Genomic DNA, 251,780 nt, shown 5'->3' on the forward strand with positions numbered 1-251,780 from the left:
CTTCATGTTGTCATGTTTTCTTGAGGTTGCATCTTGAACATTTTAGGTTTACTGTGATCGCTTGCCGTGCAATGAAGGCAAGATGTACTTTATATTAGATAAAAACCTAAATGCAGAACACAGATTTCTCACCATCAATGGAACCATCTAATAGTGAACCATCCAGTCTCCAACCCCTAAAATGAGTGAGTCATTAGCACAGTCATGAGTGAGGGTGATACTTTTTCTAGCTAACGGCAGATTTTTTTTTCTTTTTGTTTATTTTCAGGCATTGATGCTTTTGTATTTCACATAATGTCTTGGTGTATAAATTCATGTTAAATGCATATGTATGATGAGTCTCTCAATATATTGTACATATGTGTCCCATATTTTTATTCTATTTATTTAACATCCATTTTAATTTTAAGTGTTTTTCTTTCAGATCAGGACAGAGCTGGAGCCATGTTGCAACTAAAAACACAGTGGTTACTCCAACATCAGAGGTAAATATCATTAACAACATCACACACTAAAGCCCATTATTATCCATAGTTTCTTGACCCAATGTTAATTTTAAATGGAATAGAGGCACAAAACTATTTAAATGGCACAGAACCACATGAGATGTGAAAACAAAATGGTGGCATTTAATTGATCTTGTAAATATTCTACATGTAATGTGTTTGCAGGTCTTTACATGTGAAACAGAGGTTACACATAAATGCAAGATGTACGATTGTAAAGATTGTGTAGCTAGTTTTAGTATTACATATGTACACACTCGATTTTGACAACAGCAAATCCCTGTAATTAACCCAGAAGCTGTATATGTGTGATGACAATATATTACCAGACAGGTGAGATACAGTTTATTGTCACTAGGTTCATATGTGTCATACGTTTCATTTCTGTATTCTAAGGAAGCTGTATGGATGGGTAGTTTAGGTATGTGGTGTTTCACATGGCAGATTAACCTCTAATGGGCTCAATGAGTTAGGGATCGCCCTGTTCACGTTTGTGTCCTGGCTGATTCAGTCCCAAGAGAACATCTATAGGTACATATTCTCACTCCCAGTATTTGATTATGTCTTTACATCTGTGTCTGACTTTCCTACTCTGAAACATGTATTGCCTGTGTTGCTACCAGCGTTTCAGTGAGCTGAGCTGTATAATTATTTAGACACCAACGTGTTTCAGATGAGCATTCCAGTAAGTTTTGTTATGTAACTGAGATGATACGAAGGAAGTAAAAGAGCATAAAATAACTGATTTGTGGTTTTCCAGAGCTCGGTGTAAATGCACCTCTGCTGGTTAGAAACACACGATGAAAATCCAATGAATGTCCCTTGGTCATCTGCAAACTCTTAGACCTTTCTTTTTTTTTTTTTTTTTTTTTTTACTAACTTTGCAGTTTACACAAGGCCAGCGCAGAAGTGGCTCAACCGTGCACTTTGATTGATGCAAAGGATTTTACAGTACAATGACCACAGAATGCACAACAAGTCCAACAACTATCAATAAAAAAAAAATCAGACATATTTAATATATTCCTCCCAAAAATAGCTTTGGATAGTTTCTCATAATTAAAAATGATTGTTTTAAGGAAATGTTCACACAAAACCTTTCACGTAGTTCTATCATTCATTAACAACATTTATAAATGCCCATACAATGTTTTGAGCATCTTCTGAATATTTGTTTTTTAAAAAAAAAAAAAAAAAAAGGCTGCTGGACGAGTCAAGAGACAGCCTAGACAGCCATAGTGTACACAGCAATAGCAACCCCTGGAGCCAGTCTCAGCCCACAGTCTGGGTCTCTGCTTGCATGACTCTGACTGAAGTGTAGCCTGCAAGATGTATTTACCCAATCAGAATTGCTTTACTAAGCCCTCGAGGCTGTGAGTTTTGTGTCTTCTCTCCACAGTAGGTAAAAACAAATCATTTCTTACAGACAGAAAATCTCCAATGCATATGTGTTGTCACAGTAAATTTTTCACTCTGCCATCTTCTCCAGGTTTGTGAAACAGAGAGAGGAATAAAAAAAAAAAAAAAGACACTGTCGACACAGCATCCAGAAATATTGATATTTTCTAACAAGGGAGATGACAGATATTTGTACCTTCCCTCACCTTCCTCCACACACATTTCTGTGGGAAATGTTTCTTTTTTATATATTCACAAATATGCAAAAAAAAATCATTAAGCAAATGTTTATTATTCATCCTTGCATAGAAAAACATCTGCTCTTCCATTATCATCCGTCTGCCTTTTCCATTTCTTTTGGTCTCTTCTCCCCCTTAACCTGCAGCATGAAATAACTGTCATCTGCTTTGCCAATGAGCCATGTCGTAAAACTGCAGGTCTTTATAACTATCTAGGCTAATCTGAAAGCCGTCACGGTTGCCATTATGAAAGGAAATTATGCTTTATCTGGCGAGGCTGTGGAGGAGGGACAAGAAATCGAGTGGGAGGACAATCCTTACGATGTCATTTTGAAAACTTCTGACCTTCACGATGTGAGTTTAGACGTACGCTGTTGAGGAGGTGTGATAAATAACAGACACCAGATAATGATATTAATCTCTAATTTTGTTCTTAAGTTTACTGAGACATTTCATGAACATCATCTTGGATTGCTTTTGAAAAGGCCCCAAGCCATTTTCATCACTCCAGGGTTCACCATCGGACGTTCTAGCCTTACTTGCCTGGCTATCAGGCTCTCCTACTGACAGCTGATGTCTCCAGTATGAGCCAGGGAAACCCATGGGAGGAGAGGAGCTATGTTATAAAATATGATGCGCCGTTTAGCCTTGTACGTCCTCTCACATCATGCTGCTCTGCTTCAGTTGACAACACTGAGCTGCTACGTGTGCACACAGGATATTTGTGAATATGTGATACTCTGTGAGTTTGCATACATTTTAATATTGTTGCTTTGTTGTAATGCCGTGGTGAAAATAATGAGCAATTACCAAGCGCATGTGTCCCACTCTGCAAATTAACAATATGCACTGGTTAACATTTTCACAGATTAATCTCAAGAGCTCTGTGTGGGCGTTTTTTTTTTTTTTTTTTTTGGAGTTTGCTTACAAAGTTTCTTAAAGTTCTAAAAGTCAGAAAGTGCCTGTATTTCTTGTTATCTCATTAAAACGAGGAGACGGTCTGATTGAACAAAGATATTGATGAGAACAATTGATTGGACTCCTGAATGTGATTTAAGAGTGAAATTTAACGTTGCTTTAGACGATCTTGCTGCTTTCAAGAGTCAACGCAGCACATCTCAGTTGCTGGCACTCCCCACACTAATATTTACCCCACTAATAAAAGTCATGATTGCGTGGCTCCCCATAAATCAGAGCTCTGCTTTTTGTCAAGGTTGACTGCGGAAAACATAAAACATCTCTCACAAACTTGGAGCCCCACCCCCCCCAGAAGCTTTTATTAGCTTTGGTGGAGAAGACAGACCTCATCAGGGTCAGGTGCACAAATCTGGTTGAGCATGAAGCTGTAATTCAATCCCTTTCTAGAAAAATTACAAGTCCTTTCTATGAAGCCAAATAACTACTTCAAACAAGTGATGATTCACCTCAATTAACAACTATAATATGCAAATGCCCCTGTGTGTGAGAATTACTCCCATCTTGTGGTTTTCTCTTTCAATACAAATGACCGCGAGGTGCTCTACGGCACTTTGCCGTTGAAGCATGTTTGTAAGCTGTGGAGATTCATAAATGTGAAAACATCAACATCTTGCACAGACTGGAGTTTCCAGTGATGAGATACACAATGATACATAATTCTGTTTTGCTAGTGATGCTGCTTACAAGCATTTGGTACCAAGCTACTGCTAATAGCTAATGAAAGCATGTGACTAGAGAGAGGATGTCATCCCCTACTCCCATTTTGAGAAATATGCTGAAAAAAATGATAAACATAAAGGGAACTCACAAAATACAGCTGAAAGAAGCGCACACCTGCTGGTATAACTTTTGTACTGAAAACTGTTGCACCGAGCTTTTCAACTGTAGACTAACCAACAAATGAGCATCTCCACTGTTTTAAATGGCAAGTAACAGTAAACTTAAACGTGCGAATAAAGCAGTTGCTGGATTTACCCGCCCTGTTTCTAACAATGTCAAAATCAATGTCACTACTAGATTGAATTAACTTAGCTGTCCAGCAGAAAACTGCAATATCCGCGTCAGTTTGGAAGTCCTTCTCCCTCTTGAATTTCTATGTGTAGGCAGGTAAGTCCCTGCTTAATCTAACAAAGTTAAGATTGTTAGACACAATCAAAAAACTTGGAACGCTAGTTAAATGATTTAATAACAGTGCCCAGACTATTTCACTTTGTATGTCATCACAACCCAAAAAAAAAAAAAAAAAAAAAAAAAAAGAATTCAAGACTCTGTAGCAGTGTCATCCCTCTGGTGAGCATGTCAACCAACTTTGAGAATAAAGTGGCAATTCACTAATCGATTTGAACGTACGTAGACCATTGGCATAATGCAGTAGCGTAAAAAGGCAGCGTAGCGATCTGCCTTCTTACATGTATGATTTGGTATTGGGGAAAAGACTGCATGTGTGCGAACGTACATTGTTGTGATAATATGACAGGAAAAGGCAGAACAGCGTAATACAGTCCAGGGGCGAGTTGTGCAGCTTCTCTCTCTGGACAGTAGGAGGTGCTGTTGAGTAATTTTTTATTGAGCTATGAGAAGCTCTAATTGCCATCAGTTCTAAATTGATAGGTAGGCCATATAAATTATCATCTGAAAGATTATATATATAAAAAAAAAATGTAATTATAAAAGAAAGTGAAAAATATATAAATTAATTGTTAAAATGGAACAATTTCAGTTATTTCTTTCTGCCTTGGGTTGGCACTGCCTTCTTGCATGGACAACAATAATGTGAAACCTTTGCTGTCAGATGTCTTATGTTAATGAAATTACATAAATTATTAATTAAAATAATCCTATATTCTGTTTAACCCCCACAAAAAAAAAAAAAAAAAAAAAAAACAACAAAAAACAAAAACCCTTCAAAACTTGATATATTTTGCATTATTATCAGGTTTTTCAGATATAATATCTGTTCAAATACATTCATTCATTTTCTATGTCGCTTAGTCCAATTAAAGGTCAGGGGGAAGCTTGAGCCTATCTTAGCAATAATCAGGTAGAAGACAGGTGTGCACCCTGAACAAGTCGCCAGTCCATATCAGGACTTTCTTTGTATACATATACATACATTATACTAAAAAAATTAGTATTAGTATTTAGACAAAAAAAAAAAAAAAAAACCTTCAAGGGACCTCTGTGGGCAACACATATGTCATTCTCAATGCCGAAGTCAAACCTACACTCAAGCATACATAAGTTTAAAGACTTAAATGACTTTCATTTATTTTTTAAAATGAACTGTCTTGAAGTTGTTTATGTAAAATCAAGCATGTCTGAACATGCAATACTTTCACATGTTTTGTTTACAGTCCATATTAAAAAACAAAACAAAAAAAAAAAAAAAACGCATTTAACCGCCTCAAAATGTAATAAAACATTTTGGATTCTCTGTGTTATTTAGACAGATCACTGAGTACTTTTACATGGCATGGCACTGACACATTTTGTGTAGCCAGGCTATGTATAAAGAAAACTAATAAACGTTTGAAATAGCTGAATAAAAGGAGGCAGGGAGAGTGTATATAGAATCATATGAGACTACAGTCGTGTAGGATGAGTTTCATTATGTGTCATGTCCAAGCTCAAATTAGTGAAGAAGGCTTTCACGTGGCTCTTTGATGATTCGTGCTTTTTTAGGGCAGCATTTAAGAGAACAAGTACTTTTAAAGCAGGCCTTTTATATATGATTGCAATATGCTTATGCATTTCATGAATCTTTATTTATTCTTTAATTAATTTGTTTCTTGTAACAGAAAAATGAAAACACTGAATAATGAAAAGAAGTTGTGTATACACAGCAATCATTTAAAGATACAGTTACTTGCATATTAAAATAAAGTATATGTGTAAAAATAGCACTTTTTAAAAGATGGTTTTGGTTGGTAAAACAGGAGAGAGAACTAAACAAGAGGAGAGAGTCAAGATAAGGAAGAGTGGGAAAGAGGGATTTATTGAAAATTAGAGCTACTGGTGGCTTGGTGTAAAGGGAGAAAGTATCAAATATACCGAAAAGCCTCCGAGGTAATGGAGTTATCAACAGTTCAGATTTGTCACAGTTCCTCGGCAGCACTTGTCACGGAACTGAAGAAGAAGATTTGAGAGCAAAGTTAGCAAAACTTTCAAACTCAGATTATTATTCCATGTTTCCAAAGTTGGTGTCTGGGTGCTAGGTGGTAACTTATTTAATTAAAATTTCTGTTGTGCCTTTCTATAAGCTGTTTCGAGTATCACATGTTAGGTGTTCATAGTCCAAATATTACAGGAAAGAATATGAATACATTTTTCAGAGGAGATGGCTTCCAGAGTGATACGATGAGGCAGACCAAAATAAAAGCTGGATGAAATAAAATCACTGGCATGTCAGTGATATCTGTACCTTGTGCTTTATCTGGGCAGAAATGTAGAAAGCCGAGGTCAGAGTCCTGAAACGGCAGACTTTGAGGAGTGTGAAAATGTGGGGTAATCTTTCACGGCCTCGTGCTAATGCGGCTTCCCAACGAGAGACAGAAGACAGAGAGATATGTACAGTCGCCAGCAGTGAAGAGTTGCTGCTGCCAAATGCACCGAGGGCTAGACGAAGACGAGCACTTGCCATCTGGGCTGCTCCAGGCGAGGCTGAAAACAACTCCCGCTCCATCACTGGCTCTCCAGTTCGCATTCACACATCGTCTTTAATTCCAATCTTTTTTTTTTTTTTTTTCTGCTCTCTTGGCCTTTTATCTCATTAAACTGTCCCGTCTTGACCTCCCCCTGTTTCTCTCAGGCTGTCTTCTTTCTCATATTTGGCATATTCAGATCCTCCCCGCTCACCCTCTATCTCTTCCCTTTGCCTCTAAAGGATTTATCACTCTTAATTATCTTAACTATCCTGCTTCATACTCGGCTTGTATCTAGCATATTTAATCTTGGATTCAGCAGGGCTATTAGTTACACTCAACATGCAGAGGCTAATTGATTTAAGGAAGCAGGATTTGCTTGTTGGTGCTGATGGGTTTAACTAAAAGCTAATATACATGGAAGGAGACCAGGGAGGGTGTATGTTAGTAAAATAAATGCGGGGAGATTCAGCTTCTTGGATTTCGTGTCCAAATCAGTTTGTTTTGACTTTATCCAAGCTCAGGAACACACTTCGTGCTGCATATGAATCAGGATTCAGAACTGTTTTAATGGTTTGTAGCCTTTGCTCATCATTCTCAAGAGAATTTTTTTCTTTTTTCTGCTTTCCCTGATTTACATGGCATAACTGTGTTTTAGGATAAATATTTTTGGTTGGTGGGGAAACGGAGCAGCGGAACAGATGTCTGTTTAAATGTCATGTTTGTCGCCGAGGCTGTGCTGACATTTTAGTCCCAGACTTTCACCTCTCGGATTTGTTCGTTGTGAGTCATTACCAGAATCAGGTTGAGTCAGAGCTGCTGTTGTGAATAAATATGATCTAATTGATAGCTGACCTCTCACATTAACTAGCAAATGGAACCAAAACCAACACACGCCTGTGAGACTTAGCTATGCTTGTGCATCCGATTCATTAGATCTGTATTTTTTATTTTTTTCCCTTCTGTGTGTGCGACTCCTTCTACATATGCAGTTAGTAGACTCGGTGGTCTCCGATATTGATAATGGCACTGCGGACATTCAGCTTCTTGTCTTATTAATCACACCAGCCTGAGCAGTGACCTTTCTCTGAGCCCACCGCTCTGGGCCGAGCTCGATCCCCTGCCTTTTTTGCCCTCTGGGAGTCGGGGGATGACATCACTCACCCCGCGTCTGCTAATGTCAGCCCCGAGCCTGGCCGCAGAAGCTCACCGGTCCTGACTGGAACTCTGGACGCAGCCCTGGATGACAGAGGCATTTATCACTCAGGAAGCTGGGGCTGTCTGGGTGCTGGTGAGGGAGGTTTGTGTGTAAGCGTGCGTATGTTAGGGTTTTGTTAAAACACCAATTGAGACTGGTGAGCCTAATTAGGCTTCACATCTGGGCCTAATGAGCAAATCAAGACCCATCATTGATCAAGGATCAACTGGCCTTGAGCTGTTCTCTCATTGGCTACGATCTCCTACTGAGCTGTGAATAGGTGCATTAAATATATTTGACAGAGCAAATTATGTAGAAAATTCATGATGATATCTGGTTAAAGCATTTTTATTCATAATGACAATATTTAGACACAGTTGGCTGCTTTACTTCAAAGTTGAACCAAAATCAGGATTATTTGATGTCATTATTCAAGGTGACCAGAACCATATCTCCTGCTCGTATCTTTTTGCATCATCATTCAATGTTATCTTTTATCACAATGCCTTTTGATGCCAAACTCTGATAAAGGTTGCACTCACTGACCAAACTGGGCGAGTATATCTACTATGCCTGCACATAAAGTTTAAAAACATAACGATCATGAAGGCCACTGCTGTTTATTCTCATCTGTTTTGTAAATCTTTCTCATGGTGTTTGACATTCCACAAAAAAACATCCCGAAGCTGTTTGTTCACACAAGGCAATCTGAAATACAGGCTGAATGACAGACTACCTCTAAGCACCAATTACATAGTCTGTCATGTGCATTGACATGATCACAGAAAGAAATGAGGCTTGCATTACTGCATAATTTGTCAAAGAGGCAATCTTATTTGGCAGAAATGTTGTCTGCTCTGTGTCTGGCATATGTTGCCCACTCGCTCCATCGCCAACATGGACAACAGCAGCATCTTCAAACTAATTGTTGCACTTTTTAATGCCATAAATGATGTTCCTTCCCATTGGACAGGTTGAATGTAAGAATGTTGTGTGTTGATATTTAGTCAAAGAAGTCACTAAACGTCCAATAATATCTTTACCACACTTCTGCTTGCAGTGTAGATGATCTATATTACATTCATACAAATAGGGTTTTTATTCATGTATTTATAATGTTGAAGCATCTGCCATTTAGGTTTGTTCCATTTGTATGAACACACAGCATCAATACGACCATGCTAGAACTGCATCTTTTTCCCCTTTTAGTTTTCAGCACCATTGAGTTTTCTTTTTCACAGTGGAAACTTCTGTGTCTCTGTCTGGTCAGTATATTCTTTTGTAAGTCAGCTTGTTGACAGCTGTACCAGGCAGCAGGAGACTGAGGCCTGTGGGATACCCAAAGCATCCTGGAACATCCTGTCTGGCTGTAGCAGCACCTGTTGTTACAATAGAAAAACCATATGCACAAGCATGTAATGCAGTGACATGCAGTGACGTCTTATATCTGGGTGCTTTGAGCTTCTATTAACCCCCAAAACCCTCAAGATATTTTTTGGCGCCGACTGAGTAAACTGCCACTGGCGTGCAGTGTTGGCTGGTGGGCAAACAGCCAATTACTCCTTTTAAACCTAAACAGCTACTTTAATATGATCTTTTTTTTTTTTTTTTATTATTATTTTTTTTTATTCAGATGAAAGAATTGTGACGTGTGGGGACAATTTACAACCACTAGCCTTTGTTTCATAAGACTGAAAAGAGGAAGGATGGACATGCTTTTCTGCATCAGTGCTGCTGCCTACATGCTCCATGAATGTTAATGTGCATGTGCTCAGCTGGAAAGAAGAAAGCAGTCAGGACTCTTCAATGAAATTTTAAAAAAAAAAAAAAAAAAAAGCAGTCTTGAGTGTATGCATTTTACAAATCCATTGACTTTTAATGGGTTAAAGAATGAATGACACAATACACACAAACACAACACATTGAACATATTTTTTATGTCACAGCAAGAGTTTCTTGCTGGCATTTATTTTCACCCACCCTTTTACGATGATCACAGAATGACTACATTGTTGACATTTCTGTGGAAAAATCCAGACTTGACAGGCAATGCATTTTAATCCCACTACTTATTCACAAGTTGGTGGGGGAAAAAAAAAAAAAATTTGCAGAACTAAATTTTGGTCATATCAGCAGCTAACAAAAGGCCTTTTTGAACTTAAGAAACATTATTTTCAGAATTATTATTATTATTTCAGGGAGGGATTACCCTGTCTTTTAGATTTGCCCTGCAGGAACTACAGTCAATCATTTGTAGCTCTTTGTGTAGTGTTTAGAACCTTTGACACAAGCTCTCTCCCGGCATGACCGCAGCCATCTGTAAAGCTTAGCTGTATGTAAGTGACTGTAGAAAAAAAACAGGCAGACTTCTGCCACAACTGCACAAAATGCTACTTTTATAAAACAATGTGAAGATCAATAAAATACACAATTGGGACATACTAAAATCTAAATCCAATAGGTATTAAAACATAACTTTAATTCAATTAGGAACTGCCAACTAGCTGTTGTATAAGTAGTTTTTCTGTACTTTCAAAGGAAACTGAAAGATAAGTCCGTCGGTCTTCTACATGTTCATTGTATGGATGGACCACATGATGAACCCAGGCAGTGACAATGATGTGGAACACGGCTGCCATAAAGTTATCTGATAAAGCTCTCTTATCAAGAATGACAATAAGATTTTTTTCGGATTTACCTTCGCAGAAAGTATCCTGAACACCTGACTGTTTCTACAGCATCATTTAAATAAAATATGGAGAGTATTTCATCATTAAAATAACAGCAAATACCCATCAAACTAGGCTTTTCAAGGAAATATATTTTCAGTCTGTTCCTAATTGGCTTTTGCTGTTTTAATTTACCATTATGGCCTCACTTTTTGTTGCATAGAAGTTAAAATTTGGCTTTTCCAACTGTCTGACATGGTTCTTCATGTTGGCGTTTAAACTCCACACCAAAACGCACAGGAATGCAATGACACTGATGACTGTGGATCCCAGAGGTTGCAAAAATAACAACAAAATTTTTCATTCTTGTCCCATGCACCCATCGACTGCAGTTACTTCAATCTGAGTGCAACCAGAGAAAAAGCACCTGAGGGTGTCCTGAGAAAGACGTGAGGATAGCAAATCTGGGCTTGTTGTTGGGAACTACATATCTTTGTGGAAAACCCTCATGTTTTTGAAGAAATCTTTTAAAATCATGTCATGGCCAGGATCTTGCACATTGTTAGGGTTGTAAAACCCAAGCCATGCTCCGTTATTCTAGCATTTCATTTCATAGTTATTTTTCCAGGCATGAAAGTGTCAGGGTTTGTGGCAGTGTGTCTGATGCATGCAGGAGAAAGAATCCGACTTGTGGGTAGAGTAATGTTTTTGTTTTTACCTTCATTCCCCCCGCCCCTGATTTATGCAGTGATGTGGTAACTGGCGATATTGTCTAGAGGAAACAGTTGAAGCAGCACTGCGAAAAATAGAAACTAACCCAAAAAACCCACACACATTAAAGAAGACATCAAAGTGTACATAGATGGAGGGTGCGGCTGCACAGGGCCACCAACATTAGGAATAATAATTTCATTCAAATTATTCAAGGATAAAAGGGTAAGAAGATTGCAAATCAGCACTTATATTTGTCGAGCGCGCTTGTGCTTGGGCGTTCCACAAACTTTCAATAAACATGTTTCATAACAGTCAGAGTTGGCACCTTATTCCGGTTCGTTAACGAGGGCGATGGCTCTTATTGTTGATTTGGTCCTCAGAGAATAAATGAATTCTGTTTGGTAATAATGATTACCGAGGTTTCACCCCGGTGACTTTGCTTTGTTTTGTTAATAAACTTTGCTGTGTGAATTTATGGCTAACCTCTTGCAAACAGTCAGCTGTGCACTAAGCTCATCATCAGAGAGCAGCTTGTCATCAGCTGATAATGGACTTCATTACTAAAAAAAAAGCTGTCTCTTAAAGTGATATCACACCCGCGCTACATTATATTTATAATGAAGTCTAAAAATGGATATTGGAAGGTATTATTCAGTCTTTTGACCTTTCTGTTTATGGTCTTCTTCCTCTTAATGTGCATTGCTAATTCCTACACATTTGTTTGGCATTTGTTTCGGAGTGCATGTTCGGGCTTGTTTGCTCATGGAAAGCAACACACAGCCCTAGCCAGGGCATGTGTGCATGTGTCCATGTGTTTCTCATGCGGCCTGTTGTCTGCTGGCGAGTGTTTAGAGAGCAGATTTCTTTGACGTTGACGGCACCAAAGCAATACAGATTTCGCAATTAACCTTGATGTCACTGTAATTACCGAGTCACTTTAGTAAAATGAATTAATTTCCCAAAAGGACTCGGAAACAAAATTACCTCCTCTCTTTCCTGAAGTGAGCCAATATGGCGTCTGATAATTAGGGGAGAAAAAGTGAGTCGCTGCCATATTCCTGTCCCTCATTCTGTGTATTCTGTGTAATCTGCCATGGGGGTAAAGCCACCGATCTGCCTGCCGATCCCATAAGTTCTTTAGGGTTCATGCTGGTGTGACTCTCACTTGCTATTTTTTTTTTTTTTTTTTCCTAAGTGCAGCAACTGTTTAGCCGCATGTTGCTTTTCCTCCCCTAACTTCTTCATCCTCCTCGTTTTACAGACAACAGCCATGTTTGCTCCATGGGTACCGCATTGTTTGTAGTTAGCAGGTGAGTGATGCGACACAACCAGTGGTAACCATCCTCACCGTTCATCTTGAACATTGTCGTGTTTAGATGCAGTGAAGAAGAGCAGACTTTCTACGGATCCTTCCTGTGGTCTTAATCTGCAGTCCCCCACTAAGGACTCGGGTGTCTGTCACCCCCGTCATGCCGCTTCAATTAGTATGTAAATTATAGTATGTTTTTCAGCTTGGTGGGACCTCTCAGGTGGTGCCAAATAAGCGATGGTTGCCTTTGACAGACTGCAGATAAACATAGAGTGGATCAGGGGAAGTGTACAGAACAAGTAATTGAAAGCTGAGATTTTGGGCCCTCAAGTGAATAGTATCGTGCCTGGTCTCTAGTGGGGCATCAGTCACATGAAAAATAATTATATGTACTCCCTTATTAAATTTATAATTGACAGTTTGTGTAACATTTGAGGTAATTGTTGTATTATTAATTACAGATACCTAATTATTTATGCATTTTTTCCTACTTTGCCACATTGTCAAAGAAAATGGGCTGCAGAACAGGGAACCAGTAGAAAGTGACATTTCAGTGCAGTTCCTTTTGTGGTTGTTTTATTGAAGATATTTATAACCATGATTCTTCAAATGGGACTGTGTATAAAATGAAAAATAAGACTGCAATGATTTGCATATCTCAAAGTAATAATTTATTCACAACAGAACAAAGACAATCTTTTATATTTTCTGTTTAATGACACAAATTATTCAGTCCTCATTTTAAAGAAACAATGAATTAAAATAAATTTTAGGACTGCGTAATCAAAACCCAAATAATTGAAGTATAAGCAATAAAAAGAGCATTATAGAGAGACGGGGTCTCTATCTCCTTTTCAACCAAAGCAGATACCAGTGCAGCTTTAGGTTGACTGCAGCTTAAAGATGGTTTGATTTTCTTTGGCAGGAGAGCCATAACAGAACAACCTTTAAACATCCCGGTTTTCCCAGAGCTGGAAACATAGTCTAGTTAAAAACACACTGCAAAAACTGAAATCTAAGTAAGATTAAAAATCTTAAATTGAGTACACATATGCTTATTTTTTTTAAAAGGTAAGATAATTCTTAGTTTTTATGCCAGAGAATTCCTATTGTTTTAAGAGTATTTTTACTTGCTTTTAGGAAGTCTTGACAAGTCAAATTTTCTTGTTCTGTTGGCAGATAATTTCTTATTTTAAGCAACATTTACCTAATTATTTCTTGTTTTTTGAGGCTGAGTTTTTGCAGTGCACTTTGTTAAACCACATGTACTGTTTGTGAACACTCTCTGCAATGTTGAGTATTTGTAAATATTAACTGGTTTTAATTAATGTTAAAATTGGGTGGAGAGTCGCTCACCGCAGCCCTATAGTGTGGTGTGGACTCTAACCTGGTCTGGTCTGGATAGTTCCTGTGGTGGTGCAATCGTTGGGCTGGCTTCTGGTGTGAACAGATCATCAAGATATTTTTTTCTCATAGCAGCATCAGGCAGATGTTTTCATTCCACTGATACTTATTTACATACATACATTCAGATAAGAGACAGAAATGAAGGATGGGAGGTGAAGGGAGTGTATATCAGCTTAATTTGTGTGTCTGTGATTGTGTGTGAAAGAAACTGAGGTGCATGTTTTTAAATTGCTGTTATATACTCAGCTGTGTGAAAGCTTTTTAAATGTTCTTCTAAATATGAATAAATTGTTTTTAGAATGTCGAAATCTTAATGTTTGCTTTGCACATGAAAAACTTTATAAATAAAACCTAATTTGATTTGATGAACAATAAATTTGGCCTGCAGATAAAAGTCCCACATGGGTTTCTTTTCAGTTTCCATGGTGCCCATTGGGTGTCAAGATGGTTCCAAATGGGTTTTAGCCAGTGCCATATGTTAAGTCGAAACACTCAAGATCATCATTTCTGGAAACAATTCAGGTTTCTTTTCAGTTTCCATGGTGCCCATTGGGTGTCAAGATGGTTCCAATTGGGTTTCAGCCAGTACCATACTAGCCCACTTTATCCCGCCAACATCCTATATGGGGACTCATAGTACATCCAGCTAGTACAGCCATGGTACAGCCAGCAAAATTAGCCCAGTTCAAGCTTATGTCCACTCAGTGCCTACATGCTGTAGCCCAAATTTCACCCTGATGGGTCCAACATGGACATGCTGGCTGACAATGAAAAAATAAGTGGACCACTGAGCTGCTGCTTTAACTTCATGCTCACGCTGATATTTACTTTTGTTCTGTCTTGAACTAAGCCAGTTTGATACAACACTGGCTCTTTTAGATGGTCTGTCAGGTTAGTGTCCTGATGTAGGTGTTTGTTAATACTAGTCCAGTAAAGACTTGTCACCAAAGGAGCTCAAGCTTTGATTGTCAAAACACAAAAAAATGATTCTAGACTTTATTAAACGCCAAAAAATAGTAATGATGCATATTTGTTAAAACAATAGGTATAAATTAATGATAATTTAGTGTGTGCAAAAAAGTGAAGGGAAACCACTTTGGTGGAAAGACCCCCTTTTAGATGTAAAGAGATGAGCAGAGGCTGAACGATCTATAAAAAATAAAGAAAAACTGTACCTGGAAACTGAAGCAATTTTGTAATGTCCTTGGAAAGAATACTGAACATTGTTAATGTTCCATCACTTATAGTACATAACATCGACTGATGCTAAGAATCTTTATGTGCGAGGAAATAAACAAGGGATGACCATGATCTTTGAGCCAACAGCACTAGAATAAGGAAGCACTGCATGAGTCCAGGAATGCGTCCACATAAGCAGGTTACGTCTATATCATGCATGGAGGATTAATGATGAGCTATGAGTGACCATGATTCAGAAACTCTGCTGTGTTCTCTGGACTAAAGCTTGTTTCTTTACCTTTTAGCGCGCTTTCACTTGTAACTAGTTCTCCCACCATTTTTGTGCCTTTGTCCACCACTGAAGCTGAAAGGACTGCTATAGGACTCGGCATAAATGTGAGGTTATTTGAGGGGAACTCGCTGCTATTTTTCCTGTTCCTAGGACTTTGCTTGTCAGGGCAGGCTACTGAAGTTTAAGTCACTCAACCTAGCTTGGGAGTTGCAGCCCCTGATGATTTTATTACCTCTGGGACCAATTTTGACTTCAACTTACACCTCTGCTCCTATTCTGTAAGTTCCTGGTACTTGTCTATCTTCTCGTCCTCCCTTATTTCAGATGTGACAGTCAACTGGGATTGCTACATCTATCATAACGTAGCTATTCTGCTCCTTGTCAGTCACCACTTTGTCTCGTTGGTTGGATGGCAGCAGCTTTTCTGTCTGGGACTTGAAATTCCACAGGGCCTTGGCTTTGATGTTGCCATCACTGTGGTGTGTCCCACAGGATTGCTAGAGATGCACTTATACACTATGTTATCCACTTGGTAATCCCTCTCAGTCTATGGTAGGTTTATAAATTAATAAAGACATGCATGGGGTTTACAATCACATCACATCTCATGAATGCTGCACATTAAAATACAAAAGACATAATGTAACAGGTGACCAGGAGTTTTGGACAGCTGACACACATTTTTATTTTACATTGTACATATTTTAGAGTGGGCTAACAAACATGAAGCAAATCTTTTTCTTTTTTGAAAACAGAACTGACATAGCATTCGAGTCTGAAAAATAAAGCCAATATGAGCATCTTAAACTGCCATTCTCACTAATGACCAGCGGGGGGTAAAATGTAACTACAGCAACGTAATTTACTTGGAAAATGTTTCCTGAAGGGTTTTAATGCTCAGTTTGTAGATTCTGGTCACATTTAGACAAAAATAGACAATAATGTGGGCTTTTGAGAATGACAAGGAAAGCTGCCACCATATGTACTAATGAAACTAAGATGCTAATGTACCTGCCATTAAAGTAAATATGTCAAAGTTGATACTTCAAACCTGTTAACATAAAATCTGTTGGAAATTTTAAAAGTAAGTTTTATTTTTTTTTAGCTTGTTTGCCTTCAGTGTAGAAGCTGCTTGGGGACTTGGATTTATATCTCATCGGTTTTGCTTCTAATGTGCCTCACAAGTGTCTGTTTTTAGTGTAATTAGAATAACTCAGTAGTAGGCCACTGGCAAAACAAAGTGTTTGATTTTTCTTCATGTACAGTAAACATGATATGACAGTGGACAGAAAACAGCCAGCTGGAATAGTTGAATCAATTAGGCATGAATAAAAGCCTTCAGCCCACATTTAAATAAAATGAGAAAGAGAGAGAGAGAGAAAAAGAAAGTATGTTAAGTGGGTCTTTACCAAAGTCATGGGCTACCCTTCCCCAGCTCAACATCATTAGCTGGCTGTGTTTCTCCTCTGGTTCTGTGCCTCGCTCAGATATGCTGTCTAACCCTGGTGGCATGGACAGGACTAATTGCTCTTGAAATTGTCCAGAGAAGATAAATAATGTGTGTGTGTGTGTGTGTGTGTGTGTGTGTGTGTGAGAGAGAGAGAGAGGCTGTGTCATATTGACTCACGACTTTGACTGAACTTGGCCAGATATGTCCAGTGATTTTAAATAGATTCACTTGCCAGGCAGCTGCATGGTTTGTGCGCATTTGTGTGTCTGCATCAGTGTGTGCACATATGCACATTGCTGCTAAGAGTTCAGAGCCTAGAGAGAGGTCAACACAGAGGCAGATGTGAGAACAGGAACCCCCACCACACCTCTGTGATGTGGATGTTACCTTCCCTGTATGACTCATGTCACCTCACAGTATAGGCGTGTGTTCCTCTTCATGAAGGTGAGTGTCTGTTTGTGTTAAGGATCAGTTAGAGGTTATGAAGAGTTCAAGGAACATTTGTTGTTGTCCTGAATAGAGGAGGAGGGATATGACAGCCCAGCAGAATTGGTGCCCTCATGTGAATTTGCTCACTTGCACATTGTTCCTGCGAGACTGATTGCATGTTTTCGTATGTGCGTGAGAGCCATGTAAAAGCAACGGTGTTTGGCTGTCCAAGAAAGTCACTCAAGTGTTTTGGGCCCATGTTTAAAAATACATATAGTTGTAATCTCCTTATTACTAAGAAAGAAGGTCACATCATGCATATAATTGCAGTCAGATGTACACTACTGGGTCACAATGTCAATAAACAAAGCTTTATCTTTTTACTGCATTATAAGCATCACAAAGTGTGCTACTATACCTGTCTGAGATCATTACTAACTCAATGGGTGTAAGCAACTTTAAAACCTGTGGTTAGATATTGGGAATTGTTCAATGTGAAAGCAGATGTGCAGTGTGAGAAACTGTGAATCCTCACCCAAGTTGTCTGTACACAAGTTACGCTGAGTAAAAAAAAAACGGATACATAGAGCAACAGCCACTCTGAGGAAACGCTGCACTGTAAATTACTGGATGAGTCTGCTTTGTGGATTCTGCATTTTATGAACAACAAAGCTGTACTGTTGGCTAAGACGCACAGTTAAATTAGAAGAGACTTCAAATGTGTCATACTAGACTGGTAAAACTAATAAAACATGTTTTTAGTTTTCTAGTGGACCCGGCATGATGATTTCCACAAAAAAAAAAAAAAAGTGCCATGAAATTTCCATTTCCTATACACTAAAAGTAAGGGTGTCGGGATTAGGTGTTTAAGAAAAATCGCCTAAAGATTTAGCCTTTTTTAGCAAAAAGGATCATCAGTGTTGCTTGTGACCAAACTTAGCCCTTTATTGAAAATAACTTATGCCTCATGTCATGTTGCCATCAATGGTATTGATAATGGAATAAAGTATTGACTTTGAAATTCTAGTATTGAGGCAACGGTCATTGTCACTACTGACAAAAAACAGTTACATTTAGTTTTTGCTGATGTTTACAGGTTTTATGGTTTAGAATACCAACTCTAATTTGACAGGAGAGCAATGGTTAGGTCAACTTTACAATGCTTTAATCAGCGTATGCAGCCACAGTCTCATTTTAAAGTATCAGTATGCTGTAAAAGAATAACTTCAGCCTAATTAAGAAGGACAGATAAAAAATCCAGTCTGTTCCCATGTGAACAAACTGGGGCAGATTCATTGTTTCAAAGGAAAACGGCCCATGCATAGTTGCTGTAAATAACGCCTGTAAATTAAGTTACATCTGCTGAATCACAGATCAAATAGAAAATTTAATCATGTCAACCTTTCACATTCTGCCTTAACCAAATAAATAAAAGGTGAAAAAAGTACAACATATGAATGCAGGTTGTAATAAGAAAACATAGGATCCCATCAAAAAAAGTAGTGTTCCTGTATGTGTGCCTCTGATGCTGTTGAGGTGGGCACATGGGAACAAACTGCCGTCCCACACACCTTTCTCTCTGCATGATCTCTCAACATGGTTAGTAGGTTGTTTTAGATCCAGAGCGTAACACACATGTATACGCAGGAGCTCATGTGGCAACAACTATGGTTTCATTAATCATCTGAATGTGTAAATTAGGCATGAAAAAGTGTATTTGGAGCATAAAACCCTGGACATGCTTTCCTTTGCTGGGTGCTCAGGTGATAAATTGGATGATCGAGTAAAGGTAACGAGCTGCTGTCCTGATGTGCCCCTGATTACACAAACCTTACTGAACTTTAAATCACTCCAATATACAGTTATATATAAATATTTTCTTGACATCTGTCCAAGAAGCGTGTCTCACACTTGTTTCAGCTTACTGTCTCCATATGTTGTGTTCACATTTCCTGGTCATAATTATTTATCCGTGTTGCACTATTAAAAGATTTCTGAATGCCTTGTCTTGGCCCAAAGATTAACAATTCACCAAGCACCTTATTAGAGCAATTCATCAAATCAGCGGGCAGCGGTGATTAAATCAACTTGGTAATAAATGGAATGATCTAAAGCCTTCTGACGCCTGGAATCCTCACAACACACCTGCCTGATTAGGAGGTAATTTGTCCCATAGCTTTCCACGGTATTTTGATGAAAGATCATTGGAAAACACACATCTCCCATGGTGGGAAGTCTTATAGTAGCCAATTGTACTTGAACACTTTGCTTAAATTAAGATATAAATGAACAGACAACGTTGTCCAGGAAAACTACCACAGTAACCTTTTCATTTGAGTAAAAGTAAGTACTTTCTTATAAAAAATACTTTTAAGTATAACCAAATTAACCAACAAGACTGACTCCACAATCTATTTAGAATGTTTTAACACCAGTTAATGCTGCAGGTGTGCCCCACTCTTGTTGAAGAAAGTTCTAACATTGCCTTTCCGCTTTGATCACTTCAGTGGACCAATTCCACTCTTGTTGATGAAGCAAATCCCTTAAGGGCAAAACAAGATTTTTTCAATGATCAATGGTGGACTTTACACTTTCCCACTTGTTATATTGTTAATTACCAGAATGATAAAAGAAACTCACACAATATTTAATTAGACTGATTTTCTTATCCTGTTACTGCTTTCGCTGAGAAAATGGTACTTATAGAAGACAAAACCTTTAAACTGTAGGTGTTGTTTAGGGACATGTTTATCAATTACCATGAATTTTTGTTAAATAAAGTATGTGAATAATAAAAAAATTAAGAAATAAGAAAATATCGGACAGCCCATTTGTTTTACTTGAATTTTCTGCAGGCTCTGAAGGACTTTGTAAAAAACAATAAATGAATAAATAAAATAAGAAAAACAAATGGCATGTTACAGCATTGTGACTGTAACATAAAACACAATGCATTTTAGAACTGTAGTGGGCTAAAAGGTAGAGATATGTTATAAAATTTAATGAAGTAAGAGTCTATACTACCCACACTGTAATCTAATTGAGTACAAACATGTGAAGACACTTAAAAAAAAAAAAAAAAAAAAAAAAAAAAAAAAGTGCCAATAGTGGAAACAATGCAAAGCAAATTTAAAAGCTTCAACGCTTAGTTTTCTCAGTTCCAAAATGATTAAGTGTTGTGAAAAGGAAAGGTGATGTAATACAGTAGTAAACATGACCCTGTCCCAGCTTTTTCAATGATTTTGCATGTTTCCAAATCAAAATTATTGAATACAAGCCAATAAACACAAAACAAACCAAAAACAAACACCTTCCCTGCAAAATCAATCACACTTAGTCAACTCTGATCCCTACAAGATAAGTGTTAAACGACAGAGCAACGTAACTTTCACATGGATAATGATGTCAACTGATAATCAAAATGTAAATTCATTTTATAATCGAGATTATCACAGTTGTCGTTACTGATGATAGTGATGAGCTGACTTGAATTAATGTCTTTTAAATGGGAACACTCTTACCCATATTCCTTCTCTACTAAAATGATACATTTCTCACAGTGAACTTGTATACCCTGTCATCCATATGTTTATTCCATGACCAAATGAGATGATATGATTGTGAAAGGGTAATAACCCACAATTTTCCATCATGAATTCATACTGAAAATAGCAACAAGCTAGCATGCTTGAATCTGTAGGTGCCCTTCAGATAAAATATATTGTGCAGCATTTAGACTAGCTTGCAAATGGTTTTCCTTTAGTGATCAGATTTTTTTTGGATAAATGTTGGCATGATACTGCTCAAAAAACTACATTTGCATTAATAACAAATGGACCATCATAGCATAAACTAAATGGATGTATCTGGGGGATCTTTTACTTTAAAAGCATTTAATAAAGGATTCAAATGACATAATTATGTTTCAAAAATTATTTTAAGAACATATCAGACCATTTCTAAGAGCCTAGGAGACTCGATTTCTAATATAGTGGTTCTTCCTCCGTTTTCTTACAAGCAAATACAAAATACAGATAGTTTATAATGGGGATGGGGAAAATACAGTTCTCTTCACAGCAATTCAGAACTTTTCTGACTTCTCTTTAAAAGTCATAAATCTTTACACAGCTTTCAGGTTTGAAATCTGTATTTGGATGATTATGTTTGTGCGTTAAAAATATGTAAAAGATCACTTTCCTTTTGCTGCTTTTTGTCACTCAATCAAGGTTTAAAGTGACTGAATAAGAAGCCACATTGAGGCTGAACACAGATGTGATGGCCTAACGAGGAATTTTCATGCTGATACAGGTTGGCATATTGGATCTTATGTTTGTCCTTGTATATATGATTATGTAGTTGTTCGTTTATGCTCACTGTGAGCTGGCTGTCTCTTTGTGTGCTTGTGTATCAGTATTCAGAGAGGTCAAAGTGGAGTGATGGGAAAAGCAACTCACAGCAAGCATCAGATGGTGTGTGATGGATAGTCAAATAACTATAAACTTGTTTCTGGAATGACCAGTGAATGAAGGAGAAGAGGATCGCTGTTAGAAAAAAAAAAGGCATCCATTATCTAGCAGCTAATTATCTAGCCCCTGCCATTTCCATCCTCTAGATAGCTATGTGATTAAAGGGTTTGGTCAATCAAATAGATAACAGGGAACAGAATGGTGTGGATGAGAGAGGAGGAGGAGAGGAAAAGTGATGATTGAGCCAGAGAGGACTGCCTGAGACTAATTTGTATCTTGAGTATCTTTTTGACAAAGGGCGTTTTTAAGAAATAGGTTTTTAAATAATGAATACCAATCATCTTACTATTTTTTGTCTTGAATCTGCCATAGTGATGTGGGCTCTGGTCTGTTGTAGTGAAAAGAACAGAGACAAAGATGTTGATTTTTTTAGTCTTTATATTATCCAACCCTGAATCAGAGTCATGAGCTGTTGGTAATGACAAGGAAAATGAGATTGTGAATATAAGTGACTGAAATGAGTTTCTCTTAAAGACTTGAAAGCATTGCTGTAGCAATAGGGTTGTCATTGCATGATGAGCTTGGTTGTTGGGTTGTCATTTATAGGAGCCAAGGAGCAAGTAGAGGCAGTTCGGGCATCCAGTCTGGATGCCACGTGGACACTTTCCAAAGAATGTCCTGTTGGGGGGACATAAAGACAGACTCAAGACCCACTATAGAGATTATCTCTCTCAGATTTCTTGGCAATGCCTTTATAGCTCTGAAATTATTTAGGCAGGAACTTTGAAGTAAGAGATCTGAGAATTTCTGCTCAGATTGTTGCACACTACAAAACCAGTTGTGGATACTAGGCATTAATGGAAGGATCTGCTTATTTGTATGAATTTTGAAAGTATAATGTCAATGAGGCAGACGCTAGATTACATTATGAACAATTTTCAACCAGCATCAGTTTTTTCTGGTATGTTCAATGCTGTTGTCAAATTCATGGTGGCTGCACCAGTATTTTCTTGGAAATTATTTAAGGATCACACAGGAAACATCTTGTAAGGTTCAAAGAGGTAGCTCTTAAAGACAGGGCTTTAGCCTTGGAGAACCTAGCGCAGCTAAACAAGCGCACCAGATATTCTGAAGATCTGACCTTGGATACAAGATTTATATACTACAGAGGTGCTTCCGATGCATGTATAATGCCATTCGCTTCCAATGCCATACACACAAATACACTGAATCTAAGCAGACTGCCAGCTAAACTTTTATTTTAGATGTATTCTCAGCTACCTGCCATCCTCCAGTCTGACTCATACATGGCCTGTTACCACACGACGACATCATATGAAAAAATACTTCTTGGGAAATGGAAAAAAAAAGGTGGAAAAAAATATAGAAGGAAAAGTTTGGTTTGTTGAAGTTGACATTTTTGCACCAAGACCTGCAAAAAAACATTTAAACAGATATTCTGACAAACAGTAGAGGTACTTAAATAAAAAAAAAAAAACAGACTTAAATTTTTAATGGTCAAAAGGAAGCACACAGCCATTTATGATTATTTATTAAAGTTTTTTTTAACTGAAAAAGAATTAAACTGATATTTGTTTAACCAGATGAAAAGTATAGTGGCATGAATTATCAGCTGAGCCAGGAAAAATCAATCTTATGACTGACTGGCATTGTCTACTGAGTCATGGTTTTCCAAATATTTCCAGAGATTTAAGAATCATAACCTGGTCTTTTTATGTCTCCACTGTCTAAGAGTTTTTAAATAATTGTTTCAAAACTTATTAAACCAAAACAATTTAAAAAGTACCTTTTCTGATCCTTTATTTGTAATTAAAGTTTTCTCGTGAGATTTCATGCGAGATTTTGATAAACACAGATGTTAGTTTAAATCATGTTAATGAGGTACGCGCTGATTTATTGCTGAAAGTCCAGCACCGGAAGGGGGACAGTACTTCCGACAAGCTCACCTGACAGCAGAAGCTTTCTGAATTCAACCATTTATGTTTCAGCCCGACTCTGAGCCGTAGAGAGAAGATACCGAGATGGTGGAAGAAGCCCATTTACAACAAACTGTCTCTGAATGGTAAAGTTGTCATTTTAATGTCTGCTCACCTTGCCTGTAAACAGTCATAGAATGTTGACAACGAGGCATGTCGTTCATGTTTGTAAGTCTCAAATTTATTCTCTGTCGGACAATTTTTTAAACTATGAATGCCCTTTTTTTAAAAGAATTCTGAGTTATAGATGTAAAAAGCAAGCGGCAACCTCCAGTGGTTAAAAGTGAGGCCTATGGGTAAGTGCATAAAACTGCAGTTCCCCCTTCATCTGCTTGGGGCTGGCTCCAAAACAGAGCAAATCCCCATAGACTCCCATGTTAAAAAAACAAAAACAAAAAAACAACAACTTCACGGCAGAAATAAACACGTTTACAGCCTGGTTCAAAAATCCATTTTCGGTTATTAGGTCAGGTTTACCTTCATGATAACTGTGGGGGGAGTGAATTTTTTTCTAACTCGCCCATTTAAAAGTGATTTAATCTTGAAGTTCGGCAAATTTAGGGGGGTGTCCTTTTGATTGACAGGTACCAATCTCCGGCTTCAAGTAAGAAGAACTTAGAACAGCCGCGGTTTTTAGCTGGTTAGCAGTGTGATTTAGCTTTAGCCCGCTTACCTCCGTTAGCTGGTTAGGTCCCGTTATCTCGTGGTTAGCTCGGTTAGCTTTTAGCTACAGAAAGCTCAGAGTTCGCTCAATGTCATGACGCTCACGGCTGCCCTCTCAGCTCCTCCTCTTTGCCCATATTTGTATTTTCCGGGCGAGACGACGTGCATGACGCTGCCAACATGGCGACGGTAGGAACCGCCCACTGAGCTTCATCTCAGCTCTTCAGAAACCTATGGGTGACTTCACAGAGGCTTTGTCCATCTCTTTATATACAGTCTATGGTAAAAAATTAAGTAATGTGACCGCTCATCATATTTCCCCACCAAACTTACCCACGCACCACACCGAACTTACTGGCAGCCAGATTAGCACACACACGTTTTAACGACACAGAACTGCACAAAGCAGCACGTTTACTTTAGGTTTTATGTACCGTCAGTGTTTATTCTAATTAATAAGTCTATTTAGATGTGCAGTTTTTGCCAGGAGTCTGGAAAATATCGTTTTTTTCATATGACTGATGTAGCCCACCTGAGCTATGGGACCACCAGCCTTGTGCATATGGTGCTGTATTTCCCTGCACTGCCACCAAGTGGCGCCTACACCATAGGGATTTCCCATCCTTTCTTCTTCTACGCTCTTTTTGAATGGAGACGTTGTCTGAAAGACCAGGATTAACCTTGCTGAAATTCTCGGTATGAAAACACGAGTTTAAGACAGAAGTTCATTAGTAATCCTTTTGTATCAACTGTTAATATATTGTTTTTTTGTCAAGGTCTTGGTTCTGTGTAACAATTAAGTGAAGAGCTGCATCTGTTAGCAGGCCTTCTCATAAAGAGATCCGGTAAGGGATGCTAATGCTAATTTAAGTGTTAAGTGAATGGTTATCTACTTGATTTGTTCAAATACCAGGTCTTTTAAAACCAATCGGAGTTAAGATATAAATCTTTAATGTTTAATGCTACACAAGTTAAGGATGGTAAGAATATGTAAGTGTGTTTGCACTGAGCTAGTTGCTAATGTTTAGTTCCTGAAGTTCACATGCTGAATCAACAAGTGCAGATACATTTCCTTTTGAGTGTTCGGAATAAGTTAACATGTGAAACAATTTATGTTGGATGTAGAACATATGGATGTAGAACTTATTGAAGTTATGGTTAAAAGTCTTTCATAGATGTAAGTTGTTCAATACATAAATGGTGGCTTACAGTATAGCTTTTCAGTTTAAGGTGTAAAGTACATACATTGATTTCTCATTTGCAGAATACCTTGTGCAATTTATATCCACTCATTTTATGATGATTGGAGTAGTTTACTGTATATCCCTAACAGATGGATATACTTATAAAGGAACTGAGTGGTGAGGAAAAAAAGTTAACTAGACTGAAAGGAAGAAATGATTGTAGCCTGCGCATTCTACACCGTTTGCCTAGATTGGTTTTTGACCAGGACCAGATTATTCAAGATCTGAACCTTGAGGGTTCAGTGGTGAGCCAAACCAGGAAATTTGACTGTGGAAGGACCAACAACACGGTGTGGTCAGCCATAAGATCCATCCTCAGAAAGAAATACCACCAACTCATCCCATCATTCACGACACAGATAAGACTGATACTCTAAAGCTACCCGGGTAGTATCTGACACTGTGAACAAAGACACTTTGGAAAGAAAAGTGAACACACACACACACACACACACACACAAGGCATTCTTACCTCCTTTCCTGAAGGAAGAACTGCAATCTGGGAAACAGACTTTTCGCCCTTTTACTTTATTTTAAAGACTTTACCGGGACACTAGTTTTTTATTTTAGGTGCTCGAGCTCATTTAATATGCGTCTGTGCATCTTAGGAAGCCGGCTTAGACAGGCAGGGATTGTAAATTTCTGTTATTTGTGAATAATACAACCTTGAATTCAACTGCCACACTTCAGTCATTGTGTTTTGTCTCTGCCAACATCACTTTCAGGCTCTGCAGTCGTACCTAGAACTTCCTGATACTGATATAACATTAGTACAGTTGTACTTACCTGAAGTAACCGCTACACTGATCTCTGGTTTATTTAGCCACTGTGCGGCCATGTTACTGTACAAATAAATAACATGAAGTCAAGTATCCTGTATAAATAAAGCATCACTGTTTGGCTGCAACATCCTGCTGACCTATGTAGACCCATGTGTTATATATGCGGCATCACCTACTATCTTCTATGTTCTAATTATTGTCTCTGTTAAGCTGCATATGTGGAAATTTTGTTAAAAGAAAGAGAACATGGACACAGCTAGGTATTACTTATTACTGTGCTTAGAAAATAAAATGTCTCTTTTTCATTCCTCGGGTGCTGAGAAGGAAGGATGAAGCTCCAAACTCCCCCGTGTCTGATCCAACATCCTGGCATGGAACCTGTCTGTTTGAATGCTTTTTCATTACACATTTCTGCATCTGACATTTGAATGTAAAATGTAAAGCTGAAGTAAAAAAAAAAACAAAACAAACAAAACAAACAAACAAAAAAAAACAGCTCATTAAAACAGTCTATTAGTGTACAGAAATAAAATCAATGCTCATTTAATTCATTCATTAATAAAATAAAAATGATATTTTTTACTCTTAGATATTGATTCTGTGAACACAGTAGCTGAGTTTTCTGGGTTAAATGTGGTGTCTTGTGGTTCTGAAATCACTGAGAAAGCCTCTAAAGAAATCTTCATCTTCCTTCAGACTGAGTTGAGGCCTCTTCAGTGACCAAGGAAGGCTGGAGCCTATAAAATCCTAAATCATCTTCACTGCTGTCGCCTGGGTTCCTTTCTGCACTGAAACAAATACTGACATCAATACAAAAAAAGCTTCCAGAATGTATATATGTTTAATTATCATTTTCTGCATGTAAAATGAATAAAAAAGACGACAAACCTATACATCTGAATTGAGGGTGGAAAGTCCTTGATGACAACTCCAGTTGTTGCCTGCATTGCTGGGTCAGTCTATCAGCAGATATCTACCTGTAGACCGCTGGTGCTCTGCATGGCATGAGATGTGCTGGACTAAAATCTGCAAATAGAAGTTAGAAAAATATCAGATCATCTCATGAATACATGTTTGGTGTACCTTGCTGCAGTTTGAGTCATCAAAATATTGTAACACAAATAGATGAAATCACACTTTATAAAGAACTTTCATGCCAAAGTTTTTTTTTGTTTTTTTTTTTAAAACATATTAAATAAAACAGGGGTTCACACACCAAAATATACAACATAGAATGTTAGAAACAGATTAATTTGATTTCACACACTAATATACACAGACAACCCCCCCACGAACCTCATGTAGATAAGAATATATAAAAGTAGAAGTAATAAATATTTGGCTTGATGCAAATGTGACAAAACATATATTTTATATCCATACATGCCAGAAGTCAGATTGTCATTTCCACATAAGCTGTTGTCATAGCAACCACCCAGATAAAAGCAGGTGGGGTCCACACCTCGGCCGTAACATGCAGGAACATCCACCGCTGGACTTTACGGGAGTAATAAAGTAAATATTGACTACAAACACTACAGCCTCTGGAACACAGAGTTTTCACCAGCTTCAGCCTGCAGGAGGCTCATTTCTGCCCAGTGTTAACAGTAAAATTTATCTGCAAATGTTACGTCTTGCACAACTCCCAGTTTACACAGATTACATTAAAATGTCAGAGAAATTAATGGTTAATGTTAATGGTTCCGCAATAAAATGTGATCTTATTGGAAATGAAAAAGCAAAATTATGTCACTTTTTTTTTTTTTTTTTTTTTTTTTTTTTAATACAAATACATATCTTCCCTGATGAAACGATGGCAGCATCAGACTATATGACGGTCACAGTGCAAGATTAAATAATAACTGCCATGTCGTGTTCGAAAGAAAACCCCAGCACCATGACAAACCAATCACCATGAATGCTGTACTTACTATGTGGTAGCAGACATGAAAAATAAGAACTAGTCAAGTCTTTTACAAACATTTACATAGCAGAGCACAAGATAGATATGAGAAAATAAAACACGGGACTTATTTGTACACAGCAGGACTTAAACCTTCAGACTTGACCCGTTAGCGTTAGCATTTTCTGAGTCAGGTACGGTCATGTCTCAGTCACGGCAAATAAAAAACTTTATATCAGTAACAAAACTTACTGACTGCATTGATGGTGAGCCGCTTAAAGTTGCAAATGCCCCTCTTTTCAACAGCAGCAGGGTTGATGCCGTCTTCACCTGTTTTTCCCAAATGTTCGCAAAATGCAAAAGCAAGCCGCAGCCGGCAGAGATGCAGGTGCATTATCAGAAAAAAAAAAAAAAAGTAATTCATTTGTCCCTGTTAGTTTGGTCCTTTGATAAAGGGAGAAAAAAAAAATTCCGGTGTTGGTTTTTGGCAACAGACCACCAAGCAGTGGACATGGAACCACTGCTTCCACATCTTCTTACTGCTTGTAGATAACTGAGACTGAGGCAGGCCCAGCACTTGTTTTTAGGTGTATAAGCGGGGTGTGTTTAGGCCTAGAACAGGGATGGGTTTAGGGGTATCCAATTAGCTCGCCGGTATGACTAAATCCCGGAGACACATTAAAAAAAAAAAAAAAAACGTTTTTGCGAGACTTCAGCCTTGTGGATACTTTTGCTGCGAACATACCGCCCAGACAGAAAAAACTTCACCGTCTTTAAAAGAAAGGCTTCCGGGGATGTTAACACGTCCGTCCAACACCAAAACACACATTTTAACTTAAAAAAGTGGAATTTTCGGATGATGACCCCTTTAAGTCACAGACCAATTTATGTGAAAACAAACTTACCTCATAGAGGCATGTTCGCGGTTAAAACAGCAAGTTTTTCTGTTTGACATTTGCAAACATTTTTTAAAAAAAATCTTCACATTTCTTTTTAGGAGCTTTTCAGATTATTAGCGGCAGCATCAATGACCGAACTAAAAAGAAACAATCTAGGAGTTTTCCAGAAACATAACTTACTATGTTCCTTAAAGTCCCCTTTACTCCCTGACTGCAGCTAGTTCAATAAATGCCCCAACACAAAAAAAAAAAAAAAAAAAAAATTCAGTCACCTGTGGAACAGGCAGGAAATGAATAAACCTCGTCCAATCATTTCAACTGCTATTTTTCCCTTCACTAAACCCCTCTGCAGGAACCCCTCTTTGAGCATGAATTGTGCTCTCTGAGCCTTGGAGCTCTTATAAAGGCAACAAAGAGAGAGCCAAAACAATATCAGAACATTATCAAGCATAATACATCAAAGACATAATGGTGAACCCTCAGAAACAAGTATTACATGTTTCTATGTTTTTGAGGGCGTGGCTAGCTTTTGGAACCTTGTGGGGGGGGGGGGGGGGGGACTGCAGGGTAGCACGCACCAACAATAAATACACCACAGCCAAGAGTGAAATTTAATACAACACTGGCTCATAATGCCTACTTTTGGGTGTCATGATTTTTTTTTTTTTTAAGGGACCTAATTTAACAATGGACAGGCCTGATGCAGAGTGAGAAAACATGCACATTCTGGTGACAGCTTCATTGCATGACTGTATTGTTAAAATCCTCATTAAAAATCTTCTACCTGACAATATTAGTCAGTGAAAAGCTTGTTTTACCAACAAACTTTTTATATATCTTATGCCACTATTTTTTTTCCTACTGAAGTTCAAACCCTAATTGAATGAAAATTTTGCTTCACAAATTCCCATTATTTAAAAGAAAACAAACAAACAAAAAAAAAACTTGAAGATTGCCCATGTGAATATGAATAGTAGATGCACATGCTCACACTTTTATCTATCAGAGAAATATCTGATTTTATTACTTCATTATTTATGGGCTTCATGGTGGCATAGTGGTTCGCACTGTGGCCTCAGCAAGAAGGTTCAATCCTTGGCTGGAGCAAAGTTGGGACAGTGGCCTTTCTGTGTGGAGTTTGCATGTTCTCCCCATGTACTCCGATTTCCTCTCACCCATCCAAAGACATGCATGTTAGGTGAATTGGTTACTGTAAAGTGCACCCAGGAATGAGTGTAAGTGTGAGTGGTTGTTTGTCTCTGTGTGGCCCTGTGGTGGACTGGTGAGCTGTCCAGGGTGTACCCTGCCTTTCGCCCAAAGACTGCTGGGATAGGCTACAGCTTCCTTTTGACCCTTAATTGGATTAAGCGGTTAGGAAAATGAATTAATGAAATATTTGAGTTTTTTCATAAAATAATTTAGGAATGTGTGAACATTCAGAGTCAAAAATAGCCCACCTCAGTAAGATTGAAGGGTCCTGCGGTGTCCTAATGCCTTGAAACCTAAAATGTAAGTGGATTACATAGATGCATGATAGAATAATTTGAGATGCTAGGATGGGCTTGATTTCTACATAGCTTGAAACTGAACTGTGTTGAAGTATATCAGCGGAATTTTTTGTCAGTTTTGAAAAACTAAAGATTTTACTTATTGTGGCTCTTTTGTCTCTGACAAATGACTGGCCTGTTTGTTTGGAAACAATTATTTCTCTCTGACTGTTTTGTCAGGCAGGTAGGTTGATTTAATCTGTGCAGTATGAACTTCCTGATTTGGTAATGCATTTTAGGGCTTTGTCCAGTGGTGACATAGTAACAGCAAGGTTGAAACTTAAATGGTGTGAGAACCAACCCCAGGCCATTGGATTCATGCAGGGATGCACAAACCTGTCTTTTTACTTGCAGAGAACCACCCTGACAGACACCATGAAAAATTAATGACTGTTATTGCACTTAAGCCAGATACAGAAAATAAAGCGGTGTTTGCTATTGAGATGGTTTTTGTACGATAGTCTGGTAGGTATGGCAGTCACAGGTGTGGTAATCATTTACGGTAAAAAGAAACACCCCACATCCCATACATAAACATGCTACTTCCTCCATTAGAGGCTACCCCATTCACATTGGGCCTGAGGGGGTAAATATGTTTATTGTATCTCATTTACAACTATTTCATGGCCAAAATAATGGAATTTTATACCTGTTGAAATACATAGGGTAAAGTTACAATTTCCTCACTACAAATAGGTCATCTCATTGTGTGAAAAACTTACAACTGGTTCAAGTTGCAGGAAAAACAAGAAAGTAACCTTCGGCAAATTCACATTAAATGAAAATTGCTTTTTGCTGCTTTTAATATTTTTCACAAGGTTAAATCATTGCCTTTAGCATATGGTGGCATTTATGCATGAAGATTGGGGTTGCCATTTTTTCTTAAACAGATTTTTTTTAGCCCATTTGAGATTTATCTTAAAAAAAAAAGAACAAACAATAACATATTCATCAGGACTGCTGTCTCTTCTAATGCCAGAATGTGGCTTGCTGGACAGGTGGAACTGACTTTGTCCAGGAAAGTGAGACACTTATCTGGACATCTGGTTTCCTGGATTAAGCTACGTAAACACAAAGTGTATTATTGAGAATATGGCTGACATAGACTGTAGATACAAATAATTTGTAGTTGGTAGTTTGCTGCTGGCGGCTGGCAACCCGGCTACAGCTTTTCCCCCTGTTGGCATTGGTTAGCAAATAGGAGGACAACTCGGAGAGAAAACATGCTCTGTCATGGTCTTTATAAATAAATAGCTCAAACAGCATCAGTCTTCATGATAAGTTAGTGGTAAGTCTAGATATTTTTTTCTGTCCAATTCAAGAATGCTGCAGTTGTCTCTCTTAAGGAAATACTGTGTTTTGGATGCATCACTTTGCATCTGTCAGCCAGAGACCAGAGCTCTAGAAATATAATGCACAAGCTGTTTTTGCATACTATGTGGCATGGGAGTTTGGGACTTTCAAGTGAAAATAGAAGCCCTTATCGTTTTATATAATATAATATAATATATTTTATATAATATATATAATATAATATTATAATATATAATATTATATTATAATATAATATTATAATCGTTTTATGATGTTGATGTTCGGTCAGTGCATTATGTACACGGCAGTCAGTTTTGGCAGATCCCTTTCTTGTAGTTCAGTTACAAGAGTAGTGATGTCCTTCCAGCAGTAGCAGTTAATATCAGCTGGTACAGAACAATTCTAGAGTCTTGAGAACAGTTATGTGCAAAGAATTTTACTTGTTGGACATGCCTCTTCCTGCTTATTGTGTTTCTCAGATAAATGGTTTGAATCATGTAGCATTACATAAGTAGTTCAATGGGAAAATAAAGTCCTAATCCTAATATGCACTGTAAGTAAGTAAATTTTATTTATATAGCACCTTTCACAGACAGAAGTCACAAAGTGCTTCACAAAAAAGCAAAATACAAAAATAAAATACATATAAAAAGATACAACAATAACACTGTATATAAAAATAGACACAGAAACTGCTGGTCACAACACCCCTAATCTACACAGCTGGGTATGCCTGCCGAAACAAGACGACACTGCAGATCTGTGTCGTCTTACAAATTTAATAGACCCTGTGTTTTTAAATAAACTAATTACACATCTTTGGTTAGGTTATTCACTCATAAACCAAACATTTTTGAGACCAGAAGAAAATGCACCAAACTTCTTAGAGCGCCACCCAGTAAGTCATCCGTATTGATTCTGGCTCCGTAAAAATGGTCTACACAGAGCATTAGGCCCTTCTGACTTCATCTTTCTGAGGCTGAGGGTTGAGCCCTACACATGTAAATCCTTAACCACAGACAAAGATAACATATTGACATGTTAAGGAGGTAAAAAAAAATAAAAAAAATACACAGTTAGCAGAGGAGAACAGCAATTCCTTCTGTTTCCATCAACATTTTTATGTGATAGTTCCAGATCTCCATCAAAACATTGCTCTGGGCGCTCTACAGTCGATAAAAGTCAGTCTCATGTTGATTTTTGTATTGTCCTCGTCTGTCCCTTTTTTTTCTTTGTTTTCCTCTCCTTATCCAGTAATTTCCTTTTGCGTGTCTTTGATGAGTTGGCAGTGATAGTGCTGAAAGTGTGTTGACATCCAGCTGTTAATGTGACAGTGTGTAAAGCGAAACTCAGCTGTAACATGATGTTCCAGGCTGGAAAAAACAAGTTGCAAAGTGTTGTTTTTTTTTCTCAGTCACAAGACAATGCTGGTGCATCGAGTTCAAGAGTTTACATAATGTCAGCATGTCATCAAAATGAGTCACAAACACATACTTTAAAGGCCAGAAAGTTACACAATGCTACCTTAAGTTGTATTGATTTAAAGTTACCCCAATTTATCTCCATTTTTACCTGTATTGAATAAAGATCTTTTTTTTCTCTCAACATTCTCTCTGAATAGACAGAAATACAGTCTGCCTGTATGCATGTTCTCCAAGCCTTGATAATGTAATACACGTGATCAGTGTTTGCTGGTCACTGGGTTGTGAAGGACAACAATTGACCAACCAGCTGCAGCTGCTTCTGTTATTCATTATAGAGAAGAATACTGAGACTAAGGCAGCGAACAATCTTTTCATTATTCGCCAACTGCATACATTTTGAATTTAAAACTAAACTTAAAACTTGAACTAAAAACATACTGTTAAATTTTGTGGGAAAATGACCAACAGAAAGATTTATTCATATTTACAGGTGTAACTCATTCATGGTTTTAATGGTCACCCCCTCCGAGTCAACTGCAGTCATAAAGTCCTTGAAGCTCCAATCAAACATTATTTTTTAAAGCCACAATTCGGGCTAAATGCAAATATGAGACACAAAAGGTGTCCCTCTGTATGCTAAGTGAGGACTTTGTGCTCTTGTTCCAGGTGAACTGTGTCGATTTGCTTCTGCTGTGATGTCAGCCGCTCAGATTCGTGGAATCATTGTGGTTGCATATCAAGGTGAGTTTGATATTAGCAGTAAAAAATGTGACAGGCTGCCATATCATAGAGCCATATCCTCATCCATACCCTGGATATATCAGTTTTTCATCTCACAAAGTCAGAAAATCTTCTAGAATTCCTTTAATTCAGTGATCATAGTGTTTCCTTGGTCGTGCATCTCTCAACAAATGCATTCAGGCAATGTCAGACATTTATGTCACTTATAAATAAGTCTAAATGAACAAAGAATCAGGTAGGGAAAGGAAAAATAGAAAAGGTAAAAGAAATAGATGGCTGGGTGGGATAAATTTACCGACTGTACAACCTAAATGGACATTCACTAATTGAGACAAATGAACAACAGAAGAGAGGTGTGTGCAAGAAGCGACAGTGAATTTATCTAGTCCATCTCTTGCCCTTTTACCTTGCAGGATTTTTTCTCTTTTTATTTAAATCCATATCCTTTTTTACTCATGCATGACTTTTTTTTTTATTTATTTATTTTTTTTATTTTAGTCTGAATAACAAAATGGAACACAGCACAGTCCATCTGCCCATTCTCGTACATTTGGAATCTATAAATCATGTATGGCAAACCTCATTGTTAAATGAGGTTATACAATAGCAGTCGTCGTAAAATTCTCGCTTCTTCCATTTATTCTGCATGTGACACACTGATGCTGCTGGGACTTAAAAAAAAAAAAAAAAAACTGAAAGTATTACACACTGTAAACTAAATAAGATATTTTCAAGCACAAGACTTTGTGTTTCTTAGCCAAATAGATACCATGTTGTTCTTTCTAATCCCTGAAATGGGTGATCAAGTGCAAAAGTTGTTTTTAGATGGAGCAAGAGATCAGGAAGTGCAACTTGCTGGAAAATAAGATTTTGACTAAATCCAATAGAATATTAATGTTGCCCAGATGCCGTCTATAAAGGGACTTTTAAATTATTTTATGGCTCGACTCTTTCAAGGCTGTAACCAGATGATGCATTGCAATACTCAGTTAATCTGAGGAAGCATTAGCTATTAGATTATTTTTAACAATAGTTAAAATCTGAACAGTTTGACGTGCACATGCAATTAAATCAGTTTTTATAATAAAGAGCACCCAATAAGCAGATGGTAACATGTCTTTCTCTTTTAAGGCAGTTTTCAGTGAAAAGCCTGCACATTTAGGTGTGTGCATTTTCCAAATTCACTATATACACAAGCACATCACAATGGGAGGCTTTTTGCTGGAAAGGCTATCACATGGCTGGAAATTAAAGGGCAGGACAGTGGAGAAACTGCAGTCTAGTGTGTTCAAGTAGCAGCATGTGGTGGAGGAATTATGCTGGGGGGTATTGTGTTTTTTACAACACATAGAGAATAGTAGATGAAGCTCCTTGTATGATGATACGAGTACTGCATCTGTGAAGAGCGAAAGAAAAACAGCACACAGGTCAGCAGAAAGACATACTCACCAACACATTTTCATGTGATCATGTGCACTGCAGCCTCAAAAGTTATGAGATATCTCCTATATGTTGTCCAACCTGCTAAAGAAAGAAAATGAACTTTTGTGGATATGTGCATCTGCCAAAAGTCACCACCCTGGAGGATGTCCCGAGCATTTCCACACTCCAGTGCAAATTTAAAAGCAGTTTCAGATTCAGAGGTAGCAAGACCAGACTAGTAATGCTTATTGACAGCGATAAAATTGCTGATATGCGACTGGACCCTTTGCACACAAACAAAGAAAATAAACAGTCACAGTATTGGATTGTGGTTGATTTAGTAGTTTTTCAGGGTGAGGCAGTTTGCAAAGGCATAGGTTCACAACACAGCAGTGAATCAGTGGTTGGGGCGCTCCTCGAACCTGCATTTGCATTTTCTAGGAAATAGTCTTGTCATTTCAGTAAAACCAAATATCAGGATTTTTGATCAGCATTGTTCAGAAAACTAGCTAAACATGTCCCTCTCCAAACCAAACCACCTTGTTTTTAGTGCATAATAATGCAGCCAATGTGAAGCTTCATGTGTGGAACTGAGGAAACGGCTCTGAATGCTGGATAAGACTTCCTTCCATCTGTCTGCTGTTAATAAAAACATCCAGTTATTTGACTCAGTCTTCTATGAGATCGCAAACGTCTGTTGTAAAGTTACTGAGAAAACAGCGGATCAGACATTAAGGTCTCAATAAGCTGCACTCCTGGTGCAGTATGAATTTGCCATCATTTCCAGCTTTATTTACCAAAAGGCTCAGCTTTAAATTTGCATCTGAAATGTGCAGCCACACTGATCTTTTCACCTTACTCTGTTGCAAATGTATTCACGCGTATTTAATTTTCCTTCAAGGCTGGAAAATTCAAAAATATTTGAATGTGTTTACTGTTTCTTACAAGTTTTGACATTACATTTCTTTCCTTTTGTTCAATTTGTAAAGAGCGTTTGCAATACTGTTAATTATTTAACTTGTTAATATCTTGGCTGCAACGCCATGAACCACAAGCCAATTTTATTTTCCAACCATTTACATTCTACTTTAATTTATTTAAGCATCTTCAGTGTACTGTATTAGGACAGTAAGTTATGAGTTATTCTGACAGAGCTGCCTTTAAGGAATGTGTTGCATTTCCAACATATAAACAGCTAAATATGCACCTGTTTGTACAAGTTTTTATATTTTATTTATACCTGCTGCTGCTTATATTAATCTGTTGGCACATCCGAGAATAAACCTGAAGATTTCACTTTTTTTTTTTTTTTTTTTGAAGTGGGACATCATTCCAGACTAATCAAGACTTTTTTTTTCTTTTTTGCGCTGACACCGTGGTGTTCAGTGAGTGTAACATGCAGATAGTGTGGTGATGCTCAGACTCCGAAGGCCTGATCTATGATCCTCTAAATAAGAATGTCTTGAAGTGACCTTGTAAGTAGCGCAGGACGTGTTGGTAAAATGCCCCGTGGATGTGATAGATTGCGCCTGTACTATTGATCTGGGCTGAAAGCTGCCGGAGCAGGCTTTAAATTACTGTTGTGCCATATGACTGTGCCGTATATCCCTGGACATCATTTAACAAATGGGCTTGCTATAAAATGTCATGTTGGGTAATGACATGATCACCACCCATAGACTTTGTTGTTAATATGGGAGCTGAGTTTGATTCATATTGGTTATGTATGGATGCAGGTTTGCTCAGTTTTTGGGGAGACTTGGCATACGACTCTGCATAGATTCTGAATCAGTCACACTGTTTTTCAGACATACATTGTATTATGCTGAAAATGGGAATTTGGGCTTTGAATTTTCAAGTTGGGAATACGTGATAAATGGTTCTGGAAAAGGTCTTGATGGAGGCATAAAGTGGTAAATAAAAAGGCTTGCTTTTGAAAACCAGCCAAAAAATACAAAGCAGTTTAACTTTTAAAAAAAAAACAAAAAACAAAAAAAAAAAAAAAAAAAAAAACTTCTTTTATTCCCCTTAAAGTTTAGCTGGAACAAGAGCTCAACTCTCCCGATGTTCAAAGTTTTTTTTTTCTGCCAAAAAACAGTAGTGCTTCTTGTGTGGTAATAAACTTTGAATTAATTCACTCGTGTTATTTGATAATGTTCGTTTTTGTCTGCATTGTTGAACACTGTAACAAGCACTTTTACTCAGAGGCATTGTTGGTTAAAGTCTGGACTAATTTGTGTCCGTTTTGTGGACATGAACACTTCCGCCCCCGGCCGCTGCCGTAGTTAATGTTACTTTATCGTGTGATTTGAATTTTGATCTCCATTGACAGACAATTATTCTGCACTCTGAGATGAGCGCTGAACTGTTTTGAAGAAGCGTTGTAATTGGTTAATGAGTCGGAAAGGGAAAGCTTCTTGATCTCATTTCCAGTGCTTAATTAACCTTGGAGTTGGAGATTTCCCCCGATGCTGGGGACAAGGCAAGGCTGCCTCGTTCTTTCTCTCCATCTTTCTCTGTCTTGCCTCCGTTGTTCCGTTGGGTGTATGACTCTCCCCTGCAATGACAAAAGGATGTTCAGTGTTGAGTGTGCATCTGTGGAGGAAACAACCCTTTGTTTACTGATTTATGAGAGCAAATATGCATACACAGATCTTTGCTCAAACATGCACCAATACCTACTTTGTCTCCTGTTCACATAGAGTATCTCGACTTTCTTTTTCCCTGTAACAGTTAAGTTCAGACTAAAATGGTATAAATAGCACAACTTCACTTCCCCGCGCTCTCTCCCTGGGCCAGCCCTCTTCTGTGGCCCCGGGGGTATGAACCCAGTTCTGACAGAATTGATCTCTGTTTCTTCGTCCCCCCCTCCCCCTCTGTCCGACTGCAACCCCGGGCCCATCGGGACTAGTCCAACACCCAGCCTCCACAGCCGGCCTGTACCGGGCCAGTATGTCTTGTCTCCCGACCTCTTTCATGTCCTCGCTCAGATTCCCGTGTCTCTACTGCCCTCCTCCCACCATGTGGCCCTCCGCATGCGATGTATCATTGCCTCTATAGAATTATCTACTCACCCATCTCCATTTCTGTTCTGTTCTTTAAAAAAAAAAAATCGCTTCTTCTGCATTTTCTCTTCTTTTATCTAGTGCTGTAGCCTCTGACAGGTCATCTTCTATCTCTTCACCATTCCATACATCATTCTATAGGCTGCAGTGTTTAAATAAACATTTTATATATTCTCTTTTAACTTTTAACCTCTTTTTAGTCTGATTAATTACTGATGGTACTTGAATGCTATCACTATGAATTCCCAGAATATTCAGCCTGTGATTACTTGTTTAATCTTAAGTATCGTTGCATAGACTTGAAATGCAACCAGCACCATGGCAACAGACTTTCAGATGCACGTATTATTTGATTTCCTCCTGTTCTGTTACCAATATCATCGTAGTTTTAACGAATAAAAAAGTATTATTTGCTATGTTAAACTATATATATATATATATATATATATATATATAAGTACACACTTTTCTCCAGTTGATTTGTAAAGGATTTTACCACTCTAAAGGAATTAATCCACTGAAGGTGTTTATAACACAGTAAGAATAAAAAGGAAGAAACAAACAAAAATATTCATGTGATATTTCAAATCTCTCTAAAAGCCTGGGACTTTAATGTTAATGTGTTAAACATTTCCCACCTCAGCTTTACAAGCATTCACATGTCCCCTCTGGACTTGATTTCAGTAATAAGCATGCAATTACAGGAAATAATACCTTAAGTAAATACCTGTAGCTTTGTGGTGCTTCTACTTATGCATAAATGTTAAATTACTTAGCTGTAGTGTCTTATTTATAAATATCCAAATGTTTTCCTAATAATAATCCTTTTTATTTTATTTTAACCTGATTTATATTTAACCGTTCACTTCTCTTTTCTTGGTGAACTTGGTCAAGATTTTCTCTTTGCTTTTCCTTTTTCCTTGCTTGACTGAGCTGGCACCAGTCCTTTTTTCTGTTCCTTTTTTTTCCTTTTTCTCCTTTCTTTTGCTCTCTTAAGCTACATTCTCCTGCCAGGTGAGTTCCGTGCACCTGCGACCACCCTTTTCTCCCTCCTCCATCTTGCATCTCGCACCAGATTAAAGTCCAGTAATTTGCTTCTCACTGTGCACCTTAAGATGAAAGAGGCACCTTTTTTAGCCACCCTAGTTGCTCTGTTGTCACTTGTATCCCTACTTTCATTCTTTTTTATCCTGCACTGTAAGCCTTCCTCATCTATTTCCTCACTCTGTCCTGCTCCTTCATTCTCGCCCTCTTCCTGCTCTTCTCCTTCCCACCCCTTCATCCCTCTTCATCAGAGGTTTTAGCCATATGGCTGGGTGCAGCCCAAGCCTGCCCAGCTCTCAGCCTCGTTTAAATTCACAGCCTGCGGGTCATTCTGCCTCTGTGGTGGGACAACACGCTCTCCAATAGATGGAAGGCAGCTGAAAAGTCCAGTGGGAGAAGTCGGGGAAAGGGAAGAGGGACTAACTGCGACAGGAGGAACGTCTGCAACCTCATATTCATAATAATTGTACAAAAAAAAAAAAAAAAAAGTGTGCTTTAAATAAAACACAGGGCTGGAAACAGGGTGGTTGTTTGACATTGAAATAATGACGAGAGTAAATTGGGGGTGGATACATTCGTATGAATTTGAATAACCTAGATTGTATTGCTAGTTTGAAAATATAATTTGTCCAAAACCAGAACTTTATCTTTTACTTTGAGTGCATTTATTGTTGTTCATGACAACATCAAAATATTAAATGCTAATTAATTATAAAGGATGCCTAAATAGGACAAATTAAATAAAAAAAATGCATTATTTATCCCCAAACAAAGTAGCAGGAAGAAAATAAATAATCCCCAAGGAAATGTTCAACAGGGAGAAAATAAAGCTGAAATCTGCAGAACTGAGAGGAGGAGACTTCTGAAACTCGGCAGCAGACCGGTAGGAAGAAGCAGAGGAGCGCGCACAGGAGTCGAGGAGTGGAGCGAAACAGCAGGCATTAAAAGAGGAGAGGTGTGAAATTGAAACCAATAAATCCAGAACAGATTCCTACAGTCGTGGGAGCCCCAGCAAGTGTAACACCGGCCTCACTAGTGTTCTCTTTTTAATTTGAGCTGAGAAGGCTTCAGCTTACAAACGTGTGCGCTCAATGGCGCTCAGCTCAACGTCTCAACCAGATAGACCCGATATTCCCCTTTCACAGCTTAAACATGAGCTGTGAAATTAAATGTGTAAAGTCTTTACCATTTCATACTGTTAATTTTATGTCATTCTGCACTTTGAACGTGTATTTTTGTTACCAAAAAGTTAACTGAAACTCTGAATAGGTAATAGGTCATCTATAAAAGTGAAATGAGGAACTCTGAACTGGAGTTGCATCCAGACCAACAATCTATATAACAGTAGCATTTTTATATAACTCATTTTTGAAATTATGAATGGAAGTTGTTCGGTATTAGATTCAAGGGACATTGTGTTCCTAAAAACCTGGACAATATATATATTTTTCAACTGCAAAATATTTGTATTTATATATATTAAGATTTTGTGGAAATTGTGCAAATGCAATTTTCCTTTTAACATTTGATACTCAACATATTAAATATATTTCAGTGTATTTGTAAATTAATATAGAGTAATTCCCAATATATTTTATGGTGGTATGAATTCATGAATATTTGCATCATTTTTAAACACACTGATCACTCTGTCTCATTTGATGATTTCCCTCAGTATTTCTAATGTATTTTCACCTTCTCAGCGTTGTACCAATTTAGTGCCCTGCATCAGATTAGAATTTGTTTGTTGCATTTACTCAACACTAGAAAGCAAGTAAAGTCTTTGTAGGGTTCAAATCATCTAATAAAATGTAATGAAAGACATTTGGTGGAATTGTGTTATTTGGCTCGTAGCATAAGTAGAGATAAATTATTACACAGCTCCTTCTTTTTGCTCTTTATACAATACATGATCCATCAGCTATGTTAAAACACTAATTTTTACAGTCTTATGTAACCTTAGAGCATGACCTCAAAATCCTTCTGGGCTGAATAGGAATTAAACTAATGATGTTTAAGAACGTGTGTTACAAAATTTACATAATACAAAATAGTGAAGGGGTCTGCTTTGTGTCTTGATTAATGCAAAATAGCCTTTAGAATAAAATCGCTCCAAACACTGAGGAGAAGCATAATAGAACACAAAAAGCTCAATCTCAGTAATCAGCAGGGGTTTTTCAAAGACTCATATACTTCATAGAAGAGGGTGTTTGCAAAAATCTGACCTATTATATATAGATATCTGTTTGTCTATTTACTTGCTTGCTAAAATATTTTTTTTAAAAGTTGCATTCTGTTAAATCATTAGTAATTTCACGTTTTGAAGTCATCCGTTTATCAGGTTATTCTTTTTTCTTCTTATAAAAAAACAAAAACAAAACATGGTGTGCGTGTGTGTGTAATTTTGTGCTATTTGTGCTTGACCGTGTGCTCCTTTAGTAATACTTTTGATCATTCTGCTACAAATGAAATTATACTTAAATGTTGTATTTAATCCGCCGTGTAAAACTATGTACTGAACTTTGTACGAATAGCTCACATGAATAATACAACAACAACAAAAAAAACAGCATAGCATGTAATAATACATTAATGGAATTTTATATCTTGACAATACAGAGGATTTATTCAGTGGAACGTTGTGAAAGCGAGTGCATTTTCAGCCGACTGAAAATGTCATCACTTTGGCAACGTCACTTTTTCGATTTAAGCCCTCTCAGATGATGTATGGCCGCAGTGCTGCAACATGGCACACGCTAATTGACTGAGGCATATTGTGTGGATATTTTCTCCACTCATCCACTCAAGATCTTGAATACCAATCCTCAACTCAACCGCCCCCTCTCCACTGCCGCCACCCCTCGCTTCAGCTCACCTTTCTGCATTGTGTCAGCAAAGTGTGGCACTAAGATTGTTATAGACTTTAGCTGCGCCAAATATGCTTTTTAATATTCCCCATCTGGAGATGATTTAAAAAACAAAAAACAAAACAAAACTGATAAGTGATGGCCTGGTCCACCACTGACAGCGTTCTCTGGCCAGCATACATCAGAGTCCAACGCCCCCCTCCTGCTTTATAGACGCCTATTAGGACTAGCTCCCAGGCAACAAACCATACATAGCAAATGGGCCTCTTTAGTAATATGATAATTTATAAAAGGCAGGGAGTGAGACCGAGTGAATATTCTGCAGAATTCTCCCACATACTTTGTGCTTAATAGATGGTGTGTTATGCCGACTCTCCTCAGAACTGCACCAAATGTGTGGAACTCCTGGGGATGATGGAGTGAAGGCCAACCTTGGCCTGACAGCTTTTAATAACTAATGAAAATACTGGAGGGTAAATTTGCAAAGAGAGAGGATTAGGGAGCTTCTGGTGTGCTAAAAAGGAAAAAAAGAGTAAAGGGTGAGTCTGATTGAGAGAGAAAAAGAGGACTACTGCACCTTTAAGTACTTATTGTACCTGGGTGAAGCAAAGATGTGCCACAAGTAGGAGCCCTGCCATGTTCCCAACATGCATCACCCCTAGGAAGTCATAGATCAATGCTATTTTGTTGACTCACATCTTATTCCTTTCATATCGAGACCAGTCTTTGTCTCCATCTCTTTTTCTCAGTTTCTTTCTCTCTGTACTTTGTTAACACAGGCACCCTGCTGAGTCTCATATCTGGAACAAAACCATGCACACGCCTTCAGAATCACTCTCTCAGAAGACATTGATTAGGTTAAAATGCCAGAGAGAGAAGTTTTGGTGGGGCTATACCTTCTGTCATCTTTGATGCTGAGGCTTATTAATCAGAAGCTGCTGATGAAAACCGTCTGGCTGTGTTTGTGTGTGCCCATTAAAGCACATGCGCATGTTACCACAAAGGATGCAGGATCCCTATGTAGTTGGCTTGTATGTAGATGTTTTTGTGCGAGCAGAGACGGGGAAAGAAGATATGGTCTCTGTTCTACACGATACATCTTCATCCCTGTGGCAGATAGAAAAATAAGTTTAACATCTTTTTTTTTTTTTGTGCCCAAACTTCCATCTAAGCGTGAAAATGGATTCTATGGAACATGCAGAGGCTTTCATCATCTGTTCAAAGCTACAGTCGTGCACAAAAGTTTGGGCACCCATTGTGAAAATGTTGCTTTCTGAGCACTCCTCCAGATGCTGCATGTTTCAGAAAGACTGCAAGGTGTTAAGTTTCTAATTGAAATGTCTTTTCTTTTCTAAAGACAGAATATCAAGTAACTAAAACTGATTATATCGAACATGAATAGGAAATGCAGCTCTGAGGTGTTTTGAGATTGAGGAAAGAATTACAGAAATAAAAATATTTTAAGCAATTGTTGACTTTAAATGTCTTTCAGAGTTTCATATTAACCAAAAAAAAACATGGCATAATCTGCTATACTGTTTGGTAAGTGTCCCATCTCTGCTCTTTTAGAATCAGCCATTGATTTTCAGTGTTGTATAGGTCAAGGAGATTGTGACGGCTTTGACAACACCTTAATGTACCTCACACAGAAGTCTGAGATATGATCATTGTTCTCTTGGTGAGGCCATATATTTTTTGACTTCCATCTTCAGTTTCAGTCTGGTGTTTCATTGCAGTTTACAAGTATTTTTTTTTTTCTTTTTAATCATTCCTCCTCCAACTAATGAATCACCTGCAGTCCAAAGATTGACTGGTTCACCTGTAGGTTTAACATAGTTAATGTCTACAAATAAAGTTTGGAGCCCATTGACACTTCAACAGCCGGGGAATATGGTGAGGAATGATGAAGCTAGTTTGTCTAACATATTCTCCGTAAGACGTTTAGTTGTGCAGATCTCCAGCTTCTGCTAAATATTCCTTATTCTCCATTGCGGGAAAACATGGTTTATAATTTGTTCTCAGACTTATAATTCTCCTGATCATCTGGAAGTCCATTTAATCTCCAACGTAAGTGTTGACCACCAGTTATTTATAAATATTTAAATTCATTAAGCATGTTTCAAGAGCTTTCTTTAGCCTCCTGCTTTGTGGGAATTACTTTTTTTCCTATTTACTTGAATTTCCCACTGCTACGGGTTATTGGTATATGGATTATTTATCAAACTTAGTTTGCATCTTCTGGCTGACTGTAGACAATCCATACCTCCAATAGGTTATTAGACCTCAATAAAAATGTATTATTCTCATAAATGATAACACTAATTATAATGAAAACTTGTTGAAAAGAACGTTTCAAGTCATGTTGTACTCACCTAATTATTTCCTTTTGCAGAATTTTAGACAAAATGCTTCAGAATTGTTTAATCTGTTGTAACTAATAGTTTAGCCCAGTCACAGTGCCATCATTTGGTCTGATCCATTTGCTTAGTCCCTTTTTGTTTTGCATCCTGGCAGGTATGCAGACATGAAGAGTAAGAATCGTTTGACTATTCAATGTGATTATGACCGATGAGGTCAGGTTTTTTTTTTAAGGATGCAGGGAAGCAAGAGATTTGACAGTATTTCACCATTATTTCTATTATCATAGAGTTTGCTTCACTTCTAATTCTGTCAATTGGTTTAATTCTTCACTTTCTTCATGATAATGTAAAATCATTAGTTTTTTGTTTTGTTTCGAATCACTGTTGGCATACAGCTTATTGCCTCATTCATCATAAGAGGAACTGCCCTACAAGGTCAAGATAGAAGTCTATCAATACTTCATAAAGGTCTGTAAGTCCTGAAAGTTTGGCCAAATATGAAAGTTTCTTCAAGTAAAGTTTCATAAACAATCTTAGCTGCAGCAAAACAGGCTTTCATGAGGACTGCCCAAGGAATAGAGGACCAAGAGATAGCCTTGCTACAGAGGATAAGTTCAGAAGATTTACTCAGCTCAGAAATCACCAGCAGCTGCATCTCAGCATCTACTACTCAGAGGAGACTGCTTGAATCAATCCTGGTTGAAGTGATGGGGGAACCTGTTCAAAACTGCTAAAAAGGCTTCAGGTGATAACCTCAATAAGCTGGTTTAGTGAAATAATGAGCAAAGTTGTCTTCAAAGCCAATGAGTACTGTAAAGGAATCAAATACTGAAAATATATTTAAGTTACACTGTTTTGTAATCTATCTACCATCTTGTTAGGGTTGTTTCAGTTTAGAGTTGGTGTTTCTGTCATTGTTCTACATGTCATTAAAGGCTCAATCGGTTAAGCGTCTTGACCTGTTTGATGCATTTTTAGTTATTTTTTTCCCTCTTTGCAGAAAGTCTTACTGCAAAGGGTAATGTTTCCATGTTTTATAAAGTAACTCTAATTGTTTTCATTGCATCTGGCTGCACAGAAGCTGTTGCAAAGTCATCAGAATAACATGTGAAATCAGCAAAACAATCGCCTACTTCTTGAAACTTCATGACATTTAAACAGGCCTTATGTAGCAGATGCTATATTTTGTCAGTAGAACCCAAAGATATTTCATATGCACAGGAATTCACCAGTTTAGTTGCATCTGCAGAAATGTATTTATTATCTTTCAACTAGGATGTCAAAAATACATTGTTTCAGGCTAAAACAGATGAGCCAAGTGCTTTCTAGTATGAGCACATACCTGTAAAAATGTAGTCATAAGCAAGTAAACATACACACGAAATAGGTCTGTTCAGATTCCAGCAGACATGAAGGCAAAAAACTTGATCACTTATGGGGTAAAGAAAAAAAGCTTTTGTCTAAGTTTTTGTCTAAAGCACTGCTAATAGCAAAGGTTTACCACAGATTTCCTGTTTTAAAGAACTTTGGTTGTGTTAGGTAATTCCTAGCTGAGCATAAATACTGAAGTATTGTGTTTTGAAATATTTAACTTTGTTTTAGCCTTTATATTAATCCAACCGGTTTGGCTTGAAGGAGTTGCTTGGCATTGTCATAATCCTGTCGAAAGGTGAACTTTTGAGACTTCTGATCAACGCGTGCAGTGGTTTCTGATAGTTTGAAGTCCCCAGATTTTTTTTTAAAAATTCATGTTTTTATTAAAGTTATGAAGGTATTTACTGATGTATAATATGAGTGGATTTTTTACAAGAAAAGAAAATTTGCACTGTCATCATTGCACAGAATTATGGAAGTATTTGCCATTTTTGATGAGGGAACAGATGAGGTGGTACACCTCAGAAATCATGCAGAAAAAGTTACTGGCTGCAGATATGTGGTAGTGCAGCAGTACCACATAAAAACTGAATGAAAACCATTTGCAGATGAAAACATCAGTTTGTCATTCTCTGTTGTTCTCTTAATACGAGTCCCAGTGTTGTTCTGTCAGACCATCAGTCACAACATTCACTGTAGTTCTTTCTTTTCAAACATCTCAGAGTAGATCTGTCATTAGATCCAATACAGTTTCTGTATACTTTATTGTTCTTGATACAAATGACTATACGTCCTCATATTTTTTAAAACTTTTTAAAAATATTTTTACTGCTCTATTTGCTTGCATATTTAGATGCGTATTTCCCTATTGTAGGCAAGGGAAGTTTTTGTTTAGTGCATTTCATGTGCAAGATAATTCAAAGTGATTTACAAAAAACATTAAAGCATTACAGATGGTGTGAAGAGAGGCAGCAACAAATACCAAAAATCACAATAAAACCATAAAAAGGCAAGATGGGTTCAAAGTTCCTGTGCAGATTTAGTACATAAATGCATGAGAAAATAAGTTTTCTGTTATTAAACTGGCTGTTTAATACTGGGTGTATTTCAAGTCCATCAGTACGCTCCACGGAGGTGCTTATGATCAGACATTTTCCATTGTATGTCGTCGGAGTAATAAATCTGTAAAAGGGGTTTGAGGAAAAAGTCAGTGCCTGCTAAAGAAAGCAGTAACGGGGCATCTTCAGAAAGCAATTTTTGTTTAAAACCAAGATTTTTTTTCATGAATAAAAACTCCACCATGTCTGTTAAACAGCATGGTGGTAGTAGCATAGCTCAGGCCTGTTTCCATGTATCTGTCACTAAACTAAAAATAAGAAAATTGTATTGTAAATCTAAGTTCAAAAAAATCCTTACAGGTGGAGTATGTAATTTTTTCAATATTTTCTAAATAAACTAATAAAATAACTACAATCATAATTAGATAGTTTTTTTTAACATGTAGGTTCCAGTCTGTCTATATTTGATGCGTTAAATTACAAGTTTAATTAATGACAAAAGCACTTTTTTTTTTTTTACTGGTAGGCAAACATTTAAGAAAGGCCTTTGTCATTAATTAAACTTGTAATTTAATTTTATATCAAATATGGACAGACTGGAAACTACATGTTTTAAAAAAAAACTAATTATGATTGTAGTAATTTTTTTTAGTTAATTTATTTTGAAAATATTGAAAAACTTACGTATTCCACCTTTAAAGTAAAAGAACTTTGAGTGACATCAGTTGATTTGTAGGATTTTATGAATGTATTATGGATTATACTAAGACTAAAACATGCAATCGTCATCAGTATCTCATTTACGTTTCTAACCTCACAACTTTCCTTCATAATCACTGTTATTGTGAGCTGCCTGCATGCAGCGATTTACCCACACACAGCTTTGCTTGTACGTTTGCTTTGGAACATGCTTATCAAAAGGTTACGCAAACTTCTGTCACATCCTGCCTGATGCTCTGCTTGGTGCTGCGGTGCTCCTCGGGGATGAGACAGACCCAGAAAGGCATTATCACCTTTCTGCCAAAGCATAGGAATGCAATGAATTATTTACGTTATGGCAGGTGGGCCCCTAGACAGCTGAACAACACAAGATTCAGTTAGGGAACCTGGGGGCCGGGGGCCAGCCGACAAACCATAGGGAATCAGCAGGGATCCAGAGGTAACGAGTGAAGGGAAATTAAATGACAAAAAAAAAAATATAGAAAGGAGGTGTGGGATAAGAGGAATGGAGTGCACATTTGTGCACAGGTTTGTTGAATGTGTGTCTCTTTCTGTAAGCATTTACCACTAATATCACACATCGATCCACAAAACAGTTTACAAGCCTCTCATCTGCAAACTGTCTGTAAACATACGTAGAGAAAACACAGAAACAGATGTAAAATATTCTAAATAACTCCCAGGCTTTCTCACACACACACACACACACACACACACACACCCCAGCTATCATCAATCTCAGACTTCAGAGCCGTTTCCCCCTTGAGTGCATGGCTCTGTTTTTGGCTCTGTCTCCATGCAGGTAGGAGGTCTCCTGATACTCACCACTGGGTTAGCTCGCTACACATTAATGCAACATGCACCCCCATTAAGAACCCTATATGTTCCTCTGTCCCTTGCTTCCGATGTGGCTGACTCCACCTATATAAATTAATCCAATCTCAGCTTGTAGAACTACAAGGGATACACTGAAATGCACGTTCAATCAGGGTATCTGTTATTTTTTTCTGTCTTTTGAAGAAGACATGGGATGTATTGTTTGTGACAATGTTTTTCATCTAAATGCAGACTGACTCCGGTGGAAGAGCATTCCCTGTTCCAGGACTAGACTTGATATCCCTATGGGATTTTTCAAGGGGTTTCTTTTTCTGCATTAAGTTTCACACTGCTGGCCTATCTTCAAAGTCCTTACAGCCAAAATAAATATCAGGAATTGAAATCTGTGAAGGAGGACTTGCACCATCAAAACAAAAAACACAAAAAAACACCTGATAAACTTTTTGGGATGGAATCAAAAGCCCTGTTTTTCAAAGCCACAAGGTGACCTGTGTTGTTTGCTTGAAGTTCTGAATAAAATCAGGGCATTAAACTGCAATCAGCTGTGTGTGAGAGACACACACTAAAGTCTAGATTGTGCCAAATTAATTAATTGTAATTAAATGTTGAAAAAAAATAACAGTTTGAAAATCAAGCAGCCTTCAAAAGCAACTTTTCACAACCACAGATTAATTACAAAAAATCTGTTTTCAGCAGAAACTGAATGGTACAGAAAATACTAATTTTAATGCAACCAAGGATTAAACATTTTATGATGAACAAACATGTTATGAAAAGATAGAAATTAGTCATGGTTGCTCAAGCATGTGACGTAAATATAATTGCAAGGTTTGTCCTTAATGTCAATGACCTTAACTTCAGTTGCTACATTTTGACCAGCTAAACAGAACTTATCACTTGCAGAGATGTACTGACAGTTAACATCCATCAGCAACATTAGTTACTTATTCAACACTGTTTGTGTTTAATCCCAGGATTCATCTCATGATAGCAAGTGGAAGGGCTTGTATACACTTCAAGGAGCTTGCAGCATGTTGCTGCAAAAGGTTTGATTTCTGATTGGTTGAAACTTGGCTGGAAGTTGAAGGGGGACTATCACAACAGGTTTCATTGTAAAGAACCTGAAGAATGGAAATACAATCCTTCGTTCAAATGCAAGGAAAAGGAAACTTTCCCTCAGCGTGTTCACCAGATTACTGTGTCTCATGCTCAGTGGCATCTCTCTGCCATAACAGGCAGACGTGCTCTGTAAAGTGGAAATGTATGTGCTAATGTGGATGGCCGCTCACTTTAAATGCAGTTATAGACTATTTGTCATGACTCAGTTTCCAGTTTCTAAAAGCAAAAGCAAAATCTTTTCAAACACTGCACTGGCAGTTTTGGTGCCTAAAATTTACCATATCAGGGAAAAGGACCCTCAGACTTTCCTGCCCATTTACTGGGCAGATGCATGCAAACTGATTATCTTAGCAAATGTGATGTTAGAAACAAACTGTGTGTTGCACAAGAGCAACAGCTAACCCTAGTGAGTCAAAATCAATCCCTGTTTAAAACTAACCAATACAGACCCATACTGCAGCCATCCTGGACAAAATAAAGGACTTATGAGCAGTAAGCAAAGTATAATACAGAACAAAAGATATGCACTATGTTAGAAATATAAAGACAACACTACAACTTCAGAAAGCAAGTAACTTTTTGTCATAAAGTTACAAATAAAGATTACTGAAATATATTAGGTTGTAGAAACTTTGCACTGAAATATTGTTTGTAAATTCCAAATGATAAGTTATTCAGGTGAAGCATGAAGTTCATCCGATGAAACAATGGCAACCCCATGTTAAGGCATTTATTTTATCTTGGTGCAAAACACAGTATATGAGAGTGCTATAGAGTATTAAAGGCTATTTTGCCACTTTTTAATTTCTAAACTTGAACAAAGCAATGCAAGTTAGTTTTATTTTTCCAGATTTCATTTCAATGAATAATGTTTGTAATTTACTTATCACATATGGATGAATCCTTTTCAGTTCACTCTGCTTAACTGATTTTAAACAGTTCACTTTCTATTCTGTGCAGGGAATGTTTAAATAAGCGTGATTTATTCCCACCATGAATCCCAACCTCCACAGGAAAGCCATGGGGGATATAAGCACTCCACCAGGGCAGGTGTCCACGAACCCAAACACCTGAATCCAAGCACTTGAGTCTGCTTTCTTACTTTCTGTACAACTCTGTGCATTTCCACCCACCCCCACCTTCAGAGTAACACAGGGTCCAGAGGAAATGGGGCTGGTGAGTTGTAAAGGGTGTAGTACAAGCTTAGCACTTTGTTCTCTACAGCTGAGGCTTCGTCCTGCTTTCCGTTGGCTATTCCCAGATCAGATTTGCCATCTTTGCTGTACTTTACTGTCCAACTAAAAGTAGCAAGAAACTTTTTCCCCTCTCAGTTTCTTTGGTTCGACTTTACATGGGAGAATATTTAAGGTCATGAATGACCTAACCACTCAGTATAAATGCAGCTTTCCTCTGCAGCATGAACAGATTCAGAGACGTCTTCAGAAGAGGAACGAATCAGATAATCTTGCTATTATACAGTGCTGATCACATCAGACCTGTTTTTACTCAGCATTTATGCACAATTGTAATATTACCACAAGAATGGTTATATTCCATCATGCCAGATGTAATCTGGGATATCCAGAAGGAAAGTTGAAAAAAAATAATCACATAATAGTTTTTGATAATAAGAAAAAAAAAAAAATAGCTTCAGTGAACGAAAGGATTGCTGATCAGATGTTTCATCTAAAATTTGACATTCCTCCAAATCAAATAAATCTTTCCTTTTGCCAAACGCCTCATATTTAAAGATTGCAAGCAGCCAGTTGTAGTAATATTCTGTTTATTGTAGCAGGTTTTTAGGCATCAATAAGTAAACTAATCCTTCTCTTTAGTTTACATGACCATTAACACTAGTATCCTGTAAGTATTGCAGTACTGTTAAATTATTTATTTTGAATAAGTAAAACTCCTTTCCCTTATTTTCCCTCTACTAAGCCTCTACTCAATAGTACGGCAATCTCCAGAAATACATCTGCCATTTCTAAATGACTTTAACCTTCATTAAACAGACCCAAGAATAACTTTATTCCATTAAAACCAAAGTCTAAAAAAGCCGGCAGCCACACGCTCAAAAGCCTGGATGGATCCTGTTTAGTTTTTACAAGTTTAATACAGCATGACCGCAACTAGCACATCATTTAAATGTTTATTCCTTTTCACATAGTGACGACTTATTAACAGTCTACACCATAGATAATGTAGTTGGAAGACAATGTTGAGTGTTAATTTCTTATCTCAACAAGCAGTCATTACCAAATACCCCCCTACACTCTATTATATAATTATATCTCAGTAATAAGGTCAACAAACTGTTTTTAAACACCACTCCTCTTTTAATTCAAATGCAAACAACTTGCATAGATTGTTGAAGAACACCTGTAGGATTTTTTATCCTGCTGCTTTGTATGATCACATATGGTTAAGAAAGGTTATGGCATTTTATTGCTTGGCAGTTGAAAGTTTTGCAGTATCCAGAAAGGTCTTTTCTGTTTTGTTTTCTTTTCAGACAAAACTTAAAAATAATTTAGACGATTAAAGCAAGAAGACTGTTTTCAAATTGGATACAATCAAGTTTACATGTTAACCAGCATTTCATGTGGTTACCGTAGCATAAAAAAATTATTTATTTAATTTATGAATTTATTTATATATTCAACTTCCCGTATTGTTTGGACACTAATTAATGTGTCACGTTATCTGGATTTTATGTGTGACAAACAGCACGCTCAGTGTTGCATTCACTAATTCACTTAAGCTGCTTTCCTGGATAATTGCTTTATTATCACGAAAGGCTTCACGTTGAATTAAATTTCATTTTATTTTGATAACTATTACCTTTTCAGTTGCTATTTTTTATTTTTCTTCCTACTCCATAACCTCATCCTGAAATCAATTTATGGTGGGTAAAACTGGGGCTGGTGAGTGGGGAGCTGGAGCAAGTAGTACAAGCTAGGCACTTTGCTCATACAGCTGAGTCTCCATCCTGCTTTTCAGGCTATTCCCAGGCCAGGCCTGCCTACTGTGCTGTGCTCCCTTGCCTGCCTATGATTTGTGGAGCCCACTGGGGAAGAAGCTAGCTCTCCCATAGGTTAAAATCTGCAAACAATGAGTCCTGTGTTCGTGACGGATGGCCTACATCCCTCCCCATTTGTCTGCGCTTTATCCCCATCTCAAAATCAATTGTTAAACCGCAAAGTTTGCTTAACATGCACTCCATGGTATTCTGTAGAAAAAGAGGGGAATAAAAGAAAATAGTAAGAGGGGAAAGGAAATAAAGGCGATAGCTAAAAATGGGGGAAATAAAAGAGATCAAAGTTGTCCTGGAGTAGGAGAGTAGATGAGAGGGACTTTGAGTATGACTTTCTGGGTCCTAATTAGGGACAGGACAGCGAGCTACCTCTCTTTGTGACATTTAGCTGGACATACTTGATAAATGTCACACTGCTGGATACAGCCACGACAAATGGATGCGTCAACAATGGCTTAATAACCTTTACCGATAGTCCTGTCAGGAATTCAGATTCTTTATCTACTCCTTGTTGCATTCCTAAAACCCCAGGCCCTAACGATCAACACCGTGTGTAGTGTAGGGGAAGTGGACACTCGTGCGAGTGTGTACTTGCTCACGAAATTAAGTGTACCAGGAGGTTGTCACCACGTAATCTCCCAGTACATCAGCGTGCGCGGCTACATGCGCATAGCTGACTGTGAGTGCCAAATTATCTCGGCCAGGATCGCAGCAGCAAGAGGGAAACCTTTGTAACTAATCAGAGAAAATGGAGAGCTGTAGACCCCCCTTGTATCTTTCAGCGCTTGTATTTCTGCAAGACGTGGAGAAGCCAACTGAATTAATCAGATCTGAAAACAATGGGAAAGAAAAAAAACTATATCTTAAACCAGTTTTTAGTATATTCATAAATAAAATGTCATGCATAGAGAATTCCCAATAACACAATCGAGATGCTTCTTTAATGGGATAAATACTGTTATTTGGGACTAACAGGATCTAAAAAAAAAACCCTCCCAATGCCTAAGAGGTGTTTTAAGAGTAATTACAAATGAGCCTCTCAGTTAGCTTAATTTTTAATGAAGAGCAGAGTCAAACTCTGGCACTGACTTGTCAGTTTGTAATGGATCTCTTTTGGTCCCATTTGGAACTTGTAATTGGCCTCCTATTAAAGTGACGTCTCAGCAAGTAGCTGGGTGATTTGATAAGCCCTGGGTGTTTGGAGTAAGCCCATTCCAGTTATTAGTTGACTGACAGATACGCGACATATTTAGGGCAAAACACATGTAAAGTGTCATTACTCTTTTGGTCCATTGTCTCAGAAAGCCACTAATCTGCCACAGCAAACTTCCTGCCATAAGAAGCTTTTTATATAACAAAGCACTTTCTCAGATTTTCTCTTTTATTTCTTTTTTTCTTTTGCCACGGCCAGTGATTATTCAAAAAATACAAATCCCAAATGGACATAGTTTTGTTTGAAGTTTCTCTTTGATATGAAGAACAAGCACATAGATTTCAACTTGTGCTTTGCTCTGCATCGAAAACAAAAGCACTTATCTGATTACAGTAGATGTCTAAATATACACTCCTTAGTTTGTTTCCAAGATTCTGTGAGGTGCACTAATATCTCCCTGGACTTGTGCTCCTGAGTGATTGTGGCCTATTGTGGTGTGTGTATATGTATGGATAAATTTACTGCTTCGCAACACCTGCAAACACGCACAGTGTGTGCATTCACACATACTGCAGAATTTGTCAATGGCTGCGCATGCATGCATGCATGCGTGTAGTATGTTTCAAATTATGCAGCCGTAGCTGCCGCGCGGTGGCTAATTGCCTCTCTTGAGGAATAATTAGGTGACAAAAGCAAACGTAATGGTGCCTCGGCTGCGGAGAAAGATCTATGTTGTGTCTTGTGTGTGGATCAGCGGCGACGCCATTTGTTTGCCGGTGGTAAGGATATGAGCAAAGGACGTAGCAGAGGCCGTTCATTTAGAGGCCAAAACCCGCAGAACCAAAGATGGTGCAACAATTAATTACCACTAATTAGATGTATCCGTTATATTTACTGGGCCAACAATAAATCAAATGGTCAAGCTATTTTTGTCCGAAAAGACTTGTAACTAACAACCAGCAAGCGTGCATGCATGTGTGTGTGTGAATATGCTGAGAGTACGTTCTTGTTTATGCTCTGGTGTGTGTATGTGCTGCTGGGTGTAAACTGCTATTTACCGTTAACGTTCCAGGTGTTCAGAGCTGGGTCGCCTCAGACTCCCTCCTCTTCGATTAATAATCCATTAGTAATCCATTTTACTAATGAGCACTCAGAGGAGAGTCGGGACCGAGGGGGGCACAGAGACGGTCAAGGGAAGCCAAGTGCATAATTAATGTCCCAGCCAATCAGATGTGCTATTGCAAGTCCTCCCCTTTGGAATAAGATGTCACCTGTCCAATAAAATATGTGCAATAAAAAAAGGCATCCAAATTATGAGATATTTTAATTAGCAGTTCCTGCATTTGTTGCATTTCTTGGCACAAAAATGGAGGACAGGAAATGCAATAATGAACCTTTACCTACTTTAAAATTGTATTTTACAAAGGCAAAAAGCACACATTGCCATTTTCATGATTTATCCTATGATGCTCATTTTGTCTACCACGTATTTGACTGGTGCTTATTTTCTACGGTAAAATTAGACAACTGAGCATTTCTGACCACATGCAGGTGTCTGCATTTGTAAATAAACTATAAAATGTTTGAGTCTTCAAATCTTCTGATCTGATTTGGCCAGTACTTGTATCTAAATAGTTGGTGGGTAAAAAAAAAAAAAAAGTGCAAATACTACAGCTGGGTGATTTAGCTTGAAAAGTGTGTCAAGTTCATCCCATCTTCCCAGCTTTTGGTGTCTTATTAATAAACAAACAGGAAATATCTTATACCTATTAAATGACAGAAACTATTTAAAAACATTCTTGTTTATGAGGGAAGAAAAGGAAAAGGCAGGTTCTGCTACTGTAAGACTAAAGGGAAAAAACATGTATAGAAACATAGAAATCCTTCTTACATCACAATTTTAATCATTTAAAAATGTAATAATGTAATTCCCATGAACCGGATTTCCCATATGTAGAAATCCAGATCTCTGACAAAGACAGGTCTCTGACAAAGACTCAGAACACATTCTAAACAGCCCAATATAGATAAGTGTTCTTGTATACGTACATTTAAAAGAATAATTAATAAATTGATTGGACACAATTACAAAGAGAAAGTTTTCCCATCCATAAATATAACTGTGTAATATAACATTGTATTTGGACTCCTTTGTCTAGTGTTTGACAACCTCTCATGTAATATAAGTTAAAGAAGTAGCGGAAATGACAGCTGACCCCCTTCTGTTGCTCTCCTTGGGCTTCATTAAGGGCTTCCCAAGGCAAGCCTGTGTTCACAACCACCCAGGTCTCTGAACATTTTTCAGACCAGCTTCTTCGGTCTGTCTTTTCAAGAAAGGCTCTGCCCATCACTATGAACTGAGTACTTATGGAAACTATGACTATAAGTCCCATGACTGACTGTGTCAAGACTGGCCCTGAGAAGCTAACCTCAACTTTCCTCTCTTCTTTGCTACACCTCTAAGTAAGTGGTGGAAGTGTTGTCATGCCACTAATCTGAAGATGACTTCACCTCATGCCTAAAGTAGGGAAAATACTTTATAAGACATCATTATGAGTTGTACTTTAGTGATGAGCAAATGGCAGATACAACAGTTTCATTTAGAGCTGTTTGTTCTATGATACTATGACAGTACACATGGGGACATGGTATGGATAGCTTTATTTGACAAGGCATCATTGAAGTGTGTTCTGGTTTTATGGGGAGTTTCATTATGCTTCCATCCAGACAAGGTCTTGCTTATTTCAGCAATGTCTGACTAATCTTCAGCAGTAAGGTTCTATATGTCCTGCCTGCTTTTCGGATCTGTCACCCTCTGACATTTTGAGCATCATGAAATGACAAATCATGTCAAGTCCCTGAACTGTTCTGCAGGCGAAATTTCAGAAAGAATAAGAAACATTTTCACTTATTAAAATTTAAAAACTGCCACTTACGGTGTTGTTAAAAGAAAAGACAAGTGATGCAACACAGTGGTAAGCATGCTTTATACCAACTTCTCTGAAAAATGTTGCCGGCATAAAATCCTCAAATAACTTTTTTTTTTTTTTTTTTTTTTTTTTTTTTTTTTAAATATAAAAGGAATAAATAAAATGCTTCAGTTTAAACATTGTTAATCATACTTGATTAACTTGATGATTTGCATTTTGTTTCATATAGTTTTTTTTTTTTTAATCCAGTGTCCAAACTTATTTGGAGATGAGGACATGATCCCGAAAGTAAGCATGCGAACTTCTGTGGAGTAAAATTAGCTTCAAGGTCAGTTTTTTTCTGTTCGATCAGATAATTTCGAGGTGACTTTTTAATGACTTCCAGCTCCTGTACTCAAAGTATGCAGACTTGATAAGTATGTGGCTGTCACGCTGTGATGGGCAAAGCACTGTTGTGTGCTTTTTAATATTGTTCCTGTGGGCTTTCCACCTCCTAAAAGCTGTTACAAGGCCTGGCACATCAAAATAAGCTGGTAAACACATAAAATTCCACACAGCCACTGCCAATCCAACACGACTACACCAATCTAGCTCCTGTGTTTCAAGCCTAAACAGAAGATTTCCCCAGTGCTCCAGCTGGCTTCCCCACGGATCCTCTGTCTCCTGTTTTGCAGTCACAACATGATGAAGCATGACAAAAGAGGCTGTTAAAAACTGAACGGCGTAAGTGGGAAAATGTGGTAGGCGGGCGTGTTGGTACCTCCACACACATGCCTGGGTGAAATCTGCCACCTTCTTCTCCTCTTACTCCCTCCACAGTTCCTCTCTCCAGCCCTCCTCGCCCTCCCTGGGGGAAGCCCTGTATCCCATCCATTCGATTGCCCTTCGTGATGGATGTGCACTGTGAGGAATTGGCTGTCCCGGGGGCCATGGCGTCGTTTCTGGGTTAAACAGCATCCTATATCAAACCCATCTATACCTTCACAAGCAGGAAGCCTGTTTACTGGGGCGGGAAAGCACTGCAATCCATTTCATGTCAGGATGTCTTGCCGATGCAACAAAAACTTGGACAGCCACAGCTTTGGGACTGTTGGAAGACGATGGTGGTGATAAATGCAGTATGTTCTGTGGATTGGGGAGCTCCGAGGGTTTGGAGCAGGTTTCCTGAATCCCTGCTGATACCAGGAGTAAAGTCAATATTCAATATCAATCAGATGTCATTCTAGATCCCATATTTCAGTTTCATAATGTTTGATTAAAATGATACACGGGCATATTTCTGCCTGTTTTTTTTTTTTCCAGTTCTGGATTTTTTTTTGCAGTTCTACCAAGGCATAAGGTACAGTGCAGATACACTTCAGGTGACTTAATTTGTTCATCTTCACCCTGACAGTCCTTGGCAGACTGCAGCTCAGGTCAAAAAGCATTTTACCACGCAGAAAGTGAGCTTCAGCTGTATAAATGCTCAACTGGTGAATATTGCATTCAGAATATTGAATTTCATTGGTTTCATTATCAGAACTCGCTGTCCTGTTCCTTTCTGCTCCTGGTCCGACCACTGCAGCTTCCTTATCTTCAGGTTAAACATGTGCATCATTACAGTAACAACTATTCCAGTATAAATGGTGGGTTTTACAAGCTATTCTGGGAATAAAATTTGTGATGGATGAGACAAAATGACAAAAATGAAATGCTGGGAATATTCAAGCAATCAAAAATGCAGGACAGCAAGCACCACCCTGAAAATTATGTATCATCTCTAAAGTGCCATAACTCCTTTAGAGAGTGATGACATTTCGAAGTAGAATTTGTTTATTCACTTTATGTGGTGGGAATGGAGCTGGTGGATGAAAAAACTCTGTAGAGACAGAAAATTCTGGAAAATGATTCTGCAACTGAAATGCTGCTTTTCTTCAGTAATATCATTAAAGGTCCAACATCGTAACCACTGTTAACTACTTTCCATATCATCATTCTCTTAAAATAATGGCCTAAGTCATTTATTTCAAAGTTTTCTTAAAACTCAACTCAACTCAACTGGATATCTGTTTAGTTGTTATTATTAAAGCCATGAAACATTTTCTGGTGTGGATGTTGTATGGTTACCAACACAGCTGTCAGCCTACACTTGATATATGTGGACAGGAACCTGTGTACTTTTTGTACTAAAAGGTGATGTTCTGTGTAGTAGGAGCTAAAAGAAAATGCTAATCTTGATTGTTACTCCTCAAAAAAAAAAAAGACAGGTCTTTTTTTTAACACTTGATGGAACTATTAAGAAGCCCCATATTCATAATGTGGTAAATAAACAAGTCTGCCTTTTAAAAAAAAAAAAAAAAAAAAAAAAAAGGTTTTTGCTTGTTTTCTCTTTAAAAAAAAAAAAAAAAAAAAAAAAAGTATGAAGTTAGGAGCATCCAGACAGTCCAATGTCAATTTTTTAATCAATTTTTAGTTGATTTTGACACTAATCTATAAAAATAAGACAGCTGATGAAAGAAACTTGGGCAAATATAGAAGCTTGTCGACCATCATGAGATGGCCACTGTCACATGGTTCGTTATCAAGATTATTAATAAATGATTCCTGATGGGAAGGAGAATGGAATTAATTAGCGCCGCTTTAACCTCTGATTGTTGTGGAAAACTTTAATTATTTCCAACAGTCATGGCTTTTATGGTCTTTTCTTTTCCATTCATGTGCTACTTCTCTAAAATGCAGCATTTAACTACAATGAAATCCAGTCTCACTTCCAAGTTAGATGAAAGAGAATATATAAAGCAGCTCTGACAGCCGCTAGTTTAAATGGATTTTTCTACACTTTCATAAAAAGACATCTGAAACAGTCGGACCACTCTTCAAATCAGTGTGCGTTTAATCTGGATTATCAGGAAATACAATATGACTGTGACAGACCTGAATGATGGATTATGCAGCTCTGTCAGATTACACCTGTCATTTGGTTGATTTCCATATTATTCAGAATTATCTTGAAAGCAACTGCTTCCTTAAACAATACTGATTTGCAAGGATCAGAAAGTGATGTAACATAATTAGTTTGCTGCAAAAACATTATTTCATCTGTCTGCAGCTGTTCAAGTCTTCCATGTAATTTTTAAAACAAATCCTGCTTGTGCAAATGAACTTATGCTCACTGTTACTTGAAAGATCTAACTAGAATTTTTATTTTATTTTTTTTTAAATTGATGCATATTCTTGATGCTGAAGTACTTTTTCTTTAGAAAAAAATGCTAAAATAAGATGAATACTTTACTGTTGTTGCATCTGGGATCATACATAAAACAGAAGCTAATATTTGATTGTGTAATATGTGTGCACTCTAATTGATAGGCCTTCTGTAATTCCTCTAGCTGCTCTGTCGTTGGAAAAAAAAATAAAACCAATTGTTTAGCGAGATGAGTGTTGGTGGTTCCCTCAATTGAAGTCCCTCTAATTAAATTAGAGAAGAATAGAGTCCCCTGCTTGATACCCAGCGGCTTTACGCTATGAACTTCCCCTCTGCTGCTTACACATGCTCAATAAGTTATGCGAACCGAAATGGAAATCAAGCCATGCCTTGTTATGAATGTATATATTATTTTTAAAGATCTTTTTGAATCCTGCAATTTTTCCTGCAGCAGCCTGGGAAATAAACTTAGGAATCACTTCTTTAAAGACCGTCTCAACAATGGCAGCCCAGGGATTCACTTCATATAAAAAGAGGAGCGTATAATATTATTTGAATACTTGGGATGATTCAGAGCACGCAGTTAAGTGCTGCATCCGCCCTCCTTTGAATATCTCAGCTGCTGAGGGAGTACACTCAGTTTCTTGTGTACTTGTGCATCCTGGAGGACTTGCATGTGCATATATGTACTTGTGTGTGCACTCATGTGTTTATGTGACTCACTGTGGCATGTTTCCTAGAGATAAGACTGCATTGCCTGGCCCCTCTGCAGCCCTCTCCACAGGCAAACAGTGATTAGAGGAATTTCTCATTCTCTGCAGGGCATTCCTCTGCAGTCAGCCAGCAGCGTGGCGCCCTTAATGTTCACACCGAGGTACAAAAAAAGATCTATGGTTGATGATTTTATCTTGTTTAAAAATACACAATATCGAGTCGCTCTGTTGCTGTTGGAAAAGTATAATAAACATAAGTCTCTGTGTCTGTGGGGCGATGGGAACAAAGAATGATAAAAGGTTTGGAGATTAACTTCATAAATACCTCCCATGCAAAGCTGTCTTTGGTGCTTTGTAAACCTACTATGGGCCTGCTCATATTTTACCCACCAACAGAGGGGAAGACCTAAGAAGTTAAGATGATATTCCACTCCAAATTATACATTATATCCGAGCTAATGCGGTTTGGGCTCACCTGCGCGCTGTGGGAAGATCAGGAGTCAATTAGTGGGATTGGTGGGCAGACTCAGCCAAGTGGTCTGAGCTGGTGACAGTCTGTGGTGGACCAGCACACCACGGGAGCCAGGCACGGAGCAGGGGAGCCTAAATGAAATGCTAATACAGGCCACAAAAGTCAGGGCTCTCTAATTGGAACACAGCTGCTGCAGGGACCAAGTATCCCGTGAAGTGCTGCAGAGGCAGAGGAACCAGTGGGTCATTGTGATCAGGTCAGGTTCTCTCTCTGTGTGTGCAGCTCAAAATACATGGCCTAAAATGGCTGCTGCAAACCTTGGAATAGGAAGCACTGAACAAAGTATTGAAAATAAACGTTGCTTTGATTTATATTTGTTTAAATTTTCATTTGATATATCAAATTTGGTGAGTTTAATTGTAGCAGTTGCAAAATGAGTAAGTAGATTTACCGCAAAGTCAAACTCCTCCACTGAGAAATACTCAGATTTATTACGTGCATAGATGGATGGATGGATAGATAGATACTTTATTCATCCTCATTTAGTTACAGTGCAAGTGTTTTTTTTGTTTTTTTTTTTGTTTTTTTTTTTTTTTTCTTTTCAGGACACAACACTGGTATAGCCACTATCATAACTTTGGAGAAATTGATTTTAAAGAAAGTTGTCTGGGCTAGAGGGAAACCAATTATATACCAAGGAGTTTTTACTGTAGAGCTATAATGTTGTAATAAATGTGCAGGGTGTTTCAGAAGTAGAATTGTTTAGACTTGCAAAGCAAATCTGAAGAAAAAAAAAAACTTACAAAAATGACACAAAAATCAGACGTGCTTCCACTGACAGTTTTGAAAGAAGCAGACCAGGCTGCATTGTTTTATCAGCCACATTGTTTAAATTCAAAACAAAAGCAACAATGGAAACGAGGCTGCACCTTCAATTTAAAATAGATGAATAAATAAACCTGGATTCTAGCAAATATTCCGCAACGTGTTTCTTACCATAATTTTTTTGGTATAGTTTAGGGCTACATTATTTGGTCCTAAAAGAGCTGCAGTCCTGCAAGTTTTCAATGTTTCCCTGGACACAGATGACTCAAATTAAATAAATCTAACTGCACACTGACTCATTCATTTAAGTCAGGTGCGTTGGAGAAGGGACACATTGAAAGCCTGCAGGACAGCAGGAAAGAAAACAGGAAAGAAGACAGGACAGAATTAAGTTACCCTGGTTCATTCCTTATTTCGTTTTGCTTTGCTTTGATTTCCTTTGTAGGCATAAACAAAAAAAAACATAAAATAAACAATAAACTTCATAGTCATGTTTGTGTTAGATTTACCATGTTTGAAATGCTGCAGATGTGGCTTTAAAAACCAACCAAGTATTTACAAATGGCTCAGATTTTCTGGCACGAGATGATGCATGGCTCGGTGCACAATATGATTCATGCAGCTTTATTTCTTGAGCTGTGTGAGGACCTGTGTCCAATGAAGCCTTATTGTTCATCATTTCATGATTTTTTTTTTTAACCTCCAGTCCTGCATGAACTTAAAAATGTATTTTTTTTCCATTTAGTCATTTTAGGGAATCACAAAAGGCAGCATGTTTACTTTTATGCTACTTGACTGATGAGAGTTACGGTTTCACATTCATTAAAATCATGCATCATCTCTGCTGTTTCAGTCATTGCCATTGCTATTTAGATGTAATGCCAATGATGTTATTGTATGCAAATGATCAATTATGGGTGTGTCTGCAGCCATTCATGGGAGAGGATGGGAGTTTCAGGTTTGTGCTTGTGTTATTTTTCCAGTTATTGAGATTTATAAACGAGAGCTATGTCTTCATAAATTTGACAAAAACGAATGCAAATGCTCATTTCTGCTTTGTGCAAATATAGTTTCAGGCAAAAAGGCCCCAGGAGATATTTTTTAATATAAAACTGCATTTCAGAAAACAAGAATGTATGTTTCGTTGCTTTGCCAGCTTTTTTTTTTTTTTTTTTTTTTTTTTTTTTCTTTTGGTTCAAATTAAAAATTGGGACATATTTCAAAAGAAAAAAAAACTTTTTCAGCATATTACACATTATCTTTGTATTAAATGAAGGATTTAAATGGGTTTCAAATCATTTTGTAGTATTAAAACTGATATTTTACAGGTTTTTTTAATTGGTTTGACTAAGAAATGACTGGCTGTCAGCAACACTTGTAGCCTATTTTTTATGTCTCTTGAAGAAATGTCTACAATCACAGATATTTTGGGGAAATCTCACAAGATTTCTGCAAACGAATATTAATAAAACGACAACAAAGAAAAACTACCATGTCTTATCGAGGTTACAGATTCGCTGCATCCACTTCAGACTCTTCTCTGCCCAGCGGAGATATTCTTAGAGGAGGGAACGCTACTGAATCACAAGCCTGAGCATTGTGACAGCTTCTTAAAGCTTCTTTTCTTAGATTTTAAGCTTCTCTTTCATCGCTGATGTCAGTGCAATGTAGCTTGATAAACGTTCAGATGAACACATGATTATCTGAAAGAGGATTGCAGCATGTCAGCTTCTCCAACGAGGGGACACAAGTCAAATTTAACAGGATGAAAAAAGGGACATACTGAGTTGATGGGAAGAATAAAGCGGAGAACACACATGGAGCAGAGTGGAAAATATAGTCACTCATCTCTTAGTGCACGTAATGTCCACCACACTTTCTATAAGCTGACTTCTTTATATTGTAAGGCCTCCTTTCTTTTCCTCAAATAGAAAATGAATTTACCTCAGAATAATGCATGAGCTCATAGTGGGCAATAGACAAGAGGCTCCTTCCTCTGAAGGTTGCCTGCCTCATACATGGAGACGCGACTGACAAACCGCCCAAGACTGAACCTCAGGTGGTGGGGTAGGAAGCGAGCCTTTAAAGCCGCCGCCTGTGATAATGAGGATATCTCCCACAGTCACATTAACTTGGCCCAAGACAAGCAGGCTCCTTTTCTTTTCAAATATTTGCTGTCCTAGAAATTAATAATGGACTTCCATTTTTGATTACACCTATCTTGAGCCTGCACTTTTCAAAGACAACGCACCAGCCACGTGAAGCCAAGAGTCAGGCTGATGTCTGAGCCGCACTGTGCCTACGGGACCGTCATCGTCCGCCTTCAGCTATTTCCCCTCAAATTCCAAATCCAGAGGAAGCTTCAGGGCTAATGTTGGTTTTTTTTTACAGCAGTCATGCCGAAAATCTAAAAGACACACACACAAAAGCCACTTTAATTAAACAGGCGTAAACATGATTGTGATGCAGGAGCAGATATAGAATTTAACTGTGTGGTGTTACTGGGGACAAGCTGTCACCCCTCTCGCTCATGCTCTCATATTTATAGCATAAGCTGGCCTATAGAAACTGTCTCTCACTGTCATTTTCCTCTCAACTCAATAATTTCTCTGCCGCCTCCCCTGTCAGCATTTATCAACCATTTATAGCCCCTCAATATACCCTATGTGGACGCCATTGGACGAGGGACACGAAAACGGAGGGACTGACAGATAGAAAACAGATTCTTTACAAGTGAGGTCAGAAGTCTGTATCCAAACCGTCTGGCAGAGTACACTAATATCCCCATGCTGAGCAGCTTGGTGCTATTGAGCGCAACCATGCACATCGGTCTCACTCCACTGCACCCAATGAGCCAGACCCGTGAAACTGACGAGCAGCAGGAGGGAAATGGGTGGGGGGTGGGAGGTAGAGAGAGAGTGAATGATGTGCCTCTTTAGCTCAAGCACATTATTCCATCATATCAACATCAATATTTTTTTTAAAATGGAAAGGGAGGGGAGATTTGGTTCACATTGGCCAATTTGCAACCCTTGATGGGAAATTTTGAAAAAAATGTTGCTACTGAGCTGAAAGAAAACACCTTAGGAATACCTAGTTCTTCCTGGAGGTGGACTTGATTCACCGCTGTCACCTTTCCCAGCCGAACAAGCCCCTCTGTGTTAGCTTCGAAAACCACAGAAGTCTGGCATGTTGTATCATCAGTACCCAGTGACATTTGATGGACTGTTGGATTAAAGCTGCAAAGTGTCAGGAGGTAGAAAATGCCTACAGGAGGGCAAAGTCAGTTCACCCAGTCATGATGGAAAGTACTCTTCCCTGCCAAATTATCTAGTCAGCTTGACTTACATGGAGTAAAAATGCAGTGCTGCAGCTTTCATTAGTGCACTGAGCAAAGATTATGGCTCAATGCAGAGCTATGAATTATGCAAGGGCTATGCACTGCGGTGCGGTATGCGGCCCCTCCCCAGTTTTCACGCTCATCCTAATATGAGGAACACACCCGCAGGGTATTCCATAGGCAAACGCGCATTGAATGCACAAGTGTTTCAAATTAGCCAAACAGGCTGCCGCACAAATACGCGCGCAGTCATATATCAGCCCTGATAAGAGCAATCAAGGCAGTCGCTGGTTTATTCTCAGAGGCCCCTCCTTCCATCGCAAGAGCTACTCAGTCATGATCTGATCTCTTACTTTACCTTCTGCAGCATTCACTGATGCAAACCTTCACTCAGTGAGTGTCCTTGCTTGGGTCTCTGTAGCAACAAACTGCTTTAATTTTGTAAAAACGCATTTTGGCTTAATAAGATATATCCACATAATCATGAAGAGTTTTATATTTTAATACGATTCTAACAGTAGATGAAACAAAACAGGAACTGATGCTTTTCCTCCTATTTCATCTTGATTTTAATATCAAGTGTTATTTCTTGCTAGTATTTTTTATTTTTCCTCTTTGACTGTGACTAAAGCTTGGAGACTGATCTCAAACATTGTCCCAACTGCTGTTGCATACAGCGCTCCAAGCAAATGGCAGGAAATGTGACTGCAGCCGGAGATCTGTCTGTTAATGGTGGTTAGAGCATGACAACAGATGGTGGACATGCTGGAACCAGCAATAAATACTAAGAGTATAATCCAAAACAAAGATGACAGCAGCCACGACTGTTTGAAGTCACAAATTAGAAGCAATAAATCAGTGGAGAAAAAGGTTAGTTTTATTTTCTTCTTCATTTTACAGCAGTACAGTGAAATGAAAGTAAATTCAAAAGTAAATAATCAAATAATGTCAAATAAATAAAATAAAAAAATAAAATAGACATGAAAAATGTTTCGAAAGACAGAGACAACTACACTAACTAGAAATACAAGACAGAGAGGTGTTTTCATTGATGTTCTAAACTGCTCTGACCGTACAGTTCTTCACGCTAAAACTTTACTTTCTTGTACTCTATTCTGCATGAGCTTTTTCTGTCTTTTTAGTATATTTTCAATATACTTTTTTTTTTTTTTACCCTTCTTCTGCACCCTGCTCCAATTCTCCCATATTTTGCACTGTAGTATCAACCAAGAATTGCTGCACATCTGTGTGCATTTGATTAAACTGGATGTTTATTGTTAAAGTACTTTGCTAGTCCTACCGATCACTCAAAGTTCAGTCCAGTATCCACTTTTTCAACTGATTCATCAGTAAGCATGCGTGGCATGGTCATAGACAGTCATGCTGTTGGTTGCATGGCGAGGAATTGAGTGACGTGTCTGCAGAACTCATTGTCCAATTGGGGAGAGAAAAAGTTAATACATGTATAATTATTGTACATTTTTCTTAGTCCTACAAAATAGCCAGGGATTTTTACCATTTGTTCTGCCTAGAACAGTTAGACTGTGCCAAAACTTGTTACATATTTGTAAAGATGAGCAAGTAATTGTTTCCGGTTAAGCATCTCACTTTTCCAAGAAGTAATACACCCCATTTTAGCCCGCCAATGAAAGCAGGTGTTTACTCCATGGTATTTAACGGTAGTGGGAGATAGTGGTGCAGAAAAATAACAAATGGGTGTGCTTGAACAATGCAGTAGTGCTGAGGCTGCTGATGGAGACTATGGAGTCCCAGATGTTTATGGAAGGATGAAGAAGAGATGGTTTGAGTATAGCTTTGAGCGAAAAGTGTTCTCTGGTCCGAGCATCTACAATAATGAATAGGTTGTAATGTGGTTACTTCATACATGTTGCCATGTTATGGCTCAAAAGCAAAACAAAAACCAGAGAACATAATGCTGTATTTTCTTACTGTTCAAAAATAGATTGGTATGATAAAACTATACAGAAATTTAGCTGCAGGCCATAGTGAGGGTGTAAAGCAGAACACAGTCACCATGGCAACCTGATCAAATGTTAAAAGCATGTTTTTTTTTTTTTTTTTTTTTTTGTTGTTTGTTTTTTTTATTTTGATTGGAAAAAATAAAGTAAACCAAGTATTTGCTTGTTGGATTACGTCAGATGGTACATATTTAGAAAATGCTAGGACCGGCTGCAGATTACACAAACCAAATTTGGTATTCCTACATAAAATTACTTGTGGGTTATGACCTCAATTCCCTAGTGATGGGAGCGCTGCTGAATTCAAATGACTCTAACCAACAAACTTACTGAAAACCTGTAGTAATCTAATTTCAGTTTTTAGATGAATTCTGATACCAGTTTTACCAATTTACCAAAGCTGGGCAAAAAAAGTAGGCAGTGAAAACTTTTTCGAACTTTGCCATTTGCTTCAATTAGATTGAACTGAAGACCTGACACGTTTCTGCCGAAAGAGCTCGCATGAATAACAAGCACAAGAATTAGTTATTCAATGCAAAAACATCAACAGTGGTTTGGTAAAATGCATTTTTCTTACTTGTGAAGGTGTTGGATGATGCAGGGTGGTGGTCTGCCAGATAAATGAGAATGAGATGAGAGTAAGTGTAAAGATTAGTAATTTTGTATCTACATTATGACTTTTTATAACAGGGAAGGGCAAATCAAGTCGTCGAAGCCACTGTCCTGCAGGCTTCACTTTATTTTGCTCTTGCTATCCACCTGGGTTGCTTAAATAGCCCCAATCTTTGCCGCAACCCTGAAGTAGACAACGGGTTATTAAACTACATGATATATATCATGTTTTTTTCAAAGCAAATTCAGTCTGCACAGTCATGTTACACTTCATCTGATTTTTATGTCATTGAAGTGAGACACAACGCTGTACTAGTGGAGGCAGAACGCTGCAATGTCAAATGTGAACAAAGGATGAAATGTTATTACATCATCATATTGTCTGATTTGATTATGCAACAACTTCTAAATGAATACACACGTGCTTGTACATTTAGCTTTCATATGCGGGTTACTTAAAGGACATAGACCATTCAAATTGGAGTGTGTGTAATGATGTGGTTTTTGCTGTGCCTTAGTTTCAGGTTTCCTGTTTTATTTTGTAGTTTTTCCTGTTTGGTTCTCTTGTTTGCTTAGCTTTATTGATTTCCTGTTCATTGTGTTCACCTGGTCTTGTTTTAGTTCATTCAGTACACCTGTTTCTTGTTTGGTTCCCCAGTGTATGTATACCCTTCAGTTTCAGTTCTTGGTTGTGGGATCATTTTTGTTGTTCGTGTTAGTCGGCAGTCCCTTAGTTCTCCTGTTTGGATTAAAGTCTTTAACCTGCATCCCTGTTTCTGCATCTCTGCATTTGAGTCCACACCTCACCTCACCCAGCTGTGACAGTGTGATGGCGTCAGGTTAAAATTGAATCTAAACAACATTGCAAAAAAAAAAAAAAGAAAAGGAAAATCAGATAATTTTCTTAAACCAAGTTTACCAGTCATGAATGACAACCCTCCCATTGAAATATTAATAATTAAGTATTTTGTTAACAAAACTTGGTTTAAACCATGGTTCCATCTGTGGTGGATAAGAATAGAAACATTATTGATCTTCATTTCAATTCCTTCTGCAGCCATAACTCAAATCATAAACTATTAGGTTCATCAGTCTTCTTGTTGTCAGGTAAGAACTTGAAACATGGGTCACTGCCCTTCCTGAAAAGACAAGTAAAAAGGTATTAGCTAAAATCCTTCATCAAAATAGAACTCAAAGACAAAGAGTAATAGTCATAGTCTTACTTATCATTTATATTTTATTTTTGCAAATCAATCATTAAATGCAATGAATGTAAATATAAGTAGCCAGTTTTGGGGTAAAACTAATGGAACAAGACATAAATATATCACCAAGATGCTGGCTACCGCTACTCTTTGCTTGTAGGTATATTTTACTAATCGTGCAGTTAGGCTCATAATTCTTTCCTTTTTTAATCTCCTGAAGGGACAAAAAAAAAAAATCAAATACAGCTTCATTCTTGTTTTGTTTGCTACTTTGCACATTGTTCTTTTCATTAAGTTACACAGTTAGATATTTGCTTTTATAAAAGGAACAAAGAAAAATTACCCCGAATTATAAATAAACAAATAAACAAATAAAACAAAGAAAAACATGACCAGGTAAGAATTGGCAACAATGGAATACCCATTATCTGTGTTGTGTCCCACTGACCCCTGAGCTTTTGGCTGCCTGGCTGTTGTTGATTTTAGACCACAATCAATTCATTTTAATCACAGCGGGCAGCAGAGGGAGCGGCATGCTAATTGATTGGCAGTTATTTGCATATACAGTACGCAACAAAATGTCATGACCGGCCTTGATGGTGACCTGTGTGGGCTGCTGGCAAAACAAACTGATGAGGGTAATTTATCATGCCGCTTGTGCTCCATTGAGCAGGGGCAGCTGCACCCACTATTGTTAGCGTCGTCACTCACTTGTCACAGCTTGGTGGGCAGGAGGAGAGGAAAGATGAGTCGACAGAAGAGGAGGAAAAAAAAGGAGGAACAAAAGTGGACATGTAAAGATAGAAATGGGAGAGATGATACACTGAGGTGTCAGGCAGATGCTGTATGTAATATGTCCGACTTCAACTGCGACTGCAGATTGAGGATATAGTAAAGTTATAGTAAAGTTCCTTAGTGTCATTCAGCTAGTTCTGCAATTTCAACTTAAAGTAAGAACATTCAGATCTGTTGCTTACATGGCCAGTAATTCATTGATGTTTGTTTTTGTGACAGCAGCCCTTGCAGTGTTGATGGTGCATTTAAAGACACTTTGTAAATCATAGCTTCCTACTTCCAACTGCTAAAAAAAATAAGATAAATATAAAGTCAGATTTCCATGTTTGCATATAAAATACATCAAAAAGTAGTGTTAAGTTCAAGAGGTTTTATTGTTTTTTTGTCAATGCTTCTCAGTATGTTCATTTCTGAACTACACTCAGCATTGTCTTCTCCTGCCTACACTGACACAGACCTCACATCCTCCCTGTACCACCTCTGCAGTGTCATCCAGCACTTCATTCATGGATCTTAACATAGCTCCCCCTCCTACTTTGTACTTCCAGTAGAATCCAGTCTTGTCATCTGCAGAGATGCTCCAGAGAACTCTGCTGTTGTGAGATGCATCAGTGACGGACAGTAGCCTGAGTACAGAGATCTGCGACAGGTTGTCGTAACAGACACCTCATCTTGACTGTAAAAAAGACTAAAGGCGTGTGTGTATTTTAGGAGGACCAGGAGTAAGCCCAACACAATTTCCATCCATGAGGAGGATAGCTAGGTGTTCACTTCAATGCAACAGTGAAGTTCTCCAGAAGAAGGGACAGGACTGACTCTGCTTCTTCATGAAGTTTCAGACCTTCAGTGTTTGCAGCAAGGTGTTGCATGCCCTCTAGAGAAAGATAAAGAGAACAACGCTGCACAGGTTGATAGATGAAATGGACAACAGCAGCTCCTGCACCTGGTTGTGGATGTAGAAGATGTCCTCAAACCCCAAAAATGGACATGCTCAGAGTTTTTTTTTTTGTAAAATTACCAAGTACATTATTTCCTTGTTATTTTTTTTAAAGTGTGTACTTAAACTGCAACACCTGACTTCTTCTCAGTTTCCCTTAAAGTCTACCTCACAGTCCTTAACTTTATTGGTAAATATGACTAAACAAGTGCAGAACTAGGTGTTTTTTTTTCAGCATCTTGCAAGACTTTCTGATCTTGGGGTTACTGATCTTGTGCAGCTTTTACAGATCTGTCAGACTTTTGCATTTTCTTCTGTGAACCTAAAATGCTTTTTAAAAAGCAATTAACCTTTTAGCTATTTTTGGGTGTGTGCATTCACACATTGGTTAAAAACAATAAAAACAGCAAAACACAAAAAAACTTAGTTTTCCCATTTTGAAATTTTTCTCTAATAGTTAAAAAAACCAAAATTTTGAATATACTGTGTATGTCATGCATCATGTTTATTCAAAGGGGAAATAAGCTGCAACTATTGGTCGGTTGTTAAGGTATGAATTAGTCTTAATTTAGAGACATCTTGGTATTTGTCTGTTAAAACAGCAAATTTTACATTAAGGGTAGATAAATGGTCCACAGAAAACAAATCCCCACTTGATCAATAAGCACTCACTTTGTTTATTTTTATCTCCTCTTTAATCTCAAGTAATCACAAGCATGTAAACTTAGTTCGTGCAGTTTTAAAGTATTTCAGCCCTTTTTTTTTGGCATTTGCCAAAATGCCATATTTCCAAAAATTCCTTTGAAACTGAACTTATCTGTGCATGCCTTATCATAAATAATAGTCAACATTTTACACTGCATAAAAGAGTTGCACAAACAGAGTAATACCGTCTGTATCAGACGTGCACTGTAATGGAATTTCCAAGAATGAAAATGAATATCTTGGATGTTATTATCTAGCTAAAGACCTGCATCAAGTAGTATGTTCTTAATGACACCTCACTAATGCTGTTGGCAAAGAACCAGGTCATTTTTAACACAGCCGCTTCATATTTTATATTTATCTATTTCTATGACTTTCACTTAATATTTCAACAATCTGTTAAGCTGGATTTAGAGTATGTTGCAAAAGGATCATCACATTGGATTAAAACTTTTACAGTCCAGACTAAAGGCATATTCATAACAAAGTTGAGATGAAAGATATCTGGAAAAACTAAATGTCTTTTGCACAGACTGAAGACAAACCTGATTTCACAGAAGGCTCCTTTAGTACGGTTGTATGAGAGTCCATTTAAAGCTGTTAAACGTTTGCAATCAATCTGTATTAAATATTTATGAGTATCCAATCTTAAAAACATTTCCCAGCGGTGAAATGTGGTTTGTGCCCAGAGAGGGGCTTTTCCTGGCTCTCTGTGTCCAGCCTTCCTTTTGTCTAAACATCCTTTGCTGTTGCTGCTCTAGATTGTCACATTTCTTGGCCTATCTAAATAGGAAAAACTAAATAAAAAAAAAAAAAAAAAAAAAAAATCTATTAACTACCTGACCATGACGAACATGAAAAGTTCCTCCTAAATTTAACTGAGCGAATGAATGTTAGCCTCCTATTGAATCCATAATGCATGGCTGATGTATCTTTCAGCTTCCGACAAGTTATTTAACCCCAAATGATGCAATGAGCTACTCCTCCTTTCAGAAACTACCATGTGGAGAAACGCATTCCGTTGTCATTGAAAATACAGTAACGTGTGTAAGAAGGGTCAAATCATTGGGATCCATCAAGCAGAGATTGCAGAACTGTTTGATGCAATATTAAAAACAAGGACAAGGCAGAGCCATCATCTTCTTAGAAGAAAATAAATATAGTTTGAAAAAAAAAATCTTAAATGTTGGTGATCACTTAAAGGACTCTATTATGCTATTTAGATTTTTGTGAGCTTTCTACAGTGTTATAGTGTTGAATACTCAGCAGACACATGAACAGCACCGTCTTTTTTTTTTTTTTTTTTGTTTTATCACCTAAATGCATGTTTGAGTTTTCCAGCACTCTCTTCGTTCAGTTTCCATGGCGACGTAACAGGTCGTTTTAGAGAGTTTTTTCTACTTCAGGATTCGAATGAAGTCCCGGGGAGGGCAGTCAGTCATTGGTCATCTTCTTCAGCTTGTGCACGTTCGCAAGAAGAAAGCCACGCCCACCTTCCATGCTCAGTATAAGAGGGAGAAGCTAAAGCTATGGTGGACGTCTTCAATGCTAACATGTCGCACAAGAAAGTTTTCTTCGGCTGTGAGGGAAAACTACATTTTTTTACATCTTCTGAATGAAACGACAGCTAGACAGCAGTGGATGGAGTTTGTTTTTGGAAGCAGCCACAGCTTTGGAATATTTGTGACCGGTACTTCACTGCAGACTGCTGGATAAACAATGTCCAGCATGATGGGGATTTGCTACCAGGCTTCTGCAAATAAGTTCTGTTCCTACAGTCAAGGACCACGTTTCCCACCCTGAGACACAAGGTGTAAGTAAAACCAAATTACTGTTGTGTTGTTTAGATAGCACTTGAGCAACTACTGTATCAACTGAAGCTAAGTGCTGCTAACATAACCATGCTAAAAACATCCAGGTGATTAGCCACTTGAAACCATGATTTAAATGGGGGGGAGCGATCGTCACCGTAGTTCTAATTAAATCCCATTTAATAGGTCAACGCAAAGCTATGTCTTCTTTCCATCAGATGTGGTCTTTGGAATGATTCATCACTTCTTTAGTTCAAATTTATCACTTCTGGATCAGGAATTTCAAACTGTGTAAATACTCAACTTTCCATAAATTTGAAATGTTATTTTCAGGGTACTTGTGGGACACACGGCCAGGACACAAAAACATTCCCAAATATGGCATGACACACTGAACTTCCACATACTGTGTGTGTTGCATCACAGCATTCTGTGGCAAAAAAGTCTGTCGGCAGCCAGAGTTCAAACCTGACGTTATTCACATCTGTAGGAACAAAGTTATCTCCTAGAACATTCATAGTCCATGTAAACAGTAAAGGTATGATTATAGATGTTACAGAACTTGAATATTTCAAAGATTTTTTACAGCAACCTATGAACAACTATATTTACATGTTTGTATTTATCAGGAACCCAAGCTACTGCTGTGTCACAGAGACAAAGCAATGAAAACCTTTGGGGCAGTTTCCAACTCCTCCAGCCGAGCCATCCACATCAGGACTAAGACCAGCAAAAAGGCCACGTATTGAGTTGGTGAAGGAGGAAGACAATGGTGCTGACACCACGTTTCTCTCAGAAACCTTCCGATCTCCAGACCCAACTTATGATCCTGATGAGTCTGTTACTCAATCCTCAGAATGGAGGTAATTTTTAAATTTTTTTAATATATATTCATTATGATCACATCTGGTTTTGTTTTACATCTGCCTGCTGTTCTGTGTTTCCAGTGAGATTAAGTTCCTCCACGTCTTCGGCTCCATCTGGCAGCAATGTCTATGAAAACGCAGAACGTGAACAGGCGAGGACCACTGAGGGGAAAACTATGTTCAAAGTAGTTTATCCAAAACCAAAGAAAGGACGAACAGCTGCCAAACCTGTAAAAACTCAGCCAACTTTTGGTAAGAAATAAATATTTTATCATAGATATCAATGACAAACGCTGTAATGAGTAAAATGTTTTTTAAAAAAAGAAAACTTATAATACTTTATATTATTTTATTATATCCTAAAACCTTTACTTTCATAAGTTATGATGTTGAGGAAAAAAACAAGTAAACAAAGTGCACTCAGCATTACAAACTTTGATGTTTTTTTTTTTTTGTTTTTTTTTTTAGGATATGTCGGTGAGCTGATGAGAGGAGCTGAAGGTTCCAGTTCCAGAAGACCTCAGTGCTCAGTATGAGAGGCCACCAAAGAAAGACGTTGCTTGTCGCATTTCAGTCGAGTGCTAGCTGGAACCCAGTGCAGCTCCCATCCTAATCAGGAAACTCCTGGCGTATCTGGTCTACAACACATGACTGGATGACCATCCTGATGTGTCGTCCCAGGTATTCCCAGCACCAGTAGCAAAGCTGCAGTCTGCAGGACACCTCCAGACTCTGCAGGGGAAGAACATCATACCAGGTGTTGGTAAGCTATCCTGGTCGGTGGCGCACATTGTAAATATTTATTTATCTGGCTAGGTTTGTTCATTTGGAAAAGAAAAACTGTCATACTGTTTTACTGTGAAACTGCTACAAAAATGTAGCTGGTGACTGGTTTCACTGGTATTGTACAGGACAGGAAAACTTTTTCATTGAACTCACTCTGCCTCAGTTCTCCTGAGTTGGTCCATAGTCAGCTGTGTATGTATTGTTTATGTTTTGTTGTGTGTAAATATTGATACAGTTGGCTTCCAGTCCTGGATGGTCAGTCCTGCAAACTGGTGGGATATTTGGACCTGGTTCATGTATCTTCTCATCAAACGTTTTGACACACGTTTTTGGCACAACCGGCCTTCCATAAGGGACAGACAGCAGTTTTTTCTTCCCTGATGGCATGATTCACCTTGCTGAAATTGTGAAAGTGGTTCAAGGAGCATAGGGCATCATTTTCACACATTTATATACCACAGAGTCCAGACCTAAATGCCATTATTTTATCTTTGCGGCCTTCTGGAGAGGACTCTGTGCTGTGGCCATTCTGCACCATCATCAATACAACATATTGTATTGGTGAAAAATGAATGCAACACTGGATGGAAATAAATCTTTTGACATTGTAGAAGCTTATCGAAACAATGTCACAGCGAATGCACGTCGCTGAAGGCAGTCAGATGAAATATTAGTGTGTGAGTATTTTTTTGGTGCCAGCTTTGTTTTTGAGCAGACAGTGTATCTTCTTTTGTCTTTGTAGTAGCGGTGCTTTCAGAGAATGCTATGCCTTCAGGTACTTAAACATATTTGAAACTGTGTGGACGACTCCTCTCAAGTTGGGAAAATACATTTCAAAGACATATACTTTTACTTTAGCACAATGTGCAAGAAACTGGCAGGTATGAGGCTGTGATTTGTTGTAGCACCTATGTGTCCTTCCAATTCAAATTATTAGTTACTGTTGTAAAAAAAAAAAAAAAAAAAAAAATCTTTTATATCTTTTCAAACACCCATCTGGGTGCCAGTAAATGTGAATCATTGCCATTAAAATAACCAAGCAGCTGAAGTTGTCTGCCTGCATCATTATTCTCTCTCTCATACAACTGTATGGAGTCTGCAGAAATCCTCCAGAGTGCAGACTCTGCTTATAAGGTAAACATTTGGTCATCATCACCATAATTATGCCCAAATACAATTCCCCATGCACAGCCTGAGCAGAAATGTAGTTATGGGGCTAAAGGGAGCCAATGCTACTCATTATTAGTGTGCCAGTCCTGCTGTGATAACGCTGGATCCAATTCCTGAGAGAGGTTTTATTTTTTTGACCAATTAGCTGCCTGAACAACCTATTGGCCACGAAGTGATCTCTGCAGGGACTTTATCAGACCATGCTCTATTAAATCAGCTCTCTGGCGGAGCAGTTATGTACCATCACAGTGCTTAGAATGGCGGGCCCTGATTGATGTTACTGCCGAATGCCAAGTAATGACGGCTGTTATTGTACATCTCCATGCTGCTGTGTTCTTACGGATGCATGCGAATGCACAGCCCCTTTCAGTTATAGATAAAACGTGTGTGTGTGTGTGTCTATTTGTGTGATAAGCAACTTTCAATGATATGGCTTGTTGGAAAGATTATCATAATGCTCAAGGGTTGACGTTGCGCTGCATCCAAAATGCAGTGAGAGTATTCACAATATGTCTTCAGGTGGGTCACAGTGCCTGGCAACTGGTACTGTATAATTTAGGCTTTTGGGAAGTAATTGTAATTGCTGTAAACCCAGCATGGTTGTATCCACTGTCATGTTTGAGTCACTGCAGGTTTGGGGAATTATTTAAGGAAGCGTAATAATGGTTGCAAATGTCGGAATGCCCTAATTAGGCATTTGCACCGATATCATTTCCATTGAGATCAAATAGTTTATTTTGCTTTGAGTTAGCTACATCATGGCTTTATGCTCTGAGAGGAAAAAACAATAGCAAACAAAGATGTAAGGTACAATAGTTTGCTTGGTTTCTACGTGTCACAGTGAGATTTTGAAATAAGATTAGAGAAAAAAAAAAGTTTATTAAATACATCTATAAATTCAAATGCTTTTCAGTTTCCTCCATGCAGAAACACAGTCAGGAATGCAAAAAAGACCCAAGTCAGAAGTTCTACACTGACATATCATTAACTCTTCCACTATATCTTTAACCCTGCCAAATGAATGTCATTATGAATGTCAAGCTTGGTCTCCCTTTCAATACATCACATTCTAGTGTTTGTCTGAACCTCTTGATGTCAGGCCATAATGTGTTTTGTAACCTTTTGAGGCCTTATACACCAAGCTGACAATCAGTTGTTGGGCATGTCTGGAGGTCTGCTAAATATCTGTCTCTCTTCTACTTTCAGTGTGTGTGCTCTGTTGCTGTTCTTGGACACATCTTTCTTTTTCTTTTTTTTTCTTTTTTTTTTTTTTTTTTAAACCAATGGAAAATTTTATACATTGCTTAACTTTTATTGCAGCTTTTCATGTCAGATTAACCAAAAAAATACTGCGAAAACCTTTAGTTTTCTTTGCAATTCTTTACAAGTTGCAAATTTGGTTTCCATGTTCACTCATATCTGTGTCAGTTTCACATCTCAGCATCTTGACAATAAGGGTCCACCAGGACTCTTTGCCCTGACAACATATATCCCAAACATGTGTAAGTGCTAGATTGCAAATAAGATTGAGAGCGGAGGCCTGTTATTAGGGTAAATCTTTGCAGAGAGTTGTTATCCACTTCCCTACAATCTACTTTGGAGCAATTACATGGCCATGCATGGGAAGCTTCAGCTCCCTGACCCCTCATGGCATACATATCTGAAAAGCACCAATTTATTCACTCATGCAGAGACAGAAACTATGTACCTGACCTCAGATTACAATGGCTGAGCTGTGTGCCACAATAGCTAACCTTGCTGGTAACCAGGCCAATAGTTAAATTTAAATGTGTTGAATCAGAAATGAGTTTGGTTCTCTGAGCCAAAATATTCTCAGTCTGAACAAACATACTACCATCCTTTCATCACCCAGAGGTACCAATTTTGGCAACCTGCTCCTGTGTTGCATTGCAGGTTCTTTTAGCTCCTTGTTTTAGTTCGGAATCCTTCATCAAAGCTAAAGCACAAAGGGAAAGCCAGGCATTATCCTTCCACATTAAACATGATGTGGAGTGAACTAGCAAAGATTGGGTGGATGTTAAGCAAGAGCTGTAGATCACAGTGACGGTAGAACAGCAGCCCATTGCCAACACTTAAATTTCATCTAGAATTTCATAAACGACACTCTCTATGGTGTGTGCCGTGTATAAATTGGACTTTGCTATTATAAGGAGAAGCAGTTCTACTCCGCTGCCATTGTTGTGCTGGCAGTGTAAAGGCACACTGATCCCTCTGAGCAGGACGATAAAAATCTGTCACAGTTCCTTGCACGGAGGAGCCCATTGTTTTGAGGATTAGGGAGGATTAGGGGTGGATGCTGGTGACTGTGGGGCTTGAGCTATGTGACCCTTTCACTAATCATTATAAGACAGATACAGAGCACTCAAACTCTTAAAGTCCAAGATTGCGTTGGATTATCAATTATTCATGGCTGACAGGGGCAGCACAATTATGAAATAGATCCACATAGTATGGAAGTACAGCGACAATTAGGAAAATGTGTGCGCGAAAGCCAAGGATTGTCCAGAAGTTCACTGCATAAAATATATGAATGACTGATGAAAGGGAGGTCTTAGTTTTCTCATATTAGCACTCAGTATGTGTCATCATTTTAAGCTTTTAATCTGATCAACATGCTGAGTTATAAAACAAAACTGGTTTTGCGGCAGCCCTCCTGAAGGCTCAGCATGCCTTCACATTCAGCTGTATGCCGTGCCAGGCGGCAGTCACTTAGTCTCCATGGATAAGCACAATTGGTTAAGTACTCCAAATAATAAAGTAAGAAATTTTCAAAGATGCATTGATTAAAGTATTGAGTAGTGATGAGAGTAGGTCAAATGGCTGTAGTAATGCAAATATGGAAGGCGTTTAGTGTCGGATAAATAGCTGGATTTTATGGCCTATAGCGTTAAACTTTTTGTTCGTTGATGGCTGCTTTTCTTTATCACAGCCAATGCATCAACAAGGCTCTAACACACCCACTATGGCCTACCTGACCAACAGCCAATGACAGCAACTATCTGGGTAGCTTTAAAGCTTGAAGCCCTTGTGTATGAAAAGTAAAAGCTGCAATTTCCCTATTAGTAGTTTATTGTTTATTCTCATTGAGCCAAGGCTGCAACTCCCTGTGTATTTATAATAGGCAGCGCAAGTTATTGTGTGTTTATTATTAAGAAAGATTAGTATAATTTACTAACTGTAATTACAGATCTCTTTGTTATAATATTTTATCGCTTCTGAGTCACCTCTAGTGAAACCTTATTATTAGACTATCCCACAAGACAGCTTTGTTGTTCCATATCCCATTTATTTCTTTTTACGGACTCGGTTAATACTGTTACTTTGGGACAGCTTTTACTATCTGCTTGTTTTTCTGACTTTATCCTTAGCTGGGCTTGGTTACAATGCAGACTACATAAGTTGTAAAAGACTCAGATTTAGTCATCTGGCATCATCCCATTTTTTTGGAGTCCCACACAAGCAGCTTAAAACTAAATAAAGTTTTAAGTGTTTGCCAAGCGATAAAGCATTAAAGGTGATGTAGGAGATGTTATGACATTACTGCATGCTGCACTGCAGAATCAGTTGTTTGGATTTATTTCCTTTGGAATGAAGTATAACTTATTACTCTCCCAATGTGTCCTGATTACATTAGATTTGTCATATTAGATTAAAAAACAGATGTCATTCTGCTTATCGAGCTAATATGTTGTTACATTTCTTACGTGCAAAACTTCCACAAAGAATTGCAACACAACAGATGAGGACAAACACAAAATCGGTCTCTTTAGAATTATCATATGCACGTCAGCTGGGATGAATTTAGTTATCATTATAATGGGAAGGAGGGATGAAAGTGATTGTAAATGACAGTCACACAACATAATGGAGTTACATTTGAGTACTAGTGGTTTTCTCTTTCTTGTGTCTCAAATATGAACCGCTATAAAAGAAAGTCACTTAAATGGTTGCATGCTAGAATCTCCCCTGCTGTTAATATTGCTTTTCATTACATCCTAAAGACACTGCAGATAAATGATAACATAGGGCAAGACTGATGCCTTGCATGGCACATTAACAGCTCGCCAACAGTGACTCTGGAGGTTCAAAGGTTGACAGGCTGTGAGTTTCTATACTGTGTTTTACTTTGTGTCAAGTCAGTAGGGTGTCACTGGATAGCAGATAGTCGGCTAATCAAAAGTTACATCCAGCTGTTTTAGTCCAAGAATCTGTTTAGTAACTAAAAGATGGAGTACACTGCTCAACGCTTTCATATCCAGATTCACTATTTCTGCAATTCCAAATACTTTGGATTTGGAATTTCTGCTAAATGTTTTAGCTCCTTTTAACCTAAGTTTAACCTCTAAGCTTATCAGGAGCAGACCTTAACAGTTATTGCATTGAAATGTTTCCTTTTTACCGGCTGGAGGCATTTAAAAATCTTACTGTGATCAGTGGCAGGATGATAGCAGCTGTAATATTTATGTAGTAAAACCGTATATGATGCAGACCAATATTGGTTATGAATAATGTAATATCAGATTGTCACGAATAATGCCTCCACAGGTGCTTGTTGGCTCTAGAAGCCTTAATGCTTAAGTTCATGTTTCCACATGTGATTTTAAACAACTTCCCTCTTTGAATGTTCACTGCAATTCCAAATGGTTGGAAGTGTGCAAACTGCACTTGAGCAGGTGAACAAACATAGTAGGTACTGAGTGTATTGTTAGATACACTATACAAGTTTGTGTATAAGATGTTCTTAGGGTGAACTGTGCAATGACATTTAGTTACCCACACAATTTCATTGTGAAAGGAGAAGGCAGGAAGACTAAATTTCACAAGTTCGGTCGTCGCTGAAGCAGTTATTGTTTGCTTGGTTTGTTCCCTTCGTGCATGTGTGAAAGGCGCTTGTGTTGTAGATTGATTCATTACTAAACTGCATTATGCAGGAAATCACATTTGCCAAAACCTCAGTCACTCTTCATTTATCGACCATGCAGCTTTCATCACTGATCACGTGACTTGCACCTTGGAGACGTTGGTGGGTGGCAAAATAAAGCAGGTGTACTGCTACCAGCACTACAGCCACAGTTAGCTTTTCCTGATTTAAATAAAAAAGGTACATTTTGTGCCTTTTGAAAGTTCCAGTAGATTTAATTTTTTTATATTGTCTGCTTACCCTGAACAACGGGATAAATGGGTTGCTCCCATCAAATAACTGGAATCAGTCGGATAGCTCTCGGCTTTGTAGTGAGCACTTTGTTGGTATTACGCTGCAAATGAACAAAAAAATCTCAAGTTTCTGGCAGTGAAATTTGGTTGGATATTTGATAAATTGAAACCGTTAACAGCCGATTAACAGTAACTGGATGAGAGCAGGCAGCTTCTTGCCACACAGCATGGTGTCGTGAGAAACAATGCAACATCGCTGAAAAGGTCTGTAAGCATAAAAATCTTAAATTGGTATTAAACTTCTTGCACGAAAGTTGACACAAGAAAAAAGTTCTTTTTGTTTTTTTTACCTTTGGGCAGTAATATCAAGAACTAATGTTTCATAAAAAATGGTTGATATAAAATAAAAAGTAGACATAGTGAGATGGTCATTACTTCAAACAGCAAGAGCATAACAAACATATTTCTATGATGTACCCAAAACCAAGTGGTAGAGATGGCTCAGGCAGGTTTACATCCACAAATTCTTAATAAGAGTCATTATAGTCACTGAATTATCACAAAAATTCACAATATTTACCTTTAATTATGCTTCATTAGTCATGTTTTTTTAGTTCATGAATAAGTTTCTGTGAGATTCTTTGAACAGTGTGCTAGTCGCTTGCTGGTCTCTTCAAATATCCATTAAAATTGGAGTTAAGCACAAAAAGAGGCAGGTGTTATTTGTTGCTTTCTATAACATTTCTCCCTTTAAGTAAACTTGTTACATTCCACTTAACCACATCTTCAGATAGGATTCATACATTTATTACAATTTATTATTTTTAAAAAGAGGTCATTAGTAACGATAGCCTCAAAAACACTTCATAGCACCGATTTTTGTTAAAAAGATGCAAAGTAATAAAGCAATAAAGCTACATCCTTAGTATAGCCGTGCCCTTGACATTTGCATATGAACAATTTACATCACAATAACATGGAATTAACCAACCTCTGGAAGGAAAGCCATGGTACTTACCATTAGGATTTAATTGAAAATATTATTTATGATCATTTAACTGAATCAATTTACACTAACAGAATATTGTGTGTTTGAAAGCCCCTGCATCTGAATTAAAGTGGTACTGAGAGCAAAGCAATAACATGACTGGAATTTAAAGATAAAATCACCTGAATTTATGGCACTATAAGTTTTTGCATCTTGCTGCTTCACACCTCCTGGTAAAGCATCTTTAGATTCTGAGAATTCAAATCATTTTCTTGTTTTGGTGTCATCGTGGTTGATGTGGCTATTGTTAAGAGTCGACTAATTTGAGACCCATGTGTTCACACTCCACATCTTCAACATTTTTATTTATAGTATGGATGGATTTGTGTAAATTGGACTGAAAAGCTTCTTGGATACAGGCACGACTAGAATAAACCTCATTGTGCTTCCAGAGGAAAAAATAAACTTTTAAGCTACACCTTCATCTTCAGTTTGAGGGCACTGAGCCCTTCAAGAGGTGTCAGAGTGCCTGGCACCAGCAGCAGGCGTGCTGTGAATTGTGTTGTCAGAGGGTCACGTCCTCCTTTTTATCTCCTAGCATCCTCCCAAAGAGAATTCTTGTGTGAAGCTGTTAGTGTGCTAATCGCCTCCACCACACTCCATTATCAAGGTGCAGTGTGCCTTCAGTAAATGCAGTCCCTCATGTCTCACCTAGTCTTCTGGGGACATTTTGAATAAGATGATAATGGCTGTTGGAAGTATAGAGGTGTTTTGGTTGCTATAACGCACAGTAGCAAAGTTACAGATTCTTCATCCATGCAGTGCATAAAGACTGCAGAAGCATATCAGCCTTTCATTTTTACTTATTGGACTAAAGACTCAAATGTTGGTGCGTTAGGTTTTTTTTTGGTAGATTTAAAGATCCTTTACAGTCCTTCAGTTATGGAAAAAGTGTCTGGTGTCTGCAAATGTCAATGATGTAATTGATTAATTAAAATGTGTGTGTGTGTATATATATATATATATATATATATATCATTCTAAGTATTTTTCTCAGATATCCTATATGCACAGATAATATGCATTACAAGCTACACTGACAGGATTAAATATTTCAGTTTTCCAGTCCACTATGGATAAAGTTAGGTGTTCTGGGCATTATATCAATTCATCAAACCAGATTAGGGGGTTTTTGTACCGGTATATTATTATATTAGCATATAGCTGATAAATTGACTAATTAAAGAGCTGAAATTTAAGATGTTTCCAGGTTGTTTTCCCTTCTCAAACTGAAATCTGGATTGCTATATCTCATAAGAAAGTGTTTGCTACTGAGACACTGGCCGGTTTTACACAAATATTATTTTAAAATAATGCAACTCATTTGTTTCCAAACAGTTTTTTTTAATCAGTAAGATGGGAAAAATACTCATATTCATTATAAAGTGGCATGTCAGTGGTGAACACAACATGATATAGCAACATTTTGTTGTTGTTTATGAAGAGTTTTTAATGATCTATTTAACAGTAGTTTGTTTTTTTTTTTGTTTTTTTTTTTTATTGATAGCAGTACAAAAGCACTGTCTACCATGCTGATCCAAAATGTTTCCATTGTTTGGTTTAGTTGAGAACGAATGATGGAGAAGTCAGTGGCATATAGTTCATATCAGTGTCACACTTATCAAAACATTCAGTGACCCTTCATTTCTAATGAATGTTGGACCCTGGAAAAGACCAATCCCGTCGGGATAGAGATGCTTCATCATACAATCAAGGTGATAAGTCAGAGCAACTTTTATTGCTTTTAAATTGATTTTCAGTGACAATTCCCAGTATGGTGTGAGGTGGAACTGATTCCAGCCAAAGTCATGACCCTGCTGCATAACAGACCGCAGATTCCTCACTGTAGAGGTCAAAGGTCCATGTTTTTTCTTTAATTTCTCATCTCTATATTGCAGGTCGGTCATGTTCACAGAGAGGCTTGCATGGCTGTACATCCCTAAACTTTGCCAAGAATACATAAAACCATCTACCCAGTCAGTTCTAGCCATAGTGATATCTTTATATATTAGCAGAAAAGGAATACAAATACTCTTTACCTAAGTCTAAATGCATCAGCTGACCTGAGGGCATGGGTGTCACCTCAAGTGACTCAACAAGATGCTATAAATGGAAGATGGAGATACCTACAATGAGATCAGTCACTGATCTGTTGTTAAGTATGCTGCATTAACACATTTGTCATTTGACTACAAGAAAAACTGCCCGTTTTGCAGTTTTGTAGCTACAGAAAGGGTGGATTCAATGGTGGCACCAACGTACAATTCTTTAAAGAGGTTTAGGGGCAAAATGGGGTCTTATTGGCAATGTGTGAATGCTTCAAAGAAATTATTTGTGAGGCTCGCAGAGATATCAGTTTCTGACTGAACTTGTTGCATCTTTGATATTTTCAAGGAGTCAGCAGGGGGTGAAGGTTTTAGAGAGCTTTCACAAACTGCTACAGCCTGAGAAAACAAGATACAAGGTCAGGGGACATAACCGGGTAAAAGTCTGAAAATGAGAACAAACATGCAGCAGGCGTGACACAATAGAGAAACATTTGCGAGAGCACCCATGCCTATTTAATATTTCCAGCATGTGATATGGCAGTATGGCAGGATAAAGCAGTAAGAGTAAATCACCAATTTATGTCATTAAATCAATTTATGTCATAAAATGCAACATAAATGTTTACAGATACATAATGGATGGATCTGATAAAAATTAGTCACACAAGTGGCTTAAATCTCCAGAAAATTCATGGGGTGTGTCTGTACACATTGCAGATGAGCAATATAGCAAAAACACACAAGGACTTTACACCTAAACAACAGAATAAATGGTGACACCAGCATCAAGTTGCCATATGAGGAGAAGCAATTTTTTAAACTTCCGCCTTGGTTATCTATCCAACTTCAGAGATGCTGACAGACGTCTGCTTGAGTGGATCAGTTCAGACTGGTAAAGTTGAGAAAAGTTTTTCACAGCAGGGATGAAAATAGTCCCTACTTAGGCTTCTTTAGATGGAATACAGGCTTATTTGAGCTTCTATTTTTGACAGAATATATGAAAATACCATAAATTACACTTATAGAACTGGCTCCGTTCTGCCTTATCACTTTTATCCAAATGTAATTATGGTCATATAACCATAAAAGCAGAAAGCAGTGAGAGGTCAAACTGACTGAGAAGTGCACTTATAGATAGATAAGAAATCATTTTACATACAAGCCTGTATTTCTACTGCTGCGAGTCTCCAGCAGGGAGGGACATGATGATAATAATGATGATATTGAATCTTTGCACTCTGTTATTTTGTCATATGAACATTCTGGTTCATGTGGCTTTTAGGCTGAAAAACATAGTGCACTGATTGAGCTGTTAACTTCTCTATGAAATGTTCTGAGACCTCATGGCCTTGTTTTAAAAAAAATAAAAAATAAAAAATAAAAAAACAGTCGCTAAAAAACTGAATTAAAGACTGAAATTAAATTTATTGCTTAAAAACAGACAACAAAGAGATGTAGAATTACTAAGGATAACATGAACTGTTTATGGCTTGTCTGCTTTCATATGATACTAAAAACAGCTATTAGAGTAGGATGATGGACCACTTTTTTTTTTTTTCTATAACTGAAAGACAAACTGCAGAGTTTTGCTTCACTGCTGTGACATACGAACTTGCAGTGGAAACCACGGGATGATGGGAGGATGTGCTTTTGAAGTGATTATTACCGTGTGACAATGCTGAAATAGTTGTCAAGCTCCTGACCCCATTACCGCTTCACATTTCTTAAGCAACTTCAATCTGTTTGAAACACTGAAGAATGACAATGTGATTTAAACAGCTTTGCCCTTGCTCACGGGGACTAGCGACACTACAGAAAGAATTTATGGATTCTCTCTATAACTCCAGGTCCTCTTCCACTGAGCTTTTTTTTTTTTTTTTTTTTTTTTTTTTTTTTTTTTTTTTCCAAATCTACTTTCATGCTGCTTTTTGCGCAACATTTGATCATGAGAAGAAAGTGTGTATGTGTACAACCATGAAGGTAGCCACATATTTTATCAGAATATATCATCTTGCCGGAGGATTATGCAATTTGCTTATAATGGAACGACAAATGAAAGTCTCAGAATGTCTATAAGAACCAGTAACAAAGGATGTCAAACAATTTGATATAGTTAGAACACTTGGTCAGGTTCTGAGTCTGCCTTATTAAATAATTGTAGCGTTGGCTGAGGATTTTAGCTAGCTATTTACTGATTTAACCTGGTCCTTGTTTTGCTGCTTGAATCAATGACAGGGTGATTGCTGAAGGTTCATTAAAACTACCCAGTAATTCCCAGCTAAAAGGACAACTGAGCAACTCATGCAATTTGAAAAATATGAGATCGCTTTCAAGTTCTATAAATATGTAATTTCACATTGCAAACATGCTTTAATATCTTGAGGAAATCAAGCTTTTTCCAGAGCTTTTGTTTAGTTTCATTTCTATCATTGCAAATAGCACTGCCTGCCAAAATTAATGATACCTAAGATACCAGGTGGTTTGTTATGTATCCCTCGTTTTTGCAAGCTGTCAAACAGTAGAAGGGCCACACGTAAACCACAGAAAAATCTGCAGAAAAGAGCACACTCACAGATATGTTTCTTTACAGATAACTAATATATCAAAGCCTAAAAAAAAGCATAAAAATTGTGATAAATATATAAAAAAAAGTGAAAGAAAGAAGCAGGAATTTCATGCGTAGTGCATCTTTTTGTGGTATTAGTGCCGTTGCTGTTGCATAGAAGCCTGTTGTTTGACACAGAAATATCGACTCTTCACTGATAATCTGCCACTACCATGCAATACAATAAATTTCATGTTAAAATATTGATATTTTTGTAATTTGGGGTGAATATGTAGTTTATTATAAACACTAACACAGTGAAAAGTAACTTTTATGGGGTGTTCTCTCTAAATAATAGGAATTCCTACTTTTCACTTGCCATGCTTACATGGAAATGAAGCACAATGTAAAGCGTCCCACCGGCTGTAGGCAGGTACTATCCCGGCACACGGTGAAGAGACCTTTGACTACACGTTATGAAGCTGAACATGGTATGAAACCAGATTTTTTCTTGGTATTTGATCAGAAAGTGAATCCCCCCACCCCCCCACCCCCTCTTGGTAATGATACCTGCTGTTTTTTTATGAAAACTACAGAGAATACTGCTTGCAACATGAAAACAAAACTGGATGGCTACAATCTGTCTGCTCATCCAACTTTGTCATTTTTTTTACCTCTGTCAGAAGAAAAACTCTAAAACTAAAACATCAGGGCCTTGACGGGCAGATGGTTATTCAAAAGGAGAAAAAAAAAAAAAAAAACACAATAGAAAATTTACCAGCTCATGCCAGAATTTCTGACTATTAAATGACAATCAATGGTTTTAAACTGCAACAACTATGTTAATTTCTTTAACTATGTAAAATCCTTGTATCATACACTTCTTTAGCTCTTATGGCATCCCATCTGTCTGTCACACTCCTCAAATCCTCTGCCCCTCCTGTTTTTTCTTCTATTTCTTTCCTTCATCTGTTTACTACTTATACTGTATCAAAACTGACGTATAATTCACGCGCCAATCCTAATGTTTACTTTGCTTTGTTTCTTATCTGGCTTTTTTTTTTTCTCTGACCAATTCAAATCACTTTCAGTCTCTCTTGCACGGTCTGTGGTTCCAGGTTGTGCTAATTGAAGCAGATGTTGGTTTTTTAAAATTCAGCATACATTTGAAGCAAAGTCGCATTGTTTCTGACAGTTCAAATTACTGCAAGAAAGTTCCTTTTATAATTTATTTTGTTGTAAGATGTGAGTTATTCACAAAACATTTGCTGTTCCAGCCCTGGATTCCAAATTTAAAGAAAGTTTTTTTTTTTACAAAATAAACAAGGTTAAAACTGATCATTACTATTTGCAAATCTCAGCTGTTCATCCTCAAAGTATAACAAGTGCAAAAGGGTTGCATGACGTGAAATGAATAAAACAGAAACTAAGAAAGTATCGGACCCACAGGTGACGGACACAATTTGCACCATCTGGTCCTTGCTGCCAATTAGCACACATGTTTGTACTCACCATCTTTGGTGTGATTTCAACCTTCAGTAAACTGGATGCAGTCATGTTCCCTACTTGTCCACCTCTGTGCTGTTGAACCAAATCATAGCCCTTGAAGTAGTTTATTGCACTTTGGAGAATGGTTAGTCTGTTTTAGTTTCTTGTAAACCTTCATCCACCAAACGTTTCAATCTGGCTTCTGTGTTTACTCACATTTAATATATTAACAGTCTATGGACGTTGCTTCCATTTCATTTAAAGAAACACCCAAAACACAACTTCAAAGTTACTCATTTCTCTTTCAGATATATTCTAGTAGAAATGACAATATTTGTGAAGCTGAAATAGTTTTAAATCAAGTCTGCTGGTTTCAGTTGGTGTACATCAAAGCTTTTCTCCATCTCCATGTTAATCCTGTTTCTGTGATCTTTTTAAGTATTGATGGTGTGATCAAACATTTTCATTTAGAATGACATAATCAACCAGTAGGGTTACCTTTCAGACAAAGCTAATTATGTCAGTGGAGATGCTGCACATGTAATTTACAAATTCAAGAATAAACAGATTATCTTGCTGATAAGCTGGTACAGACTTACTGCCTCAAACTTCAGCAACAACCGTCGCGTGTAGTTAAATTCATGCTGTTACTTTTTTTTTTTTTTTTTCTGCAAAACATCTCTCAACTAAGATGTTTGTTCATTCAAATGAGCAAAACTAAGTTTTCAGCAGTTTGTATGCTAAGAGCAGAAGTAGGCTTAAGAAATGTTTGCAAGTTAATATATTTAAATTAGCTATGAATCCTTTTATATCTGAGTGTAAATAAATCTGAAAGTTGCATCAAAATGAATGACAAGTGTAACATCAGTGGCAGAAATCATTACAAACCGTATTAATAAGCATGGAGGCCGCAACCGCTAAATCCAGCAGCATCAGGGGCTGGTTGGCGAAAAGGAGAAAATTATTCCCGCTTCTAATGTTCAGTTTAATTCAGTTTCACATTTTCCCCATGACAAGCTGTCAGACAGCTGGAGGGATTCATGTTACAAAATGATTTTAAGGAAAGGTCCGTGGGTTTTATATCATGTCCTGTCTTGTCTACATGTCAGGTTCAGGTTATACATGGTTGTAGCTTTTTAACTCAAAACACCTTTTTGCTTGTTTTGTCAGCAACTCCTATACGGGAGATGGAGAGGGAGGTCCATCTGGCTTCATTCAAATAGATGCTGGTGTTTGAATTCTTCAGAAAGAGTCCTGATGGAGACACGCCAAGCAGAAGGTATGGACATTGTTCCCTTGACATAACTGAAGTATCTTAGCCTAATTCATGCTATGTCATGAGGAGATTTTGCCTTTTGTGCAGCTTTTGCATAATCAAAAATAAGAATTGTCAACTAACTTCTGGTCATTGTTGATAGCCTATGAGGTGAAATTGCGCACGACGCTAAACAACATAAAAGATGGAGTTGTTGAAGTAAAACTGCTGGGGAGGAAATATCGGACAGTATACGGATGCTGGAGCTTATTACTGACTCAAAGTATCTAGCTAACACCTAATTGGAAACCCTTCTTTCTTTTATAACTGACATTAATTTCAGTTCCATAGATCCAAGAAGTTATTGGGAACACTCCTCAGAGATTTTAGTCAATATTGACATGAAAGCATCACGCCGTTGTTGCTGAGCTGTCAGCTGCACATCTGCACACAAGATGGTAAACTGTGGTCATAATTTCCGTGGTCAGCAAGAATACTCAGGGAAGCCATGGATTTTGAACAGAGCCTTTAACTCATAACTGCTCCCCTGGGGCACTGAACATATTAACTGACTGCTCCCAGTGTAACCAGTGATGGATCAAAAACAGCTCTAATTTAGGAGTTTTTTTTTCTTTTTTTGTAAATCTGCGTAAGTCTATAAGTAAATCTACTTAAATAACTATTTTCCTAATCAATGCTCAGCTGGTCATATACCCACACGAGAATGCACAAGTGTGAATCATTGAGACAAGGCAGGATGGATCCATGCTTTTATATGATTGACATTAAATTCTGACCCTACCGTCTGAATGTAGCTGCTGAAATGGCGACTTGTCAGACTAGGACATATTGTTTCCAGTCTTCTGTTGTTCAGTATTGGTGAGTGTTGAAATTGTAGCCTTGGTTTGTTGCTGTTAGCTGACAGGAGTGAGTCCCAGTGTGGTCTTCTGCTGCTGTAGCCTATCTGCTTAGGGGTTCAACATGTGCATTGAGTTGCTGCCATGTGATTGGCTGATTAGCTTTTTGTGTTGAAAAGCAATTAAACTGAGACTGAAACCGAAGCATTTTAAAATCTCTCTTCTTATAGATATGCCATATATTCTATATGCCATGGGTAAGAGAGGAAGTTTGAGATTGATTGGCGAGGATTGGTGTTCGGGGTTGATGAGAAATTGCAGCTTTTTATTGAAATAACATGTTTCTTAAAACTGTAACGTCCCAGGAAAGTATTGAACAAAAAAAAACTGCAAAAAAAGAAAAAAAAAAAGATTTTGTTATCAAGGTTGTTTCACGTATATTTTATCGAGTGATTCTTGCTAAATCCCAGAGAAGTAGCTTGAATGATTAAAGCTGCATACCTTTTGAAATAACACACTGTAGGCATTGCCTCAGGCAGTCGTACATGACCGTTTTACATGGCAAAAATTAAAGGTGCAGTGTGTAGAAATAATTAAATCATAATAGCCTTGGGATGAGACAATGCTTCTACCATAATGTAAACATACTGTATGTATTTTTAAAACTGGCCAAAGGATGAAAATGAATGTAGCCCAACATATAAAAGCATAAGATTATCTGATCTAACAATCATCGTGACAGTGTCTTGGAAAAGTTGCACAATCACAACTTGTTGTGGGGGCCGCGCCTCCGGTTGCTGAATGCTACCTGATACTGGTGTCCAGGGTAGGCAATGTCATAAGCCTGTAGTTCTGAAATATTTTGAACCATTAGTCTCTGGTTTGGATTGGTTATTGGGTGAATTTAGGTCAAGCTGGAAAACCAAAGATCTCTTTTGATAAAGAGGACAAATGGTTTTTTGGAGTAATCAGTTTATTGCTGTGACCAGGCACAAAATGTTTTGGCTAAGGGTAGATAAGTAGGAAGAGAGCAACCAATTTTTTTGATGTGCTGACATAGAAAATGTTTAACTATACTCAGCTGGGATTTCATGCTAAGTAATGCTGGGCGGACACTGTGCGATTTCACCACGATTTTGCTGTCGCAGACCATCGTGGAAACATCGTAGCGTCGGCATGTCCGGTCAGGAGGTCGTGAGCCGTACAGTGTGAGAACACTCACGAAGGAAGGATTAATTGCTGCTACATTCTAACGATGATGCTGCGACCTCCCGATCAAACTTCTGGCATGTCAGAAATTTTTGCCGTCGCTCGTACAGTGTAAGTGGTGTTACGTCACGATTCTACGTTCGCACTTGCGCAGAAGACACCAGTGGAGCTTTAAACAATGACGGGCAACCCCAACTTCAGATGTGTGCGGTGGATACAGCTGCTAGAAGAGAGATTAGTAGAGCTATGGAGAGAACACGAGGTTTTCTTTTGTTTTTCATTTCAGCGCACAAGACAGCGCACACAACTGCAACAACTTGCTGCCTGCTCGCCATCTTGTTGTCGGGCACGCTGTGGTTGTCATAGGAATTAGGAGCATTTGTTTTTCATTGTTCACACTCGAGAACATCGTGCCGTCAACTAGTCGTGGTTGTCAATAATCGTGGCTGACAGGAGTCGTACAGTATGAGTACACACGTCGACAAATAGAGTACGAGGGACAAACCCGGTCGTGCAGTGGGAGCATTTCCCCGACAGTCAGATTTCTAAAATCGCACAGTGTCTGCCTGGCATAAGGTATTGATAAAGATGGTGAAATGACAGGAACCTCCAGACACTGATGATTGGGACTTGACCTCTGGGTGCCTCAAATGGCCATCTAGTTTACAGATATTCTGGTAATGTATGTTAATAGTGCATTTACTTTTAGTGGTAACACGTTGACCCACAGTTGGTGCCAACAACCCAGTTAAGCTTCAACAGAAACATTAACTGTTGTCTGTTACAGGAAACAGTCAAAATAATACAGCCTTGGGAAATAGCATTGTGGTCTACAGCGGGGGCTTAAACTTATTTAAAAGAACAAAATTGATAGTTATGTGAATGACTGTCTTAAAGGAGAATGACAAGCGAGAAAAGAGATCTAAAGAAAATAGGATTTACAGATTAGGACAAGAAAACACAGGAAGCATTGAAAATTTGAATAGTTCTTAACTTCCCAATGAAAATTTTGCCACCAAATTGAAACACTGAAAGTAGGATTCAACTCTGTAACACTGGACAGTTGCTAATTGGATCCAGATTAAAATTGCTGAAGAGTGATACTGTTGGTCCTTGAGGCACATTAGTGCAAATCCCCCAACATCTGTTTGTTGTATTACATTTAGTGTGGATGTACTGCAACAAAAGTGACGTGTTAAATAAGTGTTGCAGCTCACAGTTTTCCACTTAGGGATTCAGACCTTGATGTCTTATAAACGGAACAGGATATTTATCAGACACATTTTTAGAGATAGTTTGTTGGTGTTTGTTCTTTAAAAGTTCAAATTTTCAGTCCATCATTGAGATATCACCTAAAGTTTTCCTATCTGTGGGTCTTACTCTTCTATCTGGCAATTTATGACCATTGATATACCAAATGAAGAAACCATATTAATCCAAAAATTCAGTAAGGAGTTCAGTGAAAAGCTGCAGGTAATTGTAGTAAGATAAAAGTCCAGATAAATCCAGTAGTTGTGCCAGTGGCCTTTTCTGAAGTTTATGAAATAATCCACATTTGATTAAATAATTGACTCTGAGCAATATTGTTCACAGAGGCGGCTGGTGCAGTTCTCTTCAGCGGCGGCTATACCAAACTCCAAAATAGACAAATATAAAAAAGCAAGCAAATAATGTCTTAAAGTATCACATATGTATTTACATCAATGAACATGACTGGAACATTATAATGAAATATAGTTTTTTACTTTTTGTACAAATATTTTGACTATCTAACCTTCAAAGCAGAAAATTTCTCAATGACTGCTTAAAGTCAGGAATGTTTTTGACATGTTTCTTCTCCTCAGAGAGCAAAGCCAATGCATTGAGATTTTCCTGTGCCATTGAGTTCCTGAGGAAGGTCTTGATTTTCCTCAGAGTTGAGAAACACCTCACAGATTCAGCTGTAGTTGTGATGACAGAGCTACACTCTCTGAGAAGGTGTCCTGAAGCTTATTCCCTATGACGAACTGGTTTATGGTGCCACTGCACCAGTGCAACTCTTGAACTTATTATTGCATTAGATGAGGGCCAAATGAGTTTTCAATTTGTTCTTGTTCAGCTGGGGGTAAGCCTCCACCATGGTGTTCTGTGCTGCTTCATCGAACTGGTTGTTGTACTCCTGGAATCTGTCTGCTTGTAGAAGTTTTCCTTTGTGAAGGAGAACCTAAAACATGAACGCGGCAATTTAAATCAACGTGGAGATGGATACCAGTTAGCTTTACAATATGTATTAATAATCTAATAATGATAATGATATTAATGATATTAGTTTATTTAATTTAAGGAACAATGAGAATTAAAACAGCGCTTCTATAAATATACATTATATTATACACCGCCTATTTTAAGGTGTGTTGGCCACTTTTCTGAATAATCCACTGCTAAAATCAAAAACATGATAAAAGACCAAAACCACACAAGCTTCTATCTCACCCTTGTAGCTGCACTCTGAAGATCACCTGGGCCCAATGTGCAGCGTTTCTTGACCAGATGAGAGACACTGCCACTGTGTTCTCCACAGAAAGTGGGGAGGAAATCTCTGAACACAACCAGAGGAGAGAACTTCAGCTTTAGTTTCCATGTAAAATACAAAATGTTAAGTTTAACTACCACAGAGATTAATAAGAAATCAGAAATATAAACCAACACAACACGTTTATCAATGTACCTGATATTTTGTATTTTGTCTGTGAACTGCTGCGTGAGTCAATGATCTGCTTCTGGAGCTGGCTGTACAGAATGTCCATATGAGGCATGATGTGATGGAAAAGTTTCAGAAAGATCATGAAAGTGTCATCTGCTGGTATCAGTGGTATTTAAATCCAACAGCATTTAGGTTTGGGCGCTAGTGAGCAGCGCCCCAACCAGCCCCTTGTATTGTAGCAAAGCAACTGCGCATGCAAACTCATATGGAGAGTCTATGGGCAAAGATTCTTGTGACTCGGGGAGGAAACACATGACCAATTTCTAACTTTAGACAATAGATTAACAAAATAACTTTACTCACTAATTATACAATATTTATTTTGCTAATCTATAAACATTTATCCATGTATTTTTTTTTTTTTTTTCTTTTGCTGTGGGGAGTGGTGGGGGTAGCACTCTAGCGCCCTCTATTGGCCAGCCGCCACCAATCGTTCATATTTGTTGTAATCTTGCAGAGATAAGTAATGCAACCCAAACATTTCAGAAATATTTCACAACAATCTCTTTTTCTCTTGAAAGAAATTTGGAACCAATGGCATTATTTATGGTGCAGATACACCACTGGCTGTTGCGCTAGATGTTTTAAATAAGCGGACAGCTGAATGACTCTAATAACCAAATAAAAAGCAGACTGTTATCTTGAGTTATGTTGAAGGATGGGGCTCATGCACCTCCACTATTATGCCTGGGCTCCATGTCATCAATCCTGCCCGTAGCACTAAATCCTGGCCAGGATCTATGAACCCCTATTGGTATTGGATTTCAGGACAGCTATGAAACCCTCAGTCAAAGCTTTAAAACATCATCTTTGTCTTAATCCACTGATCGATAGGTCTGACAGGTAGAAATAACACAATAAAGTAGATTTACGGGACTGGCAATGTGGGGACATTTTATACTTAAGATTAAAGGGCATTGTGTTGTGAAGGGAGGGGTGTAACAGTGTCTCTATTTTTGATGTTATTCTGACACAAAAGCATGAACTTAACATCTATGTTTTTGGGATAGTAATTAAAATATTTTTTTAAAGGCTTTAACCATATTGCTAAACGTGTAGAGGACATATAATGAACCTGGTTTAATTTCAAAATATGTCTTATGAAAGCAGTTTTGGACCATTTGGCTTTGTACTGTAATGCTTTAGAAATGCTTCAGCTTTTTTCTTCACAGATCTAGACATTAAGTCATTAACTTATGTAACTTTAACAATTCACACTGATACGTGTGTTTCCCAGTGGAGGGGCTAAAATTGAAAGCTACTTAGAAAAGAACACCAGAAACACAACCTTAAAAATACATCAAAGTGGATTGTGTCAGTACTGTAAAGTTGGTGTTTCTCACTGTCTGCATACAGGCTGTTATATCAGCTAGTCCTACAGAACCTGGTCTATATCACTACATAGTTGCAAACACTTTTTATTTTATTGCACAGCAAATCCTGGGACATTCTGTAGTTCACTGCCTGAGGCTAAAGTGCTGGAGTGTACATATTCGCAGTATAGCTCTCACTTAAACTTTTATTAGGGCACAGTCACATCTGCCTTTTTGATTTGAATCCGAGTCCATTTGCTCATAAAGTCTGCTTCGCTTGGGGAACTGTGAATGCACCAAATGAATTCTGATTCAGACCAAAGGAGCAGACTTGGTCCACCTACAAATGCATGTCTCAGCCGTTTCAAGCAGACCAAATACAAGAAGCGGACTACAAAAAAAGTCACTTCCTGCATTTAACGTAGTGTTGCATTGTGGATAAATACATAGCAATGGCGTGAAGTCTTCTGTCTCATCTGTTTGTTCATACTGCGTTCATTGTTACAGTGTATTTCTGAAGTATCCTTGCATAAAACAAAATAAAAACCCTAAACAGCGATAGTTTCCTGCTCTATGTTTAACTGGCTACAGAGTTTTCTTCTTCACGTGGGTCTTCGCCTATGTTTTGCTAAATACTAGTGCAGCGCCACCTTCGGTGGGAATGGGGATATATTATTGTAAAGGTCTAGTGCATTTAACCAAAGTGCAGCGTGAATGCAATCTCTGTCTGAATGGAATAGATACAACCCCCCTAGCACTTAGCCAAGTCCCTAATCATACAAAGTCTAGCGGACCATCCTGAAGTGAATGCACCTTTATTTTAGATTGGGACAAGTTCACTGCTTCTGAGTGGCTTTTAGCGTTCACCAAAGTTAGTCGGCAGAAATTCATCTTGCTCATCAAGAAGACTTATGTTTCAGACTGCGAAAACTTTGACTTTTGCCTACAGGAAACACACAGACTTATTTTGAGTACATCTAGTCCTGTTGCTTTGTTTGTTAAAACTCTCTGTGCTCAGAGGTAGTCCTTACTGTTGTTTTGCTGTGCATGTTTTGATGAAGAGTAGTTGTGATCTTTTTTTGGTGTTTGAGTTGGTTTATGTCATGATTTTTTTTAATTTAATTTAGTTTCAAATACCATTTTGTAAAACATGCTCATTTTGGCCTTAATGTTTCCACATTGTATGACTTGCAAATGTCACAAACTTCTTTCTTGCATCTGGCCAAATATTTGTAACTTATCCCTTCTGCATTGTGAACAACTCCTCTTTCTAAAGAGGGCTTGATGTGTCACAACAAAACTGAAAAAAAAATATAACTAATTTCCATACAATCACCTTTTGCTGAGAGCAGTCAGATGTAAATACATTAGATCTTCTGTCAACTCTCACCCTCTATGTACATAAAAAAATGTGTTTTTATTGGACGTTTATATATAAATCTTTGTGAAAAATCTTTCATTTAATTTACAAATGTTTGACATTGAAATAGATTTTCAATTTGATTATCTAAGAACTTTAAAAAAGTTAACCATATACATGTTTTCTATTTAAATGATAAGTAGTGTTGAGAGCCAGGAGGGCCACTTTCTCTGAAAGGTTTGGGTCTGAGTATACTTTTACCCTAAGATCACACCCTAAGTGCCACTTTCAATGATCAAAGGGAAAATTGGACCGACCATAAGGGCATTTGGATCACTCAAGTGTCCATCTGGTATGACATTCAAAAATGAAGCGTGGAAAGTCTCCATTTGGGGACAGATATATCCCCTCAAAAAGCCAGTTTAGCACTCTCAGTGAAAATCTGTGGCTACTCTGGTGTGTGTTTTCCCTCCTGCGTTGTATAAACACAATACGTCTGAGAATCTCACATTGCTCCAGCGTTAAACCTATTAAAGAAAAAACTAATTTACAATACTTTTTCTTAATACATGAGCTGATAATTGTAGCAACATTCTTTAGCTGGATTTTTAATATTTTAGGGATGCAAGAGTGCTCACTTTGGAAAAAAAAAAAAAAAAAAGATCTTGGAGGGAATTATGTCATCAGAAGTCCCTGGGGGCAAGTGTGGAGAAAAAAATGTGATTGCAAATATATATATATATATATATATATATATATATATATATATATATATATATATATATTTTTTTTTTTTTTTTTTTTTTTTTTTGTAGATTTCTACAGCCATTCACTGCAAGAACTAAGCAGACCTGCCTTAAAGCACAATCCAAACCTTCATCAAAATTAATCATTTGCAGCATGTGGGTTGCGAGCTCAGAGGATTTTTATTTTTATTTTATTTTATTTTTTTTTTACCATTTGCAAAGTGGATTTTGGAAATGGTAACATGCAGCTTGTACATAAGGAGGGGAGTACAACACGAATTAGGCAGCCAATTGGCAGGCTTATCCCAACAGTCCACATTGAGTGAATCAGCCTAACGTCATTCAAAGCACATTTTGGATATCTGTGCCAGATTTCACTACAAATCTCAATGTAGCCAAAACTGGAATCCACCCCCACCGCCACCCCCCCAACCCCCCATTCCACCCCCTAAATAACCGGCAAAGTTAATTTTACTCTGTAGAAAATTATATGAAGCATTATCCTTCAGGGACCATAAATGTCTGGATAACATTTTAATTGAGCATGGTAACACCATTTTCTTCACCTGTCTTTGATTTATTTTGTCAATGAAAAATATATTTTAAATTAAAAGAAAAAAAAATGGAAATACCTTCGTAAGAAAGCAGCAGTTTTTTACACTTACAGTATAATAGATGTGCAGCACTGTAGCTTTTTCAACTTAAAAGCCTCTATGTAAGCCCATTAAATGGGTCTGTGAAGTGTAGACAAGATCTATTTGGGTTGCACGTGTTGTAAAATGGTTATAAACTTAGGGTTATAATGTAAGTTCATACAGTTCTTTGATAGTGTGGTTTGCGATTATTTTTTATTCCATGATAATAAAATCTTAGAATCTGCTTTTTCTGTGAGATGGGAATCTCCTCTGAGACATTTTGCTTAGCAATCAGACAGAAAGGCAGCTGGTTTGTTCCTTTCAGGGCTGCTACTGGTGGAGGCTGAGTTCCCCCACAATTGTATGGGGAAAATCCATTTTCCAATTTATAGTTAAATAATAAAAATAATTTTCTGCTGGATGCTTTCCAGTTGCTCACACAGACCACTGTTTGGAAAGCTTTAAAAAAAAAAAAAAAAAAAAAAAAAAAGAGGAATGGATCATAATTTCTGGACAACAGGAAACCTAAAAATGAATTATCAAGATTTTATTTATTTTTTTTTTTTCTTTGCTTTGGATTAGCTTGTATTAAGTTAAATTAGGAGTTAAGCAGCAACACCTCGATGAAATCAGTTTAATCCTTTAAAAGAAAGAAAGTTGCTCTTGAAGTTCTGAAAATGAGAAGGATTATTTGACAGTTCAATGTACACATTTCAGGCAACATTAGTTTGACACGATGTCACCTGGATGTGCTGCTGAGAGAGACAGATTGCGACTGAAATCCAAGACTTCACACTTCATGACATGCTGCCACCTCTGATAAAGGAACATTTAAATGTATAGAAACACTTCATATAAAAAAAAGCCTCCAGGAGGTTAGGATACTAAGTCTATCAGGAGACTTCCCCTGGGGGCAGTAAGAAGCTGAACTACAGAGTGCTCTCCCCATGAGGCCTATTGTTAGTCTAATGAACAGACAGAATTTGATTAAAACATTTCAAACATCATTTGGCCCGCAACGCGTTACTGAGAAGCTCCCCTACAGAGCACACTTAACACCCCGATGATCTGAGGCGGGAGGCCTCTTACCCTCGCTCAAAGGTGAGCCCACAAATCACTGTAATGCTTTCAGCAGGGGTCTTACTCGCCGTCTCCGTTTGCCGCTCTCTTCCTTCAACGCTGCTGATGCTTGTCGTTAAAAATTCATTAGACACTGTTTGTATCGCCTCCTCAAGGATGTCACCCTTGATGGCCGACTGTGTACGAAAAGACAGTTTCCACGGCCCAGAGGGGATTGATGGAGCTCCTAGTGTGTGCTGAGGTACTCTCTGTGGCTTTGATGGCGCACATCAGATCACAGTGTTGCAGACATGCTCAGATTCAGAATGAGGCTCGCAACTGGTTTAGCGTACAACCGCAGACTGTGAGCCCTGTGGATTTAATTGCTATCGGTGCTACTATCCCTAAAGTGCACTTGTTGAGGGTTTGATGAGCTGTTGTTTTCAAATTACTTTCTTCCTGATGTAGCAGCATGCAGTGTTGTATGTACTGTTAACGTGCAAGGGTGACGAATAATTTCTTGTACTATAAAGTCAATAGCAAGTGTGTAATGTTGAGTTTTTGCAATGGAAGAGAAATGGAGGGTGAAAATGAGCAGCAAGTATAATGAAGGAGTAATAGAATTACTGACATGCAGTTGTTTAATAAAACTGACTCTGAAAGAAAAGAAAAAGCATTGCAGCATATGTATGCAGTGGATTACCATATCTATTATTTAATTTACTTGTTTTTGTAGGATTTAATTCAAAAGGCACTTTTAATCTGACACAAATACTTAATCATCTCTAATTATTTAATATGTCAAATTTTAACAAGAATTTTGTTTCAGTGCACATTTCACTTGAGATAGGTTTTTCCATTAAAAGGAACATCTATACTCTTTGCCGCGCCAGAGGGAGAAATAAAATGCCAAGAAAAGAAAAAGGAATAGTAATCGGGAGAAAACGACAGTCTACATTAGTACAGTGTACAGGGAGAGGGACTTCAAAACTGTGGCGGACATTGGAGCTAGCTGCTGGACAGGTTAGCTAGTTCAAGCTAACAGTGAAGTTTATTTTGGCATTATGTTAGAAACAGAGCAGGTAGTTCAGCAACTACTTTATCCTCCCATCTGGGTTGGATAATTTACTGTTACTTGCTATTCAAAATGGCAGAGACGGCTAATTTGTTAGTTAGCCTACAGTGGAAAAGTTCTGTTGCAAAGAGTTTTTACCTGCTGTTAGTCTTTAAAGAAGTTACACCAGCAGGTGACCATGCACTTCTTTCAACCATATTTTCTGAGTTTTCCCTTGTGTTTCGTAATTAATTCCAGCTGATTTAGCAAAGTGGGGTTGGCGTCCTCCCTCTAGTCACACAATTTCACACAATGACGTTAGGTATTAGGGGTAGCTTGGTACCAAACACATGGAGGGAATGCTTGCAATTTATTGACATCAGTGACAAAAAAGTATTATGTATTGTTCTGTACCTCATCATCTGACGGGACACACCTTGTGCAAGATGTTGAAGTTTTCGCATTTGTGACTCTCTGCGGCTTGGTAGTGGTGATAAGGTACTTAAATGGCAAGGCACCAGAGAGCACTACTCGGTTGTTTGCATTCAATTAGCGCTTCACTAGATGGGATTAATTGTCACACTGGAGCTTTAAGGGTTTCACATCTGTTATTGCTTGAAGGTTGAATTCACTGTTGATGCCCGTAACCAATGATTTTATTGATCACCAAATAAGTCAAAGTAAGCTTATACTAAAGTGAAAGATAATTCGACAGCCTTTAAGATATTTGTATTTGTTTGAGTTATTCATTTTTTTTTTTCTCAAACCCTTTTTTTTTTTTTTATAACCACAAAGCTGAATAGTAATTAAAGATTCAGCATTTAAAAGACTTCATTTTTGTCTGCAAATGGATTTCGAGAGCTTACTGAACCATAGGTGCATCAGAAGTTGGGCTTTGGACACTAAGAATTACCTGCTCTTTGCCAAAAGCACACCAAAGGTATTACGGAAATGGAAGAGGGGGGTGGGGGTTGTAAAGAAAAGAAGCAGAGACGCCAAAAAAACCTTGACACAGGAGAATCAGCTGTCTGCTGGACCGGTGAACCGGGTCAGGCTGATGGGAGCTTGGCCGGCACGGTCAGTGCACTTGGGCTCAGTCCTGTCCTGCAGCTTCAGAGCAGGTCCCCGGCCATAATGGAATCTGACAGGATGTAAATGAGTTTTTAAAGGAGCTGCTGAAAGCTGGTCATTTTTCTCATTTAGTGGTCCGATGTGCTGGCTACGTCCCCAGCTGTCACCCTGCATCCATGCTTTTCCGTGGATACGAGGCACACTCGGCGTACTCTAGCAGAGCTTGATTACTAATGCCATATAGGCTGAAGTTTGCATTTCACACTCTCTAACTCTGCGTGTCCTTTGTTCTTCAGTCATTTATTAATTTTTTTCTCTCATATGGGGTGAAAAGTTGTTTTTCTTTGAAGTGTTCATAAACTTATGAGCCATAATCATAGATTAAAAACATCCTTCATCTTGACAAGGTCTGTTTTTTCTGTCTCCTGTCTCAAATGACATACCCAAAATAAATGAAAAGTATCTTCACATCTAGAAGGGCTGTGTTGCTAATGTCGGTCTGAAACAAGAGCCGAGACATATGATTACAACAGAAGTGTCATAATCAAGATATTTGTTACTATGTCAGAGCAAATTCACTAGAAAATATATATCAGAGGATATTTTACCCAGTTTGTCTACGAATCAGTAAAGTAATGTCCAATGAGTAGCTGTGCAAAAATGGAAGCTAAGAAAGTCAACCTGGTCAGTTTTACAGACATTTTCATAGAAGTGTTATGCAGGTAAATATCGGAGGAACCTATTGGCCAGTGTTGCTGATGGACACCTCAATCTGTGGTGTAGATGAGGAGAGATGAAGGATGGCCCCCTAAAATTCATCTTAGATTCACCATGATTCAGGAAGAAGTGAACCCGAAGATGGGGTATCATAGGAAGAGGGAATACTTAACAATAAAAGCCCCTTCATCCTCATGGAAACTACCAGGACCTACATAATTCATTTCAAACCAAGGCAGAGTCACAAGAGAACATATTTGTAGTGCTTTTGAGCTGGAATAAAGCTTTTAGCAAAAATAGGATTTGGGCTGCTAGTTCAGATGTTCTGTCAGAGAGATTAGACAGACATATTTGTGGTCTTTAGTTATTTCTTTTATGTGATATGTGTTACGGTTTGCTTTAAGTGTTGAAACTGTGGACAGCGCTGTTCTCAAGCTTTGGTTACATTCCCATGTCATTACTTGGGGTTTGAATTGGGTTTCATGTGGATACAATGCTTGATGGATTCTTTTTAGCCAAGTTTTTCCCCATCATTTTGGTATTCTACATGTCAGGGTTCATTCTTCCCAGCTTGTGGAAAGATCTCTTATACTGCACAGGTTTCATGCTGCCCCCTGTACAGTGGCCTCTGGTCAATAAGCAAATAGGAAAGAGGTTTAAAATAGCAAAAACACACTGCAGATCAATAAAATATTTAGAAACGTTCAACTGTACATCATGTTGCATTCTTAAACAATGGAAAATTCATGTGACAAACATGTCCTGCTAGCTGCATAATCTAGCAGTTAGTGTGATTAGCAATAAATGAAGAGTTAATCTGGATATAATCAACCTTAAAGTCTCTTTTATTTTTTTTCATGAATCCAAATGAATGCTGGTAACTGTCTGTACAACTGCAATAACTGCACACTTAAGTTGTGATCCTCACCTCTTCATCGCCATGACTTGGCATGTCATATTAGCGTGTTGTTGGTGAAAGTAAGGTTCTCTGAATCAGTGCATACCCAACTTACCTCCATTGTGCATTAGGTAGTGCATGCTTCATAAAAATGTATGCATATTTTGTAACACTAGTATATGTATATTTAGGCTTACAATAATGGTATTGCTAACCTGAATTTAAGTCCATCAGGATTTAATTCTGTAAACCTGGCAGTAAAGATAGAACAGAAAAATGGTGTCACTGGTCTTATATATTTATTTGACCACATTTCTGCTAACATATTTCTATTTTGTTGATCCTGAACTAGAAAACAAAACCTGGTCATTTATGGTTTTAAGTAATAACACGCCTAAAACTGTAACTAAAACGAGCCAAGTAAGATCATATGTTAGCATCTTCTAAAGCATTTTAAGGCATTTATAGGATGCTAGTATAAAATAAAATGTTATAACTGCATTGCGATCTGATATCTGCTTTGATTTTCACAATATTTATTACATGTACATTAGTTCCCTTCTGGAAAATAAGCTAAAAGGGACAGAAAGTGTGTGTCCGTCTCATGTATTGCAGTATCTTATTGCACTGACAGAACAGTTGCTAATGTGCAAGCATGCTGGAAGTTCAAGTTTTGCTGTTGGTGTTTTTAGTATCTGACAGCAGAAAGAGATGTATTTGCCGTAGGTTTAGACCTAGCTATTACAGATTAGGGTAACTACTCAATGGGAGTTTCTGCTTGGTGAGATGTGCTTATAACAAAGATAGTGGCTACATATTTAGTTCCAAACATCAAATAATATTTGTATCTATTAACATTTGATGACGTGTCTCTGGATGTGTGTAAATTATTTCTTTAATATTTAAGTGTCCAACTTAATTTGTATAGTGAAACCTTGCAACAAGGTCGTCTCAGAGCACTTTACAGACACATCAGTTTAAGCCAATTCATTATTAATAGCTTAGTTAAGGAAAACCAACAGATTTCATTGAGTCTTGATTTGATCCAATCCCCCATCCTGAGCATGCATGCATATACACTACTCACAAAAAGTTAGGGATATTTGGCTTTCAGGTGAAATTTATGGAAATGCAATATGTTCATGCTACAGTGATATAATATCATAACAGTAAGACATTTAAGTAGAAGGATGCACTACTGATTTCCTCATCTCAAAAAATTCATTCAACACAAAAGGTAACAACAATGGTAGTTACACCACAACAAAAAATTTGAACGTCTCAATATCTCGTCATGTGCCCTTGAGCATCAATTACAGCTTGACAACGACGTCTCATGCTGTTCACAAGGCAACTTATTGCCTGCTGAGGCATGGCATCCCACTCTTCTTGAAGGGCAGCCCTCAGGTCATTGAGGTTCTGGGGTGCAGGGTTTCGAGCCTCTACACGACGGCTCAGCTGATCCCACAGGTTTTCAATGGGATTCAGGTCTGGAGAGAGTGCAGGCCATTCCATTTGAGGTACACCAGTCTCCAACAGCCGTTCCCTGATGATGCGGCCTCGATGAGCAGGAGCATTGTCGCCCATGAAGATGAAATTAGGCCTGTGCTGTTCATGTAGGGGCACAATCACTGGATTAATGATGTTATTCAGGTAGTATGGGCTTGTCACTGTACCATTCACAAAGTGTAGGGCAGTTCTGTACCAAGTGGACACCCCTGCCCACACTGTGACACCGCCACCACCAAAAGCTCGCCTGGTGACAACAGTGGCTGATGCATAGCGCTCTCCCTGACGTCTCCAACATCGTTGCCGGCCATCATTTCTGCTCAGTGTGAATCGACTTTCATCAGAGAACAGCACTGAGGCCCACTGGTTCCTCGTCCAGCGTAAATGCTCCCTGGCCCATGCAAGACGATGATGCCTGTGCCGGGTGGTGTGGTCAGGTACCCGTGCAGGTCGTCTAGCACGCAGACCACGCTGATGGAAACGATTTCGAATGGTCTGACGTGACACTTGGGTGCCTCTCACCTCTCTTAAACGTGCCTGGAGTTGAGTGGCATTCATCATCCGGTTTCTCAGGGCAGTGTTCACAATGTAGCGGTCATCAGCACGGGATGTGGCCAAAGGACGTCCACTTCTAGGCCTTTCTGTGACTCTTCCAGTCTCTCCATATCTCTGTTGCAACCTGCTGATGACACTCTGTGACACTCCAAGCTCAGTGGCCACTTCTGTCTGAGAACGTCCTGTTTGAAGCATCGCAATGGCAAGGGACTGTTGTTCCATTGTTAGGTGTCGTCTTGGTCTCATGATGTCAAAATGTGAACGGCATGATGAGGACAACTGTTTAAACACCAGCTCTAATTGAACCAGGACATTTATTGGTCAATTCAAGGATCACACACCTGCCGTGATTTTTGCCGTTAAGCTCCTTGTTAGAGAACAGCAACTTGTGCAAAATTTATTGAAACATTTAACAGTTGGACATGTGCATTTAAAAGCTTAGAGAAGATCACATTAAGTTCACCTGTACAGGTTTGAATGCATTTTAGGCTTGTTGTGAAATTTCACCCAAAAGCTGAATATCCCTAACTTTTTGTGAATACTGTATTACTAAGCAATCAAATTCCACATTAAGGAAGACTCACTGACATTTTTTTAAGTTGATAATAGATTTTATGAAAATAACTTAAGAATACGAGTTGCAGCTGATTTAGGAAACTCTTTCTGACCTATTAAGCAGTGACTCTTGTCAGGTTCTAATACACTGAACTGGACCTAAAAGTCCTTAATCACTAAATCCATAATCACTGTATGAGCTAACTCGATATAAATTATCAAGTCGACAACAGTTTAAACTACAGTACTAAACAAGACTGAATAAGGTGTTTCAGGTTCTCTGTTTACATGCACTATAAAGTTCTCACCAGTCACAAGTGAATGGATGAGCTGATTTGGTTGTTTTGCTTTCCTTCATTTCACTGTTGTAAAAAAAAAAGTTTTTTTAATTGCACAACTACTTGAAAATAAAGTTTCTGTCTTAATTGAGACATTAAGATGCTCCAAAGAGCTTCCTCCAGGCACTAAAAGAACCCCTGCAGGTCCAAGGTACCCCCTACTGGGAGCCATTGGCGTAGACTACTTTGTTGTGGGACTTCAAAGATTTGTTCATGTCCTATTTAGACAAAAATAAATTCTCTCTTAAGGTGATTACAGGTGTCTGCATTTTAATGGGGCTTTAAAACACCCAATAAACTCAATATAACACGCTTTTAGTATTATGTTTATGCTATTAATTTAGGAATAATGAAACTATCAAAGGCAAACACACAGGCTCTGTATGGGCTAAACAGTTATGCAAGGTGCACTTGTCTCACCCACTTGCTCTCGGGGCTGTTCAGCCACACCACTGCAGCATTAATGAGCAATAATGACTAAAGACACTTAGTTAGCGTTAAATGGAGCTTGAACACCCAGCTGACAATGAGCCGTCTACCACAGAGAAGTTGATTGTGGTACTAAAGGCAGAGATCAGGATGAAAGCTCCAGAAGTTAACCCCATGCTTTGTATGTATTTTTTTTTAAAGGATTCTGATTATACTCTGTTAATTTCAAATCTTAGACAAGCCTAACTCTTTCTTTCAGTCAGTTCAGTGAGTTGTTAGAAACATTTTGTTGAGACTGTGGCCAGTATTGACATGATTGCATGAGTTGACATGTACAGATTGCTTGAGTGAACATTGATACTGTGCATCCTGTTTCACCTCCACACTCACCTGCTAACCATCAGCAATTCCTGTCTATTGTATGCTGCTGAGCAGAAATCATATAGTGGTTTAATTAGCTTTGTCACTGACAACAGATGCATGCTGCGGCAGGAATTGCAGTTCATAAGAGTGAACAAAAACATTAAAGATTCTTGCTGTGAAACCAACAACAAATCGATAACATAGAAGAAGCTGAAAGGTTCACTATAAATAAGGGAAACTGGAAAGTGGGATGAGGGCACAGTCTGAGGGATTCTTTCTATGGGATACCCAAAGAACAAAACATAAAACAGAAAACACATTGTAAAAAGAAATCATAACCACATATATATCAAAAGTAGGATTTATAAAAAAATAAAATAAAATAAAATGGCTTTTCTTACAAAGAAAACAAAGTTTAAATAAATAAATCTTGATGAATGAGAATCATTATTATTACATACTGGAATGTGTTGGTGGCAGAATATCATTATAATCATTAACCCATAAAGGTCTGGATTCAGAATCACACTAGAAATGAAGAGATCAGATCACAGCTGGACCTACCTTCAATGGAAACTCCTCATGACAATTCGAAGTAAGGTTCAGTAGTGTGTGTGGCCTCCATGTGTCTGTATGCACTCCCAAACAACTTGCTCCTGATAAGACAGCAGCTTTTTTTCCCCAGTGGCATCTTCCCCCAGACCTGTAACATGGTATCAGTTAAACCCTTTACAGTCTGCGGTGCACTGTGGTGCCAGTCGATGATGTCCCAAAGGTGCTGGATAGGATATAGTTCAGGCTAACAGGGGTCCATAGCATCAATCTCTGTTTTATATAGGAACTCCTGACACACTCTGGCCGTGAGGCCAAGCATCGTCACGCATCAGAAGGAACCTAGGTCCCTCTACATCATCATATGATCCTACAGCGTGTTTGAGGATCTCATCCCAATACCCAGTCAGGATGCCGCAGGCTAGCACATGGAGATCTGTGTGGCCCTAAACGGATATGCCTCCCCAGACCATCACTGACCCTCTGCCAAACCAGCCATGCTGGAGGATGTTGCAGGCAGCAGAACATTCTTCATGCCTTCTGCAGACTCTCTCACATCTTGTCACATGTGCTCAATGTGAACACGCTCTCATCCATGAAGAGCACAGGGTGCCAATGGCGACTGCCAATCCCGGTGTTCTCTGGCAAATTCCAGTCGGGCTGCATGGTTGTTGAGCTGTGAGTACTGGCCCCATTTACGTACATCTGGCCCTCCATACAAATCTCATGGAGACATTTTCTGATAGTTTGAGCAGAAACATGCACATTAGTGGCCCGCTGGAGATCATTTTGTAGGGCTCTGGCAGTTCTGCTCCTGTTCCTCCTTGCACAAAAGGAGCAGATAGTGGTTCTGCTGCTTGGTGGTTGTTCCACAGCAACGTCCACGTCTCCTGATAGGCTAGCCTCTCTGCCGGTGTCTTCTCCATGTTTTCAACACTGGTCTGGAAGACACAACGCACATTGATGTGCCATCCTGGATGACTTCCACCAAGAATGTGGGTTGCAGATCTCACACCATCAGCCAGAGAAGATGAAGACAGGGAAATGTTCTGTGGCCACCACCTACAGCTCCATTCATGTGTAGGGTTTCTCCTTTCCACATATTGTCTGTTCTGTTTACACAACAGCAGGTTAAACTGGTTTACAGTCAGTATCACTTCCTGACAGGATATATAGACATCCCAGAAGTGAGACTGACTTTGACTTTCATGGTAATGATTTTGTGTGTTCTTTATTTTTTCGATTAGTGTATTATAACAACTTAAAAAGGCACATTTTCACTGCCAATCTCCATTAGTTATAAATTGGTAAAACAAGCCACAAATTATAGAAGCCAAGTTAGCCATTATAAGAAAACAATTACTTATCTTAAAACTTAGTACCTTATGTAGCAAACATTTCACCAGCTGAGGCAATGTTTTGCTTGTTGTTGTCCTAACCTTCACAGATTATTGGCCACACTAGGAGAATCCAAACTGTTTTATAGGTAGAAAATATTGGCAGGCAAAAGCATCTTTGTGAGGAAAGCAGCTGTGCTGGCCATATTGTGTATTGATCTACCTTGTGCTGTGATGGCTGCACTTAATTAGATTTATATTGTAAACAAAGACTCTCAGTATGAAATGTGAATTAGCAGGCAAATGTTATCCATCAAAGGAAATAATAATATTTTGTGCAGCGTAATGCAGTATTGGTATTTTAGAGATTTATCTGGGTTGTAAATAGACGGAGAATCCTTTACCCTCAGGGCTTACTGCAGGGTGTAGACGCTCAGGCAGTCTCTTCCGTTGTCTTTGTAGGTGTCGCTTTCTAAAGAATATGACTGGAAAACAAACTGAGATATGCAGGGATTCGAACACAGAGCAAAGCTTTCCCATCATTCCCCAGAGAATGCAGATGCATAAGGCTTTGAAGATGGAAAAAAAAAAGCAAAATATATAAAATAATACATAAGTATACTGTATTTTTTTTTTTTTTTAATTGACAACATACTGGGCTAATTTGTGACCATATCTGCATAAAGTTGTGGCTTCAGGATAACCCCACCTTGTCCCATCCTAATCAAATTAAAACATGACACTGAACATTGTCTGAAAAGCCTCAAGGATACGGAGCAGATTATTGGAATTCATTCTGCGTTAATTAAATATTCCTCCCCCGCCAAGCAGTCAGTCAAAAGCGTAAAAAAAAGGTTTAATTTTTTTTTCTCCACATATTCCTCTGTAAACTGCGTCTAAGAGAGTGGTGCATCGGATGACCCAACTAGATTACTGTGCAAGCTCTAAAAGTAAAAGTCAAGTATGGGGAAGCAGAATGGTTCAAACTGGGATTTAACGGGGAAGCTTGGGTTAAGGCCTTGCCTGCCTGAGTTTACTTTGGAATCAAAAGACTTGGTTTGCCATGTCAAGTCGGAATAGATTCACATGGATTTCTGAGACTGAGTATGAATGGTTCTCACATTTTCCCAATGGTGCAATGTAGGATGCAACAAACACATGAAGCGAACTTCCCCACACCTGCTGGGGCCTATAGTGCTCTCTTCCCCTGAAGTGTTTATACTTACATCTGAAGAGTCACTGATGTGCATATCTCCTCTTGCATTGCTCCAAAATCCAGATATATTGCACAGCTTGGGTTGACTCTTGTTTGTGATCTTTGTCGACTCAAAAAAAAAAAAAAATAATAATGAAATAGGAAAGTAGATGTTGAAAAATAGAGGGGGTGGGGGCGGTGGGTGACAGGCAACTTTAAAGTGATTTGTTATAGACTTAAGCAAACCTTGTGGCCTGGAATCATTTTTATCATTTTGGCCACAGGAAGTACTTCTTGTAAAACCTGCTAAGTGATGAAATAGCTGAAATAGCTTATTTATAGTTTCCTTCCTTCCAGTCCTCTGCCCATCTCTAAGAGGCTCTAAGGGCCTCTGGACACTGCCTGCATGGTAAACAGCTCCCGTGTTTTAACATCTGTGGTCTAAATTTCCTCTTTTGGCCACCTTATTATATTTTATTATATCACATACACTATAATATGCATATTAGGCCTATCGCTGTTTTATTGGGATTTTGTAATGACTAAGAACGCCACGTTGCTGATGTGACACTATCGACACTATATAGTGTGGCTGCTTCTCCATCTTCCAACTCCAAACTTTGTCATGCAAGATTGTGTAACATCTTGTGTCTGTGTGGTGTTGTGGGCAGGGTTGGGCAAGAAAGTAAGAATTAGGATTTAGTTTTTGTGGTGTTTAGTTCGAAATACTCCTCAATCGTCTCGTCTTAGTTTTTCTGATGCTAATTTCAGAGAGGGGGAAAAAGAAAAAAGAAAAAAGTTCTTGGTGCAATATCTTCCAGGAAGCAGCCATCAGATGATGGGACACTGTGGTCATAAAGGGATGGACCTGGTCAAAAACAAATCCTCATGCAGGCTGTTGCACTTCAACAGTGCTCAGTTGGTACCAAGTGTGTCAATAAGATATCCCCCACCCCATTAAACCAGTGCTGCCAGGATGAGCTGCTGATAAGTCTGAATGGGTCCATCCTTTCATGTTGTCAAATTTTGACTCTACAACTGAAAGTGAGACTCATCATACCAGGCGACATTTTTCTGATCTCAGTTCTCTGCTCTTGACTGACAGAAGTGGTCCCCGACTTGATGTTGCTCATCTGCTTCAAGGTTGGATGTGTTGTACGTTCAGAGAAAGTATCTCTGAACAATTCAGCTTACCTTGGTTGCAACCAGTGGTTATTTCAGTTACCGTTACCTTTTTGTCATTATTAACCATTCTGCCCTGACATCATCAAGACATTTTTTGTCCAAAACTATCATGAACGCAACATTTCCTCCTTGTCAGACATGCTAGTTCTATTTCAATTTGTGAACTAGAACAAGCATGAAGCATTTTAAGTAACACAAATCACCCATTTTCCTCATTATAATGCTCAGTTTGAACAAGCCATCTTAACTACATACATAAAAGCATTGACCTGCTGCCATGTAATTGACCGATTGGCTATTTGTTCTAAAAAGCAAGTTCACATATATTTATTTAATATAAATGAAAACTGCATTGTACACCTCTTGTTACTTTACCATTTTATAACATGTATTTGAGTAGTAACCTCTCTGTCGGCTACTTGATTTAATTTACTATCAAAGAAACTGATTTCATAAACTGACACGAGATGTACTTATACTTGCAATTCACTTCTAAGCAGTTTTTTGTATGACTTCAGGAAATGAATGTTGTCCAACTTTACACTACGGTTTCTACTCCGCACTCGACGTCAGAGTTGTAGGACTCAAACTGTCGATCAAGTGAGCGACATCATCAGAGTCAAGTCTCCTGTCTTTTATATTTTCATATTAGTTGAAAAAGTGTACCACAGTTTTGAAAAACATGGAAACAGCTGAATATATTACTTTTTGAACTGGCATTATGATGAGTCGAAGTTGCTATTAACTTGAGAAAAACTTTCATCTCACCTGAAACACCTGTCACTGCTGTGTGAGATAAGAAGCTGCAGCAAAATTGTGCAAGTTCTCACAAAGTATGTTTTTTTTCTCATTGTGTCCTTTTACCTTAAAAATTCATATCGGCTTCAAAAGAACTGCATTGTTTCACCAAGCTGTATACCGTACCCGTCTGAAAGGGGGTTCGTTCTTGCTTTGGTTGTCTAGTCATCACACCATTTGATAAGTTTAGCGGAAAAATATCAGTCTTTTTGTATACATACATAAACAGCAACAAAGAACAAGATGAACTGAATTCCCAGATGATGACCTTGAACATCAAAGTCATCTAAATTTCCACGGCACGATTCTTTTCATGTATTTATTCTTAAAATATTTTATGGTTTTAAAAAAATGCATGTGTCTGACTTTTTCCTGCAGTGTTTCCTCTTTCTTTCTCTCCTGTGTCCCCATGGGCACGGGAGAGAAACTGGATTGGCGCAAACAAACACTAGCACAAAAATAAATTAAGAGATCAGAACCCATAGAGAGGAAATGAGTCAGTATTCCACACCGTGTACAATACAATATCATAGCAAATTAGCAGATTTCAATGGCTTCCACTGACTACCATAGATTTACAATGTTCAGTTGGCTGCAGATCAGTCCTCAAGAAATTGTCACTTTCCTTTTTTTCATTAATGGTTCTGATAAACTGTGACTTGTAGATGACCATGAAAAGAAAGCAGCTACTGAGGTGTGAACAGAAAACCAGACTACAAGCCAGCAGTAATGAGAACAACAGCATTTGTTCACATCCTACTAAACTGCCATTGTGACCACATTTTTAAGTCCAATATGCTTCTCTACAAAGGTACAACATATAAAATTGTTAAATATATAACTTTTTAGGGCCTTTCAAAATACATTTAATGACATTTCTTTACTCCTTCATAACAGCATTCTTAGTCTGTGTATATATCTTTCATTTCATTTATAGGATTTGCCTTCCTTATCCATGGGCAGTCTGACATTTCTTCCTGCAAGCTGTCCAAACCGTCGCTACTGAAAAATGCAAATTGGATATTTTTTTCTTTTTCTCTTTTTTGATACAGTAATACGTATGTAGTACCTATATTTCCAGTTCCAAAATACAGTGGTGGACTTAAGTCTGAGAAGAAAAGAAAACAAATCTTTAAAAGTACTCCGTTGATTGTGTACGGTAGATTTGCCACCAGCTGCGAAAGGTTTACATCAGCCCACGTGTGCTGTGTCTCTGTGGAGACAGTCGTTGCTTGTTGACAACACAAGAAAAATATCTTATAGTCTGTGTTTTTGCCAGATCGTCGTCTCTGTTGCAGTGATCACATTTGTTGTTTTTTGCTCTTTGGTCTATAAAAAATATGGGAGTCCTACTCCAGCAGAAGGCCTATTCACAGCAAAGAGCACTCAGTCGTTTTACGGCCTCATGAGATGGTCCAAGAAGCAACAGGGTTTGGTCTGTGATGATCCCAGCAATGCTCTTGACTCCTGCACTAGAGAGAGAAGTGGGAAATCCCTTTTATTGTATGCATTTAGCAGCTCCTAAAAGTGGACTTTCTCCTCCATGGCATGAGCAGGTGCTGCTAATTTCACAGAGCAGGCAGATGCAGTGGCGAGGAGGTGGAACGCACGAGTTGACCCAGCAACAGACAGCAGGAAGGAGCAGTCAGAAACCTGGAGGGGCCGGTCACAGGAAACAGGAAGTGTTTTATGTCGAGTCTGTCTTTACGGTTGTTCCTTGTCCCTTCCTCTGGTTCTGTTACGAGACCTAAAAATGACAATAACAAAGTAAACATTAGGTGACCATTTCAGAAAGCAGTCTTGTAAATTCATCTTCTGAAAGAACTTCATGGAAGTATACTTGCTTATAAAAAGCTTTTTTTTTTTTTTTTTTTTTTTAATGACAGCTAATTTGCATTCTGTTATACTGCCTGTATATTAATAACTTCACATACATATAACTGATCGTGATATGGAAATTTTATGCTTTACAGTCCGGAACTGAAACTTTGGCCCTCTCTGGTGCTTTGTTAATGTGAAAGCTTTTTGTTTTATAAAGGTTATATTTTCTTCAGTTGTATGAAATATGTTAATTTGCTGTCAACAGTAAAAGCTGTGAGCACCATGAAGCAGTTAGCCCACCTCTGTCCAAACAAACCATATTTTATTAAGCTCTCCAAAATCCAAAGTTATTTACAGAAAGCTGTAGAAAGATATATATATTTTTTTTTTTTAAATAACCGATACAACTACTGTTAACCTGCTGTTTATCATCCAGTGTGTTAGTTGTGGTTATTGAGTTGACATATAATCAATTAGAAGTGGTCGTACATCTCCATTTGTGTAAAGGTAAATATGTGCCAAAACTCATGAGAACATGCAAGAGCCCATGGAAAAGATTTGCACTTGTATTTCAAATTTTCACCTGATTTTCACACAAACTTTAATCAAATGAAAAGTCACTGGAAATTATTCAGTTGTTTACATTTACTGTATGTTTACACTAACAGCTGACAACTTATCACAATCACAGTTAACTCATATTTATTATTTTTGGCATGTGTTCATTTTCTGTTACAGATTCAACTTGGCGATTACAACTTGATTCTGCTGCTGCACGCAGCACACACATCTGCTTTCACCTGATAAGTTAACTAATCAGAGCGAGGACTCAGACTAATGTCCCAGATGCTTTCTCTTGTTGCCTCTGTGGTCAATGATCGCTAAGGTACACCGAAATGTGGTAGGAAAACACTGTCTTGACACATACTTGGAGATTGAGGAGTCGAAAGACACGTACTTCACTCATGCTATAATAGTACTATTAAGTTAAAGTGAATATTCCTTTTGGTTTTAATAAAAATTGACAATGAGCTTTCTGGAATAAATATTAAAATATAGTCAGACATAATTAAAAAAAAAAAAAAAATCAAAATGACCAAAAAGCACTATCTACTAAGTCTAGTTAGACTTGTTCATGTATATTAAATTAGGAAAGGAGACTTGGTTCAATCAGGGGTTGAAACTTTCAGCCTGTCGAGCTTGCTTTGATTCTACATTTTGGCCACTGCAGCACACAAACCAAAAACTGAGAAGAAAACATGGAACATGTGCAGATGCAAAGATAGAAGACAACGAGACAAGGCAGTGCTTGTGTTTTCACACAGACACGTTTCTGGTTCTGGCTTTGTTTTGGTGGAACCTTGGTGATTTATGGAGAACCATGCCATGTTCACACCAGTTTACGCAGAACCAAACTAGGCAGACTTCTCTGTCGACTGTCTAGTAGATTTTTTCCTGAACGTTGATTAAGTTGTCATGTTACCTTATAACTCGGTTTCCCAAAATCAACGACAGGCCACATTCAGATGCATGTCTTACATAAGGTGGTAGATTGTCAAAAGCAGCTTAGCAAAATTCTAATCAGTTGCCAGGCAACATGATGCAGCTGGACATGTATAACCACATCCCGCTCCACTATGTCCAAGTCATTTTGTTGCAGCATTCATTCTTCAATTTCCCAGAGCCTAATCATTAGTTGGTCTGGTCTTTTTTGTTGTTTTTTTTCCCCAGATTTATTAGAAAATCAGCGTACCATACAGCATTCATATGAACATTAAGAGCCAATGTTCTAAAAGGGCTTTGGTGTCATTTTTTTTTCAACAGGTCATATAAAAATATGCATTGAGGTTATACCTATGGCATAGCTGGAGAGCTTTTGGAAGTGATTTAGAGGAGCAGTGGTTTTGGTTTCCCAGAACGCTGGCTCTGTATGAGCCAAGAATTTTACCAAGAGTCTCATTGAGAAGGATCTACTCATAACTTTTATTACAAGTGTGATTAAAAAAAAAAAAAAAAAAAAAAAAAAAGTTACGAAGAGACTGGCATTTTCCTCTGCATGATTATAGAAACAGCCAACTTTTTGGCTCCTGCAGCAGACACCTGCTGTTTAAAGAGCAAACAAGACTTTTCAAATTCATTTCAGCCATCTGACAGGTTCAAGAGATTAATCAGCATCCATCTGTAACTACGGTTACTTAAGAGTAGATAAGCAAATGTTGATCTTTTTAAAAATGCAAAGCTAAAAAACATCATTTAGCATATGTTTGGTGTAAATGGTTTAGCTATTGTTTAAATGTGAATAACAGCACCCTGATTCCAGTGAGTAGCATTTTGCAAGTCAGGCATTTATAAACCTTCATCAAGCTTCACTTAATTACAACAATAGTCTCCCAATCCATAGTTTGGAAAAAAAAAAGATCTACTACACAAAGACTCCTTGTAGCTTTCTCACCATCTGGACCCTGCCAGTCACGCAGCCAACCTGATGGAGGTGCTGGTACCTTCCAAAAAAGGGCTGCTTTGCTGCTAAAGCTTAATTCATAATAATGAAGTCTTGATGATTTCATAGGATGCAATTTGCCATGAACGGTGCAGGTGTTGAGTGAAGTAGAAGCATGTATCACAGATGACAATGTCTAATGCTCTGGGCACATTAAACATCTTAGTGTGCTCTGGGTTTAATAGAGATAATGTGGTTCGTTGGAGCTGGTCATCATATGAGCCAGAGCTAAAGCAAAGCCATGACTGTGCACACTGCATGACAGGTGTTTCTCTGGCAGGGCCTCCTAGTGGGCACAGTGAGATTAAAATGGCACTAAGTAAACAGGACACTGCAGATGAAATAGAGGAGGTTCTTTTATAGTGTGGACAAAAACACAAAGCATAAGAATCTGAGTGGACTTGAGACAAAGATGGAGTCTTGTTCTAAGCAAGTTGCTAAATAGCTTGTCTACCACATTTAATTTCTTACATTCTCCTAATGTGTGTTTTTTTTTTTTCCTCCACACCCACACAGTGGTAAATAGCTCCCCATGAATTTCACGTACAAATCTCATACTGGGGAAATGCAAGTCTTCTATGAAAAAAAGGGAACAGGTGACAGATGAAAATTAAATCAACTTGCTCTAATAATAAAACTTGCACACCGGGCTTATTATTACCTGGGGTTTCTAATCAAATTACTATTTTTTTTATAGCATTAAGCAAATATTTCATAGTGTTGTAAAGTTTGTTACAAAACCCACTTAAAGTCAACTGTAGAAAAAAAAAAATCCACTCTTACAAGAACAAACTTTGGTTATCATTGTGCAAGTCATAGCATTCTGTGCCTGTGGATTCATAAGGAATAGAGCATTTTTCAAACCTTAGATCAGCGAGCTACTTTATAAGGGAGGGTATGTTGATGCAGTGGTTGCTATCGTTGCCTCAAAGATAGAAGATTCTTGTTTCACACCTGCTGTCCGCTGGGGCCTTTCTTTGTAGCGATTGCTTGTTCTCAAACCACGCCTGGATAGGTTTATTCCAGGTGTTCCATTTTCCCCCACAGTCCTGATACATGTATGTTGGGTCTTAAGTGAGTGTAGATGGGCTTTATTGTTTCTCTCTGTGTTTAGCCTGTGATGGACTGATGAACTGTCTGGGGTTTGCTGCCCCCCCCCCCCCACACACACACACCCACCCTTTTATTTGTCCTTTAACAGCTGGGATGGCAAAAAGCAGCTATTGTAGACCAAAATTCCTCTAAAAACTGCTAAATCTGTAGCTCTTCAATTATTTGTTGTCAGAATTTTATCTTATTTTGTTCATTTCAGAATCTGGTATGGAGTTCTGGTAAGATTTCTTTGGCTGCATAAACAACACCTCCAACAAAAAGAGAGCAAGGCTGTGGAGCGAGATGGCTGGAGGTGTCATAGTAACAGAAGGAGAAAGTCGTGGACGGAATCCATCAGCGTTAATGTGTAATGTAATTTGTGCTGGCTTCTCGTTGTGAGCAAGCAGGCAATTCGCTCAATAGATATTGATAACCAACCAGGGGCATTCAACTGAGGATGAGGCAAACATTTGATTTCAGGAATGTAACATTGTGCTTCCTGTCTTTACCCCAAAGCTTTGATGGATAAATGAGAACACACAACTTTGTTGTCCTTGATTTACATTTGTGTGCTTCAAATGAGAGTGCACGGAGGCACATCTTTCCAAGCAAAACAACACTATGGTTACACAGCATATGGACACCCCCCCCCTGCAGCTGGGAGTTAAAGGAGTGAAAGCAAATGCAGACGAACACGTGGTCCCAGCTTGACATTTACGCTGTGTGAACTCTCACTGAACTGCCTGTCGCAGAGCTGTGACCTACAGTGAACGTGTGAATAGACATGCATAAGACTACAGGCAAACATTGCCTCTCTAAAGTCTTTATCCTTGTTAGATGTGAATAATGCAAAATATCACAAGTATGAAATTGATTACGGTATGTTCACAGGAGGCTTCAGCTGATGGGAAAAACATCTTTCTTAAGTGTGTCTGCCTTTTTGCATCACCACCCCACTTGTTTCTACCCTTGTTGTTTTGTTTCAGTTTTCAGCAGTCGAGCTCGCTTTTATTTTAGTCTGAAACACGCGAGCTGCACAATAGCTTTCTGGATGAATATTCATAAGCAAACTGGTAGGTTAGGAATGATCTACAGGTTAATGAGGGATGGGAAATTGCTCATTAAATGCTGTGAAGTTGGATAATGCCTGAAGCAGACACCGAGATCAAAATACATGAACATGTATGCACGGGCCTCCAGACACTAGTCCCTATTCCACATTAGCAGGGAGTTCAAAGCTATCTAGGGTGTTATGTCATTATCAGCCCTTTCATACTGCATTTCCACAGAACATCAAAGTAAACACATTTCACGATCTGCATCCTACAATACAATCAGAACTCAATGCTCAGAAGGGAACATTAGGGTAGATTTAGCAGTGGTGGTGCCAGGCAGTAATAACAAAATGTCACTGACTTAGTTTCAGCGAAAAACTCGCCTAAAATGTTACAAAATATATTTCCCTCAAAACGCTAATGTAAAGATTTTTATCTGTGCATGCTGGCTGTGCTGCATCCCACTATGTGAGATCAGATGAGTGCATGCAACTTCTTTTATACTCTCATAATGGGTGCAGATGGCTTTATTTGCGGCGAAATTGTTTTTCTTCTTTACACACTCTGCAGCGAACCGTGTTCACAACATGCATTCAGCCCTGTGTCTATTTATAGCCTCAGATCTACTGAAAGCTTACTGTCTGGACTGAAAAGCAGTGGGATCAGATCTTTCCTCAAAAGCAAATTATAACATGGCCCATAAATGCTTGACAGTATTGACCAACAGAAGAGCATGGTTTTTAAAACCTCTATAAGAGTGGGCATCTTTATGACTTTGGCCTCATCCTTTTTATTACGCTGTACGTTAAATTTACTACATGGCTACTCTGTTTCCCAGTCACATGTATTAATACTGGAGTCTGTCTGGCGCCTGGTTTTATTTGTGTGCACAGGCGCCATCTGACAGAGTACTTTAAAGACAAAATACAAGCTACGCCAATAAAGAAAAGGAAAATGGCTGAAAATAAACTGATGAGTTTCATGTGTTTTTATGGATTTCTTAGCAGTTAAATGGACACATGGGAAATCGTTGGGTTATTGAAATACGAGTAAGCCAAATAAAGATATCACTTGAGCATTCGGTGGGTGTGAACTTCATGTTGCATCTGCTGCTAAAGTTGGAACATGGAGTTTGCATTCAGATGAAATAAGGCTGATCTTACTGAACTAATTCTTTTAGAAGGAGGTCTGGATTCAGGTGCTTGATGTTGTACCTCACTGCCTCCATGAGGCCCCTTGTGCTCTGTAGCTGCTTGTGCTGCTTCCTGCCTTTGTGGAACCAGGGAATGGTTGGAGCTGCTGTGATGGTGGTGGATTTTGGCTGTCTGTGAAGGGGTCATCAATGCTCTCCATAGTGCAAGAGTGTCGAGGGGGACTCTTGTCGCGTCATAGAGCCTGAGGGGAGAGAGGGAGAGGGGGAGGCGCTACAGTTATCAAACGCAACGACTTATCTTTCCAGATTAAGACACAATCACATCACCACCAACACCACCATCATGTCAATCTCAATATGGGTCTCTTCACACTGGTTTGGATCTGTTAGCTGTTTTGGCTTGTGTTTGTCAAAGGGGATTTCTTCTGACTTAAATAATGAGCACAGGAGTGAAAGGTCATGTAATCAGAACAGTGAGAAGCCTACTGTTTCTCCAATTCGTTTAATCATTATTGACGAGTTAAGCCATGAAAGTAAACCATTAACTATTAAAAGTTCCTTGTTTTTAAATTCACTTGCAATTTCCTCACACTATTCATCTTTTAATTGAACAGCCTTTATGTGCATGCATTATTTAAAGTCTTCGTGAAATGATGTTTGAAGTGCAAGTGTTTTTAATCTGCTTTGCATAATGCATCATCTGTCAAGCCCAACAAAGAAGAAATTCATTTTTAAGGTAGTAACAGTGGTATTTGCCGAAAAAAGATTCTTTAATTATTGACTTATCTTGATTGTGGAAGAATGGACTCGTTTTAAGATTAGTTTAAAAATTACTCGTTTAGAGAGCAGACTTAAGGAGAAGGCGATGTTTTTCTCATAAATCTGAAATTGGTGTTGGTAGCGATCATTCTGCTTAGTTTCATGGGAAATTTAAGCTTCGGGCTCAGTTATGTTCTCCAACTCTGCAAATAGTGAATTTGTTTGCAACTTTAGTCCAAACTAAAACAGCTCAACAACTTGATGGACTGCAGTGAAATTGGGTGAAGATTATTAACACATTCTCAAAAGGCATGCTTTAGAAAGTCTTGATCAAAAACTCTTTGCTTCAGTTTTTACTGCTGCATGCTGATGTTGGTTAACCTTGCAGAGGTGACGGATGTGAAGGCTGCATCAACAGAACATGCAACAAGAAATGTCATCTAGTGGTGCTGGCTTGTCAATAAATAAGGCAGATAATACTAGATTTCTAAACTTGTACTCATGTTAGCAGCTGGATCAGTTGCTGCTGCAATTTTCCACATACTTGCTGGTATCATGTGATACCAGCCTTCCCACGTCATACTGGCATTTTGGATTTGTGATTGTTGAAAATAAAATCAGTGATGAAGAGAAGAGACTGCTGACCCATCTGGGTGTGTCCTGTCCTCTTGCCCCCCAGCAGCTGGATGGGCTTCAGCTTCCTGCAACCCTGCATTTCAATAAGCGAGTATAGACATTGGATGGATAACAAAGGAGGCAGATATCGGCTGATACCAAAGCAGCAGCTGTGGTATTGATATATCATACCCTCTGCATTATACACGTGTAGCATTACGTTATGTTCTAATTTTGACCTTTACTGCACCTATTATAGATCACATTGGGGCTACAGAGAGGAACTCTACTTTCTTCCATGTTGGAAAACTTGTGTAACTCAAAATGACATGTTGGAAGTGTTCAAAGCTGGAACAGCAGGTTCTGACCAAACACCAGTGTGTGATAGAAAAGTGAGATGTCTCTAAAATGTAGCCTAATGCATGTATTTTCTTTAATACTAACATCAGACAGGATGACAATTTTGCTTAAAGATGCGAGGAAATATTTGCTACTTTGATTAACTACCACTCGTGATAAATAAATGTTCAAAGATCTGAAAGATTAGGGTGCAAATATCCACTAACATCACTAAAAATCTGCTTTCATTCCAACAGCAAAATATTTGCATTTTGTATTTTTAAGATTATTTCTCTATTGAAAGTTGAGAAAAATCAAATGTTTTAAGATTACAGGAAAATATCACTTGTATACCTGTGTGCAAATCTATGTACTCGGTTATGTTTGCATTTGGTGTTTTCTACATATCAGGAGAAAAAAAATACATGAATGTAACTTGGAGATGGAAAAAAGTTGAAAAGTCACTTGCTTGTTCAGGCAAATGGCTGAAGCTCTGGAGCTGAGCAGTGTTGACACATGGGCTGCAATTCAAGCAGGGACTCGGTGTCTGTCACTGGCTAGCAGACGCTTTGACTTTAAGTAACGCTGCTCACTTAGCAGATCAATCCCAAAAGCTCTTCGGCCGTTGATAAGAACTTAAAAAGACAGTCTCCACCGTGTCACTTCCCCTTACTTCTCTCTCTGCTAACAATCCCCTACATCATTCCCAGCTTCCCAAAATGGAGGACTTTGTCTGTTTCAGGCTGCGGCAAAGTGCTGACTAGGCTCCCTGTAGAAGGCTGCAGCAACAGGGTTCCTCTTTATTTCTCCCTTTCTCTCTCGGTGTCTGGCCAAGCAGCTGTCTTCTTAGTAGTGATTCTGTTCAACCCACTGCTAGATGTGTCTGGAGGGCCCAGAGGGATCAATTACCAGGGCCGGTACCGACCCATATCCACTGGGGGTGGGGGGCTGCTTGGTAATGTAAGGGGCATTGGGAAATCCCATCAGGCCCAGGCTGAGCTAGATCCACAAAGTGACTAGAAAAGCTAGGAAATGGGGGGGGGGGGGGGGGGGGGGGCTCAGTTCTTGCTTAAAAACCCCAATCAACTGAGTTTTTGCCCAAAAAAAAATAAATAAATAAAAAAAAATCCAGTCACCGGGAGTTTAAATGCCTTAAACCTCTGTAAGCTCACAGGAAGAGGGGATTGTTGTTTGGAAACTGGCCCTTTAAGAAGATGCTTCTGTGAAAATGAAAACAGCCCTCATCTCCATGCATATTATGCACGCAAAAGTTCCCTCCACCCACGTGGTACCGACAAACGCTTTAAAATATGCATGTACATACTCATGAGCTCATACATTAGCAAATATTAGAATATTCTTTCTCTTTGCTGGTAGAAGTTACAGCAAGATGTGTCCTCGCATCTCAGTCCCCTCTCCTGTCCTCTGCAGGAACTAAATAAATCTGGATTACGGTTATCATTTTTCACTCGGCAGGTGCCACAGCACCCTGATAATATCCCAAACACTCCAGTAAGGATGAGCCTAATGGAACAGTGAGGATTATCAGTTGCTTTGCAACTGTCTCCCACAATTTAAGTTGTTTCATGCAATATGTGAAAATGATTGCATCATGTACTGCTGCAAAGGAAATGCCCTCTGCTTTATTCCACAAATTCATCTTGACCAAAGTTGTTTTAGTCATCAGTTGTGTAATAGTTCACAGCTTCAATGTTTGGGATATGTGTAAACAACACAACCACTCGAGGGTTTTATGAAGTTACAACAAAGTGAATGAACAGCTACTTTTGAAAGGAAAGTACTTTTTTTTTTTTTATGAACTACACGGGTCCTGAAGAGCTTAACGAGAACCTCCGCTTGGTGTGTACCAAGTGAAAATCACTCAGCGCTTTATGATGCCTTACGTTGAGTGTCTTTAGCTGTCGTTCTTCCCTCACGCTGCTCCCCTCTCTGCGCTTTGAACAGTTCAGCTTATCAGGCTGTCACAAAAGCTGCCAGATAACCTGGGGTGATTTTTGCTTTTCTCCTCTAACGGCGCGCTCTCTCTGCCTCCTTCTTGCCGAGCGCCCTGCGTTGGCGCATGCAGAGGAAGATAGCTTTTTGTGGCGTTTTATCTGCCAGTCTAAAATGGTGGAGGGCACAACAGAGAGTATCTTCCTCTCTGGAGAGATGTAACCCTTTCAGTGAGAGAGCGGTGCGGGAGATGGCTACATATCATAGCCAAAAGAGAGTGCCTTGCAAAGGCAGAAAACGATGCACTTGACTTTTCTGAGTGTGTGATGGAATATAATATCATCACTTAGCATCATTGAGGGGAAAATTATCCTCTAGTTGCTTCAGAAAACGATTTCTTTACCATGTTATTTATTTCCAGAATGGGCATCTGTAAAGAAATTAACATTCTTACCTTAATTTAGTTAAAAATCACAACTTTAGGCCATTTTATTGCTTGAATCTTTGAAAGTGCTTTCACCAACACAGTAGAGCGCTGAAGCCCCTCCATATATCCAATCAATAACCCTCTCAAGCTTTCATTTTAGCAGAGTAAACACTGATTGCACAATGTTATGTACGATCAAAACTGCCTTTGAAGTGTGTACAATTCTTCAGCACAACTGATATACTGTAGTTATTTACGATTCAATAGAAAAAGACTTGATGAGCAGTACTGTGCAAAGACAGCTTTATAGTTTCAGTACTTTGCGTCTCATCTCATCTGTTCAAAAACTTTGGACCTCTCACAGCCAAAGCCATAACATAGTTAGCTGAAGGTGCCCCAGTTTCATGTGTTACTAAAAAAAAACAAAAAAACACAGTCACACATAAAGTAAGCTATTGTTCAGATTACTTGTCTATGTGTGACATGAAATACCCAGTAGGGGATATGGGCAAGTAGCTGTTGCTAAACTTCTAAAGCTATTTAATTATGCATTTATATTCCCCTCAATTGGCCCACCAAATCTGCAACCAACTTGAAAGCACTGACACCAAAAGAGTGCTAATTTTTAAATAGTGTTTGTGCTTCACATCTGTTCTGTTCACATCTCCAACTGTTAAATCAAACCTAAAGTTCAGTTTAATTGTACATTAAAGCTCCACCGATGTCATCCAGATTTCTACACATTAGCAACAAAGTTAATGTTGCCCAAGCAGTCAAATCCATTAAAATAGCCATTTGTTTTTTAAAGCAACAAAAACCTTACTGATGTGTAAACTTAAATTTACAAGCTGCTTAATATAGGGCCATCATATTTACAGCTTAGACTGAGGAACTAAACTCAAACATGGTTCCAGAAGGCATTGTAATAATAAATGTTTAAGATGCTGCTGCTCAAGCAGAGACGGAGATGAGCGGGTGCCATCTGTGGTTAAGAAAATTCCCCTGACTAGCAAGAATTTGGTCCGTAATTGTTGTATGAATTATTGGACCCCTTGAAGATAGGATAAGATATCTTAAGGGGCTAATAAATTATTATACTGCGCGTCTTAAAACAACAACAGCTTTTAGCTCTACTTTTGCAGCTACGGTCATTCTGCAGTTCTTACAAAACATCTCTGTCAGCCATAAGCTATAAATCTATCAATCTTCATATGTTTCTCTGCGGCTGGCCAAAGACAAGTCCATATTGTGCTTTGTTTTTTCTTTCTTCTATTGACAGGCATAACTGTGTACTCCTTAAAGCAGGGTCAGACTAAGATAAATGCATCCAGTTGGAAAGAGAGGAGTGGAGACAAGTGAGAGACAAGAAAAAGGTCGAGGAGAGCATTAAAAAAAAAGACAAGCTAAAGTGAAAATGAGTCAAGCAGGGGGAAAACAACTAAGCGAGGAAGTTATTTTTACACAAAAGCACATCAAACAATGGCCGCTAAGTGACTTTCTGTAGGTTGAAGAAGGACGCAGCTTTCGTCTAATCTGTCTTGCAGCTCAAACAGATGCATTTTCAAGTGAAGGTACAGAACAGGTCAGTGTTACCATCCTCCACAACATTTTTCCTGTGCTTGACAGAGGAAACACCACCTCTGAAATGTTTTGACCAATGCATGTACACACAAATGGCCTCTTGACATGTTTCCGAAATAGCTCTTTATGAGGTTGTGGAGCTGAGTCAGATTGACTCGGCTTAGTCAAATGCCCCACGGGCTGTGCCTCTTTGTTAGCGTTGATGTTTTTACAGAAATACCTGACAGACAGGTCAGACATGCTCACTGGACTGTGCACAGCCAATAGTTATTTTGAAGGTATATAGAAGCGGCTGCAGTTTGGATTTAACCTTGAAAAGCCTTAGACAAGGAGCCATTTGTTTATTGTTAACTACAGGGAAGCTGGGGAGCGAATTGTTTTGTTTTTACGGGTGACTCTCCCTTGGGTCTGCAGATAAGTCATTTATGTAATTTTTGTTTGGGAGAATTGACCTTAACCTTCAATAGATTTGGGCAATTGGAGGTTATGTGCCCGGCTGTGTAGGGGTGTCCTAAACCCACGCCATTCATATTCATAATGCAAACAGTATTACTATGGTAGTAGCAATCTATGTGACTCCTTGACAGTATAAGCAGCTTAAATACACATCCACACACACATGCATGGACAAGCACAGATGAGTGCGCATAGCTGTCCAGCTATTTGACTAGCTGTCACCAAGTTTAAAGTAGCCAGTGAAACAAGCAAGAAATGCCTGTCACATCCTGCTTATTGTCCAGTCTAAGCTGCTGTGAGCAATATTGACTGACAGCCTGAGCAAGATATGAAATGTACAATGTAGGACAAAGCTTACAGGGCCAGCCTTTGCAGAAATGCAGGGACATGTGTTCATAACTATGATTATGCAAACCCTGGAAAACACACCCCAACAGCCATCAGTTGGACATGCACATAACATGCATCAGATCCTCGAATACTGTGTTCACCTTATTTCTATTCCGTGATACAGTATAGACTTGGTAACTCATATGTCACATATAATAAATATCCCCAGCTGCTCTATATGTCATGTATGAGTGTCTGTAAAGAGCTTATTATCACGCTGAAGATAACATGCTGGGGAACAAGTAAGGCTGTCACCAGTCTCCACAAGCATTCACGTTTATGTCTGGGTACAGAGGAGCACATGTGACTCAAAACGCAGCAATAGCACAGGAGCGGCAACTTCCTGATAGGGAACCATGTCTGCATCCAGTGTTTGCTTCTGTGTTTTACATTTTATTTATTTATTCTGTGATTATATGTATGCACATATGTTTAAGATTGCATTTCAGCAGGAGGACACAAACAGCAGTTAGTCAGCAAATGACTAAATCATGACGTATGCATTAATGATGCCCCACCGGTCCTCACTGACATTCACAGATAGGGCAGCTGGGTTGTGTGCGTGTTGCGTAATATCGGGTAACTGAGGCTTTTTAACATTACTGCAGAATATGCAGGCAGGAGAGCACGACTGTTTACATTTGCTGTAAAGTGTATGTGGAGGTGAAAAAGGTGGGACAAATAAGGAGAGGGTGAAGAGGAAAGGAGGAGGCTTGGTGAAGCTTGGTGTAGGGCGTGGATAAATGAATGAATGGGCGGTATCCTTGGTACAAGACGTGGCTCCCCATCTGTTGCCATCATTAACATTAAGAGTGTCTAATTTGAGCTAATTGCTGTTATGAGGAAGTAAACAAAGTGCGCACAGTTTGTGGCGACGAGCTGAAGATGAGGAGGGTGAGAAACATTTCTCAACATCGTAGAACAGAATGCTGGTTGCTTTTTCTTTTGCCACCAATGTACTTGTGGCAGATGGTAGAAAAGCTGACCCAAAGTAAATCACAGCAACATCTGATGCATGAAGCAGCAATTAAAATACAACTTGCAGTTCGTTAATCACAAAGTTTGTATATATTTTGTGGAAATTTGGGTTTGATTTAATGTATTCAAATCAAATTTTGTGTGTAAATAGATTGGAAAGTCAAATGGCAAGAATTCGAAGTGACATTATGCCAGTTATGCTCGCAAAGAGTAACTGCACAGAAATACACAATCTACCTAAAATTAGCTAATATTGACCACAAAAATCACAGATTTTGCTTTTCCCAGTCTCACATTAACATGTCATCATCATTCTGGGTCTACAGCAAGAAAAAAAAGTTTGGCATTAAGGTTTGAAAACCACCAGCATGGGTTTATGCTTTTTGACAGTAGGTGAGACTTTCCAACATGGCAAGCTATAAAAACTGAGCTTTCAAACATGAATGAACATAGTAAAGAATATAACTTGAGGTGCACTTAAATCTACCCCTCACTTAAGATTTATGGGGGTGCAAATTTGGTAAAAATCAGTGACATGACAGAACATTGTATAGGTTGCAAACTTTATTTGCCTCCACAAAATTATAGTCAAATATCATTAAAGAGCATCTTTGAGCCCAGGAGGAACACACGTTCTATATTATTGATATTTAACTGTGACAAGAAAATGGCAATACATGTAAAACTGTTCCGTGGCTTTTGCATGAGATTTTAGGAGGAACGTTATGATAAATATAACAATGATATGACAAAGTAAAAATCATTTGTATTATTATTATTTTTTTTTAAATGTAATTAAACTTCCTGATGACTGACTTTTAGGCATATAAAAACTGATGGATTAGTTGGTAATATAACCAGTTTTAGAAAGTGTGGCTGCATCACTCTAGCTCAGAGGTGTCCAGCTCCGGTCCTTGAGGGTCGCAATGTGTCCATGTGTCCCTGTTCCAACACACCTCACTGAAATGAATCAGTCACTGTACAGAAACTTAATTGACTGTTGGATCCAATTAATGTGAGCCAGGTTCCGAAAAGGGATAAATCGAAAACCTGCAGGACGTCGGCCTTAGACAACCAACTTTATGAATCCTGCAACCTTAAGACACATGGATGGCTGCACTCAACAAGAACTTTAATAACCCAAAGATAGCAGAGGGTCACAAGATCTGCAGATTAGTTGTCCGCCCCAGATGTTTAAAGTCACAAACACTGGAAACTCCGCTACAACCCTTAAATTACTCCTCAGAGCAAGACGCTACACCTGCACTCTACAGCCAAACCCTAGTAAAGGACTGGTGTAAAGCTACTTTAGTAATAATTATAAACTTTGAACAAAAAGTCAGGACATTTATGTTTTGTGGAATATTTCTTCGGTAAAAATGCTTCATTGAAGGAAGTCTTATACCACTGGAGAGCCTGTTTATTTCACGTTATTATATGCCATAATCGTACGGAAAACACATTTGCTGGATATGTATGAAGGTTGTCCCCATGTAAAAATAATCAAATCTTTTCTGTTAATGCCAAACAACTAATTCTGCTATTGGGTCTTGTTCGGTGGTGTTTATTGGATTAGATGATTTAAGCATGAAGAAGCAAGATACACTGGCATTTGAACAATTTCTTCATTTAAAAAAACATGATCTCAGCAGCATTTTGGAAGAACCATAAACAGCCACAACAGCTTGGCATCATGTCCTCCTCATGCTGGTCACAAGCTTGGTCACACACTATTGTGGGATGGTGTCAGACTCTTAAACATTTGTCACAACTCAGTCAATGTTGTTGTTTTGGCACAAACAGCAAGCCCAAGCTGATACAAGGGTTTAGGCAAGCCAGCACATATTCTTCATGACTAAATTCTGGAGGTAGACCCAGCTCTGTTGAGGCATTGTCATCCTGGAGAAAAGTTTGGTCTTTCACTGTGGATATAATCACATTGAGCTATCTTCCAATGATGATAAGGCTTGTTTTTCCATTGAGGAAGATGTTACCCCATGCCATCGCACCTTCTTACCAAAAGTTTGTACACATCGATCCAGCAATTAGCGCAATAATTCCATATCCTCTACACACATTGTTTCAACAGTCCAGCTGCTTAATGCAAGATCTGGACTTACAGCTTAACATTTCTCTGTATATCCCTGACACCAGCTTAAACAATGAAGGGAAGATGCGGCCGCCCTAAGAGGTAATAGAATAAGTCGTGCAGTCTCCTTTGGATTGTCTTATTGGAATGCCGTTGGCCATGTCATCCTACAAACCTTGACTACTAATCTGTAGAGGACTGCATTCAGTTTCAAAGTGCTGACAGGTGAGGAAATGCTTATATCTCAAGGTGACATCTGTAATGATCTTGACCTTCCAGGATTATTAGACATTTGAACTGGATTAAACAATAGTTCCTCTCTCCCTCTCTCTGCAGTAAGACTGGTCCACACAGGACAGAAGGGTGACCATTTGACCCAAAGGAGGATGACAAACTCAGAGATTTACAACCAGCTCCTCTCCACAGAATGCAGCTGGATCAACAAACGATATTTTCTAAGTGAAACATCTAACGCAATTTATAGTTTTACAGGGCACGAGATACTGAGAGTCACATCTGACCAAACGCTGGTTCTTGTCAAAAATGGCACCTTTCATCAAAGTACCAGACCTCAGGGCGCCAGAACACCCCCTCCCCTGACAGAGGGAACTGGAAAAAGCTTCAAACTTCTCCCCCAATTAAAGGAACCTTTAGATGCTTAACCTCATTGATCTTATTTTACAAGTTTGTCTAACCGATTTAACTTAGTCTAAATGACTTTGGTTAATTGTTTTGATTGAATTTCTCCTTTTTCATTATTTTATCTTGATACATGATTTAATTCTTTGAACTGATCACACACATATAATAATCATGAACACTGTATTAAATAATTGTTGATTATGTTTTCCAAGCTTCAGACCTCTCTTAAGCTACTAATGTGAACGAATAAAATGTGTTTCCTTTTCAGGATTCATCACCCGATAAGACTGGGAACAACAACTGACCAATCCACCTTTAATAAGAAATACATGTTGCCAATCTTGTTTTCATGTGTGAAAGTAATACTATGAGTTAATGCTTTTCTTCCCAGCAAACGAGGAGTCTGCATAACTCTTAAGAATGTGATTTGATGTGTATTGGAGTCGAAACAAAGTAAAGAATTTGAGTATCATGTTCACATTAATGAGATGCAGAGGGAAGGAACCAAAGCTGACCTGATTGGATAAGGTTGGTCAGCTTCTGACAGAAGCAACTCGTGATTGGCTAGAAGTTCGAAAGGCGGGTCCGTTTAAAATAGACTTGCAGCCAGACTTCCTGGATGTCTGTTTCTGTTTTTTTTTCGTCTGCGTCTGCTCCTCCTTTGTTCGCTTTTCTTTTAGTTTTTCACGCTCCCTATTTTTCCTTTCTTAGTTTTTCTTTAATATTTCGTTATAAGCCTTTTACTTCTTCGTTCTTCCGAACGGGAGAAAGTACAACAATTGTTGATTTGTCATTTTTCCCGAGATCAGTAATTAACCAGAAGCATAGCTCCAACTTTTTCCACTGCGTCTTTACATGGAAAATCTGGAACTATCTATTTTTGGGACAATCTGGATTGTCATCACCTGCGCTCTGGAACTCCGCTGAATGGATCCAGAGGCCCAGAGTAGCTGCATAGACCTACCCTTCCTGACGCTTCAAGGATCCAATTCCCTGGAGATGCTCCAAACAGGGAACCAACCACCCGATTCAACCCACACTCCGGCATTCAGCGTCCAAGTAGGATCTGATAGCGCTCTGACATTTGTGATGTTCCAGACCAGTACATCAAACTTTAACTAAATAATTAAATTTGAATTCTCATTGAAATTTAGGATTATAGAACACAGTTTTATTAAAGATTTAAGTAAGATAATCATCCCATTTTATTTGCTTAATTCCAAACAGTTTCTTCCTGCTCCATCTCATTTAATTAATTTCAGCGTTCCTTATTAATGTCAGAATTGAAAACCCATGCAGATATATTCATTATGCAATTCCATTAATAACCTCTTTTTAACTGTTTGGTTTCTTCTACTGTGTGGTTTATCATCATCAATAAATATGTAATCAATTCATCCGTTCTTGTCATAATTTCTGAATGCACAATTTCTGGTTCGCTCGTTCTTTAAATTGAGACTGTATTTATTGATTTGAGTTTATTTCAGGTTGTCTCATCCTCCTGAATCCTAGGTTAATTAAAAAAGGATGGGTGGTGCTCCGAGGTAATAAATAATCAGTAGAGGTATATTTATGCTACACATCATCTTGATCTCCCACTTTTAGGCATTATCATTTTATGCAACTTGGGCTTCAATTTAAATATGCTGCTAGAGTTCACTCCAAACAATGCTGCAACTTTCTGCAACGCAGGTTTTAAGTTCCCCAATGGCACAAGCCCTATGTGGATCAGTCAAATGGAGAGCACTTGAAGCAGATGCCAAACGGCAACTGTAGCAGGGTCGATGCTCACAGGTGCTGCTAATCAAGTGCAATCAACCACCTGATTATCAGCACCTGGGGTAGCAGAACCTCAAACCAAGAGTCGGTTGCAGAATTGACTGTTTGGTATCAGCACAGAAGACAAAGTTTTTAAAGGCACAGCCCACATACTCAGCTCTGCTTCTCATCTTCAAAATGCATTTTTGTCACAAACGTGGCACCATTAAAAAGGCAAATAAACAGGCTTTCCAGGATTGTATACATATAATATATGATTTAGTGCCATTTAACTTTATTACTAAGGAATAATCAACCAGTTTCCTTACATTGTGGCAAGGGATTTGTATCGTACAAATATGTAGAGTACTGATGTCAGTCACTCAGCTGCAAAAAAAATAGAAACCTTTCGATCTGGTTTTCACAACTGGTCTGACTTCTTGCATTTCCCTGTGTCTCAGGCAACGACGTGAGGAAGTAAAACTGTTCAGTCATTAAATGAGAAAAAAAGAAAAGAACACATAAAGCATATCCGAAGTTTCGAACAATACAACAATTGATTTTCCATGCCACTAGATTATTGAGTGGTTTGTGTAACCCAAGGGGTTAAAAAGAGAGCCTGAACTCACCGTGGTGGTTTTGACTCGGCCTCCGGGCTGTGTACAAGTCCATCCAGATTTATTGACTAAGAGGTCACAACCTTCATCCTCCAAACATGGCACCATCTCACACCACTGCTTTTTCCGAACAATACCAGCTGCAAAGGAGACGGAAAAGGAATGGTTAGAGATGACAATGTACAGGAAAAATAAACAAAAGACTGCATGGGAGGAAGACAGATACAAGGTTGAAAAATTACTACAAAGAAGTAGAAACGTAAAAAAAAAAAAAAAATAATAATAACGAAATGAAAAAAGATACAGGGATACAAGGTGGAAGGTTAAAAGACACGATGTTGATGAAGTGCAATGAAGTAAAGAGACAGTTGCGAAGTAGAAGAGCATGAGATGACAGTGAGAGATGAGAGGAAAAATGGGTAGAATGAGAGAAATGGAGGGAGCCGAGTTCAGTCAGGTAAATAGAATCAAACATTGCAAATCATATTTAGGAGATTTTACAGCCTCTGTGCCATTTTGGAAGCCCAGCACATAAGCTTCTGCCATCAGGGATAAAGAGCAATTCTTTTATGTTAAGTACTCTGAACAATCTGGGCCATCTGATGCATTTCACCCATACTGTCATAACTACATATTGTACTTGTTCATTTCTTTAGCACAGCTTGTCTTAACCTCTTCTACTTTATTGACGTTCCAGACCTAAGTCAATGAGTTTCCACATTCCCCAGAAGAGCCCCAGGCTTCAGTCTATTACGTACACTGGCACAGTAGGCTTCACTTGAAACATAATGACAACAGTAATAAATGTACTGACAATAAAAACCAAAGTAAGCAATGTGGCTGCAATGTAATCTTTCAGCTAATGTTTCTACTTGTTGATAATCTCCACCACTGTTTGTGCATTTTCAGCTCACAATAATTCAGCCCCTGTTACATTAGTACAAAACAGACCTCTGTCGTTTAAAAGGTTTCACTAGTAAAGGAGCCCAGATTTGTTAGCACCTTGATACATAATTATGCTTTAGTAAGGGAGACTAGATCCAAAAAAATCATACAGGACAGATCACCAAATTGGCTGATATAAACAAGTCTTATCAATGGCTGGAGAGGGCTGGACTGAAGAACAGCACAGAGGCACTAATCATTGCAGCATAGGAGCAGGCCCTGAGCACCAGAGCGATTGAGGCCCAGATCGACCATACCAGGCAGGATCCCATGGGCAGACTAAGCAAAGGAGCCCCTGAAACAATCCAGCACCTCACAGCAGGGTGCAAGATACTGGCAGGCAAAGCATACAAGGAGCGCCATACCCAAGTAGCTGGCATAGTGCACAGGAACATCTGTGCAGAATAAGGACTCCCCCCAAGGTGGTGGAGAATGAGAGGGCTAAGATCCTCTGGGACTTCCAGATCCAGACAGATAAAATGGTGGTGGCCAACCAACTGGACATAGTGATCATGGATAGGCAGCAGAGGAAAGCCATAGTGATCGATGTATCCATCCCCAATGATGGAAATATCAGGAAAAAGGAGCATGAGAAACTGGAGAAGTACCAAGGCCTCAAGGAAGAACTGGACAAGGCCTGGAGGGTAAAAACCAACAGTAGTACCCATAGTGATCGAAGCACTGGGGACCGTGTCCCCCACACTGGAGAAGTGGCTCCAAGAGATACCTGATGAAACATCAGACATTTCTGTCCAGAAAAACGCAGTCCTAGGAACAGCTAAGATACTGCGTAGGACCTTCAAGCTCCCAGGACTCTGGTAGAGAACCCGAGCTTGAGAGATTACAGCCATCCATCCTACCCTGGGGAGATGGGAGGAGGGTGAGGGGGGAGTTTTTATATATATATATATATATATATATATATATATATATATAATGTATGTAGTCTATATTTCCACTGAGACTGTTGCAAATACATGACAACATTTTCTGACCTTTGGAAAACAAGTATTGCAAAGTTATTTGATCCATATGTTTGAGGGAGCTGCTCTGCATGGGAAAAAAAACTGCTTATTTCAGCTGGTCTGTCTGAGAATAATCTTTGTGTTTTAATAGGAATGTGTCCATAAATAACCAGAGCTACATTTCTTGTGAGAAACTGTTCTCTTCAAAGCAAAATTAATTAGAGTCCCGAAAAGAAAAAAAAAAAAAAAGAATTAACCACTATATTTTCTTGATATTTTTCACCCTTATTTACTAACCTGTTCATTTAGTCACTGAAGACAATAAGAATTGTAATGTTTATGATTTTTCGCTTTTTGCTGTATGTTGCTGCTGTTGTTTTTGTTGTGATTTACATGTTCTGTTTCTTTTTTTTTATTCTTTCAGTTGTGCTGTTTTAGTACCAATGACTGTCAGCTTTGTTTTTCTAGCACATGCCGTTGGTTGTTTTCTGCTTCCTTACAGGTGTAGCAGCTGGTTGTCTGGTTTTTCCTGTTTAGATTAAACAGCTGATGCTGTCGCTTTCTATCTGGTGTGTCTTTGTCTCCTTTTTCTTCTCTTCACTCTCTTTTCTCTTCTGTTTTATTCCATCCTTTTTTGTCCCAACTCTCCTTGTGAAGTGCAGCATTAATATGTAATTGCAGCAATAGAGTAATTTAAAAATAAAGGATAATACCTAGGAATCGAGAGGAGCCTGTAGCTAGGCAACAGTAGGTTACCTAGCATTTGACCCACATGTGCATTTTTAATGCCACAAAGCAGTCCATATGAAAAGATGATTCTCTTCGCAGATATTCAACATAAGCTAAATCTTATTAAAAAAAAATATATATATTTCTGCATTGTTATCTTATGTAAAATAGTGAAGGACAGGAACTTGATTTGTGTGATGCAGGGAAAAAAAAAAGAAAAATGCTGCACTATCCCACAAAACGCTGTATACATGGTCATCCTGTGATGAAAGATTGTGGTAAAGTTTGCATTTGTTTGCATCCAGAATATTTGGAGTCACATTGCACAATTATTTAGTCCTCTGTGCCAGTCTGTTGTCTGTGCTTGGGGAGAGCTTATTGCCATGACTTAAGGCACTGAGCTTTGTTCTGCAGATCCTTGTCTCTCTGCAGGCAGTGTGCATGAAATGAAAACCTGACATTCTGTAAGACTAAGATGTATTGAACCTGAAATCATACCAGCTTTTTCATCATGAGGCTAGATATCAACAGGAGAGGGAAAATGTCTCCTTTATCATCAAAAACGCTTGAGGAAACCGTGGAAAATGAGTTTAAGTCTTTTAAAATTGATTAAATCACTTTCTGCATTTGTTAAGAAAAGAACAGTGGTGCGGGTCATTATATCCCACTCAAGCACACATAAGTATAACAAAATCTACTCTTATCTAAATACAGCATGTACATTTAGGTGTAAAAATGATGAAAAAGAAACAGCAGGGGATGAGTTATGATAGAAACCTCCTGCTTTTGCCACCCTGTGTGTTAATAATAGCGCTGAAAATTAATTTTAGCATGACTGTTTTGTTGAGGGGAAAAAAAAGAACCCACTTAAAAAAATAATAGCAGTTAATGAAATATCAATGGAGTACTCATACTAATTTGATGGAGTTACAGATGTAAAGTACGTCATCCATCTTAACAGTTAAAAACAAACAAATTCACAGATCCTCCATCAGAGTGACACACAGCTAGATGTAGACAATAAGACATGCTGCCTGCAGTTAACCCTTTATGTTAGAGGAAACAGAGCAGACTCGGTCATATATGCAAAATGTGACAGGATCATGAATGTACATCAAACTTCTATCACAACACATTAAACCTCATAATAACAGTTTGGATAGTTTTAAAAAAATCCTCCAGTAACTTATGTAACATTAAAGGCACCATGTGGAGATTTCATTGTAAACAAACATTTTCTTATTGTTCTACAAAAGCTCAACAGCGTTCATGAAAAGTATTGCTGCTGGGCAAGAAGCCGTTAGGAATTAAAGAGAATTCAGGGGTCATTATGTACTGCATGTGGTGTAATGAGGATTTTTTTTTTTTTCTTTTGTAAAACAAGAAATTTCCTCTGAAGATAACGTGTTTGATCACTGCTCTGTTAAAAAAAAAAAATAATAAAAAAAAAATAAAAAGCAAGATAAAATCCAAGTAGCAAATGTTATTGCATATGGAAATCAGAGAAACAAAGACAAAAGCAGGAAGTGATATGGATAGAGACATAACTAGAGGACAAGTATATCAAGCTAACATTTTTGACCATTACAGGATGGGGTGGCGAGATAGAGGAAGGATGCATGAATTTAAATTTATATTGCTATGCATTTATGAATGAAAAACAGTCTGCATTGGCTAACTGAAAAACCCAGAGAGAATGATGGAGCATATATACTTCTTATTCTTCACGGTATACTGGCTGTCTTATATAACCTGAAAGAAATGTGTTCACCTCCATATCTATAAATCTGCTGTAAGGGCACCTTCAGGAGCTGTCAGAACTATGCATGTAAATCATTAGCAAGCGCAGAATTCAGTGCTAATATCTCTTCACTATAAACAATATGTCAATCTGAGAAAAAAAAAAAAAAGTTTACCCTCTCAAGAACTACATGGCCAAATAATATGCACCATGAGCATTGTGTCGGCAAAGTAAAGGAAAGGCTTAAAATTGACACTAATGTGAAGCATTATTATTGTTATGTGCATTTTGCTGACATGTTACTTAGAGTTGAATTACTTGTTTGCCTCTAGGCTAGCTGCACATCAACTGTAGGAACCATGTCCCGCTTTGAAGAGTCAACGGCACGTCTGCTGTATCTAAACACATTCCCTCAAACTTCAACGACCACACATTTCCACAGCTTAACGTTGCAATTTTCTTATTAATCACATGCAGAAATGCTAATAATCTGTCAGATCTATTTGTTAGCCCCAGTGTAGCTCTTGTTTTAGTCCCCTTGAGTTTGCATCGCCATGGGGTTCAGGATGCTTTGAAATAAAGCATCTGTCATGTCGTAGCACTGCATCTGAGACTCATCGTAATGTCAGCAGGCCGGCCTTAACTTTTTCCAAGCGGTAGTTTAAAAACATGACTACTTTAAACGAACTATGCCGATGTGACAACATAAATGGGAGCAACCTGTTGATATAGCCAAAAGATAAAATCCTAATGAATGTCCAGTTCTTGTTTAGCCATTTACTGACACCTTGCATTTAAATTAGCCTTTAATATTGCATGAAAAGCAGCAACAGCAACATTATTGGATATTAAGAATAGACAACTTATTACAACTACTATGGTCTCTCTCGTTGGCTTTACTTTCAGCAGATATTTCTTTTTGGATGTGCTTCATCCCCCCCTGTTGTTCTCCATTAACACAAATGGCATCCACAGAAGCAGCATTGGTCTCACTCCTTGATGTACATTATGGTTACAAGCTTGGTGCCTTCCCTTCCCACTCTTAAAACACTAGTAGCCTTACCTCTTTACAGACCTATAGATGGTAAGGAGAGCCTGTGCTCATTTTGATTGATCATTTGATTATCTGTAAGAGATTTTTTTTTTTTTTTTTTTTTTTAAATACGGTGGCTGGGAAGTGCAAAATAATACAAATTTATTGAAACATTTTTACAAATTCACCAAAACACTGTTTTGTTGAATTTGTAAACAGTTTCAGGCTATGTAATATTGTTTTGCTCTTCTCAGCCATCGTATTTATTCCATAAAACTTAACAGCTGTTGGACAAAAGGAAGAAAATTTGCTCCATTAACTGATATGGTCTTGCTCATGTTTATTCTCCTGTGCAAAATTCCTTCCGTTTCAACATGTTTGAGGGTTTTCTTTCATTAACATCCTGCTTTACATCTTTTCAGTTTAATGAGACTTTAAACACGCTATTAACTCAACAGTGTCCCATTTGTCCTCTGTTTGAACCATTTTTTATACGAATTGGTGGCTTTGATTAGGATCCGTATCCTATTTATGACTTAAGTTTGACTTCCAGACACAGCCTCTCGTCTTTTTCACGCAAGCCTTTGATAACATGCAGAATTTATACTTTAATCTTATCTAGTAAAGCAATATTTTACTATATTTCTACCATGTACAATCTCTTATGAAGGACTTAAGAAGATCCTTGCTTCCGAAAATGATCAATAACCTCACACTTTCAAAAGGCAAGATTACACTGTATGGTGAACAGCTTGTTTTAGAGGCGCTGCCAAAGAGACGAGCTAGCTGCTTTAGCTTAATCTGTGTTCAAGATTTTTTAACCCTCTCTCTCAAATACACGTTGAAATAACTCAACCTCGTATTTCTTGCTGCTTTAATTTTTTTTTTTCTGTTGTAAAGAAATTTTCTATATCAATTTGTTGCATATTTTGTTTGGTGGACGTTATGCTTAACATACAATAGCATTTCCATATAATGGAAATCTGCCTTTATGTGTAGAAGCAGAAAGGTTAGTGTATGGTGGAGGATATAAAGCAGGTCCGTATAAATGGGAAAAGGAAGCAAGCGAAGACAAAATGAAAGGACATATTGGAAACAAAATTCACTGAAGAGAAAGGGAAAAAAAAAATCTTGTCAGGCGTAATAACCCAAGGCCTGGCAATGTTTTCAAGAGGTTATTTTATTTATTTATTCCTTTCGTTATTTAATGCAGTGCGGTGAATTCATCTAATGAATGTTGTCAGCAAGGTCACGTATTCAATTCAGTCACAGGTTTCGTTTGCCTTCTGAATTGCCATCCGGTGGGGTGACCCTCGGCTGATGAAGATGTATAGCGATGCCTGGTAAACATCAGTAATGAGGGAATGAGAGCCGTTATGAGTGTGCACAAGTGGTCCTCCCTGCATGTGTGTTACAAATGTCATTTTTGACAGCAAGCTCTAGAAAACAGCTCCATCAGTGATGACAGTTGAGAGATAAGTTATCACGGTCGTGTCAGATAAGATTTAATAATGAGAACCACACAGACATTTTGAGTTGACAGAACAGATTTCCAGTTGGTTTGAGGGATGATTAATGGAGATTTTATCCTGCCGACATTGTAACGTTATGACAATAACCACCCCAACTTACAGCTGCTTGAATCAAAATTTTCTCATTAACAGTGGGTCAGAAGGCGGCCTGTGATATGAATCGCTCCTCAGATTAAAGTCAGCCGGGGAACATGTTGGCATTACATCTTTATGAAGCGATCTTTTGTAACAATGTTGTCTTGGTTTGCTGATTATGCAACCGTTTCAACACTGATCCAGTTTTACAGCAAAATAAGGATGTCAGAGGAAACACCTTCGGCTGCTTCTTCAGCAACTTTTTTTTAAAATATTCGCCGTAATGCCAACAACAATAGATGTTCCTGGTGATTCATGTAACCAGGGGAAAAAAATATTTCAGGCTTCTGACGAGGCTACAGTTAAAGCAGTTAAAGCACAGCTGAATCAATGCACTTTGGTATCAGAGTGTCTGAGGAAAGTCATGTTGGTTGGTCAGACATGGTTGATAATTTTCTACGTGCAGGCTAACGTCAGTTTAATCTCTTTAAATATCTCAAGATACATAGTCCGCAGTGGAATGACTGAACATTTTGTGTCAGAAAGTTTTGGGTTTCCAGTTGTCAACACTTTTCACTTCACTTAATTCAAAAGTCTGCAGCCGTGCTCATTACTGGTTCAAAACAGTATTAGCAATTCACCCATTGGCTTGTTTCCCTTTGCTGGCTTCTTGTTAGATTTTGTATTGACTCTTAAAAATCTTACTGCTCTGGCTTCAAAGCCTGAAATAGCCTTGCCCTGATGAACATGCTGGCCTTACTAACCTGGCATGGGCCCTCCTCATCACCAACAAATATGTCCGACTGCAGTTTGTAACAATCAGGCTTTTTCCTTCAGAGCTCCCACTTTGTGGAACTTTTTGTCTGTTTGTACTCATAGAAACATCTCTTTGGGCCTTTAAATCCATCCTTAAAGTTCTTGGTTAGCTGAGGGTCTTTGTTACTGTCAAAGCAACATATTGTGTATTGTGTTGCTGCCAATCTGGCTGCCTTGGTCCTATTGTGTGCGTCAGCAATTTTGTGACTTCTTAGTAATGAGCCTGTACAGTACAAGAAAAGAAGCTCAATTAAGCAAATGCTATGCACCTCCTATTGGACAATTACTGCTAGGCATTTATCTTTCAGATGGCAAGAATTTATCAAACCCAAACTAATGCAATGAGTAGCTTTTCATTACTGAAACAAACATCAAATGGTCATGGAAACGGTGTTTGTCTGCTTGAGAAGGGTCAAGTGCTTGGCGTGACTCAAGTAAAGAAAACATCTGACAATATTACTATTATTGGGTGAAGAACTTTCAAATGCATTATTAGAATCTGGAAGGAGAGAGGGGAGCTGTTGTCTTTGAAGAGGAAATTTAGTTGGGTCATCTGCTGAAATCCAATCAAATAAAATGACAACAGGACTGTGTTTGATAGTGAAAGTAAGAACATTCCCACACGTACACTGTGAAGGGAATTTGATAGTTGGATTGAACAGCTGTGTAGCTGTAAGAAAACCACTAATAAGTGAGCAAAACATTCATTATGAAAGCGAAAACCATTTAGCAATTTTATGTGTTGTGCTACTTCCCATCACAGCATAAATATTAACAAGGCATCAATCATCAATGACCATCAATGATTCCCTTCAGTGTGTCATCTTACCTCAACTTTCATGCTGGATGCATCTTTACATTTATCATTAGACATACTTCCACATTTTTACTGCTGTCAATGGAACCACAAAAGGCTTTGAGGAGGAAGGGGTGCCTGAGGAAAAACTAGTCCGCTTTTCCTTCCACCTTCACAGTTCTCCTCTCACTAATTCCCAGACTGTGATGTAAGAAATGGCTAATACTAGGTTCTCCCTGCACATTCATATAAAAATATGGTTTCAGTGTGAAAATGAGAGGGGGTGGGCTTTAGACTTTCTTCAATGCTCTTTTGGGCATTTTAACTGTATTAGATCAGGTCCTGCTACCTAACTACTAAACTTACAATAAAAAAAAGCTTATTAACGGAGTTTCGGATTTGTGAAACCCATGTTCTATTAATGAACATGCCAAGAATTTTTTTCTTTTTATCCTGTAGACAAGGTCCTGTTCAAGATTATTGCATAATATTATTTTTGCCACCTACTAACCTTTCATAGTTGCCGCAAGTTGTATGTTGAAGTAGAAGTAGGAATTTTATACCTTAATGTTTTTTCCCTGAATGTACAGCTTAGAAACCATTTATGTGTTATGATAAAGGCAGATATGGAACAATTAATCCAACCCTCTGCATCCTTTCCATTTTCAGAGAGTTTATGGATATGTAGCTCAGTATAGCAACTGGTGTCATACCACTGGAAATCAGGTGCACTCGGCCTATAGCTGATGTGTGATCAGCACGAAAAAAAAAAGGCAGAGTATTTAATGGCCGCACAGACTGCCATCAAACTCTGAGAAGGTAGCTTATGTTGTCCTCTGCTGTTGCTGTGTTTACTATTGTTTCAAACTAATCTCAGAACTTGGAATTGAACACTGAACTCTGCACTGCCCTCTGGTGGACACATTGCCAAACGTCTGTACCTATTTACATATGTAAAGGGAGCTAAAATGAGTGTTGATGTAGCATCTTCAAACACATTTCCTTTGAAAACAGCTTATACGTTCCAGTCTGTCCAAATCCATTGTAAACACAGTGATGGAATAAGTGTGTAACATCAGCTTAAAAACATAAAGCGGACGTCTGTTTCTCACATGGTTTCGCTTTTGATATTTTTCAAGCATTGCAACATGTTTTTTTTCCCCTTCCAAATATGTTTGTGCATATTGCTTTAGTCTTCGCAGCCAACAGTGTAATTGAAAATGCATCGGCTTATACATGTTGAAACTCCAATTTCAAAGAACCATGATGACTGTGAAGAATGCTGGACCTTTATACTCACAGTTGACTGGTCCAATAACACTGATGTGTCATACGAGCAATCAGGAACCGTAAAGACGAGTTAAGACACAGGCCTTATCTGTCACATTTGGTCTCGCATCACTAACTAAACTCATCTCCCAGCAGCATCTTGGCTCACAGTGGCACTATCTGTTACCATTCGACCATATCACTACTGTGCTGCTGGTGTGAGGGCAGTGGCTTATGCTGAAACTTATTAAATCCAAGGGGGGTATGAAATAAATACATCCCACACACGCAAGCCTTGCACAGGGTAGCATGGACATAAATAATCACACACAAATAACTGTGAAGAGACAATATGTATGTGAAGGTATCAGCTGTGGTTTCACCAGTGGAAGATAGGGAGCAGGGAAGAAAAGAACATTATCAAACCTTATATGGGACATTTATCTTCCCACCAAATGGATGATAAGGCTCGTGTCAACAGACAACATCTTGGCCTAATAAATTTTCTGGAACACAATGCCAAGTCAGGAGAAGGATGGGAACCGAAACAAAGTAGACTTAAAGAAAGATGTAGATATTAGAAAGAATGTCAGCATTCTCTGAGATAACTACAAACACAGATCAGATATGGTGTGAGCGGTTAGCAGGGCTGCTGGTGGTGAGTGGACACAAGACAAAGGGGACATTTTTGGGTTGAAAATTTAAAGTTCTACAACTTGTGATTCCTTTGAAAAGTAGCTAACGCATGAATGTGGATGAAAAAACTTCTTCCCAAGCTATACTCATCTGCTTAAAGTTGATGCAAAACCCTTTGCTGCATGGATGCATAAATGTGCATGACACACTGTTTCATCTGCGGTAGAAATTGTGGCTGCTCTTTTGGCATTTTTTAACTCTGTACTTCATCATGCAGTGAAGAGCACTTTCGCACTGTATCATATCTGATTCAGTTCCCTGCATCTGCTTGTTGGTTTTATTGTGCAGACTGAATGTGACTTCTGATAATGCTGTTTTAAAAGCTCCAGTTAGCTGTTAGCAATGTTACAGACACGCTCTTAGTTTTGGAGAATTTATTTTGACGTACATTGATATTCTTAACCACTTAGTCCAATTATGGATTGCAGGGAAGCTGGAGGCTATCCCAGAAATCAATTTTGACGTACAATTTCATATAATTCATAAATACTTATCCATGCAACACATAGCTGTGTGTCTCTACAGTGTTTAACGATGAAATAAATGTTATAATTTTGTCATGTATGTATTTATGCATTTTTCAGATTTACCATTTTACTTGGAAATAGTTTAAACTTCAGATGACAGTTAGCTCATGTTTCTAATTGCAGTTATTTGAACAATTTCCATTCACTTCTCTAAAAAGTATAGCATAGATGTCATATTCCCATCATTGTTTCCATGTTTTCCAGTTTATCCCCCTTCATCTGCTGTGGTTCACAGCACCAACTGTTGTTATCCTCCATTATATAAGTGAATGAACATGGATGAGCATCTATCTGTCAGGGATTTTCTTGCAAAGCACCACACCAACACAATGCCCACATTTTGGTCTTAGACTACGTATAAGTCACCTAACGTTGGTACAGTCACCCAGAGAAGTTTAATTGCTTGGAATGACTTCATATACATTTTTTTGGTGATCTTAAATCTGGAAGAATGTTCAATTAATTTCTTATTAGATTGGAAATATAAAAATTCTTTTCACATTTATGCATTTCTGAATGTAACATACCTGAGAAGTTGTGTTTTACCTTGTACAAACGTTGTGTGTGAAACTCACCAAAGCATATTAGCATCTCTCATAAGTCACTATAAAGTGCTGCTTGTAAACTGCAGCTCACACAAACACTTTTCTCTGCAGTTTGTCACTGTGACACTGCCCACAATCCCCTGTTTAATGCACCGACACGGAGCTCAGGCCTCACCATCGCCCGTTATGCCAAGTCAAATGGCCTTTTAAGCAAATTCACTGTGTCTTCATTTCACTAAGCAGTGCCGTGAATATGTCAAAATGCTCTCCCTCTGTAGTTCCTCCACTATAACTGTGCACATGAAAGCATGCACACCCGAATTCATGGCTAGTGATCGGGCAATTTAAGACGACTCTCTGCAGCAGTTCATTTAGCTTCCTAGGTTGTACGCACCAGCGTTCACATAGCGAGTATGCAAACACACCCAGAGACGCATACATAATTATCTCTTTGCCGACATGTCAGGCAACAAAGTCAAACAAAAGACGGCTTGAAAAGGCCCGACTGAGTGCCATTAAGGCTGCGAGATTTGCTTTAATCATGGAAATCCCCTCCTATGTCTCCTTTTACAGCGGATCCACTATCAGGATAATTAACTGCACTATCTGACCTGCCGTGGTAGGCAGACGTTCCCTAAAAGTGATTCAGGCCTTGCAGGAATTAGGACGATGTTCTGTGGTATGCAAAAGAAAAAGCCAATGCAAAGAAATAAATCCGTGCTTTTGGTAATTAGCCACCATCTCTTTATACCCCTGCCTCTGCTCACAACTGAGCTCCACTTGGCGAGTTTTTCTCTTGTCGTCTTCTCCTCTCTCATCTATCCCTTCCTCACTCCCATTATTTTTTTTCTCTTTTTGCGCTTGCAAGCTTGTCTTCTATTTTCTACCGTTTCCCACCATCTCCCATCCTTTGCTTGCCTCTCTGCACCTCATCTCCTGTGCTTGCTCCTTTCCAGTCTGTTGCCTGATTTTCATGAGATTATTCCACCCGTTTGGCGGCCTTGATGAGTATCTACACACTAAAAGCTGTCAAGCCCCTTTTTAAAAAGCCTGACGGTTTTTTTTTTTTGTTTTTTTTTTTTTCTCCTCCCTTTTTTGTGATGAAGTGAATTTGTGTCCTAAATAGCTCCTCTGCACTCATGAAACTTCAAGAAGCAGAAATAATGAGATAGCATGCTGACTGACATTTCCAGACCCCCGTCCTGTATCCGTGTGCATGCATGTGTGCATGTGTGGGTGTTTTGTGTGCAGATGTGTGTGAATAAGACAGCGACCGCCATGGTACTGATCATCTAAATACATGTAATATACCTCTGTTATGTGTGCATGCAATGGAAAAAAAAAAAAAAAAAAGCAATATTGCTAAATGACGCAGATGTCTTCATTTAGAAGACAAAGAAAAAGAAGCTTCAAATTCTCAAAAAAAAAAAAATACTGCCCTTTTAGACGTAGTTTGATGTGCTTAATGAACATCTTTAATGGGGAAAGGTGGTGCTGCTTCACAACTGGGTTTAATAAACTGGAATCTTCTAAAATTAAAGTTGAATTGGTCGTTTAAACATTGAAGCCATATAATTTTTAAGCAATTTGGCACTTAAGAATCAAGTTTTAACAGGATTTTTATGGTGTTAACCCATCTGAAATTGCAATTCATACATTTTCAATTCAATTCAATTCAACTTTATTTATATAGCGTCAAATCACGGCAATGCCATCTCAAGACGCTTTACAGACAGAGGGGAAAACATATATATATATCCTTATATAGGCCATTTCATAATAGCCTATATAAGGAAACCAACAGATTGAGTTGAGTCCAACTCAATCTCCCATCCTGAGCAAGCACACTGGCAACAGTGGGAAGGAAAAAACTCCCTTTTAACAGGAAGGAAACCTCCGGCAGAACCCGGCTCAGGACAGGCAGCCATCTGCCTCTGCTGTGTGGGGGGAAGAGGACAGAAAGAAAACAGGAACTGCTACTCCCGGCCAGGGAGACCTGCTGAGACAGGAGACATACATGTTAATGATGCAACACTGTTATGGGGGGGGGGGGGGGTAAAAGAAAGAGATAAAGAGAAAAAGAAAGAAGCTCAGTGTATCGGGAAATGTCCCTCAGCAGTCTAAACCTATAGCAGCATAACTAAGGGATGCTAACCATCCCTAGCTATAGGACTTATCAAAAAGATAAGTCTTCAGCCTAGTCTTAAAGGTGGGGAGGGTGTCTGCTTCCCTAACACTAACTGGGAGCTTATTCCATAAGAGAGGGGCCTGATAACCAAAGGCTCTGCCTCCTGCTCGGCTCTTTGAGACTCTAGGAACCACAGGTAAGCCTGCAGTCTGCGAACGAAGTACTCTGCTTGGTATATAAGGAACAATGAGGTCTTTGATATATAGTGGTGCCTGGTTGTGGAGGGCTTTATATGTAGGGAGAAGGATTTTAAATTATATTCTAGATTCAACAGGCAGCCAATGAGAGAGGCTAAAACTGGAGAAATATGATCTCTCCTGCTGGTTCTGGTCAGGACTCTGGCTGCAGAATTCTGGATCAGCTGAAGGGTTTTCAGGGCATATTTAGGACAGCCCAGTAATAGAGAGTTACAGTAATCTAGTCTCGAAGTAACAAAAGCGTGAACCAGTTTTTCTGCATCACTAGGGACAGAATGTCCCTAATTTTGGCTATATTACGTAAATGAAAGAAGGCTGTTTTAGTAACCTGCTTAATATGTGGGCCAAAGGACAGGTCAGGGTCAAATATTACTCCAAGGTTTCTCACTGTAGCACTGGAAGCTAAAGTAATGCCATCCAGGTTCATTACAAAACCGGAAAATTTAGCTCTGAGTTTTTCAGATCCAACGAGAATTACTTCAGTCTTATCTGAGTTTAAGAGGAGAAAATTTCTAGACATCCAAGTCTTTATGTCTATGAGACAATTTTGTAGCCTATTGGGCTGATTTTGTTTCATCTGGTTTAAAGGATAAGTATAGTTGAGTATCATCTGCATAACAATGAAAGTTTATTCCATGCTGTCTAATAATTTTGCCTAAAGGGAGCATATATAGCGTGAAGAGTATTGGTCCAAGTACAGAACCTTGAGGAACTCCATGACTTACTGTAGTTTGTGAGGAGGACTTGTCATTTACATGAATGAACTGAAGTCTATCAGATAAATATGATTTAAACCAGCTTAACACTGTACCTGTAATTCCAATCACCTGTTCTAGTCTTTGTAACAGAATGTTATGATCGACTGTATCAAATGCAGCACTAAGATCAAGCAAGATAGGTGCGGACACAAGTCCTTTGTCTGAGGCCATAAGAAGGTCATTAGTAACTTTCACCAATGCTGTCTCAGTACTATGATGAGCTCTAAATCCTGACTGAAACTCCTCGCATAAATTATTTCTGCTCAGGTGGGCATGTAGCTGAGCTGAAACTATTTTCTCCAGAATTTTGGACATAAACGGGAGGTTAGATATAGGTCTATAATTTGCTATCACCTCTGGATCCAGAGATTGCTTTTTAAGTAAAGGCTTGATTACAGCAGTTTTAAATGATTGTGGTACGTATCCTGTCACAAAAGACATATTGATAAGATTTAGTAGTGATGTATTAATTAAAGGGAAGATGTCCTTAAAGAGGCTCGTTGGGAGAGGGTCTAAGATACAGGTGGATGGTTTAGATGAAGCTATTATTTTAGTTAATTCAGAGGGTTGGACAGGACAGAAACTATTTAGACACAAGTCAGATCCTGGTTCTAAAGATGCTTCAGAGACCACAACAGGCTCAACATTATAGGTAGAAGGAAGAGTATTGTGAATTTGATCTCTAATAGTGTCAATTTTATTCCTGAAAAAATACATGAAATCATCACAGCTAAGTGAGAAAGGAATACATGGCTCCACAGCGCTCCGGCTCCTAGTAAGCCTAGCTACAGTGCTGAAAAGAAACCGAGGGTTTTTGGTTTTCCTCTATCAATGATGAATAATAAGCTGTTCTTGCCGTACGTAAGGCTTTTTTGTATACGCTTAAACTTTCTTTCCAGGTTAAGTGAGACTCCTCTAGTCCTGATGAACGCCATCTGTTTTCCAAGGTTTGTTTAAGACACTGATAATGCACTATGGCAGGGCTCTTTGATTTTAACTATATAAACGGAAATTTCTGTGAAGCAGTAATGCAAAGTCAGTATATAGCAGCTGGTGATCTGCATCCGACAGTATTGAGAAATTTCCAAAGCAGCGAGACTCAACAAAACTGACTATCACTTTAAGGACATGCTATGTCTGTAATATTTTTGCTTCCATTCTGTTAGACATCTCTCTGCAACTAGTAGTTAGTGCGAGTACAGAATCCATTGGCATAAATACCAAAATGATCTTGCAGATTAAGCAGAGTTTTGGTGTTTTCACAGACCATCTTAACAACTTTGCACTAAGCATTAGGGTTTTTCAAAGGACTAAGTGGTAAAAACACGGAATCTGCCTGTAAGCTATGTGCAACCCTGCAAGCTAAGTTAACCAACATGCTAACTTGTGCCTTAAGCATTTCACCAAGAAGTCAGTTCTACCAGCTAAGACAAGTTTTTTACACAAAATTCTCTATGCGTCATTGAAACCTGTTAATAAGTTTTAGCTGTATTTTTAGCTGGTTATATTCTGTTACTGATGAGAAGACTGCTTAGGCTTCCTGCTAACTGGGTCCAGCTTCCATCCTCTCATCTGAGTCATGACAAGGAAACAAATAAGTGTTTCCGACAATGTCAAACTGTAGACTTCCCTTTTTGTATTTTATAAACACAATTTTTTATTTTTTTTTCTGGACGAAAAACTAAAATTCAATTTATCAAAAATTTCCTATCAAAGGAAGTAAATGAAAAAACTATTAATACCGCCATATTTATTAGTATATAACATGGGTCATGTATTTTTTTTAGACAGTGGAATATTCTTCTCTTCATGTCTGATGTCCAGCTGCTGCACTGTTGCTTCCAGCTACATCTGTACACTGTTTATGCTAAGTGCCACTGTGGTGCATAACTGCCAGGTTGTGTGACACGCCATTGCTCCGGGCCCGTTTTATTTTTCTGCAGCATGCATGCATGTGTGTATATGCGTGCGCGTGCTGGCCACCAGGTACAGCTGATATCATTCTTTTGCAGATGTGCTCTGACATTTCCTCACAGCTGAGCACAACCCCGGATTGGTGGACACACGCTTGCAAATACATCCAGCAGACGCACACTCACAAAGGAGGAGAGCCCAAAGGCACAGTGAGCCAGAGGATGAAATGTCAGTATGAACAGGAGTCTGTGTGAAAGAGATCATTTACAGCAGTGTCTAGAGAGGCACCAGTACATCAGTTTTGAGGGGTAAACCCCAGACTGATACACCTGGAAGCAGCTCATGTAATACCCCACAGGCAATGCTTGCATTGTGCTTGATATCTAAGGCTTTTTACTTGGCTTTATAGATTAGGAGAGTGTGTTACAAAGCATGGGGAATGTAATTAAGGATGTTCACACAGGTGAAAGTCTGTACTGAGATCCAAACCAAATGCATTTTCCCCCAATTCAGATTAGTTTCACACTGCCCTTCTGCACTTTATGCAAGTAATTGACAAAAATCACACATTTGTTCTTGATCCATTGTTGTAACTTAAGATTTGAGTGTTTAGGTGCTGCAGGTTATTGTAGGTTTGCAAAGGGAATGTGTCCCTCTTTGTCAAATGACAGGTCTCTGTTTTCCTTTGCAGACAGATCTAGATTGGAGGTATTTTAGGAAAACAGTGTCTATAAAGTCACTTTTAAAGTCACAAAACGTTAATTTGGTATCATCCTGCAAATATAAACATCTTTTGCATTCTGATTTTCTTCCAAATTTTTTATAAACCTCAAAATTTAAAGTATCCTCCATGTGATGAACAATAATATGTATCTATATGTAGCGATGGTTATATGCAGATTCTAATTTATCAATTTGGATTCATATTTTGTTGTTATTACTACATTTCAAAGATTAGAATCTGCTCTTGACACTTACGTCTGCATGAATGGTTTTGACATCTAGACAGACTTTTTTTGTAAAAACCTTCGAGAAATTAACTGATTAAATAGCTGAACACCAACCTATTCATTGTCTTTCTGCCCATTGAGATGAGCTCTGAGACCTCTGCAGTATTTCTTCTAAAAGTTCATATGATTTCCTCCTTGAATAATTTGAATAATACAGCCATGATCGTTTTTTCATACATTGCTGCCTGAAGTCACACACACAAAGGTTAGACACAACCAACAGTGATTTATGTCATTGCCTTATAAAAACCAAGATTTCTCCAGTCCCTGACTCTTGACAGTTTTATGAACTGTACATATTAAAAGTTTAAAGTTCTTTGCACTCTTGCACTGAAGTTTTTTTTTTTTTTTTTTGTTTTTTTTTTCCCCCCTTTCTCTTTAACTACTGGTAAGTCAGTGATGGAATCTGGAAAAAGTGATGAGCCATGACTTATCATTGCTTGGAAAGACTGCATATTTGTGTACTAACACTCTTATTATACCCAATTCTGACACCTTTACCTGTCACGAATCAGAGCAATGTTATTTGTTTGTTCTATAGAGGTGTATTTTTGCTTGTTTCTTGACCTTTGAGTATGGTTTTTGAATCAAAACTGTAAAAATATAATTATGTCAGTAAAGGTATAATAACTTATTTCCTAAATGTTTCTGGTAAATGAAAAAAATATTAATAAGCAAATGTAAGGTGTCCCACTTTTTTCTGGAAATAGCATATTTGATTGGGATAATGTAAAAATCTCTGGAAATTTTGACCTTATAAGAAAATCACAAACTTACACACGCCAAACTAATGGCCAGTACAGTTCAGAGCTTTTAACTTTCATGGTTTTTCTTACCAGTGTTAGACTTTGTAAAAGATCCAACTATGACAAATTTTAATGATTATAAAATATAAAGCAAAGATTTAATTAAAAAAAAAAGAAAAAAAGAAAAATCCATACCTAGTGCCTGTTTGTTGTTTTTTTTTTTCTACTTTGTCATGCAAGACCAAAATTGAGCTCTTAGTTTGTGCCTTTCGGAGTTTAAAGACTGACTTGGTGCCTAATAACCTTTTAAATCCAACTATTGAAAGCCAGTGAGAGTTTGATGACTGCTGAATCAACTATCTGTCCCAAATGATGAAGAGGGGAAAAGTGGGGTAACTGCTGGAAGGGCCATTTTGCTTTTATTTTGTAAAGCAGGTGAGCTCAATCTAATAAGTGTTAAACTGCTTTAAAAATAAAATCAAAAGTCATCCTAGAGACTAAATCGTATCATACAAAATTAGTAAGCATTGTATGTCTTAGCACCTGCCTAGCAGTTGTTTAACAGATACACCGCCTTACATGATGCACCAGCATCTTATAGTAAAAGTGAATGCTTCATTAACAATGTAACGGTGGGGAAATATGACAAATGGATACATGCGGCAGCAAAGGTAGTATAGTGCTGTAATGATGGCTTATGATGACAGCTGTGATCATGATGTGGCTGATGGTAATGACAGTGATTTAGTTGAAGTTGATGATAAATGACACGGTGACATACATTGACTCGAGCAGAACAACGGCTTAAGGCTGCACACAGAAATAAACACACCAATAATTAGTCTGCACACGTACAATACGCCTTCTGTTAACTTCTCATGTGAGTACTAATTTTTGAACAAGGTGTGTGTGTGCAGACTAATGCATGCTGCCATATGCGTATCAGCATGCCTTTAAGTCTGTTAATGAAGAGTTTGTACTGCTGCTGGAAGTCAAGACCCTCAAGAAGCCTCTTTTCCTGTATGGATGTTGACAATTCTTGTCTGTTTAGCCTTACTGACCTCAACAACCAAAGTAATCCGCCTTAAATTATGCATAACCTTTTACTTTGGCGAGCTCCCCATAAATCTGTTTATTCCCTCTTTGCATCCTTACAAAGCCCACTTAACAAATTCCAATTAAGCAAAACAGCAATGCATTATGAATGATAATTCAAATCAGTAAAGTCCCCGAAGCAGATAAAAGCATATTTATTGCTCTAGTTATGTGAAAGACAGATTATGAAAGACTGTTAAGTTTCCTTAAATTCAGTTAGCCCTGGTTGTTTTGGGGTCATTGGGATGTTATGTTCCAAGAACCTCAGTTGTGTATTCATATCACTGCTGGTTTATTATTCTGTACTGACATTATGGATGCTGCACCAAACCACTGAATTCCAAATAGATGGATTGAGGCTATTGTGTTGATAATGTGTCTTTAATAATAAGGTTATTTATTCAAGATTTTTTTGTCAATTCACTTGTACTGCAAGTAAAGGGTTGTAACTCAGCAAAAAGCTGATGTAAAACCTAAGAGATGACGCTGGACTTTCAGTTACTCTAGTTTATACTAGAAGGAGCTAAACCTGATTCTGCACAGTTTTGAGCCATCAGCAAGACGAACAGTTTAGTTTGAACTCAGCCACTAGCTGCTCTTCCCAATAAGAAACACTCCTAGTTCCTCCCAATCGACTTGCATGTGATAACACACACATCTGATACTTGTGAACGAGTTTCCAGAGGATAGTCGTGTCTTCCAGTGAATTTACTGTTTTGGTTGCAGTAAATGGCTACATCTCAGGTAAACTTAAATACCCAGAGCAAAAGACAGCATAACAAGCTGTTTTTATGAACTGTAATAGTCTGCAATTTTTTGTACACAGTTCATGATTATGATGCGCTATGATCAAGCTGAAGAGCAAAAGTTCAAGCCCCCCCCCCCCCTCTTCCCTCATCCACTACGGTCTCCAAATGGGAGTCAATTCCATCGACTCCCAGGTTAAAAAGATCAACTTCACAGCAGAAAGAAGCCTGTTTACAGCCTGGTTCACAAAACTTGTTTAAGTTTAATAGATCAGGTTTAGAACTTGATGACAACAGGAGTGTTTCTTTTTTTTTTCATTGACTCATCTTTTAGAAGCAATAAAATCTTGAAATTTGACAGAAATGTAAGTTTGTAGAACTTTGTCATATAAATGTGTGAACGCTTGTATTGATTTTTACATATGCTTTAATCTATTTTTCATTTTATTTACTCTGCTGGAATGAGCGAGAGCTCAAAATTAGTATGTTTTTCACTACTTTTTCCCTTCAGGTTTTACTAAATTATAGATATAAACATCTCACATGGCTACAAGTGAAGCACTAATAAAGGCCTAAAAAGACAATTCATTAAAAAAAAAAAAAAAAAAAAAAAATGTAGATGTATAATTTGTGTAATAATATGCAACCAAGCTGCCTTGAGCAGCAGCTACTTAAAATAAATTATTAGTGAAAGTTAAGGTGAAGTCATCTGTAAAACTCATGAATCTTTATCTAAAATAAAACAAGCCAGGTTGTGTCAGATGTATGCCTCTCTTTGTGTTTGGTGCATTATTCAGAGGAGGAAAACAGAGGACTTGTCTAGTCCAGGGAATTTAAACTGAGCTGGAAATATAAGGCACATAGATTGAGAGAAGCTCTGTGCTCTGGTAAGAAGATCAATACGCAGCTCTAGCTTCAAATAGTGAGTAGTTGTCTCCTGCTGTATTAACTTTTCAAATATTTTTTGGAAATTTAAGCTCCAAAATATTAAAAACGAAAAAGAGGGGTAGTGGAAGCGGGGCCCTATTGTGGACACAGTCACAATAGATCAGATGTCCAACATCTACACAACATTTTCAATTTAATTACCAGTAATTTACTAATGCCTATTAATTATGTCACTGAAATAGCTTTGTGGAGACTTAATGGCTCAAGAGCTTGTAAGTGATATTAGTAAAACCTGCTGTTTATTATAGATACATAAACTAAGTGCTGCAGATGTGGTTACTGTCTAAAGCTTGTTTGTTTTTCCAAGGTAAGAATTTATCTTCTCTTCATAAACAACAATATATCATCATTTTCATTATTAGGAAAAGAATAAACAAAAACAAAGTGATCATGGAATGTGCTTGTTTGAGCCATCATGAGTCTTGAGCTTCAGCAGCAAGAGAGAAAAGAAGTGAGAAAAGAAATGTTATCTATGAAATGTGTGGATGGGCGAACAGAGACTTACTGAGCAAACACAGAACTTGTTAGTGGTAATAGTATTTACCATACGTGAAATTTCTTGCATTTCATCTGTAGGATTTGTAGAAGATAAAAATACATTACAAATTTTACCATAAATAAGTATTTACTAATACATGTTTTTTTTTTTCTTTCTTTTTCATTAAAGCTGCCCTTAACAGGTACATTTTGGTCATTTTTCATTTCTTCAATTTTGTTTTTTTTTTTCCTGAAATGACAAGAAATATTAAGTTTTCATTGTACTAGCTACGTCTGTAATGATACATTAATTCTCTCTCTCTCCTTGATGAAAGGTTTTTTTAATTTTTTTTTTATTTCATACCATTATTATTATCCTTTTAAATATATAAACAAGGAATACAGGAGTTTATCTGCAAGCACTTAAGTAAATTTTCATTGCCATGCAATTAAACAGCTTTCCAGCACGGGGCTTGGACCATAAATAAGCTTTCCAGGGTTGATTCAAATACACATTGAAGAGCTACACTGAGTGCATGTCACACTACACATGAAGGGTTTTAGCTTCTGAACATCCAGTGAGCACCAGGTGCCCTTCACTTGGCCGTATATGTGCATTTCAAAGAATAAATGTTCCATATAAAGATACTCTGACTTTCCAGGGCCACTCTCCATTCAGCTAGCGATAACAGGGACCCAGCTGTGCTTTCTGCCACCACTGCTGCTCCAAAGACAAGTGGGGGACAGAGGGAAGAAGAGGTTGAACTGACCCTCTCTGACACACATTCCACCCCCTCCTCAGCGGTCTTAACCCAGTTTAGACGGTTCCGTGACTGATAACCGATGCAGGAGCCTTTGGACAAGCATTACTGAGACAATAAATGAGAGAGGACTCTAGTTGCACTGCAAGGAACATTAGTTAGGTATTTAGAGTACCACTTTGTTGGGCTCTGCATGCAACCACACTCCATCCACTTCTCTTTCCTTCTCGTTTCCCTCATCCACTGCCCCCTCTCTCAGCTCACGTCTGATGTCATTTCCTCCTAACCTGGCAGCAGGAAGCAATCTAGCTTTCATTCCCACACAATTCGTCCACCCACGCACCCTCAGCCTCACTCCTCGCCAAAGAAGTGCTGAGTTACAGATCAAAATCAGGCCAATCTGCCTCTACTCTTGATTCTATCTTTTCTTCTATATCACACTGCCAAGTTTAGATTAATGTCAAAACTTCTCCACTTTTCATTTTTTTGATATATTCTATACCGACAGCCTCTGTCATTGTCTTAGCACCGCAGGTAGAGGCTGAGGTAGAAGGAAGAACTGGAAATGCGTAGGTTTTCTTTTAAAAAGAATTATAACCACATTTAGATTTAAGTCCAATGCTGAGCTACTTCACAAGGTTCCAATTGGCAATATGCTTTGTGATAAAGTTTACCTTAAGACCAAAGCACCAGATTTAGAGGTGTTCACATGCAAGCCTCACTTATGAAATGTGTTTCAAAGAGTCATTGATCAGGGTATTCCGGTTGGAAAAATATATTCAGCATTTGACAGAAAAAGGCAAAGATTAAAGATAAATCTAAAATTGTGGGCTTTTTAGTGTTTTTTTTTCTTTTCTGCACCATTGCAAAACTTACACTGTCGAACGATCTAAACCAGCTGACTGGAAATAAGGTAGTTCTAACATGTTGCCCCTCTCTGTGATGGAAACTAACTTAGTCTTGCAGATGTAAAAAAAAACAAAAATCAATGAAAACCTTGAATTTTACAGTTTAAAAAATATTACATATACGTAAAAAGGTCCCGAAGCGTGCCATTCACACGTATGATTTTCCCATCCAAACTGTTCACAGACTATTCCAATCCTCCTGCTTCCAATGACTGGATGCAATTACAGCATTGGAATGAAAGAAAAAAGTAAGGAAGTAAGTTAGAACAGCACAATGACCTCATTTTAATGGATCACACTAGTGTAAGACAAACAGAAAGTAATCAGAGAAATTTAAACACAGTTTGGCATGGCGTGGTGGAGGGTGACAATGTGGCATCCACTTCCACTTGCCTTCAGTAGCGAGTGGCTGGCTGAGCTTCCAATGCCTTTTTTTTTCTTATTAATATTATTGCATGTCATCATTACACTCTTTTATAACTGTTATTGCTATTTACAAAGAGATTTTTTTCTTGCTTTATCTTTTTCCTTCTCTTTTGTCATTAATATGTAATCATGTACTTTTCTCTTTGTTTGTTTGATGTTTGTATTCTGCTGTGTAGCTTTGAATCTTTAGTCTTTTGTAAGTGTTCACTTTAACTTTAATAAATTTAAATGGTCAATTACATCTAAATAATTAGGAAACATCAGTTCCCACAGCTCTGTTTTAAGCCCAGACCTATGTACGGACATGAGCTGGTCTTTTAGCGGTGCATGTGTTGTACAGTTTTAAATTGGTGCATCAACTTTGTAATATCTTGACTTTTTAGTTGAGTTGGTTTTAAAAATGTCTGTCTTGTAATCAATAAATGGTGAAATCGTTGTAATATGAAGTCATTTGAATGACTTCCACTGAAAAGGTCCATTTTTGCTGCCTTGTCACACATGGGGTTGTTTGTTACAACTGTTTCCATACGTTGCAGCCTTTGTACATCTTTTACATTGCAATGGTTATCAAGTCAGGTTATCCACTAGGGGGCAGAGTTGAGTTCAGTGTTTACGTTTACATTTTGACAACAGTTGGAAGCAGTAATGTGTAACCAGGAACCTTCATTTATATTTCATTCATAATTTCACAAAACCTGGATAAATGCTAATATACCTGCACTATCACTGCAGTTCACTTTAAGATAGAAGCCTCTCCTCGATTTCTTCTTTTTGCAATTCCTCGATAAATCCCTCATGCCCCCAATATTCTTCCTCTTTTGTACAATCTTCCTGTCAGAGAGGAGTTGGTGTGGGCACATTCATGTTGTGATTTGTGATTTATTTTGTTTCCTTCAATATTCGGGAAGGAAATTAAACGGAGGCTTCCCCCAAAGATCACAGCCGTGTCGCCACAATCAGCACAACGCAGAAGTGGACCGGTTACAAATGCAATACTAAAAAGTTTTTCATGACAAAAAACAGAAGATGGAGTTAAAGAATAAAATCAAAGTTTTATGTTTTTCTCAACTTCCTCCATGTCCATGTTTTTTATTTGGCTGCGTCGTCTTCTTGTTTTTCTTTGGTTTGTTCCTTTTGCTGGTTGTGTATAAGCTCTGCAACTCCACGCTGTCCCTGTCCTTTTCAGTGATATTGCATTGTTTTCTGTGTCATGTAACAAAAACCTAGGACCCTTTAAAATGCACCAAATGGCACAGGAGACAGATAAAACTGTCTTCTTTGTATCTGTCTTCTGCGTTGAGCATAAATGAGTCCTAAGCTTTGCTGTATAAGCACATTTTTAATAAATTGATTGCAAATCATTTTGTTACTGAAACATCTACTGAAATTCCCTAAATAACTACTTCAGACCTGTGTGAACCTGATAAATGTACTTTATATCTACTTATACATTCTTCAAACCAGCTCTTTTGTCAGTTTTCTGAGAAATCCTAAATGTGTTTAACTTTTAGTTCCAATGAAAATTCCAACACACTGAAATTCTCATATGCAAACAGGACAACAGCGTATGAATGACAACACTGTAAAACAGCTAAATAGCTCTTATATTGTCATTCATTCAATAGGCTTTTTGCAAAGAACATTAATGGTAATGAACACTTGAGGAATTATAAGAATAGATTGATGATTAAGAGCCTCGTGCATAATATCATCTTCACATATGATACACAAATAACTTGTGATTAGATGTACTTTACATCCTGTATTATTGTTTCTTTATGACAATAATCTCCAGCTGCACGAGTGTGTATGCTTCTTGTATGTCTGTGTATGGGCTTTGTATTTATTAAGTCTAGCTGGGGGGGTTGCAGAGTTTTTAACTTGACATTTCCATGGATCAGCAAGGATCAATAGCAAAGGTCAGAGAAGCAATAACCTCTGGCTCGTTGCGACTCCCAGAACAGGAAGTCTACCCATGGCTGCCCTGTCAATTGCCTGACACCCTTACAGTGTATTCTCTACATCGATCAAGAGGCATTAATTTGTTTTGCTGCAACCAATAGCTGTGGAACTGAGGATGTTCTGAAATGGACATCCTGTTAGTATCGTCTGAAGATACTTTCAAGGCGAAAGGTTTGTGAGAAGATGGGAGTGTTACCATCACCAAGTTCTAGCAACTCACTCCAAATGTTTGTGACACTTCCTTTCTTCTTTCAGTAGCCATCTTTTATTCAGAGCACAGGAAGAACTCCCTACCAGAGCGTTTTCTTGGGCACAGCACAGCAGACCATCTGAGCAACAACTACAGGCTTGCACATACCGTACTGGTAGGCATTGGGCAGAGTGGAGAGCTGCCAGTTAGCGCCGAGTGCCGACAGTAAACCTCAGAGATTTGGCCATTATGAAGTCCATCATGTGCACTGAGGGCACAGTGTGCACCCTAGATTGTAAACAACAAATCAATAGCTCATTTGTCATTTGGTTTGGAAGGAAACAAGTTTTTTTTCAGGGGAGAGATCCACTTTTCCAATACAAATGAACCAATCAATCTCGGCTCTCTCCCGGGGCCTCGCCGCCAGCGAACAGGGCGAAGAGGGAGCGCGAAAACCACCTCACCTCCCTTTTCTCACTCATTTCTTCTCCCTCACGTCTTATCTCCTTTCTTTGCTCATCTCTTTTCCATTCTCACTAATACTGGCTCGGCCTCAAATGCATCTCTCTGTCTGTTTTCCCTCCAAGTGTCTGTTTCTCCACTCTTTCTACACCGCCTCCCACATTTGCTTTCTCGTGGTACATTTGTGATCCGGAGAAGAGAAGCAGAGAAAAAAAAAAGAGTGGAGAGGAGAATGGGTTCCACTGTTCCGCACTGATGGTATTTTGTGTTTAAGTGGGGGGCAGAATGTTCCTGCCAGACTGTTACTGATGCTGAACGGGACTGGCAGGTGGATTATACCTTGTGCTGCTTTGTCCCTGGACAAATTTAAAGGCAGCCCAACAACTGGGCACCATGGGAGAAAATGTACAACGGAGGCTTGATCTGTCTTTTTCTTTCCACCATCTCTCCTTTCTTACTCCCATTTCCTCCGGCTATTCAACTTTTCGTGGATCTCGCTTCTCTCACATTTTGTTTTTCACTTCTACCCACCCACACATACAAACACACATTGATATGTTGAACCTGTTAGGTTTTATTTCCTCATATTTCCACACATTAAATGCCAACGTCTGCCCAGCATGTAGAACTAAATGTTCTAAGCAGCTGCTTAAATATCTACATAAGATGTTGTGGGTGCAGAGATCAAGTGCCAGCGTGTATGAACATGATAATGACAAAGAAAAACAAGCCTAAACACACAATGCACTCTATACAAAACCAGCATCAAAAATAATTAGGATTGTAGGCCATTTTAGTTAGATTGAACATACCACATATGATTTTATGGGATCCAAGGAAAACAAAATGTTCTGTGTTAAATAGGCGATATTATTCTCTGTTGGTTTTTGCTTTCGTTCTGTGTATTATATCTCTTATGTCATCATAGGATGATTAAACCTGTGCATTTATATGTATTATAATTAGTTCTTCTGTGAACAAATAACATTTTAAATTCCAAAAGGCCTGAAAAGGATAGTTTATATGATACTATGTAACTAAAACTGTCAAAATAACCCAGGAGTGTCCAGACTTGGTCCTCGAGGGCCGATGTCCCGCAGGTTTGGTTCAAACACACCTGGCTTACATTCAATGGATCCAACAGCTAATGAAGTTTTGCATAATGACAGATTAATTTGAATCAGGCGTGTTGGAGCAGGGATACATGGCAGGATTGAGGCCCAGAGGACCAGAGCTAGAAACCACAGCCTAAACCACAAATGAAATTGTATGGATTGCAGTTTTAAATGACTGACGAGTCCTCAAATAGGCGATTGGTCAATGGTGTTGCATCAAACCGACTGGGGAGACTCCTGTCCCTCACAGTGTCAGGCAGTAAATACAGTGTAAAAGTATTTCTATATGCTTTATTTTGAAATTATTCCTTAAAATTATGAACATTGCCATTGAAGGCAGTACTTTCAACCATGTAGTGCAACTTCCATACCTACATATGAAGACTGTACTTTATACTCTTTTGATACAGTTAGATAATAACATGGTGACACTTAACTGAAATTGTTCTGTATCTTCCTTGTTGGGTTTCGGCAATAAAAATTACATGGCTTCAGTAAGGATTAAAATAAAATTCACACTGAACATGTGGTTGTGCTCTTATTAAGTGCATGGACATAAATCTTTCCAAGTGGCCATTTTTTGGGAGCTGGACAGTCTGTCATTCTTCTAGATAAAGTAATGGTTGAGACATAGCTTCTAACAAATGTTTACTATAAACAAGTACATTGCAGAGTTTGTGATATCTTAAAGAAAAAAATCAAAATATTTAAGAATTAGTTTGGATTATATACAGTATATGCTAATGTAGATATAAGTTTTTCTTTGTTTTTTTTTTTTCCCCCAAAGAATGATCAGCAGTAATTTGCAGCATATTTTATCAAACATTGGAATTGCAATGCATTTTGTAAGTCTTTTTTCCAACACTAATGAAGTTGTTTGAAGCATTTATACTGATAACTCCATTAAAAATCCAAATTAATGGATAACCGACTTAACGAGCTGCGGAGAGCTTACTTTGAGTCCATGAAAATCATTGGATAACTGAACAACTGAAAGGTTAACCCCTTATCATTAAGTCTTCACTGCCAAACTTTAACATTCACAAAGTAGTTGTGTTTTTTTAAGTGTTTATTGACATATCTGATAGATTTCTAAGTTAACACTAGAGCCTTGTAGAAAATGAGAAAAAAAAAGGATTTGCTGATTATGCAGCAGCACACGCATACTGACTGGAATAAAATATTTCAGATCCCAGTGGTTAAAATAAGTTCTCTCCAAAAAAAAAAAAAAAAAAAAAAAAAAAAAAAAAAAATCAAATTTACCAATAAATTAGTCAATACTTATGCTTGGTTAGAAAGATGTGCACAAACAGCATCTTTTCTTGTCAAGATCTTGGCTACTCTCTTTCATCTTCTTGTCCTTGGTTCCTAACCCCCATACACACACAGAAGCTATACAGTACACACTCGCTATATCTTTATCAGTCAGTATACATCCGGCCTCTAGTGGCTGGCTCCCCGTGGATTCTCTAACTCTTCATATTGACTCTGTCCCATCTCAGGAGATGATCTCGTCTCCCACAGGAATTATTTGTCTTACGCACATGTACCCTTGCACATATTGCGAAGATAACTTACAGTCCTCAGTGTGAGTGTAAAGTGTGTGTGGATTCTCAATACTATTACTCTATTTACAACTACTATACAATATTCTTTTTAAAAATCAGTGTTAACTTTCATTACAAAATAAAAAAAAAAACAAATATGTGCATATCTTATGAGCCATATTACAGACTTAAGAAAGCCATTATTATACATATATGGAGCTATGTAGCAGATAATGCTAGTGTCATAAATCACTGAACATGTCACGACAAGGATAATTAAAATATATGATGGGCTGACCAATAACATGGGGGTGGTAGAAACTAATCAATTCTGATTAATTAAGGTTAGCATATCGGCTTAAGTATGACATTTAAGAATGTAAGAAAAAAATATATAATTATATGGCAATAAATTATTGAACTTCAAGCTTCAAATATTTAATTTGGTTTTCGTCTCAGTGATGGACTGTCTACAAGCTTTGCATTAAGGTAGTGGACTGGAGGAGAAATGGATTATTTTGAGAAAAAACATATATGAAGTGGTTATGGTTAAAGGGATAGTGTTGTTACCCAGCAGTTGTTTAATCCTTAAGGCTATGTATCCAAAGGTAACAGTCATCTAAACACATTATCTTCTCACACCCTGTCCTGTAAGCATCTTTCCTTCAACTAAATGGGAAACAACATAAAGTTAAGAGGAAAATCTTTGGAAAATCTAAGTTAGAGCGAACACTGTTGTATTGTGGCTTTGCAGATATTCAGAAAAATCTATAAACTAGTCCTTCAGACACTAATCTTGTGTTCTTACTGTAACTTTCAAGGAAACTATAACTAAATATTTGTAATTAGGGCTTGCAATAAAATAAATAAATAAAGGCCCCAATAATAGATGATATATAGAATAACGAAATGAGTATGACCGACAAAGCTGGAGTTGAAAATCCTTATTTATGGTGGAATTAATCTAATTTTCTTAAAAGAACTCCAGTCCAGTGTGTTTTCTGTGCTAAAGTTGACAGTAAAATAATCATTTAAGTTTCCCGACTTCCCCTCCCTGAGCCGTCACCTTATCGTGGTGGAGGGGTTTGTGCGTCTCGAAGATCCTAGCAGCTATGTTGTCGGGGGCTTTATGCCCCTGGTAGGGTCACCCATGGCAAACAGGTGTCTAGGGAGGGACCAGACCAAGCACGGCTCTTCAACCCCTATGATGACAACAAACCTGGGCATAAATGTTCCCTTGCCCGGACGCGGGTTACTGGGACCCCCCTCTGGAGCCAGGCCTGGAGGTGGGGTACGAGAGCAAGCGTCTGGTGGCTGGGCCTTCGCCCATGCGGCCCGGTCGGGCTCAGCCCGAAAGGGTTACATGGGCCCCATCTCCCGTGGGCTCACCATCTGCGGGAGGAGCCATAGGGGTCGGGTGCAGTGTGAGCTGGGCTGCAGCAAGGGGCGGGGACCCTGGCGGTCCGATCCCCGGCTGCAGAAGCTGGCTCTGGGGACATGGAACGTCACCTCTCTGGTGGGGAAGGAGCCTGAGCTTGTGCGCGAGGTTGAGCGGTTCCGGCTAGATATAGTTGGACTCACCTCGACGCATGGCTTGGGCTCTGGAACCAATACCCTCGAGAGGGGCTGGACTTTCTTCCACTCTGGAGTTGCTCATGGTGAGAGGCACCGAGCAGGTGTGGGCATTCTCATCGGCCCCCAGCTTGGTGCCTGCACGTTGGGGTTTACCCCAGTGGATGAAAGGGTAGTTTAGTTTCCCTCCACCTTCGGGTGGGGGGACGGGTCCTGACTATTGTCTGTGCTTATGCGCCGAACAGCAGTTCAGAGTACCCACCCTTTCTGGAGTCCTTGGAGGGAGTGCTGGAAGGTGCTCCTTCTGGGGACTCCATTGCTCTGCTGGGGGACTTCAATGCTCACGTGGGCAATGACAGTGAGACCTGGGGAGGAGTGATTGGGAGGCATGGTCCCGCCCCCGAACCAAAATGGTGTTTTGTTATTGGACTTCTGTGCTCATCATGGATTGGGAGTGGACGAGTCCGCCCAGAGTTCCTTAAGGCTCTGGATGTTGTGGGGCTGTCTTGGCTGACACGTCTCTGCAGCATCGCGTGGACATCGGGGGCAGTGCCGCTGGATTGGCAGACTGGGGTGGTGGTCCCCCTTTTTAAGAAGGGGGACCGGAGGGTGTGTTCCAATTACAGGGGAATCACACTCCTCAGCCTCCCTGGTAAGGTCTATTCAGGGGTCCTGGAGAGGAGGGTCCGCCGGATAGTCGAATCTCGGATTGAGGAGGAGCAGTGCGGTTTTCGTCCTGGCCGTGGAGCAGTGGACCAGCTCTATACCCTCTTTGGGGTCCTGGAGGGGGCATGGGAGTTTGCCCAACCAGTCTACATGTGCTTTGTGGACCTGGAGAAGGCGTTCGGGGGCTCCTGTGGGGGGGTACTCTGGGAGTATGGGGTACCGGACCCCCTTGTGCGAGCTGTCCGGTCCCTGTACGACAGGTGTCAGAGCTTGGTTCGCATTGCTGGTAGTAAGTCAGATTCGTTTCCGGTGAGGGTTGGACTCCGCCAAGGCTGCCCTTTATCACCGATTCTGTTCATAACTTATATGGACAGAATTTCTAGGCGCAGCCGAGGTGTTGAGGGGATCCGGCTCGGTGGCCTCAGGATTGGGTCCCTGCTTTTTGCGGATGACGTGGTCCTGTTGGCTTCATCTGGTCGTGATCTCCAGCTCTCACTTGAGCGATTCGCTGCCGAGTGTGAAGCGGCCGGGATGGGAATCAGCACCTCCAAATCTGAGACGATGGTGCTCAGCCGGAATAGGGTGGTTTGCCCTCTCGGGGTCAGGAGTCAGGTCCTGCCTCAAATGGAGGAGTTTAAATATCTCGGGGTCTTCTTCACGAGTGAGGGAAGGATGGAGCGCGAGATCGACAGACGGATCGGTGCGGCGTCTGCAGTAATGCGGACTCTGCACCGGTCTGTCGTGGTGAAGAAGGAACTGAGCCAGAAGGCGAAGCTCTCGATTTACCAGTCAGTCTACGTTCCTACCCTCACCTATGGTCATGAGTTGTGGGTCGTGACCGAAAGAACGAGATCTTGTATACAGACGGCTGAAATGAGTTTCCTCTGAAGGGTGGCTGGGCTCTCCCTTAGAGATAGGGTGAGGAGCTCGGTCATCCGGGAGGCGCTCAGAGTCGAGCCGCTGCTCCTTCGCATCGAGAGGAACCAGATGAGGTGGCTCGGGCATCTGGTTAGGATGCCTCCTGGACGCCTCCCTGGTGAGGTGTTCCAGGCACGTCCCTCTGGGAGGAGACCCCGGGGAAGACCCAGGACACGCTGGAGGGATTATATCTCTCGGATGGCCTGGGAACTCCTCGGGATCCCCCCCGCAGAGTTGGCAAATGTGGCTGGGGAGAGGGAAGTCTGGGCTTCCCTGCTTAGGCTGCTGCCCCTGCGACCCGACCCCGGATAAGCGGCACGAAGACGAGACGAGACAAAGTTTCCCGACTTAAAAAAAAAGGTGTGTGGGGGGGGGGGTTGGTTGACTAGTTCTTATCCTGGCTGTCACTATTGCACTTGAATTTTTTAAAGCAAAATGAGGCTATTAAGCCAAACTTGAACTGTCCTTGTCTTTGATGTTGATGTATGTGTTGACTTTTATGTATTTATCAGTGTGAGTTTGTATTATTATGACGTTGCCACATAATTGCAGTACATTGCCCATCTAAGCTTTGCACAAGTATGTGTTTTTAATTCAGGGGGGGGCTTTTCACAGAGAGAGGCTTGACTGTCATCTGCTATATTTTAGAGGAAAAGTTGAAATTGCCTCACAGGTCTTTCACAGATGCGTATCGTTAGCATTATGCTGAAGTTTAAAAAGTTTATTCCCTGTAATCTCTCACTGGAAAAACAATCTGTCAACAAATCTGGTACTTTGAGCTTCTCCTAGTGCTTCTGGTGCAGTTTACAAGACTCTGCTGCACCTGAATTAAAGACAACCAATCAGAGACAGGAGGAGAAAAAGACGAGAGGTGCAAAGTCTGCATAGCAACCCTTTTCTAATGCCATTTTCCCTGAATCTGGCTCCAAAGAAAGTCTGTGAAGGGAACAGCCAGCAGGCATAAAAAGACTTCCTCTCCCTCCAGGATTACGAAGGAGCGGCTACACCACAGTGACTTTCTGTATGCCTGGTGACACAGTGACTACTCGCAGGGATAGCTGGTGCCAAACAAGCACTTCAGTCGCTTTAGCTCCCAGCTCTGTTCTGTTTTGTTAATTTCCTCTGGACATGTTTTTTTGCATGAAAGCGAATGTTGCATCAAAGCTAATAAGCTTTGAATTTTGGACTCTGGGTCTTTATCCCCTGAAAGGTTAACTATATTAAAGATGGATGGATTATTAACAAGTCATTAAGATAAAACAGGATACAACTTTGAAGAGAGTTCCGTTTTTTTTATTTTTTTTTAATATGTTTTCATAACACCAAAGTAGAAGGGAATGCACACTGTGACTGAAAGAAGCTTATAAATACACATATGCAAACTGACCTCACTCTGCTCTCCTCTCTACCCCCAACATGGACATGCAGCTCATAAATAACACATTCTGTCACCATGCTAATGAGAACATTAATATTAATGAAGGTAATTAGTGGCAATGATGAGAGGGGACATTAGCTTTTTTTCTATTCAGCTGGACTAATTATGTATATATATATATATATATATATATATATATATGTATATATTCTATATAATAGAAAAAGAGAGAGAAAGAGAGAGATGTGTATATGTGTGTAGTTACTGCATACACCTTTCTGCCATTGAAAATGTATACCACAGTCAGTCCTTGAAAATTTGTTCTCTTCTCTTTGAAAATACTGTAAAGTCCTCAGGATTTTTTATCCTACAGTAGGTATGGAAGGCAGTCATTTTGGGCAAATATGTGATTCAATTGCAAGTTATTAATCACCTAAATAATACTAAGCGCTAAGTGAACAAGTGCTTTGTTGAAAGTTGAGTTGAGTTTAATTTATTTTCTCTCAAGTGCTGCAGTCTAAAGTCCTTTTCAGATGTGGCTCTTTTGAAATAAGCATGATGAAATGCTGCAATCAGCCAATAATGATCTTTAGATCTCATTCACAGGGAATTGAATTTGGTAAGAGGATGTTTTATTGTTTTTTTTTTCATCTTCCAATTTCAACATTGGTAAATGGTAGCTGTTTACAAACTGGTATAAGTACATATTTGTCATTTTTACACATTGCCAACACAAGTGTAATACAGTAGTTGTCTTAGTTTCCACTGCCGGTTTTAATTGACATTAAGATGTTGTGTCAGTTACTGGACAAGGTGTCAGTGGAAGAAAAATTGGGAAGAAAAGAGAAAGAAGGTGTATAGAGAAGGGGTATGTATGTATGTATATATATATATATATATATATATATATATATGAATAAATCTAAATAAAAAATATACACACACACGTCACATGTAAGCACCACTGAACTGGTTAGCATTAAAATCAAGAGGACATTTTCATTGGCTTGAATTTATTTTTAAATGTCACTATCTTAGTTATCCATTATATTTAAAACAATTTCTAATCTTATTTGGGTCCTCATATAACCTTAGAAATACTGATCACTTGTTTTTTTATGTTCCCGAAATTAAGAAAGAATTTGGAGCATTCGAGCATTCAATTTCAAAGCCCCGTCAGACTGGAATAATTTACCAGTGTCAATCAGGTCCATCACTTTCTTATAACCATTTGTGATTCATCCGTTCACGTTCTTCTAATGCTGTTCTTTTCGGCTCTGTGTGCCTCAAAGGTACACGCCAGCAGCTACCGATAGAAAGCAAAGTCAGAGGAAAAATGTGGACTGGATTTTCTGTGATGTGGGTGTTCCGTATCTAAAAAAGTGGAGTTGATTGCATGAACGGTGCTCTGAAGGGGTTCTCTCGACATCACGGTATGAAGTGAGGGGAAACTGGCAGATTTATGATATTTAACCAGTTACATGACAATTAATTTGAACTCAAATTCTACCCACTTTATATTGAATGAATCAACCTTTTTATTAAAAAAAAAAACAAAAACAAAACAAAAATCTTTAAATCAAACAAGACTGAATCACTAAATTATTTAGGGGGGGCTTAAGAATATTTTAGGGTGGCTTCAGCCTACCTAAAATAGACCTAACAACGCCACTGGCTCAAACCAAATTTCACACCCTCTTTGGATTTTGGGAAAGTCCCTTTAGATCTACATGACTAGTGAATGGAACCGTTCCTAATAAAGTGAATAGCAGCTAAAAAAAAATTAGGCTTTTGACTTCAGAGGCAAGCTTTTCTTCAAATTCATTATTCCACGAAACAAAGAAAGATCTGTTTTTTGAGTGGTTGCAGTCATATACAGTGAGGAAAATAAGTATTTTAACACCCTGTGATTTTGCTTTTTTGATTCTCCCAATTAAAAATCATGTAGGGGAAATTTTCATCTTAGGTGCATGCCTACTACGAGAGACACAATCTAAATAAAAATCTGGAAATCCCATTTTATGATCTTTGAAAATAATTTAGTTGTATGTTAACATTGTAAAATAAGTCATTGAACACCTTAATGGAAATTTCAGACCCCTCCCTGATTTCTAAGTGGGAGAACTTACAAAATCACAGGGTTTTCAAATACTTATTTGCATTACTGTATTTCCCTTATAGTTTCTGAAATGTCTTATGAAAGTCTTTGGAGACACAGACAAAACTAAATCTTACAGTTCTGCTTTTCAAGGGACTCTAGACGCCTAGTGGTTCCCTTTTCAAATATAATACCCAGCATTTGGCAAAAACAAAAAAAACATTTTAGTGCACTAAACATTTAACCAGCCTTGGCTTATAAAGTGCTATATCCAAGGTAAGTGCTCATACAAAGTGTTGTCCTTGGGACCAAACCTCTGGCCTCGGTTTAAACTCAGAGAGATTTGTGGGGAGCAAGGTTGGTTTGCCCGCGGGTGTGCATGTAACACACAATCACCTGATGCAAGGCTTTACCTCTTCCTCCTCCATCTATCAATTGGGACATGCCCTCTGCTCCTTCAAATCAGTCTAGCCTGGTCCCATTACACCACAGAGTATCCATTTTTCGGGGAAAATAAAGGTAACAGCTTAAGTTCTTATGTGTTCAGAGAGGAAATGTTTCCAAAGTTTTGGTGAAAGTTTGCAGCTTTGGGTGTGAAAAATGTCTGAGTCATTGCTGTTTCAATCTATGTGCCATCCCATGGTTATAGCTTTTATATTTATTCCTCTTCAGTGAGGATTCCAGACTAATTTCTGCAGAAAGTGGTCTCAGTTGACACATCATTGTTAACCAAATGGGGAGAATGTAGGTAATAACTGGAGATAGGCTTGAAATGGTCAATTTGTGCACAATAATTGCTGCTTTAAATGTTAAATCGTTCGCTCAGACGGCTAGTTGATAAAACATTACAACTACTTTGAAAACTATCAGTCATCAAAAGTCTATATGTCAAAGAAGATAACCCTGCACATAAGCCATCAAGACAACAATGTTCATCTTATCTGGTAGCCACAAATACCCTTTGGACACAGTTTTGAACACTTTGTCACAGCCATAACCACAGTTGCCACAATACACATGTCCTCAAATGTATTCTATCCCAAAATCAATTTAGTTTCACACCCCTGTAATGACCGCAGTCAGTTGGCAATGCGTTCTATTTATCCTTGAATAGCCTCGTAGCCTTTTTGCACTCCAGTTTTGCATGTGTCGGCTTAACACCATGTTCATGTGCCCGAAGTTGTGGCTGGAGACTTTTAATCCACTCGAACATCAGGGTGGATGAACAAATTAAACTAATGAAATTAATCAAACACATGCGGATGGACATGGGCGGCATGTGGACTACCACATGCTACAAATCGGATCAAATCAGGTCGTGTGTGCCAAATTGCACACCTTTTTAACACTCTAACAAGTATTAAAACGCAGAGAATAAACAGGCAATGGTATGAGTAAAAACATCTTAAAATAGCGTGAGATTTTTGTCCGCCTCATTTTATGCCCGATATGTTTCTTAAGAACATGCATGGGGAAGCATTAAACTACAGTAAAAAAGTTGAGACACAATGAATTGATTCATCTCATTCAAGCTTTGTTTAAATCTATTACGCTAAAAATATGAAACGGACCAAAGTTTATTAAAGTAAAAAAGCAAATAAGAAATCAACCAAAGCTCACACCTGCTTGTTTTGTTTTATTCTTTTTTCCTCTTAATTTGTGTTGTAAGTTACTGAATGTATTCTAAAGTTGGTAATAAATACTATTTCCAATGATAATAAATATTTAAGAATAGTTAGATTGGCTTAAATGAACTAGTATCCTTCCCAGTTTCTTCCTAACTAGCTGAGAAAATGCTCATTTCTGACCACAATGAAACGCACACTCCCGTCTCTAAGTAATCACAGATTGGTTCTGTATGACTGTTATAATGCTGAATAAAATAATAAAAAAAAATTACAAAATGAGTTACTTTATTTGTAATTAATATAAAGGAAAGGAAATTGAATGCAAGGACAGAATAATTAGCTTCATAATTAAAGTTCAAAACATCACAGTGGATATCAGTCATGACAGCGGCTCTGTTTAAAAGGAAATTGATGGTATTTCAATTTATATGCTACTTAAACATAATAGTTCAACTGTAGACAATATGCAAAACTAATTTTATGGCGTATTTTTTTTTTTTTTTTTTTTTTATCTATGTGGAAGCCTGATGTTACACAAACTAGAATTCTATCTACAAAAAGAATGCACATTTCTTACCACACCGAGTAATAGTTGGCAAAGTTTGCTGCACCTCATGACACCCTGTCTCTTTCATACAGTAAATACCTGTGCTCTCTTCTGTCTGAGGGGTTTATCAATACAAAAGGACACTTTGTAGGTAACTTAATCAGAGGAGGCATCTTGGGGAATGAAAGGCAACAGAAAGAGGCATAAAATGAGCGAGAGCCATGAGAGACAATGAAAAAGCGACAGAAAGGGGGAGAGAACATGTTGGACTACTTATGATTTATTCCCCCCTCTAGGTTAAGGAGACACCATTTGTATTCATTTCCCTGTATTTTTATCCTAGATTTATCTTGCCTTCACATGCTTGTCACTGCACTAAAATTATTTTGGCCATGTGATGTCCCATAACCAGCTCTTATTAAAACTGCCCCATGTGTGTCCGCAGATGAGAAAAGAGAACAAGGGAGGGACTTTTTTTTGTTGTTTTTGTCTCAATTGTTCTTTTCTTTATGTTTTTTTATGTTATTTTACAAGAAGCTTAACAGGTTGCCTTGGATTGCAAGGGATGGAGGTAATGTCATCTGTTCTGTGAGGGATACAAACATCTGCAACTCTACTCACACACACACACACACATTGTGTATAATATGCATGTGCTTTTTTTTTATTTTTATTCTGACTGGCAAGGTGAACCAGTGGCGCTCCAACCCAAGGACAAAGACAGATGCGACTATGATCCCCCTCGCAGGGCACTGTAGAACAATTAGATGAGAGTGGAGGGTGACTACAAGCAGGAATGTGGAAGTCAGTCGTCCCAAAAAGCGAATATTCTGGTACAAGCGACTAAAATCACAATTTTGCACTTTAAAAACCATAGTAATGCCCTGATTTTTAAAGCTTTCATTATACGACAACCAGTTATCCTTAATCTAACCAAATTAACATATATATAAAAGAGTGTGGCAGATAGATTTTGTCACCTTTGGTTTTCTCTGAAAAGGAACAGGTTGTTGGCAAAGGCCAAAAAACTGTACATGTATGCCCAATTATATAAAAAAAAATCATTCAAAAAGATTTTAAATTAAATTGGTTAAAAAAAAAAAAAAAAAAAAAAACAATAACCTTTTTATGTTTGCTGCCTCTTGCCTTCCACACCGAGCCCTTGTGTTCAGCTGGTGCTTCCATCCAACAGAGTGCACCCAGCTGCACAACGATTACAGGTGGGGCTTGAAACGGTACACAACAGCGAGAAGCATGCATTATTAAATGAACCCGTGTTCAGATGAAATTGCTAAGCCAGCCAATAAAAGGTAAATTACCAAAGACAAAACGCGGCGGCAAGGAAGAGAGAGGGGCCCTTCCTGAAATTGCATTGCATTAATGAACATCATCATTTCTGAAAATGGAGAGGAAACATGGAGTTGTACCTATCAGCACAAGACAGAGCGAGGATACGTGAGCGCGAGATAGAACACAACATTGACTACCTAATTATGCATTTTATCATTTCAGTCACAATAGAGTGCCTCCCTTCTTTAGTTGCCCAATGTGCTTGTGCAGCTGTTCATCTGCTGCTTTAATGAGGAAGATAAAGAATAATCACAACTACGTTATATTTACATCCACTGACCACCAAATTGTTTCCTGCTGCAGCGTAACACATCGGCACCGTTTCCAGACCAGAAACAGTTGCAGCATAGTTGCTGTCTTCTAATAGATGAACTATGACACAAAACACCTAAAAGACATTTATTTCATGTTGTTTTTGTATCATTAAAGCTCATGTGGGCTGAAAATAACCCACCATGAGCTTAATGGGGTCATACTACACCATGGATAATTGCTTTTATTGTGCAACTGCTTATGTTTTGACATTGTAGGAATGAAGACTGGCTCAAATGACCTCCCCTTTTCTATTGACTTTCCCCTCTTGTCCCTGGCAGTCAAAGCAAGCACAGACCCTTGATTCCCCAGAGAGCTGTAATATCATGTTGCTGGTCCGTCACATTGTGTCCTCTGCATCCACCCAACCATATAACCAACTGGCGCCGCAGTCATCCGATTCCCCTTGGCTCTTAAAGTAAAGAGAATAAAAAGTAACAGTAATAAGATGAAAGAAAGATAAGTGAAAGCCGGAGAGTGGAGGAGACGTACACTGCGGGGCTCTGACACCTATCATATGGAATCAGCACCTCGTGAGTAATGGGGGTTAAAAAGGGAAAAGCGCTTTCTCTCTCGATGCCAGATGGGCTCGTGTGTGTTGGATCAGAGCTGCGAGTGAGTGAATGAGTGAGTGAACACTCGCAGCCCTTCTTGGCAGTCCCCTCCGTCAGCAGCAGAAATCAAATGGCACGCGGGACTCGAGAGCTGATTGGCCCACCTCATCTGAGCCACCATCAAGAGCTGGCAGGAAAAGCCGCTTTACAATCCAAAAAAGCGAACATGTTTCACTGAGGTTGTCACTGACTGACATTTAGACAAATACAGAAAATTACTATAAAGCAAGCTGTCTTTTTACAAATGGCAGCTAAATGTTTGCCAGAAGGGGAAATATTCACATGTGTGTTTGTGGGGTGCTAAGAGATTGGAGCACTTTCTGGAGTCCTTGATGATGTCTGAAAGGCTTATAATGTCAAAGATATAGATATATTTTCTTTTTCCTGGGGGGATTTCAGGAAAGTAATGGGCAAACTGTGCACTTTACACATATGAATGCTGAAAATGTGTTGCGTTTGTAAACATCTCTGCACGTCTTCTGCAAAATTTAGCTAAAATCAGGCATTGCATCATTTTGGCACATTTTTAACTAACATAAAAGCAAAAGAAAAAAAAAAAAAAAGAATAAAATCTTGTTAAAAATAAATTTAACCTGAATGGAACAGCTTGCTATAAGCAGCACATCAGTGATCTTTTAGTGTTTTACCGTCAGAATTAGTGCACATTTTTAATTTTTTAAAATAAACACAAATTTTTTTTTTAGTGTTTATTTATATATTGTTAATTGATTGAAGTAATTCTATCATTGGACAAAACCAAAGCAATGTCACTGCATTTCATGAAGATGCAGGAGGATACATAGGGGTTTTCTCAACTAGTCTTCATGTGTTTTGTGGGCTTGAAGGAGCTTCTGAACATATTTCTTTTTAATGCGTTGTGGGAGGGCTTGCTTCAGTTGTGAGTGCTGTAGGGTCTTAACTGTGGAGTGTTCGCTGAACAACCAGAGCAATAGCTTGATTTTCACTGCCAGCAAGAAAAGGAATATTGCAAAATTTAAATTTTTGCATTAAATATAAATCTATGAGGAGTCTTTTTCTCACTTTGCGAGATTTTAACCACAGGAGTTTCAGCCTTCGCAGAGCTTCAGCAGAGAAGTTTCATCCAACCCCCCCTCGGTTAGTGTTTGGCAGTCTACACAAGATGTAGCTGTATACATGACTGTTGATCTAAAGAAAGAAATTTGACTTTCATCCCAACTTTTAAGACATTTTTAAAAGTCACTTTTGCAAAAGCTAAATAACAGAACTCTGGCATTGCCTAATGAAGGCATATTTAGCATCCGGCTTGCATTCTGTTTCTTTTATAAGTTCTCTCCAGCCAGGAAAATGTCAGCCCAATGTTGGCTCTTGTCTTATTTCCTGCTCTGTCTTTTTTTTTTCTCACTCAGGCTTTGCAGACCAGAATTGGAAATATCTGGGTGAGAGTGTTGTACCCAGTAGCATGTGACCCGGTGCTGTAAAGCAAAACACAGCTGCCATACGGGGCTCTGGCCAGTCGTGAAGTACATAGATACATCTTAGACCCAGTATGCAGCAGGACAACAACAACTCCTGGGATGCACATCATCATCAATACTACATTATCAACAGCATTGCTTCTGTTGAAATAATATTTTTCTGGAAATACTGGTCCGGCAAGCATGGCAAAATACAAAAACCAGACAAATATTTGGAAATAAATTTGTTGAAGTTTTTTCTGGCTTGCGTGTAAAAGAGTGTTTATGAACATAAATTTGAACTTAATATTTGGACTATTTTTTTCTTTTGGGTTGGTGTATAGCAGGATTTTAGATACATAACTTGTTATAGCCACTTTAATTATTGTCAGTTACATCATGTAGACCACATGTCAGGCAGTACATTTTAGTACAAGTTAATTTTGTAAATTTGTATCAGAGTTACATAAAGTGTCACAGTTAGGAGATTCATGGCTCACCTTACACTGTTGTAACCTGTAGCCTATTCTATCGTCAAGTATATAAAGTGATATTTTTGGTACTTTGATAAATGCTATAAACTAAAAGCACTGTAAAGGTGTCCGGAGTTTAAGAGGTTCAAAACTGTATCCAAAAACATGCAGACTAAATCTTCAAAACAGAGGTTTGGTGCTACATCCGAACTATTTCATGACAGTTTTTTTTTTTGGTTTTTTTTTTTAAATTCCACTTTTTCAGCCTACATTTGTTTACATGTTGGAAAGTTAGGCATTTAAATTTGATTTTTAGTAACCTGTTTTTTTCATGTGCCATTAGATGTACATTATACAAATAATAAATTACTTGGGTTCTGGAAAAAAGTATTTCTGTTTCCTGTCAAGTATTTGTTATAATTGTAAACAACTAAAATTTATAATATTAACTTTTTTTTCTTATTTACATCTAAACATGATTAAATTAAATCTTAGTCCTTAAGGGTCTGTGTGTATGAATACAAATAAAATAACACCACAAGTGCATAACATTAAAAATTTGATGCCAATTCATGTTGATTTTGCTAAAGTATTGAGTCACCAATTTATTTCTAAATTGAGACATTTGAATATTGTATAAAATAACTTACAGCTGATAGTTTTTTTTGGCTAGACTCTGCTCCTAATGTTTAAGTTATAAATGCAGATCACAGACTGGTTCCAGGTCTGTATGGCAGCTTTAAAACTCTGTAGAGAATCATCATGTGCCGCACCATTTTCTTTAAGATGGATGATGCTTCCATTATTGAGTCACAATGTCTCAGCAGTAGTTATGTCTACAGACTTGACACCCTCCTCCTGCTGTAAATTGTGGCTCAGGCCCCGTGAGGGTCTGTAGAAGCAGTAATTATTCATTAATTGTTCACTGCCCGTAGCCTTGCGAACAGACATAGCCCCTTGGACACGCGCTCACAGTGGGGCGAACTTTTCTCGTCCAATTAGGGCAGTGCGCTGTAAATGGTGAGAGCACGGCCCATCAACCGCGACGGTGCCCGTGAGCAGACCTGTGGGAAACGCTGAGGACAGGCAGCATGCGTTTAGGAGTGAGTATGGTGATAAGTGCAGCTGGATGGTTGCATGTGTGTCCTGGTCACTCCGCTCACAGCATCAGAGATGGAAATAAAAAGAGAAAGACTGAAAGAGTTGTGCCAGAGAGAGGCTAAAAAGAGATGCTTTCCACTCTTGGATTTATTTAATCTGTTTGCTTGCGAATGTTTGCCTCTCTGTATGTTCTATTTCTGTAGTGCAGTAGGTGGCAGGAGAAGGCCATCTGGATAATTAGAGGCCCAGTGCTTCCCCTCAATAAATCCCCAGCCTTACTTTGTCCGAATGCTTTTCACCATATCGAAAACTACATTGCACTTAATCAGACATGGCCAAAAACATATCTTCCATCCAGACAATGATATTTAATATTTATTTTGATCAAGTTTTTTCTTTTTTTAAAAATGAGAATTTGCCAGATCACGATAAACCATTTATTTTGAATACTCTTTTATGTAAACGTCTGCGGCACACGGTGCGGTGTCCAGATGAGTCTGATGAGCTTACCAAGTGATTGGTGCACTGGCCTTGCTACAAAACTTGCTTATGGAGAGCTCTGTAATACTTCAAGGCAGGAGCCTGATGGCTCATTTGACATCAGTCAGAGCACATGAAGGCAATCTACCGAGCCAACATCCCTCTTCACCAACACCTTTTCTTTTTTTCTTCACGAACATGTAGCAGCAAGTTGATTTTAGGCTGAGTGATTTGGCTTGAAATCAGTACAAAAATGAGCAGCAATGACCTCCCCCAGCCCCCAACACACACACACACACACACACACACACACACTCCTACAACCAGGACAAAATTACTGGTGGCTCACTGTTGCTGGGGTAACACTATATTTCAGCAGCAGAAGAGCAGAGAAAATACAGAGTGATAACAGCAAGAAAGAAAAATGTTACTAGAAGCAAAGTTTGTGTCAAACTTTTATTACATCTTACGTGCGCTTCCAGAGAACTTTAGTGGCCTCTTTCTCATTCTAACTGCATTAATTATAATAAAACACTGAGAGCAATGTGCACAACAATAGGGCATCAATATCCTCTGACGTTATCAACATCTCAAAACCTTGGAACACCTGGATCCACTTCATCACATTACAGCTGCAAATTTATTGATGCAGTGGAAGTGCAGTGGGTTGTGGGCAGAATGGATCCGCGGATAATGCAGCTTCATTAACAGAAAGCCGAACTGCTTGCCTGAATGCATAATGGCATCTGCATGAGGTATATCATCTGGGATATTAAATATTTACAGTTAGTGTGAGCATGCTGAATGATTACTGCACACACACAGAAATGTTTATTCATGTCCGGTTGCATCCATTATTTAGAATAAAAAATGGTATGGGGTGTGCCGCTCCCCCCTCAAAAGGAATCATTAGATGAGATTAAATACTTGACATCGATTGAAAACCGTCACCACAGTACGAGGCAGTTTTACCATGAAGTTTCTCATATTCAGCTCCTAGAGGACATACTACTGGTTAAGGGAAAATGACATTTTAACAGATCATGCATGTCACCTCCATATTTGCAATACAAAAGGCGTATTGTGTGTATATGTATATACATACATTCATACATGCTCACCATGCATGGAAGGTTCCACCCAAGTCCAGTGTCCAGCGACTATACACTAAGCGCAAAGAAGGGGGCCAGGGACTAGAGAGAATCAAAGCCAATATTCAAGATTAAACATCCAAGTTCCAAGAATACATCAGGAAGAGGGTACCAAGGGATGAAGCACTTAGTGAATATCTAGTGAATGGAGCCTGGAGGAACATGAGATGGAAGAACCATCATGGGAGGAAAAGCCACTGCATGCGATGTACCACCAGCAGATCACCGAAGTGGCTGATATAAACAAGTCCTTTCAATGGCTTGAGGGGGCTGGACTGAAGGACAGCACAGAGGCACTAATTATTGCAGCATAGGAGCAGGCCCTGAGCCCCAGAGTGATCAAGGCCCAGATCTACCATACCAGGCAGGATCCCAGGTGCAGACTAAGCAAAGGAGCCCCTGAAACAATCCAGCACCTCACAGCAGGGTGCAAGATACTGGCAAGCAAAGAATACATGGAGCGCCATACCCAAGTAGCTGGCATAGTGTACAGGAAACATCTGTGCAGAATGTGGACTCCTCCCAAGGTGGTGGAGAATGAGAGGGCTAAGATCCTTTGGGACTTCCAGATCCAGACAGATGAAATGGTTGTGGCCAACCAACTGGACATAGTGATCATGGATAGGCAGCAGAGGAAAGCCGTAGTGATCGATGTATCCATCCCCAATGATGGAAATATCAGGAAAAAGGAACATGAGAAACTGGAGAAGTACCAAGGCCTCAAGGAAGAACTGGAGAAGGCCTGGAGGGTGGAAGCAACAGTAGTACCCATAGTGATTGGAGCACTGGGGGCCTCGTCCACCACACTGGAGAAGTGGCTCCAATAGATACCTGGTGAATCAGACATTTCTGTCCAAAAAACCGCAGTCCTAGGAACAGATAAGATGCCGTGTGACCCTCAAGCTCCCAGGACTCTGGTAGAGAACCCGAGCTTGAGAGATGAACAGCCACCTGCCCTACCCTGGGGAGATGGGAGGGGTGGGTGAGAGAGGAGTTTATTATTAAACCAAATGATTACAAAACCAGAGGACTAGGAGGAGCAGCACCATGAACTAATACAACAATTAAAATTAATCAAATAGAGCCAAAAGAAAACCACGCAATCTTAACTATCCCAAATTCCCAAATGAGTCCAAAATAAGCACAGTACAGAAGCGAGTAGTTGTAAAAACTGCAACCGATCTCAAGCTCCACAAAATGTTTTAACTAAACACAGTAGCAAGGCGAGCAAGCGCATACTGTCTAAAAGACAAAACAGCTGCCGATGCTATTACGTGCCGTAGTTTCTCCGGATCCTGGCAACTCCAGCAGTGATTGGCCCGTGTTGCAGCCAGTCAGGAGAGAGGAAGATGAAGGTGTGGCAGCAGCCAGCCAATCCCATCCAGGCATTGAGCATGATGATTTGCATGCAGGTGTAAGAGGCGGTTAAAAGTGAAACCTATTCAGACATAACAAAAACTCAATGTCGATATTCTCTCATCGCTATAGTCCAACCACTGCCAATGAGAAGCTCCCTTGTATTTCACCCCAATTTACCCATGCAAGCCAAATCCCAAGTTCATTTCACTTGTTCAAATATGACTGAAATCCTGACCACATCTAGAAAAAGTTAAACAATACAACTTCATTACATCAGCATCAAAAGCATTTTCCCCCAAACCACCCTTTCTCCAAGGTCCTAATTTGGCCTTGAGTAAGCAGATTAAATATACAATCAAATATAAAACAAACAAAACTTAATATGAAATACCTCTAAAATATCACTAATGTGGAACTGTTGAGAAATTCACTGACAGGCCAATAAAAAACGTCTTTTTTTTCCCTGTTTCTTCCCTTTTCTGTCTTACCCTGCATGAACAACACAAATGTAGTGTTTTTACTTCTTATGACTTTACTATAAGTTAAGGAAGATGCCAACCATATTTCATAGATATTCACTTATCATTATGACTAACTAGACTGTTTAATATTAAGCTTTTTTTTTTAGAGGAACTATTGGAACACCTGAATTTCACCCCCTGGAGATGAATGAAGTATCTATCTATCTATCTATCTATCTAACTTTCTCAAATAAAATAGTTTTATAATAGCTTGATATGTTACGAGGTTCATAATATTGTAATAACAGCCTACCAACTGAGTTGTTTGAGGATTGCTGGCAATGAGCTGTGTGAGGTAGGATGGCACAAGTGTGAGTGAATAATTCCACTTTTATTGTACCTAGAGACAGTTTATAAATGATAAAGATGTAATTGATGTGTTCTGCATGACAAATGTTCATGCTATCCAAGAGGAATTCTGGCAATGGATTACGGGAAAAGTGCACAGCAAAAGGACTTTATAGTAATTTGACAAGTGGTACAGGACTTACAAAGTAGAATTATCACATTTTGAGCAACAAATTGTATCTATTTAGTTTTTTTTCTCTCTTCATATTACATTGACCAGAGTGTCCATTATTGCTCTATGAAAGGTACTGCAAGACAAGGCTGAGAGAAAAAGAGAAATGCTTTATTTTGAAATCCGAAAGTAATCGGTGGTGGTGGCTGGCTTTAGCATAAAGTTGATAGTAAACATGCACTTGTAATAAAACTGGCTCGCTTGACCGTAGTGACACGAGCTTCCTGCTGAGCTAAAAAAAAAGAAAAAAAAACATTCATTGCCACAACCATATGGACTTACTACAACCTCTTTGAAGTCTCTTGAGTTGGTTGCGTCTGTAACTGTTCCCCCTACAGGCACCACAAAGAGGTAACGCTGTTTCAAAGAGTCTCTCTTGGTCTCTCATCTTCCTCATAAGAACTATCAGCTCTCCAAAAAGTCACCAAGCACAGATTTAAAATACTCAAGAGCATCTAATTGCAAATACTGGAGGGTACACTTTTGGAACACTGGGCTGCAGCACAGGCTTAAAATAGGTAGAGCCATCAAAGTCATACCATGGAGAGAGATCATAGGAATGAGAGGGCGTGTAATAGACAATGGATAAAAGCGGCGGGAACAAAATAATAAACTTCTTCACAAAGAAAGCCAGCCAGACAAAGGCATGGAGATGCAGTTCTACTTTCCTTTTATCTAAGCGAGTCACCTTATCAAGCTGATACCTTATCTCCCATTTTCACCTCCTCAATGCAATAAACACACCAAAAATAACTGGATGGGAAATGTGCAACAGAGAATGACTCTTCAGAACTCCCTCTGTTTTCATTACCAGGTACGGTACGAAGCCGTTGATGGAGCTACGGATTATCCTCCTCGCACTGAATGACCGATGTGAACAGCATGTGAAGCATGAAGGACACCGATCATGTCAGCCAAGGCAAAGGCATATTACAACTGTGAGCAGACCTCAAGGACTCCAGTAGATTAAAACTGATTGAAATCCCATTTGTGGCATTTGACGTCTCCTCTGTCAGCTTTCTTCCCCATCCCCACACCAACTCTCTTTTTAAATGTCCCCACAGTGAAAGGAGTCTGCCCCTGAATAAATAAACAAGATTGCTTTAGTGGAGGCACACGTCTCAGCTTTGCATGGCAACGTTATCAAGCTGTGGCATTTTGTAATATAAACAGCAGCAAAGGTGTGTGTTTGAGTGTTTATGTGTCTGTTTTTGATGAGTAGCTGTGTGACAATGTGAATGGAAATGATGAATTAGATTCTGACTAAGAAAAAAAAAATGTGTGCACATTTTGCACGACATTTCATGACGTGTACGAGACACACATCATCTAGACTACATGAATCATGCATGATCAAGATCAAAATCTAAGCAACTCAGTCACAGTAACACATACCTGAAGTAGAAACACATTAATACTATTGAAACATGCAAATGTCCTGAATTTAAAGTTTTACTTAGATACCGTATGTTTTAAAATCTGCATTTTTTTTTTTTTTTACTCAATGTGCCAGGTTTGTGCCAGTGAAGCATTATTATGTAAGCTGTATTACAATGATGAGTAATACAATGTCCTGCATTCAGATGCTTCCTTGAAAGGGTACATCTGAAATAGAAAGAAAAAAGTAATCTTAAATTTAAAGCATGTATTTGATTACTTGAAGAAACTCAAAAGTCAAAAACTCAGTACAGCAACTGTCACTTTGTTTGGGTCTGTTAATCTTCATTTGCTATTCATATTGCCACAATCCAGCCTCCATTGGTTTATCAAGATCCTGCTGCATCCACTGCGCCTCAGATGAGTCAAGTTAGAAGAGCTTGTTTTGCTATAAACAGATAGTTCTAAATAAATATTGTAAAGTTGTTCTCTCTCTTTTCTTCCACAGTCCAAAAACATGCACATTGGATAAAGTGACGTCTAAATTCTCCCTAGGTTGCAGTATGAGTGTTTTTTTTGTCTCAGTGTTGGCTTGGCAATGAACTGACATTGTGTAGCCTGCCTCTCTATTCATTGTAAGTAGGATCAGTTGTCTCTAAAAGTGCAGAGCAATGGACGAACAGCCAAGCCGTTTATTAAGCCTGGTTGGAAGGTATTTGAACACCGTCTGTCTGTTCCACTTCTTAATCATTCTTACCACCCTTTCCAGAAAAAGGAAATGCTTAATAAGCAGTGGGTTACCTCAGTGACATTGGTGGTTGAACTGTACATTTACACAGCTGGCATCCTCCTGCAAAGGTCTCTAAAACTAACCTGTTAAGCTTAAGTGCTCTTCAAAATCAAGGACCATCTATCCCACACAGTGCTCCATGGAGCCCATGTTGTGACAACAACCTTGTGATATTATCCAGATAATGTGTATTTATTTAAAAAAAAAAAAAAAAAAAAAAACTGCACAGATTAGTCACTAACAACAGAGGGACAGCAAAGTGACTCCTTGGTACAGGTGCAGGTAGAGGCCACAGTCATGTCCAGACTACATGACTCAAACAGAGCGAAGAGAGGGTAAAAAAAAAAAAAAAAAATGCATTTCACCTCTGCCTGTCACATGAATTGTACAGTGCAGCAAAGCATGTCCGTACCCGATCAGCATGTAAAAAACAGTCAAACAGAGCACTGAGGCTCAATAGTGCCTCCAATCTGAGATACAACTGTGAAGGCACAGCTGAATAACAGACAAACAAGACATCCAAAGTTACAGTTCATAGCAAGTCTTTCTTCGTGATGAAGCCATTTATTCCTTCCCACCTGTGCACAAAACCTCTCCTCCCTCCAGGAGAACAGGCCACATTAAGAGAGAGTGACAGGCACTTTGGAAGGCAGTGGGATGGCAGAAAACATGTAATAAAAGGAGGTGGAAGTCTGCTGTCATCTCTAAAATTTTGTCTTAATTCTATCTGCTGTTTCTGCCCAAAAAGAAGAGTGGTACATTACAGCCATGCTTTCAAGGATACCATGGCAGCAATCAACTGATGAGCCACTGTCACTCAACTGCAAATAGCTTTGCCTTTACCAGCCATGTAACTCTGTATGGAGCAAATATTGTACAGCCTGTTTCCTTCAGAACAAAGATAAGACAGGTGTCTAACAGAAACTTGCTGTATCCAAGAGACCTTACAGATGCAACGATACACGTAGTCCACAGTATGGTCTATATCTCCGTTTTTGGCTCCTCCTGATAAAACAAATTTGTTTAGCACAGTACAGCTGCAAGACCCTCATTATGCTGTCGCGATGCTCCAAAGTTAAGGTTGAATTCATATTTGAATAAAATCTTATCTTTCTATAAAAAAAAAAAGAAAGGCCCATAAGGGATGCTTTTGTACTTCCAGTGCTCAGGACGCATTTTATCTGGATGCTGCCACTTGCTTGGACATGATTGCTGACAGTGAAATGTCTATTAACTGTTTTCACTTCCTCATCTTTGTGCTCAACAGCAAAACCAAAATGGTCCCTTAGAAAAGATTTGAATGATGCCAGTGCATCTTCAAACTAATTTCTCTCAACTTTGCTAGAGCTAGCCATTTTCACATGACTCTGTATGTGCGTGTGTGTGCGTGTGCGTGTGCGTGTGCGAGAGAGAGAGAGAGAGAGAGAGAGAGAGAGAGAGAGAGAGAGAGAGAGAGAGAGAGAGAGAGAGAGAGAGAGAGAGACAGCCACAAGTAAGTCCCAGTGAGAGGAGTGAGTGAGTTTAGCAACACTGACTTGCTTTTGCCTGGACCAAAAAGCACACACACTTAGAGTGGCTTGTAAAGCAGTAAGTAAAGCGCCAGAGGAAAATCTATTGCAAGACGGAAAACCCGTCAGACAGAAAAGTAGATTATCCTGTGCAAAGCGGACTGAAGTGTTCTGTAATTTACCGAGTCCCGTTTCATCCCTAAGAAATATCTCATATATCAGCTCAATACAACACTTTGGCCTACATTCGCCTCAGAAATAAATGCTTATATTTAAATAAAGTTAATCTAGTTCATTTTATTTCTGCCCTGTGAGGGTTCGGGTTAGTCAGGAGACAAAACACTGATCCAGCAAATTATACCGAGATGAAATCCTTTTCTGTAAAATGAAAGTTTAGCCTTGGACTTACATGGAGGATAAAAATAACATATCTGGGTTTGAGCCTGGTCATACCACAACTGTTCATTTGCTTCTGAACTGCAGGTAATTTTCTGTTGAAATGTCCACTTCTGGTTCAGTCACAGCTTTCAGTCACATGGACTCCTCTAAAATGTGAATCTCCCACTCTGTGAGCTGCTCTCCTGCAGGTTTTAGATGTTTCCCTGCTGTAACACACCTGTCTCAAATCAATGGAGGATTACCACACTTGTGCTGAGCTTTTCATTTGAGTGAGGTGTGGTGGGAAAATAGCTAAAACCTGCAAGACAGCAGCTCACAAGGAGGTGAAGATCCTTGATCTAAAAGCTCACTCTTAATATTGCAGGATTCATAGATAAACATGGCCTGCAAAACAACCCAAACCATAATACATTTACCACCATGCTTCACGCTTAAATATATTTCCATCTAAAAAAAAAACATGTATCAGCGCCAAACATGTCTTATTATATTTGCCAAACAATTCTGATTTTTATTTGTCTGTTCAGAGTTTAGACTAATATTTGAAAATATCAGGATGTGTGAGAGCAAACTGAATTTAACAATTTGTGAGTGTGAATACTTGCTTATGGGTCAAATTTAATCTGTTTTTGTCTTTAAATATGTGCAAATATAAGTTACCAGCAGATCCTGCAGTGAAATCATGGCTTTACTGAGTCTTTGCTTTTGCAGTTCAGCCAATTCTGCACATACTAGCAGAAGTTATTTAGTAGATAAAAAAAAAATCCTTTATATTCATAGAGATACAAACATGAAGGTAGAAGCTGTCCTAGCCATCTCTTTCCTTGCTACCATTCAGGTTTTATTAACGCCACCTTGAATTTCTCAGTACTGACATTCCTTTATATTGTCCAGCATTCTCACACTGTCACTAGTGACATAAGGGAGACATGACTAATATCTTTGGTGGATGTCTAGTTTTTTTTGCTTATCAGGCAACATAATCAGTGGATGCGGTAACACACACACCAATCATTTGTTCATAGATTGCACAGCTGAAGAGTCACCAGCAAAATATTCAGAAAAAACGCTGAAACAACACTTCAATTATTTGAATTAATATATCTTTCTTATAAAAAAGATTTAATGCATGAGTTCTTAAGTGTTCTTTGTCTAAATATTACACAAACGGATAATTAACCCTTTTTTTTTTTCCAGAGCTAGACAATGTGAGTCTGAAAATATTGGTATTTCACCACTAATTTCTATTAAGTTTTACTCATAAAATGTCAGGCAACCATGACTAATGGCCATTATGTCAACTCCAAAGGTTTGGACAAAGAGAATGGGACAAACAAGGAAATACCAACATACGTGGTTTGCAAATAAATTATGTAATTAAATTACGTCTTTCAACTGATAATAGTAATTATGATTGTAATAATTAAAGGTAAAACATTATTCAAACTTTGAAAAAACAGACACCATTACACAAATGGTGTCACTATCCCTCTATGAAAAAGCCCATCTGTCAGTATGGGATTTAGAAGTCTGCCCTGCAGCGGCTTTTCCTTTTTCTCTTTTTTTATTATGACTAAACTGTAATTAGATTTGATGCAGGTTTTCGAACATAAAGGCAACCCTGTGATCCAGTTTGCTCCACACTGTAGGTTTATCCACCTTAGGCTCCAACTAAAAAACAGCTAATCCCTACAGTAGCTGTACAAATTTTACAAGTAATTTTCTTAACATGCTCCAAGGCCAAAGCAGTTAGAAGCCAAAGTCAAGCAGGCCTAAGGAACAGCATGTTCATGTTTGAGTAGTTTTCACTGAAGTGTAACTATTCACTGGAGTGAAAGCTACTCAAACACTAAGTGGCCCCTTATACAAAGCAAGCAGAGCCAGGTTCTCCCCTCCTCTTACCGTCCACACAGGCGGGTCTGGCTCTTGTAGTTCCAGCGATCTGGCCCTTCTTACAGGCACAGCGGGCTGTCTGCCTGGCGATGGTCCGCCGTGGTTGGCTGCTGTCCCTGTCCAACGTCACAATCTCACATGTCCCCGCTGCCAGCTGGCCTGGAAATGACATTGCACCACAGGATGCGAGGTCAGAAAGATGCAATCATAAACAGGGCACAATAAACTAGTCTGTACACTCTGAAATCCATTACGTGTCCAATTGTATATCTTTTTCTTTTTCCAAGATCCTTTCTAGCTTTAGTTGGCATAATTAACTACTGGATATGTTCATTTCATCAATGGCAGGATTTAACAGAAGTTTAAATGGTTACATTAATCCAAAGTAGACAAAACCATAAGAGTTGCACTTTATAAACCAGGTTTAAGACATCACATTGTCAAAAGCACTTAAAAAAAATGGTCATAAATGACTTTCAGTTCGTTGGATAAGCAGTAAAAATAGAGTTTTTCATATTTGTTTTTAATTGAAACAGTCCTAAAATAACTTTGCTGGAGCTGCTTGGGGGGGAAAAAAAGAGAGAGAGGGAACATTGTGGTGTGTGAAAAGAAACTTTTAAAGAACTGGGATTCAGATTTCGGTCACCAAAAAAAACTACCCAGAAGCTATTTCCCAAGACCACATCCAATCAGCACATCTCTTTCTAAGTAATATACCCATTACCCATGAATGAAACACATGAATACTGATGAAGTTTGTAATTGCTTCCAAGCACCACCATCTTGCACACACACATCCTTTCATATATTCAATCAGGTGACCTTTGGCCTTGTAGCCGGGTCCTTGCTGCTCACAAATTAACCTTTGTCTGTGTGTAGAGGCCCTCGGGTGCCATCCTGGAGAGGCTTATCAGGATCTAATTGTGATTGGCAAGAGGATGGAAGTTGTGATTAAATCTGGACTTGAGTCCCGAACACTTGGGTGGCTCGCTTAATGAACTGAGCTGTGAGGGGTCACACCCAGGGTAATGGGGATCTATCAGGATTCATCCACACAGCGGTACCTGTGGTGACCATGGTCACCGGCAGAGAAAATGGCTGTGTGAATACAAAATTTAGCTTCTTGCATATTTTCCTGCTTATTTCAATAAAATGTCTGCAAATCAACAAGTTTTTTTTTTTTTTTTTTTTTTTTTATGAGAAGCTGTGCATTTATTTTTCACCAGGAGATATAAAATATTAATACTTTGAAAAAGATTTACCATCCCGCCTTATTTTTTTTATTGGGCTTTTGCACTTCTTCAGGTGTTACCGGATAACTTGTCATGTAAGCTCCTGCATGTGTGTCCGAATCTCTGTGCACATGACCAACTCGTTCTGGAAATCTTCCATTGCGACGAGCTCGACAGACTGTTTGGATGTCTTATGTAATCTCACACATAGCTGTGGCTCCGACGCACCATGTGTGAAGTCAACAAGCTCAAAGACTGTGGCTGATTAGATGTTGCGATTCTCGGTTCTTCCTCTATCTCAAGTCGACAGAGCTCATTAATTGACTGCATATCAAACACTTGCCTTGTTTTAGCAGCCACAGCTTTAGTTAGCAGGAAAATGAATTAATTTCTTTTTCATGTTCATGTCTTATATGACTGCAATGACTGATTTTTGTGGGATTACATAATATACACACATATACATATATATATATATATATATATATATATATATATACACACACACACACACATATATATATATATATATGCACACACACACAAACATATATATATATATATATATATATATATATATATATATATATATATATTATATATATATATAATATTCAAAATCATGACTGTTTGCATGTTTTATTTGTCACTAAATGTCCCTTAACAGGATATTTATCATGTTTTTAATACTTCTCTAAGTAGTTTTGTCCCAGCAGTTATAAAGGAAGACACTTATATATACATACACAGACACACAGAGTATGTGTGTATTATGTGTGTGCACATAATACACACACTCTTTTTTTATGTCATGTCTGACAGCCTTCATCTAGACATAAACGTTTTATAAACAGGAGTAAAGTGCCTGCCCTCTAGCACCATTTCCAAATTCTTTAGTTTATCCAGATCAGCTGTTGAACGGTTGCTGCTTGGAGAATTTTTAGGACATGTCTGCAAGAAGAAATCCAGCAAAGACTGTCACGATGTACTGGCTGTTAGTCTGTTCATATCGACTGTAGATAAAAATGACCTTAATCTTGTTCGGGGAACCATCCCTGCATGAGCTTTTCAGCTTTTAAGATTTGTTCTGTCCATTTCTGCTTCACATGTCACACGTCCATGTGTTAATTCATTAATACGATCAAACTCAAAACGGTCCATGAATGACAGCATTTAGCTTAAAACCCCAAAAGGTTTGTATTCATTATGTTTTACAAAAAAGTCATAAAAGGCAAAGCTAAGATGAACTGATTCTCAGGGAAAAAAAATCAGCCGAAATTTCAATGTCTAACTTGAGACTCCTCACTAAACCAGGGACATCCACCAAAATTAGGCCTCATTTCCTGGTAATCTGGACTGCATGCTATTCCATCAACCATTTAATGAGATACTTTATTCTGCACCATAACAAGTCGACTTATCAGCCAGTCAGTATGAGTACATTATCATCTAATATAGCTTACAAATATTAATACTTAATGTTTATTAGTGTCATTATCCAAAGGAATTAGTTTAGTCTTCATTTTAAATTCAACTTTCACTTAAGGGTACTGATTGTGCCCTTCTGATACTTAATAATTGGCTCATGAATCTCCGATATCTCAGGAATGAGTCCATAAGGAAGTGAGAGAGTAAATTAAAATTTTAAGCAACTTGATTACTGCAAGCAATAAAAAAAGAAATTTAGGCTTAGTTGTCCTCAGTTCCCCCAAAATTTTAGGATTTGACTTGCCTCTTTCCTGAATCAAATCACTCAATGCATCCCGCTACTCTGCCTCTGGAGCACAGAGGCTATGATAACATGCCAACATCCACTAAAAAACACTGTGAGCTAAAGAAGGGGGGGGGGGGGGGGGGGGGGGGGCAAAAAATGAGAAGAACCTGGTCACTCCAAAACAATATTACTCTTAATACTGGCCTGAACAGATTTGCAAAGAAGGTTAGCAAACATCACCGGAGAGCGTACACCAAACAGCATGACCACACATCAGATCAAATAGTCTCCTTTACACACATTTTTGTTCCGAATTAAAATTCTGAGCGACCGTTCATTAACAGCTTTCAAACATGCAAAAAGGCAGGATGCCATCCAATTTTTTTTTTCCAGTCATCCAATGTAGAAATTGGATCATGAAGAGAGGAAACAGTAATCCTGTTTTCTGGAATGGCCTCATGAATCGTGGGAAAAATCTACAACTGGCATGAGTCCTCAAACTAACCCAAAGCATGTACCAGTATGATTTATTATCACCCTTATCGGCTTCTGTTGTTGAGCAGTTGTCAGCTTGGCCAGCCAAATGGTTGATTAAAATGTATGTGTGGCCACCCTAGAATGAAATGAAGGCTCTGACTGCAGCAGAAGATAGATGCGCGTGGCAAAGCGTATGACCTAATACAGTGCAATGTTATTGACATGCTCCTATGCTTTATTATTTCTCCCCTCACTCCTCAGCACATCACCACTGCTCTGCCTTTAACAGCATCCTGACAGAAGTCCGGCAAATTTCCAGCAGAAGGATACATGACATCTTTTACCTGGGTGTCTGTAAGCATGTTTTCAAGAAATTTACTTTTTTTTTTCTGCCTAAATTCAGTAGAAATAGCATTGTTGTCTCAGTTTGCAGAATCAAATGCTTATACATTTATAAAATATGGGGTTTAGGCTTTTGAGGGGAGGTAAGTATAGTTTTTATGTCTGCTTTTTTTTTTTTTTTTTTCTGCTGTGTGCTTTTTAATTAGCCTTGATTTTTTTACAGCCACACTTTTGGCAGCATGCAAATAAAGATGCACAAACAGAATGTTTTTTTTTTTTCTGATTGAATATTAACACAACAGCAGATGGTTCCAAACGGCTAAATATCATGGATTTTATTTTAGGGACGTACATACTTATTGCCACAGCTGACACTGGCAATTTTACTCATAAGGTTTTCAGCAAACCTAAATGCAGATAATACCAATAATACCTAGACTTTCATTAGATACAAGTTTCCATGTGATACACATATTAAACGTTTAAAATCACGGATCGGATATGTGCTTTATATGCTTTCTTTTTTAATATGCTTTCTTCCCAATTCGATTCCAATTATTTGGGTGCCAATTCTATTTAAATTGCGATTCTCATGATTTTTCAATATTGCTGATTTTTGTCGACTAAACAACAAAATAACTGTTTTTGCAAGTCAATTTTCTTCATTTCAATTAGGAAAAAAAACAACACAGCAGCCAGACCATCATTCTGCTGATATAATGCCTAAGAAAACAAATAAATAGTGCACTAAAAACAAAACTGTAAAATATTAATGGGTTATTTGTTTGTATTAGAAAAAAACAAAAAATTTAATTGTGAAGCAAAAAATTTTTGCTATTTTATTTCTCACCCCTATTTTTCAATGTATCTGCATTGCTATCTCCACATAATTGTGCACATGAAATAAGAGAGAAGAGCTCTACTGTGACTTTTGGCAATATTTCCAGTCAATGACAATCAGTTAGGAAAAGTAAGCAGTGACATCATACGACCGTTAATTCATCTCTATGTGACAAACAATGCTGCATTTTCCTGTTAGCCCACAGTAAATATTTCCTCAGCATCAATTTATTAATGTCTAAAAACCTTAACATTTTAACAGCCTGAATGTGTTTCATTCATGAACATGCATTGACTTTTTTGCCGCAGCTTCTGGTTATGACATCATATGGGGAAAACACTGATGAAGTCAAGCATTTTTCTTAGAAATGCTTCATCACATCTTAATTTCCAACAGCCAGCGGGCCATGTGAGCCCTGTGTAGCAGAAAGTATTCAGGCTGTTGTGGTCTGAGCCAGCCAAGATCCTGACATCAGCATCCTCAGAGCACTGCAACATCACAAGCAGATCCAAAAAATATCCTGTGAAAGGTGAGAAGCCTTAAACGCTGAAATATAACATATTGATCTGTGTAATAAGCAAACAACGTTGTCATGGTGTCTCAGAGGAATCTAAATGGCTCATGTGTGCAGCCGGGATAATGCCAACCAACAGATACGCTCTTTCCTAAGCATCAAAATAACGCATGTTACGGCTCCAATCGTCCTAACAAAAATGTATTTTCCACATCTTCTCTACTTAACCCAGAAACGCTGCATGGCAGCTTGACATAGCTGGAAACTGACATCACATCTGTTCTGCTGAGGAGGCAGAGTATGTATGTGTGTATGTGTGTGTGTGTGTGTGTGTGTACATGGCAGACTGGGATGTTATATCAATCCAGCATGCTACAACTGTTTAGGATGAGAGAAGAGAGTCCAGCGCCAGGACTGCCAGTCAGAAATCCCAATTTGAGTCCAAATGCTGCATTAGTAGAACCTTGATATCGTCCCTTTGCCCCGAGGCCCAGCAGGCTAGTTTTTAAATGACTCCTTTAAACATGCTTAATTAGAGGTTGGAAGAGCCCAGCTGAACAGTGAGTTGTAAAAAGACGAAGAGCAAGGAAAACTAAATCACAGCTTAAGGTAAAAGAGCAGGAGGACGTTTTGGCGCCGGAATGAAATCTTCAAGAGATGTAAAAACAATATAGGCAGACACTTAGCATGGATTTAACATTTCTTTATAGTCTGGACGGTGGTGGGGACAGAGCAGTCTAAGGACAGAACAGTGTGTCCCTGATGTTTAAAAGTGCACCAAAGGAACAGTGGGATAGGGTGAGCTGTGTAATAGGGCGGAAACACAGTTGGGAAATTGGGAATGCAAGACTCAGAGTCTGAATTGTACATAACTTAATGGGATAAATTCCACTATTACTTCACACATGAGCATTGAAATTGAGAAGGGAGCCAACAGCAGTTTGATTTGGCAACCTGAAACAGATTGAACTGTTCATCACAATGCTGCAAACATCACCTCAGTCTGTGTGTGAACCGAATGATAAAAACCAGCATGGGCACCAAAATCAAGCTTTAACAGTGTATAATTTCAAGGTATGTCATGAAACTATTAGAAAAGGTCTGATTACTAGTGTAGGGAAAATGAAAAATTAGAATGAAGGTGAAGAGTATCTTCTGTACAGCATTTTTGGTTCTGGTCATGACACTATCTGCTCAGGTTTACAGAGAAGGACAAGCACTTTTAAATTTGTTCAGTTGCAATACATGAACAGTGGAGGAGTTTAGGGAGATTAAAATGCACAGAGAAGGTGTTTTTATTGACTGGGAGTTGTAACTAGCTATCTTAAATTATAACAAAAATGGAAATGACACAATAAGGGATGTGAATGGCGGACACTTGGCATGTGGTTTAAAACAGTGAAAAGTCCAACATACATTTAAACATTGAACAGGTACATCTCAGAAAATTAGATTATTATGAAAAAGTTCAATATTTTTTGTCACTCATTTCAGAATGGGAAGCCTATATATTTTATAGATTGATTACACATAGAATGAAACATTTCAAATGTTCAATCCTTGAAATTTTGATTGTAGCTTATAGATAATGAAAACCCAAAAAGTGTCTCAGAAAATTAAAATATTATGAAAACGTCAATTTTAGAAAGTCATGGTGTCACACCCTAATCAACTAAATAACTCAAAATACCTGCAAAGGTATCCGAAACCTTTAAATGGTCTCTCAGTCTGGGTCAGATGGCTACACAATCATGGGGAAGACTGCTGACTTGACAGATGTCCAGAAGACGATCATTGACCCTCCACAACGAGGGAAAGCCATAGAAGGTCATTTCTAAAGAACCTGGTTGTTCACAGAGTGCTGCATCCAAGCATAATGATGGAAAGTTGAGTGGAAGGAAAAGGTGCACCAGCAAAAGGCAGAACTGCACCTTAGGAGCATCGTCAAGCAACATCTATTCAAGAATTTGGAGGCCTTCACAAGGAGTGAACTGAAGCTGCATCAAGAGCCGCTACGCACAGACGAATCCTAGACATGGGATACAAATGTCCCATTCCTCGTGTCAAGCCACTCCTGAACCACAGACAACGACAGAAACATCTCACCTGGGCTAATGAGGAGGAGGACTGGACTGTTTCTCAGATAAAAGCAAATTTTGCATTTCATTTGGAAATCAGGGTCCCAGAGTCTGGAGGAAGAGTGGAGAGGCACAGAATCCATGTTGCTGGAAGTCCAGTGGGAAGTTTCCACAGTCAGTGCTGATTTGGGAGCCATGTCATCTGCTGGTGTTGGTCCTCTGTGTTTTCTGAAGTGTACAGTCAACACAGCCATCTACCAGGACATTTTAGAGCTCTTCATGCTTCCTTCTGCTGACAAGCTTTATGGAGATGCCAATTTTTTTTTTTTTTTTTTTTTTTTATCCAGCAGGACTTAGCGCCTGCCTAAACTGCCAAAGTTACCAAAAGCTGCTTCAATGACCATGGTGTTACTGTGCTTGATTGGCCACCTGATCTGAACCCCATAGAGAATCTGTGGGGTATTGTCGAGAGGAAGATGAGAGACACCAGACCCAACTATGTAGATGACCTGAAGGTATCAAAGCAACCTGGGCTTTCTTACACCTGAGCAGTGCCACACACTGATCGCTTCCATTGCCGCGCCGCATTGATGCAGTCATTCAAGAAAAGAACACACTTTTCAGAAGCCTGACATTTCTGTTTAAAATATCCTTTTTTCCATAGTTCTTATGTAATATTCTAATTTTCTGACACACTCCATTTTGCGTTTTCAGTATCAACAATCCAGAATCATCAAAATTTCAAGAAATAAATATTTGAAATGTTTCACTCTATGTGTAATGAATTTAGATAATACTTGGGTTTCACATTCTAAAATGACGGGCAAAATGAACTGAGCTTTTTCATAATATTCTAATTTTCTGAGATGTACCTGTATGTCAAGCTCCAAGTCCTTTTGGATGAGATCAGTGTAATTGGGACTCCAATGGAAGGGTCTCAAAAAGGTGGGATGAATATTCTGGCACATGCCTCATTTTTGTCCTGTGGAAACACAAAGAACAAAAAAAAAAAAAAAAAAAACAAAAACAAAAAGCAGACCCATCCTGTACCAAACCAGGCCTGTTAGTGGAAAAGAGTCGAGGTTCTGTAGTTAATGTACTGTGGCTTTTATTCCACAGAAAACCCTGCCGGGCAAACCAGCACAACAAATTGCAGGAATTCCCTGCGTCAGCCAAGAAAAACATTGAGGAGATTAAAACAAAATGAGTTCATTACTGATGTCAGGAAGAGTTAGAAAGTAAATTTTGTTACCTTAATGCACAGGCTCTTTCCACTTATTTAGCTAAGTCAGACTGTTGGCTCAAGCTTAATACTGACGGGACAGAAATGAAACTGATGTTATCTTGCTACAGTAGAATAACTTGTTTATGTCTTTCCTTAGTGTCTGGAATTTATGTCGATTGTTAATTCTTCATTTCTGATGGTACTGTGTGCAAAAGTAAAAATAAAAAACTATTTTTAACCCTTTCTACAAAGACGAACAGTCACATGTCTGACTTAGGGGACAAATGAAGGAAAAGTTATGTTATTGACAAAGTATGATAAGAAGGAAGGAATACGTTTTTGCTGAGGCTTTCCTCTGAAAGGTGTAAGGCTGATATTTGGATATTCAAGCTTTACATGCAATGGAAGAACAACCAATGATACATGAGTTAAACATCAGGCAAGATGACTTTAAGGCAGAAAACAATCAGTGGCTGGCCTTTTTCTAAATTTCATAACAATAAAGGACTTTTATATTAACGCCATATATGTTTGTTTTTGCTACAACAGCTAATTCAGCCTTCACTGTTTAGCAAAAAAATGACAATAGTCTCATTATTTTTTCTAGCCGAGCCCCAATTTTTTACGCCAACATCTTATATTAATTGGAGAACACATCTGCTATGTGAATTCTTCCCAATGGTTCTTAATATGAGTTTAGATCTGGTCTCTGCAGTGACCAACCTGTGTAAAAATGCTGTCTCATGCTCCCTGAACTGCTCTTTAACCATTTGATCCGTATAAATCCCAGCATTCTCATTGTAGAATACAGTTCTGACATCAGGTTATGTAGTTGGTGTAAAAACCTGGTCATTCTGGATTTTCAGAAAGTCAGATGACTTCTTTGTGAGAACACATAATGTTGCTGAATGCGGTTAAAAAACATCCTACTGCCCCCACAATGTTTTACAGTCATCCATTCACATCAATGTCATCTCAGGGCAATTTACAGACACATCCATTAGTATGAAGGATGCAACCCGCCTTCCACTACATTTACTACCCTGATGGTCCCATCACTATAAAATGGGGTAAATATGGACTTATATGACCACATGACCCCTTTCCACCACTCCAGTCCAGTGAACACAGTCCCCATCAAGTTGAAGGTTTTTCCCTTTCAATTAGATACTTATTTACTTATTTTCATTTCTAAAGCCTTGAGTTTACCTCACATCGTATATAGTGAAATGTATGTATTGTCTATATTTAAGGGCAGGGTAGGACATGTTTTGCATTACATATTGTTGACTATATTATTTAAAATTCCCCTCATACTCTGTTTGCAGCCAATTAATTTAATGCTCCAACACAAAATTAATGCATTTTTTCACATTGCAGTCCACTTCAGCTCATGGAAAAATCAAATTTAGTTTCCTTTTCTGGATCTCAGAGTCTTTAACTGTTGCTTCAGAAGCATCAGCAGACTTTCATTCCACAGAGTGACAGTGTGACCAAAAAAACCATCACAAAGCTTCGTTTGAAATTATTAATACGGTGCTGATGCCACTGCGAGTCAGAAAGTTCTGGAGACAATTCTCATTGGGAGCACTCCCTCATCATGATGAGGGGAGGGAAGGAAGGAGGGAAGTATGGTCTGGCTGATCTATTTTGGGTGAAGCGAGCTTGTATGAGCGCTTCACTTGCTATGCGGAAAAGTGATTTGATTTTCCTTTGCTGCATTTTCCCCTGAAATGCTTGGGCAAGCACCAGTCCTACCGAAGCACTAATACACAAACACACACAGGAATACACATGCATAAAAGAACACAAGCGTAAATGCAGCATATAAATGCCAAATATAACCACAAGATAGACTTCAGTCCTCCATTTGTCTCACGCTGTACATCTGGATAAACGATAGTTGGCTGAAGGAGGCAAAGCAGCTCCAAGTGAACTTAGAAAAACCTTTGCCTGTTACTTTTAGAGAAAAAAATCCTCAAAAAATTCCCAGTTACATACATACATATTGTACGTATATATGTAACTGGGAACTGAGGATTTCTTCATATTGTATGTATGTGAGATAATCTGCAAATATTAGCATGCTAACACACTTAACTGAAACAATGAACATGGTCAACATTATACTTGCTAAACACTGACACTTAGCATAAGAAGTGGCAGCACATTAACATGCTGATATAGGCATTTACAGTGCTGCTGCGGATGTTAGCATGCTGATGTTAGCATTCGGTTCAAAGCTTAGCTTGACATTCTGAGGGCCAATTATGCACTGAATAGATGTGTAGTTGCTCATATTGTCATGACAGCTTTTTTTTTTTTTTTTTAAAGGCAGCATATACATGTGAGAATTGTGTGGAGCAAGAGACCCAGTACATGGGCTGGATTGTCTTAGCATTTCCCTCTTAAAGTGTGGAAAAAAGGCACATCTGAGAAAGCAACGTCTTTCTGCTTTGTGTTCCTTGGATTTCAACTTTGCTTTTTTTTTATCCAAATAGAATTTTCATAATGATGCTAGGGCCCCTTATTCATGCTGTGACCTTGTGTAAAGCATGTAAAGAATGCCGTTTTCCCATGAGGTGGCCTCTTTTCCCCAGTGTTAGTGTTTTATAGTAATGAACTCTGCTTAATCACAGGGTGTTGGCATGAAACAATGAATAATCATCAATTAAAACGGCAGGAGAAAAGGAAGAGCAAATGACCTCAGTAACCCTTAGTAACACAGGAAAGCTTATGTGTGTACACACTTATAGCTGCGCCATCTCACCGCTGTAATTAAGCCTGTTTTTGTCCTCCCCTGAGGATACATCACAACAGGGCAATGATGATAAGGTGAAGTCTCTTAAAATTTGCTACGATTTTGCAGACTAAAGACCTTCGGGTAAACGTAGTCATTTTTTTCTGCACCCTCGGGAAAGAGAAGCAAGTTCTGTCAGATAACATTAGGCCCCTGATCAGCCAACTGGGCTTGAATGTGTGAAAATCTATAATAAAGTATCCACAATGTGTGTGTTCAGCATGTGTGGTCAGGTGATAAACACGTATAGTTTTTTTTTTTCATGCTTGCATAGGAATGCATATTGACAACTTCTTCTGTTTTTAAAAAAAAAAAAAACCATAAAATCATGTACATATATATGATTTTATGATTACTTTTTTTTATTTAAACCACTTAAAGAGCCATAACTAGTAGATTTGGTCAACTTTACCTGAGGTGAGTTTGTCTCCTTATGCCTTATTTTACTCTTCATTCAGGCTGCAACAGGTAGTAAACAGGGTGAAATGCTAAGGTTCTTCCCATTTTCATGGTGTGCAAAGTTTCTAAAACATCTGTGTAATAAGATTTTTTTTTTCTTTTTTTTAAGTTTTCACTAATGCTGTCATTTGTTTTCGGGGGGGGGGGGGGGGGGTAATGACATGGCGAGACTTGAAAGTGCACCAAGTTGCAAGAAATTAACCCTTACAGGACACTGTTTTTGCGATTTTTTTTCCTTTTCATTTCTTTACTACCAGTATTGTGTATTTAAATTTTGTTACATGTTAACTCCTAAAAAGACCCAACCTATAAAAAAAAAAAAAAAAAATTGGAAAGTTTTTTTTTTTTTGTTTTGTTTTTTTTTTTTTTAAATTTGAGTTTGTCATTTATTTGTCCCTTTAACAAAATGTAAAATAAAGTACCAACATTTATTTTTTAGGGATATTTACCATTTTTTATAGTGTAATGTTGTGCTTTCTTGTGTCCATTAAGAGGGAGAAGACAAAAATAACAGTTTTTACCATAAAGTGATGGCGAATGTCTCAGAAACTGTATGCATCATGTGTCGCGCTGGGTTCTTATGGGTTCAAGTTGCATTTTATATTTAGACAAAATTCAATAAGTTCAATAAGAATCATACTGGATCATATCTGAAAGTGATGTGTTACCCTAATTTTAAATGTAGCAATGTTTTGCTTTGTGCGAAGTGGTCCTGGTCGTTTATTAGTCTTCACTTCTCACACACTTACCATATTTGGCTAAGTGTGCTTAGGTCTTACAAACGCTGCGATGTTGCATTCTAGGAAGAAGAAAAAAAAAAAAAAATCAAGGAAAGCCTTTAATCTTACATGAGTGTGTAATAATATACTGCAGGGATGATGATGCAACAAGTGAGAAACAGCAATATATGTTTTTTTTTAGTATTTTTTATTTTTTTATTTTACAGTTTTGCTACTGTTGACAACAGCACAAAAACTCAGTATCTTGGCATAAATCCACCCGAGTTTTATTTTTTTATTCATTAATTCTATTTTTTTCCAGTGAAAACTGCAGGCTTTACTACCTGATTCCAAGAACTACTCAGTTATTTCCATTATATAAACCTGTTAAAGGTTATTACTCATAACCTTGAACAAATATCTAAATTCAGATTATTTTAAGGAATAAACATAAAATTGCAAATGCTTTCTAAAGTTCTATAGAACTCACAGATCACTAAGAAAAAAGAAAAAAAAAACACTTTACTGCTAAATACTATGATTACAGTGTCTTTTTGTAATCTTATTAATCTAATATGGTAAGAACCTCGTCTCATCGTAGCACAAGTGTGTGGTCTGTTTGCTTGTGTATGGGAGTGGCAGGGTGCATGGCTCCTTTCACTGCAGCTTGATCAGCATGCACGCTGAGGTGTTGGAGAGAGCAGTGATTGAATACAGAGGCTGCAGGCCCCTGCACTGCCTTTAATCTCCCCTCTTCATTTAACTTGGCCTCTGTGTTGCTGCTCTGCTGAGACTCAGCTGGGGCATAAAGACATCCTCACACACACACACACATTGGCGCGCGCACACACACACACATATAAAACTATGTCTGCTAGGCATCGACCAGTCCTATCTGTCTTCAAATATTTCTGTCCCTCTGTTTGCTCCCCACCTTTGCCCATCTCCCACTGGTTTTCCATTCTTTTATGTGGCATTTTCAAGGGCAATTTTCAGTTCTGGACATTTATGGCATATTTTGTGTAAATTTGTGTTTCAGGAGTTCCTTAATAATTCGATATTCCCTTATAAAGATAAATGCCTAAATTCAAAGGAACTGCATACAGCAGCTATTCTCAGCAGCGTATCAACACCAACACAGTGCAGCTACAATAACAATACATCGTTTTGTAGTTATGCTAATGATAACTTGTTTTTGCAGTATTCATCACCATCCCAATAAATGGTGTTTTAATAATGTTAAGCAAATAGCTGCATTTTAGGACCCAAAACTGACTGTTTTTCTTATTTTAATGAGTTTAAAAAAGTCAGTTTTGACTGGTGTCTGCTTTAAACAGGTGACAAAACAAAACTCACTGGAGCTTCTGAAATAAAAACTGAGACCATGTGCTGCTCATTTAGGGTTAAGAGGATTATGTAGTAGAGATTTTATGGCCTTTCATGACATCCTAGGTGGGATATAGAAACCAGAAACATGAGAGTGATTGCAGAAAGTTGCTCATCGGTGCATCTCTGTCACCAGCAGGGATGTATGGTAGTTAGACTGTCAGGATATTGGTGAACAAGACTGAGGGTCCAACAGTGTCCAGTTGCAAAGATTAAAGCTGATAAAAACAGAAATTGCACACTATAAGCCTTTTTCTAATTCAATAGGTCATCTCTGCCATAAAACCTATTTTCTGTCTTTCACATTGTATGATATGTCTGATAGGCCACCAGTTGATTCTTACTGTTACATTATGTTATGCACTTCAGTAAGAAACATTTTTGATTTGCTGAACTTTGTGACAGCAAACCTAACTGTACAGCAAATGTTAATCTATGACAAACTCCCCTCAGTTCTTTTTACACCACAAAAATCTTTATGAAATAAATATGTCTCCAGATCTTTTTCCTTCAGTGATCTCCTGGATGCCAACGAGACTCTGTTTTGCGCAACCAACTAATGTCTGGGGAACCAAAGCTTTTGTAGAGCAGGGAACCATGTTTCTAACAGTTAACCTTGTTCTAACTGGTCCAAAAACCCTGTTAAAAACAGTGATCCTACGCTTTAAGTCAACAGACCTATTAACCTGCAAGTTACAGGTCTTCTATACATGATATTTGCTTCAGGAAAACAAAAGGCATCAAAGCAAACTGTTCTTGGAGCCTTACAGCAGTATGTTATGAAGATTTAGCACTGTTAATGCTAATTTGAGTGTATATAAATTACTTCATGTTATCTACTAAAGTGCAACAAGGCAAAAAGAACAATAATCGACAGGGCTTTTGGTTGACTTGCAGTCTCAGTTATCTCCCACAATAAGGCCTTCTTTAATAGGATTTTGTGATCGTCTTATTAGCCTATTCACTCTGCTTCAATTAAAATTTTTTGTCTTTAAAATAAATTGCCCACACTGGAACACACATATCTGTGGCGTTTGAGTCACCTCCTTTCAATATGCAAGGAGATGACACAAGCGTAATTCCCAAACTGTGTTTTTCCTGTGCCGTTTGCATTTTGCCTATGATCATAATGAGAATCTTAAACAGTTATTAACTCTACAGAAAACAGCCGCTGTAATGTGCTCGTTTCTCTTGAATCCGACGTGTATGATGGCTAGTAAAAGAAAATAGCGAGAACTTCTGGTTCATTTTCATCTCTTCAAGTGTTTTCGGTTTTGTATGCATGCATCTAATTCCACACTTTTGAAGCTGAATCGTCGTGGTGGGTCATCCATGTGAAGTTTAGCTTTGATTACATCAGTAGCCATAAATGATGCTCTAATGCACAAAGGCCATGGTCCTGCAGGTTATTGACATGTCTTGCTTTCACAGACTTGATTCAAAAGGCATAAACCAAGTTCAGAATTTTCCATTTGAGATCTGTTTTACATAAGTCATGCCACAGGTGAAGAAAACATGGTTCAACGGGCAAAAGAAGATATCTTCCATAAATCATTGGCAGATGAAAGTCCAGATGTTGCATTAAGGGATGTTTTATGTCTTTTCAAGGCTTCATGTGAATATCCAGTTTGCTACAGATAGTGACCCAAGAAAGCACATGGAATAGATAACAGTCCTTGAGTCTTTCATTATTTAAATATGAAGAAGCAGCGGTAGCAACTATAAATTTGGAAAATAAGAAAACATCTCTAGCTTTCGACGTGGGTGCAAAAAGCCTTCTAATTTACTACACTTCCAGCGTTTGACAGAGAGCATATATAGATTCAGCAAGGTCAGGTTAGAATGATGAAATATAGGTGTGTAAGCTTTGAACAGAACTCAAACAAACAGAGAATCACCTCGCTTTAGTTGAAGCAGCCACAGCACACAGGACTCCTGTCTACAGCAGTGCCTGTGACGGACAGGAAAGGCTGTTAGGCAACGGAAGTTGGCAGCTGCTCGAGGCTGAAAGCTAATATTTTTGCATCCTGCAGGAAAGGGGGGCTGTAAGCACAACTTGGGATGTGAAAACAGAAAGATGGGACCTATCGCAGCCTGCGTTCTTGTCGACGGGCCCCAGCTTTTGGCTGCTTCTCAGGTTAAGTGCTACAGCAGTGGGTCAGCATCTATAAGCAATGAAAGTCAAGCTGCAGCTGACAGCATGAAAATTATGCAATAACAATTTTCCAAATGCTTTTAATTCAGTGTTAGCAATCAGCATGAAAATCTATTTCTAAAAAATACAATGTTAAATGCTGTAGGAAGCGTTTTTAAAGCCAAATAAAGCTTAGTGCGCACAGCAGCGGAGGTTAGCGTTCAGCAGAAAGGTCAGTCGCCAGATGTCTTTGGTTGTTTTATGATGACAAATAGTCATGGTATCAAAACAAGCCCTCTGTGCCGTGGCTGATTAGCAGCCCAGCCAATTACCACCATGCAATGTTAAGGCTCCAATAAAGCCAGACAAGCGATGAGGAGGCATACATGTGTCACTGCATTCAAAGTTTGCAATTTGTGTTTCAGTGTGCAGATGTCGCAGTGGCTGGAAGTGAGAGAAGGGAAAAATAAGCTGATAGGGAAGTGAAATGAAGCTATTGAAACTGACAAAGAAATCAAGCCGAAATATAAAAGAGGGGAGAAAAACTGAGTGCTTTTTGCCATGACCTTAGTTTGCAAGTTGGATTCATCAGTCCTCTGCTCCCCACCACCTCTACCTGTCTGATGAGCTGAGCAGAGATGATTGTGGCCTTTTTTTCCCCCCTAATCATCACAATAATGCAGCTGACTGACTGACAATGAGACGACTACACAGAACATGAAACACAGCTCATCCCATGTCCGACCGTTGTTAAGGATGGCTTTCATTTCTGTAGCCACTCACACACACGCCTACAGACACACAACTTCCCCACAGCTGTGCATCAGCAGCTATGACAGCTTTTCTTCTCAAGAATTCCACTTTGGCACAATGTTTGAAATAAAGGAGAAAAAAAAAAAGGATTTGCTCACCCATCTCTTTTACTTTACTTCAATTTCTCCAGATGAATTATTTGGTACATGCCAGCTGAGAAGAAGGGGTGCAAGGAATGTTAGCATGATGGGTTTTAGGACAAGCTGTCAACTTGTCATAGTCTCAAAACTCTTCCGTGTCTTAATTCTGTAGCTGCGTAGAAGCTGCATTCCTGCTGCTACAACAACAAAAAATAGGACATGTGAACAAGTTGCAAGTCAGACTAGTGGCAGACTATGTTTTTTTTTGTTTTTTTTCAATGGCAGAGTGATGATGACACTCTCTCAGCTAAAGTAAATGAAAATGCACAACATGGTATGCAATGTAACCAAGACACACTGACTGTTTAAGGTGACAGATTGTAGAAATAGTAATTCATCACTCAAAGCAACGTGGGTACTGCTTCAGTACCCACTCCAACTCTTGGTACATTATATCAGACTTTGCCAGAAAAATAATAGGAACAGAGATTTCTGCAAAATATGCGCAAACATAAATGCAAATCCAGAATATAAAAGGTAAGAGTTTGAACTCTTAAAGTGGGATTAAAATTCTGAACTTTGGTCATTTTTACACATTGGCACGCCGTAATATCTCATTCAGCACCCGTCCTGCATACGGTCTCCCCTCCGACCTCTCTACATTCCCTTGAAGCCTGTCTGACCCCCATCCTCCCTAATGTAAAGTTCAGGGGTACGTAGACCTCCCCCTGGGTTACTCCCAGTTGATAGGGCAGGGGGCAGGCCTTCAGCTGTGGATCCCTTGCCCATCCACGCTCACTCCCTTTCATCCCTTCACTCCCCATCCATTATCATCTACACACACATTATGCACTTAATTTGTACAAGTCTGTACCCCTTTATTTATTTATTTTTTATTTATTTATTTTTTTTAACTGTAAAAAAATAAACTTTTACTGTATCACTGTCATGTCTTGTGTATACTAATATGTTAATGTATGGTGTCTGCAGCTGAATCTGAACCATGTGCCTACGACAAATTTCCCCTGGTGGGATAATAAAGTTTAATTCAATGATGAGGACTTTTGTCTCATCTTTTACCCTGTAACTTTCTTTCCCTCACGTCCTCCAGGAATGTCCTCCTGGGTTTGTCTGCTCCATCAGCCACGTTGCATGTCCAAGACAGCAAATGTGTTCATATCCAGATGTGAGGCAATGTTTTGGGTTTTTTTTTTTGAAGGACTTTCCAAACTTGTTTTTGGATATTTCTGAGTTTTTTTTATTCTGTTCTGCGTCAGGGTCATACACTGAAAAAATAATGCTTCAAAGAAGAAAAGAAAAATACTATTGTTGGTATTTTTGTAGATGCAACTACAGAAATAGAAACAAACTGTTTCTGACTGCTTGTTTAAACTGACTTCTTTGTTAGCAGATGCTGGTTCATTTTTTTTTAAAGTTATGTGCTTTTTACTTGAATGATTCATAGTAAATAAGTTATCCGAATACACACACACACGCACACACATAAAATATTCCTCTGACAATGTTCCAGTACAGATTTGAACAATGAATTAAAGAAAAGAGTGGCCATTGCCAGAGTCAAACTTTTAAAGACCTTTAGAAAACCTGGAGAGGGATTGCTCAAGACCACTTTAAAAGATTGCAAACACGTCTGAGTCCTTGGGAACAAAATATAAAGACATAAAAATTGCTTTATGATGATGAAAACAGAGAAAACACAGCGTGCTTGCATGCTGGTTTTCTTGTGATAACAAGATTGTTTATGTTAACGTGAGAAAACAAGTTTTAAAAAATTATTTAACTGCAGGGTCACGAGGTGCTAGAGATGTTTTTAGTCCACTTAACACAGAGACTAACATTCAATCAGTCTCACAATCACAGGAGAACAGCCGAACAAACATGTTTGTGTAAATTAGGTAAAAATCAATTATTTCTTTTTATTAAATTGAGTATGTTTGTGGTGTACTGGAAACAGTGCTGGTTTCCAGTCTAACTTCAGCAGGAAGGGACTTCTGCAATGCACTCTTCATGCTCTGGATGCAGCAGCCTCTCACTGAAGGAGTTCTGCAGGTCTGTCAGTGCTTGGTAGGGGTGTGGGGCAGTGGGGAGGGGGACTGTCCTTTAACATGGATCAGAGCTTAAACATCATCTTCTGCCCCGAAACCTCAGTTAGTGGGTCCATAGGGCATCCCTGTACCAAGCTGTTCTACTCGGATGAGCCAGAAGTCAGATCCATCACTGATCAATACATCTGATTTTACTTCTATCAAGTCTGACAAAGGCTGAAATTGCGATGTGCCCAACTAAATTTTGCCAATCACTCATTCACAGAATTACAGGTGGTCATAGGGTGTATTTTAAATAACGAAATCCGCTGTAAAACCACTTCCTTTTGAGCCTTAATTATCTTTTTTTCTCAGGATAAATAATCCTGTTACCAAAAGAAAACATTCTTTTTTTATGTATAGATGAGACAATGGTTAAAATAAAGATCACCAAGCACGGCCGCTCTCTGCTTCCGTACTAGACTTTACTTTCGTACTGAAAATGTCTCTCGTTCTGTGGGTGTAAATAAATTCCAAGTATGAGGATTAATTTTCTCCAACCTTCACATACCAATGAGTATCAATGTCAGGTGAGCATGCAAATCATCTGTAATATTGTTGCTCATTCAGATTCAAGCCCATTACCCCTATTAGCGTCCCAGGGCTCTTGAAGTGCAGCGGTTCTTTGTATAGCATTTTTTAACATGGCAAATTTGTTCAGTGGGTGACATGTGTGGATGCTCTGCAGGCCTGCTGTTGTTAAACATGCAATATGTGATTTGGTCTCATCTCACTGAAATAAACAGGGCTCATCCTGAAAAAGATGCTGCTTCATGGCAGCAGAAGTTCCTCCAAGTCAGTAAATGCATATATCATTATTAGTGATGGTTGGTGATGCTTGTTCACACTGCATGAAAGCTGAATGTTAAAAATGTGCTCTGATAAGACAGTTGCTTCCTAAAAGGACACACACCGACCATGATTATTAGATTAATAGTTTTCAAATCATCTTAACTGAGCAAAACTCCAAATGAAAATGTGCCTCTCGGTCTTGTTGATTTGTTTGTTTTCTAACATGGTGGGAATTTTATTTGCATTTGTAGAAAACGGAGACAAACTGTGTCCAGTGATGTATTTCAGGTGAGTCTCTGAGCCCATGCAGTGATTTCCAGCACAGACCTGTTTGTTTTTTAATAAAATGCTACCTGAGGACCCAAATATTCTCGTCCCCTCCAAGACTGTCCTCTAGATGATATCAGAAAATTCACTACAATCCTATATTCTTCAGGAATAATTCTCAGATCTCAGCCACTGTTGAGTTTTATCATCAAACATTTTGTCTTTTCTTAGCCTTTCACATCAAACATATAAATTAGCATACAAGTTTTAATATGCTCTTTTTTGTACTATTTGAAATTAAATAGTTAAATGATTTTAATTATGATGGTGTTTAATGAAAATTATTTAAAAATCGGCATATTGTTATTTAAATAAAACAAAGACAAAACATGGTGTCTAACTCGTCAGCTAGATGCTTGTCATTACATTCAGGTAATGCTTGCAGTTTGAGTCAACATTTCCTGTATGTAACCTTATTCAGCTTTATTGCAACGGCTTAACGCAGGTTGTAATTAGGCATTGAAAATCTCTCTTATGTAAATATTAAATTAATAACAATACTGAGTAGTTTACTCTAAAAGTGTAATTCATTAGTGTCATAATAGTTCATGAGGTGTCATTGTGGAAAATGAATGTGAAGTACGTCCTCAATGTTTGGGGCTAAAATTTACTAAATGATGGTTAATTAAGTTTATTAATTGAGAACTGACTCCGGGCTATTTTATTTAGTTAAGTTTATAAAACGAGGAGATAAAAAGGATTATATCGGTGGTCTTGAATACATCACACCACCATGAGTCCAGATGATAAAAAACCAAGATAAAAGTTAAACAGAGGAGAAGTTTTTAAAATGTTGATTCTTTTTCTTTTTTTTTTTTTTTTTAACTTTCATTTAAATGTGTGTGAGCGGTGACTGAACCCACAGTTTCTCTACAGTAATAAGGTCAATGTGCTTTTTTTTTTTTTTTCTGTGATAGTTAAAATACGAACACACAAAGATGAACAAAAATATCTCAAATTCAGCAGAGGACCGATCTGACTTTCTGCAAGTGTGCAATTTCGAGAAGGGTCTTGCTTTCATCTCGTAAAACGCAGCAGGTTTACAGTTGTTTTGGTTAAAAGAAAAGATGGTGCTGCTGCATCTCTAATCTGTATGGTAATCTGTCATTTATTGTTCTGTAACCCTGATGTATGTGCACCATCTCCGGAAAATAAACCTATCAAAAGTTGTTACTCTGCTCATTTTTCATTTCTAACAATAAGCCCCTGGACAATATTTGATAAGGGGAAAAAAAAGAAAAAAATCACGTGGGAGCTACTGTCGCAAAATCCTCCACGTAGTTGCAGTGAAACTTCTGCACCAATAATTCTCCTTCCTTGAGACATGCAAATACATCATCGCTTCCAAAACTCCCCACCCATTGCCACTGCAGTGAAAACAAGCACATAAAAAGGCAAACTGGGTCTTATATTTCACTGTTCTGGAGGGGGAAGCTGTTTGGCCAGACATTTGCTCATGAATATTTAGATAGTGCTGTTATGAATATGCATTAGGATTCCAGAGCACTGCTATCAGCACACAGATTTATGAGCCAGTGTAGGAGATAATGATAAGGGAAAAGATAACCTGGCCACTTGTATAGGGAACAGCAAACAGCAGGAAATACATCAATGTTCAAGGGCATAAATACAAATGAATGTGTTTTTTTGTCGACTAAAACCTGCTTTAAATACATAAATTGTATTTTTGCTTTCTTTTTTTTTAAGGAAAACAGCTTAAGTCCAGAGTAGAATATATACACTGAAATGCGGCGAATTATAAAGAAATAGAAGGCTAAAATAAATATAAAAACAAAAAACAGCACTGCACACTTTCCACTTGAAAAAAGGAGCAACAGCAAACAGAGCAGAACTGTCATCAGGAAATAATATGAAATAGCATTTCTGTCATTTCAGGGTGTGACTGTGAGGTTTGTTTCTCCCGTGCCCATGAGGTAAACTGACAAGGAGAGTGTCACAATCGTTTTTATCTGTGCAATGCAGCACCTGCATGTGTGTATCAGTTGTGCATTTGTGGTGCCTCTTAAAGTGTGTCAACAGCGATAACGAACCATACCGCCGAACCCCGTGGTTGCAGAGATATCACAATCTGGCGCCTCGGGTGCCGCGACGCCAGAAAGAGGAAGAAAAGGCGGCACATAGAAAAAAAAATACAGAAATAGTTTGGAATACTCCCCGCAGGAAGAATGTGGAGATTGGCATGGACACCTTACAGGAACCTCCAGGATACAATTTCAGTTTAAACAAGGTTTTGTTGTAGCCAGTCATTTTTTATGACTCCATACATAAAATAAACATATGCAGCCACTTTTTACATATAGGGTGGGAGGGCTAGTGAAAGCATGAGTCAATGCACTGCAGCTGAGCTTGTTGGGTCACTAAAACACACAAAATGCTAATTTTAAAAACCTTTATATGAGAATCCTCTGGCTACAGCACAAGCACTGCTAGCTTACTAGCTTAACATCAACTTACACCATGCTAAATATTCAGGTTATGCATTTGGATGCTCTCCACAGGGTCCCAATAATAATCAGTGAAAAATATGTGACAGAGCTAATTAAATTCTACCGTGTCTGAGTAGGAAAGCTTCATCTTTCATGCCTGTGAGTCACTGGGGAATTATTTTTGTTAGCTTACGCAACCTTGTGAGAGGCAGCTAATATGACCTCCCTCAGAAAAACGCCAGACCCGAAGCTTAAAGAAAATTCTAATCAAATGTGGAAGTAAAATAACCTCAGAAACTGAATCGTAATGAACAACTAGCTGTGTTACTAGCACCCAGTTATGCTTCTGAGTTGCTTTACATTAACATTTACCTCCACTTCACCACCTCGTAAGCATAAGTTTAACCAGTTGCCTTACTATTTCTACAGTCCATCCCTGTTCCTAAGTCAGGCTTTTGGCCTTACAAGACATATTCCTCAACATTATAATAAAGGCAAGTCTTCAATCTAAACCTAAACTTTCAAAACAATCCAAGACATTTAGTTCACTGCCCTACAATGTTCTTATCATCGTTTTTTCCTGACTGTAAATGTTTCTGCTAAACATTGTGCTAAACATTGCTGGAACTGAACGTGTGATCGGTGTGACATAGTGCACCGACAGATTAACTATCATCATAATTTCTATAAATAAAAGTTTGTGGACAAAATTGAAATGTGGCTTATTGAGAGCAACATAATAGACATTCTCATCTGCATTCTAAGCATGATTACTTAAAGAAAATAAGAAAAAATATGTTATGCAAGCCTCAAGAAGTCCAAGACGTTTGAACTTTTAGTTCATTTTATCCAAGGTTTTAGAACTAATTTGGCTTCTGAGGGCTGTGGGTTTATTCATATACATATATAATAAGGCTGTAGAAAATTAAAAGTACTGTCAAAGTTATTTGTGCATTTTTATATTGGTTAAGTCAATGCATTGTTAGTTTAAAAGCTAAGTTTTGTCCCTGCTGACTTGAGTACAGAATGCAGTACTATATACTCCTTGAAAATCAAGGTTTAGATATGATTGTGGTAGCTACTCTGAAAGTGTTTGAAGTGTTGGCGGTACTTCAGCCTACTACAGTTACAATGCAACAAGGTCAATCATGCACATTTTAAAACAAACATGAATCAAAAGAAGTGGTCTAGTTATTTGATAATGTTTTGTTATATTTCAACAACCCATGCAGCCTGACCATCAGGTATTTGATCTTCAGTTTGAAGCAGCTTTTCAGTGATCAGTCACTGACAATTTAACTTTAGCTTTTGACCCATTTAAATTCAACCATGCTGCTAATGAAATAAATTAGTTGATTAATATGAGCATGATTTCTCAACCCTCTGCATGACTCATGAACTTCCAATGAGTTGTAAAGGCTGATAGTAGAAGTAGAAGTAGAAGTGATATAGAAGATACTGTATGTGTAATTATACATAGTCGCTTCTGTACAGGAAGGGAGATTAGACAACACAGGACAGAGGCCCTTTCCATCGCCTGCACCTTAAAGAGTTTATTTTTGTTTTGACTTTTCAGACACAAAACAAAGAAACTAATATTCAGCTAAGTTATGCTAAAACCTTTCCTGCAACAGGTAGCGCGTAATTTATCAGGACAAGTGACTGAACAACAAAAGAAGCACCTTTTTCAAAAAGTCCTGTGGATTTTCATTGAAATAGAGTTTTGTGGCTGCAGTGAAGTAAGAATGCTTTGAGTTTGCTTTGCAAGCTGATGCACAGAAACCATTTAGCCCGTAAATGGTGGGTGAAGGTGGATTTAGCAGTGGTGTCATCTCAGGCAGAAGTACACATACTCAGGTTTAAAAACACTTCTCTAGAAGTACCAACTTTTTTTTTTTTTACTTAAATAAAAGTATAAAAGTGCTGATTTAACAAAAATTCTTAGAAAGTATAAAAATTAAATTAATGCAAGTGAGAGAAATGCCATTAAAAAAAAAGAAACACTTAAACATTAGCACCGGAGCCTTCAGTGCACTCGCCAAATTACTAAAAGTTTCTATAAAGTTATATCAGAAGGTCAATACTGGAAAAGCTGGGAAGCACTACACCTTTACAGTCACATAAATTCTTATGAAAACAAATTTGAGTGCAACGCAAATATTTTAAAGAACCATATAAGATGTGACTGTAAGCATTGTAATGTTGCAAAGAGTCCAACTTCAGAAGGCATGTTATCAACAACCTTTATTAGAATATAAGTAAATATAAGCTATATATATATATATATATATATATATATATATATATATATATATATATATATATATGCGCTGGAAAGATGTTGGAGGAAACTATGTTTATTTGAAAAAAAATAAATAAATAAATAAATAATTACTCAAATAAAGTATAGATACCCCAAATTCTACTTAAGTAAGGTAACAAAAACTGTTTGTACTTTGTTACTTGACAGCTCTGGGATTTAGTGAAATGTTCTGAAAACAAACTTAACAAATGTTGGAAGCTGAGGATGGAAGCTGTTTACTCTAACCAAATGGTAACGGTCCCAAATACACTGAGAAAATCTGAATACCTCAGAAGGCACAAACTCGGGCTGCCTTAAGTCTTCCGAAAGTAGAAACTTTCTGGAGGACAAATCAACTGCGAGACTGGATTACTCTTTAATGTGCTATGATACTCGTCACAGCAGGCGTGGCTGTTCTGGCCATGCAAAGTGCGCCGAAATGGAGCCTCTTGTTTTCTTTTTTGGAAATGTAAAAGACGCAGTGACTGTGAAAGGCTGTTTGCTACAGAAAAAGACAAAACATTGTTTTATTCCACAAAGCAGCCAATGCCTAACACCCAGTGAAATATGGAGTAAGAGGGAAACAGTTTCCGAAGTGTGTGTCCATGCAGCAATCCACATCAACCAGCTGGAGCTGACGGCTCAGGGTTGCTGCTTTTCAAAAGGTAAAGTCTTTGTGCTGCTCGCAAATGTAGCACATGGCAATCGACTCCTGCGTTAGAAAAAAATAAGTGCTTTCATTTAGAAAAGGAAGTAAAAGAGTAGAAAGATACAGCAAGAGGAAAAGCAGCACTGCATATCACAGCAAAGGGTGACACGTTGTTGCTGCTTTGGGACTTCAGCCCGCTACCTCCTTTATGCACTTCTCAGAGGACTGGAATGCATTTTCTCTTTTTCTTTAAATTCATCCCATCTCAATCTGTATTCTATTTTTCCTTCTTTTGTTTTTTTTTACTCCTGCAGAAGAAATGGCACAGCTTACTATAGCGACGGCATTTTGCATAACAAAAGGATGGAAAATTGTGATGCAGGAAAAGGGAGGAAAGGTTGGAGGAAGTCAAGTATGTCGCCGAAGTTCTCCTTTTTACGAGGATGTGTGTGCATTTGAATGCGTGTACGGTTGTCCTCATTGTGTGTACATTAGTAATAAAGCCCGAGGGTAAAGCTGGAGCAGAGACAGTCAATGTGCTATAATGGAGACTATGTGCTCACTGCAGCACGGCATAAATGTTAAATTATTCATTGGGTACAACACCAAAGGTCACTTTAGGGCACTGCTATTATTTCCATCTGATGGTCAACTGTTGCTTTAAGATGCAAATTTTTTTTTTTTTCTTTTTTCTTTTAAAAGGTTCTCTCTAAAACTGTCCACATCCACCTCATTATGCTGCATGGATGGCCTTAGAGAGTTAAAAAGTGCGCACAGAGAAGGAGTTGATGAAGTTTATGCATGCCTTATCAGCCTCCTGAACTTCCTTTTATCCATTTCTGCATCCTTTCTCTTTCCATCTACTGCCAGTCGTGTTATTTTACCAAACCAGACCATGTCTCTGTACTTTATCCGTTCATGTAACACCAACTCCATCTGTATGTCCCTTTCTGCTCGCCATTGATCTTATTTTTTGGTGCACCCACAGCCCATACTTGCCATCTCCATTCGAGAAGCACTTTAATTGGTATTCTGGCTCCTTCACAGCCGATGCAGAGCCATGTTAGCAGAATGAGAGAGGAAACATCCTTATCTGGATTTCCACGGTAACCACTATGTGGGAGGGAGGTGGATTCAGCTCCACTCGCTGTGCTATTTTGTATTTTTATTTATTTTTTCCTGCATGTTTTACTCCTTTGTTTTCCCTCGTCGTCCTCCCCCTGCTGTCTGCGCTAATTATTGACAGCCTGCGTTGCAGGTATGGAAGTGTGCACACGTTCAACAGGAATGCACACACTCGGATGTATCGCTGATCACACACACACAACTGCAGCAAAGCTTCAGCAAAACACCTGCCTGCATACATTTGGCAGAAAGAAAAAAAAAAAAAACAACACATGCACAGGCTTTTTGCAAACCTACATGGCCCCCTGGCACAAGTATCCAACATCTGCATCCACCACACTTATTACATCCCAACACACTCCTCTCACCGTGTCCTCTCTCCTGTCCCCTCTCAGTTCCACAGGGCTACACTACAAGACACATGTACTCGCACAGCAACACTGTGGGGCTATTTTGAGGATGTTGAGTGAGTGCATCCTGCTCTCCACTCAAACTCCTGCATCCCTGAGCACTGGAAAATGTGACGGTGGACTGAATAAAAATTAATGAAGACTGTACATTTCCTTTTAAAGTTAAGTACTTTATAACACACGGAAATGATTTCATATGTAATCGTGAACGCATTTCTTCTTGACCTTCAGGGAAATGGTTAATATTTCCATATGAAGTGTGGTTATTTTAAAGTCACGCTATTAGCTTTAGTCGCAAAACAAAACACTGTAGTTGGACAGTTTATTGTCCAAGAAATATAAACTCAAAGTGTTATTGTCATTCTATGACCATGTTATGCAGTTTTTGTGACAGTGTTTTGGCATATTAGTGGAACAGAGTTTTTCAAATGAAAACCAGCATTAAAATTAAAACCTGAGCTTCGTATAACGGCTGCAAGCAGGGTCAACAAAATCAAATAAAGACTTCCCCAGAATACAAAAACTTTAAATTCATTATCATCCGTTCATTTTCTTTACCGCTTAGTCCAATTAATGGTCATGGGGAACCTTGAGCTATCCTAGCAAGTGGCAGGCGGGAGACAGGGCACACCCTAGACTGGTCGCCAGTCCATCACAGGGCCAACACAGAGAAGCAAACGTTAACACTCACACCTAGGCAGAATTTAGAGAAACCAATTAACCTAACCTGCATATGTCTGGACAGTGGGGGAAAGCTGAAGAACCCAGTGAGAACCCGTGCATACACAGGGAGAATGCAGAATGGGAACATGCAAACTCCACACAGAACAGCCACAAGGTGAATGTTACGGCCCAAGCCTGCTGGAATGTGGAGGAAGATGTCCCAACAGCCGCACAAGACCAGGATTGGCCAGCCTTCTGCATCTCAGCCTCTACCCCTTGGCGCTTTAGGATTGGTGGAGGACTTTTCAGGACCAAGGCTCATTGGCTACCTCCTCTGCCACTCTCCTATTTAAGGGACATCATCAGCCTCATTCAGGGCAGCTGTGTTTGAGTGTGACACAGTTTGCCACTTTTGGACTGTTTGTGGGTTTTGCTGAGGTTTTGCCTTCTGGGACGTTTTTTGACTTGCTGTAGAGTTACAGAACCTGTTGTGTTTTGTCTGTGTTTACAGAGTTGTTTGGGTTTTATTTTATTAAGACTTTTTGACTTGCTGTAGAGTTACAGACCTTGTAGTGTTTTGTCTGTGATTAGAGTTGTTTGGGTTTTGTGTTATTGTATTAAGTTATCTCTTTTGTATTGGGAAGTTTTGAGTTATCCCTTATTGTTTTGGTAAATTCACCTATTTGTAAATAAATCTTATTGGTGAAATTTTAGTTGCCACTCTTTTGTGTTGCAACCCCCTTTTTCCCCTAGACACCACTGGGGTCGTAACATAGTGGGGGCTCGTCCGGGATAACTTACTTTTCCCAGTGACTTTGTAGTTAATTGGTTTAATTTTTCCCTGGTGTGTGTACTTGCCTTGTATGAGAAGACGAGGCATGGTTCAGTTTGATTTGGAGCATTTCCTTCGGGATCCCTCCCTGGATCAGTTGGACTCGTGCCGCAAGCATGATTTGTTCCTTATAGCAGGTCACTTTGATATTCCGTGTTCTAAGCAACTGGTTAAGAAGGATCTTAAGGCTTTGGTGGTGAAACGCTTGGTGGAGTTGCAGTTTCTGGTGGTGACTGACGTTGGAACTCCTGAGACAAAGGCTGTGTCGCCTGTGAGGGTGGTTCCCTCCACTGCGGCGGTGTGTGATCAAGCCGAGCTTGCTGCTCCACTGGGTTCTGAGGAACCGGAGGTGAAAAAAAGAGATGGAGATGGCCAGCCGGTGACTCCTGCCACTCTTCCCCGCTTTGATCCCCTCTCTGGCAGCAGCTCTGACGGCTCACGAGTTGAGGCACGTCTAAGAGTTCAGCTAGCCCGTTTACAGCTGGAAGCCCAGGAGAAAGCTCAGCAGAGACAAATGCAGCTTGAGATTAAAAAGCTGGAAATTGAAGCTGAGAAAGCTGTGAGACTACGCCAGTTAGAGCTGGACTCCCAAGCAAGGCTTGGGCTCTCACCACCCTCTGCTAGACCTACTGGGTCTGCAGCCTCAGTACAGCCTACCAGTCCTTTGGACATAACCCGGTTTATTGCTTTAGTTCCGGAATTCCGAGAATCTGAAGTGGACTGTTATTTTGCGGCCTTTGAACGCATTGCACATGCACTGCAGTGGCCTCAGGATGTTTGGTCCCTTCTCATCCAATGTAAATTGCACGGAAAAGCTCAAGAGGTAGTAGCAGCACTTCCTCTTACAGACAGTTTAAAGTACGACACTGTGAAAGCTTCGGTTCTGAAAGCTTATGAGCTTGTACCGGAAGCCTATCGGCAAAAGTTCAGAACATTTAAGAAAAGCCCCGCTCAGACCTATGTGGAGTTTGCCAGGGAAAAAGGCAATCTGTTTGACAGATGGTGTTCTTCATGTGGCATCACAAACTTTGAAACTCTAAGAGAGTTGATATACCAGTGACCTTCTTGCTGTGAGGTTGTGGTGCTAACTACCACAGGAACATGCAGCCCGCATTCATGACCCGTATTCTCTATTCTCTGTATATAAATATGTGGCATTATTATTGACATTAACTTGTGATTTATCTTTTTCTTTCTCAGTAAAGAAAAACACTTCTTGAGTGTGTTAGTGACAAAACCCCCTTTCCTGTCTTCTCCACCCCCACTAGTCCAGGGAGATGACCGTCATTCCTGACTACAGTTGTTTTAAAAGTTTTTCCCTCAGAGACGTTTTCACTAACTTTCCACTGTCTCCTACTGCACCATGCATCCTGAGGATGAGGGACTGAATCAAACAGAAGATTCAATCCTCAATCCTTTGGTTTAATTAGGAAGGTAATTATTCTGATGAACATGGTTATGTGAACTCTTATAAATTTGGGCTGATGTGGATATTCTAATGGATTGGTTTTAATTGGATTAAACATGGACTATGATGAATCATGTAGCATTTAACTGTGTCTGTAAAATGCCTTGAAACAACTGTTGTGAATTGGTGCTTCACAAATAAAGTTGACCTGGAAGTGAATAATCTCAAAATGCAGGCTCATCATGATAACAATGCCAAAGATAATATTTTTTTCAGTTTTACCACTTTCATTTAATGAGTTTAATTAAATTATTGTCCCTATGACTTTCTGTCCAAACATACTATTGTACTGCAATGATTTGTTTTGTTCATTCTTCTGGTGCGTCAAGTGCACCTCAGGAAAAAATACCAAAGAACAAAAATTCCTTTTAAATTCAGAATTTAAAAGGATTTTTTTCACATAGTGCAGAGAATGTAAATCTCTCAATCAGTATTTCAGCCTAATTTATGCATTATACCAGTGTTCAATGTAAGGAAATGCCTTTTTTCTTAAAGATAAAAACAAGTAATGAAAAATATAATTTTCTATTTAATAATTTTAGTGTTTTTTCAACCTGCCTGTATATGAAACTAGAAAAGCACTTAGAGAGCGCAAACCTCCGCCGAGGTCTTTAAAAAGGTACTGGATCCAAATGCTGATCCGCATCACCACCAATATTAAATCAGTTCTTCCTTTTCACATTTACAACTACTCCTGAAAATTTCATGAAATTCCATCCATAACTTTTTGAGTTATCTTAAACATAAACAAACAGATAGACATTAGTAAAAACATAATTACCTCCGCCAAGGAGGTTATAACTGAACACCACTAATAATTACACAGGGTAAAGGCAAGTAAATTGTCCTGTCGGTGCATTTAGTTAGATGAACGACAGTAAAAGCTGTATAAATCCACACAGAAGCTTTGCATGTCACCAAAGTGTTTCCCCAACTCTTTAAACACCAGTTTGTACATTTAACAGCAAAGTTTCACTTGAATATATTCAAAATGTAGCAGTGCCTAGCACACTTAAGCTAGGCTAGGTAGCTTGTTAGCTTTCTGCTATTTCATTTATGCAACATCCAGGCAAACATCATGGTATCTGTGGATATAAGACACAAATCTCATCTCTTCATTTCATTTTTCCCTGTTTTTTAAGGTATAGATGCTGTAGAACATAAAAACAACATGCTGACAACGTTTAACAAAATACCAGCAGCAGTTCTGGATTGAAGTAACGCCAAACCTCAGCATCTCTTCCATAACTGTCACTTAAATCCGCTTGTGTCTTTTGCACTTCACACAATGACATCTTAACAGCAGTGGTGGTGGGTGGGTGTGGATGGTTCCATCTGAATGACATCACAGATGGATGTGTGACACAGAACTGGAATATTTTACAAAAAAAAACCCTCAACATTTAATCGCATACTCTGAATTAGCAACAAATTCATGAGCTACAGTTGAAAGCTATTAATTCAACTTAAATGTGTGCTATAAATATTCAAATTGCTACACTTCACAGAAGCTTTTTTTTTTTTAATCTTACAGTTTTACACACATCAGACCTCTTATTCAAGAAATTTTAGCAGCAACATTTTTGTGTTTTTACACTGACCATGTAACCATCAAACTTTAACACAAGTTAAAACCACTTTCAAGCTATTCTTTACTAATTTTCTATCCCTTCAAAGGTTGTCAGTGAAACACATCAGACTTGCTGAACTCTGTATGTGCTTAGTATTTTCAGCCAGTCTGTTAAAATCTTCCTGATCCTGATAAACTAAACCGGCTGTAAATAATAATGAACAGTGGGGCTTAAACCGATTGTCAGATGAATAAACACAGAATTTAGATGAAAGTCATTCACTTTTTCTCTCTCTAAGCACTTCTGCTGGTTACTTGCACAACCAATCCATGTCTACCATTACCTGAGTTGCCATAGTAACCCTCCCCCAAAAAGAATTTATTTCAGGAAGCAACCCATCGGCAACAACCTGTGACTCTGCCTGTCTTGTTCTCTCCCTCCTGTCTGTCTGTCATCATTCTGCTTTTCCACACGCTTTCTTCACCTTCTCTGTACATCTGCAGTGATGTTTCTCTACTTTCCTCACCTTCCTTAATCTCTACATTTTATCTGTCTGTCCCTTTCCACCTCATTAGCTGTCACAGTGTGTCCATATTCAGCCACTGGGCGAGTTCATTTGTAGCTACAACCGGAGGAAATGGTGCATCAGTTCTCCTTCACCGGCTTGTTATCTGTACTCATGACTGGGGCTCCGTGTGCGCCTGTGCATCCGTGAAACAGTGCAACTCTTAAAAAAAAAAAAAAAAAGCACGTGTGTATCAACATGCATTGTGTGCATGTGTGTGTGTGCACCCGTGTGCGCAACCGTTTGTGCCAATTATTTCATTACCGACTGACAGATTTCTCTTTCCACCATTACTGCTCCCCTAGCCATGGGCAGCAGCAGCAACCCCAGCAGTGTCTTTCACACACACACACACACACACACACACACACACACACACACACACACACACACACACACACACACACACACACACACACACACACACACACACACACACACACACACACGCTAGCTCACAGCAACCGGCTAAAGTCCATCAATTAAGAAGGCAATTTGCTCAAGTGGTTGCACCTGGGCCAAAAAGCAGGTGGGTTGCAGTGCCGTTTACCTATCAGACATTATTAAGGCTGAGACTGCATTTCCTCCATGATGTCAGATCTGCCTTATCGGCCGTGTGTGTGTGTGGGAGAAAGTGAGAGATCATGTCAAGTCTTCAGACGATAACTGGAATGCGCCGTATCTGTCAATGTGTGGCACCCAAATGACAGATGATGCTAACATTTTGCAGATGCGATGTGCCTACACATGATTTGCGTCCAGTTATCCCGCTGCTGACATGCAGAAGAAGAAGCAGCAGATGCTTCGTCTGCTCACACACATCTCCATCAGTGACGAGGCTGCTCATGAACACTCCAAGTGTGCGCACTGTTTATGCTTCGTGGTAGCCTATGTGTGGCCTGTGCGGTAATATTTCATCGCCTTTGGAATCCCCCGAGAACCTGCCACACTGTGTGTGTGTGGGGGGGGGGGGGGGGGGGGGGGGGGGCATGTGACCCTTCATAGCTGCATATGTATATGCAGCCGTAGCGACTTGTGTGGCTCACAGCATTTATTCACTCCCTTGAAGAATGCTGTGTTTGGAATGTAAGAGGAAACTCCACGCTCTAACACAGTCTGTCTGATGAATTAGACTTGCAGCTACAATCTGCTTTCCAATGTACTACAGCAAACACAAGATTCTGCATAAGGTCTGTCAAAACCTGCTTTACATTAGCAGGAGTGTGTGTGACTGCTTGTATTTGTCACCATACCCCTTCATGTTAATGTTTGCATGCTGCTGGTGTCAATGCTTATCTGCAAGAAGGAGAGTGCGCCTTTGTGTTTCGATGTAAACATTATCATACAGATGTGCTCCGAGGCACGTCTGCATGCTTGTGCACAGGGTAAATTGCACAACTAGGACTCACATGTCAGTGCTTCCTCTCCTCACCGTTTTGATTTAGGCAAGGGCATTCTGTTTCCTGCATCCCGCCAGCCCCATTTCCTTTCTCACTGGATGAGGTTTTATCCTTGGGCTTATATGGCAGAGCACAAGATATAATTTATTGTCTGTTCAGCAAGGCAAATGTGCAAACCTGGCATATTTCATTTGCTGAACATATTATTAAAATATGATTTTCTCGCACCTTTTTTTTTTTTAGTCTTTTACGTTGTGTGGAGAAATGGTGTCTGGGGTACATCTGATTCATGCCCTTAACGGGAATATATCGGCGATAATAACCGCCAAAATATAAAACACAGGAGTGCACACAGTGTGAGAAATGGAGTCCATGTGATAAGAAAAATGATGAGTGATAATGTGAGACACAAGACACATCAATGCATACCAAAGAGAACAATATGCATTACTTACATCTGAAACTGTGCGTTTGTAAATACTGGATACCTCCTACATTCTTACAGACTGCTATTTAAGCTCAGACAGTTGGCTAACTCAGGCTGTTTTAGCACCCATGAATACAGCATGCCTGGTAAATTATGGTGTGTGCTGTATGCATTACTTTTAAGTGAAGAAAAATTCCTAGCTGCAGCACTGAAAAGAAACAACACACCATGGTAGAAAGCTTTCTGTATTCATGAGTTTGGTTTTAACAGTCCCTGCAGGTACAATAATGAAGTTCCTCTCCCCCATGTGGAATGGACCGTAATGATTATGATGAAGCAGAATTGCCATTTTCATTTTTTTTTCCCCCTTCCTTCCCTGCTGTTGTATCAGAAAAGCTGTAAACATAAGCATAAAACTATATGTAGCAGTAATGTCATTGTAAAAAAAAGAATAGAGGTTATAAACAGACGCAGCGATGTATACGTAGTTGAAACAGATGCCCCAAATCCAGCCTAGAAAGACTAACTGAATGCCACAATTGATGTATTGAGCAAAAATTCAACAGAAAACTTCAAAATATTTGCTTTCTGCTTCCTTCAGCTGCGCAGAATTCTCTATATTTATCTCAGATTTACTGTATAATGAAAAACTCCATCTAATCAGTCCAGGAGTGAAAGGTGGTTCATTTTCTGCATTCAAAATACTTTAAGAGACAACGAATGAGTAAACAAGCTAAAACATGCAATCATTTGAATAATGTTATCCCAGCAACCTGTCTGAATACAATTTGACACTGTAATGCTTGCCAGCTACATCAATTATGTCAATGACGATCGAAACGTGAGCTGCAAACCTGATGAGGTATCTTGCTTTGTTGCATGCCCAACACCCATGTCAGCACCTTTCCCGCCACCCGTTTTAATGGCATTAGAAGATAAATGAGTGGCAGCGCTTGTTATGACCCATAACGATATGGCTTGTCCTTTACAGTGAGCTAAACCCATTTTCTTTCGCTGCGTTAGATCGAGAATAGGAATTGGAGCCCCACAAGCAATCTATTCAATGCCGCAACAAGCTAAGAGGATGTGACGTGCCAATGTTTTTTAGTGATTTTCATTATGTGTCATTCTATTCTAATTCATTTTCAATTGGACCATAAGAGCTGTCGCCACAAGCAGTAAAAATGGCAGGAATGAACGAAGGAGGATCTTGTTTGGCTGCAAGACATTCCGAGAAAGAAAATAATGATCTTTATGAAATTGCTTTAGACCCAATCTGACAGGCGAGACAAAGCAAGAGGCTGGCCTTGTTCAAATCGATAAAGCCTCCATTAGTTTTCTAAAGAGTAACATGCAATTTGTTGCGGTGGAGCACCATAGAATTGGGTAATATTCTGCCCCTTTGACACAAGAAGCTAATGCGCTATAGCCATCCTAATGTCAATTAAACCTACACTTCTGTCAGATGGAAATGGAAAAACGGCTCAAACACACTGGATCCATAGAGCATGACTGAGTCGGTTATCACAGACACCGCATTTGAGTCACAATGGCCTCCAGGGGCCAAGCTTTTGTGAAGGCAGAAACAACCTTGTTTCTATATCCATTCAAATGACTGGGATCTGATGCACACAAAAGATCAGACTTCCTAAGTAGCTATTGATCAACTAGATGAACAGAGACACAGTGATTGATTGAACGATGAAATAACCTCATCTCTACCTTTAACACAGCATGGAAGCACATATTGAAACTGCAGAAGGGTAAACACACTTCTCACCCATCATTTCCTCAAGAATGTGTGGAAGCATCACATTCAAGCACCCTGGTGGTCACGAAATCAATATTCCAGAGAGTTAGCCTATGAATAAACTGGACAGAGGTTCTGTCTCAGTCCCCTTAAATCAGCACTCTGAGCTTGTATTTCTAGATGAATCCACTATAAGCTTAAGGCTAGATCATCCATAGGGGGAGGGACGAGCCTCACTTTGAGAGATGCTCATGATGGACATGTTGCCAGTGTTGCAAGAATGGGCCCAGCGGAATCCGCCTTCCCTTGGAGGAAAATGCTGATCTGAGAGGATCTTTCATTCTCCAGCTGACAAGCCGATAGACAAATGGGTTTGCTAGTCTCTAACCTTTCAAACTACCAGCCCTCTTCCTTTTTTTTTTTTTTTTGTCAAATCCCTTAGAGTGCTTCAATCATTCTCTTTCATTCAGTGCACGCTTATGAAAAAATACTTTCCAAAGTTTGCCATGGTTTACAATGTCAGGATATTTAGAAATAATGAGTTAACTGAAACACTTTGATTCCAGTCATTTTCAACCATTTTGTTGTAGATTTATGGCAGTATGTGAGATCATTGTTTTGTTGCATTCTTCAGTATCAGCCACGCTTTAGCTATTAAGACAGATGGCCTTCCATTTGACTGTAGTATACTTTGGCTGACAGAAGGATTAATGGTCAACTCATTTGCTGCAAGGTGTCCAAGCCCTATGACTCTAACAGGAAAGGGACGAGCATCACGGCCTGAGAATTGGTATGAGGCTTTTGTGTTGACATGCTGGGCTTAGTTTTTACCAAAGATGTGACCATGTATGTGATCAAACATTTCATTTTACTCTAATCAGTCCAAAGATTGTTGATCCAGAAGTGATGTCTGTGAAGTGAGTGGGTTTAGCGCGTGGATTAGTGGTAATTAGAATAGATTCTCTGCACAGTGACCTTGTTGTGAAATTCCTGGGACATCCACATTCTCACTAATCATCGACTTTAAACATTCAATTGATGCTATCAAAACGATAGGCAGAAACACACACTTTTTATTGCAGATGTTATTCCTCCGGCATTCTATTAAAACACACCTGAATGTAGCACATGGGGAAGCTGACTAAATTTCTTTTGTTATAGATGTTTAAATGTGTCCATCATTAGTCCTGGCTTCTCATTACTCTGAGGTTATAGGGGTGCACTTAATATTTCACACAATAATTCAGCATCTTGGCTTAGGTTGTAGAAAAATCATGTTTAATACTTTATGTGCCATCTTTCAATTTAGTTTAACTAAATTTAAGACCTGATAAAGCTCTGATGATTTGTGTTTTTTTTATCCAGTTTCTTAGGTAAAGCCTGATAAAGGGGTGTACTTTTTTATGACTGTATATGTAAAACCACACATTCACATGACTAATTCATACAGCTGAACTCTGTTAAAGCGCAGTGACCAGAACGCATTCCCCAGCTACTGAGTGAGGTTTTAATTAAAGATTCAGCTACAGTTACTAAATTCCCTCAATTCTTTGTGCAGGTTCCAGCATCTTCCACCCAGGAGGAGCACAATGTAACAATCTGAGCCAGTTTGCTGATCTGTACCACATTTGTTATGTATTTTATCATGAGCATCTCTATTACAGTAATGTGCCTGAGGATGGAAGTCGGAGTGTCGTATGTCCTTGCTGATCCAAGGTTTTAGGGAGAGCGATTTAAGTCTAAGTCTTCAAGCTTGCATTGGTAGGACCTCAGGGAGACTACATGGTGCTTCATGGGCATAAGGGAGGGAATGAAGTGCAAAAGGGCCATGCCTTTCTGACATCACTATTTTCAAAGGCCAGTGAGTCACTAAGGTAAAATCTGTGGCCCAGAGAGTGTCCTCGCAGTCAGCTTTTCATTGGGCTTGAACCCCAACTACTAATTTCTCCTTTTATTGTTCCACAGCACTGCCAGAATGCAATCAATAGGACTTTAGGAAAACTGGGTGCAATAGTGCACACTTTTTACTGTCCTGCAATCAATGGGAACTGTGAAAAACAGTGCCGTGAGCAAATATTGCAGACACACAAACACACACACACACAAATGACAAGCGCTCCAGGACACAGGGCACATGGGGGCTGTTTGGCCTGGCTTAGATTACCCTGGAAAACCACCACAGGTTTTTGCTGCAACTGTGATTGATTCATCAAAGGGATTTAATTAACAAACCCTTTAACTAATGAATCAATTAAGCAATTGATTAATGTGCATCGCCCTTATGGATTACAGCTGATACAGACCATTAAAGATAAATCTTGCTCAATTTAAAGCAGTTTACAGCAGATTACAAGCAGGGGAACGCTTACCTATGTGTCCCAGTGCTGTGAGGGATTTGAACACGCTGAGGATTTACCAAGTAAAACACTGTGATTGTGACATTGCTTCTGTATGCCAAAGGAGTATTATTGCAGCTTTAAATGCACGCACATTATCTTTATCTCACTTGAGCCTTAAGCAGTGCTCGAGGGGTAAGTTCCTCAATATCCCTCCTTTCTACAAATTAATAATAGATGCCTAAAAAGGGAGAAATACTTAATGACTACACCTCTGCTTATTACACCAACGTCAGAGCTCATGCTGCAGTTTGTTCTAAACTCGAATTAAACTATGGGCATGTTATAAATCCAGGTGATGGTTTGCAAACGGTCACATCTTTCCAGAGAATGTGCTTAAAATGAATTAAATGTTTTGCAACTGTAGCAAACATCGAACTAGTGTTCAGATAGAAAAATAAAACAGTGTTCACAGGTGAAATTGAAAAGTTTAAATCTGAAAGCCAAGTAAAAACACAAAGCACAAAAGTGTCATAAAAGGTAATACACCGCAGCGACTCAATAAAATCATCCCTTGCATGGATGCCTTTGGTATCATCTGCAGCCTCTTTGCAACAGTTGACCACTCGAACTGAATTTAGTTCATGTATGCCAGTAATATTCCCACAAAAGAGCATGAGGAACCTGTTGGTTTTTAAGCAAGCAGTGGGCCAGGGTCACATCCTGAAGACCGCTGTAAAGACAACTTGTATTCAAGCTATGTTAAAGAAATCAACAGTCGTCCAGTTGTGGTGACCCTGGCTTACACCTCAGGCCATTTCAAAGCTGACCTGATTTTGCAGTTTTACAGCCAGATGATCCCTTCACTCATCTGGTCAAAGGAAGTCACCAAACTTACAAAAAATTCCTTGAAAACATGTAAACATTATTATTTCATTATTAGAAACAAAGAGGTGAAAAGCAATCGTGCAGACACAAGGCCGTCTCCTTTTTTAAACTCGCTTTTTTCCCAACGAGTTGCAATACATTACACCAAGCGTTTACCACTGCTTGACCCAAATCTGCCTGAGGCAGCCGTTCTGAGCTGAGGCCTCACGCCAGAGAAAGTCATTCTGAGCTAAAGCCTTTAAAGAGGAATCAGCCTCCGTATGAGGAAAACGAAAGCAGATTTTGGTTGCTGAACATCAGCTGTGGTGCGTGTCCACACATATCAGACTTGGCCCACTTTGGATCAGTCTGTGGTTATACGCCGAGATCAATACCTCAGTTGTTAGACAGAATGGTGGTCTGTTTGGAAGCAAGTAAACTTTTCTAAGTTTTCTGAACTCTTTCTGAAATCTGTTTGAGAAACCTACAATGGAATGGGTCTAAAAGCACAGAGTACATAACTGTTTCTATTCGGTGTCACTGTTGGCACAACTGTTGCGAGAAAAGCTGTTAAGACTGTTAAGAGAAAAGCATTGCCACCATGCAAGCTTTCTTGCACTGATCTAAAAGAAATAATACCAACTCAAAGTTGGTTTTTAACAAGTTCAAGTCGGTTTTTTTTTCATTGAGTGAACTCTTTTCCAAACTCCTTTGTCTTCATCACATAGCATTTTCAAAGGTAGAAGCAGCATTTCACCTAATGCCATTCAGGCTAACTTTTCCAGTTACTGACAACAAATAAATCAAAAACCCAATAGATGGCCTGCTGTGGTTGGGCTCTCCCAGACATACATCCTTTTGGACTGGAAATCAAGCCTCCCAGAAGATATACCACATGAGAAACAATTAGAAAAAGGCAAGTGGCCAATCTTAACAGACTGTATTCCAAGCTACTTATCTGTGTCTAATGCATGAGGGTAAAATCTATCTACAGTATCTGATATGAATATGATGACGACTTTGGCTATGGTTCGATGGTCATGGATGTTTTTGAACAGGAACCGATCAGTCATACAAAATTATCATTTGTGCCCTCTAAAGTTTTTTCTTGATTAAGGTGCCAGTTTTCCACAAACTTGAAAGTTTATTATTTTGACATTTGAACAATCAATCTTCCCTCATGCTAATTTCAAACTAACTCACCATTGCTAAATGATTTTCTTAGTCTGTAGAAAGATGCGCCTCTGGTGGATACTGCCTCAGTCTGCCTGGTCCAGTTAAGTTATATGTCTGCTGTATGTTTATTCTTGGACGCGTTGTACTGGAAGAGATTTTGTGGTGCCGGGATGCCGGCTCAATGATAAAATAATGCATTCGGATTCTATTATTGCTATAACATGGAAACTCAAGGCCATGGAGTTTTTCAAAGGGCAGATATATAATTTTAACCCACAAGGTTAATTCTATTTCAGTCAAACTTTTAGCCAGATTGACCTGGACTAACCAGTGGATTTCTGCAGCAGGAGCTATTCCATGAACCTGTCAGGGCTTCTATTGCCACATGACAAATATCTCAGCCAATGAAGAGCAAAATGGGATTTGCTCTGTTGCCTGAATTATTGAAGTGGACACTATGAGAAATTTATGGGACAATATCCATCCACATTCCATACTGTTTAAACATGCATACTGTTTAAACATGTTTCGAGTCCGAATCCACCATCAGTTTCTTGCTCTACAAGAGCCTGTGTCACATTATGCGAGAGCTGATGCAATGAGGTAAACAAGCCCTGAGAACACCCTTGTGTTTGTGGTGTGTTGGGCTTTCGCTTCCTCATGAGCATCCCCTATTTCCAAAATCATCTACCCCACCAGCATCCCCACCTTTACTGTTATGAAAATAACTCATCTGTTGACAGGCTATACCTTCCGATAACACACTGCCTGTATACACATCTGTACACACACCTACATGCATGAAAACACAGCGGGGGCGATCAATCTGTGGCATGGCAGAGAAAAACTAAAAATACATTTGCCTTTTTTTTTTTTGTTCTAGTACACAAAGGAGACATCGGACAACCAAGATGTTCTTCATTAGAGAAAATGCGAGACAAGACTAAAAGGGGTCTGTTCTTTGTAGGCCTCTTGTGCGTGCCTTTCATTATCCTCATCCCCAAAAGACAGCCACTAATGCAGTCCTTTGAATTCATTTTATCAGTTCGCATTATTACGCCTCACAGCCAGCTTTGACCTTGCTCATTCTTGTAGCTTTAAGTGATCAAATTATCAACCCCACCGCTCTGCGCCATGTTTCAATAAGGACCTCACTAACCAAATTGCATCATATCGCCAACAGAATGGCTTGCCGCTTTCCCTCCTAAAGTTGAAAGGTGTACAGTGTTAACTTAGAAAGCAAAGAAATGCAGACTTAAGGGGGAAAAAAAGCCCCTCAGTGTAAAAAGTACAACATGATACAGACAAACAAGTCAGCAGCCAAGGTCAAAAATATTGCCTTGCCAGTCAACAAGTTCAACAATGCTGATGGCCTGAATCTAATGAGAGCCCCTTACATTAACAACGGCATGAGTGGCACTTTTTTGCACTGCAACATGATCACACAATACTATTTTTGACCTCTGTGGAAAAAGGATGCTGTGGTGAATTATAACTCCAGTGCCGGTAAAAATTTGTCAGTCCCCTTGTTTCCCATTTTGGATGTTTGGCCTTTTTTCCACCCCCTTCTTTTCTCCCCTTGCCTTCCCTGTGCACCTCTTGTGTTTCTCACTATTTGACCTAAATATCTGCCCAGGACTGGAGGCAGTCCATCCCAAGCCAAGCTTTTCAAAATCCCAACAAAAGAAAAGCGACTGTCCCTAAAACAGACTACCCGCCCTTGGGAATGCATCTATCAAGGGATATAAAAAAACAAACAAAAAAAAACCACAAGCTTTATACGGTACACCATTTTTACTTTCACAGAGTGTCTTCAACCTATTCACGAAGACCTCCCTGCAGACAGATGTGATTTGTATTTATTATGCTGCATTGTAGGAGGAATTAATGACTGGTTCCGGGGAATAATATGCCATACTCAAACATCAGTCATCAGTCACTCATTAAACCACACGTCATTCATAGCTGAATGTCAGCTAATGACACTCCATTAGTAACCCTGCCAAAAAAAAAAAAAAAAAGGAAAAGAAAGAGCTGAACCCTCTGGTCACAACGCAGCCATGTCTGCGAGCTGCTGTGACATACACAGTGGACAGACCTCTGAAGCTTTGATTATTGCTGGAAGGTGACTGAGTGGTGATCAGGAACGGAAATAAATCTCTGGGTGGACATAAAAGGGTCGGAAAACACAAAAGAAGGTGAATGAGGGAACATAGAAACCGCTTGACCTCAATGTTACCCTTAAGCTAGACTCTAGTGCCATCTATTGAAAACGTTTAGAGCAAATCAGCATCTTCACAGAGTGAACTGCTGCTTTTTAAGGCTCCTCTGCACTGCCTGACCAAAGAATTTACTTCTGTCATCTATTTATTTCAAGAACCGGATGACTTGTTGATGTGGAAGGCTGCAGGTGACCCGAGCTTCTCGTGAGAGGAGGGGATTTCCTTGACACCCTCATTGGGCGTTTATGGAGCAACGGGCTTTCCGCACTCCGCAGTGTAGTTATGATTGCGGGAAAACTTGCTAAATAAAAAAAATAAAAAAATAAAAAAAGCGGTGGCGCGTTGGAACATATAAAAAGTAGGTGGCGATTTTGCAGAGTTGCGAGTGGTTACCTTCTTTGAGCAGGCGGGAGTGAATGAGGAGGATGAGAAAGCAGCAGATCGCCGCTCCAGTCAGTGCCCACGCAACTCTGAGCAGCTGCATCCTGGCGCAGGGGAGGTTTGTGGCGGACGGAGACAGCCGTGCGGCGCGAGAGAGAGAGACGCTCCACCTCAGCTCACAGACACACACTGACTCATACTATGTTGGCCGTGTAGTTCAGTATTCATCATGCAGCAGATCTCCGGTTTAAAAAAAAAAAAGCGAGCAGGACGGCTGAGATTCCGTTAAACGACAGCGAAATGTGTGCGCTTCTTTGCCTCCGGTGCGTCAGAGTTGCTCCAAAAACCGAGAGACGATTAACCCCCAATCATCATCATCTTCAGAAGGGCTCGCATCCTTCCTTCCATCTCTTCCTCCTCCTCCTAGGTTCTTGTAAAGTCTCTCCGCTGGCTTTACTCCCTTACCACAGGCTCGGTGAAGCAGGCTTCAGCCATCGGCAGGTCTTCGGGTGCGCGCGGCGGTTCCAAAGCGACGATCAGCGCTCTCCACTGCATGTTACGCACATCTCTCCCACTACTGGAAAGGCAGAGTCACACACTGCCAAGCAAGTCGCCTTGCAGACCCCCCCCCCCCTCTCTCTCTCTCTCTCTCTCTCTCTCTCTCTCTCTCTCTGTGTCTCTCTCTCGGAACTACCGCTCCGTCTTTCCGTCACTTTCTCCTTCTCCCCCCCTTCTCTCCTGTCTTTGCAGCTCCCTCTCCGTTTTCGTCTTGACTCAGTCAGATGCAACTCTTGCCTTTACGCATGAAGGAGGGGATCAGTCGAATAACATATGCGTCTATTAGATAATCCACACTCTTTCATCTGCGTTCTGCAATATTTAAAACACACACACACACACACACACACACACACACACACACATACTTAAATGCAAGCAATTGGTGGAGTTTTCCTTAAAAGCAGCTGCGCAATTTATTTTTCTACCAGATGGCATCAAAGAAAAGAGTCGCGCATGTGTCAGTGTCTTTCTATCCCTGCGTTCCTTATTTACACTTTCTTCTTATCCTCTGCTTAGCTCCAGGTTACGTCACAACTCCCCCCATCCAAATCATCTCCTCAAGCTCCAAAGCAGGAGAAAGGGGCTGCTGCAAACTGCTCTTATTCTAATGCTGTTTACAAAGTTACTCTAAGCATCTGCAGGTTATGGTCATGTTGACTTGTGTAACACTTACTGCTGGTTAAAAGAATGCATAAAACAGACATCCTGCACCACATGGATGCTGCATGAGTGGAAAAGGGAATTCTGCTCTTCTGTTTAAGCCTCTGTGACTGAAAGCGTGGCTTTGATTAGCCCAGCCTGGAGCTCTGTTTCCGAGGATACTCAACACTGCCCGAAGCCAATTGCAAATGCAGCCTGAAATCTCATTATACGATGAATACACGGGATAGATGTGCATTCTAAAAAAAAATAAAAATAAAAAATACAAAAAAAAGCTTCCAGCTGTGTAAGTGTGGAATTCTGGAGGAGCACCAATACTACAATCCATGACAAAAGAGAATTACTGCTCTTGGGGGATATATTCATTCAGCTCTTGTTTTTGTTGGGGGAAAAAGTATTGTAGTACTTTGCAATTTTATAACAAAAATTCATGAAATTGTTTTTTTTTTCTTTTTATTTAAATCAAATATAGTTCATAATAACCCAGTCTTGAGAAAAATGTACAGAATAATCTCATAATTTGCATTTTAAAGTGAAACACATCTAAAAATACAAATAAGAGGGCCATTAAAAAAAAATAAGAAATGGTGGCAGGCCTAATGAAGCAACTACCACCTGGCTGGCAGGCAAGAAACATCCTTCCAAAAAATTCTGAAACAATCGAAAGGATCATTCAAATTTCCTTACAGAAGGTAATGCCACACAAGTGTGACATAAAATGTTGGTTTTGTCACTAAGCTGGCCCAGCTGAGCTGAGTCCAGCATTTGGACCAGATCTAAAGAAAACAGAGAGGCTGAAAAAGGGAAACATGTAGGTAGACGATAAGATCCATGAAGGAAACTTCCAAAACAGAACAAAGAAAAAAAGAAAAGCACAATGACTAAACAAGGAGTTTGTCTGCAAACTATCAAGATCTCAATCTCAGTTCAAATTTATGACAGTTTGTCTTACAAGCAAATCTGTCAGCTGATAAGAAAAGTTGGTACCTGATAAGATTAATCTTTTTTTTTTTTTTTTTTTTTTTTTTTTTTTTAAAGTTTTGTAGCATATTGTACAAGTCAGTGTAAATGACTGAACAAACCACCTCTAAAGAGTGGGACTACACAGTGTGGTTACACACCACAACCCCATAAAAACATTACAGCTCCCCAAGCACACCGGGTACTTTGATAAATCCTTATGTGATTACTTTTAAGGGTTCAGATGACACAGAACTTTTATTCATTTATTCATTCATTCATTCATTCAGCATATGCAAGTTAAAATGATTACAAAGAAAGTGTTCATGTGAGCTAACTGACTCAATATGTGGGTTGTTCATTTTCATTTTTATTTATTTTATATATATATTTTATTTTTACATCAAAGCTGCTGAACCTGAGAAATCCATTTTTATTAATTTAACATCAACAATGCTGAACATTTCCTCTCACATTCCCATAATAAGATTCTGCAACTTGTCAGCCATACATGATTATGTTGAATACGTGTGTATTTGATCAAGGTGACAAAAATGATCAAATCTGCAATTGTACGCGGTAAATCCAGCCATCTATCCATTTTCCACACCTAATTCCAATGCAGGGCCACAGGAATGGAGCCTTTCCCAGCAACAAGGAAAGAAGCAGGCTACACACCTGGATGGATCCTCCGTCCGTCACTGGGCCAACTCAGACAAGCAACCACACATGCCTACAACCACTTCTAAGCACATACAGACTTAACATGCAAGTCTTTGGATTGTGGGAGGAAGCCAGAGTACCAGAGAGCACCCACCCATACAGAGAGAACATGCAAACTACAGAAAGGCCTGAAAATGTTTTCACCCTCACTGTTACTGATTTCATTTGACCTGGACTGAAGTGTAAAATCATCCCGTTGTCAGATTCAAAGTCATCTTAAATTCTTGGAAATTCCTGACGCTTCGTCTCATGGAGTAAACAGAAGAGAGACCATTTCTACACAGAGTCCCAAAGTAAATATGACTGATTTTATAAGGGCTTCTTGCATGTTTTGGCATCTCAGGACACAGTTAAAGGACATTCAACACTTACATGCTGCAATCAAATCAATTTCATTTCCATGGAAAGCATTGCTTTCTTCAGCAAGATGATGCTAAATTAAACCCTGCACATTTTACCAGAGAATGGCTGTATTAAGGGGTTTGGGTCGTGCATTGGTCTGCGTCCTGTCCAGATTTGCCACCCACCTAAAACATTTGGTGCATTATGAAACAAAAGATGTGACACAGACGGCACCAGAACAATGAGCAGCTGAACTTCCATGAAATGAGAAAAACTTTTTGTTTTGAAAACTGCAGCAGCTGGTGGTCACATTTCAGGAAGACAAAATGATGGTAAGTGAAGGAACACAGCAGTTAACTAGCTCCCTTTTTAACTTTTTACAACAACAGGTTGGCATTTAAATAAGTTAATAAATATTGACTTTCAGCTTTGATAAGCTTCTTTGTATTACCTTAAATTAAATCTGGTGTGGAACTCAAGAGCAAGTTGTTACATTTTGGGGTTTTTTTTATATAAAATCTGTCACTAAACATTCATTTTTTCCACCCAAAATTTATTGCAGAACTGTTTTGGTAACACGTTTGTTTCTGTCTAGACATCATTATAAATCTCAGGTAGAACGTTTCTTGCACCTTTTGTTACCCTCTTTTCTGCTTTTAGAGGCTGGTTTTATTTATTTATTGTAAATTTTTTAACAGTTTCACTCTCAACCTACAGTGCTACCAAATCTTCTCTGTGTCTCCTGTGATGTAGCGCCACCCTTTCATTGCCATGCTTTTTCCTTGCCAGCAGAGGCGTTACTTGCTTTGTCCTCTGTGCAGGTCACTGGCTGCGTGCCAGACAGAGCCCATGCCAATAAAAGCCATGAGTAATGGCCTAAAACTTCTACATTCACTGTGTTTCCCATTATTCCCCATGGCCAATAAATCTGAAGGTCTTAATCAGAGGAAAAGGCTGGAACATACGGCCCATGTCTCGTAGAGTGTCCAACATTAAGATAGGTATACTTTAATCAGAGGTGAAAGTTGAGGTGGCAGCCCCCCAAAATGGCTTAGCTTGTGACCCACTTTGTCTTCTGACAAGCGGAGCCAATATTGTGTAGGCAGGCGAACACACTGGTGCTATCATGAAACAAAAAACGCCTCTGGGCTCCTGAGATCAGGTTGACTCTAAATGAAGTCCCTTAAGAGGCTAATAAACAGATAATTGAATAAATGTTTCAAAATCCACAAATTACTGCGAGGAAATGACAGCAGAATAAAGCACTCTTTCATGTCTCAGTCTTTTAAACAGCAGGCTGGGCAGAATGGGAAGGTTCATAAAAACATTCTCCTCATCCTCATGCATTTTTAAACACCAATTTTACAGTCCAATAATAAATAGCTCGAAGGCAATTAGTTCATGTTCCACAGCAGTAATCATGGTCATTTATAGTTAAACTGTTATTGTTTTATTTTTTTAAACTTGTTTCACCTGCCATGAGTCCAAACTGTGACTAACTGTAAAGACGTACCCGCAGTAGGTTTTTACTTTAAGTCAACATCGTAGTAGGTTAGCATATGTAGTCGTAAAGAAGAATTATTTGAATTTGTGTGGGCATTGGGATGGAAATATCTATTCAAAGCAAAAAACACATTTTACACATTGTTTTCTCTTTACGTTTCAACTTGTGTAATACCATTTTTAAGCCTCTGGTTTTTCCTGGATGAGTTGGGTGACTTATTGGCACAAAAAAAACTTGTGTTTTAATTTTTTTTCCATCACTTTGAGCTACAAAATGTATTAATGCTAAATTTAAAAAAAAATATTACAAATAAATGCTTTTTATGTTCTATTTACTGCAAAGCTGTAAGATTTACTGCATAGCATGCACAGTTTGCTGCATTCTGTCAAGTTGCTTTTCATGCATTTATTATTTTCCTTTTTGAGAAAAAAAAAAATGCTTTGCAGGTGTTTACATTTCTGCTTTTGTGGTCTGACAAACTGGTAGTGAGATAATGTACATTGTAATCCTAAAACTAATATTTTGACTTAAAAGCATTGTCACCAACCAACCTGATGAAACAAAGTCAAAGCATCAACTTAATCTATTGCTGTTGCAAGAATGGCAACAAACAGAGCTGGCTAACGTTAGGCCGATTCATCCTGCTGGGAAGCTTTTTACAGCTAACAACTATGAACTTATAAGACTTAAACGGTAAAGATGTTTTGATATTTTGTGCGCTCTATTTCCAATTTCTTTCAATTTCAATGGACACCAGACAGGTACCATCACTTAAATGTTTCAAAGAAGTGCTAAGAATGGTAAATGGACAATGGACTTAGACATTGTAACTATTTAATCTCAACACTGCAGGTCACATTCACTCATTGACAAACACTTTTTTTTTTTTTAAAAATATGCTTTTTGCACTATCACACACATTTGTAACCTAATAGACACATTGGGAGACAATGTGGGGTTCAGTGTCTTGCCCAAGGACACTTTGGCACTTCTGCTCTTCCTCTTGAGCTGCAGCCACGCAGGAACTAAACCCAATGTTTGTCCAGGAAGAGGTGTGATAGTAACAGTTTTAAAGACTGTGATCTTTAAAAGGAGAAAACCTTTTCTCAAGTTAGTCAATTTATCAAAACTTTTTATAAAAGTTTTAAGTCCTTTTTTCATTTTTTTTTCAGTTGCACTGAAGTTTGAGCAATAAAAGCAACACAAAAATATTATTAAAGTGGCAGCAAAGAAGCTGCAAGGATAATTGAAAATCTGTTTTCAATTAATTTAAATGCCATTTCAGCTTTACTTAAATCCAAAAGACTGTTCGAAAACCTGAAAGCAGAGTCCAGTTAAAAAGCATTGCACACCACTACTGGCACAGTCCAGTTCCCTTTCAGTGCATTCAAAGTGAAAGCTGACTTCATCTTTTAAATATTGATCAACTTTTGTAATGAGGATGTCATATTCAATCCGTCACAATGTAATTAAAAATCAATATTCTATCAACATCAAATGAAGCAGATTTTCTGTTATTCTGAATTGACTGATAAAAAGTTAATGGACTTGAGCTTCAATTTTCATAGCAGTGTTGGAGTTGTGGAACATCCTCACTGGTTTTTCAGTGATTGAACTGTCCTGTCGGCACACTGAGAAACAGATCACTGAGTTTCTGGCAGGGAGGTGAGAAGTGGAAATGAAAGAAAAGAAAAACATGAAGGAACTCTAAGGGAAGGGCTCCGAGGAAAGGAAACACATGGACTGAACAGGAGAAAATGTGTAGAAAAACCATACAATAAATGTGTCTTTTATAATCAAATGTTTTTTTCCTGCTACAAGCCTCAGATTGGCACCGTTTAGAAGAAAATAAGACCCATACTGGCTTATGTTCTGTTGTATTTTTGGAAGTATTCCATTTCATTTTTCTCATCACAGTAAAAAAAAAGACAATGAAATACATCTTGACATTTTGCTTATTCCTAAAAAGCATAGCAACAAGAAACAGCTCAACTCGCTGTGACCTGCACTTCTCAAGCTCAATAATTTACAGGTAGATTTTAGTTTGATGCATCTGCTCAAAAACCAAAGAGTAGAAATGTTAAATACAGTCAGGACCACCTGGAGCGCCTGAGGCAAAGAAAACAGTGGCAGAGACCCCCCGGAGTAGAGAACAGAGCAGCAGGAGTGTCAGATGCAAAATTGATTAGATATGGTTTGATCAGATTCAGTTGTAAAGGGAGAATCTGAGATAGAGGTGGCTTATGAAGCTGCTTACAGAGGAAGCAGCCGAGGCAGGCAGGCTAAAGTCAGTTAATTGAGGTCTCAGTTGGAGATTTACCAATCCAGTGTGTGATGGAGAAATATGCTGATCAATCACCTGACTTGAGTTGGCATTGAGATCAGCTGGATGGGTTTATGGTTAATCTTGACTGCTTGGCCTGTCTGAACAAGTGAGCTTAATTTAACATGTTATGGAAAGTTAAGGCTTCCTGTCCAGCCCAAGTTATTTCCTGGTTTTCATCTGGAATTTGTTAGTTTCCGTTGGCATCCAACCATCCATCTCTTTTTGCAACACAGATGTGGTTCCCTGAAAGGTCATGGGTAAAAATGCCATGCCCATTTACATGACTTAGACTTTGTTATTCAGATATACAGTGTACACAGAATGCAAATTTTGTTGCAGTTGATCAGGATAGTATAAAATAACCATAAAAAACTGAATTATCAATAAAATAAATTAGGATATATAAAAGAGTTCAAAATAGAAAAATAAATAAAAACAAAAAGAGGATCTATGCAGAATCTTACTGTATTATGGTACATGTAATAAAGATGCATGTGTGCATGTATTGACAGTTACTGCAACTACAGAAACATGTAAAACAGTCTGAGCTGAGGTCTGCTACTGGTTGTGTTGGTGCTGTTGCTGGTTTTTCCAGTATTGCTTTATGGAACAAACAAGTGAAATATGATTTATTTTTGTGTGTGTGATAAAGTTTAGCTATATATTATAATAACAACAATGCTCTTTTTCAGCAGTTGACTGTGGTGTTTATTGGTGCTTTTTAGCTTTTAGATAATTTCCGGTGCTTTTGATTCTTCATTATGAAATCAGCTCCAGCAAACAGCAAGTGTGACACCAAGTAGCCCTCAGGGAGCACTTTAAACCAAACCAGAATTCCTACATCTATTCAAGTAGTTCTCAGGCCTTATTCTAACCAGTTAAAGTCCATAAGCCTAATGTTTAAGCAGGTTTAGGTTAAATGTTAGACTGTAACCCCTCCAACTTGTTGCTACCTGATATTTCACGATTTAGTCCAAATATTGCCACTAATGTTATGGTTTTCACTTGCTTTTACAAAGTAGACATCTGCAATGTATTCCGTATAAGGACCGGTTGTTGTTTTGTTTGTTTTTTTAACTGTTTTATTCTCTGTTCCAAGTAGGCGCACTAGACCCCTATAATGTACCTCCAAAAAAAAAAAAAAAAAAAAAAAAAAAATTGTGACCCATCTGGCCAATGAGAGTGAAATAGTGAAACATTTTCCTTTGTCAGGGAAATTTTCCTAGGAAGACTAATACAAAAAATATTGCATTGGCAATGAATAAAAGTTTGAAGATGAATAAGCTTATCTTTATATATTATTACACATCCACAAGCCTGGTAGTGTAAAGGTTCATCACTACAATTAATATGATATCGAGTCAGCATCAGCAAAACAGGACAGAATTTCTCTACACAACATGTTCATATGCTGCGTTATTCAATCTGTAACAATGAATGCACAACGCCACCAGACAGACGTTTTTCCAACTCTGAACTCAAATGAATAAAATCCAACGGTAATGAAAATAGTATCAAACTTAGTATTAAAATATCAAACAGTGCCTTAAAACAGGAAAATCATAATGTCTATATGCACGCGAGCTGTCTGGACTCTTTCAGTGCAATGGCAATTCAACAGCTGGAGAATGTGCATGCATATTAATCCTTTTAAAGCTGAGTAACTTCATTTCCGTTGCATTTAAAAGATGGACATGAGCCTTACAGCAGATCAAGTGGTTGAACATTTTTTGCCTCATTACAAAAGATTTTATTTATTTCAGTCCGACTGAGAAGCCCATTCTGAATAAATGGTGCACATCTAAGCTGTGTGTGCACCTGCGACAGAATGAAACGGAAATTGAAAAGCAGCTATAGCCTCAAAGCAACAGAGGCTGCAGCCTCCTTGGCCACAACATAATTCCATTGTTAAAAATAGAGTTGATGATGATAATATTTGGTAGCAGCATTGTCTGGCACAAGGCAGAAAAAAAGCAAAAGAGGGGAAAGAATAGTCTCCTCTCTAGATTGTAACCTTGAGTCACCCTGTCATGGCTGCATTCATCTCTGAGTTAAAAAAGAGAGAGAGAGAAGGGACAGGCATTTGAAAAGAAATGTGATTATTAGATGACTGTATGAAGACAGAGAGAAGCCAAAAAAAGAGAATGTAGAAAAAGAATAAAGCATGGCAGCCACAGAGGAAGGGGAAGGGTGAGACATGGGAAAACTTAATTTTCCTCTCTTGGGGCATGAGGGAGACAGTCAGTAGAGCTTATGGAGTGACATGAAGGGCGAGATGATTCACAATTTTGCAGCAACGCTTCAGCAGAAAGTCAGACACTAACACAGTCTGCCTGTCACAACAGGCTGCTGAGGGACACACTGCTGCGCTTCCTCACTGCCGACTCCTGGCTTCCAGTTAACCAGTCGGACTGCTGGTTTAAATATATATTTTACATGACAAAGAAGACGAATATCATATTAATTGTAGTGATAAACCTTTACACTACCGGGCTTCTGTACAGCTGTAGCAGATGGTCTAGAATCTGTCAATGGATTGCAGCGTTTACTATGTTGTGTTTCTCTCTCCTATTGTGCTTTTTATTTTCCTTTCTGCTCTCATTCTATCCTTGTTCCGTCTTTTTCGGTCAGGTCCAGCAGTACTATGTAAACCTAGTAAGACAAACATTTATGCAAGATAAACAAACATGAAATAAACTTGAATTATCAAGGGGATAAGCAACCAGACCATCATTCTACCTGTTTAATAAAGGTGTTGGGAAATGTAATGCAGCATTAAACCTTCTACATCTGATTTGTTTTCTGGCGATTTCTTATATTTATCTAATAATTGTCACAATCATTGAATAATTTACTTGGCTGATAATGTTTTTTTGGCTCAGTAGTAAAAGAACTAAACCTGCACAAAGAGTCACTAAATCCCTTGTCTGCACTGCTGTCAAAAGTGACTTAAATACAACTTTTGCTGCCCGTATGTGATGCATACCTAATCATTTTAATCACAGTGTGAACATCCCAATTCCAAATGTTTCCAACCATTTTCACATGTGGTACTACATCATATATCTGGTCTTTGTTAAAGCGATCTCAGTTTAAACAGTCATACTGCATGGAATCTGAATTTTTTTGCACCAGAGGAGGTGGGACATTGTAAAATCAAATGTAAACTACAGACAGAAATATATTAAATCTTTTTTTTTTTTTTTTTGTCAGTTCTGATTGCACAACAACTTCCCAACTGATGCACACAAGCCAACATGTGAATCATCCATATTTACCTCTGTCAGCAAAGTGTGTTGTGTGTGCCATCACATCTTATTCTGTGCATGTGGGTCACTTGAAAGCTATAGTTCACACTGAACTTTGATGGCAGTCCTATAAAATTATAATGTGAACAACCATGCAAAGAAAAAAAAATTGATTTCAGCAAAAAATGGAGCAGAGCACCTGCAGTGTGAACACAGCTTCAGAATGCAAAAACACAAAAAAGTCACCTCTTAAACCTTGCAAATATACTGCTTCATGTCATTAGCTTATGCCTAAAATGAGCTGATATGCTAATTAAAACCATCTATCATTGGCTACGTATGGTGAACTATGGTGGCAAAGAGAGAAAAAGTAGAGAAAGAAAAGAGAAAAACTGACAGAAATAAAGGAAAAGGAACAAATTCAACTTGAAATGAAGTAGAAAAATATGAAGAGGATGACAAACAGTAAAGTGAACAATGTCATCTAGCCTCTGCAGGACTCAAACTCCACATGACAGCACAAAACAGACGGGAAATCAACCTCGTCTCCAACCAGGCTTTGTCTCTTTACGCGGTGAAAGTATGGCCTGGAATTCCATTATGCACAGACACAGAGATGTAACAGCTCCATCTTCATATCTTATTCCAAAGCGCAGGAGGTGTGGTGCCACTATATGTTGAAGCTTCAGATTAAAAAGAAAAAAGAAAAAAAAACAAAAACGAGAAGACTGTTCTCACGAAAAACTCTCTCGCAGGTTTTTTTTTTTTTTATTTGAAGGGCAAACAGAACGGGAACAGAGAATGGACGACATCCATCCATGGCTGATTTTTTTTTTTTTTTTTTTTTTTTTTTTTATCTTTGGCTTCTTAATAAATATTCCAACTTAGATTGGAAAAAAAAAAAAAGATAAATGTAAAAATGTTGCGATCACACACACATATTCCCGCATGTTTTACACAAAAGCATACACACACCTCAATTGGAGAAGTGAATTGGTGACAAGAGCTAGATTTGATTTTATCCCTTCTCTGCCGTCACCGCACCCCTCAGGGTCGTCTTGCAAACAATCTCCCGGCAGCAAAAAGGAGATGTGAGATTAGTTTTTGCAAGGTGTCGGCAAGTACCACATGTTCGCTTGCTGTCCTGCCTCCCCTGGACATGAAATCTCTGCCTTTATGTTTGTGGACAAGATGTTCACACACACAATTTATAGATCAGTGATCCCGCCCAGATGGACAGACACAAAAGCACACAAGGTTGCATCTTGCATATGTCAAAGGCAGTTTTTTAACAAATTCATCATCACGTCTCTCCATCGCCATCATGCACATATACGTATGCAGAGCATTTATGGACACACACACACACACACACACACACACACACACACACACACAAATACATCACCTCAGACCTTGATAATCATTTACTTTCGTAGCAGCCAAGGACATGGATGTCTGCTCTTGTTTTCACTGCAGGGGCTGATCCATGAACGAGTCAAGGTGGAGTCAAATGTTTCCATTTATATGACACACACACACACACACACACACACACACACACACACACACACACACACATACACACACACTTATCTGAATAGGATAGTTCAGACTCCGCATGAACCACTGGGCTGTTGACAGCATCTTACTAGCTATATTACTGAAGCATGGGCTGGGAAACAAAGAGCTTGTTAATTGGCTGCATGTAAAAGGTAAAAAAAAAAAAAATAAAATAAAAAAAAAAAAAGCTTATGTGATCAAGGAAAGCGGGAAAGAAATGGAGTGTGTGTCATCAAAGCTTTCTGAAGAAGAGCACTATCATGCAAAGCTCTGTCTCTGATCACTCATGTGTTTGCATCTCAAGTAGGTCTAAAATGCTTGGAGGGTGACAGCAATGTTTCACAGCAGCGCTGGGCATTTACATATTTATCCACCAACAATATTCTGCCCATAACTGCAAGTTTTCTTTTTTCCCCCCACGTTTTCTTTCTTTATTGATTGATTTAAGCCCGGAAAGCGTAAAAAAAAAAAAAAAAAGAAAGCATAAAAAGGAGCTGAGGCATGCGTTTTGGCTTTCAGGGAGGGGAAATTTGCATTCCCGTCCCATAATATTGTACAAATAACCCGTCTTCGTATCGCAACAAAATCCTTCACACACACTCAGAGACACAGGGATTCTTCAAACTAATAATCCATTGTTCACATGCACACTCACAAGCCCTCACACCCTAAAATTCCTCACTCGTACATCTTTCACACACATTCAGTCTGCAGACTACTTGGCTGGTGCAGAGCAGTGTGTTTGAAGGTGGAAAAAGAAGGAGGAGGAGGAGGAAGAGGAGGAGGCTCCATCTGTGCAGGGAAGTCGGGTGCCTGGCAGCCTTGTAGGGCCACTCGGCCATCCATACGCCCCATCAACCCCTTTCCTGATACAACCCATCCAACCGCCTTCACCGTCACCACCCTCCCCTTATCTTCTTTCCATTCCCCCAAAACTGCAAATGTTTCCATCCAGCCACCTTTCATCTGATAAGCGGAAGCGTGACTGGCATGTACGGCTGTTGTTTGATACGGTGGCTGCAGGATGCCGAGCTGCCTGCTTGGCTGCCACACACACATACACACACTGATGCAGAAACACAAACACAGGCAGCTTGAAGTGACTTCATGGCTTGAAGTGACTTCATGTGCCACCTACTGGGCTGCAGGATGAGGATGAGAACTCTGGCTGGTCTGGCGCCATTAGGATCAAGTCGAACATATTTGGTGAATTTAAACATGCAGTACACACTGAGGTCATCTTCCAAGAGTAATAATGTAGATTACTGGCATTAGCACATGCTGCGTTTGTGGTGACAAAGACATCTTGTTGGTTTCCCAGAGGATGGAAACCTGATGAGCTGTGTCCTCTCAACTCTTTAGATACAAGAGATTTAGGTTATCGGACAGATATGGACATGTTGTGGTATTTATTTGAATGCGATTTCTAAGATAAGTGGGTGCCTGTCCATGGAGGGTTCTGTATATAACGACGAGTATTTTTGACTGGATCCTGTGAATCACAGGAAGCCAGTGCAGGGAGTGGAGCAGAGCGGTGACATGAGAAAATCTGTCGCAGTGAATAGCCTGTCAGCAGTGTTCTGAATGGACTGTAAATGGCGAAGAACAGTTTTGTTAAATGGTGAAAATAAAGCATTATGATAGCTGACACAAGATGACATGAAGGTGTGGATAAGCATTCATCCGCATAGGAAATCACACCCCTCAGTTTGCTGACTATACGTAGATGAAGGAAGGACTTTGCCAGTGATTTTATGAGAAGTAAATGACGGTGATTTGTCAAATAGCACCCCCTAAGTTTCTCAGGTTTGAGCAAATCACAGATGACCAAGAGCTCAAGATGCTTTATCTAATCTGCTGCAGTATTTGGAGCTATGATTATGACTATGGTTTTGTTGGGACTTAGCTGAGGAAAACTGTCAGCCATACAGCATTTTAATGCATCAATATAAATAGTCTAGTGAGTTCAGATAGCTCATCTTCCTTCAAGGTGAAATGGAGTCGTTTACGATGCAGATGAAATGTATGTATGACATGACTCAACGGCAGCATATGTAGGGTAAATAGAAGATAGACACTCAGGACGTCAAAACCAAATTCAGCCTAAAACCAGGAGCTGAATACACACATAAGAAACAAGAAATTACCACAAGTAGTATATGTATACAGCCTTACGCTGGGTTTATGCTTGTGTGCTGCCTGTGTAAGGTCTGTTACAGCATCACTGTATGTAGTTCCACTGACACCTAACGTGCACCTCAGACCTGATGTCACCCTTGTGATTGGTCAGTTTGTGGTTACGTGTTTCTGAATTCTGGAGCTTCTTGCTTAGTTTGGGCAGTAAACACAGAAGAGAAACTGCAACGTGACCCTGTACTCTTGTGCAGTTGCACACACATGCACAGACATCGAGGGAGTATAAATCAAACTTTAGATGAAGCTGCCATTGAGGAGTATTTCAAGGGGTGGTCTGGCAAAGGGTGAAGAAGGGCATGGTGGATGGGTAAACCAACAGGAGCTGAATACATAGAGTTTGAAACAACAGACCACCACAAGTCTGTGCCACTCCTGTTCGATTTAGAGGTAGTTACACTAACTTTGGACTTCAGCTGGATGTCTCACAAGTTTAATCGGATTGTGTTCAGACTGGAGTGGAGCTCGCTCTTTGAAAGTGTGGGATCACCCCTGCAGATGTTTTACCCCTCTGTGGTTGCCTGCTCTCCTGCTGTAACATGTCAGGAAAGTAAAATTAAAAGAAGAAATGTTCAGCAGATAGACAATCTAACCAAACACGCTGACCATGCACTTAGTAACTGTGATGGTGGGGAAAAGCAGCCAGTAGATGTCTTTAAGACATCTACACTTGCAGAGTTGGTCTCCAGACACACTTAGAAAGGGTTGTGTCCCCCCCAGCATTATGCTTTTTGACTCAGATAAGGCAAGCTGAGGTCTGACCATAGACCGTGTATGAAAGATGGATGGAGCCTCAGGCGGTAAAAAGTGAAGTCTATGCGGAAGTGCATAAAACTGCAGTTCCCCCTTCATCCACTAGGGGCTGGCTCCAAAACAGAGCAAATCCCCAAAGACTCCTATGTTAAAAAGACCAACTTCACGGCAGAAATAAACATGTTTACAGCCTGGTTCAAAAATCCATTTTTGGTTTATAGGTCAGGCTTACCTTCATGACAACTGTGGGGGGAGTGAATTTTTTCAAACTCCCCCGTATAAAAGTAATTTAATCTCAAAATTCGGCATATTTAGGGGAGTGTCCTTTTGATTTACAGGCACTAATCTCCCGCTTCAAGTCAGAAGAATGTAGAACCACCACGGTTTTTAGCAGGTTAACAATGTGACTTAGCTTTAGCCCGCTTAACTCCGTTAGCTGGTTAGCTCCTGTTAGCTCCAGGTTAGCTTGATTATCCGTTAGCTACCGAAAGCTCAAAATTCGCTCGATGTCAATCATCCACCATGACGCTCACAGCCCCCCTCTCAGCTCCACCTCTTTGCCCATAAAAGTATTTTCCGGGCGAGACGACGCGTATGCCTCTGACACGATGGCGATGGTAGGAACAGCCCACCGAGCTTCAATTCAGCTCTTTAGAAACCTATGGCTGACGTCACGGAGGCTCCATCCATCTCTTTATATACAGTCTATGGGTCTTACACTATGCTTTCTACTTCACTTTAGTGACTTTATCTGTACGTATCAGTGTGCAGCTATTTTCACAGTCATCATACATAAATTTGCATCGTCATCTTGCATCCATGTTTTATCTCAACTTTAACGACTGAGTGAAACATTTCGTTTCTTTCAACAGTCCCAGCTGAGCACTGACACTGTGTTTTATTACTCTTGCCACAAGCTCGCCTTGAAGCCTGTAAAAGTTATTCCACCTGGGAACGAGGTCCATAATCAAAATAACTAACCTGTGATTTACTGAACCCAGGGGAAAAAAACATCTGCTGCTCATCATCTGGACTGCTTACAAGACACCAGATCCGTGTGACCTCAGCAATTTTTGCTGCTATCCCCAGCATTTGGTGGAATGCAGTAAAGGAACAAAATGAAAAAGCACAGACAGGGATCGATATATAAATCGCTCCAGGAACATGACAAGGGGACAGAGGCATTGATCCATCTAAATTCCCCAAATCCTAGTCAGATCAAAATAATCTGCAGGATGTGCCTGAATAAGCCCAATACAAGGATGCCCCACCTCGCAGTGCAGCCTATTGGACACAAAATCACCTCATGGGGACATTTAACAGCTTTAAAGTTTTGGCAGCAAGGGAGTGACCTACAACCTGTTTGGGGAACAATGTCATTAAAAAAAAGAAGAAAAACTCAGACTACAAGAAACGTGTAGGACAGGGAAAAACAGAACAGGTTTTCCCCCCACTGGCATTAGATCAGAAGTGCATTAAAAGAAAGATTTCTCTTCCTGGTTAAAGTTATCTATCAATATTTTAATTGATCTCCATGATAGAAACCACCATGATGGACCCCATCTGTGGAACTGTCAGATGCAAGAGTGATGCAATGTAAAAATCCACAAAGATCATTTGTTTATACTACCATAAGCCTGAAGAGGATTGAGTTGAAACTTGGATTCTCACAACTGAAAGCACATTTTTCTGCTTTGACTCTGGCTCTGGCTCCAGCACCAAAAACTACAACTGTGAAACCAACTCTTTTCTGGGTCAGAACAAAGAAGTTACATACAGGTTCTGGGGGCAGGGCTATAGAAGTCCTGCTGTGTTTAAAAAGCAGAGGCAGCATCCTATTTAATCAGCTTAATTTAATGAAAAAATACAGTAAAAAATTGAGTTGAAGCATGGATGTAAAATTAAAGCAGTTGATGAAGCAAACAAGCTCAATGCTCCTCCTGATTTACTGTTTAAAGGGCTAGTGCACCCAAAAGTGTTATTTGAACTGCAAACATAATATTGCTTAATTGTGATAAAAACCGCCTATACTGTAGATAAAATTTGTATTTTTTCTTTAGGATTTTGTGGGTCGAAAATGACGCAAAAGGCCTCCTACAGGATAAATCACAACTTGTCCTCCACCACCTTACCTGACGTAACTATACCCACCTGTTAACTACCAGGACGTTACATGACCCAACCCAGACAAACCCAGTCTTTTACCTCCAAAACCATGAGCACTAAGGACCCACAAACCTAGAACCAGCCCTAAACCTGTATTGGGATTGGTTTGGTTGAAGTAGAGGAATAAATTTGAAGAAGAAGAAAATATGAATAAATACATATTGTTTGAAATTATTGGAGAAAAACTACATTTTACTCCAACACAATTTTTATACAAAATGCAATTTCTCCTCACTTGCAGCTTTTCTCTTTTCTATGGATACCTCAGGTTTCCACAGTGTGTATAGCTCACACTCCGATGTCCGCTCACTCTCAGAACTCAGTGACAGAAAGAGCTGATCAATAGTAGGAAATTCCACCAATATTGCCATTGCTTCTGCCAAGCCAGTGGCTAACGGAGCACACCGCAGATGGGATGTTGGCTAAAAGCAAAGGAGGTTTGAGGGGACTTATTCAAAGCTCGGCACAGAGTTGAAAGCCACTAACTAGTCATTGATTCTTTATTTCAGGCCTGCTTCTTTCCCTCTTTTCTTTCCCTTTAACTTACTTGCACTCTGTAAATTATCATTCTCTTAAGGCTTTGTCTTTATACACCTGACTTTCCCTCTCTCTCTTTTTACAGCCATAGTTTAGTTTTGTGTAAATAGGCTTATAGACATCACTTTGCAAACATACGAGTTGATGCAACACATTTAAAAGTATGCAAGTTAACCTATCCAAGGCCACAGCATCAAGACAGGCCACAGTGCCAATGACCTCCTTATTTACACAGATAAAACTTCATAAATAAATTTAATGTAATTATTAAGATTACATGAAAGCATTAGTTTTCACACCTAACCAAAAAAAAAAAAAAAACAAACAGCCATTTTTGTCAAATTGTAAATGTTTAGATTCACCTTTGGAGATATTTCACATAGAGGGCCAAAGCAGTAAATTGAATTATTTCAGTTTTTTGTCCAACTGAAGTTGAAGAGAGGGTTTATGAGTGTGGCACTTATATCCAACCCAGCAGTGAAAGCTTATGTTGCACCATCATTACAAAAGTAGGCAGGCATCTCCTTTTAAAATATATATTCACTTCAAAACTTTCAATACATATTCATAAATGTATTATTTCATGCTATTAGTTATCTCAGCATCATAATCTTTAGGGGTTGTGTCTTCTGCTAATGTAAAGTATGCTACTGCTATGCAGCAAACTGCTGCACTTTGCAACTACTAGAGCTTTACAAAGATTTTTTTTAACACTGCGGAAAAGAGGACATATTAACATTGATAAACAAAACATACTCAAATTAAAACATACTGTCAGTTTTAATTGACTTTGAACACAAATGAAACCAACTGTTCGTCTTCTTCCATTTTATTGTTAAGATATCAGCCACTGAAGGTGAGAGGTGTACAAGTATTCATTTTGCACTGCATGACACTGAGAACAATGAGTTCCAGGACAGAAATATAGACAAGTTGGCAGGACTTGTTCAGCACAGTCCACTGCTGATCACCGCTGCCAAATTTCCAGTTCAGCTGGGAGTGAGAAGGCTAAATTGCTGGACTGGGGGTTGGTTGCATTACTCACAAGTCCCCTAATGCTTAAATATACACACCGCACAAATGGCGTGCCCACTATATTCACGTTATCATACCTTGTGTGATCTGCTTAAGTAGCTTTATGACTTGGATCATTAAAACAGTTTAAATACTGTTAAAACATTTTTTTTTCCAAATCAGGCTATCTACAAGGAAGGTAATGACTGCTACAAAAAAGGACCAAGCATTTCTATGAATGAAAAGGAAATGCTTCTGAATTGCAGACGCCGTGTGTAGCACTGACAGAAAATTACCGACTCCACTCAACATCAGCTAGTAAACCAAATCTAAAACCATCAAATTATCAAGCTAACCAGCTGGATATTAAACCAAAAACCCTGCAGTTAGTGAATGATTCAAGATATAGCCCCACTTGTAATACAACGAAATGTTACCTGCTTTAAAAAGCCGTAAACGGAGACAGAAACAATCATCCATCTGAAGTGCTTTCAGGCTTTAGAAAGAAAAGTTCTCAATGAAAGTGTGGTGCAGTTAGTTTCTGAAACATCACTTATGTATAAAAGCTATTTTCTGCATTTAGAACATGTAATAGAGAAAAATAGGTGTGATTAAAAAATTAAATGCAACATGTTTGATAAATGTGTCTTAAACTCGCCACTATTGTTTCTTTCCTTCTCTGACAGGTAGTCTAATTCTTTTCTTGGTGCATTGCTGGATGCATGCAGAGAGTCGCGACCTGTTCCTTTATCATCACATAGCCAGGTGCACTCTGAGAGCTTCCTGCTTGCCCTTTATCAGCACAGCCAACAGAGATATAAGTGTGGTTTCTGTGTGTGTTTGTGTGTGCTGGACACAGGGGTAGATCATATTTTTTTTTTGGGGTGCATGATTGAGCAACAGCAGATTCTGAATGCACGGATGTCAGTGTGTGTTGTTGTGTCCTGGCAAGTGAACGTGTAAGCAGAGAGATCAGATCCCAAGCCTCTCCCTCGGGACTCGGGGGTCTGTCACTTCAAAGGGCTGCAAAGGCCTGGTATGCCAGCTTGCCCGCCAAGGTGGGAAATCCTGTTTATATGGCAGGGGCTGCATTGGCAGGACTGGTGGCTAACACCAGAGCCTGGCATTTAGACACACTGCCACCACCCATGCAGCTTTAAATCCTCAACCACACTGATTTACGATGCAGCCTCTTTGCTCTTCAGAGACAAAAACATCTGAATTAGACAATATTTCAGTGGGGATTCTGGGCTTTCATTTGAGACCTTGAACTTGTAAATAAAGATATATTTTCTTGGAGTATGTAAAAGCAAGATAATCAATGGGTTTAATTATTGTAGTTTAAGGATACAATGTTATGACATTTTTGCACGGTGTCTTCCTGCTGCTTCCTGCTGTGCTAGTAAAATCAGAAGACCAATTCAACCCCCCTTAGTGGAGTCAACAAAAGAGAAGAAAGAGGTGGGAAGAAGCTTTAAGTCTTCAAAGTGGCTGACTGGGGAGATAGAGAGGAAAACAGCTTTGCCTTTAAAACGTTTTGAAACGCTTTTATCTCATCAAGCTCGGCTGATCACAAAGAAAATTGATCTATATTGGGAGGAACTTCTCCGTTGCACTTTGTGCTCCTCTGTGATTTGCTTGACAGGTTCCTGCTGAGGGACTTAGTTTAAAGAAGATTTTGATGAGGTTGAAGAATGATGTTGATGTGACAATGTGTCAGACTACTTTTTTTTTTTCTGTTTTTATTATTTTAAATAAATGCATTTTTTTTCAGCAATATTTTTCTCCCTTTCTTTTTAAAATGTCACTTGTGTTTTTATACTTTAGATTATTTCACGGCATATTTAGCCAAACTAAAGCATTTAATGAGAAATGAGCAGTGGCACACCATTTGAACCAATCCTATTTTGGCAAAAACCCGGCACCTGAACAAAGAAAGCCTTCTTGAATAACTGTAATATTTAAAGAGAAGAAAGCAATGAGGCACTGAAGCCCCCCGTGGTGTATATTAATAGTTTGACCCAGTAATGTCACATAAAGGCTCGGAGCTACAGTTGCAGTGGGGAGAGGAGCTGTATGTTTTTTGGGGGGGGAAAAAAAACAAAAAAAAAAAACCTGTTTCTAAAATGGCAACAGTGAATGCAAACTTGCTACAGAAGAAGAGATATAGCATAGTGAACCCACAAATTAACATCTTTAAGTACAAATATCGAATGGTTTCTGAATTATTACAATTTTACAACCAAATGGGTCAACAGATTCATTTCCATCTTCTACCTGTCCCCTACTGCATATGTTAAGTACACACAAACACTCTTAAGGCTAGAAAAAAAGAAGTTTCTCTTCTCTTGTCTTCTTCAACTTCAGTCTCTTCTGTCTTACTCCGACACCTTTCACCCTGCACCGTGCCTCAGCTCCTGCGTTACCACAAGGACATGGATACCAAGCTGTGTAGCTCGAGGGCATCTGATAGCTCCTAAGCAACCAGGATGGCATTATTAAAGCAACATTCCACTTTCTGAACACAGGTTTAGCCAATTTTGAATAACTATTTGAATTTTTTAACTTTTTTTCTGAAGAATGGGATTACTACAAATAACATGGAAATCGAGTTGCATCAGGATCATGTTTTAAAGTAGGGGTGTCTAAAGTTGGTCCGTGGGTGCATGAGGTTTCTGGTGCAGCATACCTGAATCAGACTTCAGAGTCAGCATGTTTAGGAAACAAGTGTTTGAGGAGAGTCATTAAATTTGTGTCAGGTGTTGGAGCAGGGAAACATCTAAAACCTCAACCTAATGATCCTCAGAGGAGTTTAACCTCTATTTTATTTTTACTTTCTGCAAGCAGAGTATTCCCGATTACTGTTGTACTTACATTTATAGAGTTATTTACATTTATAGAGAAAGTTTTACATGTCAGACTACATTTGTGAGAATTTGAATACTTTGCTTAAAGTTAAAACAGTTATTTTAACCTAAAATAAAAGCAATTTTTCAGCAGTCAACAGAAATTTAACAGTGAACTTTTGTTTGTTGCTTTTAGACTTGTGTCATATATGTTCACTCCGGCTGAAAACTGTCAATCACAATTTTAGGCAATCGGTCTGACAGACGTATATGGTTGTTTATATCTTAGATTTGGGAAATAAATGCACTCTTCCTATTTTTCTTATTTCAAAGCTTGTCAAATTAACCTAATTTGACTGCTTGCAAAATTTTTAGGAAAATATTGGAAAGGTTCTTACAAAGAATATATTTCATTTGACACAATACTATTTAGGAATATCCTTTTTTTTGTAACAGTTACACTGTATGTTGCAACACTGAGGTGGTTTGTTTTCCTTCACTTAACACCAGTTTTATCTGGTGCTTTTATTCAAGTGGTTACATGAACAGTTTTAACCAGCTTGTAGATATTTAGCAGATAATTTATGTTGTCCAACATTTTTCTTGGTTGCCTACTATGTCCTTACAGGGACTATTCAAAAGTACTTCCCAGTAAATAAACATACCAGTGTTACAGTGTAATAATTCTCATTGCAGCATTTTTTTTTTAACAGTTGCAAGTTCAGCCAGTCTAAAAACAGCTTCACAACAGAGAGGAGACTATAATGACTTAGCAACTAAAACGTGCGAAAATATTGTTTAAAGAACCAACAGTTACGGTGGTCTGTCAGTCTAAATGATGTGCCAGCTGTTTCACTGTCACATCCATACTCTATTTTCATGTTGTACAGCCTGATGGTGAAGGTAAACAAATCTGCAGTTGTCTTTTGTCATATCTTTTTTTCCCATTTAAATCACATGAGAATTGCAGCTGGCACAGAAGCTGATGGTTTGGACAGCAATTGTGCGATCTTTAGTGCTTGACTTGGCAAAATTAAGTTTTTCAAGGCCAGAGGTCTTGCTGTGAAATAAAGCCCTCATGGCTCTGTGGGTGTTGCTGATAAAGCAACACCCACAGAGCCATGAGGGCAGAAGTAGTAGGACAGAAGGGCAAAGCAAGTTTAAAAAAGAAAAAAGAAAGAAAAGGATATTTCAATGATGAAAAATGTAAATCGAAGCTTGCCCTAAAAGAGGAATTCAAAATGCTTAAATTGAATTATGAAGGATCGGCTGTGAAACAAGACATGAAAGTCAAAAGTACTAAATAAATCATCAAAACAAAACAAATATTTTTAGATACTTCATAATTACCTGCATCTCATAAAATTCCAGTTGCAAAACTGTTTAATGCACTAATAAATATCCAATCCTGCAGGTGGCACATGCAATTTTGCACCTCTCAATCTCACCAGTCAGTCTGCGTACTATCATACCGTCAAACACAAGTTGTGTATGATAATTTGTTGTCCACTGTA

At 38.8% G+C, this 251,780-nt stretch overlaps 1 protein-coding gene across 1 annotated transcript; it reads right to left on the bottom strand.

Moving 5' to 3' along the window:
• Positions 1-120,531: 120,531 nt before the first annotated feature.
• tafa5a (TAFA chemokine like family member 5a) lies at positions 120,532-228,982 on the bottom strand. The gene is made up of 4 exons (XM_079263029.1): positions 228,883-228,982; positions 186,251-186,400; positions 133,044-133,171; positions 120,532-120,669 (listed from the first exon to the last, which is right to left on the bottom strand). The coding sequence occupies exons 1-4, from the start codon at positions 228,971-228,973 to the stop codon at positions 120,661-120,663; spliced, it is 378 nt and encodes a 125-aa protein (XP_079119155.1). The 5' UTR covers positions 228,974-228,982; the 3' UTR covers positions 120,532-120,660.
• Between the last annotated feature and the right edge of the window lie 22,798 nt (positions 228,983-251,780).

The sequence above is a fragment of the Telmatherina bonti genome (assembly GCF_933228915.1).
Source record: "Telmatherina bonti genome assembly, chromosome: 23".
Lineage (NCBI taxonomy): Eukaryota > Metazoa > Chordata > Actinopteri > Atheriniformes > Telmatherinidae > Telmatherina > Telmatherina bonti.

Coding starts and splice junctions, on each gene's coding strand:
- tafa5a (XM_079263029.1), bottom strand. CDS start 228,973: ATGCAGCTGCTCAGAGTTGCGTGGGCACTGACTGGAGCGGCGATCTGC. Junction 186,401..228,882: donor CTCCCGCCTGCTCAAAGAAG/GTAACCACTCGC, acceptor TGTCATTTCCAG/GCCAGCTGGCAGCGGGGACA. Junction 133,172..186,250: donor CAGACCCGCCTGTGTGGACG/GTAAGAGGAGGG, acceptor TCTCCTTTGCAG/CTGGTATTGTTCGGAAAAAG.